This window comes from Delphinapterus leucas, chromosome 10 (assembly GCF_059928025.1).
Source record: "Delphinapterus leucas isolate spDelLeu-1000000601 "Yukka" chromosome 10, BTC_Dleu_Yukka2, whole genome shotgun sequence".
Taxonomy (NCBI): Eukaryota; Metazoa; Chordata; class Mammalia; order Artiodactyla; family Monodontidae; genus Delphinapterus; species Delphinapterus leucas.
In genome coordinates this window covers 82,605,159-82,893,516 of record NC_143138.1, presented here as the reverse complement: position 1 = coordinate 82,893,516, position 288,358 = coordinate 82,605,159, and the positions used below count along the sequence as shown (strand labels likewise).

The 288,358-nt window shown below is 38.7% G+C and overlaps 1 long non-coding RNA gene across 1 annotated transcript; it reads right to left on the bottom strand.

Moving 5' to 3' along the window:
- Positions 1-128,380: 128,380 nt before the first annotated feature.
- Positions 128,381-288,116, bottom strand: LOC111174206 (uncharacterized). Its single transcript, XR_016394741.1, has 3 exons — positions 286,415-288,116; positions 277,810-277,972; positions 128,381-135,955 (listed from the first exon to the last, which is right to left on the bottom strand). It is a non-coding gene; the product is annotated as an uncharacterized LOC111174206 (long non-coding RNA).
- Between the last annotated feature and the right edge of the window lie 242 nt (positions 288,117-288,358).

Genomic DNA, 288,358 nt, shown 5'->3' with positions numbered 1-288,358 from the left:
CCATTATATATTAAGGGATTCCTCTGCACACACACACACACACACCCCAACCCAATACAGAAAACCAGAAACAAAAGAGACATATCTATAAAACAGATTTCAGGTAGAAAATACTTTTTCAGTAAGTACAGAAGTATTTCTCAAAATACGGTCTATATAATAAGAAAAATAATTCTACCAAGACACTAATATACCAGGGGGTTAAGTTCTTTATCCCCATAATCTTTTGAACATTAGACAAGGTTTTTGATTTAATATGTTAAGCAATGTGTTTCAAACAGAGTATACAGTACTTAATCAGAGCTGCATGTAGGGATCATGCTTCAACAGTGACCAATAGTAAATGTATTTTAACAAATGTAATTGCTTTATCTCCCGTATCTCCCAGAAGTTTTTTAAGAACAAGGTAAAGTGAAAACTTTAATTGTAATTTTCTTTTCCCCAAAATAACCAAAGGGTGATTATTCATTCTTCTGGGTTCTATCCGTATCTTAACATATGCAGTCTTTAAAACGTGGGTTTATTAGCAGAAGGTGAAACTACAGAATATACATGAGAAAAAAACATTACTATGATCCTACACACCATCAAAGAAGCCAGAGACCATCTACTTGTTTATTGGCAAATGGTATCAATTTACATAGGAGCTCCTATTCCTTGATATTAGCTGCTCAGAACATCACTGGAGAAAAATTTTGAGACTGGCTCTACAGAGAAAGAAGGTATGTATAGGCATCGGCCTGTCATGTCTGATGTGGTGAAAGCAATGGAAATGGTGGTCCAATTACTTTAAGTTACTTGAAACTAATTTAGTTCACACTTTACCTTAGTGATTAATAATGTGACTGCCGCACTGAAATGTAGTCTAATCAAGGTTCTATGGCAAGACCATAGCAGAAATAGTATGAAGATGCTTGTTGGCTAACATCCAAATCAGAGACTTGCCCACTGCATCAAGCTGCAATCATCCTATGTTTCTCTTTCTTTTTCTTGTTTTTTCAAAATCAACAGTACTTTGCTTAAATTCAACTAAACACACTGGAAAAGACTGATCAATACATAGACAAGGACAGTCCTTCAGAAGATTACACGGGAAGAAAAATTGCTATGCCCTTGAAAGGAAAGCTACTTTTATTTACGTTAATAAACCTTTATTTGTTCTCTAGCCATTAAGTTTATAGAAATTAAAAGTCTTGACTATTTGTCTTTTGCCAACATGAATTTAAAAGTGGCTTTAAAAAAATCTCATTAACGTTGTGCTTCTTTTTTCTGTCCCAAGCTGATTCAATACAAAACAGATTACCTCCTGTCTGTGCCACTAAAGTGCACATAAATATTTCACAAACCAGTTTATCTAAAAATTTTGTCATTCGTCATTCTGAGTTTGGACACAGGGCTCACTATAAAACACTTTAGGTTTTTCAGATAACATAATCATGGAGGCAAGAGTATATTTCCTGTTTTGATGCTTGTCTGGCCTCAAAAACCTTCCTCTTGGAGTGTTTTCAGAATTTCACTCTGTCAGACTGGTACACACATAGTTAACAACACTTGCAGAGAACGACTCAAAAATACTTAATTGAGGTAATCTGAAGGTCAGAATGCTGACAGAGGGCACACTATTGAGCCAGAGGGGAAGAGGAAAATAAACTTAGATTTTACTGATTCAGGTGGAAAAAATGATAGTCCTGACATGAACAGTCATCCAGCACACTGAGAAACATGCAGAAGAGAGTGGGGGAGGCTTACTGAAGTTACGATTAGGACACTGAAGTTAAGGGCTCTCTCTTCTGCTAGTTTATCCATCAGAAGTGACGTGAGACATCTGCTGCCTCCAGACCAGTGACTGGCAAACATTTTCTGGAAAAGTTCAAATAATAAAGAATTCCTGCTCTGCGGGCCGTATAACCTCTGTTTCAACTATTCAGTTCTGCTGCTGCAGTGTCAAATCAGCTCCTCATAGATGATACTGACACAAATGAGCATGACTTTGCTCCAATAAATCTGTATTTATGAAAACAACTGGCGGGCCAGCTGTCGTTGGCTGACTCCTGCTGCAGAGGACTAAAAACCATGGATCTCAAGGGGCTCCCCTACCACCCCCAGGCTGCATACTTTTACCCTTTATCCAGGGTTCCCGCAGACTCTTCTAGTCACATGGCTTCCTTGCTGTCTACCAAGCCTTTTCTCCTTCAGACTAGACTGAGCTTTGAGACCAAAGTCTGCATCCTTCTCATCTCTGTCCCCAGCAAATTAACAAAGCTTACAGTATGGCAGGTGCTCACTAATTGCTTGTTGAGTGAGTAGGTGACTGAACAAAAGCCAGGCCCTTTCCCAGTGTTTGGGATTCCCTCCTTCAGTCAGCATTGGCTTGGCTAACTTCAAAGATGCAGGTATTTCCCATTGAAACTACAGGATTCTCCCTTTACCTCTATGCATGCAAAATGCTCTCTGCTGATACAAAATACATATATGAAGTTACAGCACACATTTACTTAAATGACATGAAATCAAAGGTGCTTACTTTGTAAAAGAGAAAAAGGAATGTGCAAATGGGAGAAAAAAGGAGATGAGAAAAATAATTTGGTTGCAAATTCCTGAACTCCTCTCAAATTTAGGCCATCTCATCTCAATGATTCCAGGGTTTAAGAGTGCATTTTTCATTCCGCATGACCCTCTATGCAAGCCAACGACTGTCATCTTATATTTAATGGAAGAAGGAGTAAACTTGACTAACCCTGATAATTTGTCTTGGTAGGACTTTTCGTTTGATGAGCCCTCATACCCATCTCCAATCTGGCATAAGTATGGCCATATGTATATAGTATCATGTCATCAAGATTCAATAAGGAGAAATTGACATCACCTTTATGAGCAATTTATCCATTTTACACATTGCAAGTTGCATTTGAAGTCAACACCTGGAATAGAAGCCATTCCACAACATTGTATGCATCACATGTTCACAGTTGGCAGACTCATGGAGAAGTACGGACTCTCATGGAACGCTGGGAAGCTAGCTGTTTGGACCACACAATACAGTGGGCAGGCAATTCTGAACCGGCAATGCCACAAAGCAAACTTCAGCAGGATGAATGCCAGTGAAAAAGATGTGCTAAAGTCTGAAGCCTATTTCCTATCAATCTCGGCTGTCAGGAGGATAATGGACTGGCAAAACCATTTGACTGGGGCCTGGGTATTTGCGCTGCTCTTAAGGCCAGGTTTTGTAACGGGGTTGTGTGAGGCCTCAACACAGATTTTAATTACAGCTGATTCTTACTGAAGGTATTGACACCTGGAACTTGTTAAATTTAAGGCTGAGAGGATATATCTGAGAGTGAAAAGAGTCAAAATGTGAAAGCTGCCCAGGTCTCAAGGGGCTCCCTGTGGGCCAAAGAACAAGGTACAATTTTTCATGATTATAACCCCAGGCTTTTAAACCAAAGAGCCTTATTCCTGTTAATAAGAAAACCAAAGGTGGTGTCTGGCTATCCAAGCAGCAGGTGAATATGATAAGGACAGTTCTAAAATGAAATTTGCAGCCAAAGCTATTTGGAGATAGACTAAAGATGCCAGCCCTAACATATGAGTTTTTATTATCTTGGTTAAATAAATGGGAAACATAAAACCTGAGAGATGAGACCATAGGACTTTTTAGTCATTTCTATCGATTGGAAGACAGCTCCAAAAGGACGCCAAACTATTTAAAAAACAAACTTTAACTTTTCCTGTTTGTGTGCCTTCCAAGCAAGGTTTTTTGCTTTCCTCTCTACAGCAGCTGGGAGAATTCCATTTCCAGTGAAGAAAATGGTAATTTACCAGATGTTCTTGATAGAACAGTGATCACCTCTTTTGCAGTTATTTTTAATATCTTGTGGCAATGGCTTTCTGATTTAAGATCACAGGCCTATCAAAGTTTCCTGCCCGCCACTGAACACTGACTTCAGCACGGATTTCGACGGGATGATCAAGAGCATGTTTTAAAACACAAAGACAGCAAACAAAAATAGAGAAAAGCTACTAAAAAATAAATGTAATAAATAAATAAATAATTTTCCCGGATCCTTTCTGAATATGCTCTGAATGCGTGTTTTCAAAACCTACTGATTGCTTCTGAAGTTATACTGAATTTTAACACACACGTTGAACTAGCATTACCTGGCACCCCAACATAAAAGTTTGTTCAGATTACAAAAAAGAACCTGAGAACACAGCTTTTATGAAGTCAGAAAAGCACAACTAGTTAATGGTGATAGAACCAAAAAAATTTGAGTTCTAACACACCTCCCTCGTTTAGTACTTAAAAATAGGTATAAACCTGAGAGAAATAACAACCTCTGTGCCTCGGTTTTTCTCTATAAAATGGGCATGTTAATATCTACCTTAAGTTTAAAGATAACATGAATTAAAGGTAACACAAGACTTAATTTTTTCCCTGGCACATAATTTACACTCAATAAATTATGTGACTCATTATTATAAAAAGGAAGATGATGATCATGTTTAGCATTTCAAAGTTTAAATTTATTGTCAGTCATCCTAGCTCAAAATGTAGGTTTCCTCTTTTGGAGACAATACAGTTGAAACAGATTAACATTAATGGAGCAATTTACTATACAGCAGACGCTGTGCTAAGAAACATTTAATCATCTTCTCATTTAGTGGGGACAACAGCCATATATTCCATTTCCATTTTGCAGATAAGAAAAACTGAGGCCTGAAAAAGTCACAAATTTTTCTTAAAGTCTCACATTTAATATGAGGCAAATCCAGGAGAAATAAAAAGCCCCGAACTGAGCAAGCAAACAAACAAGCAAAATACAACAATAAATGGAAAAAGGCATCCATTTCAAATCACCGTTTATGAGCACTAAGTAACACTGCCTATAAATTCAGATTGCACGCCTACCTTTGCGTCTTCTTCCTTGCTTCCGAGACTCTGGTGTGAAGAGGTAAGCTTGAAGGTCAAAAGCTCAGAGATACAATGACTGCTGTTCTAACAGTCTCTCCCTTCCTCTGGACCTTATCTCAGGATCGTCCCCGATTCTGCCTCAGGAAAGCTGGTTAGGTACTTGTGCTTTATTTACCCTATTCTCATCTACTAGCGTGTTCTGTCATAGCTCTTAGTTTCTTCAAAAAACTCCAGAATCAGAAATGGCGCCCTCGGGCCAAACGCAATCTGCCTGACCCAGGGGTTTAGACCGCCTGGTACTTGAAGGGGGTGTGGGGAGTAACAACCTAATTATTGCAGCCACCTGCCTGCCATCACTGTTGCGTTCCTGACTGCTGCCAGGTGCTAAGCTGGCAGGCTTGGATCAGTTAGTAATTGTAACTGAAGCTGAATGCAATTAATTATATAACTTTAAGCTGTTCACGTTTAATAACTTCAACAATTACTTCATGAAACTGAGATGTGGTAGAGGATTGCAGCAAATAAAGGAAAATAGCTGCGAATAAGGTTTCTGTAAGTATTTTTTTCAGGTTTGGATCTAACTTAATCCTCATGTATCTTGTGTATGCTCAATTCATACCATTTACCTGTGGTTAATGATACGATTTGTTAATTTCCAATTTGTGGCCCAAGACTGAAAAAGATTATGGTTTTTCCTCTCATACACCACGAGGGAGGATGACTTCTCCCTTGGGCCATGCTGTAATAGGTCTTCAGTGAGGTACAGGGGAGTGCAGTGGATTACGGACAAGGGGGTCATACACTTTAGGGTGTGGGTCCTGGCTTCAACCTTAAATAACTGGGCAAGTGATAACTTCACTCAGCCTCCATTTCCTCCTCTGTAAAGTAGGGATAATATTAACTCTGGAGAAAGTAAGCAAGATAGAGTCTACAAATTGATTGACCCAATGTCTGGCACAAAGTCGATACTTGATCAATGCTAAAGTGCCACCACCGTCTGCTAACATCTGCATAGCTCAGGGGATTGGCAGTCCTTCTACTGAGGCTCTGTCATAGCTACAGCTTCCCCACCGATCAGGTGCTATAGTGTGATATAGTTGTTAGCGACTCAACAGTCTATTGTACATGAGTTCCTGCCACCTAATGAGGTGTACGTCCAGGGACCAGTAGTGTAACTTCTTCAAGTCTCAGTTTCCACATCTGAAAATGAAATGTTACCTAGTTCGTAGGGTTCGTTTGATGATTAAATGCAATAAGGCACTAAATGTCCCAAGTGCACTGGACAGATAATACTAGATGTGTGTGTGTGTGTTGAAGGTTAGGGGAGAAGTTATTTGAGAATGACCAAAGTTCAAGAAAAGGGAGAGGAGAACTACTCCCAGGAGAGTAAAGAGAAAAGACGTCTGTGGGCCTCCAAAGCGGGAAAATCCACTTGTTTTCCTTGGCAAAGCCTACAGCAGTAGCAAAAAGACCGGATAGATGCCTATATGGCTCCCCTAAGAAGGATGGTTTCCACTCTCAGCATGAATCGCCACATGGGAATGAGAGAAGAGAAACAGGAACCTCAAGGAAATGGCAGGGGTTTAAGTGAGAGGATAAGACGGTTGCCAGCTGCAATCATAATAGGCATTTAAATTCCCTAGATCTTACTACAATCTAGAAGCAAAAGAAAGCCCCAGTAATGATGGTGGCAGGAAGTGGCTGAATACTCATTAAACCCATTTCTTTTTCTTGGGTGGACAAAGAAATTAACTTTACCAGATCTGGCCAATGGAATATGGGCAGAAGTGATGCACACACCGTCCAGGTCTCTGAAACTCTTCCAGTGAGGTACTGTGCTCTTGTTCTTTGCTCATTAGCTGATTGAATGCATAGGATACAGTTGAAGAATCTGAGGATGTCTTAGAAAATGGATAGAAGGATCCAGTGACCCTGAACCACTACAAGAAAAGTCACTTGCCACATATGCAATGAAATTATGATAAGACCGAGACATATAAATGCATATGATATTAAGCCACGAAGAATTGGACGCTGTTTATTACAATGGCTAGCATTAATTACTCTGATAAAACACCTGACATAGAATTTTTCATCAGCCCTAAAATGTGGAGGATAGAAACAAAATTAATCTAAGGAATATGTCAAATATGATATGACACACACCTAAGTTTGCACATAGCTTTATTATTACAAAAATTGGATTTTCTTTGCAACAGTCTAAGTAACATATGGGCAGTAGGCATTATAAAAGGAAAGTATTTTAACACCATGGGTTGTTCTAATAACTAATTCATTAGAGTCATGTGATAGGGTTCTCTCACTCAAGAAAAATGTCAAGGTGAGAGCGGCAGTCTCAGCCACTGCAGGAGAACACCACAGATTGATCAGACCAGCATCTGAACCCTAACCGCCCCATGAAGTTGCTCTCTGAAAATATGTATGATGCTAATACCTGGAGGTTTAAAATAAATAAAATATGAACAAACAAAATAAACTTGTCTTTGACAGCTCAATTCCAAAGCCCTTCAAAGCTATAGGAGAGCTTTTCAAATTATGTCTAAGAAACACTGTCATTTCTATCCATATCTTTCAGCTTTCCCAACGAAGTTCCCATTCTCTCCAGCCCATCTTGCTTCTTTCTCAGCTTCTAGTTATGACCATCCTGTTCTCCTCAACCTGCAGCAGTTTATAACTGCTCCTTGAATGTGTCCTATGGCATGTCATAAACGACTTTATCCACTTCACTGATTTGAAGCATCTGGGAAATAAATTCTATTAGAACCCTAATGGGGTCTGATGTGAATAGTTCACTATTGATCTACAGGGAGACACACCTGACAGAGCACTGGATCACATTAGATTTGATAACATTTAAAAAGGTTTGCTAAGAAAATTATGCTACATCTAAACACCAAGGAGAAAGTGACAGCAGAGCTGTGAGCAGAGTGTGGCTTGTTTTACCTACTCATGGGTAAAAAGGAGAACTACTGATTTGCTGCCCATCGTTCCCTGTACTTGCAGTACTCAGACCCAACTTTCCTTTGGGGAACAAAGCCTCCCTCATTCTCAGTTCTTATGATTCCACCTTTCAGTCCCTCCTCCTCCCAGTTTCAGGACTGTGGACAGGATCCAAGTGTGGCCAGACTTAGGGAGTACGCCATCCCCTGTCTTCTCTTTGGTTCAGGGAGGTTATGGTAGTAATCTGGGTTTGAAGGAATTACACCGAAAGATGTACTCTTCCCATTGGAAATTCTAACCTGGCAGTACATAAACCTGGAGGTGGTGGAGGCCGCCTCATTACTACTTGGAAGTGGCTACCTAACAATGTAGCCCAAACAGAGGAGAGGTGAGCCAAAGCACAATTCGTGGTGATTGTGTTTGAGCACCTGGATCGAGCTGTATTGTACATAAGCAAATAAATTACCTTTTATGCTTCATCCGGTTGGAATTAGGTTTCTCTAAAAGCAGCAAGTCTGATATCATGGGACTGAATTAAACTGATAGCATTGGGGTCAGATTTTCATGGTGGTGGTATATTCGGTCATCATTTATTTTTAGCTGTCCAAAATTTTCTCACTCACTGATTTGTACCAGTGTCACCACAGTGGTGATTACTTCTTGAGGGACTTTCCAAAAAGTCATGAGCTTTTTACCTTAGTAAAAATTATATGGATTCCAGAGAGAGTTGGCAAAATTGTAAAAATTGCAGATTCCTAAGCCCTACAAGCAGCCTAGATGATTCTGATACAGGTAGCCAGACTCTATGAAGTAGAACTGTGACAAGTGGATCAGAACTCAGGGACTAAAATGATATACAAATGAACTTCACATCCTGCTTCTGCTGTCTACAGGCTATACCTTGGACAAATGGCTTAATCTTTCTATGCTTCAGCTTCCTAATTTACAAATGAAGATAATAAAGCTATCATAGAGGGCTTTGCAAGATAATGTTTATAAAGTATTTAGCACAGAGCCTGTCATACCATAAGGCTCCAACAGTGGTATCTACTGGTAATTCCTCTACATGGATTAGCTTCTCAGATAAACCAATTATTACTAATTAGAATCTAGAAACATATAAGGCCTTGTAGCAATGAGACACAGGATATATAAGTTTTCATGTGGAAAAGATGCAGGCTCAGCCTGATAAAACTTCTGGTGTACAAAGGACAAGAAAATACCAAGAAAAAAAATGCCTACCTTACCTATTATCTTGCCTAAAGCCACTTTGGACATTAAGCTTACCAATATAATTTTAGTCCTCACTGAAAAGTTTTGTACATTAAAAAACAATGGCCTAAACAGGGAAGTGAGTAAGGCAATGGAACTGGTTTAGCAGCTTGTATAACAGGCACAGGTATACAAGGAAGGATGTTAATGGTGAAAGTTGTGGAGGAAATAAGAATACCCGTACAAGGTACAGGTCTATATGGCATCCTGATATGGCTTTGAAGGAGCACCAGTTGTCCTGGGTTTAAATTACTGAGGCCCCATTTAGTAGACATGCCATCACATTGATAGGTCACTTAGCTTCTGGTTTCCAGTGTATAAGCTGAGGAAAATGAAGCCAATCTTGTCAGGCTGTGTTGAGGACTCAATGAAATACATGATGTGAAATGTTTACTAGAATGCTTGACATATGATGAATGTGCCACTATTGTTATTACTGTGGTTTTACTGTGGAGATATTATTTTTAAAAAATAACTGTCAAGATGAGGGTAAGTTTTTGCAGAAAAAAACATACGAAGTATTTCATATTTCTACAGACATGAGAGAGAGTGAAGAGAAGAAACAATCAGAAAGAACCAAAGCCATTAATTTCAATAAGTGGGAAAAGAAATGAAGACAAGAAAGGCTTTTAAAAAGTACTTCCTGACAGTCCAGTGTTGCACGACCTCATTTCCTAGGTTGGCTTTTGCCCAGGCACATGGTGGAGCAGCAAGAATCCACCAGCACCAACAATGGCTTTGATGTTAATGGATCTCCAACGGCTATCTCCCAAATCCATTTTTTAATGATTAGCCTTTACTGCCATAACAGTTGTTAAAAAACAAAACAAAACAAAAAAACACAATTCCACAATTCTCTCCTTTTCCAAAATGGCTGGGCTTTGGCTGTTAAAGCAATGATTTAAGTTAATGGCTGAGGTGGGACTTTGAGTATGTTCTTAAAGGATAATCGCTAGGCTTCTTCTTGGGGTGCACCTGTTTCTAACCAATTTCTCAACCTCTGAGTGTGGTAATTAAACAGAGAGGTGTACTAAACATAAATAGTGGAACCTGAGAACCACCTTCATTAGTCTCCGTATCTTCGGGAATTGCAGGTGTGTGTTAATGAATTACACGAGCGGTAAAATACAACTAAAGGCAGCTGCATATGTTTACAGAACGGCAGCTGCAAATTACAGGTATCCGTAGCATCCGTAATTCATCCACAAGTGATGACAATTTTCATATTACTGGAATAAAGGATCAAGTCATGTGGATGATTAGAGCATTTGCCTCTCAGCACTAGAGATTTTGTTTCATTTCCTTTGCAGCATCTCCACTGAAATAAATCACAGTTTTTCAGGTGGAGTTGAACCTCAGGGTAAAGGACCAAAGTGTATGGCAGACAACCTAGGCCCCAGTTCTGTCTCCATGCCTCCAAGTTCTACTTCCCTGTCAAGAGAGAAGTGAGCTTATTATACACAAGCTTTAGAAACACATACGCTGGGTCCAATTTTAGCATTGCTACCTAGAAAACTGAGGTAAGTTTTCTATGTCTATGCCTCAATGTCTTCATCCATTAAATGGGATAATTATAGTGCTGCCTCACAAGGTTGAGAAGTTTGAATTAATTAAGATTGAGTTCATGCATGTAAAGGGCTTCAAGTAATGGCTGGCACTGAGGAAGCACTGAGTGTCCATCTCTGGACATGTTCCATTGGTCAGAAACCAGTAACCTATAAGAGAAGCAAATGATAAGCAAGTCTATCTGTGGCTATTCATTAGAAACACCAGGTAACAAAATCTCTCTTGCCTCTCCCATGTAGAGCCAATTTGTACCCAGGTACTGGGCAGAAGTCAAATACAAGAAGACTGGCAGAAGCACAGAGTCCTACTTTTACTCAAAAAGATTTCTGCAGCAAATAAGCAAAGATATCAAACAATGTACTTAATTCTCAGAAAGGTATATGAAATTTTTCTTTCACAACGACAAGAATATTTCACAATATTTTACATGTGTGTGGTACAATAGTTTACCGAGTGTTTTCTCTGCATATGAGGTCTCATTTACTTGGCGCGATAGGTCTGAGAAGCAGACAGGGCAGGTACGAACCCCACATTATACCCAAGGAACATGACAACGAGAGGAACTAAATGTCTTTGCTAAATGTCTATCATTAAATGGATAAAGGAGCCGAGCGTGGAACTCACGTCCAGAATAGCTATGAGAAATATCTCCCTTTCCAATATTTTAAGGATGGTAAGGAAATTCTCAGGTCAGAGCCTATAGTAAACACAGAGACATGCATTTATTAGTACAGAGGGTTTGAGGGCGTTTCAAAGTCCTTGTGCTCTTTCCCCACCCAACCTGTCAGTTCCAGCGTCCCCATATTCCCAGCCTGATTTAAGACATTTAAATCTGTTTAAAAAGACACCTATTGTATAAATGTAGGCCTAACACTTCAGGAGTTATCATCTTTAGCATTTGATCAACAATGTGTTATCAGTTAAAGTATTTCAGCTACTGGGATGTCCCCAAGTGAGCTCCGCTAATAGAATGTCCTCCTCCGTCCCCAGTGTCTTCGCTACATTTTGGAATCACCTGGGGAGAGTTCAAAACCAAATGATGTCTGGATTCCGCCCCTAAGACTCTGATATAATCGATCCAGTAAAGATACTTGCAGAACTTGTAAGGGAAATTCTACATTGAACCATGTACAATGTTTTTGTTTGTTTGCTAGTTTCTTTGTAGTAGGATTTCTTAGAGCTTTTAAAAAATTCACGCATCATGTGGGTCTCCAAAATGGGAAGTTTGTAGTGTCTGGCAAATTTAATTCACTCTGGAGTCCTTTGGGTGTTGAACATCTCCTGGGACTCTTGTTCCATGTTGACTAAATGAATTGTGGGAGAGGAGAAGGGATTTTTTTTTTTTTTTTTTTTGTGGTACGCGGGCCTCTCACTGTTGTGGCTTCTCCCGTTGTGGAGCACAGGCTCCGGACGCGCAGGCTCAGCGGCCATGGCTCATGGGCCCAGCCGCTCTGCGGCATGTGGGATCCTCCCGGGCCGGGGCACGAACCCGTGTCCCCTGCATCGGCAGGTGGACTCTCAACCACTGCGCCACCAGGGAAGCCCCGAGAAGGGATATTTTGATGGAGTCTGAATTCAGTAAGAGCCGTAAGGCATCTCCTAAAAAGAAGGACACCATCTAAAGAAAAACGATCTGATGAAGACAACCCTTCTAGTCTAGAACCTCGTGACACAGTGTGGTTCTGGCACCAGCCTCACTGGCAGCCCAGGGAAATTGTTAGATGTAGAATCTCAGGTCCCATTCCAGACCCATGAAACCAGACTCTGTATTTTGACAAGATCCTCAAGGGAGTCACAGAGGCATTAATATTTAAGAAGCCCCGCTCTAATGTACATTTTTTAAACCCCTTCCTGGGTTTCATCACTCCGGCTTTGCGGAAACCTTTGTGCGTCAACAGTTATGTTCTTCCGCGGAGTATCTTCAACATTCCACCAAAAGACAGGAAAAGCCAGGGCTGTGGCTATACAGTTCCAGGGGGTGCCAGGCACATAGAATATAATGTGCACAGTGTCCCTAGAGTTATATAAACCCAAGAAGTATTTTCAAAATTGACACTATACTATGTGGAGGATAGAGCCTTGGGATATCATTTTTGTCAAAGAGCTTTTATTAATTTGAGTTTATCAATAATAGTTAACACTTTCTGAGCACTTAATAGGGTTCAGGCATCTTGATGCCATTTTACAGTTATTATTTTACATTATCAATATAATACTGTAAGACATAATCTGTTATCATCCCCATTTGCTAATAAGGACGTGGCAGTTCCTAAGGTTTAGGAAGGATGTCATGCTCAAGATCAAATGGCAGAGTTGGCATTTGGCTCTAAATCTAACTCCAGAGAGTATGTTCTTACTACAGAAAAACTGGATTAAAAAAATCTGTAGGATAGAATACTGAGGTGGGAAATTACTAGGGATTATATCTGACAAGAGAGATTAATTCTAAAAAGTGTGGCTAGAATATGTTTTTAGGGAACATGGTCTTGGTTTTCCCAATCTGAAATTAAGAGCCTTGCATAAGTGGACAATGGTGAAACAAACATTTGCTACATGATTACAATGTCTAATCACCTTGACAAATAATTTGCAGAGTCATTTTGAAATCTACAAATAGCTACTCTCTGTTTTATCCTCACAGCAGTCTAGTGGAAAGCTTTACCGTCTCCATTTTTAGGGACAGATTAAGGCAGAAAATTTTAAGAATATTTCCTAAAATCTCAAAGTCCAGAAGTGATTGTGATAAGGTTCAAAACCAGGTCTTAAACCCCTGAAATCCTGAGCTTCTTCCACTGTGGCACCACCCTCTTCCCAAACATCAGATAAACGTTAGGACCTTAAGAATAAAAGATGAGAGGTACACTTCTCAGTTGGCCAGCCCAGCCTGGACATTTGACAGACAGCAAACGGGAGGGCTCATGGAAATGAACCAATAAAACAACAATAGCAAAACTGAGAAAATGCCTTCCAAGAATTTTTCACACTTTAGCAGACATTTCGTTCAAACAAATGGTCGATTTTGGTACCTAAGAGCACAGAAAGTTATTTTTCCACAGCCCTTAGATTTAATTTTTCTTCTCTCTCTGTCAAAAAAAAATATATATTTCTGCCAAGTTTTCTCAAAAAGAAAAAACAAAAACAAAAAAAACAAACTTACAAAAAAGAAAGTCTCCTCCAGGCTTCCTGCTGACATACAGGGCATGCTGGATGGTGAGCTGTTGACAAGCACTATTAGTACAGGCCCACAGGGATAGAGAGAGAGAAATTAGGCCAGGTCATGGGAAACAGTGTCCAAGAACTCTAGGGTCAGCAGGGATCTTGGGAGGTCAGTTAGTCCACTCCTCTGTCTCCAGGAAGGACTCACCTTTCCCTGTTAATTTTGACCACCATAGAACAAATTCATTCTCTTTTAAAGAATATTGGGAAGCAGATTTTTCCATGGATTGGCACCTGAAAACTTCTCCACTCTTACGCACCTACTCTTGGTCTTAGTTATCAACTGGGAGTGACTCTGTCCTTACTCCCCCTCAGCCAGCCACCCAGAGGACATTTGACAATGTCTGGATACTTTTTTTTTGTTGCAACTGGAGAGGAGATTGCTACTGGCATCTAGTAGGTAGAGGTCAGAGATGCTGCTAAACACCGTACAACACCCAGGATAGCGCTACAAGAAAGAATTATCTGGCCCCAAAGGGAACATGTGGAGTTGAGAAACTTACAGAAGAGAGAAGGGGAGGGTGTCATTCCTTGCATATTGCTGTATAGTACAAGGACCTACCTATAGTAGGACTAAAGTTCCACAGTTCAGAAACACATTTCTTCATAAGATAATGTGGAACTCTTTTTTTTTGGTAGTCAGAATGACCTAATTCTCTACCGACTAGCCAGTCTTAGCTATTGGATAGTAAGTTTCACGAAAGCAGGAACCATACACAGTTAATTTCTATTTCCCCAGCACCTTCACATGGAATGACATATAGTAGATTGTTTTTTGTTTTTTTTTTTTTTTTTGCAAATCCCTATGTAAAAGTTCAAATCATCTAGTTCTGTGAAAACAGCTAGACAGATTTTCACAAAATTAGAGGCATGTGCTAGAGATGGTCTATCTTAAAATTACAGGCTATTTCGTATACATGATATTTTGAGGTCTCTGGGTGAGTCCTCTCAAAAAAGATGGATAGTCTTCCAGAGCACCAAGGAGTCTTTGTGACTGTAAATGGGGCACAACATGCCATATGCATGAAGATTTTGTAGATTAAAAAAAATAACTGTGGCTTCCAAAGTGAGTCCTAAAGTGAAAATCGTAGGGCCAGATTCTCCTAATTGTGGTTGTTGCTTTGCTTTCCACAAGGGCAACCCTATTTAGGTATGCACTAGTCCACTCCTCGGAAGTGAGCCACCTCTGAGAGGAATGTCTTAAAGAGAATCAGAGCTGAGCAATTCATGGCATGGGGTGTATTTAAAGTGCTCTTGGAGAGCTACCAACTACCAATATCACAGACACAACCCATTTCTGTTTTAACAGGAACTGCTTTAGCCCATCCCGTTAGAGTAGGAGGTTTTGCCAACTTCCTTTAGACTTTAATTGATAACACACAAATCTGTTGCCACAGATGGCTGGGTGGGCAGCATCTAAAGCTGAGGTCTGGAGAAAGGATTCCTACCCCCAGCAAATGCAAGAACTTTCAAGGAATGTAGATGCAGGATGCACCATGGAAACAGAAGTGAGGGAAGAGCTCTGGGTTCCACACCAAAGCATCAGGTCTGGATTAAAGGTACCCCGGCATGAAGAAGGTCACAGTTTTCCAGCTTGCCTTTCTGTCACGTGCAAATAAGATTGTATGGTTTCAAATCCCAGGTACACCAGCTATTAACTATGTCATCTTGGGCAGCTCATTTAATTTGTCCAAGTTCTGCTTTTTCCCCATATGCAATAGAAATTGATAATAATACCTCTCTTTTGAGACTTTGTGTAGCTTGAATGAGATATAAAGAAATTTTCTATTAGTTATTAGTATTTCCTCATGTATGAAACAGATCTATTCTGGAGATGATCTCTAATCTCCTTGACATGAAGATTTTTCACTTTTTCCCAATATAACTTGCATGATCTCGGGAATTCTGAGCAAAATGCAAGAGTCAAGAGACTCAGCGACCTCAGACTCTTCAAAGACAACCAATGGAGTCTCACAAAATTCCAAGCACTCACAAGAAGATAAAAGTGACCTAGGAGGGCAGATATCTTGGAATGAGGGTAAAATTTGCTGAACTGGTCTCTTCCAGTGGCAGGTGACTGAAAGTCAACTAAAACTGCATGAAGGAATAAATAGGAAGACATCTATCAACTTTTATCATAGACAAGAAGCCCGGTGGAAAGCTTCAGGCTAGGCAGTAATCACTTGCTCAAAAGAGATCATTGGGAATCTGCCTTTCCATCTCTTGGCTTTGCTTTCTTTTGTGTTGGCTTCGCTCTCAGCAAAGCCCTCTGCAGTTGTGACCCCCGGGAGCTCCAAACATACGTTCTTTCACTGTCAAGGTGAGCGGCCCTAAATGTATCTTTCCCAATCACTCTGGCGAAAGTCTCAGGATTTAGTCTGATTTGCTCAGGCCTGGGTCGTGTGCCTACTCCAGCAGTCGGCACCACACCTGAACCAAGCAGACTGAGAGGGCAGAGGAGTAACCAGGAAAAGGTAGAATAGACACCAGTCAGGCAAAAACAAAAGTACCCACTGCACTTGCTGACCCAAGTTCTCTTTCTTGATAAAGGACTTGTCTTCTTTCTTTCCTCCTCTTATATCGTGTGGTGGTTATGGAATTGTGTTGAGCAGGGGTTGAAATGAGAATAGATTATGCACAGCTGGACTGGAAGAAGTTTCTTGTGAGCTATTCAAGTCTCATCTTAAATTGTCCTCCTTGGAAATAGGAGCTGTGTGCCATGTTGCCTGTCTCTCGTGGAGCAGTTTTGTGGCTGCATGAGAAAAGTAGACCCTCGTGAGTTCCTGCCAGACACTGACCTTTGCCTCCCCTTTGGTTATTCTCAGACTCTGAAGAGCTCAGGCTGTTAAAGCAAGAAGAGGAGACTTAGCTTAGGTACAACATTCCAAGCATAACTCCATGGTCTGATAATCTTATAGGTGAGCAGAATTTGAACTTATTCTAGGACATTTCTGCTATGTCTTTTTCCAACACAGGTTTTGTACATTTCTTCTTAAGCTCACTGGGGTCACTTCAGCTGACAGTAAGGGGCTTTTAAGGACGGCAGTCCCTGGACTCGTAGTTAGGACAGTGGATGCTATGAAGCAGGGTAGCAAAAGAGCTAAAGGCTGAGACTTTAAAGGTAGGCAGACTGGGCTCTAAATCCCTAAGCAAATTGTCTAACTCTCCTGAGACCATTTCCTCTTCTTTAAATAGAGATCATGGTAACTGGCTACTGCCCACTGAGCATTTTTAGTTTGCCCCACACCTACTTTAAAAATATGCTTTCATGCATTGAATCCTCATACCAAATTCCGTGAGGTAGGTACTATTATTATCTCCATTTTACAGATGGTGACACAGTGGGGTCAGGAACTTGACCAAGGTTGCCCCTCTAGTAAGTGGCAGGAAAGTATTTCAGCATAGGGCCTCATGCATAGTAGGCTATCAAAGAAGGTTCACAGATGGGAAGAGTTGGTGATACGTGCCCTTCCATTAAGAAATGTACAATCCCAAAGTAGTAGATATCATTTCAGATGATTCTTGACTGGGAAATGCAGTAGTTTAATCTGGAAGGGCTTTCTGGAAGAGGAGATTTGTTTCGTGATTCTACTAAGACTGCATCATACTCAGCTACCTCTGAAAAAATGCGTGGTCCTCATCCTTCAAAGCTTTAGGAGCAGATCACCTTCATATGCAATGGGTGAAGAGGGGCACTGGCCCCCAAACCAGCTGCATCTTCTGAATCAACTTTGACGATCTATGTCAAGTGCTTCTGTCACCAAATAACCCTCCCAACTAAGCTGTGAAGAGAAGGATGGTATAACAGGTTGGAACATGAGACTGCTTTCACTCATGTCTATTATGTGTCATTCACTGCAATTTGAGATGCAAGAGTGAAAGTCAGTCCAGGGTACCATAGTGTGCTACAGTGTCCCACAGGAAGTACTAGTGACACCTAGTGTTTATGGAGGATTTATTTAGAATTTCACATGCATTCTTTCATTTAGTCCTGACAACTGCCCCCAGGGGTTTAGTACTAGTATTATCTCCATTTTACAGATAAGAAAAATGAGGCTCGCTGAGGGATCTGGTCCCAAGTCACATAGAGCTAGGAAGCAGAGGAGCCAGCCAATGACGAAGAGCTTATATTCTTAACCACTAAATGTCCAGTTTCCCATGTTGACATGGACTGAAACAGAGCAGACGAGGGCAAATAAGTAAGATGAGTCTTGCTATTGACTGGAAAAGATTCCTATACCATACTTCAGGCATAATCAAAATGCAAACCCAGATCTGGCATAATTGCATGAGCTCAACTTTTTCATGACCTTAAGATATCTATATCATTAAAAAATAGTTGAGTCCCAAGGAATTTTCTAGTTTATCCCATAAAAGGAAGTAACATAAATATTCCAATTACAATAAGCAATTCCATATATTTAGTTTCAAAATAAGAATAAAATGAGAAAAGAAATGGCCACAGGCTCTGTCTTTATCATAACTAGACTCACTGTGCCCACAGTGAATTGATATTTTCCCATAACGTTACTCGTCTCCCACCGAATTCCTGGCAAATTCTGCAGAGGAAAGCAATGCTTACAGTACATTATCACTTTGGTGTTTCAAGGGGAATTATTCATTCCCACATATTATTGAAACAGTGCTCCCTTTACAGAACCTTTTCCCAGCTCTAATTTCCAATGGTGCATATTTCTCCACTTACTGCTATTTAAATACACAATTTCTAAGGTTAATTGATCTGGTATTTGGTATGTCAATGTTTGCATGGGTTAACATAAATAAATATTATATATAATGATGGATGTAACAACAAAGTAGAAATTCACTTCCTGGTGGAACTCCTTAACAACTGAAATATGTTGATGGTCCCCAGGATTCTGAAGGTATGTCAGTGCAAATCTAAAATATAAGATGAAAACAATCTGATTCTACGTGGTCACACTCAAGGGCAGTAATTCAGAGAGCAGAGGAATTGTCACAGGCTGATTCATTCGGAATTTCTCCCTTTGACGGTGGCATTTCGAGTCCCAATTTCACCAGTTCTAGCAACTTCCAGCAATGTCAAACCTATCCTAATTCTATCCTAAAAAGATTTGAAATGATTTAGTTCCCTACTAAATGCAGCTTCACTATCACAGAAACCAACTATTGATAAGAACAACAAGGACAACTAACCAATATTACCGAAGACACATCATGTGGTCAGCACTAAATGTTAAGTGCTTTACACTAGTTTTTCATATAAACTGCTCATGTGTAAGGAGTCTCTATATTACACATGAAGAAACTGAGGCCCTGAGATAGTAAATCACTTGCCCATAGTCTATCAGCTCGTAAGTGGTAGAGTTAGGATTCCGATCTGGCTCTGTTTAACTCCAAAGTCTACAACCTTAACGACTGCTCTATAACCTCCTTTATACTAAACAAGTGGCTGAAGAAATTCAAACTGGGTAATAAACATTTCAAGTTTATTAGTCAGGGTAGAAGAAACTGTGCTGTGGTAACGGACTAACCCTAGTGTCTCTGACTTAAGCCACAGAATGTGATGCAAGATAGGCACCTTTCCTGGACTTCTGTATTCCATACTTCTATGTATATATTTTCAGTATGTGTTCTATCCTTCTATCTTGTGGCTTCACCATGTAGCATGCATGATTCCCAAGGCAAGGGAAGTAAAACCTGGGGGATCTTACACTGGCTCTTAAATGCTTCAGCCCACAGAGAACACACCAGTCCTGCTCTTAACCCATTGGCCAAAACAAGTCACACGGTGCTGCCCAACTGCAAGGAGATTGGAAAATGTTGGGGTGAGACTCATGGGTATTTGGTGAATATCAAATGTCTCTATCGTGTAACTCTTGTCCTGATTCCTAGGTAGGAGGAGACTTATACCTTGAGCCCTTGCAAACATACCGCGTTATGCATTTTCAAGTTCTTTGCCTTAATATTTGGAAGGTAATTATCTGTTCGTTGAATCCACATTTTTTTTTTCACTCTAAATGGTGAAGATTAGTCATATGTGTTAGCAGTAAGGATATTTGGCAACAAGAAAATACCTTTAATAAAGGTATCTGTGGGGTGACAAGAAATGGGTTTGGACATCTTTATTACCCTATTACCAACACGATAACATTGCCATTTCTTGCCAAATAACGCAGGTCCAATTTTTGCTCAACAGTGTTAATGGGAAAATATCAAGCTTAAGTGTCAGCCAGACGTGAAGATGCCTCATTCAGGTCTTTTCTTACATCCCTCCCATGATTTACTGTGCATGCCCTCACTTTCTAACCACACACAGCTGACCAACACAACTACAGGCCCAAAGGGCATTTACATCACGGGAGATAACTTGTATGACAGGCATCCTGTTCATTTATCCTTCTCTACTTCACTCTAGAGCCAAGATTTTAGAGCAGGAAAAGCTCTCCATCTACCAATTTACTGATCTGAGTTTCTTTTGCTTTTTGTGTACTCCAGGACTTCCTATTTTCTAGAACTTTCTTTCATGCAATATTGCATCTCCTACTGCTGTTGTTACTTACAGACATGCTGCAATGTGGAATATACTTTCTTGATTGAAACCCCAACTCTCTTTGGCTGAATATCATCTGATGGGATAAATTATTTAAGAAAAAGCCACAGCATTGAAGGAAGGTCAATACACAGTCAATGCTTGCTCCACCATTTAATCATAAAATTGAAAGGATAATGAAAAATAGAAGATTTGGGGAAAAGAAATCAGGGCATTTGTATGAAGTAGTTTAAAGTGACTGAATTCTTGAGGGGTTTTGCTTTGTTTTTCTGTTTAGAGGAGCCTCTTAAATTATACCATGTAAAGAGAGAGATTTCCTACAAAGTACTCCTATTTCTAGACCTTGGGAAAAGGGTTTAAAAAACAGTATTCCCCAACATAATGGGAAAATCATTCATTCTAGTGCTTTCACTTTTCTCTTTTGAAAATTTATATCCTTAAAAACACTATTTTGAGATTTTCCCCTCAACCAGATGTTCTGGGCCTGGGTAGCTGAGGACAGTCCTCAATGAGCAGGTGAAAAGGAGACTGAAATTTCAGCAAACCACTGGGCCAAAACTTAACTGCACTCCAAATGAATTGATCCAAACCATATCTCATCAGGATATTCACTGATGGAATAGAGAATCCAACACAGCACGTGATTTTTAATCATTTCTTTCTGACCCATATCCATCCAAGAAGGAGGCAAATTGAGATAAGGAAAAAAAAATCCTCTGCTAGGCTTCCCTCGTGGCACAGTGGTTGAGAGTCCGCCTGCCTATGCAGGTGACACGGGTTCGTGCCCCGGTCCAGGAAGATCCCACATGCCGTGGAGCGGCTGGGCCCGTGAGCCATGGCCGCTGAGCCTGCGCGTCTGGAGCCTCTGCTCCGCACCGGGAGAGGCCACAACAGTGAGAGGCTCGCGTACTGCAAAAAAAAAAAAAAAATCCTCTGCTATTTACCCAGTATCTTTTGTCCCTCCCTTTCTCCTTTATGAACTCAAAAGTTATACATTCTACTTCCTTTCCAATGTGTTCATTTACAAAGAGAGAAGTAATGAAGGCACCCTGGAACGGGGTTGCCATGGAGAACCTGTTCCAGGTAAAGAATAGTCACTACAGAAAAGTGGCGTGCACCTTGTCGGCAGAAATGCTGCAGCAGCCCCAGAGAGGTTATAATTTCTGCCACCACTAACTTAAATACAACACAAATCTGTAGGTCTCCAGAAAAGGCTCTGTCCTTTTGTGAGTGTGCCTTGCTTTACAGAAGAGCTGTGCCCTATTTGGATTTAAATCAAAGCATATTTCAAAAGCATGTACCCAGTGTCATATTTAATAGAACCCTAATGGCAATCCTTTGTTTAAAGACCTTTCCCCTCCTAAATAGGGTTTCAAGGTATAGGGTTTTCTTTTTTTTTTTAAACATCTTTATTGGGGTATAATTGCTTTACAATGGTGTGTTAGTTTCTGCTGTATAACAAAGTGAACCAGCTATACGTATACATATATCCCCATATCTCCTCCCTCTTGCGTCTCCCTCCCACCCTCCCTATCCCACCCCTCTAGGTGGTCACAAAGCACGGAGCTGATCTCCCTGTGCTATGCAGCTGCCTCCCACTAGCCGTCTATTTTACGTTTGGTAGTGTATATATGTCCATGCCACTCTCTCACTGCGTCCCAGCTTACCCTTCCTCCTCCCCGCGTCCTCAAGTCCATTCTCTACGTCTGCATCTTTATTCCTCTCCCGCCCCTAGGTTCTTCAGAACCAGTTTTTTTTTTTTAGATTCCATATATATGTGTTAGCATACGGTATTCGTTCTTCTCTTTCTGGGTTTTCTTACAGTGGGATAAACCTGTTGAATTCTGCCTCCTGACCTTTCCCAGTGTGAGTAAAACACAGGTCCATCACGGGCTGCCTTAGTTATACTTTCTCTCATTCTTTTTTTTATTGAAGTACCGTTGATGTACATTATATAAATTACCAGTGTGCAGTATAGTGGTTCACAATTTTTAAAGGTTATATTCCATTTATAGTTACTATAAAATATTGGCTATATTCCCCATGTTGTACAACATATACTTGTAGCTTCTTTTATACCTAACAGTTTGTACCACAATCCCCTACCCTTATGTTGCCCCTCCCCCCTTCCCTCTCCCCTCTGGTAACCACTAGTTTGTCTCTCATTCTTGAAAAGAGCCATCAGCCAAAATCAGAGCAATATATACAAGTTCATCTCTCTGAAATGTAATCTTTTCTGTGCTGGTTGAGACTTATTTAAAGAATAAGTAAGCAAATTTAGGTTCCATTATTACACTTCAGCATAACTGCCTGAGTTTCAATGAAAGGAAATATATTTATGTGCACATGAGATACACACTTACCTCCCAAATATGTGTGAAACATCCATTTGTAATCATGTCTATGGTTGTTTAAATAAAAAAGAAAAAGAAAAATCTTGATAGATTGAAAGGGAAGAGGAAACTGTGATTGTGTTTCAGTAAGAACTGTGTAAATAAACTGCTATTCAGCAAGCTCAAATGGTCTAAGTCCTAAAGAATCCGCTTCCAACTCTGAGCATTCAACAGATATCACTGAAATGTCTTAAGCATCTATTATATTCCAAGCACAAGGCTAGATCCTTTAGAGTCATAACTGCATCTGCTCCTCAAAGTAACTCTATGAGATGGTGGATTATAAATAAGAAAATAGAGACTTAGAGTGGTTAAGCAATTTGCCCAAGTTTTTTCTTTCATACTGTAGTCACAGTGAGGGTTTAAACCTGGGTCTTGTATACTCTGGGGTCTGCCCTTCTTCCTCCATGCTGCCTGGAAATCAGGAAATGCCAAAATTCAAATGCAGGACCTCAGTCATGCAAAGTACGTAACCCATCACTGAGTACTGGGACAATGTCAGAGAAGAAATTATAGGTTTTGTTTGGCCAGAGCTAGGTACCCAGGACATATGTGATGCTGATATTGGTAGATGACTCCCTGAAATCCATCTCCCCTCCCCTTTACTAAGAGGTGGCAATGTGCCCAGCTAAACAACTGTGTTTGCCAGGCTCTCTTACAGAAATGTGTGCCTAGTGAGATGTAAACAGAAGCTTTGGGTAAACTTTTCAGCAAACCTTTTTAAAAGAGTTCTATTTGGCTGACGTGTGCCCTTTTAGCTTTTCTACCTGCCTTGTTCTTACTGTCTAGAACACACATCCAATGGTTGAAAGGTGAGTGACAAATCACAATCATAAAGCAACTCAGAAGGTAGAAACCACATGCTAAGAAACTTCCCAGACCTGAAGACAGTGATTCTTAAAGTCCAAGCTTCAAGCTACATAAAAGAAAGTTACCTGTATCTCATTTAAGCCACTATTATTTGGGGTTTCTGTTATACAAAGTCAAAACCAGCCCCAACTAAAACATACGTTGCTAGAATAGGAGAGAGAAAAAAACTCAGGATACATATCCTTGTCTTCCCAGTAACACGATAATCTCCTGGAGGTTAGAGACCCTGCCTCTTATATCTACTTTTATATCTCCCCCAGCACCTAGAATTTTCCATATAAATAACACGAGGTCTATGGCTACTTGTTTACTTAAACCAAGTAGATATTTTAGAAGTACCAAGGAAGGTCCAACCTTCTGAATGTCATTTTAAAGCTAAACCCAGTTTAAATTAACTATAAGAAAACATGTATTCTGGACAGACTCCAGCAGTCCACTAACAATGGCTGACAGCAAGGAGCAACTGTTCCTTAACCTGAAGAAAACACAACCCAGAATGAAATTTGTCCCTCTAAATGACAGTGGCTCACAAAGGACGTCTGTGGATCTTTAAATTACACTTGGCAAAGAAACATCTTTTTATACAGACACATACACACATCAGAGGTATTTTCAGAAACTCATCCCACTAAGAATTTGAATGCAACTTGAGCACTGATCTGATTTAACCCCTGCCTTCCTTTACAGAACTGTGTCCTTCTTCCTCTTCAGACCAGCAGATCTATTTGCTGTTGGAATCTCCAAATTCCCCTCCACCCCAGTGCCTAGTTTGCATTCTCTCTCTTTCCTTTTGCACATGCCATTCTAGAAGGCTTTCCTCTACAGCCATAGAATCTTCTCTAAAGCCACAGTCTCCCCAGTGGTAATGGGAACACCAAAAACACAACCTCATGCAGTTGATGGGACTATTAGAGGTCACAGATGAATTTGCTTGGCATTGTTATCTGCTACATGAGATGTATTCAATCAGTAAATACTGGTGGCCTTGATTATACAAATCAATCAAAGGTCAGTTTTGCAAGGTCAACCATTTTAGCTCTCCGTTTATGCCAATCAATCAATCATTTTATCAAACAATTAATCCATCATAGGTTTCCTTGCTAGTTATCACTCTGCACTGGCCATTTCAACTAATTTCTACCTCTGTTCTGAGGCCCAGCCCAAATCCCACACTCTCCAAGAGGCCAGTCCTGACCCCTATTAACCTCAGAAATGTCTCCAGCTTTTGTCATTCCTTCTTTCCTTAATCCTCTGTCCAATCAATTGTATCTTTACTGAGAGCTATCATTTTCCATATGAAAATCACGTCCCCTCAGCTGGTTTCTAAGGTCTTTGCGGGCAAGGACTGTGTCCTCTACCTCTCTGACCCCCACTTGCTGGTATGGTGCCTAATACCCCAAATAAGCTTTTGTTAACTGAGGGCAGTTTGATTGTTTGCTTTGGGGTCTTACTTTCTTTGAGATTGGGAACAAGGCAGCTTCTATGAGTAGGAAGTAGAAACACATATGCCCCAAAGAAATGTCAGTGTTAACTGCTCCCTAAGTCATATTTTGAGTGCTTAGTACATGCCAGATACTGTCTTAAATGTTTTCTTTCATATGTTGCCTCTCAGCAGATGGGGAGGTTCTATAATTGTTCCTATTTCACAGGTGAAGAAACCGAGGCACAGAAACCAAATAACATACCCCTGTCCGCATCTGGTAAATGGCAGAGCCATGACTCCCAACCAGGCCCTTGAGCTCTAAAAATTGAACTCTACCCACGATGTACAGTAATTCTAATGTAGAGCTTGGATGCTGAAGGTTCTGTGCAGCCCAGCCCCATGCAGCGGGACTCATGAACCATCCAACTCAGCCTGCTCAGCAGCTATGCCTGACTTGCTCTTTGTGGATTTAACAGCTCACAGCAACAGCTAAAAAGTTTGCTTAATCCACCTCAGAGCAGCACTAGTAAGCAAGCAGCAAATTGACCACGGGCAGCAGCATGATGGTGGGAAGTCTAAAAATAAAGATGCAGGAAGGGTGAGACTTGAAGGTAATTAACTTACACTCTTCCTCCAGGGAGAACAGAAGTCAACTAATTGGCCGGCTTAAACAGTTCTGATACCCATCTTAAAGTCAGACTCTTCTTTTTGGGGTGAGTGTGTGTTTCCAAGAATGACTGTGGACAGACGACACTACACATTACCCAGAGTGTGAGAGAATGTGGGATCCCCTAAGGGGAGCTATAACAGAGCCACTTATGAGTAAGCAAAATAACTACCACTTAATGATGGTTTCAAAGATCACATGTGTGACCAGTCATATATAGTGCAAGCGATTATCTTGGGAGAGCGTAATTCAGCAATTCATTCATTCTGCATGGATTTTTTTCCCTTAAAATATTTATTAAGAGCCACTATGTGCTATGCATTATGCAGGCACTAAGGATGAGATGGTGAACAGTCAAAAAATGTGTCTACACCATTGTAAAGCAATTATACTCCAATAAAGATGTTAAAAAAAAATGTGTCTACCTTCATGGAGCTTGCCTTTTATTTGGAAGAGGTAGATAACCAACAAGCCAACCAATGGATGAAGAAAATGATGGTGTTATGAAGGAAATAGACAGTGCAATGGGCTAGGAAGGGCCTGGGGAGGTGACAAGGGAGGGTTTTATGGGGAAGGTAACATTTGAGCTGAGACATCCAGGATGGGATGGAACTACCTCTGCAAAGATATGGTGTGGAGAGAACATTTCAAGCAGGGGAATCTAAATGTGCAAAGGCCCTGAGGCAGAAGAGAGTTTTGATGTGCTTGAGGAAGAAAAATGTGACTGGAATATAGTAAGACAGGGAAACTGACATGAGGGGAGTTGGACATGGACAGGAGCCAGATAGGAAGAACTTTGTAGGCCTGGGAACAAACTTGGCATTTTATTCTAAGAAAAGCGAAGTTTTAGAGGGTCGTATGAGAGAACACCATGCTGTGCTGAGATTGCTGCTTAGCTTCTGGGTGGAAAAGGAGTACTCGGTGGAACAAGAAGAGGAACAGGGAGACTTGTTAGGAGGCTTCGGTGGAGGCCCAGGTGGCTTGGGTGAGTGTGGCAGCAGCAGAAACGGAAATAAATGAAAAGCTTTGAGCTGTATCTTGGAGAAAGAATAACTTGTGCCTTTTGCCCAAAGGCTTCACTCTTCCAAATGTCAGCAGCAAATTGCTCTAACGGCTGAAATTTGGGGAGTTAAATAATTAAAAAGATAAAGAGTTATGTTCAAATCTAATTCAAGATGAAGACATTAAGTAGTTTCACTTCCAGCTTCAGCTTCCTACATGAATGGCTGCTTTGTTGTAAGTTGACTCTTTAACCTCACTGAAGCTTACTGGGCTCTACACTCTAACCCCAGCTACCTGGCAGGGTGTCATGAAAATCTAATTAATGAATAATAAAGAAAGTAAAAGCCCTTAAGCCTCCATGCCAGTATTTCCCGAAATGAAGCATATTTGTTCAGAAAATATAAAAATAAGCATTTCATAGTCAAATACATGTATAGGCTTCTATACTGCAGGACTAATCAGGACCTTTAATGCATTAATACATATGGCTCTTTAGTGAATTAATGAATCACCAATAGAGTACTGTATTTCTCACTTATTTCAAGAAGGAAATTTTTCTTTCAAACCACCTGGTTACAACTTCTGTGGAACACAGTTTGTCAAACATAGTATTATAGAGATGTAAAAGACTGTTACTGAGACACCAGAAGACCTTCTAAAATACAAAATCGAGACAAAATATGTTGCACAGGTTAAGGAGTTACCAGGTTCGGGAGTCAACATCTTGCCTGGGCACCAAAAACATAATGTACTGGTCACAGAAGGGAATGAAAACAGGGCTTTAGGTAAGACATCTTGGGAATCCAGTCTTCCTGAATCCAACAAGCAGGAAGCCTCTGAAGGAGCCATTATGATCCCCATTTAACAGATGAGAAAACTGGGCCTGGAAGAGGTTGAGCTACCTGCATAAATTCATCCAGCTGATGGCTAACCAACATGTGTACTTTTAAGCATTATACCAGATGGCTCTTTGTACATGCTGGGATGAGATATAGCAGTGGTTAGGCTAGTGTGACTTCTGTTCTAATTCTTACCAGCAAAGAGCAGAACAAGGCAGTCAGGGGGTTTAAATCCCATCTTTAGCACTTGCCAACTGTGTCATGTTAGGTGAGTCACTTAACTTCTCTGATCCCTGGCTAACTTATCTGCACCTGACAGATGACAGCAATGACCCCATCCACCCTTAGGCTTGTCATGAGGATGAAATGGAACAATACAAGTCAGGTACTAGCTCCTAGTACCTAGCCCTAGCTCCTGGCAAAATGGGAGTGGCCTCTTAAATGTGTGGTCTTATTATTTTGTACAGTATCGTTTGTGTAATTTGGTATTTTTGACGGGAAGATGCTCCTAAGGGGATGTTGGCTCCCAAAAGATGAGGAAAAGCTGTACCCCTTTCAGAGGTGTGAATTAGCATGATTTATTCTGATGTCAAAGTCCAGGCTTAAATGACAAAGGACAAAAGCTGCACATAATCACTTAATCTGGGGAAACTCTTTTTCGAGAAATCAGCTTTGAGTAAAAGCCGTTCTTTTTCTTTTTCTTTTTTTTTTTTTTTTTCAAATCTGGGAGCACTGGGTTTGGGGTTAACTCTCTGAGCCTGAGTTATATGAGGAAAATTGGAATCCTAGGGAGAGTTAAGGACGTAACCGCCTATGGCTAAATGATTCCCAAAGTACTGCTCTAAGTACCACAGATTTCCTCTCTATGGAGCATATCTACATTATATCAGGTGGAGATAAAAACAGGGAGGACAGATGACGAGACTTGCTAGACAATCAGGAACGACACCTGTGCATGTGTGGGGAGGGGTCTGCTCTGACTATGAAGAAAGCTGTGGATTTCAAATCACACTTTATTCTTGCCTTCGTTAGATCTACAGGAAACCAGTTTTGACCTTTAAAACACAATATCATCTTGTTCACAGTCCTTCTGCAAGTTGCTTGTCTACTTAATGAAATTGTTGCCTGGTTAATAAAGTTGTGGTTGAATCCCTGCCTCTTAGCCATTAACTTCAGGACTTGAGTGCAGCTTTCTATTCATTACACTCTTAAGTCCCTTAGCAGCGGCATGTAGGGTCTTGTTTAGAATTGAATTTGGAAGGTCTCTGATCTTGGTGAGTTTAAATTGGAGCACAAGATGTACATTTGTATAAAGACTACGTGGAATTAAGTGTCTGGCCTTTGGAGACAGCCTGCCTGGGTTTGAGCCTTGACTCCACTATCAACTGTGTGACCTCTGTCAGCCTGTTTGTTCAGCTTAAAGACTTGAAAAACAATTATAATAATGATGATACCTACCGTCCTTCAGTGAGTGGTTTTAAGAATTAAAAAAGAAACATAGTCCCTGGATTATAACTACTAGCTATCACTGTTAGCACCACCATCCTCATCACCATCACCACTATCACCATTATCTCCACCATCAGCACCACCATAATTCCCTCATCACCATTACACCACACTCAGCAGCACCCTCGTCATCGCCACCATCATCATCATCTTCGTCACCACCAACAGCTTTATAATAGCAGCAGCAGCAACAACAAAAACGTCACGGTCCCCCCAAACCCATTAGTCCAATTCTTTAAGACCCACTTAATGTCTCTGTCTCTTCTTCTTGAATCCAGATACCTTTCTTTTCTCCCATATCCATTTCACCTATGCTCAAGTATTCTCTGTTACAACTAAAAGCAGCTTGAAAGCTAACAAGGCATTAAGCAAAAGCCGCTGTGGCAGCTAGCGGAGGTCTTTAACGCCTCCCATTTTTGTCTGTTTTAGATAGCTTAATTCAAATGTCCTGCCCTTAGTCCATTTTTCTGTCTCTCAGGCATTGTCAATGGCCTTAATATTTCATTATGAATCACTAAATAAGACTCATTCTCTTTTTAAAGTTTATCTATAAAGACTTCCCCCTCCTCTTTAGTGACCCAGTGAGTCATAGATCTGCTCAGGAACTCCAGACTTCTGATTAGTGAATATTGCTTGTGGTCTGATTGAGTCAAAAGTCAATTAATAAAGCTCATTCATGAGTTTCCAGCTTGTATTAACTGTTCTTGCAGTGAAGCCCTGTTGTACACATTTTGTGTTTTCAGGCTATGTAGTAATATCATTGTTTGAAATCCATATCCAAAAACACTGAGTTCATCAGATTTTGCAGATTAAATGTTCTAAAACTCAAATCTTCTCCCTTTAGAAAGGCTGAAATTATGGATCTGTTGCATTGAGGAGTTCATGCAAATGGACTTGTGTAATGAAGCAGGAACATGACCACACATTGGAGAGTATTCCACATTCTCAAGTCAGACTGGGAGGGCTGTGGTGTTACTATTGTTAGCAAGTGAGGTGTGTGGTCAAACAAGCCTTCATATAACATGATGTGCCTTACATTATAACCTCCTAGCGCCCAAACATTGCCCCATGGTAGTACTGACTATGCATCTGGTCTATAAGCTCCCTCTTGCAAGGTTTGCATCAAACAGTTCATCCTTGTCTGTTATCCCAGCCTGGAGCATGGTCTATAACAGAAGACCAATGAAAATTTGCTGATGTGTAAAACATTTTTATCTTTGGAAATATATATTTTTTGTAAAGCTAGAGAGCCATCAAATTGATCATTTTTTCCCCTTCAGGATTGCAGGGGAAAACTGAATGTTTTCTAGAACAAAAGATGGAAGTAACCAGTTAAGACATAAACCCTCCAAGGAAGATTTTGACGACCTGTCACCATGCATTTAGTAAATTTAGTAAATAAAGTTTACTGGTACAGCATTTAGTAAATAAAATTTACTGGTACAGCATTTAATAAATAAAATTGAGTGGTCCCCAACCTATATGCTCACTATCAAGTTCTAAGAAGCATGATTATTCATTTGTTCATTGATTCAGCCATTTAACTAGCATTTACTGAGTGCCTATGGTGTATCAGATGCCATGCTAGGCACTGGGAACTCAGCAGCGAATAGAAGAAATGGAGTTTACAGGAGATTTGCGCAATGACACTGGCTTTGGCATTAGGGTTTTAGAACAGCACGTGTCTTAGTTTAGGTACCAGAAATCAGAGGCTGAGACAAGCACTTATACGCAGGTAATTTATTTGGAAGGTAATTCTGTGAGACAGAAGGGAGAGAGCTGGGAGAATGATACAATGAAAGAGAAAACCTAATATTAGGGAGCGTTTTGAATGTCTCTGGTGTAGGCAGTGGGTGCCTCTGAGAAGCATGCAGAGCACCTTCTATAATTGTCCACCTGGAAGATGAGAGGTATGCCCATTGGTTAAGGGTTTCTCTGGGGCTACTGTTACACACAGGCTCCCTCAGTGTTGGAAAGGACCTTGCATCAGACAATCTGAGTGCACCTGAGGCAGGTGCTGTCAGCACGAAGTGAATCCGAACCCCCAAGGCAATGCGTACCACAGCTGTGGCTAGAATGAGGGGTAAGCTGAGGGAATGTGACATGGGACACCAAAGACAGAGTGACAGTCATTCTTTTACTAAGCTTTTAATGAATGCCTGCTTTACTGACTGGCCCTATGCCAGGATCCTGTATGCGAGCTTAAAAAGACAAAGGGCTTCCGCATCTCAGATTCCACATGTCCACTGGTAGGGACCATGTTTCTTTCACCCATTTACAACATCCTTCAGCTCACGGCCACAGACCAAATAAACAGGTTTGTTGATAAGATTCACCTTCACTTCTTAAAGCGTAATTAAATGCTAATTTTTCAAGATAACAACAACAAAATGGTAGTAATAATAATAGCAAAAATAACAATAGCATCACAAATCACTCTCTCTATGTACCAGGCTCTGATCTAAGTGCTATACAAAGACCATATATTTTAATCCTCACAATAATTCAGTGACATAGGCACCATTATTATCATCCCCATTTTACAGATGAGGCAACTAAGGCACAGCAAAATTATAAGATATGCCCAGGGCGAAACAGCTAGTGAGATGCAGGGCAAAGATTCAAACCTACCCAGTCAGATTCCAGATTCTGTACTCACCACATCATTCTATCTGTCTAAGCCTAACGGAAAGGCCAGGCATCGTTCCCGTTCCAACCATCTGCATCCTTTTCCTATCTATTTCTAGTATGCAGTCAAGAGTTTTCAGATATCACAAGAGCCTCAGTCAATGCTTGGTGGAGGCAGACTTAGTTTGCTTTTGTTCCAGCACTGAGAGGAAATACAGAGCTCATCAGATGAGACCCCAACCCCAACATTTCACCCCTTATTCTTAGCCTCATATCCATATTAACAGATGCCGCCACATAACAAAAGTTCTGTTCTCTTGGGTGGTGACACATCATAGCTGGGTAGTGACAGAGCAGGTTCCAGAATCCTTGTTCAATAAAAGGGCTAGGAGCTCAGGCTCTGGACTCACACTTCCTGGGTTCAAATCCTGATTTCACATAAGTTCTCCAAAGCATTGGTTTCCTTACCTGAAACGTGGGTATTATAACAGTGCCTAATGTATGAGATAATATTTGTAAATTCTACAGCACAGTGTCTTTAAACATGGAAAGCATTGGCCATTACCATTATTTTCTCCACCGCCACACGTTCTTTGTGAAAGGAGCTCATGCTCGTAACTTAGAGGATCATGTTTCCATTTAAGAGTTCATGACGCTATGGACAGCCTTCCCTCACAGATGAGCATATACGCATAACTTCATACAGTCTCAGAGACGTCACAACTCACTCAGCATCCCCATGGTCTACAAAGGGATATCTCTAGGTAGAACCTGTGAAGACATTTCCTCTATTAGCCAGTCCACAGGAAAACTTACCCAAGGAAGTGTTTCAGAAAATATAGGGTGGGGACTTCCCTGGTGGTGCAATGATTAAGAATCCACCTGCCAATACAGGGGACACGGGTTCGATCCCTGATCCGGGAAGATCCCACATGCAGCGGAGCAACTAAGCCCATGCGCCACAACTAATGAGCCTGCGCTCTAGAGTCCGCGAGCCACAACTACTGAGCCCCCATGCCACAACTACTGAAGCCCGTGCACCTAGAGCCCGTGCTCCGCAACAAGAGAGGCCACCGCAATGAGAAGTCCACACACCACAACGAAGAGTAGGTCCTGCTCGCCGCAACTAGAGAAAGCCCACATGCAGCAACGAAGACCCAATGCAGCCAAAAATTAAATAGTTAATTAATTTAAAAAAGAAAAAGAAAATATAGGGTGACTGGAGGCTGCAACTGCTAAGAGCAGTGGGAACAGAAAGGAAAAAAAAAAGAAGAAGCTTTTCTCATTTTTTAGCCCCTACTAATTATAAAACCCTTATTACCAGTGAGTGGTGAAGCTTATAGCCAGCACAATTAAAATTTCAATTAATTAAGCCAAAGGCAACATTAACTTATTAAAAAAAAAAACCCTAGTGATTAACATAGGTCAGCAAATATTACAAGGGTTCAACACTACAAGGACTCTGGATCCTCATACTTGACTTGTCCAATAGTTTGACTTAAGGAAATTATGACAAAACCCAAGAGAGCTCAAGGACAGATTCCTAAAGTTTCTAGTGAATCAAACACATTTTTCATTTTAAAAATGTTGTCATTAATCAGAATACAAAAGCAGTGTAAATATTCTTATAGCACAGCTGGTTAAGAAAGCAAAGGTGGCCCAGAGCAGCAGTACAATCACTCTTTATTATCAAGTCTATAACCAAATTACAGGTGAACAACTACATGGATTTAGAAATATTTCCAATGGACACACCATTAGACTAGTTGGTTATTAAACCAACTCCAGACCAAGCCATTGTATTAATTGGGAAGAGATGAACTCCTGCTGAATGAAATCAATTCAACCAACGGTCTGTTCTTGATGACAGATAATAGGTCTATCATCAAGAACAGACCATCTGCCATTTCAGACAAGTAGAGACATCTTACGAGACCTGGAGGTCACTGCAAACATGACTATCCACCATACTGTCTTGGGCATACAATACAGAAAGTTCTGAATCATCTCAGGCAGGACCCCTCTAGGCCTGGGCAAGGTGTGCAAGAGGAGATGACTGTTTTTCAGTCTCCCAATTGTTCTCTTCAGTGTCCTTCATCCATCTCTTCCTATTAGGCAACATCCCTCTCAGGTTCTCTGGGAAATATTCAAACTACATGGAGCCTCTAGCAAACCTTTAAACAGTATCCTAAAGGCAGCAGTCCACTCTTTCTATGCTGCTTGTCAACCCTGATCCTCAGTGAATACCTCTAACCATCTTAACTTTTCTGCACTCAAAACACATCTTAGCATCTACACAGGTGAACCTGAAAATGAGTTTGAAGGAGTGTTGACAAGGGAGAAAAATAACACACTTTCCTATAGCAAGAGGAAACTCTTGTGCAAGAGCTGTCTGGGGTAGGGAGGGGAGGAAGGAAGGGGGTAAGAAAGGAATAAATCTACAGAAATATTTTTGAAAGAAAAGGTTCTAAACCTTGTTATTTTCTTTACTGCTATTTCCAGTGGGTCAGTCCCCACTATCCAATGAGTCATGAAATTTCAGTGAGACACACACACACGCACACACACATTAATGCTATGAAGTAAATTATGGTGAATAAAAGCTACTGAGGTCTTAATATAAGAATAAATAAATTTCTCATTTATTTCATGTTCTGCTTATGGCATTTTAAGCAACTTGCTTTTTTCCAGGCTTTGCAATTTACGATAAACACATAAACTATGCCAATGGCAAACTACTAGGTTAATCTTGACATTGGTTTTCATTAAAACATGGTCCTAAATTCACATTTAACTCATTTTCTCTCCTCACACAGCAGTAAGTGTTCCTGCCATGTGGATTGCTTATGTTTAGCTCCGTATAATCTTCTCATTCTATTATCTTCATCTCATTTACGATTCTTTTCCAATCTGTGCTTCTCCTGGGACATATGCGATTATTTAATCCTTTCTAATTTACACTGCATAGAAGACAAAACTCCCTCTGGGCCAGTGCATCGATAAATAGGATAAAATCTATACATGACAAGGATAACTCCTCCCAGTATTGGTGTCATTGCCATGGAGGAGATGAAAAACTGGCTGTATACTTAAATGGGAAATCCTCAAAATCATTAGGAGAGTTAAATTATACAGAGAGCCTCAGAAATAAATAATATAAAGAATCAAAGTCCCAGACATAGTAGGAGCATCATTAAAATTCAACTCTGGAGTTAGATGAAATGACTTGAACTCCAGACCCATGACTTATTAGCAGACCTCAGCTTTCTTCTTTATAAAACAGAGATAAAAAGAATACCTACTTCATGAGATAGATGTGAATATAAATGGACTATACACCTAAGGGCGTAGCAGAATGCTTGGCACATGAGTACTCTAGAAATATTAGCTGGTATTATTACAGATACAAAGGACCAACATATAGACCTCCTACAATTAACCTTCTCTCCATGCTTCCAAATGATGATTCCCTGCAAAATTCAGCCTCATATCAAGAATCATACTTAAGCTTCTCAAGTGAAGGACACTTCCATTTTAAATTCATTGTCATTTGTTGTTAGAAATCACAGTACATGCTCTATTTTAATTGATCTAGATGACAGAGGTACGACATTGAACAAAATAGTAAATTATGTCCACTTGTTATAATATTTTTATATTCAACTATGAACACTGCCTCATTTTGAGAGAAATGGAAAACATACGGTTATTGAATTAGGGGCACCGTGGAGAACTTTGTATCCCAGCTGGTTCATTCGCACTCTAAACATACTGTTCTTATTCAATTACAGCTCGTACATTCAGTTCAAGAGTGTTCTTCAAAAACCTTGTTAGAGAACTTCAGATTTCTTGGAACACCAAAAATAAGCTTGCATACGTGAAAGATCCACTGAAACAGAATAATGAGTTCTGCTACGGTTTTTAAAAACAGAGGGAAACATTCATATTTCTTCTCCATCATTTAATAATTATAGAGCCAGAATGTCCTGAGTTCACTCATATGAGGCCCCAGTTTTAGTGAGGGCTATCTATCTATCTATCTATCTATCTATCTATCTATCTATCTATCTATCTATCTATACATTCATGTACATTTGAAAATTCTAAATCAAATCATATCCTATGAATAATTAGGATGAAATGTATTATAAAAAGCATTTTTAGGGCTTCCCTGGTGGCGCAGTGGTTGAGAGTCCGCCTGCCGATGCAGGGGACACGGGTTCGTGCCCCGGTCCAGGAGGATCCCACGTGCCGCAGAGCGGCTGGGCCCGTGAGCCATGGCCGCTGAGCCTGCGCATCCGGAGCCTGTGCTCCGCAACGGGAGAGACCACAACAGTGCAAGGCCCGCGTACCGCAAAAAAAAAAAAAAAAAGCATTTTTAGCCTACACTGAAACATTATTAGCACGGGAACTAAAATATACTTCTCTTTATTAAGAATTGGAGAAATTTACACCCTGGCTTGTTATTCCAGTACTGCTGACTCAGTAATGGAGATTAGCTGAGACAAAACAAAAAGTTACGGGAAGAAAGAAGAGACTATTCACTCCATGCACGATTTGAATTGCAATTTAGCTCTCAATACAAGCTACATATAAAGTTCTTAAATGGTCTTTAAGTAGCTTTTCAGGCATTTGTCAGTAAAAAAATGGAGCCAGATCCTCACATTTCCAAAGGTGACAGGTCCTTGGGAAAAGTGTATTAACCATTTTAGTACTTCATACAGTCCTTTTCATTTTCTTAGGAGAACTAAGTCCCCTGTAAATATCTATTACCATAGATTCTAGAATAACGATCCCCAAAGACTCATGGAAAAACAAGCTTCCTCCATGAATTCTCATAAAAGAGCAGATCTGTATCTGTGGCATAGAAACATGAAGATGGACAGTGGTGTCTTCAAATGGCCCTTTACCCCAAGGTTATCAACAAAGCCATATCATCTCTGTAACCCTCACTAGTGTAAACAGATCTATATGCAAATGCTAAGGCCTGGAGGCTTACTATGAAAACTGACTGGCAAAATATTGAAGGCAAAAAGGGCTACATGAGTATTCTTCACCCACTCCCTGGTATTTAGGATTTCACAGTTCTCTTAAAGGACGAATGGATTGAAAACTCCTACCAAACATTTGTATATGGACCTCACTTTTCCCCCTTTTTTAACCTAAATCAGTAGTCCTATAAACCTAAATTTTCCTTATAGGCTTGCAAGAAACTATGCCCAAATAGCCAAAATAATATGAAAGAGAAAAACAAAGGTGGAGGTCTCACACTTCCTGATTTCAAAACTTATTACAAAGCTACAGTAATCAAAACAGTGTGATACTGGCATAAAAACAGACATACAGACCAATAGAACAGAACAGAAAACCCAGAGATAAACTCTTGCATATATGGTCAAATAATTTTTGACTAGAGTGTCAAGATTATTCAATGCAAAAAGGACAGTCTTTTCAACAAATAATGTTGGAAAAACTGGATATCGGCATCCCAAAGAATAAAGTTTGATCCTTACCTTATACCATATACAAAAATTAACTCAAAATGGATTAGACCTAAAAATATGAGCTAAAAAAAAATAAATCTCTTAGAAGAAAACATAGGGGAAAGTCTTCTTGACATTGGATTTGGCAATGATTTTCTGGATATGACACCAAAAGCACAAGAAATAAAAATAAAAATAGATAAATAGGACTGCATGAAAAGTATAAATTGTACATCAAAGACACACTTCACAGAGTGAAAAGGCAACCAGTGGAATGGGAGAAAATATTTACAAGTCACAAATCACAAAATATTTACAACCCCCCGATAAGGGGTTAATATGCAGAATATATAAATAACCCCTACCTTTAAAACACCACTGTAAAGCAATTATGCTCTAATAAAGATGTTAAAAGAAAAAAAGAACCCTTATCACTCAAAAACAACAACAACAAAACAACTCAATTTAAACATGGGCAAAGCTCTTGATTAGATATTTTCTAAAAAGTTGTACAAATGGTCAACATGCACTTGAAAAGATGGTCAACATTACTGATTATTAGGGAAATGCAAACCAAAACCACAAAGATATACCACTTCACATCCATTACGATAGCTACTTTTTTTTTTTTTGCAGTACGCGGGCCTCTCACCATTGCAGCCTCTCCCGCTGCGGAGCACAGGCTCTGGACGCACAGGCTCAGCGGCCATGGCTCATGGGCCCAACCGCTCCGCGGCATGTGGGATCCTCCCGGACCGGGGCACGAACCCGTGCCCCCTGCATCGGCAGGCGGACCCCCAACCACTGCACCACCAGGGAAGCCCAAGATAGCTACTATTTTTAAAAAAAGACAGAAAATAGCCAGTATTAGTGACAGAATCTGGAACACTTGTGTATTGTTGGTGGGAAGGCAAAATGGTGTACCCATTATGGAAAATGGTATGGAAGTTCTTCAAAAAATTAAAAATAGAATACCATATGATCTGGCAATTACACATCTGAGTATATGCCCAAAAGAACTGAAAGCAGAGTCTCAAAGAGATATTTGTACACCCATGTGCATAGTAGCATTATCTGCATTATCAAAAATGTGGAAGCAACACAAGTGTCCCTTGAAGGATGAATGGAAAAACAAAGTGTGGTACATACACGATGGAATATTATTCAGCTTAGAAAGGAAGGAAATTTTGACACATGCTAAAACATGAATGAACCTTAAGGACATGGTGCTAAGAGAAATAAGTCAGTAACAAAAGAACAAAGATAGCATGATTCCTCTTATACGAGGAATCAAATTCATAAAGAAAGAAAGTAGAATGGTGATTGCAAGAGGCTAGGTAGAGAGGGAAATGCAGCATTGTCACTAATGGCATGGAGTTTCAGTTTTGAAAGATGAAAAAGTTCTGGAGATTGGTTGCACAACAATGTGAATATACTTAACACTGCTGAATCGCACACTTAAAAATAGTTCGATGGTAAACTTTACGTGATGTGTATTTTACCACAATTTTAAAAAAAATTACATGGGTCACTTAAGGAAAAATCAAAGGTAATTTTGACTATACAAAATTTTCTATTATGCAGTAATGAAAACCTCTAAAACCTAACTGTGATTCTACTATATTTTCTGGCTATTATCAAGTTTCCTATTTATAAATCAATAAAATTATAAGGAACTATAAATATCAACTAACCTAGATTTTTTTTTTTTAGTTACTAAGGAGGAAACCAAGGAACATTCAATTGGGCAAATGATCTACTGCTCAAGTTTATAAAGAGCTAATGGAATTACAAACCTAGAAATCAGTCCACATGGTACTTTCTGTTAACTATCTGTTAAAAGATAATATGCTTCATCCCTGGATGCTGATGAACTATCATTAAATCCTACCGGGGATTATAACAAGTGATTCTTGCCACTGTAACACACCACATTCCATTCTGACTTACTTGGCTTTCCGTTTAACTCATAATCTGATACACTACTGCCACTCTTCTGAGAATGAAAGAGAGCTGGAATAAACCTCATAGTGTGTGATTAATGTACTCCTGAGAAGTTGTGCTTAAAATGATTCACATACTTCCGTACTTCACTGTACTTTAGCATAACCAAAACTCCACGTTGGTTCCAAGGGAACAAAAAGGGCACTTAATAACGCGATGAGGGGAGTGAGTTTCCAAAGAGAGACCACAGTACAATAAAACAATTTACTAAGGGTAACATGCCAAAATAAACTTATTCGGGCAGTAGAGAGTTGCTTAGCGACACTAATAAATGATTATTTCATGTATTCAATATTCAACAACTAAGGAGATCTAGATCAGGGATCAACATGCTGTTTCTGTAAAGGAGCATATAGTAAATATTTCTGGGTTTGCAGACCAGGTGGTCTCTCTCTCCTAACTACTCAACTCTCCCACTGTAGCATGAAAGCAGCTATAGATAATACTTAAATCAATGGGCAATGCTGTGTTCCAATACAACTTTATTTATAAGAATAGGCAGGTGGGCAGAATTTGGCCCATAGGCCATAGGTGCCAATTTCTGTTCTACATATTAAAAAATAGTGGTAAACTAGGCCTAGAGGACTTGTATTCATGAAGCTTATATTCCAACAGAGAGGCAAGGGGAAAGCCGAAAGAGAGAGAGAGAGAGAGAGAGAGAGAGAGAGAAAGCAGGAATGCAGAAAAGGAGAGAAAGAAAGAAAAAGAAAGGAAGGAAGGAAGGAAGGAAGGAGGGAAGAAAGAAAGAAAGAAAGTAAGAAAGAAAGAAAGAAAGAAGGAAAGAAGGAAAGAAAGGGAGAGAGAGAGGGAGGAGGGAGGGAGGGAGAGAGGGAGGAAGGAAGAAAGAGGGAAGGAGGGAGGGAAGAGACAGAGAGAGAAATAAAGAAACAACGATGTTTCAAGTAATATTAAATGATATGGAGTTATCTCCTTTCAAAAAGAGATTGCTTCAAAAGCTTCCAAACTAATGGTTTTCGACCTGGCAATTCAACAGATTGTCAAAAATCCACATTACAGAACTTCAGCTGAGAAAAATTTTCATTTAATGGGTGGAGGGTAGAGCCTGGGGAGCATTACTTTTTAAAAAGTTCTGCAGGTGAGAAAGCTGGTCAAACAACCTTTGTTTCTATAGGTATGGTTGAGAATAATTGAATTATTAATGTTAATTTCACTGATGGAGAAAGGAGAAATAGAGAAATTGAATCAATGAACTACTAATGAATTAGCTTCCTCAACACACAAAGGACAACACATGTGCACTATAAATAGCATGGCTGATAGGAATATTTACACATCACTCACATAAGAAAACTAACTACATTTGCATTACACATATGATATAAATTCCATGTTAGTATTTAAGAATTTCTCAAACTGAGATAGTTTTATTAGAGGATAATTTTACACATGAGTACTATAGAGTAATTCCTTCCAAATTTTATTTTTACCAGGAATGTTTTATGGTAACAATAGGACATGTGTTACACAAGTATTACAAACAATTCTAAATCATCTTAGATATACTGAGCAGGCTTTGAACTATGCAATAAACAATGCTCTTGTCACAAAAATAGAAGATAGAGAAGCAGTACATGGGGAATGAACTGATAAGATACAGGCACCTTCTAATTCGCATCCCGCCATGATTTCTGCTGACAAGTCTGAGGCTGAGAGGCAGGGATGAACACACCTGTAGCATGACTCAAGCTGCCCAGGAAGCATGCAGCAAAGCACTCTAAGGGCACCTTGGCTAATGTAGGTTGTTGCTCAGATCACATTAAAACCTCAACCTGGTCCATCAGATGTCATTTCTCACTAATTCTGGGGCTCATTATTTGTATTGTGTGTCAAAATACGACCCCCTACATACACCAAAATCCATGGATGCTGTAGCTCCTTACATAAAAGCATGCAAAACTGTCCACCTTCTCTATTCGCAGGTTCCACATCCACGGGTAAATTAAATCCTTGAATATGGATGTACTAGCATTCACTTTACCACCTAAGATCCCAAAATGCTAAAGGAGGACTTAAATCCATCTGGTCAACCAAATTTTTGCTTCATAGACAGAGCAGTCGTAACAGCAGGGGGAGCAGTAACAGGGTGGTTGGGTTTCAGCAACAGATTCACACCTGAAACTCTTGAACTTCCATGATGCTTCTCTGTCTCTAACATTTCAATTGTGAAATAGAACATGTTCACAGAAAGTGCCTAAAACATTACTGTATTGATTAATAAATTACCACATAGTATGGCTTCATGTAACCGTCACTTAAGTTAAGAAATAAAACTTTGCCAGCATCCTAGAAGGCTCCTGGGTGCCCCTTCCCAATTACAGGTCCCTCCCTCCCTGAAAAATGTAACCACTGTTCTGACTTTTATACTCACCATTTCTTTGCTTTTCTTTATACTTTGGTCTCATATGGACTATAAATTACACTAGTTTGGTTTTGCCTATTTTTGAGCTTTATATAATTAAAAGAATATAATATATATTCTTCCAATTATATAATATAGAGTATATATCTGACTTCTGTTACCCAATTCATCAAGTTGCTGTTTTAACTGTAGTTTCTTTTTCCTAACTATAGTTTTTCATAATTGTATAGTATTCCACTGTAAGAATGTATCAGTACATTTTTACAAATTGATGGATATTTGGGTTGTTATCAATTATGCTGAATTGAACATTCTTGTATATGTCCTAGTATACAAATGCACATTTTTCTTTTAAATGTGTATCTAGAAATGAAATTGCTGATCAACAAGATATTTGTATTTTCAATTGTGTTAGTTAATGCCAATGTGTTTGTCAACGTGTATTGTGTCACTTTACGTTCCAACCAGTGCCATGTGAAAACTGAAGTTGCTCCATATCTTTATAAGCACTGGCATTGTTAATCTTTAATTTTAGCCATTCTGATAGGACTCTCATTGTGGTCTTGTATTTCCCTAATGAGTAATGAGATTGAGCATCTTCTTACACTCAGTTAGTCATATGCTTATTGGTCATTCGTATATGCTCTGGTGTGCAGGACCCGTTTAACTCTATTGACTTATTTTCGGTTAACTGTCGCTGACTGACCAACTATTCCACAACTTAGTGACTTAAAACAAACTCAAAGGATAAATTTTCAGCACTTAACCACTAAGTATAATATCTATTTGTGTTTTCTGTGAATAGAATGCATTAAAGAAATTCTCTTTTACTTCCTAAGAATTTTTAAAACTATAACATTTAATTTTGTTTAGTTTTCTTGATGCCTGGATTTTTCCATCAAGTAATTCAACCAAACATTTAGGAAAGCAGCAATAATAATCTTAAATTCTTCCACAAAATATAAAAGGTTGCAACAATACCCAGTTCCCAAAGGAGGCCTGTTAAACCAGCCAAAGCCCCCAGAAAGGGAATTACAGAAAAGGTAAATTATAGGGCAGTCTTATTCATAATATAGATGCAGAAATCCTAAACAAATATTAGCAAACTGATTCCAGCTATATATCATGCCAAGTAGGGTTTATTCAGAAATTCAAAGTTGCTTGAGGTGATTGATTTTAAGTGTAATATGCCAAATTAACAGAATAAAAGAGGGAAGTCATTTCAATTAATTCAGAAAAAGTGACAAAATTAAATGTTATTTCATAGTTTCAAAAATTCTTAGGAAACAACAAAAAGAGAATTTCTTTAAACTCATATATTATATTCACCTAAAACACAAGTAGATATTTACTTACTTAATGGTTAAATGCTTAAAATTTCCCCTATAAGTTTGCTACCTTTTTGTCCTCAATTCCTATGTTAATTAAACTCTAGTCAGAGGACATATACCCTCTATATTATTTTTTTGAAATTTGTTTTAACTTACATATTCTAAAATAATGAAAATGTTACAACTGCACTATATGGGCTCGGGGGGAAAAAAAGGTGTTTCCTGCAGTTATTGGGCATAGTGTTAAATATATACACTGAGTTTTTCAAATCATCTTTACCCTTACTGATATGTGGTCTGCTTATTATATTAGTTGCTGAACAAGAGGTGTTAAAATTTTCCACTGTTCACCTGAACCCACTGATTAATCACGTGAAGAGTTGCAATAAAAAGTATATAGCACCATCCAGGAAGAAATCTACTCTAAAATAATTTGAACTTGAGTCAAATCAAGCCTCCAGAACTACCTGCCTATTTACTGGGAAATGAAAGGTAGAAAAGCAAGGGTCAACAACATATGAAGAAGCAATTAGTCAGGTACAGAATATGGGCATTCCACAGGATGAAGGATGCTGTCTGTTCACCAGAAAAATAGCATGGAAAACAAACAAAAAGGACAAGGACTGTTAAAGAATAGAATATACTTGAGCCAAATTTTTTAGTCACTCACTATGATTGTGTGATTATTTCTGCTAATAACTGTAATCACTTTTCTTTATGTATTTTCAGCCATGCTCCTAAGTGCACACAAATTTAGAGTTGTTATATCTTCCTGGTAAATTGAGTATTTTATTATAATACCGTTCCCCTTTTTGCCTCTGGTAATGTTGTTTTATAGTTGGTTTATATTTATGATATTACTATAGCTATACCAGCTCTACTTAGTTAGTGTTTTATGGAGTATATTTTCCTATTGTTTCAGTAAAATAGCCATCTGAAAAATGACTGGCTTTTAATTGGAGCACTCAATGCAATTACTGATATATTTGTGCTTAAATAATCTACTGTCTTGTTAGTGCTTTAAATTTGTCCTGCCCTATGTTTCTTCTTTCTCTTTCCTTCTCTCTCCCTCTCCCTTTTTATGTTTATTTTACTGTTCTTTTTAAACATTATACTTTTTGCAATTATTTAAGGGTTACCCCCAGAGATTAAAACATGTATTTTAGCATATTTTAATCTAATGTTAATTGGTATTTTAATTTACACCGTCTTCCCAAGGAATTCAAGAAGTTTAGAATACATTAGCCCAATTGACCCTCACATGACCTATATGTTATAATTACTATATATTTTAACTCTATATATACAGTTTATATTCATAATCTATTTACCACTTCACTCATTCTTTATTCCTTCTTAATTCTCCAACATTCTCTCCAGGAACAGTTTTCTTCCATCTGTAGAATTTCCTTTAGTTTTTGGTTTGGGTATTATTGAAAAATCACTCACTCTTATCTATTAATATCTTTATTTTAGCTTTCCTTTTGAAGGATATTTTTATTGACCATAGAATCCATGATTGGCAGCTTTTTTTTTTTTTCTTTTGGTACATTGAGGATATTATTTCATTGTTCTCTGGCTTCCATTAATTCTGTTAAGAAGTCTGCTAGCAGATCTGTCCTGCCCAAAATGTGGCCCAGGAAACCCAGCACATTATATCTTCTTATGTGCCTGGTTATCTTTGATTGTGTTAGGGAAATTTTATTTAAAATGTCATTTGTAGAAATAATTTGAGCTTTGGAAATATCCTATATTTCTCCAGGAAAAGAATCTTCTTTTTTTCAGCCTGGCATCTGGACCCTAGCAATTTAGGATTGCATTAATTCTAGTGTTAGGGACTGAGATTTTGGGGGTGACTCAAACAACTCATACTATGATACAGTCTATGTGACATCTGGTTTACTTGTGGCTCATCTTCATTCCCAGGATGCCACCCTTCAGCAACCCAGTCCAAAGAATAAAGTGTCTCTAATCGAATCCAACCCTGGTGGGTTCCAGACTCCACCTTTTTCCATCTCCCCAACTATAGACTGTTTGAAGTACCTCTCCATCAGAGAACCTCCTCTTCTAGCTGCAAGATGGTGACAATTTATCTCTTTCCATCACATTCACAACGAGTTCATCAGTAGGTCTTATGTTCTGCCTCCACAATGTAACCTTCACCTTTGTCTGCTCTCGATCTGCAATGCCCCCATCACTTCTTCCCTGCGTGACCTCAATATCATCCTACCTTGTTTCCTTGTTTCCACTCTTGCCTTCCGTGGTCCATTCACCAAACATTTACAATCAGCCACACAATCACATACACCAGATTATAAGGCTCCCAGTTTAAACGTCTCTAAGAGCTTCCCACTGAACTTGGAGTGCCCTGTTTTTCTAACATGCAAACTTTTTACCCTGACCTTCAAGCCATTCCGTGGTCTGGACCCTACCTTTCTCTCTAGACATACTAGAATATTATTTTTTTACGAACAATCCAAGTTAGTTCCTGCCTTAGTTGCTGTGTACTCACAGTTTCCTTTATCTGAAAAAACAGCTTCCTCAGTACATCTCATGGCTGGCTCCTCTTGGTCACTCAATTTCTCCTTGAATGTTACCTCTTACAGGAGTCCCTTACTCACCATCCCATATAAAGTCCTTCTCTCTCAGCAGCTCTTGTGCATTGCTTCATTTAATTTTGTTCATAGAATTTACCGCTCTCTGAAATTACGCTTTTTATTGCATGAAACAAACCTCAGTCAAAGACAATGTGAAAAGAACTTTTTGGTCTATAGAGGAGACACTGTTGAAAATGTCATAATTGTTTATAAAACTAAGTCAACAAAAAGAAAGGAAGAACATATAAAAGCATGTGACAGAAGGCTGGCACATAGAAGATATTCTAAATATATTTGCTGAAACTTAGAATACAGAGCTCTGTATATGACACATAAATCATTAATCTAGTCATGGTCTTAAGACTTCATCCTTCCCTTTTATCCTTCATTCCAAATCTCTCATTTGATACCACCCAATTTCCTTCCCAAGAAAACAGCATTTTTCAACCAAAAAAAAAAAAAATCTGCTACTAGTAATACATCCAAAGAAACAGTCATATTAGTAAGCAAATAATTGGTACAAAATGTACACTGTGATAGGGAAAAACATGGAAAAAACTAAATATTCTCTGAGAGGTTCAGCTAAGTATATTACAATGTATCTTAGAGTTTAATTATATGCTGCCTTGAGGAAGACCTGTAGGTATTTTCACAGAAGAAGTTAATAAGTTTTTCACTGAAAAACAATTGTAGAAGTAGATGTATAAAATGATAAAGCCTTTATTTTTAAAATAGATCTCTTTATATATGTATATATCTGTAACTTGTGTTACTGAGTGAAACTGGCATTGGGCAAAAATTATTATTTTCTATATCTCTGTTTTAATATTTTATTCTATATATTATGTTTTTTATAATAACGAAAGGCCAAAAAAGCTACTCAGAAATTTAAATATCATATCCTATTTAATTTTGAACAGCTCATTTAGCTGTATTTTTACATCTTCATCTAATCGGGAATGACACTACTCTCAAGGTGTTAAAAATTACTAATGCACTTGTAAGGCTTTATGCTCTCTAGATTAATTTGTTCTTCCCACTTCATGTCTAGTCTGGCAAGCTCTTTCAGGAAACTCGCCACTCACCAACCAAAGCTGTGATACCTCAAGCACAAATAGGTAGGCATGAATGGCAGCCAGAGGCTAGAGCGTATCATAATGCTTAACTCTACTGCATAAAAATTTTTCAAATCAGATGTCTTTCCCACTACCTTATCTTGGCTTTGTTAAACTGGACATTCCAGAAAGAAAAGTTACCTAGTTTGAGCATACTTTGGTCTATTTTGGGGGGTTCTGGATCTATCGATGCATTGGAAAAACATATTATTGGGTTGACCAAAAAGTTCTTTTGGGTTTTTCCATAACATCAAAAAACCCGAATAAAGTTTTTGGCCATCCCAATACTTATTACTAGTCAGTTCAACTGGTAGACCACATTAGAAAAACAGCTGCCACAGCCCTTGTCTGAGTAAGTTTCTGCATTTTATGGTATAAAACAAACACTTTAGAGAAGAAAAATAAGCTATCATATACTGTCACATACATCCCATACAGCTATCAAATAATTATTTACTAAAGGTGATTTTGCTTTTACTAACCCAAATTCTTGAAAAACTTGTCCAGAAATATTGAAAAAAGTCCTATCAGCCTGTTACTCTCTGTATTGCCTGACCCACACATTTTGGCATTGAATCACCAGGGGTTAGGAATGAAAAGATAATTTGGTTCATAATAAGTGTTTGATAGAATTAGTACCAAGGGCCCCTGTAAAATCAATAAAAACATGAGTAGAACAGACACTAAATTATGTGCTAAAAGACTTTAGCTCTTTGAATTTGGATTTAAAACTAGACTTTGTTATTTGATGCTCTTGTCTGAGTATCAGAAATCGTATGAAGTCAAATCCCTCCTAGGAACTTGATAAAGAGGGAGAATTCTGATCTCTTTAGTTTGGTGTAAGATGTGGCATGTCTCTAAAAACACATTTGATGGGTTAATAGCAACTATAGCCTGCCTGGTAATTCAGGAATACCTGTCACGCTCAAAGAATTGGGGCAATGTGGAACCTACTGGAAGAAAATATTGTAGATTCAGGTCCCAAGGGAAATATTTAGCTTAATTCATGTTTGTAGTTTTCTTTTTAAATGAGAGACACACAGAGATAGAGAGAGATTCCCTCATCAAACTCTCAACTTCTCTTACACGTTGTGATTGCGCTCATATAACTTTTCAGAACAGTTTCTCTGCCTGAGAACCGAAAAGTACAACACAGGTATTTTTCCATAGGAAATCTGTTCTTCTCCTCGAAGTGAGGCTTAGTGAGATATAATTAAAATACAGTAAAAAATGCACCAGTTTGAAGTGTATAGTTCTATACATTTTGAAAGAGGTATATGTAATATATTCTCATCACCCCCAAATTTCTTCAGAGGTGTAGTTAATCCTCTTCCCCCACTCTCAGCTCCTATGACTACTACTTTTATTTATGTCTCTATAATTTTGCCTGTTCCAGAATGTTATATAAGTGGAATCATATAAAATGTCATCTTTTGTGGCTTCCCTCAGCCTAATGCTTTTGAGATGCATCCATGTGACTGCATTTATCATCAGTTCACTCCTTTTTGCTTCTGAGTAGTATTTCATTTACGGATGTACCAAGTTTGTTTATCCATTCACCAACTGATAAACATTTTGCTTGTTTCCAGTTTGGGGTAAGTATGAATAAAGCTACCAAAACCTTTAATGTATAAGTATTCGGATAGACATATGTCTTAATTTCTCTAGGACTACAATTTCTAGGCTATATGCAGTGCCGTAATGGTAGATATTTAATAGTTGTTTCCCCTCAAAAAAACTTTTATTTGTAGCACTTGCCAATCTCTGTAGTGTAAATACACCCACCTAGCCTATTTCAAGCTTCCAATGTGGCATCACTAAACGTGGAGTTGAATGAGCAGTAAGGACAGACTCCAATAGAGCTCTGGTCTTAAGTGTGTATTTTACTTTATAAGAAACTGCCCAACTATTTTCCAAAGGGGCTTTGACATGTCACATTTGCATCAGCAGTGTATGAGAGTTACAGCTGCTCTACATTCTAGCTTGCATTTATTATTGTTCAGGTTTGTAAACAATTTATTTTAGCCATTCTATCAGGCATGTAATATTACAACATTGCAGTTTTTTTTTGTTTTTTTTTCGGTACGCGGGCCTCTCAATGTTGTGGCCTCTCCCGTTGCGGAGCACAGGCTCCGGATGCGCAGGCTCAGCGGCCATGGCTCACGGGCCTAGCCGCTCCACGGCATGCGGGATCTTCCTGGACCGAGGCACGAACCCGTGTTCCCTGCATCGGCAGGCGGACTCCCAAACACTGCGCCACCAGGGAAGCCCAACATTGCGGTTTTAATATGACTTTCTCTTATGACTAATTATGTTGAACACCTTTTCTTCTGCTTATTTGCCTTTGTACCTCTTTTTTTTTTGAAGTGTCTGTTCAAATCATTTGCCCATTTTGTTTTCTTATTATTGCATTTGGAGAATTTTTTATATATTCTCAGTATAAGTCCTTTATCAGGTATTTGTAAATATTTTCTCTGTCAGTGAATTATCATTTCATTTTCTTATAAGTGTCTTTTAAAAATTACAAGTTTTTAGTATTGATAAAGTCCAATTTATCATTTTTTAAATTTATTGTTTCAGCTTTTTTATCCTAAGAAATCTTTGCCAAATTCCAGTTACAAATATTTTTTCCTGTAATTTCTTCTAAAATTCAGATGTCCAGTACAATAGCCACCAGCCACATGTCGATATTTTAATTTAGGTTCAAATTCATTAAAATTAAATAAAGTTAAGACTTCAGTTCCAAAGTTGCACTAACCATATTTCAAGTGCTCAGTAACCTTATTGGCTAGTGGCTATCATATCAGACAGAACAGCTATTGAACATTTCCATTATGGCTCACTGTTCCTTTTGGATATTACTTTCCTAGAAATTCCAGAGTTTTAGGTTTTACATTTAGTCTCTGATATATTTCAAGTCAATTTTCGTATATGATGTGAGGTATAGGTAGAGTTTTTGTTTGTTTTTGCTTATGGATTTCAAATTGTTCCAGCAACATTTTTGAAATCTACTTTCCTTTTTTATTACCGTAACAATCATTTGTGTAAAAGTTAGACACAAGGCTTTCCCTTTGGCATTTTTAAGACTTCTTTCCAAAAAAAGGCATACCTGGCGGGCTTCCCTGGTGCCGCAGTGGTTGGGAGTCTGCCTGCTGATGCAGGGGACGCGGGTTCGTGCCCTGGTCCGGGAAGATCCCGCATGCCGCAGAGCGGCTGGTCCCGTGAGCCATGGCCGCTGAGCCTGCGTGTCCAGAGCCTGCGCGTCCGGAGCCTGTGCTCCGCAACAGGAGAGGCCACAACAGTGAGAGGCCCGCATACCGCCAAAAAAAAAAAAAAAAAAAGGCATACCTGGGGATAAAATATTAGATGCCAAAAGCCATGGTTGAGTTAGGGCCACCATATTTACTAGGTGAAAGTTGCATTCTCTACTGCCTTTTGTCTACTGAATCAATATCTGTTTCTGACATTCTGTCTGCTAGGCTTTAAGGGATTAATCTGTGAGTACCAGGTAGATTAGGCCTGGTTTACACAGGGAGGCAGCTCAAATGCAAGGGAAATTCTGCCTCTTGCAAAGAAACTAATTGAACAATCTAATCAAAGTAGGAAAATATCACTTTGCCCTTTTTTGTATAGAAATGCACCTCTGCAAACAGACCTTTATTAGTGGGAAACAGGTGCTAGTGGGTTTTCTTTTTACATTAAATAAGTATATTTAGTAGAAAAAAAATGTTTCTCACATGAAATTTTCCCATTTTAATTCTGCTTTAGAGAAAAAAGTAAACACTTGATTCTTGGTTTTATCACAAAACCTCCCATGGTTTCTGTAGCCTTCCAGTTCCTGTTAGTAAGTAAATTTGATAAACATATTTTTGCTTAAAGAGCAACTGTAGGATTGAGGGAAACTTACCTTGATTTTGCGAGCTTTTTCAAATCAATGTGGCAATAGAATAAAATGTGCTTTTTTTAACTGGCTGAACATTTCAGAGTCCAAATTTTTTTTTGACACAACTGAGTTTTAGTCAATATTGAATGTCTCCAGTTAGATGGCACTCTTAAATTATTATTGAAATATATATCAACCAACATTTCAGTTTGGAAAATTGTTTAGAGTAGGAGTCTTTAAACTTTTTCTATAAAGGACTAAATAGTAACTATCTTAGTCTTTGCATGCCAGACAATCTCTATCACAAGTACTGAACTCTGCTGCTGTAGCCCAAAAATAGCCATAGACAATATGTAAACAAATGAGCTTAGTTGTTTTTCTATAAAACTTTATTTATAAAAACAGGTTGTGGGGCTGATCTGGCCCCTGGTTTAGAGTTATAGTTCTTCCCTCCCACTTCATCAAAAGACAGAACGCTCATTCCAATGTAATTTGTGTAAAAATAAATGAAATATAAAGGTAATTCATTTCCTTTAAAGGTGACTATATATTCTAGGATTGTGATATTTTTAATAACAATATAAAAGTAATGCCCTTTTCTGTTCATGTATTTCACAAAATTTACATGTCTTTTTCTCATTTAAAAATTCTATATTTCCCCATACATTTTGAAAAACAATAAAGACTTAATTGAATGATGTAATATTTCTCAGGGAATTGTCCTTGTAATTGTTCAATGCCAGTTTATCACTTCGGTGGTTAGCTAAATAAATACAGCAGACCCATATTAGTATGAATTTTTGGCAATCTCCCAAGCCTCTTAATGACCAGAATAGGAGGCTGGTGTATCAGTGGCTACTGAGTTTAGAGTGGAACAATGATAATAATAAAGGCAATAAGGATTAATTATGAAACGTAAGATGGCCTAATGTTAGACTTCAAATTCATGTAGTGTGCTGGAGACACATGAATGAAAAATCAGTAAGTTAGGCTGACACGAGACACATGTAAATAAAGTGGGAGTCCTAAGCCAATGGGAAGGAGTAATCAGAGACTTGGGTTCAAAGTCTGACCCTGCTACTTACTAACTCTGGGATTTGAGGCTCATTTATACTCTCTGAGCCTCAATTTTTCTCATCTTTACAATAGGGGTAAGAAAAAAACCTACTTCCTATGTTCTATGAGGATTGAATGATATGATCTATGTAAGGTGCTTAGAACAGAACCTGGTACAAAGCAAATCTTCTGTGAAAATTGACTACTAATGCTACTTATTATTATAGTGCTGAAGCCTGTAACTTAGAAATTCAGGGAATTCTAATACTCTTCCAAACACTTACTAATTCACCACCAATGAAACTTACTAAATCCGTGTGTTTCCCGTGAGCCTTGGAAGGTGACTGGCTAATGGAAGAAATGCATACAAAAATGTTAATTTCTGCTGGTGAAAAATATAGATGTATTTGCACCCCTGAAGAATTATCCATATTTCAGCAAATATTCAATGTCAAAACTAGAGGAATGAACTGCTAAGGCTGACATCACTGTGACATGTAGTTAATAAGCACCTTTGAGAACAAGAAAACCTTTAAACACACTTACCCCACAATACTTCCTCCTCCAAAGTGTTAGGCTACCCTTCCTGTGGCTAATTCTCCCACATCCCCTCCTAAAGAGTGGGTACTCACAGCAATCCCACTACTGGGCATATACCCTGAGAAAACCATAATTCAAAAAGTCATGTACCAAAATGTTCATTGCAGCTCTATTTACAATAGCCCAGAGATGGAAACAACCTAAGTGCCCATCATCGGATGAATGGATAAAGAAGATGTGGCACCTATATACAATGGAATATTACTCAGCCATAAAAAGAAACGAAATTGAGATATTTGTAATGAGGTGGATAGACCTAGAGTCTGTCATACAGAGTGAAGTAAGTCAGAAAGAGAAAGACAAATACCGTATGCTAACACATATATATGGAATTTAAGAAAAAAAAATGTCATGAAGAACTTAGGGGTAAGATAGGAATAAAGACACAGACCTACTAGAGAATGGACTTGAGGATATGGGGAGGGGGAAGGGTAAGCTGTGACAAAGCGAGAGAGTGGCATGGACATATATACACTACCAAACGTAAAATAGCTAGCTAGTGGGAAGCAGCCGCATAGCACAGGGAGATCAGCTTGGTGCTTAGTGACCAGCTAGAGGGGTGGGATAGGGAGGGTGGGAGGGAGGGAGATGCAAGAGGGAAGAGATATGGGAACATATGTATATGTATAACTGATTCACTTCGTTATAAAGCAGAAACTAACACAACATTGTAAAGCAATTATACTCCAATAAAGATGTAAAAAAAAAAAAAAAGAATGATCCCAGAGCATCTGTTATTAAATCCCTCAGCTCACAGAAGCACGGTGTAGACAGAAAAACACATCTAGGGAAACAAGTATTCATTCTGGTCCCCAGACACCATTTTACCTGCCGAGTGTGCCTGGGGGTAGACACCTGCTAGAGGGTAATTAGGTGTTTTAAAAATCTCCAATCTTCACCACCGCTCTTCACCATTATCTCTGAGGATAACTTTCTAAAATTCTCACTTCTAATCTGTATAAAAGTGCTTTGTGATTACAACTCTCAAGGTGTGGGGTATGTATGTGTGTATATACACTATTTAGACTTGTTCCATGGTAATACAGTATTTTGTTAGACATCAAGTTCCTATAATAGTTTAATTTAAAATTTAGGAGTATAGGCTTTGTTGTTTCAAATCCTAGCTCTGCCATTTACAAGCTGTGTGACCTTGGAAAAGTTACCTAACCTCTCTGAGCCTTAGTTTCCACAGTTGCAAAATGTAGCTAATGTTCTTATCTAACAGAGTTGCTGGAAGAACAGAATAAGATCATGTATCTAAAACATTTTGGTACAACTAAAGGCAGGAAATTCTCTGAAGTCTGCTCTACTATCCTGGCAAGTCATTTAGCCTCTTTGAGTCCAGTTTCCTCATCTGTAAAATGGGGACACTAAGAGTACCTAATCCACTGACCATTTTGCCAGGACTAAATTAATTAATGCATGGATAGTGTTTAAGAGACACAGTAAGTGCTCAATAAATGTTACTGTTGTCAATGTTATTATCATTTTCATCATCACAACCATCATCATCTGATAATTTGCTGGAGGACAGGGACCACGGCTTACAAAAGTTCCTTCAGCCCAGATCTTGGGGAGCTAAATATACCTTAGCTTTTCAACTCTGAGTGTCCACAAGCTTGAATAGCACCAGGCAAAGGTATCTCGTTGCACAAAGATCTCTGAATCCTACTCTTTGAATTAATAAAAACCTTTTTTTTTAATGGCAAGACCACTTAAAAGAAACTCAGATGTGTTTCCACTTGAACTGATATCAAGATCCAGGAATTCCATCTCATGGGAAGTGAGAAATGAGAGACTCTGTAAGCAGCAGAGTTTAGAACCTAAGAGCCCTATCAAACATGGGCAGAACGAGAGTGTCCAGGGAACTGCAAACACACTTAGAAAAACAGCCAATTGGATCTCTCTGGTTTGAAGACGAAGGACCAGAATGTCACTTGCTTGAGGCCAAGCCACTGAAGGGCCTCTGAGAGGGTGACAGCCCATTTTCTGTGATGGGTGGCCTTGTACACTGCTGTAGGAGTAATTCCATGGGACCACCAACAGTTACGCTAAGGGATGACTCCTTGTTAACCAGAGAAAAGCGACCATCAAGTGCTAAAGCAAATTCCAGTTTGGTTGAGGACCAAAAAATATTGCTGCGATATATGTCAAAGAGTGTTCTGCCTACATTTTCCCCTAGGAGTTTTATAGTATTCGGTCTTACATTTATGTCTTTAATCCATTTTGAGTTTATTTAATGTTCACTGCAGCACTATTTACAATAGTTAAGTCATGGAAGCAACCTAAATGTCCATCGATAGATGAATGGATAAAGAAGATGTGATATACATATATATATATATATATATATCTCTGAATATTACTCAATCATAAAAAGAATGAAATAATACCATTTGCAGCAACATGGATGGACCTAGATATTATCATACTGAGTGAAGTAAGTCAGACAAATATCATATCATGATATCGCTTATATATGGAAAGTAAAAAAAAGATACAAATGAACTTATATACAAAACAGAAATAGACCCACAGACATAGGAAACAAACTTATGGTTATCAAAGGGGAAAGGGGGGGGAGGGATAAATTAGAAGTTTGAGATTAACATATACACACAACTATATATAAAATAATCAACAAAGACCTACAGTATAGCACAGAGAACTATACTCAAAACTTTGTAATAACCTATAAGGGAAAAAATCTGAAAAGAATATATATATATATATATATATATATATATATGAATCACTTTGTTCTACATCTGAAACTAACTCAACATTGTAAATCAACTATACTTCAATAGAGTATAGAGCTAAAGCAAATTCCAGTTATGGTTGAGGACCAGAGTCCACGTTTAATTTCTTTTTTTTCCTCCATTTTTTCCTCTGCTTTTTCATATCACTTTATAGGTTGATACCTAGGGATGTGAAAAAGAAGAAAATTAACATCCGCTGAGTACCTGTGATGTGCCATGCACAACACTGTAGGATAGATAACCCTATCTCTAATTTATAGATTCAAATACTGAGGCTCATCACATAGCTAATAACTGGCAGAGCCAGGATTACAATTAATGTCTCTGCTTCTCTCCTTCCATGAGAACCGGCACATGTCTCTTTGTTCCATGTTGTAACCTCAGTACCTAATGGACACTTTCTAATCATTCTTCCATGCATATTATTACAACAATTTAGTTTCTCACCTATATGTAAGACCTGACTATCTTTTTAATATTTGCTGCTAAATGGGCATAAGGAAATCTGTTTCTTTTATTCATTCATTATTTATTCATTCAACAAATAGTTATGAGGCTCTACTATGTTCCAGGCACCAGAGACACATACATCAGTGAGTAAAACAAAGATCCCTGCCCTTGTGGATCTTATATTCTAAAGGAAGAAGTGAGATAGTAAGTTATAAATTCAATAAATAAACAAATTATTAAAGATGTCAGAGAAAGATTCATTGACTCAGAGGAGATGAATGATTTAAAGGCCCATGAACCCATCAAAGTTGGGAATCATGACTGGATGGAATTAGAGTTTTGATAGGTATAATATTTTTGAAAATATTGAAGTGATGCCCTTTTCATTCATCTTAAATCACAATACCCTGGGGCCCTCCTACCCTAATGGGCTTCAGTACCTCAGAGAAAGGGCAGGCATTATCCAGAATAACAAAACCTATGCTTCACGTTGACCGTCAAATTAGATCTATTTTGAGTCCATAACAAGATAATAGTTCTGACAGTCAGGCCTCGTCAAAAGAGAAAAAAAAAAAATTCTCAAAGCTCCCTCTCCATATCAAGAAACAAGTCTGGTGATGGTATCCCTAGGGCTTTTCTACATGCTGTGGGTAGAGAAAATTCAGGATAGAACATGATGTAAGTTCCCATCAAAGGGGAAATGGAGAATGCTTTCAAGGAGACCAGGAGCTAGAGTTCTTACTTCTCATCAACCCCTATCCACTTTTGCGGACCAATCCTCAAGGGGAGTAATAAAACCACAAGATATATTGACATGGAAGGCCATAAGCAGATTTCTACCTGCAACTTGAAAAAATTGCAACTAAGGTGCACCCTTCTAATATGTGGAAGCTGCCACAGAATATAAATGGCCACATGGCATAGTCAGAAGGTAACTCCTTCAGGCTGATCCACCTCCCCAGTGTATCATGGTGTATCATGGATTGCTTACGATATGGGAAAGATTTGAAAGTAGCTCTTGAGTATAACAAATGGTAGCTGAGAATTAAGAACCAAGAACCTGCCATGGTTCTGCTAGGGTAATTTTTAGGGTGTCTCTCGGAGTGGAAATGAGGAAGATGAACATCAGCTTAACATTACCATAGCTGAGAACCAGGAGAATCACCTGAGCCAGCAGGAGCCAAATGAGACCAAGTTCTAGAGTGGGAAATGAGAAGTGAAAAGGAGAGCGACTAGGGCCCATTGCGTGGAAAGAACAGTTTCAGCAGCTGTGAACTTGAGAGACATACAAAGAATGATGTTCAGTCACCAGGTTGGACAAGAATGTTCTCAATAGAGCCCAATAAGAACCCAGGGGACAATCAAGCTACCCATACTCACTCCCTCCAGCCTTCCTTTCTCCATCACCCATGAGTACACAAAAGCTTTTTATCTACACCTAATGACATCTTGGATTTTGAGGAAGGGCAGGGAAAGCTTTTGAGAGGAAGTAAACATATATGAAACTGACTTTCAAATATTAATTTGTGAATATTTATATAAGAGACTGAGCTAATCTGAAAGAGATTGTTTAAAATTAGCAGTGAATGAAACACCTAAAATTAAGCTATTCCCAGCCAACCTTGTTCGGCTAGAGACGATAAAACTCAGTTGTAGTGTATAAATCTTGATCTCTAGATAAAAGGGCTACTGACTCAGCTATTATGATTTATCCTGCCTTATTCTTTATGCATGTGGATCCAACTGATTTTATTATGGCACATTTGGGGAGTGCAATTGCTATGCTGGTAGGTGTCCAGATATTAAACATTTCTGTTTATGATTTCTGAGAGATGTATTTTGGAAGGATGAAGTGTTCTTTTGCCTGTTGAAGTGCTTACAAACTCTTTGAGAAAAATTGCTTAATAAGCCCCATGAAAGATTTACTTGAGATAGAAGGAAGAATTTACGGGCAGAACATGGCTCAATTTCCTTATTTTCTTGCCCATTTCTCACAAGAGATCTCTCATTGGTCTAAAACTCTTTTTGAATAAGTTGAAGTCTTTTCTCATGCTGGTATCTATTCTTTATAGTGTCTACCTAGACACATGCAGACCTCTTCCCAAATCATATGCTGATCTCCATCCGTTCAGAGCCTTCCCCTCTGAGAATCACTTAAGTCTTCAGATCTTTCCGATTTTCTCCCCTGTAACAAGTTACTGTTGATTAAGCTATTTTCTTCTTCATGTGTATTTCCCTTTTAGTAAGTTTTTTTCTAAATCTGACTCAACAGTTCAATCAGTGAAGAAATCTTTGGGCATCCAAAAAAAATTCTGCCTTTCATTCATTTGTCAATGCCTTCAAGCTAAAGAGCAGCAGGAACACATTTTTAATTGAACAATGATGGGTTTATTGTCTTAGGTTGAGGAGAAAGAGCTCCACCATGGGGAACACCATGGCTAAGCGGGGTGGGAAAGGTGTTGGAAAGGGCTCATTATAGGATTTGGAATTAGGTCATTTGGGAGATAATTCAAGGAAATGGGACTTTGCTCTGCATGGGAAACTGCCAGGAAGCTGGAATAATTCTACGACTGGGTATCTTAATAATTCTTACCTAGAATGTGAGAACCTAGTGCAAGGCTAAAACTGATTTGTACAAAAAGCAACAGTCACTCGTATTAACTATCATAGAGAAATGTTTGGTCATTTTTGTGGTTTAGACAATGTTTATGTTTTTGTCTGATACAGGGTCAGACAAAATGATTACAGGGTCATTGTCTTGATCAGTCACAGTCACAGAAAGGCCTTGCCTGATGTTGATGTTTTGTGAAATTCTTTATGTTCAACACGAGCACACCAAGGCCCACCTGTGTGTGTGTGAGGCCAGCTTCTGCCTCTCAGGGCTGTTTTTCTCTGTGAATGTTCATTCTTTCACTCACTTGTAGAGGTTTATCAAAATTGATAATTATCTAATTCACTGGTCTGTTTACTTGATATTTTGTCTGTTCTTTATAGTAGAAAATGAGCACTATACAGATAGATACCATGTCTAACTGGCTCTTCATTTTACCTCGAGTGACTGCTCAGCGCCAAGGAACAAAGCACCCAGCAGACTGAGAAATCTTGGAAGGTCTCAAATCAGACGCTGATAATCATGTTAAATCTTACGGCTCACAGCATTGAAGAAATGAGAATGGTTGGAAAGTCAGCCAGTTATTCCAGACTCCAAAAAGCAAAACTTCACAGTGAAAACTTCTTAAGATATGTTCTCAGAAGCTAGCCGGTAGAGTATATTTCTTTATTATGCTATTTGTTTCAGATAACCTGCCAAGCTATTTAAAATGCCAAATTATCAATGTTCCAGCATCCCTAAAGAGAAGCCTGTGGGTGCCCTGGGTGATCACAAGGAAGGTTGGAGAACCATTAACTTATATTGTCATTTAAGAGGGGAAAGCATTCAGCTAGGATGGTCTAGTAGCTTAGAACATTGGAGAACCAAAAAAATATATATCCTTCATTAAGAAAACTATTTTGGAATAATTTGTTTTTCACACCTGATTTCAAGACATTTCAGTAGTTGGCTGATTGATATTTAACTCAGATTAGATTGTTTCAAAGAATAATAACTTTTTCACATGTGTCAGAACACGTAAGTATTTCGTTCGTTTTGGTGGATGGAAATCTTTCTGAGGAAGAGATCTGGGACCAAAGAAGCAAAGGTCTTACTGACATTGACTTTTGAAGTAGCATCACCACTAACACCCTAGTTTTCTATGACTTGTCACAGGGTTGACTGACTGATTCTCTCATCCAAAGAAAACTCATCCAGACTCTCTTAGCGTCAGATAATTTGCCAGATGCCACAGAAACAGGAGTGAAGAGTAGATGTAATTTTTGCCCTCTGATGTCACAGTCACAAAAGAAAGCAGATGCTGAGCAAGGAATTACCTGTGAGCTGTGTTACAAAAGGAGAGGTACACAGGACCACTAAAGCAACATAAAGAAGGCCTATCCAGACTCACAGGGTTACAGATGGAGGGGAGCAGCAGAGGGTACAAAATAGGGAAAACAGCATTAGCTGAGATGCCTTTGCATGTGTTTAGAGTTGTAGATTTCAATCTTACACTTGTAATTCCAATGATTCAAATCTTGATGTAGCCTTAAGATTCCATTTCTTAATGTAAAAACGAATTGTCAATATCCTGGCTGTGATTTTGCAAGATGATACCATTGGGGGGAAACGGGTAAAGGGTACACCAGGATCTTTTTGTATGCAAATCTACAAGTATCTCAAAATAAGTGTTTAATTTTTTTAAAATGCCACACATATCTTGCAGGAATTTGTTGCATGTGTTGGAGAGAAGACTTCTGAGTTATCAGCCACCACAACTTCAAAAACTGCAATTCTCAGCTACTAGGATGTCTGGCTCATATTAACTGGTCTTCACAGCTTTGGTGATTGAATGCATGAGCACAAATTCTTAGTGAGTAGGCAGGCTCAGGCTGCTAACCTCAACTGCAAAGACTTGGTCATTATAGTGAAATGTTCACTTAGTGTTTAAGAGGGGCTTTTAGGAGGTCAGCCAGCTAATTCCATTTTCAGAGGTCATACAAATAATAGCCTCTGTGAGTCATGAACACGTTTTTTAACTAGAAATTTTAATTCATGTCAGGATTGTTTATATTTCTCTCTTTAATATTTTATCCTTTATTCCTAAAGAGGCCTAGCTCAGACATCGAGGGACCGTGTAAATACAGTTGGCTGAATTATTAAAAGGATTCTCTCTGAGCACCTCAAGGACTACACAAGGCTTTTTTAGTTAACATTTCCATCTAGGCAAGGAAGGTCAGGACCGCACTTCAACCACAAAGATTAGAGTTGGCATAGTCAACTGTGATAATATGAACCCTGGGATTCATGGCTTGGTTTCCCTGGAAAGTGTAATTAATAACCCATATTTGCTAAACCTCTAACCTAAATACATTTTAGGATCTGCTTTTTCTCCTATACCCTCCATACCCTACACTGAAACCATCTTCTCAAAAGTGGGACGAGCCTCTGAATTGGGTTTTAAAAGTGTTCATGTTAATTAATTTATCAACAATGCATCCAGCCACCTATCCATCCATCTATCATCATAATGAGGAAGAGAAGCTAATGTTTATTATCTACTTACCATATAACAGGCAGTGTGCTGAAAATTTTATAGAATTTATATTATTTCATTTAACTTTTATAAAAAAGCATTATATCCATCTTATAGATGATTAAATTGAGGCACAGAAAGATTAACCGCCTTGATTAAGATCACTTAGCCAATGCTGATAATTCCCAAATTTAACTTTCCCACCCTGACCTCTCTCTCTTTTTTAAAAAAAATATTTTTTATTAATTTTTATTGGAGTCTAGTTGCTTTACTTTCTCTCTTGAGTTTGACTCATACATCCAATTTCACACTTGAACATCTCCAGCTATAAGTCTAAGAAGCACCTCACAGCCAAAATGTTAACTACCCTCCCCTCTACGTCCACGAAACCTTTGCTCCCTCGTATCCCCCAATTCAGTGATGACAACCAGTGACTGACAACCTAGTCTCTCAGGCCAAAAACTACAGAGCCCACCTGAACATCTCTTTCCCTCTCACCCGACATCCTAGCCATCAGCATATACATTTACCTCCATCTTCCAAATAGATCCAGAATGTGACCATTTCTCACCATCTCCAGTGATAACACAGTCACCTCTCACCTTGTCAACGGTAACTGCTTTCTAAGGGGTCTTTCCACTTCCATGTTTGACTTTCTATTCCCCATTCAAACACACAGAGTGATAGTAACTTTTCAAAATTTCAAATATCAAGTCACTCCTTGGTCCGAAGTTCTCGTTATATTTATTTTGTCATCCCTATCTCTTAGCACAGCTCTGATAGATGGAATCAATATTCATAATAGGGTCCCAGACCATTTCAGTGGTAACTTCCAGTAGAAACAATGAAAAGCCTACAAGTTTAGAATTGCAAAATTGGTAGAAACTGAGAAATTATCTAGTAATATGTTCTCATTTACAGAGCAGGAAACTGAAGCTTAGGAATATTTGATGACTGCCAAGGGTCAAGTAGCTAAGAAGTAGTTGAACTCAATTTCATACTAAGGATCCCCAGCTCCTGGCCAGTGCTTTATACATGATGTCACACTGTCTCCACCTACCTGGTGACTAGGAATGGAAACCTCTAGATGTGTCAGAACCACAGACGATCAATAAAACCAAAATCAATGGAAAGATAAATTCCGTGTATTTGCCTGATATTACCAGTTCACCCTGGCTGTGGATACAGTCAATTAATAGAATTGTTATATTATTTTTCAGTTAAATTAATATAGGCTATGGATGCTCTGTGAGTATACACTATTTCCAAGTCTGTATTATAATGTCATTTATATAAAACCTTTTAATGGCCTTGGAAAATAATAACCAGAAGTATTAACCTTCTAATGGATGATAAAGACTGTCTCAGTAAAAACAAATGTTACTCTAAACTAAATTTAAATGATCTTGTTTTATTTATTTATCCTGGGCTTATAGAAAGACAGAAACATGAGCTGTTTCTGACATTGCTGTAACCCCAGTATGTGGCACACAGTGTCAGCTCAATAAATATTTATTGAATAAATGAATTAATGAGTTTTGTTTATCACAGAAATATTTGTAATAGGCAACAATTAGAAACAATATAAATGCCCAGTAGTAAGACATTGGATATATAATTTATGGAACATTTATACAATAAAATAAAATCCCTGTGAAGTAGAAGCATATTTACTGTCTTGGAAGACACTCAGAGTATGCTGCTTCAATACAAAAGCAAATTGTAAAAAGTTTATGTTTAATATAACACCATGTTTTAAGTACAAGGATGGATGAGTGGATGGACAGGAAGGTGGGATGGAAGAAGGCCAGGAGGAAGGAAGGAAGGAAGGAAAGGAGATAAGTAAAGGAAGAAAAACAACAACAACAAAAAGAAATCTGGAAAGATATTTTCTAAAATATTTTCTCTAGGTGATAGTTATAAATAATCTATGGCTTATTTTTATGATTTTGCATTAATAAAATTGATTACTTGTATGGACATTAATCATTGTTTTAAAAAATGTATGGAATAGAGAGTCAAATTTTATTGGCAACCTCACGTCTTATGAACTAAATGCAAAATACTGAGAGTAATTATTTTCTTTCATTGCCACAAATAACAAAAAAAATCCTCCAAACCAAATGAACATCTATTAACCAGTATTTTCAACTATTGTCTCAGAAAGATTTATATTGAAGTATCTGGATATGAGAGCTTTATGGATTTTGCAAATCAGATTCAGTTCCTTTCTAAATGCAATTCCTGTACAACAGTAGGTATTCAATGGTAACTAAGCAGGGTTATTTGAACAATGCATAAATATTTCATAGTGTGCGAAGAGCCACAAATGCCAAACTCTAAAATGTCTGCAAACACGCAAGATTTCCAGTTGCAAGGGTGTAATTATTGTCTGGGGATCTGTCAGGTGTCTTGTTGAAGACTCTTTATTTTGATAAAATGACGATCTTGCAAGAAGAATAATACCCTAACATCTCAATGATCCTGATCAAGGAGAAAGATTCTGTAAATCATTTAAGAGAACACTACTTAAAGCCTTCTGTTATCCAATAACATCAAAGAATTCCTCTCCAATGGGCCACTGTCTGGGAAAATGCGTCTCTATCACAATAGGCTATGTGGCCACAAGTCTGAAACTTCAAAATCACGTATTATTGGCAACAAGCTGCCCTCACTCTTTAGGTTAAATTAAAAGTAAATAAAGTTATCTCATCTTCCCTTTCCCACTTTCACATTACAGAATAAAGAGTTAAAAAAAATAATAAACCAAGAATTCAGATACAAATTTTGAAATCAGAAGGGGAAATTATAGTCAGAATGTTTTTTTATGCAGTTGGTCAATCTTATGACTTAAGAATAAATGAATATGAGAAGAAAGAATGCTGTTTTAACATGCAACAGTCAGAGACACTTACAGCAATCAGTCAATAGAGACATATACAATTCACAGCTCACACTGCCGAAATGAGAGGCAGAGAGAAAGGTGAGAGGTCTGCAAGTTGTATGGACCACCCAGAAAATAACCAGCAACTCCAAGAAGCTCCAGACATACACAGGACCCTAGACAGTTACTGACATCTGACACTGGTAAGGATCCTTTTCTGGTTGAAGGCGATGATCAGTGCCCCCAATAACCTGGACCATATTCTGGAAATGTCTATGACCATAGAACACTTTGGGAAAGAAGAGGAAGTGACCTTACAAGGTCTTCATTCTGGACTACTAGTCAAATCAGAACATCAGGTAATCCTCCACTACCAGATGTCTTGATTAATGACCGGCCATTTTCATACTTACAAACGGACTGTGCCTCTTGTGAGCAGAGAAATCCCTTCAGGGCAGGAGAGAGAACTGTGAATTTCACGCATCAGATGTTGGTTTTCTTAAATACCAGAATTATTGCTCAGCTTTGCAACAAAGATCAAGACCTGTGCCTAGAATTATCCACGTTGGGCACATCTGCTCCAGCAGGGATGTCTGTGGTGCTGTAGTTGCCCATCAACTGGCACATCAATGTGGAAAAAGATTTGGGGAAAAGCACAGCCCCCATAAGAACACTTTCAAAGAATGATTATCAAAGTCCCCACATTGGGGGCATTTACTGATAACCTGCTCAAACTACAGAATATCTAAAGTTGTAATAAACCTTTTCTCTAGTCTCTGAATGACTAGGTAATTCTAGTGAACTGTAAATATGTGACAGAAACTTGCATTTACAGGCATAGGTAGGTACACTCTTTGAAATGGATAAAAGGTAAAAACAACAAAATTCACTTCTGAGCTCTGCAGAAAGCAGTGTCTTCATCTTTGTCTCTTGTAAGGGTCAGGAGTAGTAATAACCTGTAAGATTCATATTTGAATCTGTTTTGGTGATTGAGCTGAACTGATGAAAAAGCAGGGACCATGAGGAAACAGAAGCAGAGAGAGAAAAATACCAGACAAAGACTGAATAAAGGCTAGTTGATAATGGACCAGAAGCAAGAAAAAACACCAAAAGAAGGCAAGACCAACATAGTGGTTGAAGCCTGTAGCTGCCAGAGGGAAGAAGGAATGATTACAGAGGTCTGCAGTGACGCTTTGGATTCATCTCCATTTCTCGAGAACCTCAACAGTTAACAGTGCGTGTTCAGATTCTCAGGAGCACTGCACTGGCCTCATGGCCGTAATCACTCACTCAGTTGCTCCAGCCTGAATAAATCTGTTCCATGCCACTAAAAGAGCCTAAGTTAAAGCATGTTTACAATAAGAAAGAACAAAGAAATCACTTGAAATCTCACTACTCACACATAATGATCCTTTGGGGGTATTCATCTATAGTCTTTTTGATGTATAATTTTCTTTTAAATGATTTTCACATAAAATCTATAGAAAACAGGCAATGAAAATCCAGATAATTTGAGAAACAACAAAAGTTATGATCACCTAAAATACTTAACTATTTAGAAATGAACAGGCGAGGGTTTGGGGCTTGGTGCAGTTAAGTGCCTCAATTAACTTTCTTACTGCTTGCAATGCTTTTTATGCCTCAATAGATCTCTCCTCTGATTTGAGAGGCACTCTCTCATTTGGTATGTGTGTGATGTAAGGCATGGCCTTCACACCCTTTCATTCGGGCTCCTTTATGCTGGTAAGCACTTTGCGACTACAAAAAAAAAAAAAAAAGAAAGAAAGGACTGAAATGGAAGGCTATGAACTTCATTAATATTAAATATTAATCCCTCACAAATTAAGGTACAATTCCATCAAACGTTAACTGCACTCTTATAGCATGTCTGAAGGACAGGTAGGATACCTCCTCCTTATATATGGATAAATGGATAGAGAGAGGCAGTGACTTCTTCAGTGTCAAACAGCAGCATAATCAGTAATGACAAGCTAGGCCTTAATTGCTCTTAAACTCTAATTTATTCAATTCAGTCCTATATTTATTAGACACTTCCAAGATAGCCCACCATTGTGTCATCTCTGGGGATACAGCAGAAATACAATTCTTTCCTACGTTAAGGCTTTCACTGTTTAGTGGGACAGGCAGGCAGAAACAAATTATTATAACACACTGTACAAAGGAAATCATCGTCGTCGTCCTCTGCGTCATTGTCAACATCATCATCAACACCTGGGCATGCTTTAGCAACTGTCCTATTTTCTCACTTGAATTCTACCTTTCAGTTCTCAAACACGAAAAGAGTTCAGGCACTATCAATGGCCCCAGTTTACAGATGTGGAAACAAGACTTTGAGAGATTAATAATTATTTGATGTCACAAGCTAGACCATGTCATGCTTAGAGCCTGAACCCAGGTTTATCTGCCAGCAAAGTTCAGGCTTATAACCACTGTATTGATGTGTCTCCTATATTTAAGGTTTATATAAATTGCTCCAGGAAAAAAAATGAGGAATACTTTTAATTAGGAAATAGGAATAATGCAAAGACTCCTGATGGCTTATTGGTTTTGGGGAGGGCATTTTGGTATGTTGCTCTCTTTTATCAAACTCTGATACCCAAAGACAACTCAACTAAAAGTCAAAAGACCTGGTCTCGGGTCCCAGCTCTTCCATTCAACCTTCACTAAGAATGCTCAAAGGGCAATAGAAGAACAACAAAAACATCTCACAACATTTCTATGATGCTCGTTTAATTCTGCTGATAGAGATTTTTCTTAAATGATTGGGAGGGATTTTTTTTCTATGAAAGATAATGGTTCTTGGTCCATCAGCTGTAATGTTGACATCGACTACTTTTCTATCCACTTGAGAGAATCGGAAGATGTTTAAGGGTTAAAAGGCTAACTTACTTAGGCAACATCTTAATTGCTGCTCCTTCACAATGTGTAATAAAACAGCATTTACTTTTAACAACCCCCTTGTTAAAGTCCTTGGGACTTAAAACGGTGTAAACTGAAAGCAATTCATTATAATTCTACTAAAGTGATCTTTTCTTTGTAGAGTTGAATGTAACATCCTAGTTAGGTTTTCAATATTCTTATCACAAACTACAAGTTGGCTTCTGAATCAGCTTATAGAAAAGGAACAGAGAGGAAGAAAACTCATTGAAGGTGACTAATAGTCTATTAACCTAGGAGTAAGATTCAGAGTCACAGGAGTCCCAGACTTCAACGGAAAGCCAAAAAACAGCTAATTTTACCCCCAGTGCCAGTTAGTAGGGAAGGCAGTAAGTACACAGTCCTTATAAAGCAGATTCCAATGCTGGCCAGTCTCAACGCAATATTGTATACAAAAGAAGCAGTCAGATTTATAGTTATAAAAAATGTTCTAACGACAGTATTTATTGACCCTGGATCTATCTTCTGTGACTCTACTTTGTCTAGTCTTCAGTCTTGCATGTTAAATGTGTCTCTTTTGTCAACTGTCAGTTTCCTGGGAAAGGCCAATCACCCATGACCCAAAGAAATAATGTTTACAACAGAGGCATCTTGCTGAAACAATTCCAGAGGAATCAAAAACGGAACATTCTAAATGTTAAAAAAGTGTCCTGGGATAACAAATGCAAAGATGCTTAAGTAAGAGGTTTTCCAAGATTTAAGAAGCAACATTCAAAATTCAACACTGAAGTAATTTATCCAAAGAACACAAGCACTGTGGTTTTGAACAAGCTCAGGAGTGATATAGACCTGGATCTGAATTCCAGACCTACCATAAAACAGACTTGGGTATTATTTCACCTCCCTGAGCCTCAGTGTTCTCATATGTACAATGGGGATAATAATACTCTCTCACAGAGTTGGGTTATAAGCTTTTCCAGATGCTTTATATACTTTTTTTTTCCATTTTAATCCCACTATATCCCTTTCATATAGGCACTTTCGTTTTCCCTATTTTTACTGGTGTAAAAATTGAGACTTCAAGAATTTACGTATTTGCTCGAAGTCATGTAGCTAAGGAAATGTTTGCACTGGGATACAATCCCAGGAATTTGAACCTGAGCATTAAAGTTTTCAATTATACTCTGTACAGCCTCTTATGTATAGAGTATCCGGCCTATAGAAAGCACTTGATAAATATATATCACCATCCTCACCATCATCATCATTATCGTTTTTACTTCTGCTACTACCATTCTTCTATAGTTACTACCATGACTCCTGCTAACACTCACTGCTATTTCTACTACCACTGCTATAACTAATACATACTCGGGGGAAAAAAGGATTGTGCAGGAGATTGTGACATTTATCTTTTAAAAATATGGAAACGTTTTAATCCAACAGAATTTTATACTGAAACTTTATTGGACAGTTTGAAATGAGTATGGCATGTTTCACTGAAGAGAACTTTCCAAGCCAACAGGTCCACCCTTGTAGTGCTATTGTTATTCATATTTTTATGTTCTCCTTAGATATAAGGTAAATAATAGAAAGGGGAGAAAAGAATCAAGGGGTGCAAAGATATAGATAGATAGATAGATAGATAGATAGGGATAGAGATAGAGATATTTCAATATTGAAAAATGAGTGTCAGCATGGAACCCTGGAGACACTCACTGCCCCAATCCAGTGGACTTCACTCTTAGAGCCTGGTCCTGTCATATATTTGCTATGAAATCTAAAGTAAATCAGGCAGCCTCAGGGGGTCTCTTTTTTTTTTTTTTAATCACAGATAATACACTATCAGGTTGTTTCTAACTCTAATATTCTGTAAATCCATAAAAATGCCTTTTTCTTATAATAAAGCCATGGGTCTAAGTAATCCTCCCAGAAGCCCACAACCAATGGAAAAATCTACCCAAAGGAGGTCTCTTCTCCTGGTTTATCTTATTTTCTAATTAACCCAGAGGATGGTCTGTCTGAAAATTTCCTTTGGAAGTCTAGAATTTAGACGCATGTCACGGCACAGTGTTCTCTCTTCAGAAATCCTTCTAATGAGCTGGGGGAAGAGCATATTGTTCCTTTTTAGAAAACCTTCACTGGAGTTCTTTGTATTCTAACATAAACTAATTATTGCTGAAAACTGCAGGAATGGGATAACACTGCTCTGAATGCTTTATATTTGTAGTGTTCTTTTGAGTTTACCCGAGTTTTCATATATTATTAGGTCATGTGTTCCAAACTTCAGACCAAACCAGTGTGTCAGACTTTAGGCCCATAATGTCCAAATGGCTGTAGACATCTCTGTGTGGACATCCCCCCGCTGCCACAAACTGCACAGTCCAAAACTGAACTCACCGAACCTGTAAGCACTCCGTTATGCTTTATCTCAGTTAGTGGCATTGCTGTTCACCCAATTCTCAAGACAGAAACCTGACTTTTGTCTCTATTTTTCTAAACTTGTCCTCAGACAATCAAGACCTACCTATTGAATCTCCTAAGCATTTCTTTTTTCAATTTATTTTTATTGAGGTATAGTTAATTTACAATGTTGTGTTAGTTTCAAATGTACAGAAAAGTGATTCAGTTATACATACATATATATATGTATATGTTCTTTTTCAGATTCTTTTCCATTATAGGTTATTATAGATATTGAGTATAGTTCCCTGTGCTACACAGTACGTCCTCGTTATTTACCCATTTCATATATAGTAGTGTATATATATTAATCCCAGACTCCTAAGCATTTCTTAAATATCCTCTCTTCATCCTTTCACTAATGTTTGTGTTCCACCTCTTCACCATCTGTCGCCTGGATCCCCACAGGTCCTCCTAACTAGTCACCTGGCCTGTCATATTTCCTACAAACCCATGCTCCATAGATTCACCAGAATAATAATAAAAATATCACCCCCTGATATCCCTGTGAAGGAATCCACAGTATAAAACCCAAGGACCTTCATGACCTGACCCTCACGTACTTCTCTAGTCTCACATCCCCCACTTTCTGGTCTAGCAACCTGCATCTGTTCCCATCTCTATGATTTTGCACATGATGTCTGCTCTGCTAGGACTGCCACCTGCTATTAGCCCAGCTGGTAAATGACCTGGCAGATTCCTCCTCATCCTTTAAGCTTCAGCTCAAGGATTATACCTTTGAATAACAAAAAAATATAGTAAGAGAAGATATAGTACGTACAATGTGCTAGGCTAAGCAAATTATAAGTATGAACACATTCAATTCTTCCAATGACCATATTAGTCAAGGGCTATTTTTATCCTCATTTTATAGGTGAGGAAACTGAGGCATAAAAAGGGTAAGGGACTCACTCAAGGTCACAACTAGCAAATGGCAGAGCTGGAATGGGAATTCAAGCTGCCTAGCTCCAGAATTCTGTTCTTAACCACTATACCTCACCTCCTCCAGTGAGCCTTCCATGATTTACTAATATCACTCCACCCACCTTACTGGTAAGACCTAGTTACTGGCAGTCTGAGGCCCTTGTTTTCCATCCTAGTAATTGATGGTGCATCTAAACCATTGTTTCCCAAAGTGCAATCCTAGCAGCACCCTCATCAAAATGATCCAGCATGTTACGTTCAAAGCTGCAGAGTTGAAGTTTCTCTTTTTCTAAAAATCATCCAAAAAATGCAGACTCCTGCACCTCCCTCCAGACCTACTGATCTGCAATCTCAAAGGAAAGACCTGGATATCTGCATTACAATCTACATAGTAGATTCTTACGTGCAACGATGTGGGGGAGTAAATCAAATAAGGCAGGTAACGCACTCCAACCATGGCTTTTCACGTAGTCAATGCCCAAAACGTTAGTTCCTATTGTTATTATGGTTGTCTTTACTACTGTTCGATCCAAGGGGAAGAAGCAAGAACAGTGTTTCTATTCACTAAGAAAAAAGGTGGGAAACGGGGACAGCAAGCCATGCCACTAAAACCATAACATGTGGGCTCTTCCTTGATCAGACAAAGAATAATTTGGAAGGAAGGAAGAAGTTTGCGGTTTCAAGTTCCATGTTCTCTGAGGGTTATTGTAGGGAAACCAAAGGGGAAGATAAGGCACAGTTACATTTTTATTTTAGCAGCTGTTCCCGAGAATAGTGGCGCCTACTTAAGTAACATGACCCCCAGTACAGGAATTGGAGTGATTAAAGATTTAAAAGCTTAGAACCATCAGCATTGTCATACTATGATATCTAAAGCCTCAGAACAGCAGAAATAGCAGCTAACATAAACAAGAGGAATCTGTCTGAGCTAGAAATAGATGTCTGACTCTGAAAGAGAAAATCTACAAGAAAGGTAACCCCATGAGGGCATTAAAGTCCTTCATGGACAGAATGACATCTTCAGCACAGTCATCCACATGTTCAAAATCTTGCTCCATGTTGCATTTCTTATTTTATGTGCCTCAGTTATTTATCCCTTAGCTACTAGTCAGTTTGAAACGTTTTTTTTGAGGTCAGAAGTGTTGGTCTAGTGTGGATTAGTTCTTAGTCTCTAGTCTCCAATGTCCAGAGCCAGTGGCCAATAATTTAATCAATCATGCCTACAAAAGGAAACCTCCACGAAAACCTTTTAATGGGGTCTGAAGAAATTCCACGTTGGAGAACACATACATGTATGTGCCGGAAGGGTGGTACACTCCAGTGCTGCAGATATAGCGCTTCTGTGCGGGGGACCTGCTGGACCTCTCCCTGTGTAATTATTCATCTGGTTGTACATTTTATCCTTTATAATAAACTGATAATGGTTAAGTAAAGTGTTTCCCTGACTTCTAAGAGCCATTCTAGTAAATTCTTGAGCCTAAGGAGGGGGTTGTAGGAACCCCCAATTTATAGCCAGTTGGTCAGAAGTATGGGAGGCTTGGGACTTGTGACTGGCATTTGCCAGGGTGGAGGGCCAGTCTTATGGGACCGAGCCCTTAACCTCTAACCAAGTAGTCAGTGTCAAAAGTGAATTGAATTGTAGGACATCCAGTAGGTGACCAGAGAGTTAGAGAACCAGTTGTGGTGGAGAAAAATATCTCATACAGTTGGTTTCAAAAGTGCAGGTGAAAACACTTTCAAAAGAAGTAAGTTTGAAAGACCATGAGTCAGATTCAAGCATTAGGCAAGAAAGGTTGTTCAATGACCCCAATGGTATCTTTAAACACAAACGGCAAAACACTAGGGACCCTCTCAATCACTCATTAGGTGCCCTTGTAATGGGCTTCCAGAACATCCAACACATTGCCCACCATAGTCAATTGCTCTCATTCTTGTTTAGAAAATCTTCTCCCAAAGATCGTATGTTCAGATTTATGTAATCAGGTAAGAAGCCAATTGGCAATCATCCTTGGTAAGTCCCAAGTAAAACAAACTAAAACAAACAAAAACCCCTACAATATACCAGGAAGGTAAATCAAAACTGAAAAACTGCAAGCCAATAATAATGAAAGTAATGGACACTGAGAGATACTTCCTGTCCCTGCTAGAGACGGAAACTTTCTGGTCTCCCTAACTCACTTGATGCCTGTTGTGATTTGGTTAAAAGATACAAACTAATTGAATATATGACCAATAGAAAATCATTTGCTAAGTACAGAATCCATAGCTTTACATATATATTTGCTCTACTCAACAGATCTGGATTCACTCGTGACCCCTAGGGCTGGGAGACAATAATGTGGGTATATAACCATGGCAAATGATAATTAGCTAAGAGGTACATTCCAAGACAATTTTTTTTCTTCTCAAAAATGCAGACATTTCCCACAAGAGTGAGGAAAAAAGAATCTAAATGACGAAAGAAAAAGCACTCCTAGGGCTTGCACCTTTGTCTCTCTTATTAAATTTACAACATGAAACAATTTTATCATCAAAACTATGTAATGGCATAAGCCACAATAGGATACTTCTCAGGCAGAAAATGGAAACACACACACACACACACACACACACACACAATATTTTCCAAGGAGTTAAGAAGCTTTCTTGGACAAGTTATGTTACAATAAAATATTAATGTGTGTTCATTTGTCATGTGTTAATTAGCAGAATAAGCTGTAGGCAGTCCGGATTACCATGCAAATGTTAATTAGGTCATAATTTATGTTAAGCATTTCTAAGTTTAGGAGCACCACGTCTCATTTAGCAGCAGTTGAACTTTAGAAATAATTTGCATGTGCAACTGCTCATTTTCAATTTTAATATGACAGTCACTTCATTTTAATAAATACAAGAAACTGCACTGAAATAATAGCAAATTCAGAGCTAATTTTGTCACAGTCGGTACATTTCCCCGGGAGATGGAAAGTCTGTCCTTTAATCACCACTCAGGTAAAAAAAAAAAAAAAAAAAAAGCTACAGAAGATACTTTTTCTAAATAGCTAAGAGAGGTCTCCCTGTCTCCCAGCCACTGTCCAGAATATAATGCCCTACTTCTCTTTTGGAGAAATTGTGCACTTAGATAGATGACTTTTACGTGAGCTAGCTTGACCACCTTTAAGTCCCACTTGATCCCATTTTTATCTCCTCATTTTGGCTTGCTACAGATACAAGCACACAGCAACATTCGGTCAGTTCTCCCTTATTCTGTTTTTATATACTTGAATTTAAGTTTTTTCAAAAATTTTAATTTTTTAATTCTTTTCTGTTCTGTTTTACAGCAATGCATGATCCCAACTGCTCCTGAATTTTTATAAGTAATTGGAAACTCCAGTCGGAAGGGTTGTTCTTACCCCAGATATGAAAGCTTGCTGAAGAAAAAAAAAGCAACCCTAGCACCTCCAGGATGGGAAACCTTTTTATCTACTGGTTCAGAGCCAGATTTCTTAACTTTTCTCATATTATAGACCCCTTTGGCGATCTGGTAAACCCAATGGACCCTGCTCAATGTAATATTTTTAACACTTAAAATATGGGATTAAAAATGGAACTAGGGCTTCCCTGGTGGCGCAGTGGTTGAGAGTCCGCCTGCCGATGCAGGGGAAATGGGCTCGTGCCCCGGTCCGGGAAGATCCCACATGCCGTGGAGCGGCTGGGCCCGTGAGCCATGGCCGCTGAGCCTGCGCATCCGGAGCCTGTGCTCCGCAACGGGAGAGGCCACAACAGTGAGAGGCCCGCGTACCACAAAAAATTAAAAAAAAAAAAATGGAACTAATTATGGTAAAATATTATTTTTTAAATATGTGACATAGTAGTATTTTTTCTTCTTTATTAATGCATTGAGGAACATGATCCGGGTCTGCTAACTGCTGTGATTTTAAGTATCTGTAGTAATAAGCCTAACCGTGATTTCCAGCCATCTGCATTTCAACAGTATGAAAATACCTGGGATTTCTATTGGTGACAAAGTCACAGGGGTACCGCTTAGGCTTCTGTGGTTTGTTAACTATTTCATAATTGAAGGAAATGTTACACTTTGGTTAAAGCAGGGGTCCCCACCCCACGGGCCGGTCCTCAGTAGGAACCAGGCCGCACAGAAGGAGGTGAAGTGTGGGCAAGCGAGCGAAGCTTCTTCTGCTGCTCCCCATGGCTCCCCATCACTCCAATTACTGCCTGAACCATCTCCCGCCCTCCCCGCGCCCCATGGAAAAACTGTCTTCCAAGAAACTGGTCCCTGGTGCCAAAAAGGTTGGGGACTGCTGGGGTTAGAGGATAATGGAAATAAAGATGTAATTATGTTCTCATTCAAGTTCACAAACCTGAATTCTCTCTGGTTTAAACTACTGAGTTGGAGGAAAATTTTTTCTAAACTTCTTAAGATTTTAATTAATGTGTTTCTAATTTAAAATTTTACACTATAATTATGAAACATAACTTTAAAAAATCATCTTTTTACACTCAAAAACTATCTTCATTTAATACTTCTTGTCCATATGCATGCATGTTTTACATATTTGTAATTACAATGCATACCAAATTTATTATATCTTCAATCTTTTCCCATCAGCAGTAGCAGTAATATACACAGTTTTTTTTTTTTTGGCAGCGAGGCTTGCAGGATCTTAGTTCCCTGACCAGGGATTGACCCCAGGCCCTGGCAGTGAAAGCACCAAGTCCTAACCACTGGACCACCAGGGAATTCTCAGTAGCAGTAAAATTTAAAATCCGCTTTAAGGTGAGAGACCCCCTATTGGCTCAAGGAGGGAGAGAATGCAGGCTCATGATTAGGACTTGGGTAACCTTCCCCTCATCCCCCAGCCGCTCTAAGTTTATTTTACATGTGCGCTTCCAAATAAGCTTTGATTCACACTTCTCTTTTTTAATGTGAATGTGCTGCCAACATTTAAAAACCGTAACTTTCAAATAAAAACTCGGATTTCCAACTTCTCGTTGGCAATGCTGGCGCTGCATTTCTACATGGCAACAGTCCACTGGAACTGAACCTGCTTTTCATCGAGATACAGTGCCCTCTTTTGCAAATTAAGTTTTCTTTTTGGTTCCCTTCCTGGCCCCTGTGGACATTTTGAGTTGGCAACCCCCTACTAGAGGATCAAGCTCTTATTCCTTAGCCTGTCATTTAAGATTCTCTACAACTAGTGCTTTCAATTAACTATTTTCATGAGCTTTTTGCTCAAATCAAAATGGTGTCACCACTGTCCCAGCAAAGGAGTTGGTAACTTTTCCTACTATGGACTTTGCTTTCCTTCATTCATCTATTAGGACTGTTCCTTCATTATCTATTTGCTCTTAACCAGGCCATATCTATATTTCAGATCATCATTCAAATATTACCCCCCACACATCCTCCTCTCCTATGCCAAACTGAAATATTTGCTTCCACTCTCAACATGCAGCTAGTAGAGAATACATATTTTGGCTTTCACTTTAGATTTTCCAGTGGACAAAACCTAGGGTCCTGTGCATATATAGAAAGTCATTTTAGTTATTTATGTTATTTGAATCGGTTTGGTCAAGGAACACTTTTGTTTTGTTGATGCTTTGTTGTTGCTGTTTATTTGTTTGGTGTTAATTTCCTCCTTAACAGCTTATTCTCCAGAAGTCAAAAACTAGTATTTCAGGGCTTCCCTGGTGGTGCAGTGGTTGAGAGTCCACCTGCCGATGGAGGGGACACGGGTTCGTGCCCCGGTCCGGGAAGATCCCACATGCCGCAGAGCGGCTGGGCCCGTGAGGAATGGCCGCTAAGCCTGCGCGCGTCCGGAGCCTGTGCTCCGCAACGGGAGAGGCCACAGCAGTGAGAGGCCCACGTACCGTAAAAAAAAACAAACAAACTAGTATTTCAGGGCCTGTACATTATTTCAAAAGACAGAACTAACTTCATTTCTTTGATCATATTTCCTGCATCTCTTGAAAATATTTGTACAGAATCACAGCATTGGGCCTGCAGTCCCATGTGGCAATTATTGGCTGAAACTGACGAGTAGCAGCCTCCCTTAACACAGGAATATGATCTCCAGTTTGCTATAGTCCTCACCATTCCCTATTGTACTGCACTTGACCCAATTCAATAGTCTATATTACTTGCCTGCTCACACCCCTCTGAAGCATCCTGGTTTGAGACCACCTAGTCTAAACAAAAATAAAATTATTAAACAAAAAACAACATAAGTGATAATCACCAAGAGGTTTTGACTATTACAAATACAGTCACAGAAGAAAAGTTGACAGCTTCCAAAATAAAATACCACTTTCTTATGCCTAGTACATGTATGCTGAAAGCATTAGAACCCCCACTATGAATTTGAGAACAGAGACCAAATCGTTTGAGGTGTCATTTCTACATTTGCCAGTAAAGAGGCAAATCCCATTTTGATCAGGGATAAATGTCATATATCCAGGAAACATAAGAAGAGAGAAACCCTGCTTGACAAGTGGTTCCACTTCCCCCTCCTTCCCTGAAGGGTGTTTGGTGGAGAAAAATGACCTCATCCTCAAAAATAGAGATATTTCCTGAATGTTTTGAATGTACCTTTAATCATAAACTACTGTTTTATTCTTCACTTTTTTATCTGCTCTTCTTTGGAATCTACTTCTCTTTCAAGCCACTGTACATGATCAATAGTGCTTATGACCTGTGCAAAATGCATCTGTTATTCTGAGTCTTAAATCACAACTTTCAAGCTTTGAACAAAACCCTCAGGTTTTTTTTTTGTTTTGTTTTGTTTTGTTTTTTGTAACATCTTTATTGGAGTATAATTGCTTTACAATGGTGTGTTAGTTTCTGCTTTATAACAAAGTGAATCAGTTATACATACACATATGTTCCCATATCTCTTCCGCCTTGCATCTCTCTCCCTCCCACCCTCCCTATCCCACCCCTCTAGCTGGTCACAAACCACCGAGCTGATCTCCCTTTGCTATACGGCTGCTTCCCACTAGCTAGCTATTTTACGTTTCGTAGTGTATATATGTCCATGCCACTCTCTCACTTTGTCACAGCTTACCCTTCCCCCTCCCCACATCCTCAAGTCTATTCTCTAGTAGGTCTGTGTCTTTATTTCCGTCTTACCCCTAGGTTCTTCATGACTTTTTTTTTTTCTTAGATTCCATATATATGTGTTAGCATACGGTATTTGTTTTTCTCTTTCTGACTTACTTCACTCTGTATGACAGACTCTAGGTCCATCCACCTCACTACAAATATCTCAATTTCGTTTCTTTTTATGGCTGAGTAATATTCCATTGTATATATGTGCCACATCTTCTTTATCCACTCATCCAATGATGGACACTTAGGTTGCTTCCACGTCCTGGCTATTGTAAATAGAGCTGCAATGAACATTTTGGTACATGACTCTTTTTGAATTATGGTTTTCTCACCTGTATGCAGAAAATTTTAAAACACTGATGAAAGAAATGAAAGATGATACAAATAGACGGAGAGATATACCATGTTCTTGGATTGGAAGAATCAACATTGTGAAAATGACTACTACCCAAAGCAATCTACAGATTCAATGCAATCCCTATCAAACTACCACTGGCATTTTTCACAGAACTAGGACAAAAAATTTCACAATTTGTATGGAAACACAAAGGACCCCGAATAGCCAAAGCAATCTTGAGAACGAAAAATGGAGCTGGAGGAATCAGGCTCCCTGACTTCAGACTATACTACAAAGCTACAGTATGGTACTGGCACAAAAAGAGAAAAATAGATCAATGGAACAGGATAGAAAGCTCAGAGATAAACCCACGCGCACATGGTCACCTTATCTTTGATAAACGAGGCAAGAATATACAGTGGAGAAAAGACAGCTTCTTCAATAAGTGGTGCTGGGAAAACTGGACAGGTACCTGTAAAAGTATGAAATTAGAACACTCCCTAACAGCATACATAAACTCAAAATGGATTAAAGACCTAAATGTAAGGCCAGACACTATCAAACTCTTAGAGGAAAACACAGGCAGAACACTCTATGACATAAATCACAGCAAGATCCTTTTTGACCCACCTCCTAGAGGAATGGAAATAAAAACAAAAAGAGGGCTTCCCTGGTGGCGCAGTGGTTGATAGTCTGCCTGCCGATGCAGGGGACACGAGTTCATGCCCCAGTCCGGGAAGATCCCACATGCTGCGGAGCGGCTGGGCCCGTGGGCCATGGCCGCTGGGCCTGCGCGTCCAGAGCCTGTGCTCCGCAGCGGAAGAGGCCACGGCAGTGAGAGGCCCGCATACCGCAAAAAAAAAAAAAAAGAAACAAATGGGACCTAATGAAACTTAGAAGATTTTGCACAGCAAAGGAAACCATAAACAAGACCAAAAGACAACCCTCAGAATGGGAGAAAATATTTGCAAATGAAGCAACTGACAAAGGATTAATCTCCAAGATTTATAAGCAGCTCATGCAGCTCAATAACAAAAAGACAAACAACCCAATCGAAAAATGGGCACAAGACCTAAATAGACATTTCTCCAAAGAAGATATACAGATCGCCAACAAACACATGAAAGAATGCTCAACATCATTAATCATTATGAAATGCAAATCAAAACTACAATGAGATATCATCTAACACTGGTCAGAATGGCCATCATCAAAAAATCTGTAAACAATTAATGCTGGAGAGGGTGTGGAGAAAAGGGAACCCTCTTGCACTGTTGGTGGGAATGTAAATTGATACAGCCACTATGGAGAACAGTATGGAGGTTCCTTAAAAATCTAAAAATAGAACTGCCATACGACCCAGCAATCCCACTACTGGGCATATATCCTGAGAAAACCATAATTCAAAAAGTCATGTACCACAATGTTCATTGCAGCTCTATTTACAAAAACCCTCAGATTTTAGGGATGTGATAAACAAAGGCACATTCGCCATGCCTGACCCCTTTCTAATTTTGTGGATGTACGTACCATTCCTCCTCAAATCTGCTATCCCAATGCTGACTTCCACTGTGCTTTTTAGCCTGTTATAGAGAAACGACCTCATCACACTGAACTTATTCTATCTCTTTTCTCAGGACTTCTCCTGCTTTCCCCATTCTCCTTGGGGCATACAGACTGAATGTAGAATTGTTGGTACGGAAAGTCCATTTGAACAGAGAAATTTATCAAACACCACATTTTTTAAAAAAAAAACTGTATTCATGTCATTTTCACAATCAAGATGTGAAACCTCTTGACCTGAGACTTAATAAATGTCCTGAAATTCTGCCACCAGATGCATGCCATCTGTACCCAGCATTGACGAGAACGACAGACTCACACAGGCCAGGTCACAGACCTTTCCACTGGGAAGAGTTCATGGTCTCTGCACTGGCAGCTGTCCACTCAGTTTAAGCAGGTATTTACTCTCTACAGCTGTTAGCTCCATCTCCACACAAGGCTGAGAAAACATCCAGAGAGAGGAAAAGAGAGGGAACACTCACGCACATGCTGCTAAAGAGGAACGTGAACCTATGTCAAATTTGAACCGATGTCAAAGCACACTATGGGATCAAGATGAATTATCCATCTTGACAAGATGGTTAGTGACACTGGGACTTGAAGAATCCACATTTTCATTATATAGAACCTACCCGCTAAGAAGAGCAATCAAAAGCCAGCAAATTGAATTACCCATGAGTCCATTTAAAGAAGAAATATCGCTCAGTAAAATTATACAGCCACTCTCAAGCCCGCCCCTCCAACTCTTTTACCTTGCCTCTAAGGCATATGTGCTTGACATCCATAACGAAGACCCATGGCTCAACAGAGCACAGGCCCAGGACGTGGTCACAGTTGAAGCCAGTTTCTCTACATTCACAGGGGCCAGGGAAATGTGATTCATAAGCAAAAAGGAAATTCCCTATAAAAATACAATGCACAGACTTCCCAGGAAGGGCTCAGAATCTCACTTACTGCTCCAGAATATTCCCTCCACTCACCTGCTTCTCTACTGAAATCCACCCATTCTAGCTTCTGTCCTACAAGGTAAGGTATCATGGAGTCCAACAATGTCTTTTGAAATAAAAATACCCATCCTGGTGGTAACAACTTGAAGTTGCATTAGTCATTGTTTTTGGTTTTGGTTTTGTTTTTCTTTTTTTTTGCAGTACGCGGGCCTCTCACTGTTGTGGCCTCTCCCGTTGCGGAGCACAGGCTTTGGTTGCGCAGGCTCAGCGGCCATGGCTCACGGGCCCAGCCGCTCCGCGGCATGTGGGATCCTCCTGGACCGGGGCACGAACCCGCGTCGCCTGCATCGGTAGGCGGACTCTCAACCACTGCGCCACCAGCAAAGCCCACATTAGTCATTGTATACCCGACATCTGCACACGTGAATGCCAACCAGCTGGTATAAGAGCAGTGATAAAGAGGAACAAGGGAACGTGGGATGCTGTATGTATGCAAGCACACATACATATGGTTGCAATGGGGGACTTTTGAGGCAATGGAACATGTAGGTTACAGGATAATATGGAGGCATCAAAGATAAACTTCTCTTCCTTCCCAGTTTTGCTTGGGCAAGCCTTGATTATCAAAGGCGCAAGCCCTCTTAAGCATTCAGAGCAAATTCTCTCCCTTTAGTCTCCTGAATGGGACGTGAGTACTGCTGGTTCATCTAGCTCCCGCATGAGGAAGCCAGGAACGAGTCTTTGGAGCCCACCACTGCCTCGCAGAAATAGATTTATTTGCACCCAGCAATTTAGGCTTAGGTGCTCTTCTAAGGAAAAACAATTATGCTCCCTCTGTCATGGCACTTGGGTTAATTATTCCCAGCTAAGTCAGTAAATCATAAGAGCACCTTTTTACTGAGACCATATTTCCTCTGAATCTTTAATTTATTTAGTTAGGGCCATCCCTTGGCTAACTTGTGGAACAGACAAGGATTCTCCATGGGGCCTCCTCTCTCAATTTTCTTCCCTACCTCTAGGTCCATTCTGTCATTGCACAAACATACACTGAGTGGCCCTTGCTTACCACAGAGTTCAGGGACCCTGTGATGGTACCTTATCTGAGCCTGTACTCTCTGCCCAGCATACCCTCTTTTGGCTCTTAAAACTCACCTATCCTGTATTCTGCTCTCTCAGAAATTTGTTCTCTACCTTTCAAGGTAACTTATTAGTGGGTAGGAATGTAGGCTCTGGGGCCAGGTCACTTGAGTTCAAATCCCACTTCTGCCACTTATTAACTCTGTGACTTCTAAGTTATTTAGCCTCTCTGCCTCAGTTTCTTCATCTGTAAAGTCAAACAGCTAATAGTTCCCACTTTACAGGATTGTTGTGAGGAATAAATGTATTTACATATTTAAAACACGATTAGACCAGTCCCTGGCACTTTCCAAAGACTCCATAAGCATTAGCTCTTGCTACTGTTATTATAAGTGGCATCAAATACAGCTCCTGTAGGAAATATGAGGCATCAGGAAAGCAGGCATTTTGATACCATTCATACCCTGAAAGTGACGGGAACAATTACTTATTACTCAGCGTGTGGTGATTTTATATAAAGTAGCAAACTTCTCCACAATTTGGTCCCGTCTTCAGCAATCACTGGTGGCTTCTGATCCTGAAACTTCTCAACTTCTGACATTTTTTTTCTGCCACCAGAGCTCATGTCTCTAGGTAGTCAGTGACTGAACTCAAAGATAGAACAGTTATTTGAAATATTATATGAGCCCTTTTCTATGGCCTATTCATTTAAAAGTAACCAAACTGTGAAGTTTCAAAAGTCAGAAAACTTAGATATCGGTATATAGCTCTACCCAATCAACAGAAGCCAACTTCATTCTGAGACTTTAGTAAATGTGTGAGGCTTTGCATGTACCATTTTTGAAGCACACTTGTGTTTTCTTTACCTCTGAAATGTAGCACTTATTTCATCATGTTTTCAACATCAACTCAGGAGTGAAAAAGAGCACTGGGTTAGGAGCCAGTCTCAGCCATGCCTGCTAATGTCTCAAAGACCTTGTGAATATCCACTATCCCCTCCATGATTCTATGTGTCCCTCTGGAATATGGTGAGGGAGAGAAAGGGGGAAACAATTTCACAGGATTAATTTAAGTTTAAGGTCATATATAGGAGAACACTGTAAACTATGAGATCCTCACAACCACAAAGATCATTATTTTTTTATTACAAGAATAATAGTCAATGTTTTTGAGCTCTTATTATGCTCCAGGAACTCTTTTAAATGCACTGTATAGATCATCTTGTTTTTGCTCATAACACTAAGAGACATATATCGGTAGGATTGCCATTTTACAGATGAGGGAAACAAGACTCAAAATTGTTACAAAACTTTCCAAAGGTCACATTGCAAATAAGCCATAGAGGCATGGAACTTGAGTTCAATCTCTAGATTTTCAGCATATATACTATACTTCTACCAGAAATAGAAACATCCCTGTCTCCACTTTAGCTCCAAAGATGACTGTAATCTGTTATACCCTGTGTATCTGTTTCCTCTTGCTGCTGTAACAAACTACCACAAACCTAGTGGTCTAAACAATGTAAATAAAGTATCTTACAGTTCTGGAGGTCAGAAATCTGAAATGGGTCTTATGGGGTTAAAATCATGGTGTTAGCAGGGCTGCATTTTTTCTGAAGGTTCCAGGGAAAATTCATTGTTTGCCTTCTCCAGCTTCTAGAGGCTGCCCCCACTGCCTGACTCATGGCTCTTTCCTCCATCTTCAAAGTCATCAGTCACATCACCCTAACCACTCTTCCATTATCACATCTTCTCTGACTCTGACTAGAGCCCCACTCTGAGGACACTTGTGATTACATTGGGCCTACCCAGGTAATCCAGGATCATCTCCCCATATCAAGATCCTTAATTCAATCACATCTGCCAAGTCCCGTTTGCTGTGTAAGGTAACATATTCGCAGCTTCTGTGGATTAGGATGTGAACATCTTTGCGGGAGCTATTTTTTTGCCTACCATACCCTTCCATTGCCGTGTTATAAAATTATAACTGAAGAATTGTTCCTAATATATAAAAATGGAAAGGAAGTAAATTGCTTCCATCCTACCATCTTTCCTGTGACAAAGATTCATGTTTAAATGAGGCAGTGAAATTGACGTGCTCTCACCAAGACAGTAGAATTATTTATGTGGTCAGCAGCAGAGGAGTGAGGAAAATACATAGCATCACCTCTTCCAACACTAATGAGAGGAGGCTGGCTTGGGTGGGGCTCTATTTCAAGTGATGGCATTTGGCCTCATGGTACAGCTAACTATAATGTCTCTAGCTACAAATCATTAGACACTATTTGAGTTATAACAGTGGCAAACCTGTAAATGATATATTTCTATCCTTGGCTCCCAATGCAGGGTTGTGGACTATTCATCGATTCTGATACAGGAAAGGATGCTCTACCCTCACTGGAGGAACAACTGGGACCAACAGAATTGCTGGCCAAGAGTGAAAAAAATCTAAAATACGTGGGAGAGGACAGAGATGATGGACTTCAATTCTGGCTCAAGTCTAACAGCCAAGAATGTAGCTTTTTCCTATTAAACCTCTTGTTGTAACTTGTGTCCAGCCAATCCCTTACTATAACGAAGTCAACCTATTATGGGTCATAGATGGATCTGAGTACTGCCAGGGGTGAGAGGTTTAATAAGTGTTGTATTGCCTCACTCGTATCTTCCAGATCTTTTAGTGTCTCCAGTCAAATTCCAGCTGCCAATCTCTGCATCCCTGGGCCTGAAAGGCTTTTTTTTCTTTCTGGAACTACAATGAGAGGTGGCTTAGTAATGCACCTTCTATTGACTGTCTTCCCTTCCCTTTCTTACTTCCCCACTCCTGAGGGTGTTTTCTTTAACAAATAAAATATTTGCACCCAACTTCTTGCCTGAGAGTCTGCTTCTGGGAGATCCCAAACCATAGCATGGAGGCAAAGATCTCATTACTAAAACTTTAGAGCAGATTCTTTAAATCTCTCATCCCAAAAATTAAAAGAAAAAAGAGAAACATATTTAGTACCAGATTAAGAACCTGAAGACCATAAAATTTTTTCTCCCACTATGCTGTAACCCCAGATCTTAGAATAGTGTCTGGCACATAGTAGCTACTTATCAAATATTTGTTCAATAAATGAAGAAACAAATGAATAAATGAAAAGATTCACTCCCACCAATTAAGCAGCCCAGGGGTTGGCAAAACTTTGCCTATAAAGGGCTGGATCACAGATATTTTAGGCTTTGCAGGTCACACAGTCTCCACCAAAACCAGTCATCTCTGCTGCTGTGATGTGAACGCAGTCATAGATAAGATGTAAACAAATGAGTGTACCAATAAAATTTAATTTAGAAAAAAAAGAGCAGGCCAATTTGGCTCATGGGCCATAGTTTGCCAAACCTTGGTGCAAATCAAACTTAAAACCATACCAAAACTCCAAATAAGTGAAAAGAAGTCCAGAAGAAATTCTGATGGCTATTTTGATACTTTTTAAAATATAAATTAAAAAAAAAAAAAAAAACAGATTTTCTCATTTTTGGTTGCCCTGCTTTGCTGAAAGCTTAAGTTGCCATTTGGGTATTTCTATACCACACAAACTACTGTAAAATAAACTTTACAAAATAAAGAGCAGAGACATATTCCATTACATAAAAATAAACTAAATACACCTGAAACTTACATAATATTCTAAGTCAACTATACTTCAATTAAAAATTAATAAATAAATCTAAAAAATAAAATAAAATAAAACCTAAAAAATAAAACTTCTCAAGCAACTGTTAACTAAACCCGCTCATTTTTTCTGTTTTTTTTTTTTTTTTTTGGGCCACACCACGGACTTGTGGGATCTTAATTCCCCGACCAGGGATTGATCCCGGGTTCTCGGCAGTGAGAGTGCAGAGTCCTAACCACTGGACCTCCAGGGAATTCCCCTAAACATACTCCTTTTTTGCTTGTTTAATCCCTCTATTTCCAATAGAGATAAGATAATTAAAATAGCATTAATAAAACAAAATAAATAAAATTTAATAGTTTTCTAATTTCATCACTAAAAAATAATAAGCAGGTATTTTAATTTTATGCATAAAAATGGCAAATTATCCTATGGAAAACATGCTCAACCTTAGAAGCAATCATTAATAAAATTTAAGACAATTTTAAGGTATTGCTACGTATTTACCAATGTACCAAAAATAAATAAAACAAAATTGTGTTAACAGCTAAAAACAAAAATATGGACACCAAGTTTTAGGGACCTGTCGGTAAACCTGATTTTGTTTTTATTTCGATTGAAAAAAGTGCCAATAGACTCCACTAGCAGCCTACAATTATGCCTTAAATGTCAACATTATCCACTTGTAGAGTAAGTTTTTTATCAGAGCTGTTAAAATTTAAATAGGCAATGCTGGGAGTATTACTTTAAACCGTTCTCAGTTAGATTCTCTTGGCTCTGCCATCTAAAAATTGTGCCACCTCCACCAAACCATCTTCTTGCACAGCGCACTGCTTTGTTTGTCACTACACTCATGATTATCTGAAATGACTGTGTATTTGAAAATTATTCCTGCTAGCGTTAAGAGAATTTGTGAAGACTTTGTAATGGACAAAAAAATGACTACTGTAGAGTGCTGGAGGATGTCGAATGGATCCCTCAGAAATAATCTGATTACATGGAGTTTACACCTTTGACTGTTTTTCACCAAACTGTTTTGCAATTGTGAGAAGAAAAAGTTAAATTTTAGATGATGCTGGTGAAATAAATCTTTTCTTTAGAGAGCAAGGCAAATTATTCCTGCTGTGACAAGGCAAATGAATATTGTCTGGTAGAGATTATAAATCTCTGTAAATCCAATTCTCATTTGAACCAATTGTTAAATGTTATTGGTTCCCTCGTTAATTAATGAGTTAAATAAAATCTTTGACATGTGTTCATTTTGTATTTGTGTGGGCATCACATCATGTTTTTATCTTTTTATAAATTATCCTTTACCACTAGACACAAGATTCAGAAGTCAACCAGATAGGGGATTCTGTCTTGTTCAATGTTGTGCCAAGCACATAGAAGGAACTCAATAAATATTTGTTAGTGAAATAAATAAATGAACAAATAAAATAAATGGTGATGTCCCAACAGGACGGAAGGCCAGGGTACAAGCCTAGCTACAATATAACTTTCAGGAGTGCCCTGTAAGAGTGTACAAGTTGCACACTGTTCAAGAGCTCCCAATCAAGGCTCTGTATACTGGTTCATGGGGATGTATTTTCTCAGAGCAAAGATACCTTTCTTTAAGCGGTCCAAATGTTCTACATGGACTAGGGGGGGATGCAAGAACACTGTGAGGCTACTGGAAGACCCAGAGCAGTCATGGAAATCTGCAGAGATTTAGATGAAAGTTGAACACCACAACAAGAGACTGTCGCTGAGAAGGGATGTTTTGATGGAGATGGCCTATTTAGAGCTGTTTTTTTTTAATAAAAATTCTCTAGCAAATTCATTTTTCAAGTTGAAAGAAGATCTCAACACTTAAAAATAAGAGAAAGAAGAGGTCATGGTGATTTCTCGACAGTGAAGAGCTATTAACAATCACTCCAATGTGAGATTCATAACAGCGTTCTGAATTGAGATAGTCTGTTTCAAAAACCATGCTGTCATAATATTGAGAGTTAAACAGGTATAAATAATAGCCTTGCACACTTCTCATTGCCAGATACCTTGGTAATTTATGGAGAAAAGGCTTCTTTAAATCACAAGGACGATGACGGATTTGAGAGGCTGTCCTCTAAGATCTCAAACTGTCCTAGATTGATAGAAAGATATGGAATGTAAAGAACATCATTCGTATTGTTAAAAAGATTCTTCAACACTTTAAATTGTTTTAGAAGGAAATAAAGTATGTGGTTTTGTCAACTGGGCAACCTAGTGTATTTTTTTAAATGATAATGTCTTCCAAAAATATAGCACTCCACACCTAAATCTATTTATCTTGACAAAATATTTCCATGCATCTTTTTGAAGCCTGTGAACCAGACAAATCATGATGATAATGTAAAACTCATGTGAAAAATTGTGACATATATATTGCCAAAGTTTGTAAAAGTTTAGAAGTGACATAGCCTATCTAAATGTAAAAGTTTAGAAGTGACATAGCCTATCTAAATCAGGGTTTCCTGACCTCAGCACTAGTGACATTTTGGGCCAGATAAGCCTTTGTTGTACAGAACTATCCTGTACATTGTGGGATGTTTAGCAGCACACTTGTCTCTGCCCACAAGATGCCAGTAGTTTCCTCTCCCCTAATTAGGACAACTCAAACATTCTCCAGACATTGCCGTATCACCCCTGAGGGGCAAAATCACCCCTAGTTAAGAACCACTCACCTAAGCCCATGCAGTTCTAATAGGTTATTGAAATGTAACTAGTAAATATTTGTCCAAGATCTGAATCTCAGCAAGGATCTCAAGAACTATCTTATTTTTTCCCCAAACAGAATTCCAGTGGATTCTTCCAATGAAAACACAGAGCAGTAATAGAAATCAAAATGAATGTATGGGAAACACTGAGTTCTCATTATGTGTCAAACACCATGCTAAGCCTAGAACATGGATTAACTCATTTAATCCTCACAACAACCCTATGGGTCAGGTACTCTTATCAGGCCCATTTTATAGATGAAAATGCTGAGGGTTACAGAGAATCAATGCTTTGCATAAAATCATCAAAGTAGAAAGTATAACAGCTGAGATACAGAGCCAGGCAGGCTGATACAGATTCTAATTTTATGGTCCATGCTCTACTGTCTCCTGTGAAGTAAACACTGTTTTTATTTCACATTAGACAGCTGTGGAAAAAGATTAATTGGCTCATGGGCCAAATAATGGTCCATGGGTCAAACCTAGCACATCACCTCTTATGGTAAGCAAACTTTTATTGGGACACAGCCACGCCCATTCATTTATGTTTTGTCTGAGACTGCTTTTACTCTGGAAAGGCAGGTTGAGCAGTCGAGACAGAGACTGTTGGGCTCACAAAGATGAAAAGAATTACCATCCGACCTTTTACACAAAAAGTCCCTGTTTAGAGGCTGAGGAGCTGGTCTCTCCAATGGTAAGTGGTAGAGCCAGAACTTGAACCCAGCTCAATGCCACACCCAGGCTCTAACCCACAGAGCTCTGTTAAGCACAACAGCAGTGGTGGCAGCACACAGCTGGAGCTTACTTTCTGCCAGGTACTCCTGTAAGTATCCATATGTGTAAACTCATCTAATCCTCTGAATAACCTAAGGAGGCATTATGACGTGCCATAGCAGATGCTGTTGGTGCCCAGCCCACATCCCCTCAGCATTCACGTCTACACAGTGAGGGCTTTTCTTCCCTTGCCTTGGGAGCATATTTGGCCCAAGCACGGGGCAAGTGGGAAGCACCAGAGGATAAGTGACACAGAAGCAACCTTCAACAGCTTAGCAATAAATTCTTCAGGGTCTTTACCCCTGTTATGGAATATACTTGAGGTCTCTTCTACACTCACTCCCCAAGTTCCCTGTTTCCCACAGTGGTAACAGGTTTGGTAACACATCTTCTGTTGGCTTTCTCCCTTCCCTCTCTCACTTCCCTATTTCCCAAGCTATGGTTCCTAGAAACATTTCCCAAATAAACTACCCGTACTTGAATTCTTATCTCAGATCCTATGTCTGAGGGAATTAAAATTTCTGCCATTTTTATAGGTAGAAAACGAAGGTCCAGGGAGGTTATGTACATAGCCCAAAGTCACACAGCTGGTAATCGGTGGTATCAGGATTTGAACCTGGCCATCTGGCTCCAGAGTCCACACTCTTAGCCAAACCACTCCCAAGTAATAGCCACTTATAGGGGCATTTTGGATATTCCTGTTCTCCTTTCTCTACTATGCAGGAAAAATAGATAACCATCAACACTATCTCAGAGCTTGTTTTGGGAGGGATGAAAGTCATTTCAGGGAGAAACACACACACACACACACACACACAGAGGACGCCTTTTTTCTGCTTCCTCCCCTCCCTATCTAGGACGGACAGTCAATTTCCATGCCATCACCCAAGAGAGAGGGACATAGGCAAATTTCCCTCTCTCTAGTCTTAGAAATAAACATCTATACACTCCCTTTGCTTGTGCTCCATTACCAGCCATGACCCAGAATACTCCCTTAAGCTCCAAGTAAACAACCGGGGTTACCATTTCCCCAGGCCTTATAATAGCTATGAAACTCTGAGCAGATTCCATTACTGAGATGCAAAATCCATGTGTGCCTACCAACACAAATCACATTTCTATTCTCTTCAGTGTGGGAAAACAGACTATCTTTCCCTTTTTTCTTAGAGATTAAAAAATCACACATTTGATTGACATTACCAGTACCATAATTCCTCATGCACAGCCCACAACCCTCATATAACTAGAATCATTGAAATCATGCTGTCTGTCACGCATACATCCTGCCTGGTGGCTAAGAGCTGCTCCCCAAGGGGAAAATTCCTTCTTTAATAGACACCTCTGACTTGCCCCTATCCCAGGCACTATAGGCAAAGGTTTGGGGTTTATTTTCTTTTAATAGCCTATGCGTTATAAAAAGCAGATTTCTGAGAACATGAGCGGTCTCATCAGAAAGAGAAAATAAGGAACTCAGCCAGGGCCAACACACAGAGTCGTACACTGTAGACTGTGAGACTGGCGCTCCTTACAATTGTGCAGTGAAACTCTGTCCGACTATACATGGCACCCCTGCCTTAAACCCATTTCCAAGGTCCACGAACCCTATATATATTTGTCTTGCCCAATACATTCATGTAATCATAACTACTGTATTCTTTAGTATTAACGATTTTCAGAAAGAGTATCAGAATGCTTCCACTTGGCAGTAACAGAGTACTCAACCAATGGCAGTTCTATTTCATAAAGCAGGAAGAAAGGAAACAGGGCGTTCTAGAGTTTGTTCCCTTAATGATTCCAGGATGTCAGGGCTCGGGTTGATTCCTCTGCAATTACCTTAGCTTCTGCCTCGTGGTCACAAAATGGCTACCGCAGCTCTCACCATCATCTATCAAAAACACCTGGCCAACTTTATCCATTCACTTAAACTGAGAGGCCCTTACAGTGACTGAGTGCCCCTCACTTGTAGTAGAGTGAGAAGTTTAGGTTTCCGAAGTTTGTAGGGCTATCACATACCTAAAATCACCCAAGAGGTGGTATCTTCCTGAAGCCTGGCTGTTTTATTCCTTGGTTCTGCGTATGTAAATTTTTCTAGTATATCCACATCATCTATTACTTAATGTAACTAAAGTGAGCTTCTGTTCCTTGTAACCAAATTACTATAAAAACTCAGTTGGCTGCTACCAGAAAGGAATGTTTCTCCCACTGCCGTTTGAATCCAATGAAATTACATGGCATTTCAAAAGAAAGAACAGAATCCATGAATTCCGGTGAATTCCTTAGGTGAGGGCTTTCGGTTCTCATGAAAGGTACCTGCTACTCATATAAAATAAACTTTCTCTTGTGGGGAAAGTTTAATCCTTTGTGATGAACTCTGTCTTGAATTTATTTATTTTTCTCATATTGTCTGTGTGTTTTATTTCAGTTGGAAGATTGTTTCAGAATTGTTTCATACCTGAGTTCAGGGATGTGAATTTATGTTGCCATCTGAAAAGGGTCAATCTGAATCTGTACAGGAGCTTCCTATGTTGAAAGATGTGACAGTACCCCATATCATACCTTAGAATTATCGGAAGGAGAGGAAACGTGTCCTAAGTGTAAATACTTTATGAAGCTAATGGGTGCAACCCACAGCTTGCTTACCTTCATGAATATGGAGATATTAAGGAGGTAAAACTCTTTAAAATACTAAAACAGCTTTTCATAGATATTATACTAGAATGACTAATGAGGCAAAAGCTATTGCCAAATTTTTATTAATTACAGCACTTACATTGTATGTCTAAAAATTATGATACAACTGGTGCACATCTACCTGTACTTTTATTTTAAAAACCAATATGCTGTATGTGATATTACTTACAAAGGATAAATTCATATCAACAGATTTTACCTTATTATGGTCATGCAACCACAGCTCAGGATCTGGAATCAGTCTACCTACATTTAGTTCCCAGCTCTGCTACTTGCTGGCTGTCTAGCCAGCTAAGTTACATAATTTCCCTGGACCTTGGTTTACTTATAAATTTACCTGGCATACCTACTGTATAGGTGTTGTCTGAATTAGATGAGATAAGTCACAGACCACATTTATCATGATGCTTGAACATAGTAAGCACTTAGTCAATATTTACTATCATCAAAGAATCAACCTACTCAATGTTGATCTTAACAGTAAGACAATTAGACCCTAACTTGGTCAATTTTGTTGATTTATTTCTAGAATGCTTATTTATAACCAATCAATTGCTTAAAAAGTTGAAAGTGTATGATTGCAAAATCAGTAACAGCTATGGGAGACTGTTCTAATAATGAAAAAAAATGTTTTAAATAAAGTTGAAATTAAGTAAATTCTCAGATTAAGGAAGCTACAACTTCCAAAGGTCTACTTAGCCATGTCTTCAAGGATGAATTATTTTATTCTCTGCAATTAGTCACTTAAACATAACCTTATCGTTATAGACAACAATACTAAAAAAAATTTATCTAGACCTTCATTTCAATTTTTCATGTAGTAGAGAAATTAAATAAAGATATGGACTTGTTTCAAATACTGAAAACCACTGCCAAAATAACCGTATCCCATCCAACGTCTGCGGTTGCAAAAGCAAATATCCTCGATGGGAATATGGCTTACACAAATAATGGAGATAAGGGAAAAAGGAAGGAATTACTGTAAGTCTAAGAGGAACTGTAAACCTATTAGGGAAAATGTGCTGCCAATGGGGCAAGTTAATTAAAACATGTCACTAAGCTAATTCCCCAAACTTTAGTAATTAATTTATGACAATATCAGTAGAATACTACTTCAGATTATGTACAGTTCAAAGTCATTTATGAATGAAATTTTCTCTGGAATACAAGGCGTTCTCACCATAAGCATGTTCCCCTTTGCTAATTTTAGCACATTTTCAAAAATGGAATAAAACTTGGGAAATAAGAAAATGAATGATTAGAGAGCTAAAAAGGATTTAAGAGATCATCCAGTAGCCAAGTGACAAATAAATCACAATGAATAATCAATACAAATCACCTGTACTGCCACTCCCCTGCCTAGCGCCCTTGTGAAACATAATTTGTCTGAGCAGACTGGTTTCACAACCCTGAGCCACACCTCCCAGCCAAGATCAGCCGACTCCCAGTTGCATCAGTGGGCTAGCTACGATCAGTTGTAAGGTGCCCCCAGTTAATCCATAGAAGTCTGAAGGAAAACAAGGCTAATACTCCATGCCCTGAGGTTATGTGGAGGTTTGCTACCCAGCAGCAGATGAATATAATTATGATGCATACGATGACGCGACGATTACTATCTCAGATAACTTCTATATGCCAGGCGTTTTTCCATTTTATGTCTAATCCTCACAACATTTCTGCAACAACAGTACTACTATTCCCATTTTAGAGACGGGGGAATGAGACACAATGAGTTTCAAAGACGGGCCCAAGTTCCAACAACTAGTAAGTGGCTGGTCTATGGTTTGAATTCTGGTCCAATTCTCAAAACCCATGTTCCTTCTTAAACACCAGACTTATTCTCTCTCTCTCTATTTTTCTTTTTTTTTTTTATCTAGCTATCAATATCAATATATCAATGTGAAACAATAAAATTTCCCTAAAGAAAATACATATGTTTCTTTAACCATAAGAAAACACAGCTCAAAGCTGAATTGTGCAAAGGGGAAAATAGGTAGTAAGACTAGAAGTCAGGGAGATGACCAGGGCTGGGTTATCCAGGGCCTCTCAGGCCATATAGAAAGTTCAAAGCAAAATGGAGGGCCAAGAAATGGGGAAAAAAGAGTGTGCTCATCCATGTATTCACTCAGTAGATATTTAATAAGCACCTTGATAGACACTGGGATTCCAATGGTGAGCAATAAAAGTACAAAGGTCCTTAGCATCATCGGGTTTACCGTGCAGGGAACGAGAGCAAGACACTAATTGAAGAACCAAAAATTAAGGCAAAAATAGAACTGTCATGGTGCGAGAAGGAAGAAGTACATAATTCTCTGAGATCCTGGAGTAGACAGTGGTTGAATGAATGAATAAATGAACAAATGAATGAACAAACTGATAGAAACGATTCCCATCCAAATCAAAGCACATGACATGTTTGTCATCCATGGTACCAAATGTGAATCTTCAAAGAGTAGAATCATAATGCTGAGGGCTATGAATTTTCTTACCTTTTTACTTGAGTGGAAAGGGTGGCTGGGATGATGGGAAAGGGATCCAGGTCAGAAAACAGGAATGAGTTTTCCTTGAAAAATGCCCATACTGCATGCATCCCTTGGAAATAGCTTACTTCAAAATGAATGCCATCAGCAACAACATAGGCAGTTTTTGACTCTGGCAAGCAGCATCCTATATAGAATGGCCCAGGAAGAAAGAAATCTAGGAGAGAAAAAATGTTTGAATCCTACAAGTAGCACCAGCCATTTTTAGGATCCAGAGGGAAAAAACGCAAAACTCCACCCTTACTTTTACATGTCAGAGAAAAAGAACTCATAGAAAATTCTATGAATAATGAACTCATATTTTTACTTTTCTCGTTGTGAATTTGGCTTTTTCTTCAGAAGCAAAAGCAAAATCAATCCACTTTGAAGAATTCTGATACGTATTAAGGGAAATGAGTTTAGTTTCTAAACAGACTAAATGCTTATGTGTTTTGGCTTGGCTAATCTTTTAATCATTTTTCTTAAAAACATTAAAATAAGTATTTCACCAAATACATATTTCACCAAAAATAAAAACTTGTAATTTCTTAGAAAATGAATAATATTGCCTATTCTATCTGGATAGCTCTTTACCTTGGAAGAAATTCTTTTAGCAAGTTAATCTTCCAATCAATTCTTAAAAACAGTTCTTCTCTCACCCCAAACAGAACTTAAAGAGACTCAGGGGAACTGGGAAGATTTAAAATGAATAGAAATGAGAAATTATTGAGAAGACAATTTTAACAGTTTCTTTTCCCTCCAATATCACCACCTTCCCCTTCAAGCAAATACTAACAGAGCCATACAGCAAAGAGTGAGGCAAAAATGAAACCTGCTAGTTTTTCACATGAAATACTCTACTCTCTTTCTGTTAACATATAAACTCAGAAAAGCACAATATAAATGGTGATTGAAATGGAAATTAATGTATGCGTGAGGTTTTGGGGACTAAAACCACAGTCATAAGCTTTCATACCTTTCATCTGTAGAGCAAGAGAAAAACAGATATTATAAGAGATGTGTAGTTAGGATTAAATAAGTATACTCGCACATATAGGTAATGCAAACTATAGCTGATGCTCTATTTAAATATAAAAAAAGTAAAATTCTATGGTTCCATTTATCAAAATTGAAAACAATATCTGCTATGCGTAGCTCACAGGAATGTAATCACTAGATAAATGTAAAGGCTTATTATGATCTCAAGCAATTGTGAATATTAGGTATTGTTTTGGATCCCAGATAGGAAATTAAACAGAATATGCCACAGGCTCAAGGCAGGTGGTAAAAATTAGGGTAAGAGAAGAGTAGTCATTAAACCGGGAGCGGTGGAGTCCATGGTGAATTACAGTCAAATGTGGGGAAATGAAAGTTCATTGTGGCCAGATCTGCCAATTTTTCCAGAAAAGCTAGAACCCTGGATCTTTCTGAATTTTTAAAATATCGGCAAATAATTTGAAATTTTTTAATACGATGACAATGCTGATAGTATCCAACAACAAGCTCTCTGTGAGGTATGTTTGCCACCTTCAGGCTAGGTCAATAGTTTTCAAACCATACTCCATGGAAGATCAAGAGCTAGGCTGGGAGATTAGGAATCATGTCTTGTGTTCAACAAACCATACCTTCTTGGGTCCCTTATATTCCCTTTCTCCAGAGTAACTCAAATTTTATCTTACAGAAAAGATATATTTTGAATCAATGGGTTCAACGCTTATAAGAAGTTGGAAGAACATTGGTGTGTAGGGGGAAAAGCACAAGGGAGCATGGTTCTTTCCCATCTTGGACTGGAAGCTTACTCTGTGTCTGTCCTCTTTCACCACGTAGCCCCAGTACCCCACATAATGCCTCATACAGTAGACACTCAATAAATATTTTTCAACTGAATGATGTAATGAACAAAGTGTTAGGTTCCAAACCTTTTCAACGCAGGTTCATTTTCTAAGCCTCTCCACAGCTGAGTTATTCCTATCTATTCATATTAGGAAAATGAGATACAAAAAATGTATCTTTCATGAGGATAGAGCAAAGATTCATGAAATCATCTTGATGAGTGTCCTCATGTTCTCAACAAGAGTGTTTCCAGACAAACTCAAAGTCATATACACGTCTTCTCTTACTTTAATCCATGTATAAACTCTTGGAAAGCATGTAAATTGAATTTTGGTAAACCAAATCAGTTACTTTCATTATTTTTTAACCAGATCACTTGACAAGCAAGAAGTATATGTTTTATGTAAAAGAACCTCAACAAAGAGACTATTTGGAATGTGAATGATCAGATACAATGGTGGGGAAAGGTGCTGAAATAAAAGTGTTTTGGTTTTGGGCTACAGATTTTTTTTTATAGTGAGACACATGTCTTTATAATTACTTTCCATGATACTTGCAAATATAATCATGCCATTTTATTAAAATAATTTAAAAGATATAATCATGAGATAATTTTTATGGTTGCAATAATCCTTGATGTGCTGGGAAAAACAGAGGCCTTGTCTTAATATGATTTTCAAAATAACACTGTTTTCACAGTTGCATAGTCCATAAATGTGCAGAGATTAAAGGCACTGGATGAAATCTTCATTAGTGATGTGTTATGAAAAAAAAAAGTTCTGGGACTTCCCTGGTGGTCCAGTCATTGAGAATCCGCCTTCCAGTGCAGGGATTCAATCCCTGGTCAGGGAACTAACATCCCACATGCTGCGAGGCAGCTAAGCCCGCCCGCCACAACTACTGAGCCCGCACTCTGGAGGTCCCATGCCACAACTAGAGAGAAGACCACATGCCGCAACAAAAGATCCCGTGCGCCCAACTAAGATCTGATGCAGCCAAAGATCAATCAATAAATATTTTTTAAAAAGAAGTTGTTAGAATGGGAAGGAATTTGCTATTTTCCTCAAAAAGAAATTTTACTTTCTAAAACTTAATTGTCCATAAATACTTGGACAAATGTAAATTGTAAACAGCTACAACTGTGGTTTTAAAACTTTAGTGCTCATCAAAATCTCCTGGAGAGGTTGTTAAAACAGATTGCTGAGTCCCACCCCAGGAGATTCTGACTTGGTAGGTGTGAAGGAGGGAGAGCCCAAGAATGTGCACCTCAAGTAAACTCCCAGGTGATACTGACGCTGCTGGTATGAGGACCACACTTCATGAGCCCCCAGACTAGAGGAAACCTAACACCCTTTTCAAAATGAAGCTGTAGTGGCTATGGATAAATCATTAATCCACCATTGGAACACCAGCAAAAATTACATTCTGCTTAGTCAGTACTAAAAAAGACTTTCTTGGACACACAGTTTGCATTCAGCTTCAGAGTCATTAAAGCAGTGACTGCATTTTTTGACTCTATTCACTTGAAACCCACCTATAGGAGCAGTAAACCTCCCCTGGGAGAAAGTTACAGAGTTGGATTGTTTATCAGGAGGTCCAAAGAGTGTTTCAAGACAATTAAAGTGAATGACTGACTCAGCAGGGGAGGAAGCTCAAAAGGGATAGAAACAGTTCTGCATAGAACTGAACAATGCAGCAGGTGAGTAAGATTGCCTCTTGCTAAAGAGTGTTTTCCACAAGAAAACACACCGAGCCAAGATGTAGGGTCCAGTTACAAGTACTAAAAGAATAATTTCAACAATTTTCCCTGAAGTATGTATTGAGACAAGGACACAAACTCACAAGAAGGCATGCACAGAGATGCTGTAGCAGATGTTCTCCCTGCCCTGCCCATATTCTTTCAGTAACCGCTATGCCATCATGCTGACAGCTTCCTCCTGTGAGCACCTGATGGGGAACTTTCTACAGACATGAATGCAGGGACATGCTCAGCCCATTCACAGGGCAGGTCAGAAGTACTGTGGAGTTAATACCCCTGGGAGCAGCCCACAGCCAATAACAAGCTGGAGTTGATGGATTCATACCTGTTTGTCCACCCTTAACTAGGACTTCTGGGAGACATGTTCTACCCCATCCCCCAGAAGGCCGTAGTGGAATTGAGTCCCAGTTGTCTTGAGCAATGATCTGCTATGCAAGCAACACACACTGGCTTCCTCCCCTTTCTTGTCTCCTTTCCCCACTCCCCCTCTGGTGTTTCCTGAGATAACCAATCACCTTCAAGGAAACTATCTACACTTCAATCCTTGTTTCAAGGTCTGCATCTGGGGGAACCCACTTGTTCACTGAAACATTGTTTTAAGTGGTAAGAAGAAAAATGAATTATCCATCACCATACAATTACAAAATGAAATCCAACATAATCATTGAGTGGGTAGAAATTTGTCAAATAAGAGTGACGACATTATATTAGTTATATAAAACGCATATACACAAAATAATAGTATATAATTTCATGAATGTATATTAAGTAAAAGCCAAGAATGTGATCTATAAAAATTCAAATTAGAGAGAGGTCCAAGATGGCAGCCTAGGTAGACCCTGAACTCAACTCCTCCTGTGGACGCATTGAGTCTACACCTACAGATGGAGCAGCTCCTCCTGAGGAAGAGATGAGGGCTGATTGAACAGCTTCTGCACAAAAAACAACAGAGGGACCACTGAGAGATGGGTAGGAGAAACAGAGACACAGTATGATGGGAACCCCTTCCCTGACTCAATGACTTGCAGCAGAGACGGATACCACTAGGGGTCCACATGCAGACTTGCCTGCCTGGGGCCCAGTGGGAAAAAAAACAGTGGTTCAAAGGGCAGCTAGATTATACATGAAGTAAATTTATTTACTAACCCTATACCACCTGCCAAATGAGCAAGGAACTGCTGGAACTCTCTTTGAGATCAGAGGCACTGGAGGCAGCACAGGGCGCCATTTGTTGCCTTCTTCCTTCACCTTGATAGAGTGGACAGGAACACAACCCAGGTCCTGTTGTTAGGTTGCCAAGGCTGTCCGAGTGCACCCAGGTACATGGCCCACACAATCTAGAGCCACCCCCTCCAAGGCAGCCCTGGCATGGCCACCTCAGCTTCATCCATCCTATCAAGGCAGCCTGGGTACCATGCACTTCAGGACCCCCTGCCCAACTGGCTCACACCTGCTCCAACTCTAGCCATCCCACCAAGGCAGTGCTGATACAGTGTGCCCCAGGGTCCCCCCTCCGCCCCACATGGACTGCACCTGCTCTGGCTCCAGTGTGTCTGCCAAAGCTGCTTAACACACACACAGTCTACACAGAGGATCATCTCACACAAGGACATGTCTTCAAGGCTGATACGGGTAGCTCTTTGACTTAATTCACAGAAACAAACACAGAAAGCCAAAAATATAAGTAGACAGAGGAATATGTTCCAAATGAAAGAACAGGATACATGCCCTCCCTGCCCAAGAAAACTTAATGAAACGGAGATGCAAAAATGGTTCAATGTCTGCAAAAAAAAAAAAAAAATCAATGTGATACACCATGTTAAGAAATAAAGGATAAAAATCATATGATCATCATAATATATGCAGAAAAAAACATTTAACAAAATACAACATTCGTGTATGATAAAAACTCTAAAGAAAGGGGTATAGAGGGAACATACCTCAACATAATAAAGGCTATAAATGACAAGCTCAGAGCTAACATCATATTCAATGGTGAAAAGCTAAAAGTTTTCCTCTAATATCAGGAACAAGACAAGAACGCCCACTCTTGCCACTTTTATTCAACATAGCATTGGAAGTTCCCACCACAGCAATCAGACAAGGAAAGGAAATAAAAGACATCCAAATGGGAAAGGAAGAAGTAAAACTGACACTGTTTTCAGATGACATGATACTGTATATAGAAAACACTAAAGCCTTCACCAGAACACTATTAGAACTAATAAATGAATTCAGTAAAGTGGCAGGATACAAAATTAGTATGCAGAAATCTGTTGCATTTCTATAACACTAATAACAAACTAGCAGAAAGAGAAATTAAGGAAATAATCCCATTTACAAGGGCATCGAAAATAATAAAATACCTGTCAATATATTTAACCAAGGAAGTGAAAAATCTGTGCTTTGAAAACTATAAGACACTGGTGAGAGAAACTGAAGATGACACAAATAAATGGAAAGATATACACACTCATGGATTGGAAGAGTTAATATTATTAAAATGTCCACAGTACCCAAAGCAATCTACAGATTCAATGCAATCCCTATTAAAATACCCATGTTATTTTTCACAGAACTAAAACAAATAATACTAAAATTTGTATGGTCCACAAAAGATCCAAATAGCCAAAACAATCTTAAGAAAGAAGAGACATTATCTGAGGAAGCTATAGGTATCACACTTCATGATTTCAAAGCTATAGTATATAAAACTATATGATGCTGGCACAAAAGCAGACATATAGATCAACAGAACAGATTAAAGAGCTTAGAAATAAGCCCACACTTATATGATCAATTAATCTATGACAAAGGAGGCAAGAATACTCAAAGCCAAGACAGTTTCTTCAAAAAATGGTGCTGGGAGACTGGACAGCTACATGCAAAAGAATGAAAATAGACCACTTTCTTATACCATATGCAAAAATAAACTCAAAATGGATTAAAGACTTCAATGTAAGACCTAAAACGATAAAACTGCTAGAAGACACACAGTAAGTATGCTCTGTGACATAGGTCTTAGCAACATTTTTCTGGATCTGTCACCTCAGACAAGGGCAACAAAAGCAAAAATAAACAAATGGGACTAATCAAACCAAAAAGCTTTTACACAGTGAAGGAAGTCATCAACAAAATGAAAAGGCAACCCACTGCATGAGAAAAGGTATTTGTAAATGATATGTCTGATAATGGGTTAATATCCGATATATATAAATAACTCATACAACTCAGTACCAGAAAAACAATCCAATTAAAAACGGGCAGAGGACTTGAATAGACATTTTTCCGAAGAAGATATACACATGGCTAATGGGGACATGAAAAGATGTTCAACATCACTAATCACCAGGGAAATGCAAATCACAACTATAATGAGATATCACCTCACACCTCTCAGAGTAGCTATTGTCAAAAAGACAAGAAATAACAAATGTTAGTGACCATGAGGAGAAAAGGAAACCTTCATGCACTGTTGGTGGGAATATAAATTAGCTGCAGCCACTATGGTAAACAGTATGTAGATTCCCCAAAAAGTTAAAAATAGAACGACCTTATGACCCAGCAATTCCACTCCTGGGTTTATAAAAAAAAAAACAAAAATACGAATTAGAAAAGATATATGCACCACTATGCTCACTGCAGCCTTATTTACAATAGCTAAGATATAGAAGCAATGTAAGTGTCTGTTTATAAATGAATGGATAAAAAGTGGTGTGTGTGTATGTATATAAATATACATACACACACAATGAAACATTACTCAGCTATAAAAAAAGAATGAAATCTTGCCATTTGCAACAACATGGATGGACCTAGAGGGTATTATGCTACGTGAAGTCAGACAAAGACAAATACTGTATGATTTCGCTTATATGTGTAATCTAAAAAACAAAACAAAAATCAAACATAACAAAATGGAAACAGACTCATATATACAGAGAACGCCGGTGGTTGCCAGAGGTGAGGGAGGTGGGAGGGGGGAGGGATGAGTGAAATAGAGTAAGAGGATTAAAAGGTACAAACTTCCAGCTGTAAAATAAAGATATAAAGTCACAGAGATGTAATGTACAGCAAAGGAATATAGTCAGTAATGTTTTAATAGCTTTGTATGATGAAAGATGGTAACTAGACTTACTGTGGTGATATTTCATACTGTATAAAAATATTTAATCACTAAGTGGTACACCTGAAAAGAATATAGTATTGTAAGTCCATTATACCTCAATAAAAAAAAGATTCAAATCAGAGAGATAGCCATGACCCTCCCTTCAAGGAGACATGGTTGGTTAAAAATAATTAGGCATTATTTATAATATACTCATGTTTATATGGTGAATGTATTCATGCATTATTCTATAATTAATAATTACTAAAATAATTTAAAGTATGTGTAATTGCTAATATTGATATGAATAAAATCACTCATAGATGCTCCTGTGAGAAACATATATTAAAAGTCTAAGATTCTAACAGAAGATTAAACATATGAATGATGGTATTTTCAGAAAATAAGAAACCATGCAATCAATACAAAAAAACAGTAGTCATCAATCAACCAATGCTGATGCCGGGCCTGTATACAGAGCTGAGGACAGGGGAGGCACAGTTCCTGCCCACCTAGAGTTTACAGTCTATTGAGGAAGAAAGACACTGAGGTAGAATCACACACAGTGCAAGTTATAAATGAATTAAATGCAGATATTTCTGATAGATCAGCAGAAAAATAGGCTACTAAACGGTTTGTACAATAGCATCCCACTCTCAGAAAAACAAACGTGAAAACAAATATGTTGACGCATTGTAAAGAAGATGGGAGGTTATATAATGATATGATAACAGTAATGATCCTGGGTAGTGAGATTCATTCAACACCATCTTGCTTAAACATCTACAAGGAAGTAGAATTGTTTATTTTTCTACCATTAATGTAAATTTTTTCCTACAAGCCTTGACCCTTGTTTAGTTCTTAAGTTTTTTTTTTTAAAGACAGCTTCTACTTTAAACTACTTGTAGTTCATAATTTGACCAACTGCCATCTTACTCCACATCATATTTTAGCTTTTCCTTTTCTTATCTCATCGTTGTTTTGAACCATTCAGTGGTTAGATCAATTCTGCAGCCATCCAGGCATCATTTATTCATACAATTGACATTTCCTGAGTTTCTGCTAGAGTCCATGCTCTATTGCCACATGTTGTGCATTTAGTTACAAGCAGAGAGAGATGTGGATCCTAGCTTCACAGAGCTTACAGTCCAGGAAAGAAGAATGATTACGCAAAGCACTGGATAAATTATTATACTGACCTCAAGAGAGAATTCTACGTTGGTTATACTGAAACTAGACCTTTCCAACATTGACTAAAGATTCCTGTGACACAAAACCTTGGTTTTCAAAAGTTTTTAATTACTTGTCTCAATTTTTTTCAAATTCTTTCTTTCCTATCACCTTCCCAAAGTGACTCATTATAAAAGCCCAAGGAAGACTTTTCAGACTCAGTGATCTATTGTTCTTAAATGTGAAAATGATGGTCTTTAAAATTATGATAAAATATGGTAAAGTATTCTACAAGGCAAAACAAGAGTATTAAGCTAAATATACTGTAGGCAAAATTCAGCATTGCTCTGGAATTTCCTAATGCTTCTTCTGTGGTCTGTTAATGGTACAATCAGTGGAGAATCATGTGTAATATAATAATTCAAACGACATCAGGCTTTTATGCAATTATACGGAAAGGTTCTTTGTGGTTTTCTTTGTCTTTTCCTTGCTTCTGTGTTTCAGAGAGAAGGAACGAGAGAGACCACACAATGCTGTTCAGATCGCATTCCCACCAGCACAGCATGGAACACAGTGAGAATGTGTTTTCTTCCTGTGTCATCGTGTCTGGCCATAAGATGCTGAAAAAGGATTTACTTAAATTAAGCCTCCAGAGCGGTAAAATACATCTTGCCAGAGACCTTCCCTCTCCACACTGCCTCTGGAATGATCTTTCTAAAACGCACATATCACCGTGTCTCTTCCCTGCCAAAAACCATTTAAAAGGACCCCTTCCACCTACCGCAGGAAAAGATTAAAATATTTACGGGCTGAATTTTTTTTTCCACTACAACTGAAAATAATTTTACCAAACCTCATACATGCACTGTATATTCTTCCCAAAAATGGATTACCTACTTTATTGAACAGGAGAATGTCATTGGGAAAGATGGAAGCTGCAGTTTATCCATAAAAATTTAATACCTAGACATTTTTGGAGGGTAGCTTTCTGACCTTTCATCCTGAAACTGGATTGTGGGCTCAGGTAGAGTCGTATGGGACTTGTGGCTTATGGGTTACTCATCAGAGACTTGCAAATTCCTTGGCATGATATACTAGGCACTGCAAATCTGGCCCTCACCTCTTTGGCGTCATCTCCAGGCACAAGCCCCTGTGTATGTCACCTTCTGGCAATTCCACACTATCACATTTCCAGAAACACACTGCGCTTGTTCATGCCCTGGTGCTTCTCTACTGGTTCTTCCCTCTGTCTGGAGTGCCCTCCTCCCACCTTTCTTTGCCTGGAATAAATGTACTCATGCTTCAAGACTCACTGCAGCTGCCATCATCTTGGTTAACTCTGCCCTAACCTCTCCCAGGGGAAAAAAAACCAACTAATCATGGCCTCCTCCTACTTCTTTGCAATCCTGCAGTTTTCATGCTGCATCTACAACCATTGCATGCCTGCCCCACCTGACTAGGGACTTCAGAGGGCAGGACTTAGTTCCACTTCATAAGTTCCTGCCCCAGGACTTGGCAACCAGTGGTGCTTGATAAGTGTTCAATAAATGAATAATTGTACAAATGAAAAAATAAAGGAATTCCAGTGTGGCAGGAATGTATTCAAAATCCTGTTGACTTCAGAATGACCACAGACTAGGTTCTTCTTTCTTTTGTTTCCTAAAAAGTATAGTAGTTTGTATTTGTTAATCGCATACTCCTCATTTGCCCTTCCCCACCCCACCCCACCCCCGTCCTCCTTTCCCCTTTGGTAACCATAAGTTTGTTTTCTCTGTCTGTGAGCTTGTTTCAGTTTTGTATATACAATCATTTGTATTTTTTTTTTTAAATCCACATATGAGTGACCTATAGTATCTGTCTTTCTCTCTCTGACTCAGTGTAATATTCTCAGACTAGGTTCTTCTTATTTTTTTATTATAAAAATTTCCAGATTTCTGGGAAGCATACTGGCAAAGAAACGGGAAGGATTATCCTAGGAGCCAATAATTTTGGGGAGATTCACAAAGTAAGCTCTGTGCTCTAACATTTACTATGGAGAAAAGGGAAAGACCTGGGGGGCAGAGCAGATAGATGAGTAGAAGGCTAAAGGTAGGTGGTCCACCTTCACCAGTACTTGGGCAATTAGCCTGGCCTCACAGGAACACACCAAGCCCTCCCGATCTGAAGGTCACCTACATCGAAACAATGACACATGCAGGAATTGGTGGACTCATAGCATCTTATCCAACTCAAAAGATAGAAGGTTGAACTAAAGGTAGGTGACAGGCTCCATGACTTTAGGCAAAATATACAATCAACTTATAAATAATGGCAAGGCATCTTTTTGTTTTATATTTTATTCACTATTTTCAAATCTGCTTATGGTAAAATGTATTCTTTTTGGTAAACTATTCTATGAGTTTTGACAAATTAATAGTCATGCAACCTCCACCACTATCACAATACAGAGCACTTCCATTACCTCTCAGAAAATTTCCTCATGCTGCCCCTTTGCAGTTAACCCCTACCCAAGCCTGGCCCTGGACAGCTCTGATCAGTTTTTTGTCCCTATAGTTTTGCCTTTTCCGGGATGTCCTATAAGTGGTATCACACAGGATGTCGTCTTTTGTATCTGGCTTCTTTTACTTACCACAATGGAGTTAAGACTCTGCCATGTTATTGTACATTTCAGTAGTTTGCCCCATTTTATTGCTGTTCCACTGTGCAGTTGCACCCCAATTTTATGTCCCCTAGCCCATTAAAGGACATTTGGAGTATTTTCCTTTGTTAGTGACTGTGAAGAAAACTTCTATAAATATTCATGTATGGTTTTGGTGCGAACATCAGTTTCATTCTCTTGGCCAAATACCTAGAAGTGGGATTGCTGCGTCATGAAGAAAGTGTATGTTCCATTTTATAAGGAACTGCTAAACTGTTTTCTGAAGAAAGTGTGCATTTGTCATTCCTGTACAGCTGTTCCACATCCTTACCAGCACTTGGGTATTGCCAGGTTTGGGGGTTTGTTTGTTTGTTTTGGATTTGGCCATTCTAGTCACAGGATCTTTGAGATGGGATACTTGGAAACAGTAGGTGATATTTTAAACAGAAATTATCTAAAGTATGATAAAATAAGTTACTGGAGCAATGATACAGTAACAATGGAGAGTGTTCTTTTTACCAAATACATTAAATATTTAATGATATAAGGAAAATGTGAGGAAATATATACATAGAGAGCCTGGGGTATAAGAAGACAGAGAATATGATTATAGGTGAAGCTTTGTGCTAAGTGAGAAATGTCTCAACAATGCATGGAAGAAATAGTAGTCATGGTGTTAAGACCACAGGCTGGACTGGACCACAAATGTCTGGAAAGAAAGGTCTGATTTCAAATGATAAATCAGAAAGATACTTGGTTTCTTAAAATCTGTCTGAAATAAGGGAAGGTCTAGGAAAGGAATTACAGTTAAAGGCTTTTTTAAAAAGCCAAGCTAGGGTCCTGGTGGAATAGAGAAGATATCAAAGTCCACTACATCAGCAGCCTTATCTGTAAGTGCTGGACGGGTGACTCAGAGGCATAATCTTCATGTAGAAATAAAGAGGATTTGCGATCAGCCAAGATGCCTCCAACCTGGACACCAGTATAAGGGTGGATGTGTGAGCAGTAACGAATAGATAAGACATCTGCTTTGGCGTGTGGATTTGTTTATTTCCCCTTTCTAAGACAATGTCATACAGTTGCCAGCCCAGACTTTCAGGCAAACATTCCTCCCTGCATTCCTGCCCTCCCCTCTCTCCTCCAAACTATCACATAGACAGAGACAGAGGGGACTCGGGGGTGACATCGTGGAACAGAAAGTGTTCTCACTCCCCAAGCAAGGACGTGAAAGGGTAACAGTGACCTTCTCACTCTCCATCCCAAAGAAGACAAGAACTAGAAGCTGAAAGCACCACTTCATACCGAAACTGTTCAAGGTTTCCTGCAATGTGCCAGGCTGCAGTAGCCCGCTGAAGGTCACCTGTAAGAGCCTGGGGTCTGGAATCAGACCGTTTGGGCTCAAATCCCTCTCCCCCCACATACTGGGCATGTGATGTTGCCGGGCGAAACAATAAAGAATTGTGTTGCAGGTTCCTGTTAAGTAAAATGGGGTTAATAATATTAGTACTTTATAGGTTTGGGGTGAGGATTCACTGAATTTATACAAGTAAGGAGATTAGAGTAGTGCCTGGAACATGATGTGTTGCATGTTAGCTCTTATATAGTTTCAAGTTGATTATTATTATCATAATTCATATCATCATTTATCAAGTGAAGGAAATATTCTAGGGCCTAAGTCCCCTTTTATTCTAAGATCACATGCCTTTATTTTTTCTGTAAGTCCAAGGTCCTTTTTATTTGGCTCAATCTATAAATTAGGTAGCACCTGCACTAAAGGTAGGTATAGGTTTGCAAGGAGGCAGTGCTATACCTACAAAAGACACTGCTGTATCTAGTTAGTAGATCAAAGGTGAGAGGTCACTTCACACCTTTGCTTCTGACTATGTTGCTTTACTCTTCTTTAGTCTGCTCACATTCCCATTTGTTTTACAGTGATACTGTCACATGCCCATTCTGCTATTAAAATAACTGATTTGAAAAGTACACCAAACTCCAAACTGAAAGTTTCCATCAGAAATCCAAACATAGTGCCTATTTGTTCACCTACTCTAACCCAAGGGAGAATGTGAAGTATATTTCCAGCTTTTATACACTGATAAATGTGTCCTCTACTAAAGATTTTTTGACAGGGAAACATATTTCAGTTACACTGAAGAATAAATACCGGCCACTTTCAAAAAATTCTTTAAACGCGAATTTTTCTATTCTATCTATTGCCTTAGTAAGGAAGTGCCCAGCATACATTTAATTTAGCAAGTCATAAACTGATATTTGTCATATCATGTTGGCTTATATGTATACAAAAGTATATGCTATCAGACGGGCATTAAAATTGAATGGAGAATATTCTTGTCTATAAGAGAAATGTCTAACATATAATGCAATGTTAATATCAACGTCAGAAGCTAAATACTTGCATTACGAATGCCTTCAAAAACATACATGCCAAAAAAAACCCACACATCTAAAAAACAGACCCCTAGTAATGCAGGGCTCCTAAAAGAAAGATATAAAGACGAATGACTTTGAGATAGATTGTTCCAGATATTTCAGGTGTTGAAAGCAAAAGTACAGTCCCCAACTGTGAGGACAGAGAGAAGGTGAAGATTGGAACAGCTGAGCAAGTTGGCAGACAAGGAAGTGAGTATGAAAGCTCAGACGCAGAAAAATGTATGAGTCCCCTCATTCATACAGTGAAATAGCAACTGGGTCAATGGAAAACTGTGGAAACTTACAAGAGATGCTATCTATTCCTGTTGAAAATTGAATGCAGTTTAGCCACTTTTTCATGACTGTAAAAGTGTTTCACAACTAGACATTGCCTTCCTAAATGACCGTTAAGGATACATATTTTTCATCGACTCTATATATCAATGTTCTTTCCTCGGACTTAATTTTGGAAGAAATAAAAGGATATTACACACAGGAAAGCAAAGGAATGGAATGAAGAATTGGGGGGGAGGGAGAAGGCATAAGGGTGAGGAGGTGAAGAAGGGAAAGCAACAGAGTAAATGATAAATTTACAAGTGTTAAGAAGTGTTAGACATACGTGTCCTAAGAAAGATCCTTTTGTTTTACTGGGCAGGATGGTATGAGGGTCAGTCTCCAGAGGAAGAGATTTCTGTACTTGAGAAATGGCTTGGGGTTCCCCTGATGGAGACAGAGGAGCCTGGAGGGGAGAAGCAGAGGCAAGAGAGGGGAGGGAGGGTAGAGAGGGAAGCGGAGCCAGGTAATGGGGAACAGGAGTGGTGTGGGGTTTGGAAAAACACGGACAAGGACACAGGCAGCTGCTGGGAGGACTGGGCTGAAAAGAAGGATTGGAATAGTCTCACTCCACGTTAAAAGGTGTTATTCTCTTCGTATTACCTCTGCAAGATGCTGTCAGCAAAGGTGTGCATTATCTTCTAAAACTTTTGCTATCTGATTGGCATTTCTTTTAGATGCGTTAGTGGGATGAGATGGGCTTTTGGGTGGGAGCTAGATGTCCACAACTTACATTGGGGTGAGGGGCAGAAGGGAGAACTTGCCCCAGACTGAACTTGCCCTTGTTTCATAATTTTAGCACGAGTATCTTCTTGCATATTTCCTCTCTCTCTCTATTTTTTTTGTGCACTTGCTTATCCCGCGAGATTTGTCTACCTTCTAGAACTCTGTAAAAATATAAAAGTATTCTGAGAGCTTCAACTGGTGAATCTCAAGATAAGCCCTTTGTTCGTTCTGCCAAGAGGAGGCCGTCCAAACCCAAAAACTGTCTGAAAAGATGCGACGGTACCTGCCTGAGGCTTAAGATTAAAAATACAATGAAATCTCAGAGAAAACAAAAATACCAAGACTCAATTTTTCATGTGTCCAATAAGTAAATAAAACCTGCAGCTTCTTAGAGAAGGAAAATCTATAAGAAGATTCAAATAGGTATAATTTAGAGGAAAACCGTGTCTCCTCAATTCTGGCTCGGTTTATCGCAATGGAATATGACTCAAGCAGTATTTAGATTAGAAGTGAAAATAGAGGCCACAGGAAATGTAACAGAAGACACAAGTCACTGAAATGAACCCTCTGACAAAATAGTATAGCTCTGCATTGTTTGGAATGGATGTTTACACAAAGAAGCCTGAAGTGTTTTTAAATAAAACTTTAAAAATTGCTATTTTCATTTATTCACAACTCTTTTTAATTATCGGCCACTCTGTGATGCTAGGTTTTGAGATTTATGACAAGCCCCCCAAACAGGGACAACTAGACAAATGGAAATGATTATCTCATCTATCTGCCCAGTCCTCTCATCTGCCATCTACTCCATGAATGAGGTCTTCCCTCTAACCTCGGTCTAACTCTAGGTTAGAATCATTATTCTTTTCTCCTCCTCACACCTCTATTCAGCCTTTCCTCCTCCTTGCCTTATATAACTGTCCATTCCTTAGGCATCCTTCACTACATTGTAAGAGCTTTGGTGATAAGGTCTAATTTTATTCATCTTCTCTTTCAGTACCTAACGGTGTTAGCACAGCACCACGTAAACGTTGGAAAGAGGAAACTGGAATCCAGGTAGGACATAAAGTAAGTCACCAGACATCCCACTAGAAAATTATTTTAACATCAGTCTCTCCATATGGATAATTCCAGACCCAGATACGTACTGAATATTTATCCTTTTCCAATAATGATTGTATTACACTATTTCCAACTGACTGCAGGTTTCTGCTCCTAAATAAGTACCCCCCCGCTAAAATTTGCTGGAAATTGATTCTAAATAGGAAATTGTGAGTTAAGAAACAATTCCGAAGTTTGGAATTGATGCATGCCAGCCAAATGGTAGCAACATGTTCCAGTAGCCTGACCATCTCAAAAGCCACAACAGATTTTGTTGGTGCAATTCTTTCTGGTATTGAATCTAAGTTCTTGTAATATGGTATATAAGCTGACTTGTGGTCTTTTCAAAACCACTAAAAAGAGGACATCCTTTCTCTTCCTAAGACGGGTATATTTCAGCCTAGGATTGCTATTACAAACAATCAGCATCTTATCTGGGAAAACTCTCAGGCAAAATGTACTATATAAAAGATAGATAACTTAAAACTCCATTAAGATGTGTGCTGGTCAAAGAAAGCCATAAATTTGTTTCATCTTTATAAGTTGTTTTACTGATGTGACATTACTTTTTGCCATTGTTAATAATGCTATCCATTTTACTTCCAGTTACATGCATTCTCTTGACATTTTAAGTATATTCTCTTATTTCTTCATCTTACAAAACATCAAGTTAATGTCCTGAAAAGAAGTTAATTAGAGGAACTTAGAGGGCGTTCAGATCATGCTTCATGGAAAGCGCAAAACAAAGTTCTGCCAAGGTTCTGAGCATAGTAACTCTTTAGACTCAATTGGCCTCTTAAGCAAACATTTTCAGATGTATTTTCCACTGGTTTCCTTCCCTATCATCCCAAACCAACTCATCTCAACTGGCACACAGGCAAGGTAAGAAAACCAATGTGAATTCAGACAGAAAACCCCATGAGGGAGAGATTTTGTCCATCTTGTTGAATGCCATACTTCCAAGTCCTGACACACTGAAGGCACTCAAATATACTTGTACAGTAAATGACAAAACTTAACGCTTCTTAAAGTTGTCAGCGCTATAAAAGAGAGCACGCCAGCTATTACGCATTACAATTAATATTTAATAATTGAAGTGAGCTCTAGCACTGTGTTGTGCAATACACCAGCCATATATGACTACCGAGCACATGAAATGTAGCCAGCAAGACCAAGGAAAAGAATTTCAAATTTTATTTAATTTACTTAATTTAAATTTTAAAACTGGTGTGTGATTTCTTACTAGAAAACTTTCAATACCTATGAAACAACTCAAGTATGTGGACCAATTTTTTCAACTTTAAGTTTTATGAAATCTAAATAGAGATCAAGTCTTTCCAATGAAAACGTAGGGTCTGAATTGAGATGTGCTGTAAGTATAAAACACATACCAGATTTCAAAGACTTAGTACAGAAAAAAGAATGTAAACTATCTCATTAACAAGTCTTTATGTTGATTACATATGGGCATGATAATTGTAGCGGGCTGAATGGTATTCTCCCAAAAGATATGGCCACGTCCTAACCTCCAGAATCATGTGTAAATGAGGGAACGCTACCTTACACGGCAAAACACATGTGATTAAGAATCTTGAGAGGTGGCACTTACGCTGGATTATCCAGGTGAGCTCTAATTCCGAAGACAAGTGTCCTTTTAAGAGTGAGGCCAAGAGATATTTGACAGACAGGAGAGGAGGAGGCAAGGCAGAGATTGGAGAGAGGTGGCCACAAGTCAGGGAACACCCACAGCCATGAGAAGCCGGGAGACGCAAAGAAGGGGTTCTTCTCTAGGGCCTTCAGAGGGAGTGTGACCCTGTCAACACCTTGACTTTGGATGTCTGGCCTCCAAAACTGTAGAAGAATAAATTTCTATTGTTTTAAGCAACCCAGTCTCTGGTAACTTGTTACACAGCCATATTTTGGATATGTAGCATTAAAAACATTATCAAAATTAATTTTCTGGTTTTTTTTAAAGTTTTAATAATGTGGCTACTAGAACATTTAGAATTACCTATGTGGCTCTCCTTGTATTTCTATTGTACTATACTACTAGAGAATAAGGTCTCAGAGATTAGCCATCTTTCCAAATAATATTTTTCGTGGAATTTCCATCTCTTAGGTCATATATGTAAGAAGCAGCTTAAAAATCTTAAATTCACAAAATGATGAAATGTTAGCATGCTACCACCACTCCTAGAATGTAGGAGTGTTCCATTCATGTTTAGGAATTCATTTTTTAATATTTAATTTGTAGATTTTTTCTATTCATTCAAAATCATTAAGCTGGACAGTCTAGTTAATGTATGAGATGAGAGAATTGGAATTTTGAGAGTTTCCAATAAGATGAAATGAAGGTTAAAATCTAACAAAACAGAAAGTAAGAGGGACAAATTTAAAGTCCACACTTGGGTCCAAATAGCCAACTGTGAAAACAGAGACTTGAGGAGATATGACTTCACTGTGGCGTGTGAAAGAGACCTGGGGGTTTTCACTGATGATAAACTCAATCTGAGTTGGCAGGTTGGTAAAACTGCCAAAACAGCTACTGTGACCTTGGGCTGCTTAAATAAAAATTGGGGTTCCACAAGCGACAGTCCTGGCTTAGCTCACAGCTGCACTAATTCCTATGACAATCAATTAGCCTGGAAAAGGATGACCTAGGAGAGATATACGGTCTTTACATCTAAATGGTTCTTTTACAGAAGACATACTGAGCTTGTTCTGAAGCCTCCCACAAAACTAGAAACCATCCGGATCTTCTTCCCTAGGATTCTGCTAAGCATCATGGTGGGGTAGAAATCTAATCATTTCAGCTATCCAGTATTGAAAAAGGCTACCATAAAAGGTAAAACATCCCAGGTCTTAGAGGAGACTCAAAAAAGTCTGAGAATGTTGTTCATTTTCCATAAGAGCAACATCCCAAGATAACTGTGTACCCTTTTCCAGAAACAACGTCACACAAGCAAGAGTTAGGCCAGTAGTCAGGAGTATAAACTGTTATCTGGGTTTGAATCCTAGCTCTGTCATTTGCTAGTTGTGTGACGTTGGGCAAATTCCTAACCTCTCTGAGCTTCTATTTCTTCATCTGGAAAATTGGGATAATAAATGTTTCTACTTCCTCAAGTTATTGTTGCAGGGTTTGGCCATGGACTGTGGGCTTCAGGCCAACCCCTGTGCTCACTCCTGTGGCCAACAGAGTCACGCCAGTTCAGCGGACCAGGACCACTGAAGCTAGCACAGAATCTCCTTTCCAGCACAGGGCTGAGGGCTGTAGTGGGGAGTATGTGGATACATATTATGTAACATTTGATGGGGAGTAGAAGGAATGACCTCCATCTCACGAGGTCCTAAAATTTCTTTTATTTATTTATTCACTTAGTTAACAAATGTGTCTTAAGGGCCTTCTTTGTGCCCTGTGATACATCAGGGACTAAAATTGATTTAAAAAAAAATCTCTGCCCTTGGAACTTAGATTCTAACGGAGAGAGACAAATAATAATGTTAACAAATAAGGGGATGACGTATTACGTTAAAAGACAACAAATGCTACCTCAAAAGAAGAGCAGGGTACAGGATCTGAAGTGCTGGGAGGAGGGTGAAATTAAAAATTAATATAAAGTGGTTATGTGAGACCTCACAGGAGAGGCAATACTCGAGTAGAGACTTGAAGGAGGCGAGAATGTATTCCGTGTAGATATCTAGGGAAGAGCTTTCCAGGCAGAGCAATAGCCAACAAACATACAAGTGTATCTGTCTTCGAAGGGACAACAAAGAGGCCAGTGGGGATGTAGGAGATGAGCAAGGAAGAGAGTAGGAACAGCTGTCCCAGAGGTAATCGGGGAAAGGTGAGAAGTGGCTGGAGTTTGGATATATTCTGAAGTTGGGGAAGTAATAGTCTTTTTTTTTTAATTTTTTTTTTATTGGAGAATAGTTGAGTTACAATGTTACTTTCAGGTGTACAGCACAGTGATTCAGTTATACATATGCATACATTCATTCAGGGAAGTAATAGTCTTGCTGATGGACTGAACATGAAATTTGAGAGAAAGAAGGGAGTGGAGGGCAATTCCTAGGTTTATGATGAGAAGGATGGGAAGGATGGAATTGCCATTAACTGAGATGAAGAAAACTATGGATGGAAGAGGCTTGGGGATGGAGGCAGATCAGTTTTATGATTAAAAGAATTTTACCTAGGTCAAAAAAGGAGTCCCAATTTCAGCATGCCCCAAAACAATACTTCGAAGGGCCCAACCAGTAAATCCACAACCGCTTGGCAGGTGACATATTTGAGGCAAATGAAGTGTCTCATGAAACCTTGGTCTAGACAACTGCTAAAGTAATTTCTAACTCTTAAGTTACCTAAGAATGATTTTTAAGTAATTTAACAATGTGTAATGGAGTGTGTGTGTGTGTCTGCGCCCGCATGCACGCACGTACCAAGGAGACGGTCTTGGAAGTTCTTTAAAATCCCGACAAAATAATTCCCTCAGCCTTACCCCACCTCTAAGAAGTGGGAGGTTAGATACCAAAGCCAAGTTTAACAGGACTAAACCTGATATGCGTGTCGTCTTCCTGAACCATCCACGGGAAACAACAGTTGCTAATGACATTTGTGACAAAAGTGTTGATGGACCCAGCTAGTCTTCCTATTTTTTTCTTCTCTTCCTTTAGACACACAGTGGTGAATTACAGCTTTTTCTGCCCATCAACACACACTTTTTTAGCTAATAAGGAAAAAAAACCCTGTTTGTTAAATAACAGCTCCCAGGAAGCCTAACTCTCCCTAAAACAACTCTTCTTCAGCTGGGGTCACTCTGGATTATGAGAGTGCTTCATTAAAGGAAGGAGGAGAGGAATAATATTACCATACTCCTAGGGTTTGAAAATAAGTCATTTAGCACCTGCAATTGCAATGTTCTCTGCTATCACTGTTTTCCTAGCTTCATTAATTTTTTTTCTTCCAAAGTCAGCATCCATCCTTACAAACCTTTCTCTCCTGCTGTCATCAGAGCATTTTAAGCATTAATCCATGACAAATGGGTGCATTTGATCCATAACTGATTTCTCCGCCTGCCAACTAGAAACAGATACAGTTCTGAAAATGAAAATAAGAAGAATAAAAAATACCTAGGATAACATAAAAATAACATCTACTTACTAAATATGCCATATAAATATTTCATCTACAGCCAAGGGAGGCATCCCAGATGGTAGAGTATTGAATGCTTTGACCTTTCTGTCACAGGCAGCAATTCTTCTTAAAACAGGGATCAGTTCACAGATTAGACTCACGCAAATGAGAGGGTGGAGGGAGGGAAGGGGAGAGAGTGAGTAAGCAAGAGCCTTAGGTGTTTGCTATAGGAAAGGACTCAGTGGAGGAAAGTGCAGGATCTCCCATGGCCCCGAAGGTTTGCTTCACATTCACTTACATGAGGAACTGGGTCTTGTGACACCTATTCATTCAAAAGTCAGCTGTGTGAAAACGGAACAAAACAAAACTGGATGCTTGGTGTCACGTTGCATTTGGTTTTGTTTTGCTTTCTGGATTCACTAACTGGATTACTCTCTTCTTTATAGACTGAATAACTGAAATTTCTGGAGTCTTATCCAAATAGTAAAATAAACTAAGATATCCAAGCTTGGATATCTAAGAATGAAAGAGTACTGCAACAAAAAAAAATATTACTTCCTAACCACTAAGGCATTTTGTGGTTACCATGAATGCTGCTCACCAAATATCTCCTGCTATCTGCCTTCTGGGAACATGGTAGGCTTGCACTCTGCAGCCTCTTGCCATTGGGTTGAACCACAAGACCAGGTCTGGCCAATGAGTTGTGACATGTGTCACTTCCAAGCTGAAGCACTGATTTGCTAATGTTACCTTCAGACTCTCTGTTTTTTCTTTCATGATGAATAGCAGATGCTCCTCCTAATTCTGGATTGAAAATAGCATGGAGCACAGACTCCAGCCAACCCCAGGGGACAGTAGCACAAGCAAGAAATAACTTCTATTGCCTTAAGCCATTGAAATTTGGAGCTGATTGGTTATCACAGCATCATCTAGCCTACTCTGAAACACATTCATTTCCTTCTTAATTCTGTCCATCACAACTAAAACTAATGATACTGGAAGAGGCAAAGAATTTTAGTATTATAGTCATTAAGAGCATGGGATCTGGAACCAGATTACCCTAGTTCAAATCCTAGCTTCACTACCTATTAGCTGTGCACTTTGAGCAAGTTATTCAAACTCTCTGAACCTTACTTCCCTCACTGGTACAAAGAAGAGAACAAAGTAGCTGCCTCACAGTGGTAAGTGTAAGGATTAATGAAATAATATAGGATTCTTAGCACAGTGCCAGGCACATAGTACATAGTAAAAATCTATATTTAGTGTGTAAATACTGATAAATCTTAGACATAATCAAGGACCAGGAGTGCTAAATTAACTTTTTAAAGTCAGCCTACACTCTTTGTCTCCTGCTATCTTCAAAGCACATGCACTAATCCATGACAAAGGAGTGCCTTTTACCTGACCTTCTGACCTTCACATTTTTCCAGTGCATCTTCCTTTCTGACTCCAGACCTTCATAATGCTGTTATCTTTACCTGGAATTCTTTGCTGTCCAAACTCCATCCCTAACTCTTGGTCTGACCCTTTCTACTTTTCCCGGTCTCATTTAAAGCATTTTTTTTCACAGAAGACTTGACTCAGATCTCAGACCTTTCCTCCACCAAATAACCCTTCCAAGGAAGGAAGGGGATGAATAGATGGGCTTGGAGCTCCTCAGGGTGCTTTAGTAGGACAACAGGATAATGTCTGTCTTGGCAGGAACCCCACTATATTTATCTAACACTGGCTATAAGATGACAAACACTACGTGAAGCCTCCACTTCCAAATGTTCTATTACAATGACAACTTTCTCAAATTAGCATTTTTATATTGCTTTCTGTTGATGAATACTACCATACCCACTAGAAAGAACTTTACACCAGATCTTATTCACACAAATAAGTACACCAATAGAGCTTTCTGCTTACAATAATAATAAACTACCCTTACATGTTTTCAACAATTTAATTAAATACAATTAACTCTAGTTTGTTTCGGCAACCTATTAATGTCACAACTGAATATAAATAGGCTCATGAAAAGATTATAATTAATAAATCTTTACACTACTGTGAAATCAGTCTGATGCTCTGCTTGCCAGAAATACTAAACAGCATTTTTGAAGTATGTTAATGAGAACGGTAAAAAAGAGATAATAAAGTTTTATCAAATGATTCGTCAAGACTTGTGTAAGGCTTTGGCCTCTTCAGCAGAGAGCTCTTGCAAGTTAGATATAGTTCTTAAGGGACTCTGAATCACTAATTGCAAATTTATCATCATTTTATGATATCTTTAATCCATGCTTCTAACTGTATAGGCTATTCTCTCATGCTAATTCAAATTCCCTGGAGTCTTAAAACATAAGAAACTGACCACTGTCATTTCATTTTTTGTTGTTGCTTTTGCTAAGGCTCAAAACATTAGACACCATGCTACTTAAGCAGTCATTGATACACAAAAACATTTTGTATTCAGAGTAAAAATATAGTGTACACATAAGAGTACACAAAAATGGTACCTTGGGATGAAACCCATGGACATTTAGGTACTAATGTGCTTGTCAGTATATACCTGGGTTTCTTCCTTTAGCTGTTGGGTCCTATGATAGAGGTGAAGGGTTATTGTAAGGACAACACTATTAATGGAAAAAGAAACACCTGAGGAAGTGGGGATAAATGGTATAAGATTTCAGTTGACTAGTGGCTATTTCAATAGAGTTTTAATAGAATTATAACCCATTCTGAGAATCACAAAGCACCAATGCTGACTTTTGGACCACTTCTTGTTAATGAATTATTGGCCAGATATTTAAATCAATTAACCAAACTTCCCTATTATGTGGCAGCATACAGACTCTGCCAAACTTATTGATTAGAGCACCTTCATCAGTGATTACCTACACATCCTGCTGTTGAAAGGAAGGATGCTGTGAGTATTGACCTGGTCATATTGACTTAGAACTCATGGCTAGCGCTTACGTATTCCAGAGTAGAGATTAGCCATAAAATCCCTATCCTTTGTCTGTTCTGAGTAGATGGATTTTATTGTCAGAAGTCTCAGATGTGATCATAAAGTGACTAAATAAGTCGAAGTTGTAAAATTTCTATATGCACCATTTTTATAGAATAAAATATTATGGGTATATGTGTTAGTATAAAGCAGTCCTTCTATATCATCTTTGCTTTGACCTTCATATATGTACATAACAATATAATGAGATGCCTTGTGCTGGACACCTACTCTATGGCAGATATAGAACAGACACCACCTCTATACCTTACTCAAGCCTGAAAGGCAGGAATTATATAAACAGGAATCCCCATTTCATGAGTGTGGCAGGGAGAGTTACCATGACTTGCCCACACTTGGAGCTAAGAGTGGTAGACCTCGGACGGGAGCCCCTGGTTTGCCTGGTACACCAGACTGCTCTAATTCCTACAACTTCTTTGGCCAAGAATCACTGGTGACAATGAGGGTGAGGTCAGGCAAAAAAACTGCAATTCAGTTACATATAAGAACAGCCTAGATCAAGAGTGGACAACTTGTCTCATCTCAAAATTGAACAGGTAAGTCCAGGGAAGGCACTCTGCACAGTATTTGACATTGTAGGTGTTGAACAATGCTGGTTCTGGCGGTGGTTACTGTGGTTGTTTTTGAAATACTACCTTGTTTAACAACTCAGGGATTGGAGCACTGTGCTTGGAAGGGTTCACAGGTTGAATCTGGGCAAAAGTACAGAGAGTGCCATAAGTGATGAGCAGTCATGTCCACAACGCATGATCATAGGAAGAGTGGGCTATGCATCAGGAATTTGCCATCACTGGCCATGAGCATATTTTAGAACGAACAAGAGGACTTGTTCTGATGATGAGAGGAATGTGAAAGGGAGACTTCAGGTCTGATTATGTAAGCAATTTCTACCAAACACGTTATTGAGTTACGGGTCTAGCAAGTTTTATTTGAAAGAGAGCAAATTCCATATTTTAGCAAAAAAAGATACTGCTGCAAATGATCAAACCACTTACCCGAAAGGTCAGCCCACTTTACAACATTCTAGATAATTTATAAAGTCTCAACATGATAAATGCCAAAAAATCTTATCAGAAAGTTAAATTGCCGTTAGAGAGAATTCTTTCCCAGTGTGAATGATTTCTAACTTCATCTTAAGTAAAACAGAAAAACTACACTGAGTCTAATAAATGCAAATTTATCCTATGCTGCTGCTTCCTTGCCTAGAGCACAAAAAGGGCCTCCAAAGTCTAAAAAAACTTATCAGGAGACAACAGTTCTGTAAAAAATACTTGAAAATGAGGTGCTGTTAATCCAATAAGCAACGAAAGTATGCTCTCAGCCAGACCTGTTTGCAAAGCAGCATTAAGACTAAAGTATTAAAGAATGAAAAGAACTGAGGACACTCTCAGAGACCTCTGGGACAACATTAAACGCACCAACATTCGAATTATAGGGGTTCCAGAAGAAGAAGAGAAAAAGAAAGGGACTGAGAAAATATTTGAAGAGTTATAGTTGAAAACTTCCCTAATATGGGAAAGGAATAGTTAATCAAGTCCAGGAAGCACAGGTCCATACAGATCAAGTCGCCAAGCACTTATCAAACTGTCATCAAACAAGGCAGCAAGCACTCACACAAGGGATCCTAGGTTAACAGCTGACCTCTCAGCAGAACCCTCAAGCCAGAGGGAGTGGCAGGCATACTGAAAGTGATGAAGGGAACCTGCAACCAAGGCTACTCTACCCAGCAAGGATCTCATTCAGATTTGATGGAAATTAAAACCTTTACAGCAAGCAAAAGCTGAGAGGTTTAGCACCACCAAACCAGCTTTACACCAAATGCTAAAGGAACTTCTCTAGACAAGCACAAAGGCACCTATAATAACGAACCCCTTTGATAGCATCATATCGATATACCTGTAATGGCTAAATGCTCACCAGTTGGCTGAATGGTCAAACAAGCCCTTATATATGCTGTCTACAAGAGCCCACTCAGCCTCCATCAGACTGAAATAAGGGGATGGAAAAGTATTCCATGCAAATGGAAACCAAAAGAAAGCTGGAGTAGCAATTCTCATATCAGACAAAATAGACTTTAAAATAAGGACTATTACAAGAGACAAAGAAGGACACTACATAATGATCAAGGGATCAATCCAAGAAGAAGATATAACAATTGTAAATATTTATGCACCCAACATAGGAGCACCTCAATACATAAGGCAAATACTAACAGCCATAAAACAGGAGATTGACAGTAACACATTCATAGTAGGGGACTTTAACACCCCACTTTCACCCATGGACAGATCATCCAAAATGAAAATAAATAAGGAAACACAAGCTTTAAATGATACATTAAACAAGATGGACTTAATTGATATTTATAGGACACTCCATCCAAAAACAACAGAATACACATTTTTCTCAAGTGCTCATGGAACATTCTCCAGGATAGATCATATCTTGGGTCACAAATCAAGCCTTGGTAAATTTAAGAAAATTGAAATTGTATCAAGTATCTTTTCTGACCACAACGCCATGAGACTAGATATCAATTACAGGAAAAGATCTGTAAAAAATACAAACACATGGAAGCTAAACAATACACTACTTAATAATGAAGTGATCACTGAAGAAATCAAAGAGGAAATAAAAAAATACCTAGAAACAAATGACAATGGAGACACAACGACCCAAAACCTATGGGATGCAGCAAAAGCAGTTCTAAGGGGGAAGTTTATAGCAATACAAGCCCACCTTAAGAAGCAGGAAACATCTCGAATAAACAACCTAACCTTGCACCTCAAGCAATTAGAGAAAGAAGAACAAAAAAACCCCAAAGCTAGCAGAAGGAAAGAAATCATAAAAATCAGATCAGAAATAAATGAAAAAGAAATGAAGGAAACGATAGCAAAGATCAATAAAACTAAAAGCTGGTTCTTTGAGAAGATAAACAAAATAGATAAACCACTAGCCAGACTCATCAAGAAAAAAAGGGAGAAGACTCAAATCAATAGAATTAGAAATGAAAAAGGAGAAGTAACAACTGACACTGCAGAAATAAAAAAAATCATAAGAGATTACTACAAGCAACTCTATGCCAATAAAATGGACAATCTGGAAGAAATGGACAAATTCTTAGAAATGCACAACCTGCCAAGACTGAATCAGGAAGAAATAGAAAATATGAACAGACCAATCACAAGCACTGAAATTGAAACTGTGATTAAAAATCTTCCAACAAACAAAAGCCCAGGACCAGATGGCTTCACAGGTGAATTCTATCAAACGTTTAGAGAAGAGCTAACACCTATCCTTCTCAAACTCTTCCAAAATATAGCAGAGGGAGGAACACTCCCAAATTCCTTCTACGAGGCCACCATCACCTTGATACCAAAACCAGACAAGGATGTCACAAAGAAAGAAAACTACAGGCCAATATCACTGATGAACATAGATGCAAAAATCCTCAACAAAATACTAGCAAACAGAATCCAACAGCACATTAAAAGGATCATACACCATGATCAAGTGGGGTTTATACCAGGAATGCAAGGATTCTTCAATATACGCAAATCTATCAATGTGATAAACCATATTAACAAATTGAAGGAGAAAAACCATATGATTATCTCAATAGATGCAGAGAAAGCTTTCGACAAAATTCAACACCCATTTATGCTAAAAACCCTGCAGAAAATAGGCCTAGAGGGAACTTTCCTCAACATAATAAAGGCCATATATGACAAGCCCACAGCAAACATCATCCTCAATGGTGAAAAACTGAAAGCATTTCCACTAAGATCAGGAACAAGACAAGGTTGCCCACTCTCACCACTCTTATTCAACATAGTTTTGGAAGTTTTAGCCACAGCAATCAGAGAAGAAAAGGAAATAAAAGGAATCCAAATCGGAAAAGAAGAAGTAAAGCTGTCACTGTTTGCAGATGACATGATACTATACATAGAGAATCCTAAAGATGCTACCAGAAAACTACTAGAGCTAATCAATGAATTTGGTAAAGTAGCAGGATACAAAGTTAATGCACAGAAATCTCTGGCATTCCTATATACTAATGATGAAAAATCTGAAAGTGAAATCAAGAAAACACTCCCATTTACCATTGCAACAAAAAGAATAAAATATCTAGGAATAAACCTACCTAAGGAGACGAAAGACCTGTATGCAGAAAATTATAAGACACTGATGAAAGAAATTAAAGATGATACAAATAGATGGAGAGATATACCATGTTCTTGGATGGGAAGAATCAACATTGTGAAAATGACTCTACTACCCAAAGCAATCTACAGATTCAATGCAATCCCTATCAAACTACCACTGGCATTTTTCACAGAACTAGAACAAAAACTTTCACAATTTGTATGGAAACACAAAAGACCCCGAATAGCCAAAGCAATCTTGAGAACGAAAAAAGGAGCTGGAGGAATCAGGCTCCCTGACTTCAGACTATACTACAAAGCTACAGTAATCAAGACAGTATGGTACTGGCACAAAAACAGAAAGATAGATCAATGGAACAGGATAGAAAGCCCAGCGATAAACCCACGCACATATGGACACCTTATCTTTGATAAAGGTGGCAGGAATGTACAGTGGAGAAAGGACAGCCTCTTCAATAAATGGTGCTGGGAAAACTGGACAGGTACATGTAAAAGTATGAGATTAGATCACTCCCTAACACCATACACAAAAATAAGCTCAAAATGGATTAAAGAGCTAAATGTAAGGCCAGAAACTATCAAACTCTTAGAGGAAAACATAGGCAGAACACTCTATGACATAAATCACAGCAAGATCCTTTCTGACCCACCTCCTAGAGTAATGGAAATAAAAACAAAAATAAACAAATGGGACCTAATGAAACTTCAAAGCTTTTGCACAGCAAAGGAAACCATAATCAAGACCAAAAGACAACCCTCAGAATGGGAGAAAATATTTGCAAATGAAGCAACTGACAAAGGATTAATCTCCAAAATTTACAAGCAGCTCATGCAGCTCAATAACAAAAAAACAAACAACCCAATCCAAAAATGGGCAGAAGACCTAAATAGACATTTCTCCAAAGAAGATATACAGAATGCCAACAAACACATAAAAGAATGCTCAACATCATTAATCATTAGAGAAATGCAAATCAAAACTACAATGAGATATCATCTCACACCAGTCAGAATGGCCATCATCAAAAAATCTAGAAACAATAAATGCTGGAGAGGGTGTGGAGAAAAGGGAACACTCTTGCACTGCTGGTGGGAATGTGAATTGGTTCAGCCACTATGGAGAACAGTATGGAGGTTCCTTAAAAAACTACAAATAGAATTACCATATGACCCAGCAATCCCACTACTGGGCATATACCCTGAGAAAACCAAAATTCAAAAAGAGTCATGTACCAAAATGTTCATTGCAGCTCTATTTACAATTGCCCGGAGATGGAAACAACCTAAGCGCCCATCATCGGATGAATGGATAAAGAAGATGTGGCACATATATACAATGGAATATTACTCAGCCTTAAAAAGAAATGAAATTGAGCTATTTGTAATGAGATGGATAGACCTAGAGTCTGTCATACAGAGTGAAGTAAGTCAGAAAGAAAAAGACAAATACCGTATGCTAACGCATATATATGGAATTTAAGGGGAAAAAAAATGTCATGAAGAACCTAGGGGTAAGACAGGAATAAAGACGCAGACCTACTGGAGAACGGACTTGAGGATATGGGGAGGGGGAAGGGTGAGCTTTGACAGGGCGAGAGAGAGTCATGGACATATACACACTAACAAACGTAGTAAGGTAGATAGCTAGGGGGAAGCAGCCGCAAGGCACAGGGATATTAGCTCGGTGCTTTGTGACAGCCTGGAGGGGTGGGATAGGGAGAGTGGGAGGGGGGGAGACGCAAGAGGGAAGACATATGGGAACATATGTATATGTATAACTGATTCACTTTGTTATAAAGCAGAAACTAACACACAATTGTAAAGCAATTATACCCCAATAAAGATGTTTAAAAAAAAAAAAATTTCTATTGGATAAAAGTTCAGAAGTATTCGTTTAGGCTATTTGCCACTTCTTTCCAGGCTTTTTCAGAGACCACTGTTCAGTCTTAACTATCACATTAGAAAATAGTTAGCTCCAATATTTGGAAGGATGTAAAGTAAAGCCATCTAAGATAATAGAGATGAAATTATTGACACTTCAGTGCTATTGGGCTATTCTTACTTAATCAAATTCTGAGTTATTCAGTGTCTGACTTTTCGGTTTGTGAATTAACCAGTTTTGTCAATTTTCTTCTATCCCTTGTTATTGCTTGTGGGTACATTTTACTGATTATCCATTTCTCTAATAATTTTTTGGCCATTCTGGTCAATGAAGCAGTGAGTGTTATCTGTTGATTTTTATATTAGATAACATGGAGTTTAGAAAGGAGGCTTTTCAAGGCAATAAATGAATAAGTATCGAATTGAAGGGGAATTAATATGTATACTTGCAGTTGATAGTAAAAATAAAATGAATTTGCTTATACAATTAAAAAAAAAAAATAAAAAAAAAAAAAAAAAAAAAAAAAAAAAAAAAAAAAAAGACTAAAGTATTATTCAGCCACATTAAATTAAAATTATTGCATGATGTAGCCAAGCCCAAGACACAGTTAGTTGCCTGCTGATGTAGAACAACGCCCCATAACACAGAAATTTGTTTTGTAATTAAATTAAACCAAGACTAACTTGCTGATATTCCTAGAAGTAGTACTTGGTTGCGATGGAAAGAGCACCTGACTGAAAGTCAAGGCATAACCTAAGTTTTCCTCTCAGCTTTTAATTACTATCCACAGTTTGCAGTGTTTTATATAATGAGGATAACAGAACTGACCACTTAGGGTTGTGATACAGATCACGTGTCACATGGGAAGGAACCATCCATAGCAGAGGCTACATACAGTAGAGGCTCAGGAACCTGAGCCATTACTCAGGACCCAACAAAATTCTCAACCTTACCCTCCCAAGCTAGATGACCTTGAACAAATCAATTATCTTATTCTTTAAGATATTCCTTATGAGTAAAATGGAAAGATGTTCTAACTCATAAGGTAACTGTAAAGATTCAATGAAACATCAAATACTTAGGATCATTCATTCATTCAAGTATTTATTTGACTCTCACCATGAGCCAGACACTGAGTCAGGCATCCCCAGACCGCTGGGTTCCCTACCCTCACAGAACTGACGATCTGATCAGGAAAGGCAGTGTTAAAACAGTGATTATAATAAAGAGGCATTACTATTACTAGTGGGAAGCGTAGTTTTCTGCACCTAGTAAGTGGACCATAAACATTTGTTGAATAACATATTAAATTTGTTGTATATTAAAAATAAACATTTTTATCCTTAGGATTTGATTTACAGATATGCAGTTTCCTCTAATATAATAACCAGATTTCAAAAATCAACGGTAGTAACATATTTTGTCTTGTATTACACAAAGGTAACAATAATTCAAAGGTGTGAAGGGCCTCATGGGACCCAGAGAGTCTGGCCAGAACACAGTTGCTGCATTTGTTGTTAATTAACTGACTTGCTTTCCACAGAGACTCAAACTGTGGAAACAGGGCTTCTTTCTTCCATTTTAACTAGCTGTTCATCTGTGATCATCAGTGTACATTGATAAGGCAGCCTTTAGATTACAAAACAGTAACAACAACAATAAAATCTTGCTTTCCCTTTAATTGCAATAATATAAAGTTTCTCCAGCTAGTTTAGGGCCTATAGACATTTAGGTCACTGCCCTACCTTGTCCCCCCTTACTTGCCAATAAGACTTTAATTGTCCTGTTCCCTCCAGTTTGGTACGCTACCCCTTGATCCTCTCCCACAAACTCAATTCCTACCCAACATTCAAAGCCCAACACAAAATCCAGTCCTTTATGAGGGCTTCCCAAATCCTCTCTGGTCAGAGTGAATTGCTTCATGTTTCACGATCAAGAACACCTGCTTGGTTAGAGCTCTTACAGCAAGCAGCTTCGCATCACTGACATAGAGTAAGAGGAGAATAGGGAAAGGAATCAAAATTTTCTGGATGTAACAAAAAGAAAGTTCTGCAACTCTTAGAAGTTGAGAGAATTGCTAAAGATTCACTATTTTAAACCATAGTTACTGGACATTTGTGGCTATTTAAATTTGATTTAATCACACTTTTGGATCTTTTCCTTATTTTTTAAATGAAATATTTCATGGCATGCACTTTTGGATAGGAGAGGGATCCTAGAGATGGTCAGTCAATGAACCAACAGAGACAGTCAAAGACTCTCAACTTGCATGCCCGTGTCAATCAATTGATAGGTGATGCCCGGAGAAGGACTGAAAAAGTTTCTGAAATCACATCTAGGCTCTGTGGGAACAAACACTGATTGATCCCCTAGGCCTATGATAGATAGAGGGCTGCAGATTGGCAGCATGTATGCCATAAATCTGCTTTTACTTCTAAACAATTCTGGGAGTAGCTGTCAAAAATGTTGCCCTACAAATGTTCACCCAGTGACCTAGTTTCTCAAGCACATGTCCAATACATGGCATCTTGCTTTTTCATCAGATAAAGAGATTTAAGAAGATACAAAAACAATTCAACTTAATAAGGTCTCATCTGAGAAGCTTCCAAACAGTATCTTCTCCTGTCTTACATCTTATTTTATTTCAGAAAAAATGGGTTTTTAAAAATTTTTTGCCATCTCACACATTTTTTAATTCAGTTTCAGTAGGGCTGGTCTCTAGATACAGTTTCTTCATAGAACAGTGAGGTTCAAATTTTCCTGATTACAGCACCCCAAGGAGGTGAAATATCCAATTCCTACCTGTTTCCACTTTCAGTGGGAAAATATTGAGGTAATAAATACTTGGAAAGATGTATTTATGAATCACTAATTGTTTTTATAAAATAAGTTAAGCTTATTAATATGCTAATATATTATAAAACAATGTCCTACAGACATAAAAATAATCCAAAAATGTTACTTACCTTGAGAATTTATGTTGCATAGGTTCACGGGCATATAAACAATGTCACTAGACAAGTATCACCATACATATAAGTTTGAGCATGATTACATATACATGTTTTACAATAAGAATATAGATGAATCATTTCTGAATCACAACTCAAGAATATCTTAAAGTCTAATCCTTAGGAAATTTAAAAGCCTAAATATGCAAATATGCATCATTACAGACTATAGGGTTAATGAAACAGCCCACGGCAAACTTAATTGATAATGATGAAACTAAAGCAACACTAATTTATAATTAAAAAGCAAGAGCCACAGCAATGGAAAATCACTAACAACTCAAACAACACTCAAGATGCACTGATAACAAATTATCCTTCCCCAAATTGCATGAATTCTAATTATTTGCATGCAGGCACTTCGCAATGTTTCCAAGAGCTAGCAGCCAGTTTTCTTAGCAGAATACTGAATTAAGGAAGCTCAGTAAACCTTAGTTACATGTCATTCTAGTAGAATGATAACTCAGTCACTATACTAAGTAGCCTATGTTCATATACAAAATGAATATACATAAAATCTTAAATCATTTACCCAGAAGAATAACAACCACAGCAAAAACAAAACCCCTTGGGTTTCAAGTTAAGTTTATAACCCTCTAGTGGACTACAGACTAGATTTTGAGAAGTTTAATAAAGTATTAAATAAAGGGTTTTATATAGACATCACTATGCCTGATGATTCCCTTGGTTTATTACATTTACAGATTACTCTTTCTCCCTAGCCTTAATCTAAAGGAAAGTTAATTGATTTTTAGCCAAGATTCAAATGAGACCTCTCTTTAGGCCATTGGCCTTGTAACACTAATTCTCTCTGTTTATCAGACCCCCCCAGTAATACCAGTTAGCTGCATATAAAAGGCTCGGAGACACACAGCATTTTAGCACGTTGGTTATAACTCAGAGTAGGACTCACCCGTGGGCATAATTTTAAAGCAGGCCAAAACAGATCTGCGTAGAAATTCCCCTTTTAGCCCCACCGCCTTCACCTCTCTCCACTGTGCTTGCATAAATTCATTAGGGATCATAAAATGTTGGAGCTGGAGATAATCTTATCTAAGGTCACACACTGACAGCCTGCAGGTGGGACATATCCCTGAATCAAGTTTTGTTTGGCCCACCTGACATTTAAAAGATAAAGAAATTACACATAAAATTCTAGGTTTGTGATTTGCCTTGAAATATCAGATGATCTGGTCACCTTGAGCCCATCTCAGGAGTAGCTAAGGATGCACTGTGCCCTCTAGATGTGCATATGCTCTTAAGTTGCCACAGTTTTCAGCATTTTATAATGTCTGGCCTCTAGGCTGATCCAATTATTTTTGTTAACGACCTGGTCTGTGAAGCTATTTGCCTTCTCCATCTATGAAATCATCCAGAAAGTTTTCAAATAGCTTTAGCAGAGGGCTTTTTAAATATACAAAGGTGATTTGTACAGCTTCTTGCTCTATCAAATGGATGAAGTCAATGAATCAATTCCTTGGGCAGCTTAAAGCATCTTTATTTGGCAGAATATACTTCACTATTTGTGGAATGCAAATCCTTGGAGATCACCTCCTTGGAGCTGCTAGGAACAATATGAAAACCATTGATTCCCTCCAACTTTCTCATCTGGAGCCTTGCAATTGACAACTTACGTGAGATGCTGAAAGCACCAGCGTCCTACTCCTACCCTGGTGTTCTTTCTTCATCACCATTAGGTATAAAAAAAAGGCTTAATGTGGTGCTTTCTCACCAATATTTGCATTTTTTAAAGACATAAAGTTCTTGCCTAGTTGATCAGCAAATATTGATTGAATACCTACACAATATTTATTCAGTGGGAAGGGTGACCTGCTGGCCTGCGGACTCTCATCCAAGATCTGTTGTCAATTTCAGGAGCATTGAAATCCTTTCCCCGCCCCCGCCCCCCCCCCACGACCCTGTGTGGCAATTCATCTAAATCTGGAAGCTGGCATTTACTCACTTCAAAGCATATGACTCAATAGGTCCATTCTTCATCCACATGAATGCGAAATCAGAAAAACCCTTTGGATGTACAAAGACTCAGCTTGTATTTATTCTCGGGTATAAAGGAAGCATGCCTTGAAGTGAAGGTCTAGTAAGGGCATAGTAAAGGTAAACACAGGTAATTCTATCAACAGAACAATGGCCTTTGCTGAGGGGAGGTCTTCCTCCCTTCTAGACTGAGGGGGAAGTTTGGTTGGTCTCCTTCCTTGCATGGAGGATGGATTCACTTAATGAGTAAGCAGATCACTCTGCATATCTATGCATCTTCTGAGAGAAAATTGCTGTGATAATATTCTTTCTCTTTTCTTTCTCTGGAATTTTATTATATAAAGTTCGGGAAAGAGAAAGAAACAGTGGGCCAAGAGGGTTCCCTAAATGCTTTGAGGACATTATATTTGGAGAATCCAATTAATTTATACAAACTGTTAACAAAATAATGCATCTTCTCTTTATCCTAAAGAAAGGAAAAATTGCTTGTCTGGTGTTATTTTCTCCCTTCTGCAAAGACGAAGTGAATTTTTTTCTTGTTATCAAAAGATTTGAAAGCAAAAGGCCTTTCCCTATTTGCTAAGTGAAGTTTCCTTTTCAGATCCTCAAGGCCACATCTATAATGTTTTCTAACCTATAGAAAAAAAAAACCCAAAACCCTCATGCTGTAACTGAAAACCTTAGGGATTTAATTTTTTACTGCATTTGTAAGTTTGTTCTTTGGACCATTCTGACTAATGTAACGGCTGTCAAATATCAAATACAGTCAAATATCTACCCAAAGATACTGCACAGATACACACATACATACGTGCATATGTTACAGTGACAATTTAGTGTTTATACCACTCTCTATTTGAGGTATGTCCTTTTTATAAACACACATACAGATACACATGCATCCAACCATATACACACAAATACTCACACACAAGTAGGAAAAAATAAGGGAGAGTTCAAGATTCCACCAGAACAGTCATTCCTTCTTTCCTTAATAATTTAACACATCTTTTCTGAGCACCTACTATATGCCAAGTTCCTTACTAGAAGCAAGAGATAAAAAGATGAATTTTATAGGATTCCAGGATTATCTTGGCTCACACTTCTCAAAGCATGTGATATGAATAGGCACTATAGCTGTTGTCCAAATAAAAGAAGTTTGGAAAATTTTAGTTAAACACAGTCAGGCTTCTTATCTGTAAATCTTTCCAGAACTTTCATACACACACATGCACTGCAAATCTCTAAGAGAAGAACATATCATGCAGTGAGTGCTTCCCCAACAGTTAATAGCTTTTTTCCAATGAGCATTTTGAGGGGACAGTGTTTTGTGTACTGTGAAGTGCCGGCCTAAACATTTTATAGGATTAAGGCTCTTAGAAGGAAAATGGGCTCATGATACTTTGCTACCTATATTTCCTTCTTTTTCCTTAAACTGGGAACATTGATACATTTCTAATTTAATCATAAAACTCTCTATAGCAAATATTTTAAGCTTTTCATTAAAAATCAATATATGCCCATCCTAGAAATGAACCTGAAAAAATTTCAAAATTGTAGGAAATAAAAAGTCTAAGTCAATGCAGTCCTCCCACTAGGTTTAACTAACACTGTATAAAGAATGTTTATATCTCTTCCTACATGTTTCATACATGTGCAAATATTTATTTTCTCCAAACTATTTTGAAGCTGAGTATTCTGTTCCTTGTCTTGTTCACCCGGCAGTAAATCATGGGCACTTTTCCACAAGAGTACATATGAACATATCTCATCCACTGCAATGGCTACATAGAATGCCATTGAGCAGATTCACCATGATTATTTTACCAGTCCCCTTTTGATGGAGATGAAACTCCTCTCTAATTTTTTGCCATTAAAATTATTGTTGCAGTGACTAAACCTTAAACATACATCTTTTTAAACCTGTCCAATCATTTTCTTAGGATAAGCATCTAGAAATGGAATTGTATCAGGACTGGCACATTTCACATTTTGGAAAACAGTGCAAAACTGTTTTCAAAAAAACGATGTACCAATTTATACACTCAAGCTTTGAAATTTTCACACAGAGTTCAAAATTGGAAGACTAAAAAGGAGCTGAGTTTTCATCTTAAATGAACTTTAAGAAATGAACAATTGAAGACTAATGTTCATTAGTGCCAGTTCTAAAAATTTGTTTGCAGTGTCGTATAAAATGGAGGCCATGGGCTTGAGCTCACATAAGTAACAGTACTTTGATAGCACTGTAATAACTCTCTTATAAGTTCACGGGATGGTCAGAAAATCTTTATTTGCATCTCTACCTGATTTTGATATTTTGGGGTCTTATCAAATGCCCATGGCTGCTCTCTGACTCTAGGGTGAGGTCCATATCATCAATCAGATGATCAATGCATTATCACCAGCACCAGTTACACCAAATAACAACCTGTCTGTTCCAATCCTTAGACCAGTTCACTACACTTAGCAATCTAGTATTGGTATGTATTCTGAGAAAGCCAATATGCAACCACTGGTATTCTCACTATTTCTTTTATACTGCAATTATAAAACAATCCTTTATTGTAAGGAACCTTGGTATTCTAATGTGGATTCCTTAGGCAGCTTTCAATAAAGTGATATTGAACAGTAAGCAAAAATAATATATATAAGGCATATAAGAACTTTTTTAATATTTACCCAAAAGAAATCACGCTTTAAAATGGATGATGATGTTCAGTATATAATAAGTCACAAACGAACACCTCTAAATACACAGTTGGCTTCATAAAGCTTTAAATCAGACCGAGGATAAGTTACACAGACAATTCTATTCAGAGTCATCTTTTTATACTTCTATACACCCTTGTCAATAAAATAGCATCGACTCAAGAATAAATGATTCATAGGGCATTTACAACTTCTTGTCTCATGTAATTTATCTTTATAATTTTAAATTACTAAAGAACCCCAAAGATCTTTTCTCACTAAAGTATTGTGAAGTCATCCATATTTTATTAAGTTTCAAGGACAACCCCCCACACCACACCCACACTCAAAATTAAGTAACCATTAAAATCGCTGTGAAAATTCGTATACCCGTAAGGGGAAAAAACTAATCCTACATTAGAAAGTTGCGTTTAGCAAACCATTCATTTTTTTTACCTGTTACACAACAACTAGTGATTATAAAGAGTTGAAGCTGTCTATTTTAATATCCTGAAACAATGGAACACCACTCTGAGTTTACATAGTTCAGTCTATTTTTTTTAAATTAAGTGTCCTTCCTCTAGCTTCACTGTACATTTTTTTTTAAAGTCATGAGTATTCTTCAAGTTATTAAGGTAATTTCCTACGTCGGTCCCAAAATAAAAAACTTGATTTAGCCAAATATTAAATTATTAATATTACAAATCTGTTAATCTATAGCACATTTTACTTATTTGTGTAATTTTAAAATTCACTTTCATCTTCCTTAACTACTGAGTCACTGAAAATACATGGTGCAATCGTAATACGATAAATATGAAAAATAGGAAGTACTTAGGGACTGCAGGGGAATACATTAAAATCAGTCCGTTTTCTAGTTAACATATTCTCATTCTGTTTGTGTGCAAACCCAGTGCATTGAGAAGACAGATCACAAATTCGCGGCCTCACAGAAACATTGTGCTGATACTATGTTCTGACAGCAGAAATTGGCCCAAAGCTCTAACCATTTCGCCTAAAGCACCCTGACTGGCTGGTGCCATCCAGGTGCAGCACAGTCTGAACAAGGGGAACATCATGTCAAATTCCACTCGTCTGTCAGTGTAGTGGATTATTTCTTGAGATACTGAGATTGGCTGCTTGGGATCAGAGCACCATCCATCTTACCACGTAGGGGACGTGAAGCTGCCTGTAAGAGCGTGGAGAGAGGGGGACCAGCCGTTCCTAAGCAGGTGAGGAGGCAGCTGTAAAGCCTTCACTCCATCCAGGGCTTTGAGTGAAAGATGTGTCATTTTTCACATTTCCCAGATACTTGATATGCACACGGTGTCTGCCTGCTCCTGCTTCATGAAAGAGGTGATTTTTCAAGCTTAGGCAAATGTGGCAAAGCTCAGGGTCTGCTGGTGTCTCATTTTTTCTCATCATGTCACTTGTTTTAACCGATTTGAGAAAATGAGATTATGTTTTTCCTTTTTGCTCATTTATCCAGCTATTTATTTATTTATTTGCTCATTGAAGGGGGGATTATCACAGATAACTAGCCTTGATTCCTCTCTTGTTTTCATACACATTTCATTAGTGCCCCTGAAGATTTAAGACCTATGAAGTGAAACATCACAAGTCTCATCACAAAAAGCATATATTTACTCTTAAAATCAAAACCGAAGATTGCATTAAAGAAGATTGTATTTCTGACTGAAATAATCTAGAATATTGCTATGTCTAAGATCTATTGCTTTAATCTTTGCAGTGATTGTTGAAAAACCCAAGAAAGTTGAATAAACCTAATACCTAGAACCATTGGACTTTAGTTAATATCATTTTCATCTTTCTACATCTAGAAGGGAGTATTTATAGTTGTTATCATTTCATTGATGAATCTGAAATGGGTCTCAAATGTATAAACGCTTGGGGTTGAAACTGGCTTCAGTGCAGCAGTTTTTTGGGGTATTTGAGGCACAGATGAACCACACACTGACGATAATAAGCAATTACTAAGAGGAGACAATGGAAAAAAATACTGAGTTTAATTGCAGACAGAGCCCAATGATGTATTTCCCAGTTTAAAATTACTGTATTTTGATAATAAGCCCCATAAAGACATAAGTTTGTTATAAGTAGCATAGCCATAACCCTCCACCAAAAAAAACTAATATACTTATTGATTAAGAGAAACAGTCTACGTGAAAGCTCATTGCAAACTGTACCGTATTTCTTGACTGTATGCACAGGGCACAAAATAAGACAGGTAGCATTTGGTCTTATATTCTAGCCAGGTACCACATAGTTAAAAATGACAGCAAGATTAAAAACAAGATTGTTGTTACTATGTGGATCATTAGCTGTGTGAACAGCAAAATGTCACTCATTCAACATCTGTGATATGCACATGTGTAGTCTACTAAGGGAGGATGCCAGTAATTCCTGATCTTTCTGAAGAGCTTTACATTTTACAAAGCACTTTCGTGAAGATTATTTTATTTACACTCCCCACAATATCCCTAAATGGGAAATTGGGCCCAGAGAAGAAAAATGACTTGCCCAAGGTCATGTCACTAATGTTAAGTGACAGAGACGATGGCCCAGCCTAAGTTCTGCCATCCTCAAGTGCCACCCCTCACCACTTCCGCCATGGCCACCTTTCAAAATGGGTCTGCAGTTCAAATGAGTCCATGTATTGACATAACTTGAAAATTTTCACGAATTACGTGAAGGTGCTCACATCTCTTCAAAAAGGCTACTTGGCAAGATTGTGCTCTGTACTGGGAGCCATTAGTTCCTCCTTGGGAAACAGGCTCTGGAGATGAAATCAGACCAAAGTCCCCAATGGCAGGTATTAGCTGTGTGATCTCAGGCAAGTCGCTCAGACCCTCAGAACTTCAGTCTCCTGAGCAACAGGGTGGGAAATTACACCTACTTGAATAAGAATTAAGCCAAACAAGGTGAATTAACCTTAACAGTGTGCCTAAAGCACTCACATTAGTTGTTTTTGTTTTGCGTGCTTATTGTTAAGTATTACAGTAAATGCAGATTTCTCGCGTTATTTTTATGACTTTGTAACAAGTCAAAGACGTTTTTTGCCAGAACAGATTGGAGATCCACTGACTGGAGGTAACCTGGGGATTCCACGTATTTTGTATTTTTTTTTTTTCCCCTCCAACTCGGCACTGGAGCCTCGGACTCTGGCAGTGGCTGATCCAGGCTCAGGACACGCGAGGCAGAAATACCAGCGCGCAGCATGGGCAGGGCCGTTTCCAGGCCCTCCCGCAGGGGCAACAACCTCCCCTCGCCTTCCCTCCCGGATCCAGGGCTTTGAGAAAGAGGGCGGCTGAGGCCCAGAGGCAGCCCTGGGCCTGTGCCCCACGCTCAGCCCCCGCCAAACCCCTCCTCCCGGAGCGACCCAAGGTCTAGCATCCAGCAAGCTGGCGCGCTCCCCTGCAGCCCGCGTGGGAGGACCCGGGCTGTACACGTACTCTTTAGATCCTGCCCCCAGCCGGGAAGCAGAACCCGGGAAAGCCGCAAGCAGCGAGCGCCCTGGGAGGTGTTGCTGGAGGAGAATGCCGAAGAGCGCAGGATCGGTGCCCAGGCTGGCTGCAGAGCCAGAAAAAAGCAAAGGCTAGACAACGCTGCTAGCGGAAGCCTGGCGGATGGGAGGAGGCCAGGAAGGGATTTGGAAGGAAGGAGGGGTGGGGACGGATAGCTGAGAGCTCTAGAGAGCTAAGGATCCGGAGCTTGGGCGCACAACTGGTCCCCAGAGCCCGGTCTTGGCGATCGGGTGGGAGGGGGAGGGGAAGGGGTGCGGTGCAGGTGACGGGTGGAGTAAATGGATGCAAAGGCTGAAGCTAAGCAGAAAATGGAAGGCAACCTTTCCGAGAACCAGGGCGGGCGAGGACAATCGAGCTGGGGGAACAGTAATGAGAGAGCTGGAGAGGCACAGAAGGAGACAGAAATCCTGATTGAAGAGTGAGGCCATGGAAGGGTAAGAAATATACTTTGAACAGAAAAACGAAGAAAGCAAAATGCGTCTGGAACACAAAATTCGATATAGGAAAAAAAAAATCACGCTAAAGAGAACTTGTCCCGGAAAATGCCGAGAGATAGAAAAAAAAAAAAAAAGGCATCGAGCATACCGCAAGAACAGAAAGTGAAAGAAGGGAGAAAGGAGAGGAGACAAACCAGACAAGAAATAGTAAGTTACTTTTTAATTTTTTTCACTCACAAACTACTTACAAAGTTAATTTGGGCACTGACATCCACATAAAATCTCTAGCCACATACACACCAAGATTATGGTATGTATGCTAGATAAAAATGAATCCCAGGAACATGGACACATTATTTTCTTGGTTGCAAAGATCATATTTTGCCTCAAAAATTCCTCAAGTCTTGAAAGTTATCCCACCTTTTGCAGGATATTTCACTCTTGACCAAAGTATTCCAAAACAAACGACTTCTCCTTTTTAAGGTGTGTGCCAAGGGGTGGCGGAACTCTTAGAGAAAACCACCTTTTCTGAGAAGTTATTAGAAATACCTCCAAGACATTTTAGTATCCCCCTCTTTCCCCAAAGCATCCAGCCAACAAGTCTTGAAATTCCGAGGCAAGCTGCCCACCCTGTAGCACTTTCTGTCACTTGCCTTCAACCATCTGTTAAAAGACAGCGGTGAAACGGGAGGCTGCCGTGGAGCCAGCTTCCAACTTACCTGGTCTGCGCAGGTGATGGTGCTGGAAAGTGTGCTGAAGGGATCCATGGCAGAGCAGCATCGCACAAGCACTTATCCATAAATACAGGACCCAGGGCATCGCAGAGACCATTGCCATTCTCTAAAGAGAACATTAGACAGGAAGGATTACCCCCGGGTTTGAGCCCCCAGCTCCGTCAGTCCCAGTGGTGAGAGAAGGGGGGTCTCAGACGTCATGTGCCTTTGCTACTTTGCTGGTTAGAATTAATGACCCAGAAGAGGTCATGCCACAAGGTGGGACTGAGGGAGGTCACTCTCCATGAGATCATGAATCCATTTTTGAAATTATTCAAAACCAAACTCTTAGGATGGCCAAAATACAGAAATAAAGTTTTTGACTATCTGTTAGGCAGTTTGAAACACTGTATCCTGACTAAACATGCAGTTTTACACAATGATCTTTAAGCTATAGTTATTCCAGGCATTGAAAGGCTGCACGCTCCTGTTCATTCTAACTTCATTGCAAGTCTGACATAAGCCTGGAAGGAAATAGTGGATTCTTTTTTTTTTTTTTTAATTCTACAGTCATGAATTTTTAATTCCAATGCTGTCGCCTAAACTAAGTAATCATTTCTCAGAGGCATGTTGTAATCTCCTAAAAGAGATGGTCTTTTTGGCTGGACTTAAAACCAGAAGGAATTATCTTCAGCCAGAATGAGTTTCGGATACAAGATCTAAGCACCTCTCCTAGAGCAAACCATAATTTACAATATTGCTTTGCCTCTTAAGAGCCTATCGTGGCATTTGTTGTAGTGTTGATGAATATGTATATACAGGTGGTCTATGTATTTATGGCTGAACATCCACCTTTTCTTAAGCGCTGAAACTTTGACAGTCTTCTCGGCACCTATGAGAATCTCAGGAGCTACAAAGGCTCAACTGCGCTGCATATTGTCCAGTTTCTCAAACAACACCTTATGCTGCATTTCATATTTGTCAAATTAATCAAACTTGAAGCATCATCCTTAGCCAGTGACATGGAAGCATTTTCTATACAGGAAGCCAGTTAAGTATATGCCTTTCTCCTAGATAGATCTTTGGAACCTAGATTGTTTCTTTCTTTTTTTTCATCTTTCCACTGTCAAATCATACACTTCAAGTATTTCAACGCTACATTTAAAACCTCCTAGTGACCTCCCAGTGTGGCTTCTTTATTCGTGGAAATCGGTACTCTTTCCAAAGCTGTGATGTTCGGCAAGCAAAACGTATACATTATATGTGTGTGTGTATATCGACATAATACAAGATAATTTATGGGTTTTAGGAGAGAGAGAGATGTAGTCTTTAAGAAGGGTTTTAGAACTATAATAGACAAATGGTGACAACCATAATTAAGTGCAAAGTAGGAAAACATTATTTTCAACAGCATGGTGCCTTTCATGCCCCGGTCTGTGATTCACGTAGACGATTCACTTTATAATTAGTTTCACAGCCCACTGTTTACTTTTGTGTACAACGGATTTAACCTCATTGTCTTCAGAACTATCGGTGTACCATAGATGCATTCTCTTCAGTAAAGATAAAGAGCAACATCCCTCCTATGAATTCTGAAATGAATGCATTTGGGTGCCTTTTCAAAATACCCTGCAAATTATAGAAAGACAAAATAGAGGTGACTGTGGCATGCAATGATTGTTTGTGAATTTCAGTTAAAATGCACTAGGAATTCATCTAAACGTGAAGAAAGCCTACCACAATCAAAACAACAGTTTTTCATTGACGGCTTTCCACACAGATCCTAGCACTCAAAAAGATTGCTGTGACTTGACGTTTGCAGTATTTTCCTTCTTTTTCTTTCTTTCATTTAACTTTCTTTAATTCTCAGCATTACTTCCAAGGTTCCTGCATATAGCTCTCTTTGCTCACTCTCTTACCAAGAGGTTGTCTCTATGGTAATAGGTGTTCCCCACCCCCCGCCCCGCAAAATAATGCATTCAGCCCTACATAGTTCTCTAGACCTGACTGAATAGGTTTGAAATCTGCTTTCTGAATCTTAAATCCTTAAAGAGGCTTCTTACCTGAAAAATCCAGCCAAGAGCAGAGTACTCTATTAGTGTTCATTGGAAAGCTCTAACACTTTCTAAAATCCATCTGTGCCACAATTGGAGATTTTTTAAAAAAGAGCTTCCCAATAATCTTCTTTATCAGGATTTAAAAAATATGTTTTTCTCTTCCGATGCTACTCCCACAGTAAAGAAGACATTGGGTTCATTCAGACTGTATTGTCAGAAAAGGAACCAAGGTTTGAGGGCTGGAAACCTTGTCATTTTCACCTTTAAATCATCTCCTGGCGTCACCTCTGCCTGACGAGACCTTTGAAGTGATGGTGAGATATTGTGCAGTTTCCTGATGAGAATCAGTTTATAGTTAATGAGGGACCATCCCCACTCCAGTGCATTCAGGGCAGAGTAAGGCAGCAAAATGTAGGAGCAGGGCTGCTATATGGCGCTGTAAGTAGCAATAGTCTCTTTCAATACATCCCTCCTCTGTAAAGTATCACATGTCTTAAAGTGACATTACCCTTTATTATAGCTACATTGAATTGTAATACCTGCCCACTAACTCCTGAACAACTCAAGCAGCACTTTAACACTCTATTGCCAGGTACGTCGTTCTCTTAGAGATTTTACGGATACTATTCATTTGCCGAAAGAGTAAAGAGGGAAGGAGAAACAAAAGAAAAAAGCATTCTGCAATATACTGATAGTGTTAATGGGTGTTAGACTCCTAACAGCAAATGGGAAAGTGAAATGTAAGCCATTTCTTACCTCTTAATGTTCTTTTAACCAGTAAGTTAACCCAAAATATTGTTGAGTTTACACAAATTTAAGTCTGTCGATTGTTTTTGGCAGCTCAACCTGGGAATATGGTCTATCTAGACTACAATATAGATGTTTATAGGCATAAGCGCAAAGCAAACCTTCTGAGTTTTTTAACATGTTTAATAAATAGAAATATGTCATTTTCAGCATCGAAGACTGGATTTTAATAAAGAAATATGCTCAAGACATTTTTTAAAAATTTCCCTCAAATAACATGCTGGGGTGGGGAGAGGAGACACTCAGAAGTTCAACATTTTGTTTCTAGTATTATGGTTTAGACACTTTCTTCTTTGGAAATATAATGTCACTGTACCTACACATTATCGATGCATATAAGGTGACCTAGTTTTCACTTACAGATTGCACTAGCAATGATTCATTCCAATAACTCAATCAGTTATTTCATGAATCACTTATAAAGTACCTACTATGTGTTAGATGCTGGGGGACAAGGCAGAAAACAAGACTGATGTGATTGCCACTGTCATAGATCATACTGTCTAGTCTTTAATTTTTTTTTTTTTTAAATCAAGGTAGTTCTCAGAATATTCCAGCCTCAAAAACCTCTTCAAGTGCCTCAGAACAGGCATTATAAGGAAGGTTTGATGCTGCAGTGCGTCTTTAGAAGCCATTCTCTCCTCTCCTGTTACACAAAGTGAGAGAATGAGAGACCCTTCAGATGCATCAGTCTTCCCCACTGGTCCTGCACAGTTGCACAATACACACAGAATAGCTCTTTGGACCCTAACAACCATTTATTAAAGCTCATCAATAAACAAAGTTCAAGGTAACAGTAAATACAAATCTTAGAGTGAGAATAAGTCGTGCCAAAGTTCTAGATGGTGTTGCATGTTTCATTTCTGTCATTCATTATTGTTGAGTTGGTGAGTATATATAGAAAGCTCACACCGACTGTTCAATATCAAGACAAAAATGATAATAACTATACAGTAGCAGCAGGTAAGGTTTATTGAACCTTCACCATGTGCTGGCACTACTCTATAGTATGTTGCTTATAAGGTGTAATTTAATCCTTTTTACCACCCCATAAGATAGGTGAAATGATTATTGTCTTCATTTCATGGATGGGGAACCAGAGGGTGAATAGGGAGATTAAGAAACTTGCTCAAGGTATTATAGCTACTAAGTGATAGAGCAGATTTCAAACCCCAGTGATCTGGGTCAAGAGCCCACCTCCTAAACACCAGGATTAAACACTTCATGGAAATAACAACCCTCCAAAATTAACCATTATATTTTCTCATTTCTTTACCATTAAGACATACTCAAAAAATTATTATCCATTCATTCAAGACTTATATACTGAGTACATTCCAGGCCTTTGAAATATAGAAATGTGGAAGGTAGTACTTACCCCATGTCTTTTTTTTTTTTCTTTTTTTTTGGTTTGTTTCTGTTATGCTAATGCATTAAAAATAAAAGGAAGTCCACATTTGCTAATAAAGGCTACCGTTTGAAAACGGTACATTACATTTTTCATTTCTAGGGATTAAACTAAGGCTCAACATAGTTTCTTATCTACAATTCAATTTAATAAACTTGAAACACATACTCATGGATTATGTTCAAGGCACTCAGGCATTGTTAGATTTTTTCAAACGACTGGAATAAAGACTTTCCCTTACTTTTTTTTTGCGGTACGCGGGCCTCTCACTGCTGCGGCCTCTCCCGTTGCGGAGCACAAGCTCTGGATGTGCAGGCTCGGCGGCCATGGCCCACAGGCCCAGCCGCTCCGTGGCATGTGGGATCCTCCCGGACCAGGGCTTGAACCCGTGTCCCCTGCATCGGCGGGCGGACTCTCAACCACTGCGCCACCAGGGAGGCCCCTCCCTTACATTTTTAAGTGGGTTCTATACATGTATGTGATGGAACAAGAATATCAACCTAGTTCCATTTTCTCTTCCAAATACCTTGTCCATTGTATTGCAGCCAATGATCATTTTCCCTAATAATATAAGCATCAACGGATATTGACATTTGAGGCAATTTAGTCCATTCTTCCATCTCAAAGAAAAATTACTCTCACACCTTCCAAAGAAGTTAGGCCTTTGCACCTTTGACCATGGTAGGACTCCATTACTTGACCACTTTACTGTTTAGTGGGCCATAATGTTCTGGCCAATGAGGTATCAACAAAACTGATGGTATCTCTTTGAGGCTGGAGCATTTAATTGTTGAAGCAACACCCTGTAGATCTGTCTTTGCCTCTGGAACAGGGACTAGTTACGCTATCTGCCTGGATTCTTGAGAGACTGCAAAGAGCAGAGGCATCCCCTTCCCCTACCCACCCACAATAGATGTAGATAGTAAATAAGAAATATTCTGTTCTTTAGGCAGTTGAGATTTGGGGGCTATTTGTATTTGCACTATAACCTAGTCTATCCTGACTGATGAAGACTTTAACCTATATTGATCATATATTAATTGAATTTTTATGTTTCATTTACTGCCCTAAGCTCTGAGGAGACAGCAGTATACACATCAGACCCAGTTCCTGCCTTCACAGAGCCCCCTGCTATAGAAATCCATTGGAGATTTTTGATCAGAGCAGTGATAAATCCAGAGCATTGATGATTGCAGCTAGAACCCCTTCAGGTTCTCATAAGCTAGGAGCTATAAACTGATCACTTACGTGCCCACAGCCATGCCCTGCTCAATCATTTGGTTATACAAGCACAATACTACAAAAGGCAAAGGACTACAGCACAATTGTTTTAGTCCTTCCAGTTACATGAATTCAAGATACCTACTCAGTTGGGCCAAACTCCTAAATATATATACTTCAAATACAGTATCTATGTGTATGTACATTTGTTTATGTAAAAAAGAGAGAAAATCCTATTTACCAGAACTTCTCCCCATGGAGAAACCCACATTTACTCAGAAGAAAGGCCCAATGAAAATAATTGGGAGTGAAAGATAAAACACTCAGAATGCTTAAATAGCCAAGAATGTTCAGCATATTGCCCTACATAATAAAAGGCAGGGGGAGGGAGGAATGGCAGATAGAGGATGCAATAGGGCAGAAACCTGGAGGGAGGAAAAAATGGTGAGGGGCAGAGAAGCACAGAGAGAGCTAAAGAGAGAGAGAGAGAGATGCAGAGGCTCTCTAGAGGCTCAGAAGAAGAGAACTGAGAACAGAAATGTCCAAAGGGGATTTCCTGGTGGAAAACTATATCCTGTGGAATAGGACTCCACCCTGAGTCTCTTCAAATGATTACAAAAGCTTCAAAATACAAAAATCTCATGTATACTACATGTTATTAAGTTAATTGGGGAACCCACTGAAGGGGTAAAATCCTAGATCCAGCCCAAAGTACCACCAGAAAATCCCATTCCCCTGATGACCATACTTTTCACTTCTCGGCATTAGAAATAAAAGTCATCCTTACTTTAGCTTAAGAACAATCCACTTAATAATTTGGCTAATTTGAATTCACAAATGTGCAGGGAAAACAAATTTGAGACACGCAAGATTTTATGTCTATGCATATTTCTAAATCGAAAAACAACTAAAGGAATTTAAATAAATTACATCTGGGCTGAGAAAGATGCCAAGTTTTGGTCCAATGCAAATGAAAGTGGTTTAGATGTATGCCATTTAAAACAGTTCTAAGTATTTCTTGAAATAACGCATTTTGGCTGTGATTTCACAATGCTGATGTTTCTTCTTGTTCCATTTCAATGGCTAATGGAAATGAAGGCATGGATGAGAGGATCATCGCCATTATCTCTAATCTGTATGTCTTCTGTAACTTTGAAGCCCAATTTCTCTTTTCTGTAGTCACTGGGGCTACCTATCAGTTGGCTGACAATGTCTATTTTCAGTCCCTGATCACGAGAAGACAATATACCTTTTCCTTTGGCTAAGTAATAATGTTACCCTACCTTTCTCCCATAACCCAACTGCATAAATCATTTGTGTTACATCACTCTTTTTCTGGAACTCACTTAAAATTTTCCTGTCTACCCTGGTGTCCTAGTATGTGCCCCATACCAGATACACAGCAACACCCCTAGCTTGTCAGTCTTACTTTGGGGCCTAAATAAAGTTTATATACTTCTCTTATTTACTACTCTATTCTGTACCTTGCATTTTTTCAAAATACATTTAAGCTAAGACGAGGAAAAGGATAATGAAGAGAAAAGCAGGCGAAGTACAACAACAGAATGGGAGTTTCAATAATACATAATATTGATGGTGATTGATGATCTTATAATGATGACGATGATGATACTATTGTATTAGGACCCTTTTTTTTTTTGGCAGGGGAGACGCTTTCTATGTGCCAAGCCCTGGTTAAGCGTTCACATGCTGTGTCTCATTTAATTCTCACAAAAATGCTAATAGGTCTGTATTACAGTGATCTTTATTTTATGGGTGAAAATACAAATTTCAGAGAAGTCAAGTGATTGAACTAATGCCACACCTCTAGTAAGGTTGAAAGACTTTGATGCAAACTCATATTTGATTTTCAGAGCCTAAGCTCTAAGCAACCAAATTCTAGGCAAGCAATATTGGCAAGAAATAGAAAATTTTACATGATAAAGATAAAAGACCAAGTAAGCAAAGTAAGATGAGCCTGATGTGAAGTTTGAACGTGAAATGCAAAGCATCAGTGATACAAAGGGAGCACTATTTTGACTCTAAGCTTCCTAGCAGTAGAAGTGAAGAAGATAAAAATTATTTCTTAAAAATTTACAGCATCCATAAGGTAAAAAACCAAACAAAAGCACACAAACCAAAAAAAGCCAAACTACTGCTCCAGAAGGAATAAAAATTAATGGTAACAGAGAATGAGCAGAGGCTGAATCATTTGCTATAAAACTGGTGATTCTCAGTTCTGTAACTTGGACCTGGATACATAATGCAGAATTTTCTGTAACTGTAAGAAAAGGGAAATGGAAGGCAAGATTTCTCTTAGGCTGGAAGAAAAGATAACCTTCGTGTTGGAGTTTCATTTTCCACCTCCAGCAGCCTATCTCTACGATCACTTTATCAATTATAATTCCTCATTGCTTATCTTGTCTGTCTTCCAGGCAGCAGAGAAAGAAAGAATAAGGTCATTTCTTTTGTTCTTTCACATCTCATCTCCTTATTCTGCTTTTAGAACAGAAAGAAAGTTGAAACCACAAACAGCTTCACCTCCATTACACTAATCAAAGTACTAAATGAACTGTCCTTTTAGAGACCAAGTGGTCTCTTCATTACGCGAATATGAACATATTTCATAAGCACATAAAGGTCATGAAAATGACTGCTTTGATGATAATAATAAAAACAATAACATGATTTCTATGGTTCATAAAACTCTCAGATTCATAGCCGGATTCATCATCGCTATCCCCCATAACTACTCTGATCTAAGAAATGGCCCTTCACCCTCTCAATGGTTCAGCCAGAAATGAAGATGGCCATCTCCCTCTCCATAAACTCCCTCTTTCGGGCTTCCCTGGTGGCACAGTGGTTGAGAGTCCGCCTGCCGATGCAGGGGACACGGGTTCGTGCCCCGGTCCGGGAGGATCCCACATGCCACGGAGCGGCTGGGCCTGTGAGCCATGGCCGCTAAGCCTGCGCGACCAGAGCCTGTGCTCCGCAACGGGAGAGGCCACAACAGTAAGAGGCCCGCGTACCGCAAAAACAAAACAAAACAAAACAAAACTCCCTCTTTCAACGTCACTTCCTATCAATTTGACTTCCAGTCTATGTCTTAAACCTCTCTATTCTCTCCCTCTCCATTCAAACATCTTCACCCAAGTTACCACCATCTTTCACCTGAACTATGGTAATACTTTCCTAACTAGTCCACTTGCCTTCAAATGCGTACCTCCCACCCATCTCTTCCCCACTCTGCAGCCGGAGGGAATGTGTTTGAGATGCATGTTGATCATGCCACTCTTGTTATTTGAAAATCTTTCAATGGTTTTTCATTGAGCTTAAAATAAAGCCCAAGTTCATGACCATGGTTGACAGGGCTCTGCCTGAGTTGGCCCCTCTCTACTTCCCTAGCTTCATCTTTTACAAACACACTCACTCTTGGCTCCTACTATACTCCTCTCTTGGGTCCTTGAGTAGGATAGGGAAACTTTCCCCCAGTTGTCTTCTGGAATGCTCCAAGCCAAATCAACTCATTGTGGTTATGCTCTCATAGCCCTCAGGATATAATCTCTATAGGTTAACTACCATTGTAAACAACTATTTCTGGAATTATTTATGATATCTGGTTTACCTCTTGACCAGAATCACCATGAGAGAAGGAAAACTGGCACCTTGCTCAGTACCATATCTTCAGAATCGAGCGTAGATATACTACCTGACATATAGTAGGCACTCAAATGTTGGCATCATAAATAAGTAATGATCAATGAATCAAAAGTAAAATATAAGGCCACTATCAAGATGGCATGCACAGCGAACTGTTTTTCTAGAAATAAGTAGATTCTGTATCCTCCCCAATAGCCTTTATTCATTCTTTTTGGTAGCACACACGTATGAAGTGGCGATACGTATTAAGGATGACTCCCTTGCTCTGTGTGAGTCTACTGTTATGGCACTAAGTATAGGAAGTTGGCCCATATATTGTTCAAACCCTTAGCTACCTGCCACTAAATCTGTGTTGGATTCCTTTTTTTTTTTTTTTTTTTTTTTTTTTGCTAGAAGAAAAAAATGAAACTGTCCTGAATTTTCAGCCCTGGTTCTTAGTATTTGATATCCAAATATGATCTGATGGTAGAACTCACAGCTGATCCCTGAAGCATAAAGAAAAGTCTCCAAACGTTAATAAAAAGAAAGCACTTAGAATTTCATTATACTGAACCTAGAAGAAATCCCCCCAAAAGCCTCCTAGTCCAGCCTCTCTGTTCTAAAGGAAATAAAAAGACCTAAGAATGGGAAGAAGCTTACCTGAGGGAATACACTGAGTTCACTTGTGTGGGTCATCTTAGAACACAAGTCTCCTCATCTGATGTTCTCTCTCTTTCTCTCTCTCTCACAGCACTATCCAGTAGAACTTTCTGCAATACTAGAAATGTTCTGTATCTGTGCTGGCCAAGATGGTAGCCACTATCCACGTGTGGCTATCAAGCACTTGAAATGTGGCTAGTGCAACCAAGGAAATGAATTTTTTAATTTTTAATTTTATTTCATTTTAACTAATTTAAACTTAAATAGCCTCAGATGGCTAGTGGATACTTTACTGAACAGCACAGCTCTAAAATATACCAGCTAGGTTATGGAAAATAAAACCTGTGACATCAAATAATTTTCAGTAAGCTAGAAGAAAAATTTGAATCGCCTGACAGTAACCTTCCAAAACTAGGATATAATAGAAGAAGGTAGAATGGGCTTGGTTACAAGTAATAGAAAAAAAATAAACAAACGAAAACAATGCAAACTGCAGTAAATAATAAAGAGGATGTATGGCTTCTTGCAGGTGCACAGTTCACAGGTGGGGCTCACCTCCAGGTGGGTTTGACCCAGTAACTCCACTAAACTATCAAGGATCTAGCTCATTTTCAACTCACTTTCTGCCCTTCAAGGTGTCATTCTAAGGCAGGCTCCCCACCATGGATGAAACATAGCTGCCAACAGCTGTCTAGGCTATGAGCTTCTTCATCCATATAATGGCAACAGAAAGGATTGTTTCGAGAAGCTCTCTCAGATGAACAAGGAAGAGTCTTTCTTAGCTTCCCCCAGCAAACCACTTCTCACGGCTCCTTAGCTTGACTTGGGTCACTTGCCCCTCCTTGAGCCAGCTACCTTGGCCAGGGGGAAAAGGTCACATTGTTGGACTTTGAGCTGCACCATAAGCCCCAGACCCAAATCAAGAGAGAAATCAGCTTCCTCCAAAAGAGGTGAATGGAGTGAGGGAGGTTTGATACTTAAATGAAAATTAAGACAATAATGAGGAAGAAAGGATGAATATTAAAGACAATCACAGTGTGGACAAAAGTTAGTAATGTTTTCATATGTCCTTTTAGCACTAAAGTACTTTGCCATTTTTATAACTTTTTTCTACAAAGTAATATATTAGTATTTTTGAAAGGTAGTAAACTTAAGATCTAAATAGAAAAATTTTAAACTCATCTAGAATCTGTCAAATGAAAGTCACCAGTATTCGTATTTAAGTGCACATTCTCCTTTTACTTTCTAAAAATGCCTGGTTGGTTTGGGTGCTTCTCTCTCTCTCTCTCTCTCTCTCTCTATATATATATATATATATATATACACACACACACATGTTTTATAATCTGCTTTTTTTTCTCTGAAAATATCACATTTTCCAATGTCAATAACTATTCCTCTAATAGTGACCTTAATCTACATAACCAACCTAAAGTACTTTTCTTTTTCTAAACATCCCTCATCCCTCTGTTGCTTGTAAATTGTGGTTAATCTTACTTTTGTGGAAGGAAACTTCCTTCTACACAAGACAGAGAATTAACAACAAGAATATTTTTCTTTTCTCTATAGGATCCTATAGATGCCAATGGTTAACTACAACAGAAAAACATAAATCCCCTTTGCCTGCTGTGGGCTTAAATCCTATGAACTTTTCTTGACACTCTAGGTTTGTACCTGATCTGCCTTCAAGTAAATTTCTCTTCTGGTCTTTGTCGTATTATTAATGTGGCTGATTATCTATTCTCGTTTATCTGGTTTGAATTTTAATTGTGGGAAAGAGATAATTTCCAGAAAAAGAAATTGGTTTCTCATCCACCCTTTTGTCCCTTTCTCCTATTACACCATATTGAAAGTAGGCTTTTCCCACTCTTAGTTTCCACCCTCACGTTCATAGTGTAATTGATTTCATTATGTTTTGACTTGGTCAGTGAGGCAGTATAGTAGAAGGGCTAAGAGAATGGGCTCTGCAGTCCGACAGCTTGGGTCCTTCTTTCAGCAACACCACTTACTAACTGCCCAGTCCTATTTAAGTAATTTTCCCTGAGTTGCCTCACTGATTCAAAGGATTATCATTAAGATGCATATCAGAATGTCTGGCATATTACAAATCTCTATAAACTTTTAAAATTAAATTTGATATCTAGGCTGTAACTAAGATTTAGCTCTAAGTTTTAAGATGTTTTCTTATGCCTTTGCAACCTCAACTTTTTAAATTTGAAACATTCTTGCTCCCCTTCCATCTCCACTTACCTTTCCTATTCCCCTTCCTTCTCCCAAATCGACCTACTTTTCTAGATTTGGTTCTGGTGCACTGTTCTCCATGGAGTTTTTCTTGGCCTCCCAAGTCTAGGGTGGACACCCCTCCCCTCCACCTCTATAAGATTCGGTGCCAACCACATTTGCTACAGCATCTACTGCTCGGTACCATATTTGTCTGTTTTCTTTTCTTTTCTCTTCATATCCCTCTGGCCTCAGAGGGACTTTCCCTGACCTTATCATTCCCTTTTTGAAAACATGAAATGGTTTTCCAATGCACAGAATATAATGTGGTTTAAAAACCACTGACCAGGGCTTCCCTGGTGGAGCAGTGGTTAAGAAACCTCCTGCCAATGCAGGGGACACGGGTTCAAGTCCTGGTCCGGGCAGATCCCACGTGCCACGGAGCAACTAAGCCTGTGTGCCACAACTACAGAGCCTGCGCTCTAGAGCCTGCGAGCCACAACAATTGAAGCCTGCGCACCTAGAGCCCGTGCTCCTCAACAAGAGAAGCCACCGCAATGAGAAGCCCATGCACCGCAGCGAAGAGTAGCCCCTGCTTGTCACAACTAGAGAAAGCCCGCGTGCAGCAATGAAGATCCAATGCAGCTAAAAATTAAATAATTAATAAAAAAAAATTTTAAGTAAATAAAAACCACAGACCACAAGACCCAACACAACCAGTGTCTGCCCATATTTTCAATCTACATATCATTCCATTCCTCCCTACCTACTCCCACATTCACCATGCTCCAGTCACTCTGATCTTTTCTCAGTAATGCATTCAGGTATTCATTCATTCAGCAAGCATTCATGCAACAAACCAAGTACAGAGAACACAATTCAAGAACTGGTTCACAAGATAATCATTGCCCCATCTCACATACTCCAAATACTATCTAGATTCAGGACCTTTGTATAGGCTCTAAACTGTTTTATTCATCACTGTTCACTCTCCATCTGACAATGTACCTGGCACATAGTAGGTGCTCAATCAGTATTAATAGACTAGATGAATAAATGAATGTGTCAGTAATGAATAAACACAGCCATTTCTCATTTATTCATGTTTTAGGTGTTTTATGAATTTGCACAATATTCTAAGCAAGAGGTTGGCAGTGGGCTGAGCAGGGAGGAGGCTGGGAAGAATTTCAGATGATGTGTCTGTACACGTATGGGTGTTTGTGTGGGAATCTGAGTCTGAGAGTGCCTAAATGTGCATCTCCAACCACAGCCCAGTGCCAGAGAGAAAGGCTTTTTGCATTGCTTCTTGTTTTTTCTCATCCACCCTTTTGTCCCTTTCTCCTATTACACCACATTGAAAGTAGGCTTTTCCCACTCTTAGTTTCCACCCTCACGTTCATAGTGTAATAATGAGCATGTGGTATCTCTGAGCTTAGAGAGAATACAGCAGTTGCTAGTTTAGAGTAGAGGAAAACAATTATAAAAAGGAGTTCAAGGGTAAACGTTGGACATGATTGAAGCAGGTAGGACAAAGTACTTAAGCACACCCATACTTGGATTCCCTAAACCAGAGGTCCTCAGTCTTGACTGAGTTACAATAACTTGGGGAGATTTTAAAACTCTAAATGCCCCGGACCCTACCTCAGATGACTCAAAACAGGATCTCTGGAGGTGGAACTCAGGCAACAGTGTTTCTCAAAGCTCCCTGCGTGGTTCCAATGTGCAGCCAAGTTTGAAAACCACTGACTAAAACAAAAACTTACTGCAGTAAGTCTCTAGTCACTGTGGCAACCCCACAAATAACTGCGATCTCTTGTTAATTAGTTGCCAACTAAGAGGCACATTCTCCGTGTTTAACAGATTGAAGGTTAGCCCAGTGTATGCATCTTTATTGAAAGCTTACTATGTGCTTGATATGATAATATTTACCATATAAGAACTCTATTTCATTAATTTGGGTTTTTTTCCTACCTCATATTTAACTGCATAAATGATGTGAACCTTAGGTGTTCCAAGCAATGGTTAGTAAACATGATTGCTCCCTTTACATACATCCCCTCTCCCTGATTTTCTATCATTTAGCCACAAACCCCCGTACTGAGCTAACTGCTGGTTCTAGGAGGCTCTCCTGTGGCTCAGGGTAGCCCCATCCCCTGGCCATAAGGGATGAGCACAAAACTCAGTTTGTGCCAATAATACGCAAGGGCAGGTTTCCAGAGATCTCTTGGAAAGACACTTTTTAATTCATCCAAGACAGCTTTAGGAAGTGATTTTTTTTTTTTTTTCTTTTCTTCCAGACCTGAACAAGGAAGCAGGTCATTGACTAAGAGTCATTAACAAGCATTTGGAGATTCTGAAGAGGCACCAACCCTAACACGAGACTGATACCATGAAAAGTAGAGTGAACAAGTGTGGAAAAATGTCTTTTGATGAATCAAACAAGCTCTAAAGTCCACTCAGTGTTGGACTTGCCCTGTAATATTTTAAGGCAGTTTGAGTGCGGCTTTCCATTACTTGCAACCAAAAGCATCCGAATTATTGGATCATTAAGAGACAGCCTACAACAATGGAAATATAAAACTAAAAATATCCCAAAGATTATTTAACCAAAACTTTCATTTTAAAAATGAGAAGAGGGGCTTCCCTGGTGGCGCAGTGGTTGAGAGTCCGCCTGCCGATGCAGGGGACACGGGTTCGTGCCCCGGTCCGGGAGGATCCCACATGCCGTGGAGCGGCTGGGCCCGTGAGCCATGGCTGCTGAGCCTGCACGTCCGGAGCCTGTGCTCCTTAACGGGAGAGGCCACAACAGTGAGAGGCCCGCGTAACGCAAAAAAAAAAAAAAGATAAGATTAAGACCCAAACAGCTGAAATGACTCACGCAAGGTAGCACAATCTACCTGGCCTTAATGTCACATATAATTGGGCCTGGATCTCAGGTGTCCTCATTTCCAGCCCATTGTTCATTCTACTGAAGAATAAAGTCTTCATTGAAAACATTCACTTTAATTTTCAAATGTTGCTAAATTAGCTATGATGACCCTAAATTTTAAAATGTCATTAAATCTCCTTGGAACTCTCTAGAAATACATATTCCCAGCCCTCTCTCAAAAGACATACTCAAAGCCTATACAGACCATTTGCTTTTCAAATGCAGACGTCATGAAAGAATATGCAAAACTGTTGAAAATATATATCACACAAGCCACCCCAACCAAAAAAAAATGTTTAAGTTCTATCCAGCTAGGCTGCTTCAGTAAATGATGCTGCTGAATATATAAAATACTTGAATCTAAATTTAAAAATGCTCCCCCCACCCCTTGATTAACCAGATTGTCCCCTCCCCTATATATAGGAACGCTATGTGCCTGAGCCCACTTACCATCTGTCACCACATTTTCCAAACTTCTCTTCCACCCCCTCCTCTTACACAATCTTATCACATAAAAATATTAGATTTCAGGGATTTGTATAATTTCATTAAATTTTCTGAGCCAAGTAAAAATAGAGGAAGTACTGGTATCTCAAACTGACTCAGATTTTGAGTGTCCAACACATATCCATGGTAGCCAGTAATGCCCTTCAGGCAGAACTCATGTGCCCAGGAATAAAAAGAATAAGTCTTTTCCCTTATTATGGCATTTCATATTAGGAATTTTCAGGTGTTCCCCATATTGCCGAGGGGGATTTGGATAGCATCCAGAAAGTCCTGAGTCATATACCATCATATTGCTTTGTTTATTACCTTTCATAAAGATTTGTGAGTTTTCTCAGATCATTAGAAAAATACTTAGAAGCCAATTGGGGATTATGCATGTTGCTGTTTCCCCTTCGCAGTTTGGGAAATGATTTTTAATCTTCTGAATACAGGGCACCTCTACTCACCCAAGTGCTTAAGGTAGAAGCTTAAGAGTCTTCTTTTGTTGCTCGCTTTCCTGCTTCTCACATACAACCTATCCAAAATCTCAGCCAATGCTTTTGTTTCCAGACCCCACAGGAGGTCTTTGAGGAATGACCAGTGAGATTGGCTTTAAAATAATAAGTCCACTACACAATGAAGAATTGTTAGGGACGGCCCTCTGAACTAGGTTCTTCCTGCTTCTCTGCATAGGTAGGAGAAATGAGGCTTATAATGAGCATCCTATTATTCCTACCAAACATCCCTCTTTCTCCCATCCCTAACGCAGGTGGTCCCAAAGGGTACATCAATCACAGTGCCTCAACTATTCTGTGATCACAGAGGTAGTCACATGACTCAGGCCTGACCAATCAGGAATTCCCATGTCCTGCCAGCAGAAATTGGTCCAAGTGTGGTATATTAACCAAGAAGAACACTGGGAGAAAGGGATTTGCTCCCTTTATAACATAGAGTTGGGGCTACTGGTGGCTGTTTTTATGTGCCATTAGAAAAATTCTGCCTGTGGCAGCAGAAAGCACAGTCACACCCAGAGACAAATAATAAAACTGAAAGACAGAAAAGGAGAAAGAGGGAATACGAGAGTGTAAATCAGGGGTCAGCAAACTATGGTCTGCTTCCTGTTTTTGTAAATTAAGCTTATTGGAACACAAATACACCCATTTGTTAATGTACTGTCTATAAATGCTTGTGTGCTACCATGGTAGCATTTAGTTGGAATAGATACCAAACCTAACGAGAATGCCTGAATGAGGACATATGAATTATCTTGCCCTTTTCAAAGATCTTCTAATTTATTGAAGGGCCAGAAATGTAAATACATATTTATAGCACATAAGATAATGGGAAAAAACAAAATATGGAATAAAAAGAACACACAGCATCTAACAAAGAAACAATGGTAACAAAGATGATAATTAGACTACTGATGAAGGCATCTACCATTTACTGATTGCATATTATGTTGATGCTTTACATATTAGATATTAGATACTTTCACTCATCCTCCAAACAATCTTGCAAAGTAAATGTGTCAGTTAGGATAGGACAAGACTTGCTGCAATAACAAATGACCCCAATATCTCTTGCTACATATCCATGGTGGATCAGTAGAAGGCTCTGCTTACTGTTAACAGCCAAGACCTCAGGATAATGGAGGTTCCTGCTCAACACATGCATCCATATTTGCTTCACTGAGGGAAGGGACCATAGCAAATCACACGCTGCCTCTAAAAAACTTCTATGCACAACTGAAACACAGAACTTCCACTCAGATTGCATTAGCAAAAACAGGTCATATAACCATGCCTAAACTGAAAAGTACTATCATGTGCTCAGAAGAAGAGCTGGAAATATTTAGAGAATACCAGGAACGTTTACCCAAATAAATACTGGGTAAAAACCTTTCCAATGAAGAAATGTAAGAGAAGTTAGGAGGCTTCGTCAAAGACAGAGTTAATAAGTAGTAGTGTTTGAATTGAACCCGAGTCAGTATGATGCTAAATTCCAAGCTCTTTTATGTTATACCAGTCAATGTCCTTTCTCATCACCTTTGTGTTGGAAAATAGTAGAGTTTACTGATGAAAGGAATAGTAGGTTTACATGATTGAGGACCAAGAAAGAGATGTAAAATGTTTAGACTTGATGAGCTTGCAAAAAGCAAATCCTTTAAACTTTTTAATAAAGACATTTACATTATGTAAGCAGTATTTAAGAAAGATATAGATGGCAGTTCAACCAGAGAATTTGACCTGGGGTGGGATGATTACCGGGAGGAGAGGGCAGTATGGAAACAAGAATGAGATAATACAATAAAAAAGAAGGGAGTGAAAGAGAAAGAGAGAAGGAGAGGCTGAGGGAAAGAGAATTAATAGTTGCAAGGGAGATTCTAGGCTGAGACCATCCCTGTTCTTGGGTACTTTAAGTATAGTTCTTTCCTAAAAGGTTCAGGTTCAAATATATATGAGACAGAGTTACTATTTCTTTTAGACGTTTGTCAAGTGTGAAAGAGGAAGAAAAATCTGTTTGTGAAGGGAGTTTACAGTATACTTAAAGTTTATTTTAAAAATAAATAGGACTTGATAGATAGGGCAATAAACAACAGGCCCCACCAGGAACCTGCCAGGAGCACTAACAGGAAGCATCTGTAGGCTGCCAAGAGCCAGAAATAAGAATGAACGGTTCTCATCATCAGAGAGTCACAGGAACATTCACAAACAAAAAGGATATTTGGGGTGCAGCATCTCTAAGCCAAGTTACTCTCTGTCATGAACGCACTCACAGTTTACATAGAATACACCCACAGAGGTGAAGCCACATCTGAATCAGCTGTTGCTTGTTCCCTTTGCTGTGAGTTCCAGGTTTTGTTTTAGCCTAAAATTGTGACACAGTATACAAAAATATGTAGAGACCTTTAGAGAAATTTAATACCACAGGAACATAAAACTCTGCGTGACCTCAATAATTAAGAAGTATGTATGACCAGAAAAGAGTCTATGTGCTCCCCCCAAAGGTTTATTATTGATATTTGAATATTTATTAAATTCACAAAGGTTTGATTAATTATGGATATGTGCTTACCATGTGCTGAGCATGATCACAGAGCTGAGGATACAGACGTGAAGAGAAACAACCTTTACTTTCCTGGAATCTCCTATTTTAGCAAAGGAGGAAAATGAGAAAAATAAATAAGGTGATTAAAGATTGGACTAAGTGATATAAAGCTATGAAAATAATTAATAGAAAACCAAGGGACAAGGAGTGGCACGCACCTGAGGCAGTGTCCAGGTGGCCCTTTGGAGTGGGGAGCTTTGAGCTAGGACTTGAAAGGTAATGAGCAAACCATGTGATGACAAAGCATAGTATACGTTTGGTCCTGTTTCAATGAACAAAGACTTTTTTCTGGAGACAAAAATATAATAGAGCTGGGTTATAAAGCTCATTGGATGAGGAATCAAGATAACTGAGTCTCTTTTCTGCCACTTAATAGCTGTATGCCCGTAAGCTAATCACATAAACTTTATGAGTCTGGATTTCTTCATCTGTGAAATGTGTGGGTTGAGCCCAAGGATCTCTAAGGTGTCTTCTGGCGCGAAAAGTTTATACTAATCCTCTCCTATCCCTACTGCATGTGTGTGCGTAGAGCACATGCGTGCACATGAGCACACACACACACACACACACAGAGGACACAGGTAAGTCTCCTATTTTCTAACTGTTGCCTGGAATAAACTCTGGGCAAAATATGAAATGCTCATGCAATATAATTTCAACATAAGTGAAAACCACCATATCTATCCTTAGCATCTTCCCAAAACTCAACCTTTCTATAAAGGTCCCTGGGGACAAATGCGACTACCTTATCTTAGACGATACACCCACACCCCTCTCTCAAATTACTGGTCTCTGGCCATAGCCTCTGATACTCCAAGTGTGCATGACTCTTCTTCCATACTCTCCCCCCAACACAGCCCAATTCAATTTCATCTGATTGGACCAGAAGTGAACGCCCAATTCAAGGAAGAATCAACCATAGGCTGACCACTGACCAGGGAAATAAAGGGAAAAGGTGAGTTCAGGCCAACCAATCCACTTCCAAGGAAGTTGGATTTGGGACTGTGAAACATTGGATGGGTTGGTAGCAGGGCAAAAAATTAAGGACACATGAAAGACTGCCAAAGCATAATGATAACAAAGCATTCGAACGAAGTCTGTGGCCTCTGTGATTGTTGAGGCTCCCAGACCTGTTTAGATCCAGATTCACTCCCCAGTTTCATTTCCCATGAGACCCTGGCTTTACAGTATTTCCTGTCCCCTATTTCTATGAACTTTCTGGGTCCTATGAACAATCCCCATTTCTACCAAACTAGCTTAGCTGGTTTTCTTTCCGCCAAATTGCATTCACTAAAACAAAGGGTGGCTCATTCAATCAATAAGCTAAGCTCCATGGAAATGTTAATGGTGACCTGATTTAGAAACAGGAGTAATAAATGAAAATGGGGGAAAGGCTCTGCTTTCATGAAATAGAGGTCAGATGACCATGAGGGGCTGGCGGAGGGAGAGGTGAATGGTACCTGAAGCAGAAAATGGATTCCAGAAAATATGCAGTTTGGGGGATGCTCCAAAATTGGTCTGGAAGGACCTCAAAGAGATGAGTAGGATGGGAAAATCTGACCTACAATTTTGCTAATGAGCAGTGCTTAACTCTGTAGGAAATAGCCCCCAAAGCTCTCAGATACGTTGGTCTTTCTCTCCACTCACCTTCCTCCCAGCACAATGCATAATGTAGAGTAAAAAGAAAAAATTAATACTTATTAGTGGAGGCATAAAATTCTTCTTTCAGGAGACACACAGGAAGATATTTTCTCCTAGTCTCTCTTCAAAGAACTTTGTATTTTCCCACCCCTGCATAACTCTTTAGAAGTTTTTCTTACGTCTGTGGCTTATGCGCCTCAAATTAGGGATCACGGGGAGACAAATCAAGCCCGTCGTTTTTAAGAAGATGGTATGGAGTGATCGTCCAATAGTCACTTCCAACTGCCATCTGTGACAAGTCTGTAAAACATTTCGTTTGCATAATATATGGGAACTCTATTAAAATACAGCACATTGTTAAAGGAAGTGGGAATATTCTAAGTCAAACTATGTCTCCTCATAAAACCATCCCCCTAGCACTGGCAACAAAGCAGAGTTCTCCTGTATTGCTTTAAATAAGAAAACCTACTGCTCAAGGAATTACTGAATAGATGCTAAACCTAGTTTAATCCAACGCTGCCGACATGTTGTGAAGTTTTAACGAGAAGAAGGCTGAGCAAAGGTCACTTAGCGGAAAGATGCCTGTCTGGATTGAACATCTCCTTGCTCTAGAGCAAGCAAGGACAGAACAGCAATCAGTTTATAAAAGCAGGCACTGGGTGCCATCCATAATGTAGACCTATATATCTGACCTAAAAAGGCCAAAGCTCGTGTTTCCAGAATAGAAAAATGTATATCAAATGCCTTAGCTGGAAGAAAAGATCTTTATGTTTAGTCAGAAGTGGGCCAGCAAACTAATATCTTGACAGCATGCTGGAGATTCGGCGGCTTCTTGGGGTTTTTTTTTTTCCCTGCCTCTGTCCGATGACATCCTTGCTCTAAAAAAGGACATTTTGTTTGTCCAGGTGCAGAATTTTTAAAAACATGCTATTATTCTCACAGCTTCAAGCCTGCTTTTCGCTACAGATGTAGTTTTTCAAAAGCATCGGGTTCGCAAAGACCATGGTTGTTAATTAATGACCATTTACATCAGCCCAACAGCCTAGCCATATTTCAATGATCAGTTGGGGAAAATCTGAAGGAGAAACAGGACAGGAGAGCATGGAAGAGAGTTTCTTACCTTCAGTGTTTTAATCAGAGCAGTATAATAAAGTTGCTTGTATTATCAGTGACTTCAACCTCACTGTCAAAGTATTTCTATTGAAATGCAAGCCCAGGAAATAACCTTAGGAGGCATTTGTAATAGTTTGGTTCCAACTCTGTACAGGGTGCCCAACCAGAGGCTGGAAAAACTTATAAATGGTTTTCCTTCCCAAATAGCCTGAATGACAGCCAGGCCCAGGTCATACTTCTCTCAAGACAGATGGTGAAAGCACAGTTTACTGTTCAGTTTTAATTCACTGCTGTCTTTTGTAAGACAGCCTCTAAAGACAGAGGCTAAAGTCAGTCTGCCTAATTTTAGCAACACCAGGATGAAACCTTGTGTTTTCATACTATGGGTCACTTCCCTGTAGTGTTTTATGAAACTTGCCTTAAACTTGTCACCCTAAATTCATACCTGGTCAAATTTAGATACTCTCCTAAAACACAAGTAGAAGAGAAGGTTGTAATTTTCTGGGCCATTTCTGCCACAATTGTCCACCTCTTGATTTGGGCAGGTGTTTCACATTTGCAGATCTCTGACTCATCTTGTTTTCACGGCTCCACCTCTTTTATCCCATGATGTCACTGAAGAGAAGCAAAGATCCAACAAATTCTTAAATCTGCCACATCTGGATTTGTGTTTTCCTTGAATAAGATTAGTGAGTGCTGACTTGGACCAGCCACTGAGCTACATGCTTATATTCTTTAGCTGTGTCCATCTCATGACATGGAAAGATTAATGCCATTTTATAGATAAGAAAATGGAGCCTCAGATAGGTTAGGTGCCTTTTCCCAAAGTTATATGGCTCATACCTGGCTGAGCAGAAACGCACACTTGGGTGTAAGCTTATAGCCCACATGCTAACCCACCGCACTGATCAGCTCCTTCTTTAATTCCACTACCCAGGGGCGTGCTTAAGCACTGAGTCCAGAAACTAGGCCTGATCAACAGCGGCCTTACCTTTGACAGTCCAATCCAGGCTTCTGTTTTGGCGAGTTCCCACCTGGCCAGTAAATGCCTGTATTATTTTGTGCCTGGACTGGAAGAAAGGAAATTGATTTTCTTTGGGGTGAATACAAAGACACTTCAAGCAGGTCTTGTCCCATGAAAAAGCTGGCCGTGGTGCACCCATGCACTCACTTATATTTAATCCCCTCATATAGTGCAAGTTCCATAAGTTCAGAGACCTAGTCTTATATCCCAAGTTTGGAGCCCAGAATGTGGCACTTAGATATCCAAGAATTTGTTCAATGAATGAATGAATGAATGAGTAAGTGAATGAGCAGAGACTTCAAGATCCAGGCACAAGAGGCCCCAGTGTAGGAGCCTTTCACTCTGTGTCCTGCTTTCACCAACTGTACTGCTGATATCAACCCATTCCCGGGTTCCTGGTTTCTGCATTATTAACCCAATAAGATCCCCAGCTCCAGCGCTTCCCTGATAGAAAGCCCAGTCCACCTACAAGCTTACCATTAGTTTTAGAATGAACTTAAAGTTTCTCAGGGGGGTACTTTCATACTACCCTCTGCATACCCTAGCCTCCAGGGAGTGAAAAAAAAAGAGAGATTGTTTTTATGGTAATCAGACTTCTTAACAATGAAATGGTCTTGCTAATGGTCTATAATTTTCATTCATTCAGAATAGGTTTATTGAGCTCCTACTGTGTGCCAGGTAGTTGTAATAGCTGAGGGTATTGTGAGGATGAAAAACAAAAAGGACGAGCATCTTTGCCATTATGGAACTTAAATTCCAGAGAAGGGAGCCAGTCAGTAAACTAAGAGTAAAACATAGGATGTTTCAGGAGGTGATAAACAGAAAAAAGAAAAACAAAGAATAGAAGTGGGATAGGAACTGCTGACAGCGGAATGTAACGTTAAATAGGGTGGGCGTTAAGCATTTAATTGTATTCCTCCTCCGAAGAGCTACATTCAAGTCCTAACCACCAGTACCTCAGAATGTGACCTTATTTATAAACAGAATATATGCAGACGTAATTAGTTGAAAAGAAGTCATAGTGGAGTTGGGTGGGCTCTTAGTCCAATATGACTATTGTCCTTTGATTAGAAAATAGTGTAAAGACACACAGGGAGAGCACCATGTGACTACAGAGGCAGAGACTGGAGTGATGCAATCATAAGTCAAGGAACACGAGGACTTCGGACTATCACCAGAAGCTAGGAAAAGGCAAAGAGGGATTCTACCCAGAGTCTCAGAGGGCATGGGGCCCTGCTGACACCTTAACTTGGCCTTACAGCCTCCAGAACCCTGGGAGAGAAAATAAATATGTTGTTTTAAGTCATCTAGTTTAGTACTTTGTAACGGGAGGTCTAGGAGACTAATATAGTGGGCAGGGAGGCCTCAACTGTGAGGATGGCATCTGATAAAAGACCTGAAGTTGGTGCGGGAGCCACCCACATGGCTATCTGGGGGGAGAGGGAACAGCAAGTACAAAGCCTCTGAAGTAGGAGTGGACCTAGCATGTTTGTGTGGTTGCAAGGAGGCCAGGGTGGTTGGGGTCGGCTTAGCAGAGGGAGAGTATTCAAGTCCAAATGTAATAAGATCTAAAAGATCTAAAGACCACGGAGTCTAGGGCTCAAACGTTAGCTGAGCGTCATAATTCCCTGGCTGACTTGTTAAAACACAGATTGCTGGGCCCACCCCTGGATCCCTAGAGTTGCAGTAGATCTGGGGTAGGGTCTGAGAATGCACATGTCTAACAAGTTCCTGATGCTGATATTGTTGGTCCAGGGGCCACTTTTTGAGAACCCTTATTGTAGGACATCATAACAACTTAGATCCTTGTTCTGTGTGAGCTAAAAGCTATTCAAGGGTTAGAACAGAGGAGCGACACGGGAGGACTTCTGTTTTAGCAGGATGTTGTGCCTGTTGGGTGGGGAATAGACTCTAAGGGGGGGGGACCGGTGGAAGCAGAGAGGCCAGTTGTAAGATAATTGGAATAAAAAGTACATAATGTGAAGCACCTGTTTAAAAGGAGTTATGAACCAGTATGTGTTATGTGTGACCCAGGGTGTTGTCTTGGATCGGGGAGGAGCATTTGGGTTAGTTCAGAGAAAACTAATATATAAATAAGAGATATGAGTTACCCTGGCCTTCAAAGCCTGGCATTCTTGGAGAACAGCACTTATTTAATAGGAGCTATATGACATCTGCATGTCACCAGCTTCCTCTCCACTCATGTCCATGCACAGCCAGTTTAGCAACCAAACACGTGTCACATCTGGAAATTCTTAGGCCCTGTAGGTCATGGCTGGAGGTTTTTGGGTTTTTTTTTGCTTTTGAAAGAGTAAAGGGTCCCTTTACTCCATCCTAACACCAACTCAGAATTCTTTGAATTTTTTTTTTTTTGCGGTACACGTGCCTCTCACCGTTGTGGTCTCTCCCGTCGCGGAGCACAGGCTCCCGACGCGCAGGCTCAGAGGCCATGGCTCACGGGCCTAGCCGCTCCGCGGCATGTGGGATCCTCCCGTACCGGGGCACGAACCCGTGTCCCCTGCATCGGCAGGCGGACACTCAACCACTGCGCCAGCAGGGAAGCCCCAGAATTCTTTGAATTTTAAGAATTTTTGTTTGAGTAGTTAATGAGGACTTCGGTGTTCACGTCTGTTAAAGCTCTCAGATCACTCCCAGAGTGACCTTTACGAAGGTTCTAAAATAGATTAGAATACCTATTATCTTTTTATATAAAGCTGAAATCTTACAGTGGAAGAAATTTCCAATGTGAAGAATGAAACAAAATACTAGGGTTAATGATGACCAAAAAAAGTAATATTTAGAAGAGAATCATACATCCAACCTCTTTAAAGCATTTGATTTCTATTAACACTTTCTCTTTCCACTTTCTGTGTACTCTCACCTTCCTGTGGATCTATCATCTTACTGACACACTCACAACAGCTACACAGACGGCTTCAAAACATAATGGCTTTATTTCTTGGCTGTTTGAAAGTTCTGAATTTTGTAATTTGTATTTTATAAATAACTTGACTTTAAAAAAAAAAGGTAAATTTTGAAATACCCAAAATCCTGGAGAAAGACATAGCCTATGACCTTTCTACACCAAGGGAAAAAGTGAAGCATCTTCAAAGTGTATAAGACCACTTTAGTGCTGATACACTATATCAATTAGCTGTATGACCCTAATGCAGAAATTAACTTCTCTGTTCCTAGTTTCCATATCAGTCAATTAAGGGAGTTTGAATGAAATTTCTAAGGCCCCAGCAAGCTCTAGAATTAGCTGATTTAAATTGTACCATTGTATCCTAGATTTATTTTGGCTTTAAAAAAGGGAAGTTACTTTATTTTGTGTCCTTTCTGATTTTGAAACTGAGATCTAAATTCAAATCTTCTGGGGGCTAGACTGGTAGTATAAGTGAGTGAATCAGATGAGGAGCAAGAAAATAGAGTCAAGGAGCAAGAACTGGCCACCTATGAGGAGACCATGGTGACCTATGAGAGGACCACGGGGATCTCTAACTGAGGGACACTGATACTCTGCTCTAGCTTATGTGTGCATTGTAGAAACGGAGACCTCGGCTTATTAAAGCTTCCAGTATTTCAGAAGCTCAAAATATTCATTTTTGTTGGCACCACCTTGATCTTTAAATGGACAAGTAATTCAAATTAAAAACATCATCATCACCGTGCAGACCAAACCAACATGTCTTACAGCTCAATCCAATCTAAAAGCTACTAGTTTGCATGATGAAAGCCATGTTGGATAAGATTTATCCCTTCAGGGGTTATTGTTGCATGCTAAGTTTCCAAAGGGGAAGGATCAGGTAGCCTGAGCCCTTATCTTAATTAATTTTCTCTCTAAAAAAATAACTACTAATCTCACTCATGCCCCTGCAAGGAAAAGGTTAAATAAAGCATTTATAATAACCAGAGATAGACTGACAGTCAGAAAGATAGACACAGGATACTGTAAAAATGCCTACAGGGCAACACAAACTGGTTTTGCAGAGGTGGCTTAACCAACTGAGATTTGAGCTGTACAGGCTTAAGTCAAGATATTCTGTTTCTTGGTCAGTTCCATTGGCCAACGGGTGAAAAGCAGAAGTCATGGTTGGGCTGGCTGGTCAATCAACATGGCCACAGGATGAAAATTTATTTTCTTTTTCTTCCCTCCAATGTATATCTCCCCATAGACTCCATTCATTTCCAGCTTTGTAGTGAAATTACTCATTGGTCATAAATCCCAAGCACTGCCCCCAAACTCACACCTAGAAAATTAAAAAGTGAGGACATAATTACCACTATAAATAGGATTGTTTCTTTTATGGAAAGACTAATAGAATAAAGAAGTTAGCATCTTTAGTATATCTAAGTATTTATCTACTGATAATTCATTTAATACATGGAGGGCTATAAAAATTTCAAGAAAAGGTACATAGATTTATGGATTTTTCTATATAAATAAAATTAGCTTTCTTTCAGTTTGTCTCCTTGCTATTACATCACACAAAAAGTTATCTGCAAAAATTTTCACTAATTTTGGAGAATACAGTTGTGATGGTCCAAGTGAAAATATAGGCTATGTTCTGCATCTAAAGTTGGATTCCTCCACAAAAGAGCCTGAGACAAAGCCTTGGGAATTTATTTGAGAGATGATCCCAGAAGCAGGAAGCATGAAAGGAGAAAAAGCCAATTAAGCTATATTATTGAACTGGTGATGGTTGTAAGCAGCTAGGTTCATTCCTACTGGGGGACCATCTGAGAACAAGGTAGAATGTGTCTCAGAATGCTCCCACCAAAAACCAAAGTGTCTGAGACATTTATACATGGACTCTTAGCCTCCAATAGTTGAGATTTACTGTGGGTATTACCTTGTATATAGTAACTGTTCGTGGCTTTAGGAAAAGTCTTTAGGCAGAAGAACAGAGAGATTCTGGGGACATTTGAGGTAGGATGCCATCAGCATCATAGGATCAAATTTGCAGCTGTAATTACAGGTAGACTACAAATATATATACATGCTAAATTATGTAAACAAAATTGGGACCCACCAAAAACATAGGATACCATCCTTCACAGCAGCTAGAAATGAACTGGGGTATAAAGAGAAATCTATGAATTTGCCAATCAAAAGAGAAAAGCTGTTATCCTCATATCATGACTGCCAGTTCCACTGCGTGCTGCCTATGTGACTATGTGTGTTCCAGGTGTCTTACATGTATCAATTCATTTAATCCTGACCATGACTTTATGCCACAGGTACAATTTTTATTCCATTTTTTTAACGATAAGCAAACTAATGATCAGAGGATTGTCACAGTATTTTAATATACCAATATTAATATACCAGCACACCAGCAAGTCACAAGTAAAAAGTTTTCTCAACATCTAGTCAAATTCTCGGGAAAACAGGACTCAAGTTAGAAATGTCTCAGGGGTATTGAATTGTCAAGAAACACACCTACTGTATATCAGAAGATCCACTCATATAAAACAAGTGCTTATGCGAGTGTACCTGAAGAGAAATTCACACTGAAAGGAATTATGTTTTTTTTAAAAAAGTATTTTTCTCTCCTGCTGGGTATTACCATTGTGGGTCTTTAAAACAGAAGCAGGCTTTTACAATTCCTTAACTCAATAGCACCACTTGAGTGACAAAGACTTGCGGGCCCCATGCAGAGACCTTACTTCTCTTTTGTGGTAACTAATAACTCCCCCACCCTCTGCTTTCTTGGCTTCCAATACAGGTTTTGAATACCACAGGGAATAATATGGAAAAACAAGAAAGAATGGAAAAGGCACCGCTGAAAATTAATGGGTAAAGTTATATCATGTTCCAATGAGCATTTTTATTCTGATTCATTTAATTTTTTTTTAGCAGGTCAGGTGGGTAAATGTGGGCATGACTGAATGAGTCCCAGTAGGTGATACTATAATTTGAAATCCTCTTAATGTTGCCAAACCAAACTGTTAAAATGTGATGCTTGGCAATTAAGACATTTATCCTCCTAGATTGATATTATTTTCTTTGCTGTTCATGATAGATCTTTTTGTGATTTGAGTTTCAATTCTGGCTCAACTAGAGGGATTTGGTTAAACTGTATTCAACTCTATCCTATTAGTTAATTCAGTTTCCTGGGATATGAAATGACACTGACAAGCAGATATACACACTGCCATGGAAATTCTTCCCATGTTGCTTAAAAATATAAAAGTGAATAAAAGAGAAAGTAAAAGGAGACACCTAAACAATGTAGAGATAAATGGCGATGGACTTGGATGCAATATGAAAGTTGTCTTGTCCAACCTGTTAACATACGGTCAGACCTGCCAGTATCCTTCTTGGTTCCTTAATTTTTCTCAGAAGGTCTTACTTTTCAAAGCATATGATTCTATTAATAACTGGCCAAAGAATATTTGCATGTGAATTTTTTTTTAAATCAGAGCCTACAACAGTGAGTATGTTTCTCTCTCATGATATTATAAGAAGGGGGAAACGGACATCTTGGGATTTTTGCTTGTGCTTCAGAACCTCCTTGACAATCTGATACCGTGTGCCCAGTTATGGGTAGACATAATCTGGGGAAAGGATCCATAACTTTCATTAAATTCTCAGACGGGTCTGAGACATTTCTGCACAGCACACACACACACACACACACATATACACACACACACACAAACACACAAAAAACAAGCAAATAAAAAACAAGGCCAGGAGAAAATGAACAACCAATGCTGAGATAATTTGACATTTAATTACTATTGTTGAACAGGTCTTAAGTGACGAACCACTGGCCTTCATCAAGGGGTATCAAGGAGTCATCTATTCTACTACATATTATCTGATCCACAACAGAAAAACGTTCTGGGTCTCTATTTCAGCAAACTGTTCTTCTCCTGAACCCCTTGGCAGTACTCATGTTCTGAAGATAGACAGTCTTAAGGATTGCTTGACTATTCCGCTGTGCCAAGCTCCTGGCTCACATGCAGCACCTATACCAGGCTGTAAGATTTCTATTTCTGTGATCTAACTTAACCTCAGAATGTAATTGTTTTCCTAACCTTATGCCTAACTCCCTCGAATATTTATATAATTATTATGTGCCTTGCGTATTTCTATAAGCTGCTTTAAATTCTCCTGCAAATAAAAATCATAAGGTAAAGTTACTTGTGAGGAAAGTTAAACCTGGGCAATCAGGTCACACTCCTATCATTTTGCCCCTGACCTTGCTTTATTTTCCCTCGTAGTGCTTACAGCTAACCACCTGACATTACACTACATATCAATTTGTTTATGAGTTTTGTCTGTCACCCCAATAAAAAGTAAATGCAGTCGGTTTCAGGCAGGACATCGGCTAACATGTCCAGCCTTATACCCCAGTGCCTAGAACAAAGTGTAGCCATAACAGGACTTCAGCGGAGATTTGCTGAATGAACTCAGTTATCTGACCTCATAGAAAAGCTAAGAGACCAATTGTCCCCCAGATCCCAGCAGGCTAACTTGCTCCTCTGTGCTGTTTTGATTCCTCCTTCTGAACTGTCCAAAGTGTTCAAATAGAATCATGTTTAAGTTCTGCAATCTCTTAAGTTTAGACAGAAATCGCTTCTTTATACATGAATGTTCCCTATTTAAATAACAATATAATTCTTACCACTTGTTTTAAGTGATTCTAAAAGGAGGAAATCATTAGCTTTACAAGCATTGTAGGTATATTTTAGCAAAGGCTAATGGGTACATATTTATTTTTCTGTGGAGCTGCTTTTGTGCAGTGCCTTGAAAGGAACTCTTATTAAACTTTTAATGATATTCAAAACAAGCTCTCTTTTATGTTTCTAAAGAAAATTAACATGCTGTTTGTAGCCTTATACCAACTTCAGTTTCATGACCCTTAAATCATCGTTTATACACTCTCAGTGTTCAGCAAAGAAGAAAATATGTCCCATAGAATTTGTGGTTTGTTTTAAAGATGCATGAGAGTACAATTGAGAACCATGCAATTCATAACAAATTCAATCTAGACAAGACAGCATACCATTCAATGCAGCCCCACCTATTTCTTCTTTCCCACAGGAGACTGAAGAATGGAAGTTATTCTATCAAATATGAAATTATGAAACACTTTAATTCTATGACAGCCATACACCAAGGACCAGAAAAATCGTTTCATCTCATAATGTTTTAGAGACCCCAGGCAAATGTAAACAGTAGACACTGTTAGACATTAAGGTTTCATTACAAGCACTAAACAGCTTAACTGAAAATCTACTGATTTATTTGGAATTTCACGGGATTCTGGTGGGAAATTTATTAAATTATTTAGTAAACTTCAACAGAAAAAATTACCATTTACTGAATCTGAATACTGCACTTACAGGCTTACTTATTTCTCACCGTGGTTTATATTAAGGAATATGGTAAAATAACGTCTAGTGTCTAACATTAATTCACCAGTAGCGATCCATTTTAATACTAGACTGTGGGTCTTCCATAAGCTGGCTCCCTAGTGATTAAATATTCCTAGGATCTTGTGATGAAATTTACCTCTTGTCAGTGAGACTTGTCTGGGTCCCAGAAACCAAGGTTTGGTTTTTACACAGAGAGAATATTCCTCTGTCAGCCAGTGTCTTCTGAGAAAACTATCTCCATAATTTCATCATAACTGGTTCCATATAATTCATCTTCCAAAATTTCCAAATATCTAGCACAAGCACTGGATGTTATTCTTCTCTTAAGTGAGGGTGTTCTTGCCAAATATTTATGTCCATAAATTACATATAATTATAGGTGTGTGTCTGTATACATATTCAGATATTATGCACATCTATCCACACACCTGGATATTGTGAGCATCTGTATACACATGGCTGTATACATATATTGTGTGTGTCCGTACACACAGAGACATTGTGAGGAAGTTTACAGATGGTACAATGGAAACAGAGAACTAGGATTAAGCCGAGAAATTCTTTGAATAGTAGGAATTATATGGAGAGGATGGAATGAACAGTGCCAGTAGTGACACACAGTAATCATGCAGAAAAAGAATCCAACAGTACTGATGCAAGTTTTTGCATTATTCAAAAGTCCCAAGAGGTCAGATGACCAAATGAATTTGATCTCAGATAAATCTGGTGGATAAAACCTCTAGGATGATAATGGAGTAGCATAAAATGATAAGTTATCTAAGTGAAAACAACAGTAATTTAAAGCAGGATCTGTGGCTACTAAGACTTGATGACTGAACAGATGGGAAGAGAGGGATGGGTAGAGCTGATCGCAAGGAAGACAGCACAAGGGAATTGTGTCTCTGTGATGAAGTCTGGTTGCATCAGTGACCTGATGAGTGGAAAAGGGAGACAAGAAAGAGAGAGTATGTGTGGAAGTCAGAGGGAAAGATTTGCACATGCTATTCTGCTGGCCTTCAAGATGGAGAAATGGGGCCACAAGCCAAGAAGTGCAGGCAGGACCTAGAAGCTGGCAAAGGCAAGGTAACAGATTCTCCTCTAAAGTCTCTAGCAGCATCCCAGCCCTGCAGACCCATCGATTTTTACCCCAGTGAGATTTCTGATCTACAGAACAAATAAGTCTCTATTGTTTTAAGCCACCAGGTTTGTGGTAATCTGTCATAGCAGTAATAGCAAACTATTACACCCATTCTTACCACCAGTAGCCACTTTCCATGTGAATTTTCTAGAACGATCTTATTTTGTACTCATTGGATCCAGTACACTAGAAACAATATTTTTGGTCTGAATAAAATGTATTCATCTTCCATTCTTCCTTCCATCTCCTTAAATTAGGAATGAACAATTTATTTATTTGTGGAGGATTTTTTTCAAGCTAGAAGGATCCAAAGCATTCATGTCGTCTCCAAGTCAAATCTGGCTGTTCAAATCATTCAGTCCAGTAGATCTCATATTAGTTTAGATACATTACTTAAGATACATTTTTAAACCAGTTTAATAATAAAGAGAGAAGTTGATTTTTTTCCTACATTAGCAAGCAATTAAATTAATTCAATTTTCTTTTACCTAATTTTAAAGTTATTTAATCCATTTATACTAGGTCTGTTAGATTAAAGATCCTGAAATTTGTTTGATCACTTAATGCTTTTGTTTGGAGATAAAAGTTAAGCTCTGGTGTCTCTAAATTGAGAAGAAGCAAAAAGTCATTTTTACAGTCCACTTGACATTCTTTCGGTTTGCTCCTTCAGTCACTTTACACGTCCCTCAAGGAAGTGTCTATATATTTTGTCCATCATAACCCAGTTAATTCCTCATCCTGTATGTTTATTCCCATTGAGATGAACAGATCAAGGGCCCCTCTGAGGTGTTTGCCCAGGGCTCCAAAACCATAAATCTGGGACTGCCTCCTTTCCGTGTCGGCATTTGCTGCCCATTAGAGTTTAGATTCAACAAATGCCTCCAATTCCCCTTGATCCAAGACTAACCAAAAGTAGAGTTTATAATCCCTTATGTTGTTATTTTGCTTTAAAAACAACAACAAAACCAACAAGGAAAGCAACAAAATACAAGATCAAGCCCACAAGTTTTGAAATCAAAGTAGAGTTTATACAATGGTTCTTAGTCTACCTGCCATGTGACCTTGGACAACTAAGTCAATCTCTTCTAGCTCCCATTTTCTCACATATGTCAGGGAGAAGTTACAGTATTTTAGTTGCTTCTTTAGTTGCTTAAATGAGATACAGTCTTCAAAGCTTTTACACAGCCCTAGCCTGTGGCAATTGCTCAATAAAACGCCACTATTACTCTTGCTTCTCTTAAATAACTATCTGAGTGCAAAACATAACTTTCAACTTTTTTGGGTGGCATCTTCATCTGTTAAGTAAGGGAGTGTGACTAAATAATAACCTTTAGTAGTTATTTTCCCTTTAGTAGTGGAATTCTAAGAACAATATAAACATAAACAGCATAGTTGCAAAAATGAAGGGATATTTAGGTAAAAGGATATGGAAAGACAACAATGTTATTTAGATATGTTTCTACAACTGTCTTTTATTAACAATCACTCCCATATTACCTATGAAGTTCTACCATGCCATAGATCATTTGAGAATATAATGAATGATCTGTGAGGGTTCTTCGATAAAAATTTATAATAAAATAAAAGCAAATATTTATTGTTTATGGCTGGCACTGTTCTGTGTTGTATGTGTACTAACTCATTTGATCCTTGAAACACACACACACACACACACACACACATATGTATGAATATACACACGCACACATTGGGAAAGTTGTATGTGTGTGTATGTGTGTGGGAAAGTTGTATGCGTGTGTGTGTATATATATAAAGATATATATATGTATATATATAAAATCTCCCTAAAATAATACCCTAATATATATTACACACATTATTATATATAATATATACTTATATATTATATAGTTATAAACAATTGATATAAAACCCTAATATTTATATGTGTGTATATATATGTGGAAAGTATATATGTATTATATATATATATTATATACAGTTGATGAGGAAGCTCAGGCAGAACTTTCTTAATGTATTTATTCAGCACAATTTTACTTTATCATTAAATTTTTATCATTATCATTAAGTTCTAACCTTGCAGGATAAAATTGCTTTGTGATCTAACACTCTCTCTACCTTTATACATTTTTTTTTTAAGAACACACTGGACTTTGAGGACATAACTGAATTTCTAATTTGAAAACTATTTCAAATATCTAGGAAGGCTCTAATAAATTTTTATATAGCCTAGCAGGGTCTAAATAAAAGTGTAGAGTGCCAAATATGGGAAATAAACAGATGACTATGTTAATATGAGGCTTAAGTACTGGCATAAAAGTTTCAAACACTTTAAAAGGGAAATTGCGTTAAATAAAGAGTGAAATCAGGAAGCTATGCCCAAGGAGAACGACAACTCTTCGGCAGTACTGTCCAATAAAAGTATAGTGTGAGGCATACATGTGAACCATGTGTATTATTTTACACTTTTTAGTAGCTTTTTAAAAACAGCTGAAATTAATTTAACAATATGTCAAACACTTTACATGCAAAATATATTTTCATGTCAACATGTAATATTAAAAATTATTCATGAGATTTATTACTTTCTTTTTGTCGTATATAACTCTTTGAAATCCAGTGTGATTTTGATACAGCACAGCTAAATTCAGACTATGTACATTTCAAGTGCTCAACAATTACATATAACTGGTGACTACCAAGTTGGACAATGCAGGTTTAGGTCCGTCCAAACTGTGGCTGATGTCTAAGGTATTACAATAGGTTAATCTACTAAAATCATGTATTCAATTTTGAGATTCAAGAACTGTTTTAAGATGGTATCTGTAGTTCGTATAGAAATCACTGCTAGTTACAGGTGATAGGTTTCAGCTTTGCAAGTACTGGGATCGTAGGAGGAAGGAAAAAGAACACTAGGCAGAAACAGAGGGTCTAGAATCAAGTCTCGGCTTGATAAAGTCACTTAAAATGCATAGAGCTCATTTTTCTCACCTCTAAATTGGGGAATATTACATATTCTATGTACTTCTCTGCATCGTTCTGAGGATTAAATGAACTAATTTAAGTTAATTTGCAGAGAATATGATATAAAGAATGGTAACGACGACTGTCGTTCAGATAATGGTGACGATTAATGGTTGGTGAGGAGGAAGATGATGTCAGAATCGTTGTTCTTTTTAAACTAAAATCTATATTAAATAAACCTTCCATAGGAAAATAATTCTAAAGATAGATCTTTACTTAAATCATTAAATTATAAAATTGTTAAAAGTAGAACTGTCAGCCAGTTACATAATTACTGAATTTGCTTAACGGTTGTTCTTATTTTATTTATTCACCAAAATTAGATGTTTAGATCTAAAAATATGTCAAGAGATAAAGGAGGTAAGCATGAAGAACATAATGGGAATGGTGATGTTTATTTCCATGAGCTATATGAATTGGAAGTATATTATAGACAAGAGGAAAGTCATTTTGACTACATTATCATAATAAATGACTATGTTAACATTCTGTGCCAATGAAACAGATAAACTAGAGGGATATTATCTTTTACCAGGAAGCAAGAAATTTTAATGAATAGTTTAATTAATTGCTGTCATTAGCTGGATTGTTAGCAATTCATTTATTCTAGACTGGTTTGTCACAAACATCAAATCCTCTTCTAAGAAGAGTACGTGATTGTGTGCTGGAAAGCAGTTAAAGAATTTTAGGAAAAGCATGCAGTGAAAGATATTAATTGTCATTAGCCTTCACTTTTGGTGAAAGAAACGTCAGGCATAACATGAGTGAAAAGTCTGAATTAACTCACAGGTTTGCAGAAGTTTTTTCAAAAGCTTTGTGTATATTAGTCAAAGTGAAGCAGAGACTACATACTCCTGATTTGAGAAAACAACGACAGCATATCTTAAGGTTCTATATCAAAGAATAATAAACAGGTAAAGAATTATATATCTAAGGACAAAATTCATGCTTCCTCCTTTGGTTTGGTTTACTTAGAGAAATCGGGTTCTCAAATGAAATATTCTACGGAAACCCAATATGTAAAACAATCTAAAGTGGTATCTTTTTAATGTAAATTAATTTTATGTTCAAATTTATATTTTCTTATTAGTGTCCATCAATAAGAAGGCAATTTTGATCAATTAAAATATTTAGGGGCTTCCCTGGTGGCTCAGTGGTTGAGAGTCCGCCTGCCGATTCAGGGGACACGGGTTCGTGCCCCGGTCCGGGAAGATGCCACATGCCGCAGAGCGGCTGGGCCCATGAGCCATGGCCGCTGAGCCTGCGCGTCCGGAGCCTGTGCTCCGCAACGGGAGAGGCCACAACAGTGAGAGGCCCGCGTCCCGCAAAAAAAAAAAAAAAATTATAATTAGTTTAAGATTATTATCAAGCTTGGGTTCTCACTTTCTGTGTTTGTACCTTTATATATGAATTGCTATAAATATTAGGATAAATGATATGAAATTCCTGATACTGACCAATGATAACCAGCAAATATGACAACATCATGTAGTTCAAGGTAACAGCAGTAATTGTATATGTTTGTGTTTCTTAAGTATTTCCACCTGTGATCTTTCTGGTCTTCTTAATTTAGAGCACCCAGAAACTTGAAATACGGTGAAACTTGTTTTAAAGTTTGATCACTAACAATATCAAGAATTTGCTCACCCACACTATCATAAGAGTAAGAGTCATACAGCTACAACTTAGTAGGTTTTACTGAGGGTTCTGACTCACTAAAAAAATACTCTAAAAATGTATATCAAACAGAAGGAAAATTATGTCACATGGAAAGGCTAAGTTGCAAGAAGAAATGTAAGAAAAGATACTGGCACATATGTGGGCAAGTTAAAAAATCACTAACACTATAAAATATAATAATATTGTCTACTTTGGGAGGAATTAAAACTGAAACACTGGATAATGGTAATATTTAAGTAGGGAGGAGATATCAGAGTAAATTGCTGTAAGGTCTTGTATCATTCTGTAGTATGATAAAGATATTAACTCCAGATGTCATTAAGATAGGCAGACATGTTACAATAGCTTGGGTAATTACTAAAATGATAGACATACAACACACACCTTCTAAACTAATAAAGTGACAAAGCAGAATGAGAGAAAACTCCATCATCAATCTAAAATAAGAGAAGAAAGAAAAAACAAACAAAAAAAAGACCTGCAGCACAGAAATAAGATGACAACAATAAATGTAAATATGTTAGAAGTCATATGAATGTAAACAGGCTAAAATCTCTAGTCTAGTTATACAAAATTGTCATACTGGTTTTAAAAAATCCAGCAGCTATCTGCCATTTCCAGGAGATAGATCTAAATTTAAAGACTTAGAGGAACTGAAAGACAAAGGATATATCAGGTAAATATTAACTAAAAGAAAATGAGTATAGAAATAATAATATTGGACAAAATAGACTTTAAGAGAAAGATAATTCATACAAATAGTAATAGTTTAGTACTAAGCATAATAGGAATTTAATTCACTAAGAAGATACACAATTCTAAACTTGTGTAAACCTAAAAACACAACTTCAAAGTACATAAAGTATAAAATGTCGACTACAAACCTAAATGGGAAGGAAATCCAAAAAAGAAGGGATATATCTATATGTATAGTTGATTCACTTTGCTGTACAGCAGAAACCAACACAACATTGTAAAGCAACTGTACTCCAATCAAAATTAATTTCAAAAAAAGCAAAAAACAATGTCGACTACAAGATGAAAAATAGGCAAGTTCACCATCAGGCTGGAAGGATGGTGTGCCTTTTGTACAAGCAGGAAAAGACTTACTAGGGATATAGAAAATTTAAACAACACAGTTAGCAAGCTTGATCAGAAATTCCTAATGTCTACATGGTCTTGATTCCCTGACCTCCTTTCCAGAAGAAGGGGGAAAATCCACAGGTCCCTGTTATCTTGAATGCATCTGGTCTCCTTGTACCTAGACTGCAGAAGTATGGGAATGATGGAGGCACAGTTTTCAACAAGCATCACATGGATACGCTGGTTCCCTTCTGAACAAAGAGGTACGTAGTCCCCTGATTCCATGACAAGTAAAGTCCACATTCTATCATGCTTAAAGTAATTGCTGAAACTATCCAGAACAGGACAGTGCCAATACATACCACACACTTTCTTGTCACCACACTGTGTGCTGCTCTGCCCTTAGGAGAACTTTGTCAGAGATATCTCTGACATTTCATTGACCTTGTTCTCACCTGCCTGGTTTCAAATGAGCACATGAGTGCACTTCTGAACTTTACTCCAATGATACCGTGCAGTTAAAAATCCCTAACCATTAGCATGTTCTCAAGATTTTCAAACACTGCCTATGCATAGAAATAGGGGGTGTGTGTCAGAGGGTAGGGGTGGTATTTCAAATTCGTCACAAAAAAAGATGGTGAACCTGGAATTTCAGTGTGTTCAAAACTGGTTCACAGGTATTATGAGCATGTATGTTGGGTTTTATTAATTTTTATGTAGTTAAAAATACAGTTAAAAATAAAATCATAATTAAATGTATGAAGAACCACTGAAGCACTCTCAGCAGAGCACAGTTAAGAAAACCACCAGCCTATGATCCTGAAGATTGCTACACAGATGCTTAGACACACAGGAATAGCCAAATATGCTCACATTGGGTATTTCCTACTAATGAGTTCATTTCAGCCATCACATGTTTATTCATTATGCTAGTCACTGTGGGGTCAAATCCCTGCCAGCAAGTATATAATCCAAGAACATGCACAAATAACCAACACACACACACACACACACACACACACACACACTATGCATGACTCAGTGAGGTTAAGTACTATGCACAGTAAAACTTTCTGCCGAAAGTTATTCACTGATTAGTTTAGTAATTCAATTAAAACTTTTAAAGCTTCTACCAAGTGTCAGGCACCATATAGACACTGGAGATGCAACATGGACCAAGATAGATAAGATTCCTGCTCTCTTGGAGCTTGCATCCTAGTTCAGGAGACAGCCCAAATCAAGAAAAGAATGAATGAATGAGTTAGTTTCAAAGAGTGCCAAATTCCTTGAAGGAAATAAAAAGACGATATGTTGACTGCAGTTTTGCAACTTCAGCCCTACTGACATTGTGTCTGATAAGTCTTGACTGTGGGGGTGATACTGTGTATTGTACGATGTGTGGTAGCATCCCTGGCTTCTACCCACTAGGTACCAAGAGGATCTTCTCAGTTAATGACAATTAGCAAGATCTCCAAACATTGCCAAATATCCCCTGGGGGGAAAATTCCTCCCCAGTTGAGAACCATTGTGCAAGATTGATGGGAATGAGAATGAGTTTTTTTGTTTTTGTGGGTTTTTTTATTATTATTATTGGATGGTCAGGAAAGACCTCTTTGAGGCAAAAAAAAAAAAAAAAAAAAGCCAACCAGAAATATTTTGGAAGAAAGATTTCCAGGCAGGGTTGAACAGTAAGTACTAAAGCAGTAGGTGATAATGAACTTGAAGTCCTAAAGGAAAAGACAGAGGCTTGTTTGACTAAAGCACAGAAGCAGGAGATGGTATCAGAGAGGCAGACAAGACGAGAAGAGATAGAGCTTTACAGGCTGTGTGGTAGGAAGTTTAGATTTTTTTTTTTTTTTTTAATGCAGTGAGAAGTTTAGATGAAGGAGACAATTTCAGGTTAACTGTGAAGGAAGAAATGTTTCTAGCTAGACATTTAAAGGAGGATAGGCCTGGATTGTTACAGGCTGGAGTGAAAGAAGCACTCCAGGGATTGACAACAGATCAGAGAGGACAGAACCTGTCTGAGGTGGAAAAAAGGAGGTGCAGAAATGGAAGCGCAGAATTGTCAGAAATGTGGAATCTAATGCAGGAAGAAGGGACTTTTGAGGGGAAACCTCTATTCCAACCACCACTGGGATGACAATTCAGAGGAACGCTCTCAAGGAGAGAGTGTTCTAGGCAACATACCGAAAGTAGCTGTAAGCTGTGGGACCCACTGCATGTGTATGGACTCTGGTTCAGCCCCAAATGTACCCCCTTTAGGGAGGGGGGGCCCAAAGCCAAGTGCAGGCTGAGCTACCTGACAGGAGCCAGAGACCAGGCAGCTAACAACACAAAGATGTCAATGGCTTGATCCTAATACATTCTTTTTAGAGGTTTACAGAGGAAACACTTTCAGACCAGTAAAGACAAAGATCATGAACTTTAGCTCTTTATTCCAACCCCCTCATTGTTGTACCATTACTACCATTTTAAGAATACTGGCATGTGTGAGGCATTGTTCTAAATGATTTTCTCAGTTAATCTTCTGAACAATCCTATAAGGTAGATTCTCTTATTTTCAGCATTTAAAAAAAAAAAAAGCACTGGAGTCTCACGATATTCTGTTACTTGCCCATGGAATCTGAAACCTAAGTAGTTCTAACTCAAGTCCAATCTCTGAACCACCTCATAATACTCAGATAAATCAACCAATACTATACACTGCTCAGATGAATCAAACTGACACAGGTGATTCCCAGCTAATGTCTGGTTGAGGAATAATTCGTAATAAATTGCTAGCATTTGAATACCCACTAGTGCCAGTTATTTTTCTAAGCACTGTAAATGCATTATCTTGTTTCATCTTCACAAAACCCACAAGAAAGGTCTTATCAGTTGTCTCATTTTACAGATGAGAAACCTGAGGGCCAGAGATCTTAACTAACTTGTCCAAAGTCACACAAATAGCAAGTGGTAGAATTGAGATTGTAATTTAGATAGTCAAATGCCCAGGTCTTCCTCTCTAACTCTAAATCACAGAACCCAGTTCTCATCCAACAACAAGAAACTTTTAGAAACTCTTATATAATCTTATTTCATAAAAATAAGACATATGATTGAAAATACTGCAACATTATTTAAAAGACGTTCACAAAGATGTCTGATAATGTTCTAAGCAGAGGCAATCCCTTGGAAAGCCTCCCTTACTGTGTTTCTGTTTGTGCAGTAGTTCCAAAGAAGATATGATAAAGTCACTTATTAATTAATTTCACATATCTTAATTTCTAAATAAGCGTAGGAAAAGAGGGCTTTGTGCATTGCTTCTGCAGTCTCTTGTTAATGCATAGGCCAGTTAACGAGTTCAGACATGTCCAAGTTACTTCAGGTAAAGATCTGTTGCTACCCCATCTGCACTCCCTCACCAGATCTTCTAACCAAACACAATTTGAGGAATCAAGAAAGACCTAGAGTTGCAGAAGTTACTGTTTTGGGATCTGTGTATTTGACGTCAGAATGACAGACTGTTACTACCGAGGTGTTAGCACACTTCCCATGGCACCAGTGTGACCTAAGAGATTGACCCAATCTGTTGGTGATGCAATCTGTTGAAAAGTGTGTATTCTCACACAAAAAAATTGGAGGTATTAAAAGGCATCCATGAAGCAGTAAGAGAAAGCCAGTACTTGGCATTAGAAATTGCAGATTTGGGTTCAACGGTACCATTTACAAGCTTTGTGGCCTTGGGCAAGTCACTACAACAGCTCTGAGATTAGGGCTCTTCATTACGCAGGAGGCAACATCATCCTGACCCTGGCTACCAGGCAGGTGGCAGTGCAGATCAATAAAACAATGAATGCATGGGTGGTTTATGGACTGTATGATGATGCTCTAACAGCAAAGGACAACATTCATACTAGAGATGTCAAACAGCTGTTACACAGTTGACTCTTTACTGAACTGGGGAGAGTACATCTCATCTTTGTCCTCAGGTCTTTTTGACAATGGCAGTGTGCTGCAGTCGAGCTGACTCAAGCCTATGTGTTCTGGAGCTAGAGGAGAGACGAGGTCAACGGGAATAAGATATTTATGCTTCTGGCAGCTACTTAAGATAGAAACAGAAAATTCTTATTCTTTTAAGGCATTAAATCCAACCTGTCTAGGTACAACTAATGTGAATGAGACAACCTTTGCAGGCCCAGTAGCAACTATCTCTGAAATCTTTAATAGTAATAATACCAAGAACAATAATTGCAGCTCACGTATCAGTTAACTACTTTTACAAACAAAATGCTCTAAGATTCATAGGCTTAAGAATAGTTATTTATTCTTAGTTCTCTAACTGCATATTGGCTGAGCTCAGACAGGCAGCCCTGACTCAGACTGAGGCCCACTGGGGCTTGGCTTCTCATCCCGGGCTAGACTCACGTCTGTTCATTCTGCAGCCGAGGCAAAGGGGGCAGTAGCTACCCGGGCCAAGGCCTTTTCAAAGCAATGTCAGAGGTGCAAGGGAGCCTGTGTGTCAGCACATTTCAGGCCTCTGATTGAATCTGTCTAGGTCATAGTCACTAGGCATTTACTATGTGTTCAAGCATACTAAGAGCTTTACCCCCATTCTTTCATATAATTTTCATAACAATCCTGTAAAGCCAGGCCTATTTTTATCCTCGTTTTAAAGACAAAGAAATGGAAGTAAAGAGAAATTAAGAAACTTTCCCCATATCCTGCAGCTAGTCAGTGGCAGGGTCAGGATTCTCATAGACAGTGGGACTCCAGGGATTTGCCAGTATATTCTATTGTCTGCCTAAATCCTTAATCCATCAACACTGCAATTAAAATGGGACTAGTTTCAAAGCATTGAATACATCTGGGTTCCCATACCATGACACTTAAAAAATATATGAATTTTGTTTTATTTATGTTACGAGATATTTGCTCTGCACAAAGCATATATAACATGCATCTACCCTACGATGTCTAATAAAATCAACACATAAATATACCACCCAGAATCTAGAATATTGCCATATCTTCGTATGTTCTTTCTCTGTATCACCCTTCTGCCTCCTCGCTGAAGATAACCGCTCTCTTGAATTTTGTGTTTATCATTCACATGGCTTTTTAAACAGACTGATCATATATATATCGGTGTCAAATAATTTTGCTTGGTTGAAACATCAACTGTGCTCTCATATGTATCTATTGTTAATCCATTTCTTATTGTTATATAATAGTGCATTTAGGGACTTCCCTGGTGGTCCAGTGGTTAAGATTCTACGCTTCCAATGCAGGGGGCACAGGTTCGATTCCTGGTTGGGGAGCTAAGATCCCACACGCCATGCGGCGTGGCCAAAAAAATAGTGCATTTAGTGAATATATCACAATATATCAATTATCCTACCAATGAATATTGGGTTTCTTCTAGTGTAATGCTATTAAAAATAAAGCTTCTGTGGACAACCTCACTAGTAATGTATAAGAGTCCCTCTGTGGCACATCCTTACCAACACTTGGTATTGTCAAACTCATAATTTAGGGGAAGTAAAATAATATTTTATTGTGATGTTAATTTGTATTTCCTTGCTCACTAAGAAGTTTTGGCACATTTTTCTTAGATAATCTACCATATATGTTTTCTTTTCTGTCACCTGCTTATTCATGACCCTGGCCAATTTTCCTACTGGGTTATTTATCTTATTGATTCATATCAGTTATATATGTATTGTATTTATATAAAATTGTCCATTACATGTATTAGTAATGTCTTCTCTCAGTTGCGTTTTGTCTTTTCATTCTATTTATGGTAAATAGTGAAAAGATTTACCAATCTTTTCCTTCGTGGTTGGTCTGACTTGAATAGTGTCCCCTTAAAATTCATGTCCACTCAGAACCTGTGAATATGACTTTATCTGGAAATAAGGTCTTTGGAAATATATAATCAAATTAAGATGAGGTCACAATGGATTAGGGTAGGCCCTAAATCCAATCACTGGTCTCTTACAGGACGGAAATTTAGACAGAGAGAGAGAAGAGCCACAGGGAAGAGGACCACATGACAACAGAGGCGGACACTGGAATGGGGTCACTGCAAGCCACGGAAAACCAAAGCTTGTCAGCAAGGACCTGAAGCTGGGAAGAGGCAAGGAGTGATTCTTCCCTAGAGCATTCAGAAGGCACAGGGGCCTTCTAGCCTTCAAAACTGTGAGGGAATAAATTTCTGTGTTGTAAACCACCCAGTTTGTGGTAATTTAGTACAGTAAGCACAAGAAACTAATACAATGGTTAACAATTTTTGTGTTATAAATTTTTTTAATCCTAAAGCTATCAAAATACTATATTTTCTTCTAAAATTTGAAATACTTTGCCTTCACATTTAAATTTTTAATTCATCAAGTACTGATTTTGTTTATGGGCATGAAATAGGGAACCCATTATATTGTTTTGTTTGTTTGTTTTCCTATTTGGGTAATAAATTGTCCTAGTACCATTTATTGAAAGGTTCAATTTTTTCTCCACAACTTTGCAAAGGTTCCACTATATATGAAAGTGCCACATAAGTCTGGGTTCCTTTTGGGCCTTCGAGTATGTTCCATTGGTCAAACTGCCTATCACACTATTCTGTGATTATTATAAATGTATTGTAGTTCTTCCTATCTGGTAGAGCTAATACTTTCACGTTTTTCCTCTCTTTTTTCTTCAGGAGTCTCTTCGTTGTTCTCAGGCATTTGATCTTCCATTTAAATTTAAAATCAGCTTGTAAAGCTCATTTTTAAAAGTCTGTTGGGATTTTGATTAGAATTTTATATAATCTATAGGTCAACTTGGAAGAATTAACATTTTTATATTACCCTTTCTATTCATAAAAGTGATTACCTATTATTATTTATATTTTAAAATGAAGTAATAAAGTGTTATAATGTTCTGCACATCAGTCTTACACACTTACTATTGAATTTACTCCTAAGTACCATATATTCTTTTTTTTTGGATTGAACCCGCACCCCCTGCAGTGGAAGCGTGGAATCTTAACCACTGGACCGCCAGGGAAGTCCTGTAAGTACCATATATTCTTTGTTACTCATGTAACATCTTTTCAAAATTGTGTTTTAAAACTTTTTGCTTATATATGATTGCAATTTTGATTGCCAGTATTATATCCACCTTGCTAAATTCTATTGTGTTAACTTATTTATACACAACTCACAGTTTTCTATGAGAATAATCACATGCCAAAAAAAGACGAGAGCTTGGTTTCTTCCTTTCCAATTCTTATACTCTTTGCATCTCTTTCTTTCCTTGCTGTACTGGCTGGGTCTCCAGTATAACGCTGTATAGTAGCAGTAAAAGTGGGCATCTTTGTCTTGTTCCTAGTTTTAAATGTAATGCTTCTACTGTTTTACTGTTTAGAATTATGTTTGCTGTAGGTTTTCATACTCCTTAACAGATTAAAGAAATTCTTTTCTATTCATAGTTTGCTAAAAGTTTTATCACAAATGAGCTTGGAATTTATTAAGGGCTTATTTGACATCTATTGAAATTATGTGGTTTTTATCGTTCAGTGCATTAATGTGGAAAATATATGAATAAACTTATTTAAAAGCCACTTTATAAGAGGTATGATTGACACACAAAAAGCTGTACACATGTGTACATCTTACTGAGTTTGGCATTAAGTATACATCCATGAAACCATCATGACAATCTTTGCCATAAACAAATCCATCACTTCCAAGTTTCCCCCACCCTCTTTATTTATCATTAGTTTTGAGTGTTATAAAAACATTGTACATAATATCATATTCTGAGCAAATTTTTAAGTATATAATACAATATTGTTAGCTATAGGTACTATGCTGATCTCCAGGGTTTACCCATCTAGCATAACTGAAACTTTGTATCCATTGACTAATACCTTCCTGTTTTCTCCTTCTCCAGGCCTCTGGCAACCACCATTCTACTCTCTTCTATGAGTTTGACTATTTTAAACTTCTCATGTAAGTGGTGTTCTGCGGTATTTGGTCTTCTGTGTCTGGCTTATTTCACCTAACGTAATGTCCTCCAGGTTTATCCATTGTCACAAATGGGAGGATTTCCTCATTTTATAAGGGTGAATAATATTCCACTATGGGTATATACCACATTTTCTTTATCCTTTCATCTGTTATGGGCATTGAGGTTGTTTCCATGTCTCGGCTTTTACAAATACTGCTACAATGAATATGAGGTCACAGATCTCTTCTATAGTGATCTCACTTTGTTTCGATATACACCCAGGAGTGTTATTGCTAGATCATAAGGTAGTTTTATTTTTAGTTTTTTGAGGAACCTCCATACTCTTTTCCTAAGTGGCCGTACCAATTTACATTCCCACCAACAGTGCACGTGGGTTACCTTTTCTCCACACCCTTGCCAACCCTTGTCATCTTTTGTCTTTTAAGTAATAGCCATCCTAAGATGTGTGACATTATATCTCACTGTGGTTTTGATTTGCCTTGTTCCTGATGATTAGCCGTGTTGAGCATCTTTTTGTATACCTATTGCCTATCTGTTTGCCTTCTTTGCAGAAAGGTCTGTTCAGTTCTTTTGCCCATTTTCAAATTGGGTTATGTGTTTTTTGCTATTGAGTTGTAAGAGTTCCTTACGTTTTTTGGTTATTAACCCTTTATCAAATACATAGCTTGCAAATATTTTCTCCCATTCCACAGGCTGCCCTTTTTTGTTGTTGACTGTTTCCTTTGCTATGCAGAAACTTTTTAGTTTGATATAGTCCCACTTGTCTATTTTTGCTTTGGCTTCCTGGGCTTTGGTGTCATACCCAAGAAATCATTGAAGAAACACTTAATGTTAACTTACCTTTGAATCCGTGGAATAAATTCAATTTAGTTTTGATGTACTGCCTTTTGTACAGATTGCCAAATTTTATTTTGCTATTATTTTGATTAATATCTTTGCATTTATACTTATGAATGACATCACTTCTTGTTTCCACTTTGGCTCATAGAATGGAATTGTGGAGTAGTCTCTCCTTTTGTATTCTGTGAAAGAATCTGCATGAAATTGGAATGATTTGTTCTTTGAGAGTGTTGTAGAATTTTCCTAGAAAGCCATCTGGGTCTGGTGCTTTCTTTGTGCGAATGAAAGATTTGAGGGATACAATTAATAAGGCTTTATAAATTTATGAAAGATTTGAGGGATACAATTAATAAGGCTGACTCTACAGAAAATACACACTAAACCTTGTGCCTAACAACTAAATGGGACACATTCTTCTTAAGTGAACATGGAACTTTTATAATATATTACCATGTTTTATGCCAAAAAGTAAGACTCAGTCATTTTCAAAGAACTAGCAATATTGAAAAGATTAATAAAATAAATAATATCTAATAAGATGGACACATGCCAGCCCTTTCATAAATGAGAATGCTATAGAAATATCCTAATGTGATGTTAGAGTGTCTCTCTCTGTGAGTCTAACAATTTTTTGCTTTATATTTTGTGAGGCTATTTTGTGAAGTGGGTACATGTTTAGAATTATTGCGTCTTCCTAGTGAGTTGAGACTTTCACTTTTATTTAATGACTTTTTATGTCTAATAATCTTTGAATTAATTTTTTCTGTATACATTTACATGCATGAACCACACGTGTTTATTTTCTAGCACAGTTCTAATGTCAAAGAGCTGGCCACACTGGATACAAAAATAGACTTTCATTTGTCAAATATCTGATTATTTTTGACAACTTTTAAAAGTTGGTTGCTCATTTTTATTCCACCTTTTATTTCTTTAAATGGTTCATATAGTGATTTATATTCTGTATCTGATATTCCTACATCAAGTAATTAGGTGCTTAAATTTGATTGCTAGCTTGCTTTTGCTGACTCTCCCTCGTGGTGATTTATGAGCTCCTATTGGTTGACCTTGACGAACTGGGAACCTGGGGGTGGGGGTGGTGCACTACGGTGAGGATACCTTGCAGTATGCAGGCTTTGCTTTTGCTTCTGCTGAAAGTCAGGGGATACTACTAGCCTGGGAGGATTGTAGACCCCTCGGGGGCCACCGGCTTAATCTAACAATCTCGGGCTTGGCTTGTCTAATTACCCTTGACAGTCATGTTCCAATAAATCTAGAGATAAACAGTATACAAGTATATACAGACATAGTATATCTGATAGTGTATAAGGTAACTATTCTACAGCACTTTATATCCTCCTCGTCCCATCATTCACTCCAGCTACTGATGTCATCATGGATTTCTTCCAAGTTTTGACCAGCTTTGTGCTGTCACAACCTCACAGTGATTCACTCATTTTGAAGGTTGGGTCAGTTTCCAATATTTTACTCTTTGCACTTTCAGTGTCATGAAATAGCTCCAATACTTCTTTCAATGTGAAGTTTTTGCCAGTCTTCACGTATCTCTTGATTCTTTCCCCAAAATTTATCTAAGAAGTCATGGCATGTGGTACCTACAAGAAGCTGCTTAATTCCTGGGCCTGTGAGGTAGTTGATGTCCATGGGGCTACTTCTGACCTTGGGGGCTGGGAGCAGATGGATAAATGTGTCCTCGTCCTTAAGGTGGATAGCTTAGGTGGGGCCCTAGTCTATCAAGATTATTAAGATAAATGGCCTTATAAGAAGAGAAAGCAAAAGATATCTCTCTCTCTCCTTGTGTGCAAGCACACACACAAGCACGGGAGCGTGAGGGAGATTACTGCCACCTACGAAGCAAGAAGAGATGCATCAGAATGAAATCTACCTTGCCAGCACCTTGTTCTTGGACTTCTCAGCCTCCAGAACTGTGAAAAATAAATTTCCGTTTTTTTAAAATCACCCAGTCCGTGGTATTTTGTTATGGCATTCCAAGCTAAGACAAAGTGTTTTATTTCTTTGTTAAAAAAAATCCTGTCAAGAGTAGTTTAAACTCCGCTTGCCTTCTTTGCATCATATAACTTAACGATACTGAGCCAGCATCTCTTCTATGGAAAATTGTCATACCCTTTTCTAAGTATGAATCAGCTTCCAACATTTTATCCTTGAGTTTCAATGTCATGAAATATCTCCAAGAGCTCCTTTAATGTGAATTTTTTTGCTGATGTTACATCCTCTAGGACACCCTCCTATTTTCATCACAATCCCTTTCCTCATTTATGCTGATAAGCTTGCCTTCACTAAGTCCCTCTGACTGTACATCTATGTAGGTTAAAAGATGACATGTCTATCGTTTAATCATTTGAATCCTACATCTGAAAACTATTAGCTGTGTGATTTGACAAATTACTTATTCTAATTTTTTTGAGTCTTAACATCTTCATTTGTAAAATGGAGCTAATAACAGCACTTAGCATTGTTTTTGTTTTGTTTTTTCTTATTATTCATTAGGCACTTTTACACCAGGTAGGATGCTAAAAATGTTAATATGGTAATGCCTAGGAAATATTACATTTAATATTTCTTTTCCGTATAGATGTTAGTGTTTTCCATATTATTTGGTAAATGTGTATTTTTTAAATTGATGTATATTTTACTTACAATATTGTGTTAATTTCAGGTGTACAGCAAAGTGATTCAGTTATATTTTTTTTCAGATTATTTTCCATTATAGGTTATTATAAGATATTGAATGTATTGATAGTTCCCTGTGCTATACAGTAAATCCTTACTGCTTATCTGTTTTATATATAGTAGCTTGTATCTGTTAATCCCAACTTCCTAATTTATTCCTCTGCCCTTGCTTTTCCCACTGGTAACCACAAGTTTGTTTTCTATGACTGTGAGCCTGTTTCTATTTTGCATAGAGACTTTTTAGTTTCCACATATAAGTGATATTATGTAATATTTGTCATTCTCTGTCTGACTTACTTCACTAAATATAATATTCTCTAGGTCCATCCATGTTGCTGCAAATGCCAATATTTCATTCATTTTTATGGCTGAGTAATATACTTTTTGGATTTTTTTGGTCTTCCCCCAAAGATGGCTTACACGTTTAAAAGACACTCTGCTCACCTCAGTTGCTATTTACCCATAAGATTAGAATACCATTCAGAAAAGTCATGATCTGCAAATGAATATGAACGGTCTCTTTTCATGTGGCTTATCTTTAAAGAATAATTAAAATAATTAGTGGCTAAGTATACTTGGCTCAATGCTTCTTGTGATCTTTCCACTAAGGTTACTAGAAATGAACCAATGCACACAAGCAAGTCAAAATAATATCACCTAAAAATGACTATATCCTTGATTTATAAAGCCTCTTGCAACACAATACTTAAACTAAGAAACACCAACTTTTAAAGTCCTGCCGCCAGTTTCTGTAGAGTAATGCTGTCTTACTATAATTTCTATTATTTTAACTTTTTCTTATCTATTTATAATTTATTGAGCAATCCACAAAAATGCTATTTTTTAAAATTTATTTTTAACATTTTTATTGGAGTATAATAGCTTTACAATGGTGTGTTAGTTTCTGCTTTATAACAAAGTGAACCAGCTATATGTATACATATATACCCATATCCCCTCCCACTTGAGCCTCCCTCCCACACTCTAGGTGGTCACAAAGCACTGAGCTGATCTCCCTGTGCTATGCGGCTGCTTCCCACTAGCTATCTATTTTATATTTGGTAGTGTATATATGTCCATGCCACTCTCTCACTTCGTCCCAGCTTACCCTTCCCACTCCCTGTGGCCTCAAGTCCATTCTCTACATCTGCATCTTTGTTCCTGTCCTGCCCCTAGGTTCTTCAGAACTATTTTTTTTTTTTAGATTCCATATTTATGCATTAGCATACGGTATTTGTTTTACTCTTTCTGACTTACTTCACAGACACTAGGTCCATCCACCTCACTACAAATAACTCAATTTCGTTTCTTTTTATGGCTGAGTAATATTCCATTGTATATATGTGCCACATCTTCTTTATCCATTCAGCTGTTGATGGACACTTAGGTTGCTTCCATGCCCTGACTATTGTAAATAGAGCTGCAATAAACATTGTGGTACATGACTCTCTTTGAATTATGGTTTCCGCAGGGTATATGCCCAGTAGTGGGATTGCTGGGTCACATGGTAGTTCTATCTTTAGTTTTTTAAGGAACCTCCATACTGTTCTTCATAGTGGCTGTATCAATTTACATTCCCACCAACAGTGCAAGAGGGTTCCCTTTTCTCCACACCCTCTGCAGCATTTATTGTTTGTAGATTTTTTGATGATGGCCATTCAGTGTGAGGTGATACCTCATTGTAGTTTTGATTTGCATTTCTATGATGATTAGTGATGTTGAGCATCCTTTCATGTGTTTGTTGGCAATCTGTATATCTACTTTGGAGAAATACCTGTTGAGGTCTTCTGCCCATTTTTGGATTGGGTTGTTTGTTTTTTTTATATGGAGCTGCATGAACTGCTTGTAAACTTTGGAGATTAATCCTTTGTCAGTTGCTTCGTTTGAAAATATTTTCTCCCATTCTGAGGGTTGCCTTTTGGTCTTGTTTATGGTTTCCTTTGCTGTGCAAAAGCTTTTAAGTTTTATTAGGTCCCATGTGTTTATTTTTGTTTTTATTTCCATTTCTCTAGGAGGTGGGTCAAAAAGGATCTTGCTGTGATTTATGTCATAAAGTGTTTTGCCTATATTTTCCTCTAAGAGTTTTATAGTGTCTGGCCTTACATTTAGGTCTCTAATCCATTTAGAGTTTATTTTTGTGTATGGTGTTAGGGAGTGTTCTAATTTCATTCTTTTACATGTAGCTGTCCAGTTTTCCCAGCACCACTTAGTGAAGTGGCTGTCTTTTCTCCAATGTATATTCTTGCCTCCTTTATCAAAAATAACATGACCATATGTACGTGGGTTTATCTCTGGGCTTTCTATCCTGTTCCTTTGATTTATTATTGACTTTATAATATATAATTCCCTAATCAAATACTAATGAAAACTTTAATTCTCCAAATATCACATGTTCTCTAGAGATTTACTATTTTGACAAACAGTTTATTGTTTGAGCTGCAAAAGGGGAACTGACATGTATACATGGGCTTCTTCTTTAATTTAAGCATATGCTAAGAAAAGGAAGCCACATAGGTGTTTCTTCTACATAGAATTGGTTTTAGGATTGTAATGCAAAAGACCACTTTGAAAAGATTGTTTTCTAACTTTAATCAGACCTTGATCATATTTAGGAAATATGAAAAAAAAGATTGTTGCGTTAAAAGTTTGTTTTTTAAATGAATATAAAGCATGGGTTAGTCATTCCTGACAGTTTGATGAGATAAGGGAGGTTAAAAAAAAACACACACACACAAACTAGCTGCTATCACTCTTGACTTAAATCTGTAATTTTCTGTGTTCTGTTTCCACGAAGGTGAGTTTCAGGTGAAGAATAATAACTCTGAATAGAGGTATAACTCTGTGCAGAATAATATCTTCCATCTAATCAGAGGTTTCTTTGAATAATTATCTTCTTGGCTAACCTGGAACACTGAGATTATACATTTATAAAATATATTACATATATTATATACATATATAATAGATTATATTAATAGATTATATATATATATAATCTCAGTGTTCCAGGTTAGCAATTATAAAAAATATATTTTTAATATAAATATATTATATATATGTATATAGTGATATATGTAAAATATAGGAAATTTCGATCATTACAATATTTTACGTAAGGTAGCCATACTGGCTAAAATAAAAGCAATGGAAAATAACATGGGTTAGGAGCCCTCATATATTTCTGATGTGAGTGTTAACTGGCAACCACTTTTGGAAACTGACATTTTCTACCAAAGATGAAAACAGGCATGGTCCATGACCCAAAATTTCCACTCCTCGGTACATTCACAACAGAAATGTGTACATGTTCATAAAAGATATGTATTTGAATATTCATAGCAGCATTATTTTTAGTAGCCCTGAACTGGAAACTACCCAAATGCTCATGCCACTGGAATGGATTTATAGCAGGATATTCACTCATCAGCAATAAGGATGAACCATCTGAATGTCATGCAGTCTCATGGATCAGCTTACAAACTCAATGCTGAATAAAAGTCAGACACACAGGGCTTCCCTGGTGGCGCAGTGGTTGAGAGTCCGCCTGCCGATGCAGGGGACACGGGTTCGTGCCCCAGTCCAGGAAGATCCCACATGCCGTGGAGCGGCTGGGCCCGTGAGCCACGGCCACTGAGCCTGCGTGTCCAGAGCCTGTGCTCTGCAACGGGAGAGGCCACAACAGTGAGAGGCCCGCGTACCGCAAAGAAAAAAAAAAACTTAAAATTTCCAAAAAAACAAAAGTCAGACACACAAAAAGTACATACCATATGATTCCATTATATAAAGTACAATGTAGGCAAAATTAGTCTATCTTGTGAAAAGTCAGAATAGTTGTTATTCTGTGGGTTAGGGGAGTCATATCTGAACAAAAGCATGAGGGGGCTTCTAATGAGCTTGTCTGTGAGTGCTGCTCACACAGGTGTATACAGTTTGTGAAGCTATATTTAACTGTACACTTCCATGTGTACATTCCTCTATGTAAATTATAGCTAAATAAAAATGTAGGCCTATAAAATAAAAATAAAATGCTTGTGACAAGATGATTTCATTTGCTCAATTCAATTTATACACTGTCTTTATGTTAATTTGAGAATAAACAGCTGTGTACTTAGTAACAAGACTATCTTCTTCCTTCCAGAATATTCTTTACAAATTAACTAGTGATACATTCACAAAACACGATGCAAAATCTAGTTCTTCTACAAAATGGATGGAGTAGTGTTTTCATAGCATTGCAGTAGCATTGTTGTAGTTCTGCCACTTATTTTCCTGATAGGCTTAACTAGGTTAACACACCTGAAGATTGCAAAATAAATATTTTGTACCCTGCTTCAGAAAGGCATTTTATTACACAAACATTAAAATCTGTTCCTCTAGAAAATATAGCATAGTTAACTGGATTTGCATACTATTGAGGTTTAGGGTCAGAACTTTGCTCTTAAAATAAAAAGTATGTAGTGTCGAAATTACCCCTGAAAATTCTCCAATAATGTGACAGACCAGAGACTGAATTACAACTCACAACACTACAAGATAGATGATTTTCCCTCTAACACTAATTTGACCATTTTTTCCTCTGATTTACTATGAGATAAAGGAGCTGGCTTGAATTTAGAGCCATATTACTAAAAAGAAACAAAAATATCAAAATCACATCCATCTCAGAGGCACCTGGAGTTGTAATTACCTGAGCTAACAGATTTATAGTCCCCAAATCAGAGTTCCTGTAGGACACACATTCGTTGTGTAAAATGGCTGGCTAGTTATCCATAATACTTAAATTATTTTCTCTTTCATTCTCTCCCAATCCCCAGATCTGGCCCCTCTGTGGTGCACCCATAGTTGAATTCACAAAAATTAATTCCAGATATGGAACTCCACTGTACTAAGAAAAGGCCTGAACTTTATAGCCACACAGATCTGGATTAATGGCCTGGTCTGTCACTCACTGTCAACTGATGAAACTTAGTTTACTGATCCGAAAAATGGGAATGATATCTTACATTGTAGTGGTAAACCTGAGAGATAAACGTATATAAACACCTCATGAGTTGTATAGTATCTCGCACATTTGGAGTTCTCAGTAAATTACAACTTTTATTATTGTGGTAGAAGGATATGGAAACAAATAAAAGATATGGAATTAGTATGACATATTCCCAAAACAGAGTTAAAATTAATTACTCTTTTTTAAAACTTTTTGGAAAACAATTAAAAAAATTTTAAATACATACATTTCACCCAACTCAGGGTCCTTGCCATAAAGCTCAAGACCATGTGACAAAAGGGGTTTCCTTTCAAGGGCCCATTCTTTTGGAAGACTGACTTTGAAGGCCTTCCAGCATGAGGTGGAGTCTACTTCCCAGCCCCTTGGAGCTGGGTTGGCTTGTGGTGTGCCTGGCAAGAGAAGGCAGTAAAAGGGGGCAGAATGCCCCTTCCAAATTTGGGCCTCAAGAGATCACTTGATCCACCACTTTGTTTCTGGGTACTCTGCCTTGGTCATGGAACAACCTCTGGCTAGCATGCAGGAGTTGGGAAGACAATGTGAGTCACAGGCCAGTCAGCCTAATTGTGATCCCAGACATGCATGAGAGCCCAAACTAATAAGCAGAGCCAACCTGCAGCTCTATCATGGTCACTCCCAAATGGCCGCACACACGTGAGGGAGACCGGCCCACACTAGGACAGCCCAGCAGAGTCGTGAACCAAATAAATGCTTGTTATTTTAAGTCATCACATTTTGGGTGGTTCTTTACTCAACTGTACTTAACTGACACACAGCCCATACCCTTTTTTTCATCAGTTCTTCAAAATTCTCTTTTAACCCTAAATCATTAGTTGCATTGAGGCTCAGCTACAACTTAGTATCCCTATATATTATGTATTGTTACATAACATAATATATCATGTATTGTAACAATACATAATATATAGGAATACTATATATTATATTACAGTAGTATGTTCAGAGAGCTCACAAGATTCCATTGAGACATTCGTACACAGAAACCTGGCGCTGGTTTTATAAAAATGCCCCAACTTGCATCAGAACCTTCTACATTTATTTCTCAATGGAACTCCTGCAGACCTACAGTGATAAAGCCAATGCTTAGACAGTAATTAACAGTTTGATCTGGTCATTTTCCATCTGTCACATTATAAAAAGAATTATTCAATCAACATATGTACAAGAGACTTTTGTCAAGGTACTGGGGTAGGCACCTTATTATTGATATATAATTAGGAGACACCTAATTGAGGAGATCAGCTTTAATTTCAGCTTAGTACTGTGAATAATTACGTAGGAGAAGTTACTTTTAATCTTATTTTCAAATTTAAATAGGCACATAGAGTGAAACTTAAATTTGTCTTCTTCCCTCTGCCTCATTCTAAAGGCAATCTCATTGCCAACTCCTATGCATCCTTTCAGAGATACATAATGTATACATAATGTATATGTATACACAAAAGTATATGTATGTATACATAATGTATATATATACACAAAAGTATATGTATGTATATTTATGTGTATAGATGTATACTTGCTCCCCTTCTTGCTCCTTTGCATTTTACAGTTTATCTTGGGAATCACATCATATCAGTATAGACAGATTTTAAGGTGGAACCTTCAACAAGACAAGCCAAGTCAAGGGATACAGAGGTTAATGCTGTTGGGTGACTGTGATGACAAGTCTTCCAGTGTCTGGAAGGGTGTTAAAAACTTCAGATTTTCGATTCAACTTTCAGATTTTTTTATTCCTTTCATTGAAGAAAGAGACAGGGTATGATTTCCAGAAAGATGGGGGTCATTAGAGATCACTTCTCCCCCTCCATATAAACCAACATTTAATGAACTTATACTAAGTGTTGAGCCCTGCAGAAGTCACTGATTTTAATAAAATTAGCCCCAGAATATGAAAGAGCAGAAAGGATTGAGCTTCAACTTGAATCAAGTTCCTTTAAGTATATAATTCTTTAAAAAAAAAAACAAAACATTTATTGCCTTAATGATATTAGCAAGTCTTATGTTTTCTAAGAACGCTATGTGAGGAATCAATCTACATCCTTAGATTCTAAGGAAGGCAGCTGTGCTATTGAATATCAAAATGTCTGATTTATAGACCAAAGCCCGGAGTAATTAGATCATTCAGGAAGTGATGGTTCAGATACAAGCCCTCAGTTCAAAGATCAAAGGCCATGACTACTCAGAAGCAGAGTTTTACAACTCAGGACTCTACATATTTCAGAGGTTTTTTTGTGGCTTGATGATTGCTCTTCTTGAAATTAGCCTTAAAAATAGTTTAATGCACCACACCCACACATCTAAATTCCTTTATGCACCCAGGACAGTAAAGAATCAGAGATACAGTTCCTAAATTTTTGAAACAGTTTTCAGTCTATATTGCATATTGAAGAAATACAAGTTGTTTGGGTTTTTTATTTGTTGGTTTGTTTTCATTTTACAACCTACTTCAGATGACGCTAGCTAAGTCCTAAAGACATGAAGTCAATAAGATAGTAGCAAGTTATTACAAGAAATTGAATCTGCAGGTCTTTTCTAAATAATCAGATCAAATTCCGGGTGCATTTTCTATCATAAAAATTTCAAAGCACTTAAAATCTGGGACAGACTTTTTCAGCAATGTTACAGGAACTAATGTGGGAGGAAGAAAGGGAGGGGAAGGTAGAGAAAAGGGAGGGGAAAGAGGAAGAGGGGAGAGGAAAGAAAGGAGAAAGGTGGGGAGGGGAGAGAGGAAGGAAGGAAGAGAAAGAACCAGCGTAACTTACTCCCAAAACTTCCTTCCATGAAGAAGCAATTCTATTAGAGAGAGACTCTTAGATTGCTCTGAGGGCTAGAAAATATTCTTATCTGGACTTTAAATTGGAAGATTACTGTGTATGCTGGTTTTATCACAGATGAAGCAGCAAATTTTCTTAGAACATCAGCAAATGGGCTTCAGAGAATTGTACACTGAACACACAGTGACTGCTACAAAAATAACGCTTTGGGTTTATTTCTGATTAGATGAGAACCTATAAAACACTGACAGTTTCAAAAGAGAAATCTGAATCAAAAATTCTGTCTGAGGAAACACTGACATGAACACCTGGGAAGGTAGGGGTAGGAAACAGTTCACACTATTTTTTTCCCTCTATTATATTTTCTCTTCCTGATAATTTTGGGAATAACATCATGTCCTATATTCATTCCTCCACTTACTGTTAATGCTCTGAACTTTCTGTTTCTGCCTGGCAGGGATCCATCAATCCACAATCTTTCCACTATTAAATCTATTTCTCAATATAGGACACTTGAGTCAAAATTACTCAGTTATGGATAAAATATAACCCTCCACTAGAGGGACATATTTTTATCTCAACATTCAAAGAGTCGCCTTCTTAATATTCCCCAGTGTTAATGGAGGTTACACTCATAACTCTTCTGGAAGAGATAATAATTCAGAAATATACTCTCCCCTTGATAATGAGGCATAACTTGTATTAACATAAAATGAGAATTATGTGACTTAGAGGAGGCAAGACCAGACCCCTTAGTGTAGCCTAAGGGTGAAAGTTGTGACTCCTCCATATTGTGACAGTCTCCCCTGAAAGCATACCAGCATCTATGAAAACGCCGTCATTACCTCCATAGCTGTTGCCTAGAGCCCAAACAGTGAGAACAAAATTAAAAGAAGCTCTATATCAAGTCAGTATGTTGTCAGTGTCACTGAACATCCCTCATCCTTTATTTTAAATAATGGCATATTGTATTTCCTAGTAAGGGAGACTCACTTTGCTATTATACAGTTGACCACAAGTGATAGATTCATTTTCTTAATCATATTCTCTTATTGTTATTTACAGAAGGGCCATGTGAAGCTTTTACCCCAAATCCTAATTTAAGTTTAAATCACCATAACTATGAACTGTTTTACACATTTCGCAAGATAAAAATGCAAGTTTGGGCATCAATCAGATGCTTAACGAAGACCGTAACACTTAGACAATTCCAATTAAAAACTAAGTTTTTATAACATTGAAAAATCCACTGCATGTCCAAGTGGTATATTGTAGATATTATTTAGGAATTTTTACCTTTAAATCCTCAGGTTTTCCTGTTCATGTGTTACATAATCAAACACAAGGTATATTACCCATATCACCTGTTTTAAAAACTAACATTAAATACAAGCCCCACCAATTGAGCTTGTGGATTTACCAGACACCTTACAAGAACAGTTCACAGAGAGAGAAGCTTTTTAAGTAAACTCACATATGGAATTCACCTGCGGGTGGACAATTGGGCTAAATAAGATACCAAACAGAACCCAGAGGCACTACCATGTATAAAATAAATCAGCTAATGTATTTTACTCTTAGGAAAGTGTACTCACTAATGACTTATTTACTCTTATTTTAGACATACTTTGAACAATTTTAGTTATTTCAGTTCCCTGTTCAAAGGCTATTGTAAAAGACAAATGATAAAGGGAAGGGGAGCTGGTAAGACACACTTTGAGCAAGAAGTGGTGTCTAACACTGAGGGAAAGGAGAGAATAATATAGCATCTGACACAGGTATTCAAAAGTAGAGCTCTGCGGGACCAGGAAGTGCATCTCATGACGCCACTATTGTCCACAGAGTTCAGTAACGGCAAAAAGATAATCCTAAGGTATCTTACACAAAATACAAAATTCTGTTCAAAATACTGTTTAAGTTAGCAGAGAAAGCTAATAGAAAGGCTTTCATTTTATGGCTAAGTTTTTGTTGCCACTGTTAAGGTTTTACTCATAGAAGAGATAACTATAATTAGCAAGCAAGTCGCCTATGAGGACTCAGACTTCCCAATATCATAGGGTCAACAAGGTTATTGCGTGTGCTTGGATCATGAACTACCAGGAATCTATTTCATTCAACCCATAGTGAGCTCCTATCCCAGGCAAGACACCTGCTAAGGAAGATGCATTGGGAAAGAATGACCTTATTAAAAATACTAGTTAAACTTTCTCATCCATTCAACTTAATTAATTCATTAATCCAGTCACTAATTACAATGGCTGTTAGAAATGTTTTAAACCTATGCCTACATCCTCTTCCTCATCCTATCAAAACACAGCTTTAACAAGGAAAATGGATTACAATGATGATAGCAAACACTTAACTAGCACTAGGTAAGTTTCAGGCACTGTTTTAAGCCCTCTATATATTGCTGCATTTAGTCCTTACACCTTCCTGAGAAATAGGAAAAATTATCACTCTTATTTCAGAGATGAGGAAACAAACAGAGAGATTAGGAAATTTTCTCAGGATCTCACAGCTAGTAAGTAGCGGAACCAGGTTTCAAATGTCAAAGTTGCTCACAGGGAGGAGATAATTAGCATAACCACGAATAAGGATTTTTAAAGAAATCCTTATATTAATGATATATTTTATATAAGGATATAAATGATATATTTTATATAAAATAAGGATATAAATCCTTATATTAATGATATATTTTAAGTATCATGAGTGCCAATTATCCTAGATCTGGAACTATCAATGTGGTATACCTAAGTTTAAATAAATGTATAAAACTCTCCAAAATTTGTCATAGTTTGTTCCAAGGTATTGGCTTTGCCTAGAACCAGCTCAAATGCAAACTGCCTCAGTGGGCCTGAATGTCGGAAATATCAGATAGCCTTATATGCAATGGCCTAATAATATTTTCTGTTAAATCTAGTTTATTATGCAATATTCAACTTTTACCATCAATAATGGATCATGAGAATTAAAATTTCAAATAAATAAAAAAATACAAACCATACAAATGAAAACAGATAATAAATGCTGGAGAGGGTGTGGAGAAAAAGGAACTCTTCCACAATGTTGTTGGGAATGTAAACTGGTACAGCCACTATGGAGAACAGTATGGAGGTCCCATAAAAAAACAAAAAACAGAGCTACCATATGATCCTGCAATCCCACTTCTAGGCATATATCCAGATAAAACCATAATTTGAAAAGATACATGCACACCAATGTTCAGAGCGGCACTACTTACAATAGCCAAGACATGGAAGCAACCTAAGTGTCCATCGACAGATGAATGGGTAAAGAGGATATGGTATATATATACAATGGGGTATTACTCAGCCATAAAAAAGAATGAAATAATGCCACTTGCAGCCACATGGATGGATCTAGAGATTATCATACTAAGTGAGGTAAGGCAGACAAAGACAAATATCATATGATATCGCTTATATGTGTAATCAAAAAAGGATGATACAAATGAACTTATTTACAAAACAGAAACAGACTCACAGACGTAGAAAACAAACTTATGGTTGCCAAAGGGGAAAGGTGTTGGGGAGGGATAAATTAGGAGGCTGGGATTAACATACACACACTACTATATATAAAATAGATGACAAACAAGGACCTACTATATAGCACTGGGAATTATATTCAATATTTTATAATAACCCATGAGGGAAAAGAATCTGAAAAAGACTATGTACATACACACACCTATACATATAACTGAATCGCTGTGCTGTACACCTGAAACTAACACAACACTGTAAATCAACTATACTTCAATAAAAAAGTAAAGAAATGAAAACAACTGTATGCATGAGAAAAGGGTCTTTCTCAAATTAATGTTAGAAACACTGGATTCTTTTGGTTGCACATGGCAGAAACCTATATCAAACTGGTTTTAGGCAAAAGGAGGTGTGCAGGACATGTTTCATTCACTCATGACACTGCAAAGTCACAGGTTCAGCTGACTGCAGCAGCACGAACATTGTCCCTAGGGCTCTGTTGTACTTAGCTTTTAACTCTTCTACCTTGGTGAGGGCTGCATTCTCAGGCTTTTCCAACAAGGTGCAAAAAGCTGCAAGTCACTCCAACACTAACTTACATCATTGAGTTGCTAAATCTCAGGTAAGTTTCTAATTGGCCTGGCTTGGATCAAGAGCCTCTCTTGATCTAATCACTGCAGCATAGGGATCAAACATTCCAACTGGGCCTGCCTGAGTACCTTCAGGGTATTCACTGCCTTACTAGGACCCCCGTTGACTGGGAAAAGGGCAGTTGCTCAAAGGAAAAATAGGATGTTTTGTTACCTGAAGAAAGGGGAAGATATTCTGGACAGGCAGAAACAACATTTGACTGCTACTGTCTGGATGCACACCTCTCCACGGAAAAGGCTCACATTGCATGAAGGTAACAACTGCTTTGTACAGAGGATGAATCAGGTGTCAAGCACTGTGCTAAGCATTTCACATGACTCACTTCATTTAATCCGTATAATAATCTTGAGGGAGACACTACTGTCATTATTTCCAGGAATGATACACAGTGATGCACCATTTTATCTACACCAGATATTCATACCAGGACTCTTTAATTGCCCTATGCCCCTTTCGATTAATTGGTTCCCATGCACACCAGCTGATCTATTTTGAATGAGCAATCTTGGTTATTTCCAATACTTCTATAAGGCAACTGAGGCTCACAGAGTCTCATAATTCAAGAAGTACAAACCTACTAGCAGGAACTCAGTAAATATTATTTATTATTAGTGTTGTATTACATCAGAGCAATAAACATGACAAACACAAGGTCATTATATTTTAATTGTTTAAGAGCTTCACTGAGATATGCTTTACATTTCATAAAATGCACCCATTTTAACTTGTCACAGTCTGACAAGTTTTGCCCAAATACACAGCCTTGTAACTACCATCTACCTAAGACAGAGAACTTTTCTCCCATTTAAGTAAGCTTCCTCGTACCCCTTTGAAATCACTTCTCTCCCCTCACGCCTGGCAACTGCCAATGTGCACTGTCACTGTAATTTTGCCTTTTCTAGAGTAGCATATGAATGGAATCATAAAGTATATAATCTTTTGTACCTAAGTTGTATTATTCAGCATAATGATTTTGAGAATCATCTATATCATTGCATGTATCAATAGTTTGCTCCTTTTTACTGTGGAATAGTATTCCATTGTTTGGATACATCACATTTTGTTTATCCATTCACCAGGTGATGGAAATTTTGCTTTACTCTAGTTTTTTGATATTATACGTAATGCTGTGATGAAATCCTAGGATAGACCTATGTTTCATTTTTCATGGGTAACTACCGAGGAAAAGAGTTGATGGATCATTAAAACAAGTGAATATTTAACTTTACAGGAAACTGCCAACCTGTTTTCAGAATGGCTGTGACATGTTTGTGTTTCCATAAGCAATGAATTAGTGTTCCATTGGCTTCAGTCTTGCCAAGATTTAGTCATCATTAGTCTTCTAAATTTTAGCCATTCTAGTGGGTATCAAGTGATTGTTCTTTGAGAATTTAATTTTCATTTCCCTGATGACCAGTGATATGGAGCATGTACAATGTCTTTATTGGTCATCATGTATCTTCCTCAGTGAAGTGTCTGTTCAAATTTTTGCCCATTTATTATTGGGTTACATGTTTTCTAAGTTCTTTACATATTCTGAACACAAGTCCTTAGTCAGATATATGGTTTTGCAAATATTTTCTACTAATCAATAACCTTTCTATTTTTTAACAGAGGCTTTCAAAGAGAAATTGTTTCAAACTTTGATGAAGTCCAATTGATCAATTTTTTCTTCTGTGGTTCATGCTTATAGTGTCATACTTAAGAAATCTTGGGTTAAACCAAGAATGCAAAGATGTTTTTCCTGTTTTTGTCCCGAATTTTTATGGTTTTAGGTCTCACATTTAGATTTATGATTCATTTCCATTCAATTTGAGAATGGTATAAAATAAGAGTTGAGATTTTCCCCCATACAGATATCCAACTATATTACTTTTCTATGGTTATAGGGAATTGACACAAGATTACTGGTTTAAAACAACACCAATTTGTTACCTTACACTTCTTTATGTTAGAAGTACAATGTAGATCTCACTGAATCAAAATCAAGTTGTCAGCAGGGCTGTGTTCCCTTCTGGGGGCTCTAGGGGAGAATTCGCATCCTTGCCCTTTCTAGCTTATAAAGGTTGCACACATTCTTTGGCTCAAGGCCGTCTTCCTTCATGGTTTCTTTAAAACCAGCAGCATTGGACAAAGTGTTTCTCACCTTGCCATCTCTCTGGTTGTCTTTTGCCTCCTTCTTCCTCTTTTAAGGATCCTTATGATTATACTGGGCTCAGCTTGATAATTCAGTATAATCTTCCTATGTTATGGTTAACAAAGTTAATTCCATTGCAACCTTAATTTCTCTTTGCCATGTAGCCAAACATACTCACAGGTTTGGGGGATTAGGATGCAAGCATTCTGGGGGGCACCATTTGCCCACCACATCAACTATACCAGGACCATTTGCTGAAAAGACTCTCCTTTCCCCCATTGAATGAACTTGGCAACTTTGTTGAAAATCAGTTGACCATGGATGTGCGGATCTATTCCTTTTCTCTACTCTGTTCCTCTGATCGATTTGTCTATCTTTTAAACATGACCATGATATGTCTTGTTCGTGGTAGATTTCTACCAAGATTGATACTAAGTTCTGAAATCAGGTAGTACAACTCCTTCAACGTTACCCTTTTTCAAAGTTACTTTGGCAATTTCAGGCCCTTTGTATTTCCATATAAATTTAGAAGCTTGTCACTTTCTACAAAAGCTTGTCACTTTCTACAAAAATCCTGACAGAATTTTGGTGGGAATTGCAATGAATCTATATATCAACTGGAGAACTGACATCTTAATAATATTTCGTCTTCAATCTGTGAACATATTATCTCTCTCCATTTATTTAGGACTTCTTTAATTTATCTCAGTACTGTTTTGTAGTATTTAGTATACAGGTCCTACATATCAATCTTTGTTCAATTTATTCCTAAGTACTCTGCTTATTTCAGGTGTCATTGTAAATTCAATTGTACTTTTAATTTCAATTTCTAACAATTCATTACTGCTGTTAGAAATACAGTTCACTTTGTATATTGACCTCATGCGCCATGAAGTTACTAAACTTACTTGTTCTAACAGCTTTTAAAATATATTTCTTAGAATTTTACATACATGATAATGTCATCTGCAAATAAAGATAGTTTTCTTTCTTCCTTTCCACGGATGCCTTCTGTTTCTTTTTCTTATCTTGTTGCACTGATTTGGACCTCCAGTATAATACTGAGTAGAAGTGGTGAAAGCAGACATTCTTGACTCATAGCAGACTTTAGGCAAAGCATGCTTAGTATTTTTCTAAGTATGATGTACTGTGAACTTATTGTAACTGCTCTTTACCAAGCTAAGAAAGTTTTTTTTTCTAATGCTGGTTTTATGAGAATTTCTATCATGAATGGGTGTTAAATTTTTTTCAAATATATATATATATTTTTTTTTAGTGGTACGCGGGCCTCTCACTGTTGTGGCCTCTCCTGTTGCGGACCACAGGCTTGCACAGGCTCTGGACGCTCAGGCTCAGCAGCCATGGCTCACGGGCCCAGGCACTCCGTGGCATGTGGGATCCTCGCGGACCGGGGCATGAACCCGTGTCCCCTGCATCGGCAGGCAGACTCTCAACCACTGCACCACCAGGGAAGCCCCCCACATATTTTTTCTATGACTATTGAGGTGATCAAGCAGTTTTTCTACTTTATTCCATTAATATAAGTTACATTGATTGATACTGAATGTTAAACAAATCTTGGATTCCTGGGATTAAACTTTCTTGTTTGGAATGAACTATTCTTTTTATATAGTGCTGAACTTGAGTTGCTAATATAACGTTAAGAATTTTTGCATCTATATTCATGATAGATGGTCTGTAGTTTTCTTGAGATATCTTAATCTGGTATTGGTGTCAATGCAATACTGCCTCCATAAAATGTATTGGGAAGCGGACTCTTCTATTTTCTGAAAGAATTTATGAAAGATTGGTATACTTTATCAAATGTTTGATAAATTTCACTAGTGAAGCCAGATGGTCCTACTTTTTTCTTTCCTGGAGCTTTCTAAAATTATGAATTTAATGTCTTTAATGTACATAGGGCTATTTCTTCTTGAGGCTGATTTAGCAAATTGTGCTTTTCAAGGTATTTGTCCATTTCATCTAGAGTGTCAAAATTAATGGCATAAAATTGTTCATAATATTCTCTTTCTTGGTTTCTCCTTTTATTTTTATTATTTCATCATTGGGACTTGTTTTACAGCCCTGTATTAGTGTTTCTTTGTGAGTGTTCCAAGCACTGTTTAGGTATGACTATTTTATAAATGTCAGTTTGGTCAAGTTGATTCCTTACTGTTGTATATCCTTACTGTTGTTCTCTTTATTCTAACAATTACTGAGGGAAATATTGAAACTTTTAACTATACTTGCTACTAACTGTTAAATTGTCTATTTCTTCAGTTCTCTCATTTCTTGCCTCATTAGGTATACAGAATCTATAATTGTTTTATCTTCCTGTTGTATTGATCTTTTTAGGATCAAATATCTCTCCTTGTCTCTATTACTCCTGGTCTTAAAGTCTAATTTATATGATATTAGTATATCCATCCCCTTCTTCTTATGCTTACTCTTTGAATACTGTATCATTTACCATCATTTTACTTCCAATTTATTTATGTACCATATACATCTCTTGTAGACAGAATATGGTTGGATCTTTTTTCTTTAATCTAATCCAACAAGCTATGTCTTTTAATTAGTATAGGTAATCTATTTATATCAGTGTGATTGTTGTATAGCAGTATTTTAATCTGCCATTGTACTATGTACTTCCTATTCGTTTCATCTCCTTTTTGTTCCTCTCTTCTTTCTTTCCTATCTTCTTTGGTTTTCTGAAAATATTTTTGTAAGTCATTTTAATCCCTATTAACTTTTGACTGTATTTCTTTGAACTATTTTTTATTAGTTGCTTAGGAATAACAACATGCATTGTTAACTCATGATAATCTACTTATATTTAATATTGAATTATGACTTTTTAAAAGTATCAGAATCTTGAAACAGTGTAATTCCATTTACCCACCCTCCTCTGTGCCATTGTTGTCATATATCTTAATACATCTTATACATCCTACACTGCAGTTTTTAAGAAATTAAGAGAAGAAAAAAATTACTTGTATAACCTCTTATACTTCACCACATATGTATATTTCCAGTGCATCTCATTTCTTTCTGAATATCCATGTTACCATCTGGTGTCAGTTCCTTTGAACCTAAAGATATTCCTTTAGTATTTCTTGAAGTGCTAGTCTGCTAGCAATACGTTCTCTAAATTTTTGTCAAAAACTTCTGTCTTATTTTCATGTTTATAGAACATTTGCACTAACTATAGATTTCTTGACAGCCATGGGGGGGGTTTGGTTGGTTGGTTTTGATTTTTTTAATTATTCTACACTTTGAATGTAAGTGTAGAATAATGTAAGTCCAATGTCTTTTGGCCTGCATCATTTCTGGTGATATGTCAGCTGTTGATCATATTGTTGGTTCTCTGCATGTGATGTGTTTTTATTCTCCCACTGCTTTCAACATTTTCTATCTTTGGTTTTCAGGTGTTCTACTATGGTGTACTGATACTGAGATTGAACTGCTGGTTATGTGTGTGTGTGTGTGTGTGTGTGTGTGTGTGTGTGTGTGTGTATTTGAGCTTCATTGAGCTTCTTCGATTTCTAAGTTAATGGGTTTCTTTTGCAAATTTAAGAAGATTTGACCAATCTTTTTCAGTTCTTTTTTTTCCTTTTCTCTCACTTTGCCTTGTGTGACTCCATTTGTACGTATATTAGACTGTTAAATATTGCTCCACAGTTCTCTGGGGTTTTGTTTATTTTTGCTAAATATTTTTCTCCATGCTGATCAGATTGGGTAATTTCTACTGATACTTTAATTTCACTGATTTTTTTTTTTTTGCTATTTCAAATTTTCTGATGATTTCATATAGTGAGGTGTTTATATCCAGTACCATACTTTATAGTTCTAAAATTTTCATTTGCTTTTTTTCTTCCAGCTTATATCTCTCTGTTGAAATTTCCTATCTGTTTACTCATTAATTATATTTTCCTTTAATTATCTGAATGTATTTTAAATTGCCTTTTTGAAATCTTTGCTCAATACATTGTCAGGGCCCACTTAGTTTCAGTTCCTATAGACTGTCACTCACAGTTAGGCAAAGAAGCACTTTCCTGCTTCTTTGCATATCTAGTAATTTTTGCTTTGAGACTGTATGTTGTAGACTATACTTCGTAGTGACTCTGGGATATTCTGAGGATGACTGGTTTGTTTGTTTTATTTTTTTGTTCTAGCAGGCAATTTACTTGCCCAGAATCAAACTGTGAATAGTCCTCCCTACAGTGTGCAGCAGCTGGTGTTTGATCAATTTTCTTTGGCTTCCAGCTGCTGCTTGTTTGGCTCATGCCCTGGGAGTCTCCCTGTGCCTGCAGAGATTAGCTGTCAGCCAAAAATTTGGGTATACTTTACATTTAGATTTTAGGGCTCACTCTGTGGTTATTTGGTTTCTGGGGGCTTTCCTCTAAATTTCCAGATGTTTTTCCAGCCTCAACTTCATACCTCTGACACTTAAGATAAGGAAGCGTCCTGCTTTCTGCCACTTGAGTTTTGTGTGTTTTGGAGAACACACTCAGCCAAAAATGCAGCAAAGTCACAAACCTCACCAGCAGCGGTTCTGAATTTCAATGGCAGCTGATTCTCTAGTTTCTATTTCACTTTTTTCTAGGCTGTCTTAATTCCAAGAATATGTGGTTTTGTGGTGAGTTAGGAATTTGAGGAGAGTTTATACTCAGATTTTGGACATTAGCACCTTTGGAGCTCTTCCACTTTCAAAAGTTCCTCTTTGAAGTTCAGACGTTTCTGTGCTCTGAACTCTATCACCTGCTTCTTCATACTGGTAAGGGAGATTAGGGTAGTTTTTATTGAGATAATTGTAAATTACATGAAGTTGTAAGAAATAATAAAGAGAGATTCCATGTATACTTTACTCAATTTCCCTCAATAAGAACATTTTGGAAAGCTACAATACAATATCCCAAACAGGGTATTGACACTGATACAATAAACTTACCTTCTCCACACTGGCCAGTTTCACTTGTGTTTGTGTGTGTGTGTGTGTGTGTGTGTGTGTTTCCTTCTATTAAATTTTATCAGTTGTGTTGTAGGTTTGTGTATCCACCACCACAGTCAAGATACTCAACAGTTCTATCACCACAAGGATCCCTTGTGCTGCCTTTTATGACCATATCCACCTCCCTCCCATCCCAACCCTTCTTAACCCCTGGAAACAACTAATCTGTATTCCATTTCTAGAATATTGTCATTTCAAAATATTACATGAATGGAAACATATATTATGTAATCCTCTGGGATTGACTTTTTTTACTTAGCCTAATTCCCCAGAGACTCATCCAAGTTGTGGGCTATATCAATAGCTATTTTCTTCTTATTGTTGAGTAGTATGTCATGGAATAAATACATACACATTTTGTTTACTCTTTACCTGTTGAAGGATATCTGGCATATTTCCAGTTTTTAGCTATTATGAATCAAGCTGCTTTAAACATTTGTGTATAGTTTGTTATTTTTGTGTATATGAACACAGGTTTTCATTTCTCTGGGACAAATGCCCAAGAGAATAATTGCTGTATCATATAGGAATTGAATGTTTAGTTTAAAAAAACTGTAAGCTGTTTTCCAGAGTGACTGTACCATTTCTCATTCCCATCAGCCTGAGTGATCAAGGTTCTCCATCTCCTCATCAACAACACTTGGTGTTGTTACTCTTATTTTAGCCATTCTAATAAGTATATAGTGATATCTCATTGTGGTTTTAATGTGTATTTTCTGGGTACACTCATACCTAGTGTATATAGATAACCTTAACAAACAATCAATAAGAAAACAAGCAAAAGACATGAAAATACATTTCACAGAAGAGGATATACAGATGGCAAATTCTAGAGATGAATCTTTTAAAACTATTTTCTGCAAGAGGAATTACCTGACACTTTCATGTCACCATTACTGCATTGAAATTACATAGAAAAACATGTATAGCATAGGTATAATGTAGAATTTCACTATATATTTGAACGTAGCACTATTTGAAACAAAAACAGGCTCTGTATAGATAAAAGACTAAAAATAAATATACCAAAAGATACAACGATTATCTTTGATGATACTAACATGAGTACCTTTTGTCTACATTCCATTTCTTTGTACTAGTGGGTGGATAGAAAGGTATCCTCTATAATGACTAAATTATTTCGGCATTTTTATTAGCTTACAACTTAATTATTGCTCAAAATATGTTTCTCAAAAAGATTAATGAAAATTCCAACTTGAATATTATGTATGGTCACAGAAATTTCTACCTATTCCTGAATTCAACTTTGAAATGGTAATACATTTCTCTAAATCTCTTGAAATTATAAGTAACTTCAAATAGGAGAACATATAGATTTTCCATTATTAAGCATGTGTTTGGGTAATGCTTCCTGATAGATTTAGTGGTATCATCCATACAAATAACATGCACATAGCACATTATTAACTATAGTAGCATCTCATGAGTAATTTGTGCAAGTTTTAATCATCTTTTAAAATAAGGACTTTAAGTCTAGCTTTCTAAAATATTGCAATTAGTATGCAATCAATCAAGGTGAAATACATCTAAGGAATATTACCCAAATATAAGATATTTTTTGAGTTGAACATTTTTTAAAGTAGCTTCATAAATGATAAATAAAAAGTAAGTAATGAACTAAAATTTTATGAACATTTAGGCGAAGTCTCTTAGAATAAGCTGGGCCCTGGACAAGTCTTTCTTTGCTAAAGATGATACATTCAAGTTACAGTGAGTCACTTAGAATTTCCTATAAATGCAGCGAACACTCTGGATTTGCTTAAAGAAATCTGCATAATCCATTTAAAGTTTATTTTGGTTCATTTTTTCCCCCCAGGACTAACAAAAAAATTTGCCCTCCCCCCAAATCAGTAAATCCAGCATCTTAAATTCAGTCTTGTAGGCTCAATTATTACACATAACATACCAGAAAGTTTTGCTTCTAAATTTATAAAAGTTCATAAACACCTATAATTAAAAGAGAAGTCAAAATGACTTATTAGATAATCAAGCCATTCCCATGCCAAGACTGCAAAATTCTGAAATCTCTAGGTGGAACGCATAAACCTTTCATCTTCACCGTAAGGCCATTAACATTTAAAAATTGGCAAGGTTGGCATTTCATGTAGTAAATAACTTCTTATAATGCTACCATCCACACATCAATGCCAGCGGCCCATGTTCCAACCTGACCTGCCTGTTGATTGAACTCACTGAATATTGCTTTTAAGAATGCTCCTTTTGTCTGGAACAGGAGTTGGAGGGAAAATCCTTAGAGCACAATATAAATAGCGTGCTGATTAGTGTAGCTTTAAGGGCTCATAAATCAGAAGAGTTCAAGTTATGAATACGGCAAACACTCCTCTAACACACAAGCTACTAAAAACACAGTGGGCCACAATGAGAGGGTTGAGAAGGGGTAGTTTTTCAAATGTATATGTTATTCATTTCCCATTGGTTTTTACAACACAAGACTATTCAAAGGAAACAAGCTGTCAAAGAAAAGTTACAGGAAAGTAATCTTGGAGCTGGGACTACATCAGGAACAAGAAAAATATTGATTAGTACTGAAAAGTTTGACCCCAACAGATAGATCAGTGGCCAGAATGGGGAAGCTCTGGTTTGCTTCCTTGGTCCCCAGGGGATGAGAGTTAGGCATTTAACTTGCTGCTTCTGAAAGACATTTTAAGTTATTTGTCGACAAGAGTGAAAATTGGCAATATGGTTATACTGGTATTAGATCCCTCAGACAGTCCTTCAAAGATTTCTCAGCAGCCAATAGCCTCAACTTACTTCACTTAGTGAAATGTTAGTTTCTGGTTTAGGGGCCTTATTTTAATTTGAAAACATCCCCTTCAGTATTAAGTGTGTATTATGATTTTATGCCTGCGAACTTTTCCCTCTTGGTGCCATTTCCATTTAGGAAAATATGGTTGAACAGGTACACGTCATACCTTGGTAGAAATACCAGCTGGCTGCTTGAAAAGTACTAGGTATCAGTAGGATGAATTGGTCTTTTCATGTTTTTCAGTGACACATTTTGCAGGGACAGAGTTGAAGGATTGGGAATTTGTGCAAGCTCACTTCCAGTGTACTGAGCTCTCTGACGATAAACATTTATGTTTATCCCCAACAGGGATACCCACTGACCTAATGCTAGCACACTGAAACACACTTCTCTAAGACACTCCAAACACAGAAGGATGGCCTTTAATTCCAGCCTTATACTTTCACCCCACAGGCACGGTGGCCTTGTAGGCAAACTGCTGCCACTGACTGACCACCCTGTTAGTTACAGTGTCACCACTAGTTTGAGGTGAAATCTGTCATTTTTGCAATAATGTTCAGGGAGAGGGTCTCTAAACTCATTTACGTTTTTGAAATTAATTAAAATTCAAAATTAAGAATTATCTTTAACTATCTAATCTTGGTTAGTAGGACATACATTTTAAAAATGTGTTCCCACTTTACGGAGGGGTGTTTAATCCTAGGGAAGCAAGACTGAGAGAAAGGGTGAAGTGAGGCAGGAAGGAAGGGAAACCAAGACCAGGTGGTGGATCACCAAGCTGGCCTCAGCTTCTCAAAAGAACACAGTGCAGTCAGCCAGTCCCTCAGATACCATATGGGACGGCTATGAATAAGAACAGTCCATCAAGGGCAATAGTACCAACACTTTATCTGCTGGCTCATTCCCCTCTCCTGTCACTTACTGGCCAAAGTTCTCCGGATGGGCTATTACCTTCCTGCACCTTTGGGTTATGGTACAAAGCCCTTCCAGGCAGCTACTGGGAAAGCCAGAGCTCTGTGGGTCTAGACCCAGGGCTGGAACTGCTGTGGCTTTGCCCACAGCAATCGCAATGCAGTTCACAGTAAGTAGTCTGACTTTTGTCCCAAGAGGACCGAAGTCCACAAATACTCTAGAACCATAAGACAGATAGAAGACTTTGGTCAAAAATAGTTTTCAAGGTGTCTTTGAGCAACAAAATGTCATTGTGATTATATGGCAGTCAGAGCTAACTGCCTTATTTTTTAGCCAATTTAAACCCTAGATATGGAGAACCACAGTAAGATACCAATAGTCTTCTTGACTTTCAGGATTTTTGACCTTCAGAACTCCTTTTACACGTCTAGTGAATCCAAGTCAAGCCTGCCTGTTTGTAATGGCTGAGGGACATGGCTGCTTGGAAGCAGGGGATGGATGCAACTTACTTCTGATACAATCCTATTTTTAAGAAATGTTGCAGACATTGAACTCTAAAGCAAAAGGTAACATTCTGCATAAAATATGTTCCACCAACTGATGCTATAGGTCCATCAATTTCTCTTACAACTTTTTTGCTTCAAAGCCTCTCCAAGGTCTCGCTTGGGCAAACGACTCATTGTGCTGTGTGCCCCTGATCACTTTTCCAGTTCTCCTCCCAATTAGGTACTGACCCCTGCCTTCATCCACAAAACTGCCCTTGTCCTTAACCTCCAATTGATGTCAACAGCTCACTGTTGTGTCTGATTGGCATGTCTTCCCGAGATCTCTGGCTTCCTGCCTAAATCAGTCCTTTGTGCAATCAGGAAATTGATACCTAATTTTAAATAATGGCAAAAAACCCCCAGCTTCAGTGGCAGTGACAGCAATGAAAATGGCATTGAAATTGTTTCTTCATGTGTGTCAGTGTGAACAGCTCCTCAGTGGCAGGAACAATTTCTTGCTTAGCTGTGTATCCTCACTCAGTGCCTAAGCCAGAACCTGTCATGTGGGAACTACTCAATAAATATCTGTTGAATAAATGAATGGCACAGACAAGATGGCAAAGGTTGGCCGTAAAAATCACAGACTTAGAATACTGGGAAGAAAATTTACATTTTCATTGTAATGTTATGTGGAATATTACAAAAAATACAGTTATGTGAATAAGCACCATGAAAACTATACACTAACATGGAAATTTGGTTAAGAGCATATAATCACAAATATAATATATGCATGCACACATACAGAGGTATGTAAGGGATGACATTTTTTTTAAAATGCACCCAAACATAAACAATAGATATCTGTGGCCAGATGGATTATAGGTAATTTTTACTGTATTCTTTATATTTTTCAGATTCTCTAAAATGAACATGTATTATTATAATTTATAATTTGAAAAGTGATGCTATAAAAAGTCTGCCCAAAATTCAATAGAGAATGGAGGAGAGGGAAACAGAATAAGAAATAGCTATTTTATAATTTATCAGAATATAAGAACTGCACCCCTTAGGGTACTACAAATAATAATCGTAAGAAACAAAATAATGCACTCGACATCAGGGTGAGGCAGAGTAAATTCTCTGCCTAGAACATGCTTCTGCTGTATGGTTTTCTAAAATCCGAAGACCTGCACCATGAGATTGGTGAGGATGGAAGAGACTCCTCAAAGACCCCTAGAATGAGGATTGGGGAGAATGGTATAGTATGCTCGGCCACTGCTCCTGTCACACACCCAGGTAGAAAGTAATTCAGCCTCCCTAAACAGAGCCCTGCTGTTCCAGTGATGGAAAGCCACGCTGTGATCCTTGTTCCAAAATTCTTTCTCTGTAAAAATTTGAAAGCTTCTTCCTTTTCTCAAATCTTAACACAGCAGAAAACCAAACAAGAGGATGACAAGGGCTGTAGAATAGGCTGTATGACTTCAGATGAGTAGTGCTCCACAGGAGTTGATTTTTTTTTTTTTTTTTTTTTTTTTCGGTACGCGGGCCTCTCACTGTTGTGGCCTCTCCCGCTCACTGTTGTGGCCTCTCCCGTTGCGGAGCACAGGCTCCGGACGCGCAGGCTCAGCAGCCATGGCTCACGGGCCCAGCCGCTCCACGGCATGTGGGATCCTCCCGGACCGGGGCACGAACCCGTGTCCCGTGCATCGGCAGGTGGACTCTCAACCACTGCGCCACCAGGGAAGCCCACACAAGACTTAACCGTCAGGGGACATTTGGCAATATCTGGAAACATTTTTGGTTGTAAAAGCTGGGGAGAGGGACAGGTGCAATGAGCATCTCAATGATAGAGGCTCAACATCCTACAACGTACGGTACAGCTCCCAGGACAGAATTACTTGACTCAAAATGTTAACACTACTTTAGAATATGAAAGAACAGGTCCAAAGTGAGAGTTACTGCCTCTACCAGTGTCATGAAAATGGGGTGCTGAAAAGCCACTTTGGAATGGTCAACTCCAGTCAGGGACAGACACAGATATCAGAAAACCACTGCCATCACAACTACCGGTTTCAGAGCCACATCCTACTTCCTAGATCCATAATGTCCAGAAGACAAATGGGATGTCCTTCACCCTCACATGAAACCACAAGCTCCTGATCACTCACTGCAGCATCTCGACCGAACACTCAAGACTTCCCTGTGGGGGCCTGAAGGCAGAGAGAACAGAATTCAGGGATGCTAGCACGACCCAAACCAACAGGTGCTGCAGAAGGAAGGCTCTACATTCACAACTTTGCACCGTGAAAGGAGCGTAGAATGGAGACTGACTGAGTTACTTTCATGTATCTACAAGATTTTATATTTATATTTAAATGCAATCAGTGTTCCCCATAGGACCTTTTATCATTCCCGGCTTTGTCATTTCTGAATTCTTAGTCTGATTGGTCTCCCAATTGGCTGGCTTTAGTTTTCAAGATATTTTTCCTCCAGCAAGGGCTCCTAGAATTATATTCCCTGATTTCCTTTAAGTTTGATAATGTCTCTCTGTAACCATTAGAAATTAAAGCAACTTTGCCAGGTAATATTTCCCTGGGTGGTGCCCTCTCTGTGTCAAAACACTGTAGACATTGCTTTCTATCTTCTGACATTGGATGTTACTGTGTTACCATGGAAAGGTCTGAGGCCAGCCAGATTTCTTACCCTAGTACATGATTTTCTTTTTATGCATAGAAACCTAAAGGATTAAATGTGTCCCTGGATCAGTGTGTCAATGTGTGCTCATTGATCTGATCTGCAGATGTGTTTCTTCATTTTAGGCTTTTTTTTTTTTCTTTTAGAGGAATAACCACGTCTGCTTTTTTTTTTTCCCCTTCTTTTAGAGGAGTGCCACCTCAGAGAGAGATCAGCTCTTCTTATGCTGGTTGTTTTAGTCTTATTTATCTGCTAGCACTCTTATTGTTTTACTCTCATCAGAATTCATTATGATTATGTGTAGTCTTCCCGCTCTGTCAATAATTTAATTTTCAGTGTTGATTCTCTTCCTTAGTATTTCTAATCACTGTGTCTGTTCTGTAATGACATTGTTTTAGATTTGTTTCCTTGGGTCTACAAATTACTTTGTTGTTTGTGTAAACAACAATATATGAAAAATGCTGAACTCAATCAAATACAATCATGAAAAAAGTTGGTCTAGTTCCTCTCCCTGTCTCTCCCAACCTGGACTGTGTGCTGATCCCTTCTGGTTCTTACCTGAAAAGTTGGACAAGTCCCATAGCTTCTCCCAGCCCTTTCAAGTTACAAGAGCTGTCTCATTTCAGTAACTAAAAGTCCAGTCTAAGGTACATTATAACCACCATAGTATGTTTTAAATTGCTCTCCTTCCCCAGTTCAGATCCACTTCGAGCAGAGAGTCGATAGGGAACACAGAGGGTATGGTTGGCTTCTCTTTTCCCCCTGCCCATCCTCTGCAGCTTCCTCCCCAGCCTGGTCTCTGAGGCCTGGAGAATCTAACCCAGGAAGATGCTGTGGTTTAGGAGCTGAGCCTAGGGCATTCTCCTGTTGGGAGCTTCTGACTACGGTTCCCATGACACTAGCTGTGCCTATTGTCCAGTTGGCCACTTTCAACTTTCCTCCTAGCCCAGGACTTCCTACCATTCATCCCTGTCCTGGGTCATCTGGCCCTTGCTGGAAGTTCTCCCGGGTGGAGTCTCTTTCACGATGCCTCTGTAAAACCATACACTGTGCTTTACTTTTCCCTCTACGACCACAGGGCTCAACAAAAAGGGATGGATACCCACCCCCTTGGCGTTCCCTTTGCCTCACATATCATTTGAGTTTACGTGGAAGGACACACAGCCTTCCCATCCCTGGTGGGGAGATAGGTGTGAAAACGAAAGGGTTCGTCACTCCCACAGTTTTCTTCATTCTTCCCTCCAACGTTAACTGCCTAGATAATCCAGAGGTGGGAATTCTTAAAATCCTTAAAATTAGGTTTGCTGTTATTCTAAAGTTGTACCCAGGATTTAATTTAGAGTGGTCTGACTGAGTGACAACACGGAGAGGCCAATGCCAGGGAAAGAAGAATTTAGCACTCACATTTCCCATGAGAGGGGGACATACCACACCACAAAAGGCCAAAAGGGGAGCATCAGGGTGGTCAGGAGGCAGAAGACAGACAGGAACGAGGGGAAAGTCTTGGCCAGAGCCTGTATTGGGGTTTCCACGGGAAAGACAAGGCAGGACAGAGTCAACAGCTTAGGACTGGCTAGTTTGAATCGCTCCAGTGGGCTGCGGGGCATAGAGATGGCCCCGAGGTGTCTGGTACTTGGCCCTGGGATGATTTAGGGCAGGAGAAATCTTGGCATGGTTGTGAGAGCTAGATAAAGGAGGTGGCTGGGGCTGTAGACTTGGGATTGGTGGGTCTGCACATGAGAGATGTCTTCCTGGTTGAGCCCTTCACTGTCTCTAAGAAGTGGTCAGCCCTGGGAGGGGCATCTCTCCCTGGGTCTATAAGGCTCCCAGGTACCAGGGCATCAAGAATACAGTAAATAAGAAAATACAGTTAATTCAATAGGCCCTGTAACGAACGGATTCCAAACAGACAAACACATAATCTAAGAAAACACAGAACAACCAAGTGTCAGCAAGTCTGGCTTTAGTGACCTACCTTCAGGTTATGGGCTAAAATCAAGATTTTAGTTAACAGGACTACAAACATTTCTGGAGGCTGGTGGGGATCTCCAATGAGAGGAACATCTTCTCATTGCGAACCCTGTTAATCAAGGTACCTTGCCCTCCTCTGGCCCGTGAAGGACAATCAGACAGTTTTCCCGAAGTATATGAATTTTAAGTGAAGTAATTCAAGATTGGAATCCAATGCACCTATTTCATCACATCTGAGGGGACCTGAAATGATTGGTCATTTGTCCATGCCTCCTAAATCCCTGGCATTGATTTTTGTCCTCTTCCGAGGCTGGATATGACCTATTCTCTTGAGTCTTTGAGCTATACCTTATGTTTCCAAAAAAGTTTTTTTTCTTTTAACCCAAGTTAGTCAGAGTCCATTTCCGTTGATTTCTATCAAATAAATGTGATATCAAGTGTTAATATTAAACAGAAGCAAAGGGGGAAAAAAGCTCTGAATGGTAATTCAGCTGTGTCGATTTCACAGTCAAGTTGTGTTTCTGTGTTTCTGTGACGTATTGGATGCTAAGAATCACAGGTCGATAATATTTTAGTAAAGTACAATCCTTCATTTTGCAGCACTCAGGGGAGAATTCATTTTGTTTGGGAGAAGTTAATGAAAGAAGGTAACTAATAAAAATTCAGTGTTTCCTTATAGTGATTTAGGTTTTTGCTGAATTCGAAATTTTTATGCCAATACTCCTTGGGTCACTGATTTCGACAAATTAAAGGCATAAATCATATGAAAGCTGTAATTACCAGGGTGGTTTGGTTTTCACTTTATGTTTATAAAATCTATTTGTTTTGCTCTATTTTATTGTCTCTGCTTTACCTGATGTTGTTGTTATGCTAAAACAGTTTCTTCCTTGGGATATCTATTTATCCAGGCACTGCTTAGACACTGTGTTAAATCATAGTTGGGGCGTACTGGGCTTTTCCTGTTTGCCAAATAGCACTAACATCTTTAAAAGGAAGCCAGTTTTTCTGCGGTAACATTCATGATATTACCAATCCACCGAGAAGTCCTTTGGGAGATATCTGGGTTAATAAGTACCTAGCCAGCATATTACAATGTAGAATTTTCCTTTTAAGAGATTTGTTTCTTAGTTAAGTAATTATAAATAATAGTTACTTTATTAATTTGGGAGCATTTATTATATGCTAGGTAATGATAAAAATTAAGTTTATTTTTCATAGTAATCGTATGATTTAGGAATTCATCATGCTCAATTTATAGACAAGGAACGTGAAACTTAGGGACTGTAAGCAATGCTTCAGCATCACACAGAGATAGAGCTAGGATTTGAAACCAGGTCTGGATGTCTCAAAACTCATTGCTTCCAACAACTCTAGCGTTTTGGCTCTTCCTCAACTTTCCGTTTACCTCCTAAATGATTCAAAATGTGTGTATATGCATATTTTACACTTTCAACAAAAGGAAAGCACAGGTCTTTCTATGATTTATCACAGAGAACCCAAAAATCTCAGCTGGGGGTTGACTCTCTTAGTACTCTAGGCCATCTAGCCAATTTCAGAGTGGTTGTTTGGATATTTACTGGGGACACCCTAGAGTCCTTGTTAAATCAGTAAATGAAGGGGGAGTGTTGAATAATCCCGTTGAGAACAACTCTCACGAAGGTACACGTTCCAAGAATCTGTGAATTTGAAACATTGGTCCACCTGCACTCTCCTGTAGGGCAACAGGTGGGAGATTCCAATGAATAAGACTGATCCTTTTCCTGGCTGAATCATACTCACCTTATAGAAGAAAAGAAAAGAAGGTTAAATGATAGAACTTGAGATCTGAGAAGACTCTCAACACAGTCCATCCTTTCATTTTCCATATGATGAAACTAAATAATATTTAATCAATGATATTCATTGTTCTTAGCATTTTGTAGGTGTTTTGTTCCTACTTATGTCTACGTATTTGTGCCTTTATAAATGTGACACAATGGAGTACACTGATTAAACACAGAACTCAGAACACCTGGACTGAAATTCTTGGGCTGAATGTCACTTATGAGTTGTATGTCCTCAGAGCATGTAATCTAACTGCTCTGCACCTTAGTTTCCTCATCTGTGGAAAGGATATCACAGTTTCTACTTGGTTTCACAAGGCTTTTGAGGATTAAAAGGGTGAATACTTGCAAAGCATTTATAAAACTTATTAAATTACTATACATAACTGATAAATATTAGCTATTATTTTTATTTTGTATATACATTCATGTATGTGTCTCAAACTGTTAATAGAGCATTTGATACTAGAAAAAGTACCCTCATAAAATGACTTCCAAAAAGATTCACTATACACACACAATAACTTATTGGCACTGACATTCGACTTAGATATCAGTTAGCATAAGCTAATTTTTACTTTCGTGCAAAACAATGCCAAAATCTCATTGGCTTGCAAGAGCAAAGTTTAATTTCTGGATCGCATTTCACATTGATGTCAATAGAAGTAAGGCTGGGCTGCACAGAATCTCATGTATGCTTCATTTTTGAAGGAGTAGCCCATGTCTGGGACTTCAGCTCCAACTTCATAGAGGAAAAAAGGGAGCATTGAGGGATCAGTAACTTTTACAGTTTCAACTTGAAAACAATACGTATCACTTCCACTTGCATTTCACTTGCCAAAGTAAGTCACAAGGCCTAACCTAACCTCAAAGGGTCAGGGTTGTATAATCATCCCACAGAAAAGAGGAGAAAACATTTTGAAGAATAATACTGTTGCTACCATACCTAATAAGTAGTATTTATTGAGCAACTACTACAATATATGCCAAACATTGCTCTATATGCTATCAGATACATCATATCTCTTCTCCACAAAATCCCAATAAGATCATTGTTTTTCTTCCTTCTCTATAGATGAGGAAACACAGACAGTAAAGTTTGATTTATTCAACCACAATTCTTGCATTAACCTCGGCAATGAGCGTTGCATTACACCTCACTGTGGAGGTACAATGATGAGCAGGAGAGTCACGACCTTTAGCCACAGGGAACCTAACATTAGCAGCAGAGATGAGTTAACAAATAAGTATTTGATTGCAGTTGTGACAAGTGTTCAAAAAAGAGATACAGGAGGGTATAAGAATAAATGCAGAAAAGAGTCAAGGAAAGTTTCTCTGAGAAAATGATGTTTAAGCTAATGAATACAAGGCACCAGGATGAATGTACGGGTGGACTTCATGTGCACAAGGCCTGAGGAGGGAAATGACACAGATGTGACGTCCTAGCAGCTCACTCACATGATTGATTGACTGATGGGAATATGTCAGAAGTCACAGGCAGAAGGTACAAGTTCTTTCAAGAGAAGGAAAGGAGAAGTCATGTACTCTGGAGGTCAGGAGTACAGGCTCTGAACTCACATTGCTTGGACCTGAATCCTGTTCCCCACTTACTATCTGTACAGGATTTAGGCAATTTAACTATTTGTTGTCTAGGTTATCTCAATTACAAAATGGGAACAAAAATGACACCTACTTCTGCAGTTTGTTAAATGAGTTCATTTTTGTAAAGCACTTAAAACAGTGCCAAGCACACAATTAGTATTCAGTAAATCTTAGCTTTCCTTCTTGTTGCTATTAAAGCACATAGAACAGGAAACACAGCGGCATATCTGTTGAGCAATCAAGTGTCAAGGTGGTCAGATAGGACAACGAGCCAAAACGACAGCAACCATCAAGGCTTCACTCACTCACTGTGACAACGCAACTAAGATGCAGAAGAGAGGTGCCGGGTCCCCATAGTTCTATTGTCCCCCTATGAAACTGAACTGGGCAAGGGTCAGGTGGAGGCAATGCACATGGGGGTTGTGGGGGGTGGGAAATCATCTCATCCTGGAGTCCCGAACAACAGCCTCCTGAATCTTTATGGACCCATGGGCCAAGGGAGGGGAGAGAGAAGGAGAGAGTGTTAGGAGTGGAAAGGAACCAAGCCCCAGGGGAGAAGTATCTCCACCATGGCCCCTGATTAGGAGGTGTCAGTGGAGGCGTCTGGGATAGGAGTGCAGACATGTATGGAAGCATGGCTGACCCAGGGGGCCTGACTCTTGACTGCAGCTCTCTCCAGAAGACTGCAGTGCACGCCTGTGTGCCAAGTCTGATGTGCGGAGAGCAACAACCTGCTGGAAAAAGCCGTATAATTTCCTATGATTCGGTCTGAGAGATTATACAGGGAATTTGGCCTGGAATCGGACTCCTTAATATTCAGTCAGAGCTATAAATTTTTTTGGCTTAAATTTTCCCCGTGAATTTTCCCAGCTGCTGATCATACTGCAATTGGATTAAGAATTGCAGCAGGTCAGCTGGAAGGGTCTCTGTTTGCCAGTCTCATTTTTTTGTTAGTTTCAATAAGCATCTGCCTCATCTCAGTGGTTTTGGAGACTGACTTTCAAGCAGGAGTAGGTGGAAGTCGTTGCTAAGAGCCCTGCACCTAGCTCAGTGTCATGCAGGATGAATTCCCCAGGTATATCAGTCCCCTAGGAGTCTGTGGCTTCGGGTCCCCTAGAGACAAATCCTGCAACTTGTTTCAGTAAAGCAAAAAGGCCAGTGTGACTGAAATGAAATTAAATGGTAGCTCGAGATGAGGCTGGAGGATAGAAAGGGACCAGATCAAAGTGTAAGTGAATCGACCAATGTCATAAGGCTAAATCAAGAGGGAGTCAAAACTCAAAGCCACATGTGCCTGCTGCCAAAGCCTTGTTCAGTGTACTGAGTCAGATCAGAAAAAAAAAAAAAAATCATTTGAAGATGATGATGGGTGAGCAACTGCTTTGGTATTTCTGTAAAGTTGCACCTGGAGCAAAGGGAGAACATGGTGCTATTAAACATAGTTCACTGCCAAGACCAGAAAAAATTTTTGCTTAAGATCCTAGAATCAAATTTTGATCTTTTGGTCCTAACAATGAAGAATGAAGCTCAGGGCTGTCAAGCTGGTGGGAACTGACAGATCAGATGGGCAACCTGAATCCAACAGTCTATCGTTGCAGATGTGGCTAGTACCGTCTGCAGCGCTTAGCTTGTCCACACAACACAATTAGGGAAAAAGTAAATCTGAGTCAATGATACATCTGCTCACAAACTTCCATTTGTTAAATATGAAGCAAAATACTGACAGCCATAAAACAGGGTGAACAGTTGTGTGTTTGGATTAAAATAGCATTGAGATAAGCAATAAGCAGCTACCCGAGCAAAGGAACATCTGCGATATTATTGTGCTATTTCTGGCTGCGTCATCTCACACTAGGAGAAAACACAGGGAAATGGAGATATCACTGTGGTGCTCTTAATTGAGTTAAGAAAGGGCTCTTTTTTTAATCTCCCCAGGGTAGGCCCTAGAGATGCAACAAGTACCATTCAAAAATAAATTTTTAGCTGATTGCTTTAGTTCCCTGCAAGACAGGCATTGCGACTCACTTAAAAAAAAAAATCTGCCCTGACGATTCCTAGAATAAAATGTGAGCACTTAAAATCTTATAACTAATGAATCTGCCTCTAAGTTTTTCATCTTTGGAAGGACTTCTTTGTCTGACCTCTGGAGAGGAGAATCGTACATTATACATATTTGATAATGCTGTTTCTCGGGTTCTTAGTTTAACCAACGGGTGAAACCCCCTCCATAACAAGTCCTAATAAGGTGCTTAGTAATTTATTCACTAACCCCCTTGAATAGGGATGGGACAAAGAAAGACACTCATTACACTGAATTATATTCTATAGAAAAGTAATAAACTAATGGAATCAAGATTTTGTACTGTTGCAAGAAGCCTTATAAGTAACTTACTGTGGACCTTTCATTATAAAGGTGGTAAAACTGTATCTACAGAAATGAAATCGCCTGCCAGGTCTACACAATTGGCAGATAGGAAGCTATTGAAAGTTACAGAAAAACTGAGTTCTAACATGCCTAGATTTACCCACTGGATTTGTGGCCTTGAACAAATTATGTAATCATTCCGATCTTCAGTTTATTCATCTATAAAAGGGGGAAAACATTACAGAGTCTTCTCTTGTAGGATTCTTGCACAGAATAAATCAGATACTATATTTAAGCTGCTAAGGCACAGCACTCTTCTTAGCGTCAACACTCAATAAATAGTTCTTACTATCACCTTGGGTAGAGCTGGGAAAAAAGTAGAACCCACAAAGCCAGTTCACTAAAACAAGTTATTTCTGCACATACAGTAAAGAGAGACAGACAGACAGACAGTCATAGAAATCTAGATCTTGAAACACTTTGTCAGTTTTTCCAGATATATTTACCAAGCCCATGAGAAGCACGTTCTTCTAAGGGTTACAATACATCTAAGACAGTGTACCGTTGAAATCACAAGTTATTTAGCCAGACTTTTTTCAACCCAAGTAATAAAAAGAACAAAGCAAACTTAACCTGAGGACTCACTGAGTGCAAAGAACTAACTATATAGTTCTTTATAAACAACGAACTATATAGATCAGGTGATCCTGCCACTTAACTATCTAAGTGGTAGAGAGGAGCAACATATTTTTATCCTTATTCCTGACAAACTAAATCTTACCAGCTGGTTTTGCTATAGCCATGCCTTATACTCACGAGGTCTGATTCACAGAAGTCCTCAGCCTCCCTCAATCTCTACCGAAAGCAAAGAGCCCAGAGCCCAAGAGTCCTTCATTCGGGCAAATTCAGACATGCAGGTAGAATGTGGACCAAAGTTTAAAGACAATGATCTCTGTGTTCCTCCATTAGATATGTGAATCCATTTGAAAATTACCTTCAAACAGGGAAATACAAAATAAACAGCTGGTGACTTGAAACAGAAATTTGCTTTTAGGTAGTACAAGCTCAAGTCATCTACTTAAATTTGTGTTCTTTAATAATATAAGCTGTAACTTTGTTCAGTATCTTTTATCTATATTGATCAGACAGCACATTAGAAGTACAAAACATTCAATAACTCATTAGAAATACTGAAGGCTTAGAAGCGTTGCTATACTTCTAGTACATCACTCATATTTAAATATAAACTACTTGACATAAAGATGTAATAAATTTATTCCTTTCTTCCAAATGCTCAGCCCCTTTACCAATAAGTTGATTATCATCATATTTCTATAAAGTCTGAATGCACTGGTGTTCTACCTTCATTTTCTGTATTGTATACCACGGGAGTAAGTACTTCCCAGTGTGAATGATGTTCTTTGGAGTACAATGGAACTGGCATCCCCTAGAGGTGTGCAATATGACAGCCCTGTTGGTGTGCCAAGTGGTGCCTTCCTTTTAGACATGTTATCCAAAATTATTCCAAGCTTTTATTGCCTGTGTTTTTTCCTATAAGCCCTTGCTTTGAAATGGACAGCATCTTTGTTCTTGCTCTGTGTGAGTTCTTATAAGTGTTGATCTCAGCTAACACATGAAAGATGTCCAGCCCTTCAAGTTCTAAGAGCCCCATATACATCAGAGATCTCCCTCTCTTCCCACAAAAAAATATCAGAATTATGCAACCCTATCAATACAGCAACTGAATATCAAGAGTTGGCTAAAAATGAGTCATCCCTACATGAAAACCTAAACTACCTTTAAAATATCACAGGACTCATACTTCTAGCATCTGCAGCCCCATAAGGCATTTATAGTCAGTTGCTGGTATCCATAAAAATTTGTACAGAAATTGGCAGTAATGTCGCCACCATGCATCCTCTAGACATTGATGGTTTGGTTTTTAAGCATTACTTTGCATTTTTATAAATACATTATTTAACATCACACAAGAACCTATTTTTCATCCTTAATTACAGTTTACATTAACGTTTATATTGATCGGTTTTTGATTGACTCTGAACTCCCTGTCCAGGGACAAAAAAGTAATTTCCATGAGAAATTGCCATTAGTTACTTTCTGTGTTGTTTAAAATATGTTTTTTAAAAATGCATGCTTTTATGATAACTGGGGCAACGATCATTTTTAACTACATCTAACCTCTAGTTATTAGGTTATGGAAGTAAAATAATATAAACTTTGCATGCAGTTTCTAAAATAATTTAGAACCTATACTTGTCAATTGGTGTTAATGTTTAAAGAGTCTGATTTTCCCAGTAATGGAAATTTAGTTTACATTATCTCAAAATGTTTGAATTTATATCTACACCCAGTGAAAAAGAAACATGAACTAACACACCATTTCTCCACATATGACTTGGAATTTCATGGAGGTGTTTGTTATAAATCATGGACCCCTTTTCAGGTCTAAGGAACCAGACACTATAAAGGTTACTGTGATGGATTAGCGTTTGGTTTTAAAGATAAATATGATAATGATGATGATGATGAAGATCATGCCACCAATTTTAAAAGTAAGGAAACAGGGTGCGGGAGGTTAAGAAACATGTCCTAAGTCACTTAGGTACTTGGTAGCAAAACCAGAACTTAAACCTATGTGTGTCCAGCACCAAAGCCTGTACCTTTCACCACAGATCTTCAAGATATACCAAATTTGTATGCAATTCATAAATGTATACAAATTTATCTGGAAGATTCATAGAGAACACAGGTAAGACAAACAAAGAAGACAATAACTGCATTAAAAGCCTCGGAAAACAGAACGGGAAGTTTTTTCGGAACATTATAAAGAATTCCTATGGACCCCAACTGCAGGTTCCTGTTGGGTTTTAAGGATTAACTCAGGGAGTAAGCTCCATATTGGGAAACATCTTGAATGTCAGGTTAAGGAAGAGATTAATAAGCAATATAGTGGTTTCTGACTTGGGATGCTAGTCTATCTAGTTCTGTGGACACCCTCACTTCAGACCACCGTCACTTCTCAACTGGACCACAGCAGCATTCTAAGCAGCCTCACTGCCCTCAGTCTTGCTTTCCCAATGTACTCGTCATGCTGTATTCACAGTGTAATCTTTTGAAAATGAAAAATGTATGTCCTTACTCCACTTAAAACACATCTTGAACTCTCATGACCCTCAGAATAATGGAACCCAGGGTGTTTACCATGCGTTCCCCAGCCTTTTAAAATCAGGCCCATCCACACCACTTCGGCTCTCCAGTCTTCACCTCTAATGATGCCTTTGCTCTGACTCTGTCTTCACCCAGGCTCCCACTCACCCATCACACTCTGACATGAGACATGCAGACCTTCTTTCATTTCTTCTCAAAGCCATGATCTTTTCTCCCACTTGGTCTTTACATATTCTCATCCCTCTGCATGGAACATTTTTATATCATTCCTATGCATTTCACTGCCAACTCTTATCTAGCCTTCAGATCTCTGCTTATATACCATCCTCCCCCACCCCAAACCTACCTGTCCAGGAACATTTACATATTATCCCCCTTACTTATTCTAATATTTATCTCACTGTGTCATAATAAGCTTTGTGATTTTCCAAAAACCCCATTAGAGGTAGTATTCCCTTAGGGTGGGTTCAAGCTCTTTCTTATTTACTAGGGAATCCTTAGCGCTGACTACACTGACTGTAAATAATTGCTCAACAAATATTATTTGTCAAATAAACGAAGAGATGGATGGATAAATGAATTATATGGAGGAATATGACAGGAGAGATGAGAAAGGTGAGACGTGACAAACATAACAAAGCAATTTAGTCACCTTGGATACTGGAATCAAAGAATAAGATATTTAAAACCACAATGTATGAAAGCACACTCTTAAGGAGAATAAAATGATCTGTATCTTCACGTTTCTCTAATGGTGTGTCCATAAAGTCTGGAAACCCAGATAATATTTTATTTCCTTTAATTTGAAGATTTCTTTAATGATATTATATGATAATAGTGATATATTTGCCAATGTTTCTAGATATTTTTGGACATCCATAGACATAAGTATTTTGCAAATGACTTTCACAATCCCTACGGCCCCAGTTTCTGCCTGATGTGGGGACACTTTTAGTCAGAGAAAGGGGAGAATTAGTTGATAGGCAGAGGTTGATCCAGAATGTTTTCTTTATCTGGAGCACACTACCTGTGGGATGGCCTTTTCTATCCATGAGTTTGTCCCACCTCTGTCTCTAGGGAGTTCCTGTGAGAGGCTGGGGGAGCACACTGTTCAAGAGGATGTCTTTGGTGCCATACAGGTCTAGGTTCAAAAGCCCAGCAGGGTTAGCATGGCTTGGGAACATTCTAGTTGTCAGTTTCTCACACACAACCCTCCACACCCAAATATTTTTGCAGCACCCATGCTCTGGGAAGTGGACCCATTCCCTGATGTAGCCACTATAAAAAGGACCATCAACAAGAGACAATTTTCCCGAAAGTCTCCTCCTGCTTTTCCAAAATCATACTTAAACTCTAAGTCACTCTAGGGTAAAGGGATAATATGGAAGAAAACAAATTGAATAAAAGGCTTGCCTACTTAGAAATCAGAGCAGTTGCTGACCACAGAACTAGAGGCAAAAAGGAAATAAATATCTAGAAATTTTCAATAGTGGAAGAGAAAACCTTACACATGAAGTAAAGCATGCCTATATAAATGCTACAAACTCAATATAACCACCTAAAAGTATATACAAATCACTGTTAACTACAGTTATCATAGTGAGGGGAACAATGTTCACATTAGCTTTATGTACCATTTACATTTGTTACTTTGACAATGTATTACCATTATTTAAAACAAATGGAAAAGTGCTATGGTGAATTGTTCTGCAAAAGTAGGGACCTCACTCTATTCTATTCTTAGCTCTTGTGCTCCAGGCCCGGAAATCTTTCCAGAGCTTTTTAACTTCTGTATTTTTGTGGCAGGATAATCACTTTGAGACATTATTCTGTGTATTAGTTTTTTTTAAAATAACATTTCTCTATGAAATATTAAATTCTCCAGCTTTTTGCTAATTTTTAAAATATTTCAGGATTGTGGGTTATACTACCCCTTTTCAAAGGAAAATCACTCTTTGCACATTTTGCAGTTAGAGCAAGAAACACACTCCTCTTCAAATTGCCTTTTGTACTTTTTATTGTTGTGTTACAGCACAACCTTCTGCGTATAGCATACAAATGATAGGTGGTGAAGATACTGTGGGTTTGCATGCATAATAAATATGGTTTCATTTCAGTAGTTGCTGAACGTTTCATAAAAGGAACAATTTGAATATTTGGGGAGGCTTCAATATATATTCACTGTGCATGCATATACATATTTACATACAATTTCCAGCACTTTTATTTATAAGCAAATAGCCAAAGAGGCAATTATTTGTGTGTGGGCAAATATGACACAGTCAATGGTTTGGAAAATATAGGCTAGTTAACTGACTCATTACTGTAAGTAGAAAATTCAAGTAAGGTACATCAGCTATTTGAAACATAAGCCACTGAAGACAGAGTAGTTTCCTTAGAATCAAATTTAGGAGCTATGTTTAGATATAAGTCCTCTCATTTTTGTAATATTTAAGAGAACAGGGAATTACAAAATATTTTGAAAAAGACATTTTAGAGTAAAATGTGGCCCAGTACCTTTCTATAAAAGAAGCCAGCAAATCAAAACCAACATATTCCTTGTGATTTTACATTTTAATTCCTAGGAATACGATGTTAGTTGGGCTATGGCTTCTAATGCAGTTAGTCGCTTGAATCATATATGGTCATACCATACCTGTAGAGAGTGGTAAAATCAACCTAATGAGCCCTTATATGAGTGTTAAGAGTGTCTGGTGAAGTCAAGTATTTGAAATCACTCAAAAGATGTATCAAGAGGAGACATACTACAGGACGGGTTGTTTTGGTGAGTTAAGGTGTCATATGTGCGGGATCGATGCAGCCAGCGCTCCATCAGTGCCTATCCTGCTAAAACAGTGAATGAAAATGACTGATCTACAATTTTCATCCTCTTTTCAGTCCATCAACAGAACATTATTAAAACCAGTCAGCCAAAACCCATTAGAACAGCACTCACGTATGAAACAATGCCCAGGTCCTCTTGTTCTCCATTTTTATGCACTGCTACAGGACTATAAATATTCATCGTAATGTAACTGAAAATTATTGAAGTGAGAAAAAAGAGAAACAGGGAAGCCATTTGCTTCAATTCATAAACAGCATCTGTTGGGAAGTTATTCATAGATTGCTTCAGGGCCTGCCGAGCAGCAAGCCCACGAAAAAGGATGCCATTGCAAGCAAATTGGCACAAACGGCATAGAGATGCTATTAGACACGATTCACTGACAGCCAGGGAGACTGATCAGGCATTAGGTTGTTTTATGTGTTCTTTTATCACTGGGACATAGGACTCCCCTCCAGCCAAAGTCACACACAGTTCAAATTAGAAGAGCAACCTTCTAAGTATATTAAGGCCTAACTAGTGGCTAGAGAAAGCTAGAAGCAGCAGCTAAACTCCAGGTGATAGAACTTGTTCATCTGCCCACACCTTAGGCATCCTTCAAATTCTGCCTGTACAAGCTGGCAGATTTGAATGTCCCTGGCAATGCTTTGTCCATTAAAAATTAAACATTAAAGAAAAAAACTTTCTCTAATGTTGAAGCTGAATTTGGTGTGTTACTCTGAACAGAATGAAACTGAATGCTTACTACTTACCAAACCAGTGTTAAGAAGAAAAATTAGCAAGGAATGTTTTCCAATCTGGCATTAGTAGCTAAGTCGTATTTCATCAAAAAATGGATTTATGGCTTCCAAGTCAAAGCCCCAAATTCAGTTCAAAGAAAATAAACACAGCAAGACCTTTCAAATGTGAAGTGATCATGAATAAAATAGATGGGTTGATTTAGTAACTGTTTATACTCATGTATTGATTTATATGTTTGTGGTAAAAAGGCATCTTCAAGACTCAGAAAGAAAATATTTATCTCAGATTTTGGGTGATTTTTTTCGCAACGCTGAACGTCATCCATTTCAGGCTGAACTCACTGATCAATCTTAATATCAGTAAAAGAGAGAGAACCAGACACATTATGTCCCCTCATAAAAGACCCATGTGTATGCACATACACACACACCCACACACACATAGAACCTAAATCAGATGAAGGATTTGGATCTAATTACCTCTCTACAGAAAAAAAACTGGGGACAGGAGAACACATTAGTAATACCATGGAAGCACAATCAGCAAAATCCAAACTGTGGAAAACTACAAGACAAGTGACCTGGTTTCCCCAGAAAATAAATTGCAAAGAAAACACAGGGGGTGGGGAAAGAAACAGGGAACCTATAGATTAAGAGAGCCTTAAGAGATATATCCAATAAATGCAATGCATAGCTCTTGTTTGGATCCTGATTTGAATAAACCACCTGTACACCCCTCCTCCCCCCAAAATGTATATATGCAGTCAGGTAAATTGGAACACAGACTGGATAGTTGATGAGGTTAAGGAATTGCTGTTAGTGTTTTTTGTATTGTGGTTATATTTTTAAAGAGCCCTTACCTGTTACAGACATACTGTAGTACAGGCTTCAAAATAATTCATTTGGGGATGGAAGGAGCAGGTGGGGTACAGATCAAAAAAGAATTTGCCTGGTTTGATCACTACTGAAACTAGGTAATGGGAACATGAGAGTCTGTTAGCCAATTCTCGCTACTCTTTGAAACCTTCCATAATAAGTTTTCATGACTCCATAGTTAATTTATATAGTGTTTTGCCAGAGTTGGCTCACATTGTCTCCTAAGAGCTGATTATTAAATTTTCAGAAATTTTACAAGCCTATTGTTAAACCAGTGGTGGCTTGATATCAGCCACAGTGGATGTATTTACACCATGGAAATCAGCTAAAGCTACAATCAAGCCTTTTTGTCTCTGAAGAACTGATTGTTCAATATTAACCAGCGCATCACTGCTTATGACCCCAGTGCCTAAAGCACAGAACTCTTCATGTACGTTGGAAACTTTCTCAATAGTAGTACAAAGAAGCTGGCTTTTCAGCTTAGGTTTTTCTCTGCTCTTCTTCCTTATTGCCACCAGGTTTTGTTGCCTCAGATCCCAAGGTGTGGCAATCCATGGGCCCACTCTGGAACATTCCACCTGGGCTCCAATCATTTCTTCCTTCCATAAGCCCTTACCTTTTCTCCTTCTATCAGACTTATCCAATCTATGGCCCTTCCTCTTCAGGACTTACTCTGACATAGCATGGTGCTCAAATGATGAGATTAACTGATCCTGGTTAAGTAGGAAGAAGCCTGAGTCCTTCTGAAAAATTTTCTTTGGAAATTTCTAATCTTTTAACTTCATATTTTTGAGCAGTTCTATATCTCTAGAGCCCTTTCATAAACATCAGTTCATTTACTTATTTATTTATTCTTGATATTTTTTAACTGACTGCTTATTACATACAAGATAAACCCTCATTAGCACATTGTCTTATTAAATCCTCAGAATAAACATATGAGCTAACAAAAAGGCTGGAATTTTCCTCCTCAGACAAGTAAGGACATAAAAGCATAAAAGAAGTCAAAAGTCTTATCTAAGGCCACCTCGCTAGTTAGAGATAAACTCAAGACCAAGCCTAAGAATATTTTCTATTGTGATCTAAGAATTTTTCTACAAACCACCAGCTCATTGACTGGGTGAACAGAGCAGATTTTTCTCTCCTCTCCAAAGGCAGACTTGTGCAATGTGTGGACCACAAAGAAATTTTTTCCCCAGAGCATTATTTTCTTCCCATACACATGAGTGTGAAGGCTACTAGCTACTTAAATCCAGTCCATAAGCATTTATTAAATGCCTGTACAATAAAGTACCTGCCACATGACAGAAAGTGAAAATATCCTAGATTTTAAGAGACGCTGGCTCCTTTTATTTGTAGTTAGCCTGGATTGCCAAGAGGGTGTGTTTTATTTGAAATACTATGATTTGCAAAATTACGTGTTTGTCATTACTGGTTTCTTCATGCATTTCAACAGAAGCCATGCCAAGCCTGCCCAGAACTATTTAGGAGGCTAGGGCTGTTGTCGCATTAATATCTAAATTTACTGGATTTATGTCCTTCTCAAACTAGAAGAGCAGGACAAACAATCCAATCAGCTCTTGCGGTTTCCTTCTGCTTTTCTATGACAATTCTAACTCGAATCTTGCAACTGAGAAAATGGCTGAGTGTGGGGGGAAAATGTGATCTCCATGCTAACAGTTAATAAAGAAGACATTCTGTCCCTGTGTGTACTTGGCAGAAATTTGAGTAGAAATTAAGTGTTCCTAATTGCTCATTAATTCCATGATCTCTTTTTATTGGTGCATTTGTCTATTTTATTATTGACCACCTGTATATGCCAAGGACTGTGATAAAAACTTGGGATATGACAGTGAAAGGCCTTGGTACCAAGGAGCTCACAGAAATGCCAAAGGGAGACTTACAAGTAAATATACAAGCATATTAGAGCATTTAAAGTGCTAAATACCAAAGAGCTCAATGGGAACACAATGCAGGAGCTTCTCACCTTTAGCCTGGGGTGAAAAGAGACATTCTTAGACATCTAAGCTAACACCCACAACACAAAAAGAATTTTTCTAGTGAACTCATTGAACTGGGGGAGAAGACACTGTAGGCATTGCAATAATATATGCTGAGTTTGGGAAGATCCCACCCTAAGATACTCTGATTCAATAAGTCTGAACTGAAGCCCACAAAAATGAATTTTTAACATGCACCCCAAGAGATTTTAATGCAAGAGATTAAAAACTTTGAAAGGGTCAGAGGCAACATGGTAGTCTGAACCAGTTCAGAATGTGGTCATCCAGGCAAATTTGGACAATGTGTCTCAGGTGTCCACACAGCTCCTTCTTTGCCACCATTTATATCGCCAACTCAAGCCACATGGATTATGTATCTGCTGTTTGTAAGTGTGGGAGGCTAAGAATGTAGCTGTAGAGGTGGACCAGGTACCCACCAAAGTAAACGGAAGGGACAGAAGAGTGGTACAGAGGACAAATATACCACAAGATGTGAAACAGGAAAGGGAAGTTTCCTGGGCAGCAAGATGCTGAACTAGGACTTGTAGAAAGGGTGGAACAGCTAAGAGGAGGGTACAAGCATTTTAGGCAATAGAAATTTGTAGTTTCAAAGTCTGGATTGAATCTAGGTTTGGCTACTTCCAAGCTGTGATGTTCAGCAAGCTGCATGACTTTGTTCCAGTTTCTTCATGTGTAAAATGGAAATGATAATCATTTCAACTTGCACCACTACTGTGAAAAGTAAATGAAGTGATCTGTCAAGTAAAATATGTATGGGTTCTGGCACATAGTAAGCACTCACTACTTATTGAATTTAAAAAATGAAAACTAGTTATTATTACTTTTCTCTCTAGGAATCCCAATTTTGCTAAAACCTCAATAAATACCTTTACAAGCAATGACTTGATATTTAGCAATGATCTCTAAAAAGCTTGTATGTTGTCATAGACCCCCTCGACGCTCAGCTTCAAGGGACTTCAAGAGATCATTTGGTTCCAGCAGGTCTATATTTTGTAGTAGCAGAGAAAGGTGAAAAGGCCAGACTGTGGAATTAGATTATCTAAATTTGAATCCTGGCTCACTATTTACTAGTTGTGTAAACCTAGACATGTTTCTTGAACTCTCCTAGGCTTGATTTATTCAATAATACAATAAATGTATAACTCTCAGGATTGTTAACAAGTCTTATTAATTCAATCAAAAAATTAAAAAACGGAATTGAGTATTTGCTATACATGAGAAACTGTTCCAGAATCTGAGGATTAGCAGTGAGAAAAATGAGAAACACTTGCCCTCATCCAGTTCACCTAGAAAAGAAAAGGTAGGTGTATTATTTCCCTAGGGCTCTATAATAAATTACTACAAACTGGGTGGCTTAAAACAAAGAACTGTATCCGCTTATTGTCTGGAGGCTAGAAGACTGAAATCCAGGTGTCCATAGGGCCATGCTCCCTCCAAAGGCTGTAGTTAAAGGGTCCTTCCTTGACTCTCCTAGCTTCTGGTGGTTAACAGCAATCCTCAGTGTTACTCAGTTTATAGACCCATCACCCAAATCTCTACCTCCACTGTCACACGGCATTCTCACAATGTGTTTCTGTGTCCAAATTTCTCTCATCTTATAAGAACACCAGTCATTGGATTTAGGGCTCACCCCAATCCAGTATGACCTTATCTTGACTTCATTATATCTGAAGAGAGCCTATTTCCAAATAAGGTCACATTAACAAGTATTAGGGGTTAGGACAACAACATATCTCTCGGGCGAAACAATTCAATCCACGACAGTAGGTAATGGACAAACTGACCACGTAATTTCTGGTAGGCCATCCCAAGATCATGGCTTCCAGGAGGTCCTCGGTAAGTGATGGCTAATATTGGGGTAAAATATTTTGCTCACATTTTTCAGATAAGGTCACTGAATTTGCCTTGCTCACCAAGGATGACAAAACTAACGTAACAGAAACTAGAAACAGAAACTAGAAGTAACTCCTCATAAAAGGAAGGCTCTCTCCAAACAGCAGTATCTCCCAAAATAGATTTTTCGTAGGCCTTATGGCTCCTAAAATTTTTTTACATGTTAAGTGTACAAACTTTATTTTTAATAATTATGTATTTATTTTAATGTGTGTTAGAAGAAATATTACCAGCACTTAAAGCCCACGATTTCACAGATAACACTTCTTATGATGTGCTTAACATAGAGTTGTCATTTAAAACAATTAGTCATTTAACATGAATCAATTGTTAGAAAAAAATGAGAAAATAGTAGGTAAGTGGCTATAGCAAAAAATATTGCAGTGGTACTTTGTGACTCAAGTTTCAGAAATGCCACACTCCCACGTGGTGTTTCTTTGTTCAATCTGTCATATAAATTAGCATTCTGGCTGTATGTCCTGACATGGACCCAAGTGGCAAAATGCAGTTCTGGAAATACCCCAGCTGGGGCACTGAACATAAAGATTATAATGTGTCTTTGTTTCAGCTGCCTGTTAAACTGATGATCACTTCTCTCAAGTCCACATCTTAAATGCCTCTGAAGTTCAATTTCAAAACTTAATATCAAGCTACAGTAATCAAGACTATGTGGTAATGGCATAAAGACATACATATAGATCAAGGGGAAAGAATTAGGAGTCCAGAAATAAACCCACAAATGTCTGATCAATTGATTTTCAACAAGGTTGCCAAGATAATTCAATCGGGAAAGAAGAGTCTTTTCGATGAATGGTACTGGGGCAACTGGATATCCACATGCAAAATAATGAAGTTGGAGACTACCTCATACCATATACAAAAATTATATTACATCATATATCGGAAAAGGGTATATTATCCATTGTGTGTGTGTGTGTGTGTGTGTGTGTGTGTGTGTGCGTGCATGCAAATATTTTCTTCAATTCTGGGGGTTATCTTTTTACTTTCTTTTTTTTTTAGAAATCAATCTCTTTTTTAAAATTAATTAATTAATTTATGGCTGCGTTGGTTCTTCGTTGCTGCAGGCGGGCTTTCTCTAGTTGCGGCGAGTGGGCGCTACTCTTCGTTGGGGTGCATGGGCTTCTCATTGTGGTGGCTTCTCCTGTTGTGGAGCATGGGCTCTAGGCGTGCTGGCTTCAGTAGTTGTGGCACACGGGCTCAGTAGTTGTGGCACACAGGCTCAGTAGTTGTGGCTTGTGGGCTCTAGAGCGCAGGCTCAGTAGTTGTGGCTCATGGGCTTAGTTGTTCCACGGCACGTGGGATCTTCCTGGACCAGGGCTCGAACCCATGTCCCCTGCATTGGCAAGCAGATTCTTAACCACAGTACCACCAGGAAGTCCCTCTTTTTACTTTCTTGATGGTTTCCTTTCATCTTTTTTTTTGGTTCCTTGCACTTTAGGTATCATTGCTAAGAAACCATTGCCTAACACAAGGTCATAAAGCTTTAGACCTGTGTTTCCTTCTAACAGTTTTATAGTTTTTGCCCTTACATTTAGGTCTTTGATACACTTAATTTTTGCACACAGCATTCTCTCAATTTTTGTTTATGTCAGAGTGACTTAATTTCTCCTTTATTTTTGAAGGATAGCTTTAATGGATTTATTGGTTGACAGTCTTATTCTCTGAACACAGTGAATATATCACCCTACTGCCTCTGGCGTCCATGGTTTCTGATGAGAAATCAGTGGTTAATCTTGTAAGTGATGAGAGTCAATTCTCTCTTGCTGCTCAAGACTCTCTCTTTGTTTTTGCCTTTCAACAGTTCGATTATGTTTTGTCTAGGTGTGATCCTCTTTGAGGTTATCCTACCTGGAGCTCACTCAGCTTCTCAGATGTGTGGATAAAGGTTTTTCATCAAATTTGGGATGTTTCAGCCATTATTTCTTCAGATATTCTTTCTATTCCTTTTGCTCCTTTCTCTCCTGGGATTGTGTGTGTGTTCATACACTTGAATATACCACCAGTCTCTAAGGCTCTGTTCATTTTTCTTCCTTCCTTTTTCTTTCTGTTCCTCAAATCGTTCTCAATTAACGTATCTTTAAGTTCAATGATTCTTTCTTCCACCTTATCAAATCTGCTGTTGAACCCTTCTAGTAAGTTTTTAAATTTCAGTTGTACTTTTTGACTCCAGAATTTCTATTTGGCTCTTTTAATATAACTTTTAGATATTTATTGGTAGTCTCTATTTGGTGAAAGATTGTTCTCATATTTTCTTCGATTTCATAAACATGATTTTCTTTAGTTGTTTTGAATAAATTTAAAATAGCTGATTTAAAATCTTTTCTACTTAGTCCGCCATCTGCGCTTCCTCAGGGACAGTTTCTATCAATTGTTTATTTCCTGTATTTTGGCTATCCATTCTTGTTTCTTTTCATGTCTCATAATTTTTGCTGAAAATGGGACATATGTGGAAGCTCTGAAAATTATACTTTCCCTCCTCCCTAGGGTTTGTTATTGTTGCTAACTGTTGTTTGTTTAGTGACTTTTCTGCACTAATTCTGTAAAATCTACATTCTGTTTTCTATTTGGTAAATGAAATACCTGCTCAGTTAGCTTAGTAGTTGCTAATTATTAAACAGAAATTTCTTTAAACTCTTGAAACCAATAGGCATCTCAGTCTTTGTTAAGAAGCTCAGTGTGCATGTTGGGACATACCTTAACACTCAGCCAGCCAGCTGACAACTTTACCTTAGTCTCTCCTTCATGCTTATATAGAAACTCAAGGTGAACCACAGGTGAGAGCTTAGGACATATATCTCAGGTCTTTCCTATGCATTCACACAGCCCTGGGCATGCGCACAGCCCTACACATGTTCATGATTTTCTAAATTCCAAGAGATATGCAGGAATTTTTCAGAGCCTTTATAGACTTCTCATTCCCCAGCTTTTCCTTCTAAGCTTTTTGGTTAGCCTATTGTTTGCCCCATTGTTGACCACTGCCTCAGACAGCCATAAGGTTAAACATTTGCCTCTACATATTTTTGACAAAAGTTCCCAGGGAAAAGGCTTTCTTCACTTAGTGAGCTGTAAGTTAGGTCAAATAAAGACAGCTTTGCAAGTGGGGTTTCCTCCAGAACCATCAAACAGGTGAAATAACAACAGTTCTCTGGGAATGTGGCTTCGAAGAAGCTCCAACCACATTCTGTCTTCCCATTCTTTCACCATGATTGTGATCTGTTGCTTTTCAATGCTACTGTGGAGCTCCCAGGAGGGAGATGGGAACAGAGCAAATGCAACAAAGCTCACTCTTCTGTTGAAGATTCACCTGTTTTTCTTGAATGAACACTCCTCAGATTGCTACAAGCCTTTATTAACTTCCAAAGTTCTGAAAAAGTTGATTCAGACAATGTATCAAGTTTTCTCATTACTTTTATGAAGGAGGGAACTTTTGGAAGGCCTTACTCCATCATTTTCAATGATGTCACCTCTGTGCTTCTTTCTTCATCAATAAATGCAGGGTTGACCTTTAACCTGCACTATGCTGGTTTTCCCTTCTTTTTTTCCTTTTTAAAGGAAAATACAAACTGTCAGGGCTGGGAAAGATGCCAGTGCAGATTTGATAATTATTTAGAAGATGAGGATCATTGAAGACTAAGTCATTTTTTTATTCATTTTGTCCCATCCCGAATAGTGATTATATTTCTAACTATGTTGTTATTTACACTAAAATAAAACTGCCTACTAAAGCACACACATTAAATGACATTTATGTCCTGACACTGATAAAGAAATATATAATGAGACCACCGCAAATGCTTAAGCTGATAAATACAGGTTGACTACTTCTCTTTCAATCACATCAAGAAACACATGCTTCCTCTTCATGGCTTCACCCCACCAATAACACACTTTTCAACTTTCCTCAAATTCACCTTCAGTTGGTAGCCATTTTCCCAAAGAAATTAAGTTGCTATTATTATCAGTTTTAATCAATTGATAAATGTTACTAAATATAAGAAACATCAAAGATGTCAAAGTCTCACTGAGATTTTGATGCTGGGCAGTTAGTTAGGTTCACTTACTAGCTAAGTGACACATTCTTTCCACCTTATCTAAGAAAGTTGAAAATTATTACCTGCAACGAACACTGAGGTCAGTAGGGCTCATCTTAATATCTGAATTTTTAAATAACAAAGACCAGTACTTCTATGCAAACTCCAGAGATTTTTATAAAAATAAAAATGCTTTCTAGAATATGAAATAGCCAATGATTCATAAGAGCAAAAGTAGCATTCACCAGCTGTTACAAATGCCCTTTCCCATCAAACTTGACCTTTTCCTCAATGCTTCCCCAAATTCCAAATTCTTTTCTGCCTGAGGGAAGGAAAAGCATTTCCTCCTGCCAGATACAGCCAAGATACTGCAGAAGCAACAGCTGGCCAGAAGCAATTCTCCCTTCCTGTGGAGCAAGCCAAGTCATAGAAGTGGATCATTATGCTTCTAGGTGAAAATCCCAGACTGGTAGTTCTTTGGTCATTTTTTAACTTCTTTTGTTTGATGAACATTTAGCACTCCATCTCTCTATACTCAAAGGTCTAGCATTTATGTAACGTAACCAGAAATACATCTGACCAAATAGGATAATGAAAATTATGTCAACTGAGGCTAGAGTGTCAACATTAAGACAAAACCTATACAACAGTACCTAACTAAAATTAAACCACAAAAATATACACAAATTAAGGATGGTTATAGTACTGAGGTCTCACTAGCGGTTGGGAAATGGGAACTTGTGTTTTAGTATAAGAATTATTCACCAAGTGAAAACTTCATGTTCCAAATTTGACCATAATTTCTGGTTGCATTAGGGAATTCATTCTCACTTACTGCCTAAATATTTATGATTTAGAAACTTTGAGTATTTGTCTTTTTATTTGGGGACTAAAGTATGAACAAAATTTATTTGTTCACTTTTTAAACCATTGTGTTAAAAGAGGGTCCTGATCCCCCATCTGAATCAGAGAACAGCCTAGGCATTTCCTAACTGCTCAGTGAGGCTATTTTCATGTGCCAAAGACAAGGTCACCAGTACAAGTGGTGACTATTCCACTGGACACATTTGTTTGCCTCCAAGTGTAGCCTGAAACATCTGGCTGGGACAGAAACTCACAGCCACCTCGCTCATGGTTGCAGACACCTCGCTCATGGTTGCAGACAGGTCCTGAATGATATGGGTCTGGGGAAGAAATAGACACCAATGTCCTGGCCACTTATTTTAATTCGAAGGGAGAGAAGGAAGTAATAACCTTTCTCCTAATGTGAATTCCAAGGAAGGAGCTAAATAAATTTTGCCTCTACTCTATCCAGACCACTATTAATCTGTACAAATACTGGTCAGTTAAATTAGATTGCACTTATAAAGTGCTTGGCACCAGGACCCGACACATAATAAGATTTCCAGTAAATCTTAGTGGCAATTAATAATAAATCACATTCTGAACTACTTAATGATATTTTGCATGCATTTAAAATTCTAACAGAGAAAATGACCTCAGTGCAAAGACACCTGCACAAAGTACTCTTTGTATACACATCAGGCGTCATGTAATATTTCACATGTCTGGGGAGTTGGATGCTCTGCTTTTGCACATGTATGAACGTTATGTGAGTGTCTGTTTGGGGAGGATAAAAAGAACACCAGCAACTAAGAAGGTGAGGTGTTGAAGGCATATGATCACTTAATGAAAGTGAAATGGGAAATGCCTACTACTTATCTCCTTTGTGGATACAGTGTAGCCAATGAACCAACCAATAACATTTCGATCTCTGAACAACTATGCATTAAATAATGACATACTACTTTGTCTCAGTATCCTTTGTGTAAGAACCCTAAGTTAGTTTCTGCTTTGAGATCCATTTCCGGAAAATCACTGCCTTTATAGATTAATATATCTGCTTTCTATTTTCAGAAATCACATTTGAGTCACTTGTTATCTTTCTTTTGTTACTTTAGCAGCTTTAGAGTTATACCTAACTTTATCACCCAGGTGGGTAAAATCTGCTCACCCAATATATGGAGTGCTAAAAACATCAACTCCTTCTGCCTTCTCCAGATGGTTTGGAGATCTCTTACCCTACCCAATGCTTGAAATTGCATTAGTACATAAAGGTATAAAAAAATAGCATAAAAAAGCATTTACAGGATAGCATTCATAAGAGGGCAGTGTGGCATAATGGTAGGGTAAGTGTTATTCATGTTCAGAAAACTGGGGTTCAAATCCTACTTCCATCAGTTACTTGCCCCTTTAGTTTTTCAACATCCATGATCCTTTCTTTGTCTTTGCTCCTATAGCTTCCCTGGTCAGAATGTCTTCTTTTTTCTCTCTTTTTACCTAAACCAAGTGGCTAGTCAAAACCTTCAAGTTCCACATGCTTGGCAGGTCATTGTTTGTAGACAGTTCATATCAATGACTAGATTTCTGTCCTTCCAACAGCAGTGAATTGCTCAGAACATGTGACCATAGATGGATTCATCAAAGCAAATTGTTTTGGCACCTGGTACTTAGGCTGGAATAACTGAGGAAGAGAAACTCTCTTCTCTTGAAGCATGAGGCTTCCTGGTCACCATCTTGATACCCCAAAGTAAGAAGTTGTCTGAAATTAATACAAGTACTAAGGAAAAAAGGTTCAAGACGGAGACACATATATTTTTGAGTACTTGGGCCTAATCATGCCTGAAGCCATATACCAAAAGACTTTTCAGTTATACTGAGCAATAAATTACTTTTTATGGGCAAGACTACCTGAGTTACTTTTCCCTCACTTTCTGCCAAAGGTCTACTGACTAACACACCTATATTCTCAGTGCTGGGAATTAAATAGTAACCCTGCTTCACTGAATTGACATTCTTGTGAGAGATATCAATGAGTCAATGAGTCACAACAATTGCTAACAGTGGATAAATACGGGGAGCTCTGGGGGCACTCCACAAGAGCATTGACCCAATTTAGGGGAAGAGGACAGGGATAGACTTCTCAGAGGAGACAACATCATATGGATTCCCTGTTACCTGTCCTTCAGGGGTTAAAGATGTTACATTTTCCTCCTCAAACTGAGTGCACAGTGAGTAATAATGTTGACACCTAGCCATAGGTATTATCATTATAACTCTAAAATGACTACTTTGCCTTAAAATTCCCACCCAGTAAGATATTATCCCCTCATTCTATTTTAATAGCTAAAGTTGCATTATTCATGATTATTGCCTCAAAAAACATAGATTATCACAGCTGTTCAGCCATCATATATATAGTTTCCAATCCCACCACCCACTCCCAATCAGAATTTTGGCCATGGCCCCAGTTGGTACTGAGAGGGAACACATAAACGTTAAATACTATAACAATCTGTGGTAGAGGGGGAAAAATCAGCAACTGACAGTGCTGTAAAATTGTAACCAGGAAAACAAAAATACCTCATCCAAGTGCCCATTTTTTAAAAGTGATACATTCTGACACAGCAATTCTTTGATAGCTTTAGTAAGCTCATCAAAAAGCTGATGGAGGGCTTCCCTGGTGGCACAGTGGTTGAGAGTCCGCCTGCCGATGCAGGGGACACGGGTTCGTGCCCCGGTCTGGGAAGATCCCACATGCCGCGGAGTGGCTGGGCCCGTGAGCCATGGCCGCTGAGCCTGCGCGTCCGGAGCCTGTGCTCCGCAACGGGAGAGGCCACAACAGTGAGAGCCCCGAGTACGGCAAAAAAAAAAAAAAAAGCTGATGGAATGGACTCAATATAATCTTCCTTTTATGACTCTCTTACTAAAAAACCAGTAGAGTTGGCCAGGATTTGAGCAGTATATTAAATATCAGTAACCGATGTTGGACAACATGAATTTCCATGCCTTTTATATGTATTTCTAATTACATACCAGTAAGTATAAGAACTGAAAATGTTTAACCCTTAGTTAAAATTTTCAAACAAGTCAAAGTTCCAACCAATAATATTAGGTTGCTCAATATCTGGTCTTACGAGTTTTTCCCAATCCATTTGCCCCTAGTAGTCAAGTACAAAAGATTTTGTGAGGAATTACAATCCAAGAGATCTAGGATGGAATGTTGTCAAGCTGTCCTTCAAAACACTTTATAAAGAATAAATGAAAAAATAAAAGTCAAAAACCCTAAAATATAGAACTATTATGAAGTTGTCCTTGACTAAGATATTTCAAACTTGGAGGAATATTTGAGACATGAATCCACAAACGTAGTGCTGATGACATATTATAGCCAGACTCTGAGACAGTCCTCAGTGTTTCTTGCCTCCTTATATTTATGCCCTGTGTAGTCTCTTCCCACAATGAATAGGACTGGCCTGTGAAACCAATAAAATATTGCAAAAATGAAGTGTGACCTCCAACTTCAATAAAGACATTGTGGCTTCTGCCTTGCTTTGTCTTGGAACATTCACTCTGGGGAAACCCAACTGCCATACTATGAGGCCACTCAAGGAGCCCTCTGGAGAATCTCAGCTGGTCAGGCTTCTCACCAATAGCTAGCACCAACTTGCCAGCCATGTGAGTAAACCACAGAAGCAGATCCTCCAGACTCAGTTAAGCCTTGACGGCTACAGCCCTGGCAGACATCTCGACTATGATATCATGAGACCCTGTGAGCCAGAACTGCCTAGCTAAGCCACTCCCAGATTCCAGATCCACAGAAGCCGTGAGATCATAAATGATTATTGTTGTTTCCAGCCACAAAGGTCTGGGATAATTTCTTATGCTATGACATATAACTAATTTACTAGACAAATATCCTACTAATTTCTTTATTCTCTAGATGTAAAGCTATTGTTTATTTAATAGTAGAGTGAAAATTTTTCTTAATATTTGTCATTGCTGACTACTGTTAAATATTAAGCACATAATATTCTTTCAGTGGTCTATGCACCTTAAGGCTGGGATTTGACAAACGCCTGAGACTGAAGAGGTCTATCTATACTTCCGTTTGGTACATATCCAATTCCAGGGCACTTTGGCACAGTGGACAGATAGCCCACCTACTCCCTCTGCAAGGAACTGTGTGTGAAAACATGCTCACCCTATCCGCACACCCAGAATGTCTCTCTGCACCTTGACCTTCAAGGAATCATAAAGTAGCAAAATTGGTTAAAGATCATAAATATCCTCAAATTAAACTCCTCTTCAACGTGCCAGCTATAAGTTTTTCAAGATAAACCTGAACACTTTTGGTGATGGGAACTCGTTACTCATCAGAATTCATTCAAAATCTCAAGAAAACTTATTCAAGCAAAATCTCTTCTTCTGAATTCCAAACACTGGCCTCAGACACTGAGTCCTATTCCACTCTGGTCAGTCCTTCAGATATCTGAAGAAAATTTTACCTTCCATTTGAGTTCTCTTTATGTAGAAAAAGTATCCAGCTCCAACTACTCCTCCTAAGACATAATTGAACCCCTGATACTCATGATGCTTTTCTCTGAACTTGCCCCAGTTTCTTTTTAATCAGAGCCCAACAACTAACAGCCTATAGGTCTGTGGTTGCTTTCTTGTTTTGTTTTGTTTTCAGAGATTGGAATTTGGATACCTTTAGATGTAGCATACCCTCTACAGTTCCCACAAACCCCACAACCCCTTCCTGTCTTATAGAGCACTTCCTGTCACCCATTTCTTTCCTATCTGGTCATGGCTCTCATAACACAACAAATATTCTTAATGTCGAAAGGGTTACAACTGCTGCTACTCATGCGCCATATGCCACAGGTGGGGTTAATTCAGAAAGCTTCTCATGGTTATTTTTGGGAGGGAACCAGGGCTTCATCATCTTCTTGCCTCATTCTTAGGCATTTCAAGTTAACAAATGTCTATTAAGCATCTCCTGAATGCCTCACACCAGGAGTTGTGTTGAATAATATGGGAGAAAACTGGTCTGTCTATTCCTCAGGAGTAGGAGGAGCTCCCCTGCATTAACCTAGCACATAACGATTACCCAACACGTGTGATAACAGAGAAGAAAGCAGGAGATATGCTGCTTTAACTGGGAGATCAGGCCAACAACCAGCATATCTCAAAGGGCAAAATACAGGCAATAAATACTTGAAAATTTTAAGCAGGGGAAAGATGTCTACTCCTTGGTATAGACAAAGGAGGGGACATAGAAGAATAAATTCCTCACAGGGCAATTGTGAGTCTGCTCAGTCCACCCCATGAGCCTCTTAGGAAAGCTACCACTTTGGATGTGTTTAATCAGTGTCCAGCAAAGGCTAACTCTGCCTTTGCTCCCCTGTGTTGGCAATGTTAAGGACTAGAAGATTCGGGGGTTGTTTACTGTGTGATTTAGTGATGATATAAATTTGGGAGAGTTAGATCTAAGGTCTCTTTACCTTTCTATTAAGGAAAAAGAGCAGATCAAAAATGTAGGCAGTGAGTTGTTCTCAGAGAGGAATATTAAGGGGAAATAAATAATCCATGGCACACCTCAAGAGGTCTGTCTTTATTGTTTGTTTCACAGTACACACATCCTTGCAAGCCTCAAGGAGAATAATTATTTCTCTAAAGATCAGCCGAAGGGGGGACAAAACCCAGCACACAACAGCACTCAACTGTTAATTCCAGTGACAACTGAAATACCATTAAACTGTACTTCAAGTCTTTGAAGTGCTAAAAAGTTCATTCAGAAAATAGTGTATGGCCATGTATTCAATTTAATAGCTAATGCAGTTCCTTCTCTGTCTAGTTGAGAACATTCAAAGTACAAAGGAGTGGTACGGGAACATTTAAGACCCAAAGGAAAGTAAGCCTTTCAGAATGAGTTAAAAGAGAATGTGGACGTCATAACCTAGTCCCACTTCATCATCATTATCCAATCATATTAGACGCTCTTGAGAGGCAAGAGAGATTACTGGTTAACAGTATAAGCTCTCTCCAAGTTCAGAGAGACCTTAGTTTGCCTCCTCCTCTGAAGCCTACAAACTGTGTTGTCTTGGCTCAACCATCTAACTTCAGTGACACTCAGCTTTCTCATCTAAAAATGCTGGTTAAAAGTAGTACTTACTTCAGAAGGTTCTCAGAAAGGTTAAATGAAGTGATCTGTAGTAATCGTTATAATTCCAAGCCACTATTCATTGAGAGCTTGCCATGTGCCAGGCTCACAGCTAAGTGACACTTATCTCTTTTCATCTTAGTGGTATTCCCTTTACCACTTGATAGAGAATACTGAAGAAAAAGCAAATATGAGGAAAATTACCAGTTCCATTTACGATATGTAAAGTTTGAACTATTAACAGGCTAGAGAGAGAAAACATGGTTTACCTTGGTCTTCCTGTCTCTGAGCAACATTCCCTGGTCTTCCTTAGATAAAGCCAGCCTAGAATTTTAGAACTGTCTCACCTTCTTAACTGCCTTAAGATAGAAGCCTACATTCTAGATATAACCTCACAATACTGTATGCAGTGGCTCAAGGTTTAGCCTAGGATTGCATCATCTAAGCGTTATATAAGCAGTGCTTGTTGTCAGCTAAGACCTCTACTTTTTCCCCTCATAAACAGATTTTAATCCAGATCATCCTGATGTCATTCTTGGATTTTTGATGTCTCTGAAACTTCACTGTAATCAGAATTAATCTCAAGGGAATTATTCACCTTTAGCTTGTCACACTAGATTTTTATTTTCATTTTGGCTTTTTTCACATTAGCTCTCCCTCCCAACCTTGATACAACCACTGTAGTGCAAGGAATACTTCATGATGGACTTTAACTTCCCCCCATGGCTCTCCCTCCCCCGCCCCAGAGAAACTTCTTAGTTCTTTATGTAAAGAAATGGAGAAGCATTTCTAACATTACCTGGGATGTCACAGCAACTGACATACCATGTCCACGTGATTTCTACATGATCCAGTGTAGAGCAGCTGACATACTCTACATCTTCATCAGCTAGCGGGATGAAACCTATGTATCTGACCAAACTTACGACTTACGGATTTTTTCCTAAAAACCATTATTTGTGACATTTTTCTAGGATCATTTTCCTAAGGATAGATCATGGGCCACATCCTGCCCACTTCCTCTAAGCTCATTGGGTAATAGCAGGCTTTTGTTTTCAGTCCTATCGAGCTCTGACCCACAACTCTACATTTTCACAACTCTGTGATCAGACTCATTACCTAAATTCTCTGAGCCCCAGTTTCCTAATCTGTAAAATGAGGGTTGAAATGGTTTTATATTCTACACAATGTTTAATAAAGTTAGCTCTTTTTCTTTATGAAATTGAAAGACCAATTCTAAGAATTTCCTTTCATTTCCTGATACAGTTTCAAGCTTACGTTCATGATTTTGAAGAAAAAGCAACTTTGGAGGGTTTGCTAATAATTTGCATTGTGGGTTTGATACCTTCCTTTCAACTGTTAAAGAACAAGAAACAAATGTTTACCAAAAAAAAAGTAAGAATAAGAAGGAGGAAAGGAAAGAGGCAGCAGAGGGTTCAAAGGAAAGTAGAAGAATTAGATAAAATTTTCAAAAAGCTCTGGAAGGTTAGATTCTGATCCTAGGGACAACTTCCATAAAAGGTCAAAGACCATCTACTCAGGAAGATCCAGATAGGCAAACTCATAGAAGGATCACTTGGAGTGGCACAGCTCATATAGACCAGAGGGTCATGTGAGAGATGAGTTAGCACTCTCATTGCTAATGGTCCAGCTACTGCTGAAGGAAGAACTTACCAACTGATCTTCCCTGAAAGCCAAAAGAACAGAACATTACCTCTAAACACCCAGAAGGAATGATGCTTATTTATAGAAAAATACTTGGTAGATTTCTCCTGATTGGCCCAGTGACACCCCATGAATACACCTCTCAACTCCTTAGCGAAACTGTAAGCCCCTCAACTGGTAACGAGACTCTGGACATTAATTAGGGTGATGATGGAGAAATTATTCCTATCTGCACTTGGTGGGTAGGTGAGGTGAAGTTAAACTGAATAACCCCAAGAGTCTCATGGTGGATCAGTGATTATATATTTCATATTAATTCCCATGTCATTAAGTTCTTCAGAAGATTAAGTGAAATGACATATGTGAAGTCCTTGGTATTGTGGGGGTTCAAAATGATAGCTATTTTCATCACCATTATTGCAGCTGCAGTGCCTTCTTGTGTTATGGGGCACTAGGAAACATAAGCAGAAATAAGAAAGGGGGATGAATGGCAGGGTATACTCTGGAAAATGGTAAGAGTTAGTCTTGGTCATCAGGAGCTGTTAGCAAATACAAGAGAGATCATAAGGTCATTGCAAGAAAAGCTGTCTCAGACTTTTACACTTTGACCTAGAAATAAGCTTGAGATCATCTAATTCGACCACCTCTAGCTATAGAGGTACAAACACTGATGAGAGGTTAAGTTTCTAAAGATATGTTTTCAATAACTAATTACCTAGAATATGGTGTATGACATATACACATATACTCTTTTTTTTTTGGCTGCACCATGAATGAGTCATATGGGATCTTAGTCCTCCATCAGGCATGGAACCCGCAACCCCTGCAGTGGAAGCGTGGAGTCTTAACCACTGGGCCGTCAGGAAAGTCCCAATATACTCCTGACTTTCACCAATCTAGGTCTGAGGGCTTTGCTCTCAAGACTCAATTCCACGGAAAAGTTTTTTTTAATCAAAATGTATTAATCAAGACCCTTTTGAATTGCAAGGGAACTCGTACTCAAATTAAATGAAGTAGAGAATGTACTGGCTGACCTAAGTGAAATGGCTAGGCTAGAGAAGCTTCAAGGAAGAATGGATTCAGATGCTCAAACATTATCTTCAGATCTCAGTTTCTATTAGCTTCATTTCCTTTGGGTTGGCTTCTCTTGGGTAGGTTCTCTTCTTTGGGTCAATGCAGAAGCCCTAGTTAAAGAATGACTTCTCTCTCCCAACAGTTAGGCTCAAAGTTCCAAGAGTGAGTGTCTTTGCCTGTCTTGGTCTTTGTGCTGCATCTCTGAATCAAGCAAGACCAGAAAAATTGTCTACGTTGATTGCCCTGGGTCACATGGCCATTCCAGGAGATGGAAGAGTAGTCCATCCTAACACAAATCAAATGAACAAGGCTGGGAAGTTACTCCCCAAAACAAAGTGGGATGCTATTGGGAGAAAAAAATGGAAATAGATGCAGGGTAAGCAAAACCAGCAGATGCCCACTAAAAACTACTTTTATGAGAATACAGAGAATGTTATGATGGACAAAACCCAATTATAAATTCAAAGTTCTTCAGGATACATTATTATGTTTTCAGATCACAGGCAACTGTCCAGCTCTTAAAGCACTTCCAAAGAATGCAAAAGGTCAGAGATCTGCACTCTTGTCTCTTATCTTTCTTCACAGAATTAAAAATACTAAAGCAAGAATTTACAGTTAAATTGTGGTTCCCTTACTATCTTAATGACCAGTTTTATGCAGTCAGATTCAATCGATCCCACTCAGTAACACAAGCTCAAACATCAAATTGACATTTCCAGTCTAGGATTTTTTTAAGTCCTAGACAATGTCTTCTTTACTCTCATTTATAGTTTTCTTACCCATTTTTTCTTCTGCTTTTTTCCTTTTCACTCTTCTCATATACACCCTCATTCATATATATGTTCTCATATCAAACCCCTGAATTCAACTTTATGTTCTCCTTTATTTTCTCTGAGTCAAATAAAGATCTTGATTAAATTTTACTGTATTCCATTTATTCAATAAATATCTGAGTTCCAGACACTATTTTAGGCACCTGGGTCACAGTCATAAACAAGGCAGACAAGATTCCTTTTTTCAAAGAATTCACTTCCTAGTGTGGGAAAAATGTATCACCCACTTGTGCTTCCTTGTCTACTGTTATCCACCAAGACCTATGGTCATCATAAACTCTGGGTAGCTTTTCAAAGCACATATGATTTAATCTTCCCAACTCACTGTGGGAGCTACAGCAAGTTCCAATGACCCCATTTTACAGATATCATTGAACGGAGATGTAAATAAAGCAAGATCATTAATTCCATCATTCAATAAGTACCTGTAATATGCCAGATACTATTTCAGACTTTTGGAACAGTATTATTGACCTGCATTATCCTCATGAGTCTAGTAAGGGACATCAAAAAATAAAATGGAAACTTAAAAACATATGAAGTCAAAACAGCAAATTAGTGGTGGACCTAAAATAGTTTTCAGCATTTCTGACTATCCTGATGTATCGTATCACCACTCCGAGCAAATGATCACTTGACCAAAGCCCCTACGAGGATGAGGCATCAGCAACAAAAGCCATCCTCAATGTCTGCTACACGGGGCAAACTAAAAAAGAATTTCTTAACTCCCAATCAAGACAATGCTGCCACTTCACAAGGATCTCCACTGACCCACCTCCTTCAACCACCGCTACTGTTCAACACTGTACTGAAGGTCTTCATAAATGCAATGTGATAAGATAACGTGGACAGGACAGGATAGGATGGCAAAGTGGCAACCCAGCTTCCATCTCAGGCAGTCTGGCTCCAGAGACAAAGATTCTAACCATTCTGCTATGCTGCACCAAACCATTAATAAAGAAAAAGTACAACTCACCACAAAAAAAAAAAAAAAAAAAATTCATCCAAATGAAAAGCATCAATTCAGGGATAACATAACGTAATATAAACAAGTGACAGAATACAAATAGTTATTTGTAATGCATACACAGGTAGGAAACAGTATTCAGAACAGATAAAAATGTCCACAAATGGGAATTTCCTGGTAGTCCAGTGGTTAGGACTCAGCGCTTTCACTGCCGTGGCCCAGGTTCAATCCCCTGTCGGGGACTTAGATCCTGAAAGCCGTGCAGCGTGGCCAAAAAAACTGTTCACAAACGAGTTAGAAAATATGAGCCAAACATATAAACAAAAAAGTAGAAACCCAATACGAAAAACTTCAAGTAGCGTTCAACTTCAAGTAGCAACCCAAAGCATCACCTACTAAAGTAACTACAGAATACAATTTCATACTCCTCGAATCAGTGGATCAAAAGGTCTGACCTCACACAGTGATGATAACAGTGTACACTTCTGGAAGCAACTGAGTTGCTGCAACCACTTTTAAGAACAACTTGGCAACAGATCAGTAATTTTTATAAGGGACACAATTTACTACTCAACAACACCATTTCTAAGTATATAACCTACAGAAACTATTGTACTTGTGTTCCAGAAGACTGTCTGAGAATGCTTATACCAGCATTCATGAAACTGTATTATAAACAACCCAAACTTCCATCAGTAGTGGAACAGATAATCCAGATGGAATGCAGTAGAATTTCAAATGAAAAAGCCATGCGTATGTGATGCAACACGGACAGGGATCCCAAACATAATGCTGAGTGAAAAACACACATTGTAGATTGTTACACGTAGCATAGTATAATTTCTGAATATTTTAAATACTCAATACTATACATATGTATGTAAAATTTTTCTAGATAATAGAAAAGTATTTTCCAGAAATAGAAAAACATGACCTGAAGTTCACCTCCCTAACTCAGGAGAGAGTGGGAGAGCAAATGGGAACAGGGAGAGGTAAAGGGAATGAACATTAGCTGTTATGTTTTGTTTCTTTTACATCAAAAAACATGAAACAAGACCAAAAAAAAAAAAAACCTTTATCAATGTGAAAATCCCAGGATTTGTTACACAATTTTTTATAATTTTATATTTTCTGCATTCCTCAAAAATTTAAAAAGAAAACCCCATGTGCTTGCTACTTCGTACCTCTCCCTCTTCAGCATCCTCTGCTTCGTGGTTCCAGGTTGGCAGAAGAGCAGAAGAGTAGGGGTTCTGGTTCCCACCAGGGTTTAAAGCACTTATTCTCTTGCCTGGACCATCTTCCATTGTTACCCCACTGTAGTCCTACTATACAAAGTGGCAAGGAGATTTAAAAACAGCAACTCTGATGTTATCACACAGCAACCCTGAAGAGTTACCCATTGTCTTTCAGATGCAGGTGAAAATCCTGCCTATGAACATTGGACTTTTGTTATCTTAGCTGCCCAGTCTTGTACTGTACAGTTTTTCCCTCTCATTCTCTCTCTCTGGCCCCAGTAGTCTTTCAGTCCTTTCAATACACCAGGACCCATCTGGCCTAGACATGTATCACACAGTCAACTCTCTGCTAGGACTGCCCATCCCTGGCCTCGACTCCTCCAGTCCAATTCATCCCTCAGAGCCCCCTCCATGCATGTTGTCTTCAGGGAAGCTTCCATGGCAGATGCCTGGCCCACCTTGGACCAGATGATTTAGCTCAGTGCTCTAAGAGTGCAATCTTGATTCTTTCACAACATCACTTTAGTGATGGGCTTGACACACTGGGCTGCCAGTGTGTCTGCTGATTCGCAGTCATGAGGAACTGTTTCCTTTATGTGCTGCCAGTGAGAACTGTCCCCGCTTGCTCCACAAAGCAACCAGAACGTTAACACACTCGCCCCTCTCTTGTTTTCTGTTTGTTCGTTTTCTGGCCTCTGAGAATTCCATTGACTTTTGGAGGGGTTCAGCCCCACCTGTGAAATGTTTCTCATCATATTTCATCCAGCGCTTGGGATATTTTGAAACTGGAGGATTGTTATCCTAGTTGACACTATTACAAGAAATGTAATTTCTCCACCTCAGAATGTAAATGTGCACTTATGTTACCAAACGTGGGGTCAGGCTGCTCGCCGCTTGAAAGCCAATAAACAGGCAAGGTTGGTGGAAAAGAAAGTTTGCTTTACTTCCGAGGTGGGCAGCCCGGGGTGGGGGGCAGGGCAGCAGACTCGTGTCCAAAGGCCGTCTCCCTGCACTGACAATCAGTGGGCAGGAGCTTTTAAACAGGAGTTTTAAGGGTGTACAGATGGAGGGAGGGGGCTGCATATAGCAACGGCACAGTCAGCTCTGACAGTCATCCAGAAAATGGTCTGACCAGCGTCATCTTGATTTTTTTAAGTATAGTTAGTCTTCAGTTCCAGGGTGACTTTGTTCCCATTTCTTTGAGGCCTGTTCTCGGAATTGTGGCACCTTCTGTCATGGCTGCCATCTAGTCATCATGTAGTTAGCTTCTTCCACCTGGTGCAGGTTTCTGTATCTACAAACCAGCTCAAAGGATATGGCTTAGAATATTATCTGTAGCCACTGAGGAGGAGCTAAAGGTCCTTGACTTTGCTTAATGACTAAACTATTATTATTTGGTCTTGTATGACCCTTTTCCTTTGCTTTTTCTTCTCACTTCTCTGATTAAACTTATTCTTTGACTAAAGTTTTTCTACAGACAAAAGGCAGGCTGAGGGCATGGGGGGCAGGGGAGGGAAGGACCACAGGGCTCTGCTCTGTTTCACTTACTCTATTATTTAAGAAAACTCATCCGTTGCACTGTTATAATCTCCTTGAGAGAAGGCAATATATGTGTTTTGACTCATCACCATTTTCAGGTTTCTTTCAACAGTGCTGGCACAGAGTAGGTACTCAAAACGCATTTTGCTGAATGAATGAACACATCAGACCTGGAGGGTAGGGGTTTTCCTTGGAGCACCTTGCTGAAGAGCAGGCTGATAAAACTTAACTACCAGCCGTGCGACAAATTCCAAGATGTTCAACATTATCCCAGGCACGGGCAGATGAAAGCCTCAGAATCTCTGATCACCAGAAAAGGTGGCTCTCCCACTAGTCTAATGTCATTAATCTTTAATGCATGTTTCACTCCATCCATCCCACACTTAAGTTTCCATATTCTTCATTAATTCTGACATCAGCAGGCTGAATTCCTCTGAGGCCCAAGGCACTAAAGCACTCCCTTCAGACACCAAAGGCACATTTTTTAAAAGCCCGGCATAATTTTTGCCCACAAGATTTTGTGTAACAAAATTACCAATTAGCCTCTTGTACCATCCAAATAAACTGCCTACTAGTCATCACTTTAAGGGAGTAATTGACCATGCAAATACTGAGAGGCATAAAATTCTGCTGCCAAACAGAGACCTAGTTAAGGCCTCTTTGTTTCTCCTTGAGAGCAAACTCTTTTGTATTTTAATCATATTGTATCATTTGAATGAAACTTACAAAGTCCACTTAAGTTTTCTGTCCCTAGGACCATGCTCAATTTATTTGTTCTTCCGACATCTGGGATTAGCCTTTCTTCAGAGAGTTCACACAAAGCAGGCAGGATGTTAGAAGGTAAATGTTAGAACTCCAGCTGGTTTTCCATATCTCTCCTTGAACCTGGGGGAGTCCAACCATGGCAGAGAATTCCCCGACTTATCTGAGCTGTGGATAAAGTCAAAGGGTTGGTAATGGGAAGTTCCTTAAATATCCTCCAAGTCCAAAGAAAGGTTAAGCAAGTGGATAAGGCAGCATCCATTAGGTAGGGTCCCAGCAGGAAATAAATGGCACAAATAGAATAATGAGGAGAGTTAATAAAGGGACTGTTTACAAAGGGTATAAGAAAACCATTAAAGGCTATAATAGTGCCCTGATGTTAGTGCCAACACAGCTGTTCTCTTCCATAGCTGGAAGGGGCCAGGAAGGGGAACAGTTATGAGAACTTGGAAAGAAAGAGACATATGGAGAGGACCACCTCCCAGAGAGCTGTGATCTTTGGTCAAAGGGTCAGCCAGTCCAGTGATCCCTTAAGGAGGGAGCCAAGGGAATAAAATGTCCCAGCCTCCCTCTTCTTCCCTCTTCCCATATCCTGCCAGGACTCTCCATTTGCAGTTCCCAACAGGACACCAGAAAATAAGGGAGTTCACCAAGGCTATCCACAGACCTTGGCCTCCTGAGAACAGAGCATGGTAAAAAAAGGAAAAAGTTGAGTGTACATCTGGAGGGTAAAACAGAAGATATCCAATACAGCAGGGATCAGAGGCCTCTAGGGAAGACTCACAAAAACACAGATTCCAGAAACACACTCCTCTCTTACTGAATAGAATCACAGCAAAATTCATAGGCACATGAATTCTGGAAAAACTGCATAGGCAATGATGATGTACACTTATGATTAAGATTATGTGGCATTTTTAGTCTAAAACCCTGATAGTAACCTTTATTTTACAGTTTGTTTGGGGGTTTTTTGCTTGTTTTTTTTTTAATACTTTATTGGAGTAAAATTGCTTTAGAGTGTGTGTTAGTTTCTGCTGTACAACAAAGTGAATCAGCTATATGTATACATGTATCCCCATATCCCCTCCCTCTTGAGCCTCCCTCTCTCCCTCCCTATCCCACCCCTCTAGATCGTCACAAAGCACCGAGCTGATCTCCCTGTGCTATGCAGCAGCTTCCCACTAGCCATCCATTCCACATTTGGTAGTGTACAGTTCTTACTCTCCCAGAAAAATTTTAAATCTTGGTGCTGCAAATTTGACTTTGTATCACAAAGAACAATTTTTAACGATTATCCCAAGCGATGGGGATATTAAAGAACCTAGGCTTTTAATCTGGGTATCTATAAACCCTGTTCACACTGGTATTGCTGCACCAGTGGTTAAACTAAAAAATTCTTGGTTGGTAAATAGCCACTACCCTAAGCTCCCAAGTATCCAACCTCCACCCCAGCTGCCCAGAACTTCTTCAACCCAGCAACCAAAGCATTAACAGTTAGACAGATTCATACCCCAGCAACCAGCCTGACTAGATATTTTGAATACCACATCTCAGTTTTCAACAGAAGATTTGTTCTACTCTTCAACCATACTTTACCTTTTAACTAGGAATTCTAAATTGTTAACTTGGTAAATCTCTAGCAGAATTTTTTTCGAGAATTTTAAAAATTTTAATACAGTTCAAATCAGAGTGCGTGGTTCATTCTTTTAATTCAAGTGTAGTTGATTTACAATGTTGTGTTAGTTTCTGGTGTAGAGCAAAGTGATTCAGTTACATATATATATTCTTTTTAATATTCTTTTCCATTATGGTTTATTACAGGATAGTGAATATAGTTCCCTGTGATATACAATAGTACCTTGTTGTTAATCTATTCTATACATAATAATTTGCATCTGTCTAGCAGAATTATTAATGAACCCAATAGCCAAAGACTCTTACCAAAGAGACAAAGGGCTCTACTAATCAATCAGCTGGATGGTTTGCCCCCCAGTTAACAGCAGTGAATTATACGTCTTTTCCCTGTATCATTTTTCAACACCAAAATCCAATAACTGTTAACCTTGAGTCCAAGAATAATCTGAGGAGCATAAACCCAAGAAAATGGCATTTGCAGTCAGAATCCTGTGTTCAAATTCTGCTCTGTCACAACCAGCTTGTTGACCTTGATCAAGTTATTTAAACTCTAGGTCTCAGTTTCCTTATCACTTGAAGATCAAAAAAAGCAAAACAAAAAGCCTACTCACAATGTTTCTGGTCAAAGTACCCTTATTCAAACTAGACCTCGTTTAGATTGTTCAGTGAGGAAGGACAAAGAAAAGAAGAAAACAAAAAAGTTAAAATGAGGAGAAAAAAATAGTGACAACACATTCCAATGTATAATCATATAAATAATAAGACACCTGCCATATATGAAGCTATTATGTATTACCAAGCACACAGTGGTGGTTTTGCATACATATAATTCTCACCAAAGTCCTGGTAGGTAGTACTCATAAACCTACTGCACCAGAGGGGAGATTAAGCTCTGAAAACAACATGTTTAAGAGTACCCAACAGCAGAAACCATTTCCCATCTCTGGTTTCTTGGACTCCCAAGAGATGCTCTGAACTGCTACTTATGACAGTCAAACATCAATGTACGGTCCCATGATTATAAACAAGACATTTAAAATTGCTTGCCAACTAATCACTTACATCTTACTTCAGAAAAAAAGAGAAAATGACTGAGTATTGTTTTTTTATGAGAGACCCTTTTGAAACTGTAATGTAGAGAAAGGTACATTTTCTGAAGACCTCTGTATTTACCTGGATTGGCTAAATTCTAGATTTTTATTATGCCAGAAAGGGTTAGTCTTGTAAGTACTTTAGACAACTATTTAAAAGAAAACAAAATTCCTCTTTCTGCAAGATTTTGTTTACATGTTTATTAATAGGATCGACATCAAAGGAACTCATGTCTCAGGAATTCTAGTTGTAACAAGAAAGCAGTTTCTCAGGAGACTGAAGGTTTAATCACATGGTTTTAGGTCCTTCTAACTCTTTTCCATCCCAACAGTAGGTAGATTTGATCTTCAATCCCCCATCACATCTGGGAAAATAGCCTCATGGTATCTAATAATGTACTACTTAGGAAAGACCTCTATGGTGACAATAATAAAATACAGTTGATTGACTCTCAAGAATAAAATAAAGGGAAAGTTTTTAAAAATCAATGTTTTTCTGTTTATGAAAATACACTGGCTTTGTTTCCTATGTTTTAGAACTTGTAGAAAATATATCACAAAAACCCACTTTCGTCTAATATAGGGCTCTAGAGGCCCCAAGAACTTCCTCCTAATGTCAGAAAATCCACATAACAGCCACAGAAGGGGCATGTTACTACCACCCCGCTCTTCAGGGAGGTTTAGGGATTTGTGTAAGGTGGTAATTCTAATGACGGCTGCTTGTTAGAAAAGCAGGATCTGGAGATTCACTTCAACCTCCTGAATTAGAAACTTGGGGTTTTAAAAATGCTCTTCGTGTGATTCTGATTCAGGTTCAAGTTTAAGCGTCGTTGCTCTACACCAGGTGTCTTAAATTTGCCTGATAAGCTGGAGAAACTGATCAGGCCCTGAAAATCCCTCCAAAACAAATTCTGTTTCAGTGGGTCTCAGATCGTGTTGCCAACTGAATTGTTTCCCCCCCAATATTCATACGTTGAATCCCTAACCTCCAAGTCCCTCAGAATGTGACTTTATTTAAAGATAGGGACTTTAAAGAAGTAATTAAGTAAAAATGAGGCTGTTAGGGTGTGTCCTAGTTCAATTTGATTGGTGAATAGGATGCACAGGGAGACACCAGGGATATATGAGCACAGAGAAAAGACCATGTATAAAGGCAACATGAAGGCAGCCATCTGCAAGACAAAGAGACCTCAGAAGAAACTAAACCCTGCCAGTACCTTGATCTTGGACTTCAGGCCTCTAGAACAGTGAGAAATAAATTTCTGTTGTTTAAACCACCCTGTCTGTGGTGTTTTGTTACAGCAAAGTATCTATATTTTCAATCAGCACTGCAGATAATTCTTCTAATCCAGCAAATTTGAGGAACTCTACCCTTCATCCTTTCCACTTAGATGTGATCCTCAAAATAGCAGCCTCAGTATCATCACAACCACTGAATCAGAATCTGCATTTTAACAAAACTTCCAGGAGATTTACATCCCTAGTCAAGTTTGAGAAGCACTGCCCTGTACCACAGCCTAGGGTTACTATACTTAGCAAATAAATACTTGCAATATTTGGGCCACACACACACACATTTTATATATATATTTATACTAAAAAAATTCATTGTTTACCTGAAATTCATATTTACCTGGGCATCTTGTATTTTATCTTGTAATCCCACCATAGCAGCCTCTCCCAGGGTGCAGAAGGAAAAAGGATAGGTTCACCAGAATGTCAGGACAAGGTAGCCGTAGACTCAACTTTGGTTTCTAAAAGCATCCTTTAGGATTGTGTGTTTCTTATCCCAAAATTGAATAATGTAACAACACTCAAAAGGACTGACATTTCCATTAGTTGAAAAAAGAGCAAATCTCAATGATCTTGTCTAATCTTCAGGTACTGAAATTTCTCACTGGAAGCTTCTACATCAGTCTTCACTCTTAACGCCGACAGCTTGTTTTCTGGAAGGCAGCCCTGAGTTCAGAGCTCCTCATGACCCAAGCAGCCTCCAAAACATCACATGGTTATTTCTTGCTGGGGTACCATATCTCTCAAGGTTAAAATGGCAGGTCATTTATTTTGAATGTTAGCACTGGAAATATTCTTGTAAATTTCTGAGCTTAACCTCATGGTATAGTGATAGTAGTCCTAACCACTACTATTTACAGAGCAGTTACAAAACATTAGAGTAATTTACAAACATTCTTTCAAACTCCCAAAAGAGTAGGTACGATGACATTTTCATAGAAATAACACGGCTAACGTTAGTGATTAGTTACTCTACGCTGGGCACCGTGCTAAAGTGCTGTACTATGTTACTCATTCCTCAAACTAATCCTCTAAAGTAGATATTATTTGCCTCATTGTGCAGATAAGACAAGTTATTTTCTCAACATTCGGAGACCTGATAAACAATTGAGCTGAGATTCAAACACAGGCAAAATATCTCCAAAGCTCTCACTGCTAAATAGTGATATCATATCACCTGATAGAGCAAGTGTCTCACATTCAAAGAACTGAATCCATTTCCCTGATGTCAGAACTGAAAATTGAACCAAAGCCTGTGCTTTTAAAGATCATTTTTATGTGAACAAATTGGAAGCTTTAAGTGGCTAGGGGAGTAGACTGTGGGATGTTCCAATGACCAGTGACTCAGTCAGTGCTAGCAGTCTGCCCTGAAAAGCTTCAGTTCAAAGATTTCCCTACCATATCAACATGGCAGATGGAAAGGAGATAGCAAAGGCAGCAAGGTCACTTGGCAATCCACAGTTGACATAATTGATGAACTGGCTCTCCAGTTGGTGGTATTGTGTGGAAAAAGCAGAACTGGACAAAGAGGAAAAATCAAGAAAGGACACATAGAAGTATGTCATCAGTGCCTGGGGTCAAGGACTAACCTTTGCAGAGTATTGGAATATACGTATTAGAATATATTCAGTCATTCATTCAATAAGCACACATTGAGTGCTCTCTATATGCCAAGCATTCATCTACCTTCTGTTAGTCGACCTCAGTTTCAATAAAAAGGTACTTCACACATATCTTTTTGACCATAATGGGAAATATTCCTTGCAAATCACCAAAGAGTAGTAACAACCTCTCTTACTATAAGAACTTCTGAATTTACAATTCAGTAAGAGGTACTTTTTTAAGTTTTACACCACCATGTATTATACCTTGGCTTCACTACCTACTAGCAGTGTGAATCTTCGGAATTAACTTCTCTGAGCTCAATTTCCTCATCTATAAAACACGGGTACAAATACCTAGCTCATAGGTGGCTGGCAGGAATGAGTTGGTCAATGTGTATAAAGTAGTAGGAAGGGTGTCTGGCACATAGTAATGGGTATAAAGTGTTACCTATTTCAGACAAGCAAACTGAGGTTCCCAGATAAGATTTTTTCAAGCATGGTCCTGGACAACCTGAGTCAAAATCTCTTACGGTTCCTGTTAAGGAAAGTAGATTCCTGGGCTTATCTACTTCATCAAAATTTCAGCTGGTTATTATGAGCCCTCTCTGCCCTCCAGGTGATTCTTATGTATGTAAATGTTTGAGAAGCTCTATCCTGGAGGATAAGGAGGCCATATCTTTGCCACCCAGAAGTGTATAAGGCAGACAGGTCCAACAGAAAGGGCTCAGTCCCTTGCACATATCAGAGTACAAAATAGAATGGAATTTTAAGTGGTTTTTCCAAGGTAACAAGTTACCCTAGTAACAAGCAGAACCAGGATTCTGATGCACATTTCGGACTGTTTAGGTCTGCTTCCAGCCACCCCACCAGCAGGGACAGAAACGTACCCAGGAGAGACTCACCTGCCTCTGAAGTTGGAATCAAATGAAATCTCTCAAAACATCTTGTTTTCTTGTGTCGGACTTCAGGCCACCTTGTCCATTAAACCAGAGTGTTATTTCTGGCACTAATTTACAGTGGTCCCTCTTACTCTGAGGAAACTTTAGTGAACAGCAAACCCCTGAATCCCTGCTGGAAGGGCAAGACCTCCCAGGCAGCCTGCCAAAGTCAACCTTTACAATTCAGGCACCTGTCTACCAAGTACAGCCTCACTTTGGAGCAGCCTGTATTCACACCAGGAGGGCTGCCTACAACCAGGATGGCCTTTTGGTCCAACAATTTCACTTCTGAGAACTTTCTTTAAAATGGGTTTTTTTTTAATGGTCAGCAGGCGAAAAGGTCAACCAGCTCTGGCTCTTCAACAAATCAGCGTTAAAGGTGGGAAACAAAGGTGGTAGGGGCTGTTTTGGATTTAAAAACACCTAAGAGACAATAACAACCAAAGGTAATTCGGGTTCTTGATTGGGTTTTAATTTGAAAAAAATACTGTAAAAGATGTAAAAGGCAATTTGGACAATTCAGAAATTTTAAAATAAATGTGTTAGATGATATTAGGGTATTACACTTAATTTTATTGTATATGATAATGGTATAACAGTCTTGCAGGAAAATGTCCTAATTTTTATGAGACACACTATAGTATTAAAGTAAAATGTCATGATGGATGTGTTTTATTTTTAAATACTCAAGAAAAACAGATCAACCAAACAAGGCAAATGTTAACAGGCTAAATACAGATGCTAGCCATATATCTGTGTGCATTATACAATCCTTCCTAATTTTCTTTGGTTTGAAATTTTTCATTGTATAAAGTAAATTAAAAAATAAACTTGAATGGCACAGTTTGGGGCCAGCAAATCTACTTCTAGAAATTTGTAACTATTCATCTGCTTATTGAACAAATGTGCCAGACAGTAAGAAAATAACTAGGCAAGTATTCAGGTTGATTACTGTAGTGTTACATATAATAGGTAAAAATTAATTTTTAAAAAGCTAAGTATCCAACAATTAGAATCTGTTAAACAAGCTCTAGTTCATGTATATAATGGGGAGGTGTGTATCTCATAAAGACAGGGATATAGGTGTCTCTTTCCGGAGTCATATGAAAATATGTTCAAGATAAAATTTTGTGAAAAAAGCAGATAAAAACAGCATGAGTGCTGTTTTTGTAAATGAGACCATTTTTACATAAAGAATGATGTATTTATTTAATAATGATTTTACAAGCTAATGTGCATTGAGAACCTACTATTTTCCAGCCCCTAGGACACATTATAGAATTATTTCATAATTGTCAGCATTTTCCAGATTGGGATGTTGAAGTACAGAGAAGTGAAGTAACTTGCCCAAGATCATCCAGCTAAAAGAAAATTCAAACCCTGGTGTGTGGGATCTCCAAGCCCAAAGTTTTTATGCTCTGCACTGGGGCTCACCCAGACAGACAAAAGGACTCAACACCAGCATATTTATTTATATGGACTCTGGACCTATGGTGGGATGATGGGTAATTGTTTTCCTGTTACATTTCCCTATAGTTTTTTTTTTCTTTTTTTCTATAACATTATTACCTGGGCTCCTTTTATAAGTTCAGAAACAAATCATAAAAATGATAGGAAAAAATGCAACAATGTTCTGGGCCTACACATCCATCATCATCTGGCTATAGGATGCTGTCTGCTTGCTCTGCTGCAACCCTGGGAAGCTGTTTCTAGTTGCTTGCTCTAAATTCCTCCCTCTGTTTACTTGTGCCTAGCTTAAACCCAGAACCCAATCTGTCTAATTTTATCAAGCCTTCTTGCCTTGATGAACTTCCCTGGTAATAATATCTTCCACTTGGCTGTGGATCATATTTTCCAAAGATGGCTATAATAACATTTCTCATCTCACATGTTTTTTTTAATATGTGACTTGTATGTGACTTTGCTACTCCCCCAGCAAGAGGTGGTGTCTATATCCCTTCTCTTGAACCTGGTAGAATTCTGTGACTGCCTTGATCAAAAGTATGATAGAAGTGATTCTATGTGACTTCCCAGAGTCAAACAATGAAAGACAATACAGATTCTACCTAATTCTTTCTCTTAAGGATGCTTGCATTTGGAACCCAGCCACCATGCTATGAGGAAACCCAGGTCACATGAGGAGGTCATGTGTTGATGTTCTAGCTGACAATTCCAGCTGAAGTCTTAACCAAGAGCCAGCGTCACCCACCTGGCATATGAGTGAGGAAGTCTTTGAGGTGACTCCGGCCACAGCACTGTGTCACTGCAACTATGTGGGAGATCCAAGCATCCTTCAGAGAAAGTATCCTTGACTCCTTACATTCAACCATCAGCATATTCTAGTAGTTCCAGCCTCAGAACACATGTAGCACCCCATCGCTTCTCTCAGTCTCCTCTGCCAAGTTCCAGTCATCCCTCTCTGGCACTGGGGCAATAGTCCCAATGGCCTCCCTGCTCTGCCCTCACCTCCACATGAGTCTGTACACTGCAGAAGTGATCCTGCAATCATGCAACCGCATCATGTCACGCCTTTTCTCAAAATGCCCAATGGCTCCTCATTCCACTTGGAGCCAGTGCCGAAGTCCTTACAGTGAATAGCCGGGTGTATGTGCATGACCCGGCCTCTGTTACCTCTGCCACCTCATCTACTTCAATTCTCCCCTCTTGTTCACTCCTCTTCTGCCTGGCTGGCCCATTTACTCATCTTCCATCCTCCAGCCTTGGAGCCTTTACACTTGCTGTTCCCTCCACCTGCAAGACTTTTTCTCCAGTCATCTACCAGTCTCATGCCTGCCCCTCCTTAAAGCCTTTGCTCAAACAGTAGCCTTAACTGAGGCTTTTCCGGACCATCCTATTTAAAATTGCTCCATTCTTGCACCCCAGCATTTCCTACCCACCTCCCATAATTCACTCTCTCTATGGTGCTCATCCCCATCAGACATACTATATACGTCAATCTATTCTTTGTCAATCTCCACCCGCCCCCGCTAGAGTGTAGCCTTCATGAGGACAGAGATTTCTGCCAGCTTTGTTTATTCCTAAAGTCACAGAATCGAGAATAGTACCTGGCATATAGTGAATGCTCACTAAATATTTATTGGTCATGAATGAACACCTGACCAATGGTAAAAACTTAAAGTGTGGCTATTATCATACTATTAATTGGGGTTAAAAACCCAAGTTTTCTGACTCTGTGTCTACTGTAGTAGGTTGAATAGTGGCTCTGAAAACAAATATGGGGGACTTCCCTGGCGGTCTAGTGGTTAAGACTCTGCACTTCCGCTGCAGGGGTCGCGGGTTTGATCCCTGGTTGGGGAGTTAAGATCTCATGTGCTGCAATACATGGGCAAAAAAAAAAAAAAATTAAATAAACCAAAACAAATATGACCACGTCCTAAACCCCAGACATGAAAAGGTGACCTTATTTGGTAAAAGGATGTTTGTAGATGTATAACAGTTAAGAATCTCAGGATGAGATCAGCCTGAGTTTAGGGTAGACCCTAAACAATGACAGATGTCCTTATCAGAAGAGGAGAAGATAATGAGAAGAGGGTGGCAGAGACTGGAGCAATGCATCCACAAGCCAAGGAACCCGAAGGATTGCCACGCAGCCATCAGAAGCTAGGAGGGAGGAATGGAATGGATTGTTTCTCAGAGCCTCCAGTAGGAACCAACCCCTTTAACACCTTGATCTTAGACTTCTAGCCTCCAGAACTGTGAAAGATTAAATATCTATTGTAAGCCATCAAGTCTGTGGTGATCTGTTACGGCTGCGCTAGGAAACTAACACATCCACTATAACCTGTCTCTCTGGACTCGAAACTGGTATGCAGTCTGGCTCAGCAATCTGGACTTGACCTTATTTGGCCAGCAGGCCTCCTCATGACTCCACACCCTTCCATATGGACAAATACACTGACACAGCCTCTGCTCTAACCTGGGCACTGTTTTGGCTCCTTCCCTCACCAGCCCAGCCTGGCCTCTGGTCTTGACCCTTCCTAGCTTGTCCTGACCATGACTCTGTGCTTCTGTGAGTTGGCTGATAAGGCCATCAGCCAACTCACCTGCCTGTATTTCCAATTCCTGTCTCCATACCTAAACAGACTGCGTACGATACAACATCCGAAGCCAGAATAATTGCCCTCCCAAGCCCCAGTCTGTCTTTGAGGCTGGCTAGGAATCTCCCAGGGCTCCATACCTGCTGGTGATCTCACTGCCCCTCAGAACCCATTGGCCAGACTGCATTAATCAAGTGCTGGAAGTACCTTAGGTTCCTGTAACTTTTTCCTGCCTGATGTCTGCTGTGATGTTTAATTTATGTCATAAGAAATAAAAGAAGTGCACTCCTTCCTGCTTAAAATGTTTACATCAGCTGAGATCTGGCACTGTTGTTCCTGTGCCATGGAGACAGAGCATCAGGAGGAAGATTTTCTGTCTGAAACCAGAGAGGTTTAAACACATCCTCCTCCCAACAGATTGGAAGAGCATCATTTCAAATTTCCCAAAACCACTAGATAGATGAATACTCCCCTACACAGACAGGTAGCTAAATTTCAAAATCCCTTTCTTCTAAACCTGCAAACAGGGATTGGCAGCTACACAGATGGATTTCAAAATGTCTTTTGCTCCCCGTTAATCAAGCTACTATTTCCTCCCTCCCAACCCACCCTAATTTATCAAATTTTCTCTCAATCCAGGCAAGATGAAGTAGGGACACCCACCTCCTTCCCACAATTCTTTACACATCACTGAGAGGTAAGCCGTTCCTTCATAAAAATAAATAAATAAGCAAAACACTCATCAAAGGGAAATCTTTATCTCCTTGAAGGCTAAGAAAAATATTTTCCTGTTTGTGTTGAAGATTTTTCAGTCCAAAAAACGAATTCCATTCAAGGGAACTAAGACTGGAGTATTGAGTACTTCCTACCCCCCCAGAAGAGTTCAGGAAAGGCCAGATCCCCCTTGCATGTAAGCCCCTGAAGGACAAGGATTTTTATCTGTGCTCAGTGTAGCCCTAGTCCTTCGAATGGTCCTGGCCCATAGTAAGTGCTCTGTTAATACATGATGAATGTTGACTCCTAGGAAAGAAAGCAACTGGAGAGTCTGAGAGAAACTTCAAAAAGCATCCTGAAGTTCCAAAGCAGCGAGGCCTCTTTGGGATTATCTAGTCTACACGTGCATTCTTATTACTGATCACAATAGCCAGCACTTCTTGTTGAGTGCCAGGCACTGAGCTGAGCATTTTAAACGTATTGCCTCACTTAATTCTATCACTATTCTCATTATACATATGAGGAGATGAACGATCAGAGAGGGTAAATAACTCACCTAAGGTCACACAGCTGGTGAATGGCCAAGTCAGGATTCACACCTAGTTCTTCGAAGCCAGGGCCTGTACTCTATAATTCTGTGCTATGTTGTCACCTTTTACAGTTCGGTAAACTGAAGCCAAGAAAGAGGAAGAGGCCACCTTAGTGTATAAACCTAAAAAGTGAAAGAGCTTAAACTTGGCATTACTGGATCTCTAACCTAGGGTTCCTGGTGTATCACCACATTGCCTCTTACCACCAGTGAAATCAGGAATTTTAAAACTTCAGCTTTTCTCAGAAAAAGTGCTTTCTCATTTTGATACTCTTCCCCTGGTGTTGAGAAAGATACCTGTCTGGTGCCTTTAAAGAAGAAATTTTTTAAAAATCAAAAAATTCTTTGGGGAAAAAACAACATGTTTGATCACCAAAAGAAAAAAGACTGTTATTCACATAGAAAAAGTTAACTTGTTTAAAATATTAATACAGTGTTTACATACTGCCTTTCTTCCAGGAACTGAAAGAGTTTAATATAGCTCATTAATTCTTAGACTATTTCTGTGAGGGAAGAAAGCAAACATCATTATCTATATTTTAATATGAGGAAACTGAAGACTCAAGTGGAGAGTCGGGAAATAGAGCAAATTCAGATTCTAAGCCAAATGTGAAAGACAAGATCTTTTAGTCAAGCTATATCTGGAATGTTCGCTGGATGTGGATCACTTCTCTGAAGTACGCTGATCTTTGCTGAGTAGTAGATTCCTTGAGAAGCCCTTGGAGTGATAGCATTAATCAGTAAAACCTGTGATTTATAGCATTTTTCTTGAAGTGAATGTCAAAATAAGTGATTCTCAAGCTTGAACATGTGCTGGAATCACCAGGAGGCAGAAAACTCATATCGCTGGGCCCCTGCCTCCAGAGCTTCTGATTCAGTCGATCTGAAGTAGGATCAAGATTCTGCCCTTCCACACTTGGACCACACTTGAGAACCACTGCTCTAGAAAGGTGTGCCTTTGCAGAGGGTCCCACAATAGTTCACCATTTAGATCTAGAAGGAAAGCTGTGAAGATGTGAATCCTGGCTCTGCTCATTTACATAATTAGTTCTTCTGTATTTCAGTTTTTCCTTTGAAAAGAAAAGTGATATGGAGATGGTGATAATAATAAGTTAACACAGTGTGTGGCAGAGAGAGAGCATGCTCAATAATTGCTGGCTATCCTCATTTTCTCATGACTCAGGGTACAAGTGCTTAGCTATCTTCCTTGATGCTACAGAGCCCTCACTAACAAGGTATATAAATTAGGAAATATCCCTTCTAAGAAACTGGGCAGTCCTTAGGGAAATTAACATCAGGCAGAAATCTTCATTATGAAAATGATCATGAAACTTGTAGGTGCAGAAACTTTGATCAATGGGTACACTGCTTTAGGTTATAAACTTCCAAGACGTGTTTTTAAAAGTCCCATTAGCAAGGGTAGAGACCCTAACTTTGATACATTTCCAGAAAGTTAAGTAACAAATTATCAAATTTTAATGATGCTGGTGAGGATAACTATGTTTGATGGGGGTATATTCAGTAATACTTAAGTCTGAATTTTAATAGATTTTCCTCCACTCCTAGGTCACAGTTGTTCCCCACCTAGAAGAAAGGATGCTGTGTACCTGCTATATAATGGTATGCTGAAATTTTTACCCAAGTTTCCACAATTCTTCCAGAGAAATGGAGTATTTAGTACTATGTATTTAAATCAAATCACTTAAAATCTCCATTGCTTGAAAGCATAATGGGGGAATTATCCAAATAATTTAGGCTAAATATTTATTTCTAGTATTATAGTTGATAGGTTTCATATTGTTCCTGGCATTTTATGCCTGTGAACAGGTAATACTGTGGATTTTTAAAAAGCTTGTCAGACAGTGCTAGTTCAACATCTCATAAGTGTCCAATTCCACACCTCTCCCCCACTCACATCCTTCCCTAGCCTACAAGGATAGCTGCACACTCCAACCCGGGTCATTATGGCAGGGCATCGATTTCACACAAATCGAATTCCCAAAGGCAAGTACATAAATTGATCCTAACTTATAATACACAGAGTTAATGTATCAATAGCAGACTTTAATGGCCCTTAATGAACAATACTCCAGGTATTCACGCGCATTTGTAGTCCTCTCCCCTTGAACCTGGACCCACTTTGTGACCAACAGAATGTAGCAGAAATGATGATGTGTTTGCTTTGTGCTTGTCTTAAGAAAGCCTGTGGCTTCGGCTTCTGCACTCTGGGGGTAGCCTGCTATCAGGTAAGATCTGACTATCCTAAAACTGCCTTGCTGGGAGAAGTCCAACCTAATCACATGGATAGATGCATGTCGAAGAAAACTGAGGCCCCAGCCAGGATCCCCATTCAAGCTCCCAGCCAACACCCAGTACCGACTTGCCAGTGGTGTGACTGAGGCCATCTCGCAAGTAGAGTCTCCAGCCCCAGTGGAGCAGCCCAGCTGTGATTTGGGAGCAAATAAATGAAATGGTTTTTGTTTAAGCCACTGAGTTTGGTGTATTCCATTAAGCAGTAACAGATAACTGAAAACGCTAACTCGAAGAATGGTCCCGTACTGCTCAGCATATGTGTGCTGTGTAAAAATTCATCTTGATACAGGCTTCTCCAGCCCACAGCATCACCTTCTGGTGCTTTGTATAATGTATTGATTTCAAGTGAGCAAGTATGCATACATTATTTGATACCAGTTTCTAATAACAGTTTTCTTTTACTATTCTGTTCTCACCCCTTTTGGTTTGATATATTTGTATCAGGAAGAAACCTAAGAGGAGTTCTCTTGTTATCAGATTCTGACAGTCCAATAAACTAGGCCTGGAATTTAATTATTTCTCACATTCATTTTTATCATGGGAGCATCAGAAAAAAACCCAAATGGTCAAATGTACAAAGGTCATGACTTAATTAACCCAAGGGTTTCAGTGCGTTGAAAACTGCACACACCTCAGTGCATTTGGGGGCTGGTGACAAAAAGAACTGACTCTAAAGTGGCCCATTCCATCCTTCAGCCTTATATCACCTGCCGTGGCAGAGCTGCACAGTTTGGTAGGTTATGGGGACAACTGTGTACAGCCAAAATTTCTAACATTTCATATGGAACGCCATTCACTTCCACCCTTAGTCTTTCCAAAATGAGAGAAAGCACACAAAATCCAAATGTCTAGATCAGCAAACCGTCGCTAGGAAAATATTTTGTAAAATCTAATTTTGTTGTCTTTTAAATCCTGAGGAAATACTCATACATATCCAGTTGTAACAACCAGAGACTTCCTTTACAAGGGTCTTAATTCTCTATGGAACCATTTCCCCAGATTTCACATACCCTCTAAATCTTTCTTCTCTCCAGAGAATGGCAGGCAGTTACATCAACTGTTTGCTAACTTCATCCTGCAAGTAGGGAGACTGAAATATGTATTAAGGTTTTGTGTTTACCTTTGCAACAGTGGGGTTTTTCAAAACTTCTGCAAACAGATACTTTGACCTCATGAAAGGTTTCACGGGAATTGAACACGGAGAGGCATACACCTACAAGGGAAATGAACCGCACTGTTTGCATAGCACATTTGTCTTCTGCTGCCTATAGGGAGGTGGGCAGGGGGGAAGTATGCTGGGTAGAGACTCAGACAACTTGCACTGAACTGAAATTGATTCCATAGCTTCCTGGGCAAATTATTGCTATAGGATCCTCAGTTTCCCCATCTGTAAAAAGAGACTAGGACTACCTCCCCATGAATGAAGCAAAGTCAACAAGATGTTTAAGAAAGCACACTGACATGTGCTCTACAAAGAGCTGAGATGATCATTACCAGTATTATTTTAACATTCTTAATTTCCTCTAAATTTTAAGAGAAGCCACCATTTGTTGACTATTGATGATGCACTTTTTGAATGGGAACATCTTTTCTTGCAATAGCAATTGTATGATTGTGGACAAGTTGTGGTTTCCTCCCTAAGGCTTTGTTTCCTCCTCACCTGATGTGAAGGAGTTGTCTTGAGGATTGAATGAAATGACCTCAGAGTAGATCACTGACTACTTTAGCACTCTACCCTGGGTACCAACACTGATCCAAGATTCTGAGCGCTTCAGCCAGGGCTTCATCGCCACAGAAGACTCCCCTACTGTTTTGTTCTTTTGGCATCTAGGTCCCAACAAGGAGCAGCTGCTGTTGATGCCCCAACCTGCCCCATATCCCCTCCACCCAGCTCTGAGTTGATCTGACACTAGAGCAGACAATTCGTGGCTCGTTGGTCATCTCCCATCTCTCTCATGTCTTTTTACTTTGCCTCCTGGGACTTTCTTTGGAGCCCAGGAGCTCACTTAGCCCATGCATAAGGAAAAGCCTCAACTAATGATGTATTAGAAGTTGGTGGATAAATAGCCCAGCTTCTCACTGAGGCTCTTCTAACCTGCTTTCTAGAAGATTCTTCCAACAGTGGTCAGGAAGATTGAGACTCAGCTGTTTATAGCTGTAATCTGCTCATTAACACTCCTTTTAATGGGCTTTCCTCCATCCCCTCTCTCTCTTTCCTATTCCTTCCCTTGAGCTTCTAGGGATTACTCCCCAAATAAACAAGCTAACCAAAAACCATGTTTCCAGGTTTCAAGGAAGATCCAAAACTAAGAAACTACCCAAAGCCTGGAGTGGGCAGCCTGATTTACTAAGTCTGTCATTAGCCCATGCCTGAGCTGTAAGGCAGACTGGAAACTTGAGTGCCTGGCATTTTCAGCTTCTATAGTGAGAGTAATCATGTCTGTTCTACCTCCGTGGCATCCTTATTTTCTATATTTTCTGAGCAGCTGAAATCTTTTTAGATACTTATACTAAAAAGTTTTAAAATGTCTGCTACCAAGTATTTCTTTTATCAACAGAAGGAAGTATGCCTAGCTTCATATTCCTCTGGCATGTAAAGATATTGTGAAAACTTAAACATCATTTTTATCTCAACTGCTGTGGTTCTAAAAATTTGTTCACGAGCTCTTATAGTCCCTAGTCTCCCTGCTGTATCCACGTGAGATGTCCGGGGCCTTTATTATCTGATGTTGGATTCAACCAGCAGACCTCCTATGTGCTAACACAAAGACTAGAAGAACAAAGGAGATACTGCCCTGCCATTAGCCCTCAACTTGCCTACAATCAAGTTAAGGAGACAATCGTGGGAATAAATAGCTCTGAATCAATGTAGACCCTAGCTAAGGCTCTCATGTAGCTACAAAAGGCAGGAAACTGGAAAAAAAGGATTTGTTTCCAGTGAAAGGAGCAGAAAAATCTTGGGCATTTAGCCATGTACAGACTCTGTGACACCTCTCAGAGGCGGGCAACATTGCTAGCAAAAGCATAAGCACTAATCTGAAAACATGCAGAAGGTATTTTTTAGGCCCTGTCAACCATCTCCAGCTGCAAGAGCATTTATGTGAGTGACATAGTTTGTCGTGGATTTACAGGGAGTTCCTCCGGGCAATTGTGCCAAGCAGTTATCCAAGTACATCTGTGATTTAGGTCAGGGCCAGTTCAAGAAGGGAAGTGGCCCTGCCCTGGGCAGTGTTGAGGCTCTGGTAGGACAGGGAGTTTATTCAGGAGATTTGCACTGATGGTCATACCCCATGTATTTTCTTCATGCTTGGGGTTAAGACAGTGTTTTGATTCATAAAGGTAAGGTTGGTTCATCTTGGGGAAGTGATGTTTTCTCTTTCTTAATAGCCACAGCTTACAAGCACAATGTCAGGATCTGTTTTCATATAATACTTTTGCAACCCTTGCATTTGCATTCCCGGTCCTAGTGCACCGTCATGTATCCAGTCAGTTGGAAATTCATAGGGATTCTATCCCTACAATACCCATTCTCTCCCAGCCATTGCTGCCTTCACCTCCCTCATTTTAGTGTTGGTGGACCATATTTGGACTTTTGCCATCTGGTCTCCCTCTGTCTAAATACCAGTTTTTTCTTTCCAATCCAGCCATCATTCCTTTGTTGAGGTTCTTTCTGAAGCCTACTTTGAGCAATGGAATGGTGTGATTAAGAGAATGGGCTCTGGTATGGACAGACAGAGTTGACTCTGTAGATTAAAAGACGGTAATGGGGGTGTTGACCTACATCCAGGGTTGGCAAATAAAGTTTTATTGGAACAAATCCACTCATTCATTTACACGTCATCTATGACTGTTTTCCTCTACAAGGGCAGAGCTGAGTAGCTGTAACAGGGATTGTATCGTCAACAAAGTCTAAAATATTTATCATATGATCCTTAACAGAAAAAGTTTACAGATTCCTGATCTAAACACAGAAGTGCTGGAAGGACTATATAAATACATGAAAATACTAACGTACCTGAAACACTGTAAATGCTTAGTAAATGTAAGTTATTATCATTACTTTAGACTCTCTATTCACTGACCTCCATGTAATCAATTCACCCAATTAACCAGTGCTCTCCATGTCTTCTGTATTATATAATGACTGATGCTCAGGGCATACCAAAAATGCTCAGCTAGCAGATTGCTCCTTACCAAAAACTACATTCTCCTGGAGGAAAGGAACTTGAGAACTACAACATTTAATCTTTATACATCCTAGTTTGTCCCATATCTCCAGTTGTCTACGAGGTAGTTCTGCTTCAATGTCCAATCTTCAATACATAGGCCTCAAAGTATATTCTTTTATTGTCTCCTCCACATGGGCTTTCCCTCCTGAATTCCAAATTTCTATGAAATGCACTACTATTAATGCAGTCTGGAATGAAGCTTAAAGAATTAGAGAATTCTGGAACTCACAAAATGTAGAATTATAAGCCAGAAGAAAATCCCATAGTTCAGCTGTTTTGTTTCTTACAAATCAGGAAGTTTTGTTCCTTCATTTAGTGCATCTAGTTGTAGCCAAGCTGGATTTATTCTTCTTTTTAAGTGTTTCTTTTTCATATCCATTTATGTACTTCCATGTGTACTGGCCTCTTTCATGCAAAGATTCATTCCTTTATCCACTTGCTTCATCATTCATTTATTTCTCTGCTATTTACTGAGCATTATTAAGTGGCATGTATTGAGTGAGGCACTGGGGTTCTCATAGTGAATAAGATCCAACACCTTCCCTGCAAAGTTATAATAACTACTATGAAAACTAAATTTTTGTTAGGAATAATGAAAACAAGTAAATTGCTTTTTTTTTTTTTTTTTTTTTTCCTGGTACGCGGGCCTCTCACTGTTGTGGCCTCTCCCGTTGTGGAGCACAGGCTCCAAACGCACAAGCTCAGCGGCCATGGCTCACGGGCCCAGCCGCTCCGCGGCATGTGGGATCTTCGCGGACCGGGGCACGAACCCGTGTCCCCTGCATTGGCAGGCAGACTCTTAACCACTGTGCCACCAGGGAAGCCCTAAAACAAGTAAATTCTAAAACTAGTAATCAGGCATAGTGTTCATTCACTGTTTCTCCTCTCTAGCCCTGCAATTCAGATTTTGGGGGGTTCCATATGCTTTACATTGGTTAGGATATATTTATTTGTCTCTACTTAGACATAGCCTATGGGGAAACAGGCTTCTACTTGTACCACGAGCTTCTCACTGTTCGTCTTAAAAAGTGTCACTGGTGGTTTACTTTTATCCAATGGTTTTCAAAGAATAAACTGTAGATTTCCTGGTATTCTACACTGCTTCTTTGAATAACACCTCAGGGTGGAAAGGAATGAAAGTGAGTAGATGGACTTCTCCCTTCAACAACAGTAACCTGTTATTAATCATAATGTATTAACTACTTATAATAGCTTGAAGAATGGGGCTTCATAATTTTTCCAAAAAAATGTTTTTAATAATTAAATCTCCTATTTATAATAAAAATTCATTTTCATTCCAAATTTCTCTAAAGTAATCCAAATTCAATAAGAAACACCTTCAATATTCTATAATAACCTATAAGGGAAATGAATCTGAAAAAGAATATACATATATATTATGTATATTAAGAATATATATATATATAAACTGAATCACTGTGCTGTATACCTGAAACTAACACAACATTGTAAACCAACTGTACTTCAAGAAAAAAAAAGAAAGAAAAGTTTCTACAACAATATGCAGTAGGTATTGTAATTATGCCTCTGTATTCAGGTGAGTAAGTTTAGGGTCAGAGAGGTGAAGCCACTTTCCCTGAGTCCCATAGGTAGTAGCGGAGAGCCAAGAAATAAATCCCAACATGTTTGACTCAACACTATTCCCTTTAATCACCCTGCTTTCCTGCCTCCTATAGTCTATATAGTTTTCCCTCTTTTCACCACTCCGCATTATTGTTCACTCCTTTTATTTTTTTTCTTTTCTTTTTTGTTTTTTCTTTTGAAATAGCAGATGCAACAGTCCCTGGTTTTCATTTACTTTTTTTAACTTGCTTATTTGTATTTGGGTTTTTGTGGTTTTTTTTAATTAAAGACTTCAAATATATTTGCATGCCTCTCTGGTCCCATCCTTCAACAGTCTGTCCCACACACTTGTCAGATTAATCCACCCCAAATACATTTTTTTAATTTCTTTGCAATATTTTATTAAAGTCCTCTAATTCTTCCTACTTCCTCCACTGGCATTATTCAAAATGTGTTCCTCAAGATGTTGGTAGATATTTTACTTAAAAGAAAAAAAAATACTTGGAATATCAGTTTGCTTTTCTTGGAGGAGAAAGAAAAGAGAGAAGAATTTAGATATTTAAAAAAACACTGTAATTCCATAAAGAAATTTGGGGAAATGCTTTTTGGAAAAAAAAATAACTTTTTCTTCTGAATCAACTACATTTGTTTTTATGGCTGAGGTTTTGTGAAGAACACTCCTGGAATCATCAAATTAAAATGTTACTATATTTGTTATTTAAAATAATTAAGAAGCTTAAAATGTTACATGTTACAGCCTAAGCATTTTCTTGGAAGCTAACAACTTAGTATCAAAGAGATATGCTTCTTCCATTATTATCCAAGTTAATGTTGTACTCATTCAGTGTGGTAGGAAAAAGAAAAGAGGAAAAAAATCCTACAAGCAAAGAATAACTTTATGAGAGCAATGGTGTTAACCATTAAAACTTCAAAATAATAGTAATTTGAGACCATGTGCTAAAGACGGTGGAGCCACAATATGGAAAAGTCAAAAGCCACCTCCCCACACACACTCCTTAGACCGAGGTGAGTGAGAAAGAAACTTTTTTGTATTAAATCACTGAACTGTTGAGGTTGTCTGCCACTGCAGCTAACATTACTTACTTTGACAGAAACCAAGGCCCAGAAATGTGGCAATATGTGTAAGGTTCCACAGTGAATTAAGGGCATAGCAGTTCAGTACTCTTTCTACCCAATGATCCTGTTCTGTTCACAGGAGACTTCATCATTTTCTCTCTCTTATTTTTAAAAACTAACTCATAAAAGATTTGTAAGTAATCATTTGTTTCCTTTCATACCTTACATCAGGTAAATGTAAAAACTTGACTGTACCAGCATGACATTAAACCAAGTCATTATTTCATAAAATTGCAGTGGCAACTACTCCAAAACATTTAAAGCAGCTCTATAATGCAGCACATTCAGATAAATGAAGAGACATCGCTTACATTTTCTACTTTCACCCAGTAATAGGAGAGGACAACCTGGCATGACACAGTCAAAAGGTTCCAAAGTCTTAACGGTAAGAATTTTATGTACTTTAGACAATTCTCTCTCCTCCTTCACACCATTTTCTTCTACTCCAAATTTAATTATATGGGTGTTTCTTACTTTAACAATCCCACAATGTAGGGCATAGTGTCTTTAAACACAGTCTTAAATAGAAACCCTAATAAATCAGGTTTTTTTGGATCAGAGCCCTGTGTACTGCATAAACTGGAATGGAAGATAAATGATTCTGCAAAGGGACATTCACCTAAATATTTTTATCCTCAGTAACAATGATAGTCCCTTACCTGGTTTGTAGGAATATAATGGAATCTCCGGGGAAGCTGGAAGGGCAAGATGTCAGTAAGTGAAGTCAGGCCCTTCCTATTGAATAGCCATTGCCTAGACTAATCTTGACCAAGAGTGAAGGCTCTCAAAAGCAAAAGACTGAGCAATGAAGTCATTAAGAACCTTTTCCTTTCTTTCTTTTCTAGGTGAGGCTAAGACTAGAATAAAAACTTAGAAATTCATATCTACGCAGGAAAAAGTCAGTAAACAAAAGGCAAGAGCAGGGACACAAGAAGTTAGGATGGAAAAGGCGACACACAGACTTTAGGCCCAAGAGACTGATGATATAAAGGAGAGGGAAAGATGCTCATGGGGGCAAAACTTAGGACTTTAACTTTGAAAACCTAGGTTCAAAACCTATTCTACTACAATCAGGCTTTTAAGAAATCACCTTTTGAAGACTATTTCTTCACACATATTATGGGAATACAGAATTGTGTCTGACTGGAGTTTATCTTATGCAAATTCAAATGTAAGAGCCCAGCAAAGAGAGAGAAAAACAATTTAATTAGTGCAAGAGTTTTGCTAACCATTAATGGCAATGGCTGTGTATTCTGGGGGCCTGGACCATTGTTCCTGCATCCTGTGTGCCTCTCAGGATGTATGCTAGACTGTAAGCCTCAGGAGGTCAAGAATTTATCTCTCTGGTTCATCACTGTAGTTCCAGTATCTAGAATAATATCTGTCATGTAGGAGGCCATAAAATGTGTGGCAGGAATGGAGGAAGGGAGAAGGGGAGGAAAAGAAAAAGGAAGGAAGAAATAGTGAGCAACTTGCTGTATTGCATGACCCCAAAGAGAAGCCATCCACTTTACCAGCTGTAAGTGGAACAGACACCAATGAATAATAATATTTGTGGGAAAACTAGCTGTATTGGACTTTCTGAAAGATAGAATTCTCATGGGTAACTTTCACTACACACAAGATTATGCCTCTGTACTTTAGAACCCAACTGCCCAATGAGATGCAACTCTACTATAATAATAATCGTAACAATGCTTGCATAACTTAACTTACCAGGCTTATATAAGAACACAGCAAGATTAAAATACAGAATGGTATTCTGCATAATAATGTTGTAGTAGGCAAATGCCAGGTAAAAATAATTCGTATCATTATCCGACTTTACCTACTAGTTACATGCTCTTGTATCAAACTCTGTGGTATACCACAACTACTATATACAGCTTCTGTAGTTATCTGGCAAAAGGAATCTCCGCACTTGAAATACTGGTGACGATGATACACAAAGGACAGGAAAATTAGCCAAGGAAGGAAATATCCACTACTCATCCCATCAACCAACTTAGCCTTGTAGCGCTATTGACATTCCCTTCTCGACTCTGTGGGGTTTGTCAATAGACATGCTCACAAACAATTAAAAGCTGTTGCTACCACTGTGAAGCTTGTAAGCATGTATTCATTACTATGTGTGAGGTGTCTGATAATCTAAAGACAACTCAGTTGGTCTAAAATCACTGCTAAAATCATGTGGGCTCATGGTGAAGGGAGCCACCTGTGTCTTTAGACACACCTAAGTTCAAGCTCAGGTTCTCCACTTATTTATCATATGACTTTGTGTTTTTTTTCTCAACTGCACAATAACATGCCCACTATATGCACCTCAAACTTGATAGGTCCTCAACAGAGCTCTTCAGTTCTCATTCTAATGCTTGTACTGTAGTCCTGTCCATGCGTATGGCATCCTTCTACTCCCAAGTGATTAGGACAAAAGCTGAAGTGTCATCATTGATGCCTTCCTTCCCTTTACTCTCTTCTAACATCCAAACATCACCAAGTTCTGTCAGTTCTTCTTCCAAAATACATTTCCTTTCTAACCACTTCTCTCCTTCTCCCCTATCACACACTACTATAACATTTTTGAACTTCAATTGTTCCCTAACTTGGTTTATTTTCCTCTCTTAGCCCTTATCATAATGATTCTTTTAAAACCTCAAATCAGAGCATGCCGCTACCTTGCTCAAAGCATTTCATTGGTTCTCCCTTCCATCTCCATCAGTATAAAATTCAATTTCCATACCACACCCTACCAAAAGATTTTGCATATTCTAACGATCACCTTCCTCTGTGAGCTCATCTTCTCCCCTTTCCCCATCACTCACTACTGTCCAGGTAGACTATTTTTCTGTTACTCACAAACATCAAACATTTTCCCAGCTGAAGTCTGTCATTATTGTTCTTCCTTCTATCTACAATGCTCCCCTGGGCATTTGTCAACAGTCTCATCCTTCAGGGCTCAGTCACCTCCTCAGAAAGGCTTTCCCTGACAAACTACACTACAAGTCTCCTGCTCCTTTGTTGATCTCAATAATCCCAAACTTTCTAGAAACTACCACAGTCTATAATTATCTTGTTTATCTATTTAATAATTTTCTCGTACACTAGGAAGTAACCTTCATGAGATCAGAGAACTTGTCATGACTCCATGCTAGCATGTGACACATAGAATGTGCTCAGTAAATATTTTTGACTGCTAGAATGAATGGTGGAAGAGAGAAAGGAGAAACTGACTGAGCTGTACATATTGAAGGCTGGTATTCTCAATGGTAACTTTGAGCGCTTCCCGGGTGGCACAGTGGTTGAGAGTCCGCCTGCTGATGCAGGGGAGACGGGTTCGCGCCGCGGTCTGGGAAGATCCCACATGCCACGGAGCGGCTGGGCCCGTGAGCCATGGCCGCTGAGCCTGCGCGTCCGGAGCCTGTGCTCCTCAACAGGAGAGGCCACAACAGTGAGAGGCCCGCGTACCAGAAAAAAAAAAAAAAAGGTAATTTTGACTATATACAATTTTACCCCTGTATATTTAGAACACATCTCCTAAGTAAGATATAATACTACTGCAATCTTTTCTGTGTAACCTGTTATTAGGCTTATAGAAACTCAATGAGATTAAAATGCATATAGGCACTTTTTAAAACATTAAGCACTCTGCAAATGTTATATGTATTTCTATTATTACATATTTTGATTCATGTTGTATCCTTTTATATTAATACTGGTATGTAACATAACAGAGTACTCATGTAATAGAATGGTTTTAGAGACAAGGAACAGAACGTCCATTTCAAGTCTGCTTTACTGATAAAGGTAATTTATTGGTTCAACATATGAAAAGTCCTACAGATAGGGCAGACTAACCAGGACACAGAATCTGTTTCTTTGTGATTCTCTTGTCCCTCCTTTTTTCTCTCTGTTGACTTCATCCTTGAGCTGGTAGTGAAAAGGCTACCATAGTCTGCCATGACATGTCCACAGCCAAGCCATCTTTTTCCATGGCTTTCTGTTTTCCAAATACCCTCAGCAAACATCCCATCCTGTCTCCTTTGCTTACACGGAGTCATATGCCATTTCCTGAACCAATTCTTTTGTCCAGGAATGGTTGGCTGTCTTATGCCTGAGTTCCTACACCAATTATTATCAAAGACATAGAAGACAAATCAGACTCATTCTGGACCTGGAGACAGGTTTGCTTCCCCTGAAGTACTGGTGTTACAAGGAGTAAATGTAAATGCCTAAGGGTAAACCAGGCAGAAAGGTGCAATACATTCACTATGTTTATGAAGATTATGTGGCTTAAGGCAGGTAGAGCACTTAGATAATACCTGGGATATGGAAAAATGCTCAATAACCACTCTTTTGTTGGGAGGAAAACAAACCTATCTTTCTAAATAAAATTCTAGAAGTTTGGGGAACAAAGAATTGATGTCAAACCAAGGGAAATTATGGTCTCATATAAACTATTTTGTAGATTTTTTTGCTTGACCTGAGGTTAGGTATTATTGTATATTTTCCATTTGGATTTTGGTCAGTCAATATGTTTTAGTATCTACACCATGCAAGACATGATTTAAAATGCTGCATAAGACATTAAGTCTAAAATATAGCTTTCTCTAGGGGCCTGGAAGCCTAACACATGACATATGTTCTAAGTCAATGTACAATAATATTTTGAGTTAAGTGCTAAATAAGTTGAGGTATATAAACGTGCAAAAATAATATGTAAATACTAATATTTGTATGAATGTAAATATGCATATATAATATATATTTATGTAGTAATAGAAATACTAAATAAGTGGTTGACCACAGCAGTGTTTCAGAGCCTGGACACTAGATCCATTCAAACCCAGGGTTTGAATCCTGACTCTTGGAATAGTATCTGGGATTAGTACTCCTTCCCTAGCTTTAGTCCCCTCACCTGTAAAATGTACCTATCTCACTGGGTTGTTTTAAGGGTTAAATTAAATGAGCTAATCCAATAAGTACTGTCATTGCATCTGCTCATGGTGAGTGTTCCATAAAGGTTAGTTACTCTTAGAATCACCATCCTTGTTATGGTTTGGTTTTAAAGAATTCCAGAAAAAGAAATCAACTGAAATAGATGGGATTTGCTCTTAGTCTTAAACGAAGTGTAGGATTCAAACAGGAGACGAGATAGCTGGCCATGTAATCACAAGTCACACTTGGAAACTCGGTAAGTAGCCCAAACTGTCTAGGGGTGGAAATCCATGTAATAACAGATCATATTTGCACAACAACATCTCACAATCCTTCCATTTTTAAATTTAAATAGCTATTATTTCCCCTCACTCCCACCCACAACGCAATTCACATCTGCTTTCTTTTTAACAAGCAGGGAAACTGAAACTGGTAATTAAGTACCTCAAATCCCTTTTCAGAATGAGGCATATTCCAAAAGGGAAGAGACCTATTCTGATTTGCTATTGAAATTCAAGAAAGGAGCACAGTGCTTAGCGCATTTAAAGTGTCCCATGAATGGGTGATGATGGGGTAAAAATAAAGAACTTAATAAAATGACTTGCTTAGCGTTATCTGACCAGTAAACAGCAGGGATGAAACCGGACAAGAACTGGAGCCTCCTAATTCCTGAACTTTTTGTTTCCTGTGACACCTGACTCCCTCCATGTAAGGGAATTATGAGATAGGAGATTGGTAAGGAGCACCTCTGGAGAGTGCAATGGTCAGGGGCTCAGGTGAACACATAGGAATTGATCCATTATGTTCTAAGGGACCACACAGTGTAGTGGGGAGGTGCACAGGTCTGGTTAAAACCTCAGTTCCTCCTCTTACATGGTTCTGTGACTTTGGGTAAGTTATTTAACCTTTCTGTATCTCATTTCCCTCATCCATAAGAAGGGGATAAAATGATAGTATGTATCTCATAGAGTGGTGATGATTAAAGGAAACAATGCATGTAGACTACATAAAACAGTGCTTAGAACATAGAAAACACTCAATAAATGTTAGCAATTATTACTTAGAAAGATGGAAGGACCTATATTTTAGAGCATCTGCTGTTTTTTATTTGCCCCACCCCCTCACTCTGGCCCCTTGCCTCTAGAGAGGGCATGCAACTCAGAGTTCTATGGCTCCCTTGTCAATGCCTTTGATGTTTGCTTTTCCAGCTCTAGGAAAAGTGCTCTCAAAGAAGGAGATGGTCCCTACTTCACTGAAATTGCTGAAATCACTCCAGGGAAGCAATCACCTACCTCATCAAACCCATACCAGCTACACAATTTGTAGAGCCCAGTGCAAAATGAAAATGTGGGGCTTCTTGTTCAAAATGTATTAAGAATTCCAAGACAGCAAGACAGAGCATTAAACCAAGTATGGGACCCTTCTGAGCCCATGTACAGGTTGCACACCCATGAAGCCAGGCTTGCAGATGCTTTAAACTTTCTACTTCACCTTTTTGTCTTCCTTTGGAGTCATCTTTTATGACTCTGGCCCCAAACACCTGGCAGAAAGTGTTTCTCTTACCCTTGATCTTTGCATTAAACTTGCTTTGCATTTTGGAATCCAAATACCTGGATAGAAATTTGGATTCCACCCCTACTGGCCTGTACACTCATAGGAATGATGCTTAACTCTCTTTAATTCTATTTTCTCATTTGAAAATTGAGGATAATGATAATCATAGCAACCTTATAGACTTACTATGAGTATTGAAAGAGCTAATAATTTTAAAGTTTTTAAATAGTATCTAACACAGTGGTTCTCCACCCTGGCTGCATATTAGAATCACCTTAGCACTGTTAAAAAGTGCCACTGTCTGGGCCCCAGCCACGACCAATTAAACCAGAGCCTTTGGGGGTGAGGCCAGGACAACTATAGTTTTAAAAGGCCCCTCAAGAGATTTGAATGAACAGGAGGGTTGGGGACCACTGGTCTTGTGTATGACGAGTGCTCAATAATAAATAATAAGAATAAATAATAAATGCTATAATAAATTTTAGAATATAAATAGTATAATAATAAATAATGTTGGCCAGTTATTATACAGCTTGCTAAACAAAGAAGTAAAATGTCCTATAGTTCAGTTTTCCCCCTGGATCAACTATGCATCTGGCTTCTTTCTCCCATTCTCATGTGCTTTGATCCAGCATGTACCTGCAACCAATATAAATCAAAACAAAAGATATCTTGCGGTGTTCCCGCTGAGACAAAGGTACCTTTGAATACAGGTCTTTCCATTAACCCAGAGACGAGAGGGGAAATGTCAATTCCTCCAACAGGGCTCCTTCCTTTGATATCAGGGTGGTGTATATTCCAAAAGCTCTGTACTCTGCAGGTTTCGGGGGGCAGGGAGGACTTCAATCGAGTCACCAGAGATCCCTAAATAATGCAAAGCAAAGAGAGACAAGGAGGTGGTGAGAATGTTAATTTCTTAAGCTTGTATTTCTCTCCCATCAGAGTGGATAATCATCTCTTTGAAAATGCCCTTGTGTCATATTTATGATGGTGACACATCCATTATGAATACAGTAGCTCATTTGCAATATGAACTGACAAATATTGATGTGTTCTAGGCTACATTTAATTTCAAGGTAACTAAACTCATTTGTGTTTCTTAGTAACCGGGAAGGGTTCTGATCACATGAAGCTTAAAATAGTAGGGTCCTTTATGACTCGTCCTTCATAGTGAATCTACTAATCGGGACCTGGACAGGTGTTGAGGGAGGAGCTGGATGAGTGGTCAGCTGAGTCAATTTGACCTTGAGGTCAAGAGGATCTCACTCTCAAGCTGAGGTTCATAGATACATTGTTGGAGGGGAGCTGGCTGAGTTAGTCACAAACAGTTTCTTAACTGATATCCATTGACCATCTCCTCCAGCTAAATAATAGGGTTACAGATCCACAGCTCCTGGGACTCAGAATATAAAAGCCGATTTGTGGAGGCCCTCAAAGGCCCAAATCCCAGCATCCAAGAGTCAAATATATGTTACATTTGCTGAGCCTGTGGGTCTAAGAGAAAAGAGCAGATCCTGCCCAGAGCTATTTATGTTCTAGTTGGCTCCCTAAATTCTAAGCACCTGAGAAGGCAATTCTTAAGCGATATTACAAGATAACACAGATTTAGAGGGCAAAAGAATTATCATAGTCAGGACAGTGTTTTTAATAAGTTTTGAAACCATTGTGAGTCCTGAAGTTAATTTAGTAGGTCAAGACAAACATTTCCTTTTAGAATAGAATAGACTAGATTGAAGTAGACTAGATCAGAGTGCTTTCCTTTCAGTTAAGTAAATTGTTAGGATTGTTTTCTGAAAGTTTAGCTTCATTTATCTATGTTTATGTGTGGGCATGTTAGGTCGCAATGTAGAATGGAATTTTTTGCTGTGGTTCAAGGTCCAAAAGATTGAAATTCACCATATTAGTAGACAGTGTCTATTCAGGGCAGAGTTTACAAACTGGGGACTCGCAGGATACATATGGCCCATTAGCAGTGAGTGAATCGGGAGTTTTATTATTATTGTTGTTATTTTGTTCTGTGGTTCACAAAAAGAGGTTGTGAAAAAATATGAGTTGATGGCCAGCAGTTAAAAGTCAGGAACTTTTATCTTTTAAAAAGACAATTTTTTCAGTTTCTCTTCAAATACCAGAATATCTAGAAATAATGAATCTGAATTCTCACAGGCCGGGATAGCCCAGGTAAATTGTTTTCCCCAAAATGAAAAATCTGATAGGTAAGTCAAGTGGATCCATTTCTATAATATTTTCTATCCCTGGGTCCTTTGACTTGACAGTGATTTTTTATCTGCCATATGCTCCTGCCTCAACCTACATTTCTGGCCTTATCACTCACCCATCTTCTGTTCTAACCAAATTAGAGAGTTAACTTATCCAAGGATAGTTCCCACATCCTCTGACTGTTGCACTCTCTCCTCCCCAGCCCCTCTGTCAATTGAATGAAACATTTACCAAAGCCCAATTTAACTACATAGACCTACATAGACCTTCCAGAAAGCCTTCCTACCTCTTTCTTTATCTCTGGTAGTTCCTATCCCTGAATTCCACATTGTACTTCTTTACTGGTCTTGCAGTACTCATAATGCTCTAAGATATATCATCCTTATTTATCATCATCTGTCTCTCTGAGTAGGTCATGAGCTTGCTGAATGCAGAAACCACGTCACATTTGTCTTTGCTTTCCCATCCCATTGCTCAGACCAGTGAATTGCATAAAGCAGACACTCAATAGCTGTTTGACAAATTGCATTACAAAAGACTTCAACATAAGGTTATTAGTTGCAGCATTGTTTGATATAGCAAAAAACTGAAAACAATCCAACTGTCCATCAGTTGAGTTTGAATAAATCAGCTATGCCACCTCTATACAATGGAATATTCTAAGGCTATGGAAAATGATTTAGATCGATTTTTGGTGACGCAGAAAGATGTTCAGGACATAATACTAAGTAAGAAAGCAATTGACAGAACTGTAGAGAGCGCATTATCCAAATAATTTTTAAATAGACACTTCTAGGTATAGAAAAGATCTGAAAGGATATTCATTCACCTCACAGATGTTTCCTGAATGCCTACTATGAGTTAATGACTATTCTAAGAGCTGTATGTATAAGAGTAAACAAAGCGAAATGTCTATGCACGTGGAGTTAGCATCCTACTAGGGGAGGGGACAGAGAGAAAAAACTGTATTTAAGATAATAATAAGTGGAACAAAGAGAAGTAAAACAGGAATACTGAATAAAGAGTGATATGGCTGGTACAGGGAACATTTCAATATTATTTAAGGTGTTTAAGAAACACCTCTCTGATAAGAAATTATTTCCCCAGAAACCTGAAATAAGACAATAAGTCATGTAGGTTTCTGGAGGAAGAGGATTCCAGGCAGAGGGAACAGCAAGTGTAAAGGTCCCAAGGTACAAGTGTACTTGGCGTGGCAGGATAAAGTAAGTAAAAGGAGAGAAGGTTGGAGACGAGATAAGCAAATTAATGGGAAACCATGTTATGTAATGCCCTCTAAGGGGGTTTGACTTTTATTCTGAGTAGAGTGAAAAGACTGGCAGGCTTTCAAAAAATTATCAAGAAATTGGTAATGGACATATTGAGATGCCTATAGGAGTTCCAGATGGGAGGTAGAAAGTTGGATGCATGATCTAGAGTTCAAGAGTGAATTCTAGGCTGGGTTTACAGATTTAGACTGGTATTTAAATCCATTTTCTAGTTAGGTGAAACTACCTTGAAAATAAGTGTAGAAGGCAAAGAGGTCTGAGGTCTGAGCCATATACTATTTTGTCATTTAGGGAATGAAAGCTTAAGAGAGTCCAGCAAAACTTAGAAAAAGGGACTACAGAGCAAAGAGATAAAGGAAAGAGCTATGTGAAGGAAGCCTAGTGGCAAAAGTATGATATCCTCAAAGAGGAGGAGGAGATAAATTCTATCAAATTCTGCTCAGGGCTTCCCTGGTGGCGCAGTGGTTGAGAGTCCGCCTGCCGATTCAGGGGACACGGGTTCGTGCCCCGGTCCGGGAAGATCCCACATGCCACGGAGCGGCTGGGCCCGTGAGCCATGGCCGCTGAGCCTGCGTGTCCAGAGCCTGTGCTCCGCAACGGGAGAGGCCACAACAGTGAGAGGCCCGCGTACAGGGAAAAAAAAAAAAAAAATTCTGCTCAAAGGTTGAATAAGAGGAGGACTGAGAAAAGGCCATTGACTTTTGTGACATGAAGATTACTGATGACCTGAATAAAAGCAATCTTGGAAGAATAGTAGAGACAAAAGTCAGAGTAAATTAGGATTTCAAGAGAGAAGGGGAGGCAGGGCTGACAGTGAGTTTATACAATTCTTTCAAAGCGCTTTCAGACTTAAGGAATATCAGACAAATTGAGACTCATTCTAGAAATCAACTGGCCTCTTCTCCACAAAAATGTCAATGTCATAAAAGATAAAGAAAGGCTGAGGAAATGTTCCAGGTTAAAAGAAACCAAAGAGTCATGTCCACTAAATTCTATATATGATTCTTGATTGAACCCTGGATCAAGGGAAAATTGTTAAACTGAACATTATTGAAAAAAATGACAAAATTTGAATACGGATTGCATTTTAAATCAGGATGTTGTATTAATGCCAAACTTCCCAAATTTCATCATAGAATTGTAGTTATGTAATGGAATGTCCTTGCTCTTAGGAAATATATCAGAAAATGATTCAGAAAAACACAGTAATTATATATACATTTATATATATATAAAAAAATAGATTTTTATATATGCAGGATATAGAAATATATATATTTATATAAAATCTAGATGAGGGGTACATAGAAGTCCTCTGTATTATTCTTAGCAACTTTCTGTAAATTTGAAATTATTTTGTAATAAAACTTTTTGAAAATGTTATAGTGGTTATTTCTGAGAAACGAAATAATGGATTTTTTTTCTATCTCCTTATCTCTATTTTCTTTTTCAACAGCAGAGATCAGTTATTTTAAAACATAAGTATTTTTAACGACATTTAAAGTATTTAAGAAAACGTATCAGTTAACTTTATCGACCACTCAAAAGGGCAGTGTTTTAATGATCTGAGCAAATACTTACTTCATGAGACATATTTATCAGATTTTTTGAAGTTATAGAACAAGATTTACAACAGATCTCTACTGATGAGATTATACACCCACATATGATACCTTGTGGGCCAATGTTCACTTCTCAAGAGAAAGGAAGTTAATACATTGGGATATTGCTTTAAGTATTTTAATGTTAATTATAATGATAATGCACTAAAATGAATTAATAATTTTGAATTTTTCTTCATTGAATTGCCAGAGGTTTCTTTAGGGCTTAAATTATTATTTCTATGTTTTATGTGTTGGCTTTACCATCACAGAGGAGAAATATGAAAAAGCAATTAACTATATCCTCCAGTCTCCCTGAGAAATTGCTATAGGGAATCTGTGAAAGAAGGGGCAGAGTTAGCACTATCACAGAAGATCTGTTTAATCAGATTCTCACTCTGGGGAAAATCTGGTTTAAAACCCCATGGCCATGCCTCTCTCTCGCCCTGTCACAGCTCACCCTTCCCCCTCCCCATATCCTCAAGTCCGTTCTCCAGTAGCTCTGTGTCTTTATTCCTGTCTTACCCCTAGGTTCTTCATGACATTTTTTTTTTCTTAAATTCCGGTGCTTTGTGACCACCTGGAGGGGTGGGATAGGGAGGGTGGGAGGGAGGGAGACACAAGAGGGAAGAGATATGGGAACATATGTATATGTATAACTGATGCACTTTGTTATAAAGCAGAAACTAACACACCATTGTAAACCAATTATACTCCAATAAAGATGTAAAAACAAAAACAAAATCCCCATGGCTATCAGAACAAGCTTGCCATTATCATGTAACAGATTTGTGGTGGAAACTCAATAGCCATTTGTTGATTAATTGTCAAGAAAGGGAAGAAAGTTTATATCAGAGACAACTTGACTTTGCAAGATCTAGCAAGTTTACCATCAACTCTCACCGACTTAGAGTGTAAAATATTGGCCATAGTGTTAGGAGGCTGAGTGGAATATTTTTAAATGTCAATCCATCTAACAAGAAGGATAAGATAACTTTGTTGACCACAAGCCTAAGAGCACTTTATTGACTTAACAGCCAAGTAAGAAAAAAAATGAGGGGGAAAAAAAAGTAACCAGTTAAAGTAGGTAGAGTGACAATACTTTGCTATCAAGATTTGTAATTCTTGGGGCTTCCCTGGTGGCACAGTGGTTGAGAGTCCGCCTGCCAATGCAGGGGACACGGGTTCGTGCCCCGGTCCGGGAAGATCCCACATGCCGCGGAGTGGCTGGGCCTGTGAGCCGGCCTGCGCATCCGGAGCCTGTGCTCCGCAACGGGAGAAGCCACAACAGTGAGAGGCCCGCGTACCGGAAAAAAAAAAAAAAAAAAAAAAAAAAAGATTTGTAATTCTTGATAGCAAAATAGCAATTGAACTAATTTAAATCAAGCCTTTAAAAATAATTATAGAGAAATATTTTTAGAATTATTATAGGTATTTTTGAAGGTGTTTAATAATATGTATGTGTTAGTGCCTGTATCTCAATTTCAGTTTCCGGCAACACGGTAGACTAAATAATCTAACTGACTCGACTAAAAGTAAGTAAAAGTAAATAAAAATATGAATATCTATTTTACTGCTTTGACAAATTGGCAAGAAGGTAAGAATTCTCCAGAGACCTAAAGTTAAGGGAAAACAAGAGTCCAACATGGTAAGCAGAGGACCAGAGCTCACCTTTACCCCAAGGGCAACTTCTGAACCCAAATAACTCTGAACTTCACTTTCCATGGCCTCACAGAGAATGAAGACATAAGAAAAATCTCTCAGAGTGGGAAGCCTACTAGGAGATTCCACACATTAACCTGAGCTAGAAAATTACACCGTCAGCAGGCAAACTAGAAATAAAATTGTACCTCTCAGGAGTAGAAAATAAAATTAGCCATCTAAACCTTGTTTCTGGATGAAAGCCAGGAGGAAATATCTAAAAATTAAAAAGAAAAGTGCACACATATACAAAAAAAAAATTAAGTTTCTATAAAGGATAGACAGTTGAAATATGTACATCTTTAAAAGATAGCATTTGCAATAGTACCAACAAATGAATCTAACCAAAGTTGCACAAGACCTTAACAACATCAAAAACCTGTGAAACTCTATGGAAATATATTAAAAAAGAGCTAAATAAATGTAAAGATGTACCATGGTTCTTAGACGGGAAGACTCAGTATTATAAAAATATTGCTTCTCCCCAGATTGATCCATATATTCAATCTGAATAGTTTTTACTTTGAAATTTGGCAAAAAATTATGATTTAAACAGAGGACAGAGAACAAAAATAGTCAAAACATCCCATAATAGGAAATATATAGAGAAGATATTTGCCTTACCAGGTATTGAGAGTTATAAAAATCTAATATTTATGATAAAGTGGTATTGGTCCAGGGATAGATGAATAGACTGGTGGAACTGAGTGGAGAACTCAGAAATATATCCACACACCTATGGAAGTTCGATTGACAGACTAGTGGGAAACAGGGATTTTTCTATAAATAGTTCTGAAACAAAATTGACTCCTAACTAAAGCAAGACAATTCCATAGGAATTAAAGACCTAAATGTGAACAGCAACAGTATAACAATTTTAGAAGGCAATATAAAAAAAATCTTCACCATTCTGTCCAAGGAATTCTCCATTTTTTCTGGAGTTGATCTGCAGTGGAGATAGATTTCTTAAATACGACAGAAGTAGAAACCACAAAGAGAGTTGAATTCAATTACATTAAAATTAAGAGCATCTGTTCATTTAAAACACCATGTGGTAGAGACTTGAGTACTCCCAAATATCAGTGTGGGAGTATTCTACACTTCCCAGCCTCCTTTGGGGCCGAATGATGAGATGCAATTTGGACAGGAGTGACAGAAGCCACTTCCAGGCCTCGCACTTAGAAATAACCTACAGAGTCCTCAGCTTTCCTTCCTTTGCCATGTGTTTTCTTTCTTTTTTTTTTTCGGTACGCGGGCCTCACTGTTGTGGCCTCTCCCGACGCGCAGGCTCAGCGGCCATGGCTCACGGGCCCAGCCCCTCCGCGGCATGTGGGATCTTCCCGGACCCAGGCACGAACCCGTGTCCCCTGAATCGGCAGGCGGACTCTCAACCACTGCGCCACCAGGGAAGCCCTGCCATGTGTTTTCTAAGGCACAGCTTCAAGAGAGGACCAGCGACTAACATCAGCCTTTGTTATCCACTGAGGTTCAAGGTTTCTTTGTTACTCCCAATTAGTCTAAGCTATACTGATTAATAAAAGCCATAGATAAAATGATAACTACAAAGTGGAGAAGCCATTTTCAGTACATCTACTTGACAAAATATGAGCATCCAATACATTTTTTAAAGTTCTATGAATTAATAAGAAAAGGATAAACATCCCAATAGAAAAATGGGCAAAAGATTTGAACAATCGCCTTCATAATGGTCAATAACCACATAAAAAGATAGCCATTCTCCAGTAAATGAGAAAATGATACCTCACCGTTTTCACTCCCATCAGTAGGACAAACATTTTTGAAGTCTGCGGACTTCCCTGGTGGCACAGTGGTTGAGAATCCACCTGCCAATGCAGGGGACATGGGATCGAGCCCTTGTCCGGGAGGATCCCACATGCTGCGGAGCAATTAAGCAACCCCGTGTGCCACAACTACTGAGTCTGCGCTCTAAAGCCCACGAGCCACAACTACTGAAGCCAGTGTGCCACAACTACTGAAGCCCACATGCCTAGAGCACGTGCTCTGCAACAAGTGAAACCAACACCATGAGAAGCCTGTGCACTGCAACGAAGAGTAGCCCCGTGGGGAGACCTTCAAGATGGTGGGAGAGTAAGACATGGATATCACCTTCCTCCCCACAAATACATCAGAAATACATCTACATGTGGAACAACTCCTAAAGAACACCTACTGAACGCTGGCAGAAGACCTCAGACCTCCCAAAAGGCAAGAAACTCCCCACGTAGGGAGTAGGGCAAAAGAAAAAAATAAACAGAGACAAAAGAATAGGGACGGGACCCGCACCAGTGGGAGGCAGCTGTGAAGGAGGAAAGGTTTTCACACAGTAGGAAGCCCCTTCACGGGCGGAGACCGTGGGTGGCGGAGCGGGTAAGCTTCGGAGCCGCGGAGGAGAGCAAAGCAACAGGGGTGCGGACGGCAAAGCGAAGAGATTCCCGCACAGAGAGATTCCCGCAGGAGGATCGGGGCCTACCAGCACTCACCAGGCCGAGAGGCTTGTCTGCTCACCCGCCGGGGCAGGCGGGGGCTGGGAGCTGAGGCTCGGGCTTCGGTCGGAGCGCAGGGAGAGGACTGGGGTTGGCGGCGTGAACACAGCCTGAAGAGACTAGTGCGTCACAGCTGGCCGGGAGGGAGTCCGGGGAAAAGGTCTGGAGCTGCTGAAGAGACAAGAGACTTTTTCTTGCCTCTTTGTTTCCTGGTGCGCGAGGAGAGGAGATTAAGAGCGCCGCTTAAAGGAGCTCCAGAGACGGGCGCGAGCCACGGCTAAAAGCGTGGACCCCAGAGACGGGCATGAGACGCTAAGGTTGCTGCTGCCACCACCAAGAAGCCTGTTTGCGAGCACAGGTCACTATTCACGCCTCCCCTCCCGGGAGCCTGTGCAGCCCGCCACGGCCAGGGTTCCGTGATCCAGGATAACTTCCGGGGAGAACGCATGGCGCGCCTCAGGCTGGTGCAACGTCACGCCGGCCTCTGCCGCCGCAGGCTCGCCCCGCATCTGCGCCCCTCCCTCCCCCCGGCCTGAGTGAGCCAGAGCCCCTGAAGCAGCTGCTCCTTTAACCCCGCCCTGTCTGGGTGGGAACAGATGCCCTCAGGCGACCTACACGCAGAGGCGGGTCCAAATCCAAAGCTGAACCCTGGGACCTGTGCGAACAAAGAAGAGAAAGGGAAATTCCTCCGAGCAGCCTCAGGAGCAGCAGATTAAATCTCCACAATCAACTTGATGTACCCTGCATCTGTGAAACACCTGAATAGACAACGAATCATCCCAGATTGAGGACATGGACTTGTGAGCAACGATATGTATATTTTTCCCCTTCTTCTCTTTTTGTGAGTGTGTATGTGAATGCTTCTGTGAGTAATTTTGTCTGTATAGCTTTGCTTTTACCATTTGTCCTCGGGTTCTGTCTGCCCGTTTTTGTGTTTTTTTTAATATAGGTTTTAGCGCTTCTTATCATTGGTGGATTTGTTTTTTGGTTTGATTGCTCTCTTCTTTGTTTCTTTTTTATTACTTTTAAATTTTTTAATTTTTAATAATTATTTTTTCATTTTTTATTTTAATAACTTTTTAATTTAATTTTTCTCCCTCTCTTTCTTTCTTGCTGGCTTGCTTGCTTGCTTGCTTTCTCCCTTTTATTCTGAGCCGTGTGGATGACAGGATCTTGGTGTTCCAGCCAGGTGTCAGGGCTGTGCCTCTGAGGTGGGAGAGCCGAGTTCAGGACGTTGGTCCACCGGAGACCTCCCAGCTCCACGTAATATCAAACAGCAAAAATCTCCCAGAGATCTCCATCTCAACGCCAAGACCCAGCTCCACTCAATGACCAGCAAGCTACAGTGCTGGACACCCTAAGACAAACAACTGGCAAGACAGGAACACAACCCCACTCATTAGCAGAGAGGCTGCCTAAAATCATAATAAGGCCACAGACACTCCAAAACACACCACCGGAAGAGGACTTGCCCATCAGAAAGACAAGATCCAGCCTCATCCACCAGAACACAGGCACTAGTCCCCTCCACCAGGAAGCCTACACAACCCACTGAAACAACCTTAGCCACTGTGGGCAGACACCAAAAACAATGGGAACTATGAACCCACAGCCTGTGAAAAGGAGACCGCAAACACAGTAAGTTACTCAAAAGAAGGACACAGAGAAACACACAGCAGATGAAGGAGCAAGTTGAAAACCCACCAGACCAAACAAATGAAGAGGAAATAGACAGTCTACCTGAAAAAGAATTCAGAGTAATGTTAGTAAAGATGATCCAAAATCTTGGAAATAGAATGCAGAAAATACAAGAAACATTTAACAAGGACCTAGAAGAACTAAAGAGCAAACAATGCTGAACAACACAATAACTGAAATTTAAAATTCTCTAGAAGGAATCAGTAGCAGAATAACTGAGGCAGAAGAACGGATAAGTGACCT